Below are 288,358 nucleotides of genomic sequence, written 5' to 3'. Positions count from 1 at the left end.
CCAAAAAATGCACTTTTAAGGGCCCCAAGCGTAGACCCACATCCACACCTGCTTGTAGAAAGAGGACAAACCGTCCTAGTTGAAACTCCACTGTAGGAAACCTCTTGGATTCACACCAAGACACAAACTTTTTCCAAATCCGATGGCAATGCTAAGACATAACTCCCTTCCTAGCCTGTAGCAGAGTAGGAATGACCTTTTTTGGAATGCCCTTCCGAGCTAATATGAAGCGTCCAACCTCCATGCCATCAAACGCAGCCACGGGAAGTCGTGATAGGTGAACGGCCCCTGTTGTAGTAGGCCCTCGCAAAGAGGAAGAGGCCTCGGATCCCCCAGCAGTAAGGCCAGAAAATCCATGTACCAAGGGGATCCGGTCTGAAGATCGACAGTATCTAGGTCGACAATGTTTAGGTCGACCACTATAGGTCGACAGTCACTAGGTCGACATGGATGGAAGGTCGACAGGGTTTCTAGGTCGACATGTGCTAGGTCGACAGGTCTAAAGGTCGACATGAGTTTTTCAATTTTTTTTATTTTTTTATTTTTTTTATTTTTCATACTTAACGATCCACGTGGACTACGATTGAAACGGTAATCTGTGCCGAGTGAAGCGGTAGCGGAGCGAAGGCACCATGCCCGATGCATGGCGAGCGAAGCGAGCCATGCGAGGGGACCCGGTGCACTAATTTGCGATCCCGGTCACTCTACGAAGAAAACGACACATAAATAAAATAAAAATCCTCATGTCGACCTTTAGACCTGTCGACCTAGCACATGTCGACCTAGAAACCCTGTCGACCTTCCATCCATGTCGACCTAGTGACTGTTGACCTATAGTGGTCGCCCTAAACATTGTCGACCTAGATACTGTCGATTTGATGAACCACACCCGTACCAAGCCCTTCTTGGCCAGTTCGGAACAAGAACAACACAGGACAGGGAAAGATTGTCTCTTTGTTGGCGCACTCAAGGAAAAGGAAATGAATTTATATACATTTATTATGAATAACAAGTTTCATTAAAAGATAACTTTTATTAGTATCATTTTAAAATATTGCAATTGAGAAACATAAGAGTGGAGAAATATGTACAAATTTGTGTGAGTTCCGTGAATTAATTCACAAATGTAAAGAAAAAGAAAAAAAATTTAAATAAATAAAAACTGTTACACAATGCCTGATTTATTTGCTCAATTAATTAAGTATTAATTTATGGATCGTGAGTAATACATGGTAACTGTATATGGATAATTTCTTCTTGTGTGTCCTTTCAGTGGGTAATTATAGATGTAAATATTTAATTATATGTGATTATCATAGTTCCGTCACATCTAGATTCCCCATTAATTTCATATGGTTTATTATACCCAAGATGTAATCCACTATTTATACAGATTAGGTATTCTCCCTCACTAAATGTGGTGGAAAACTGAGTCACGGTACAATATTTGAGAAATGGGGTCTAGAAGTAATAGCCCCTGTTATAATCCTATATACAGTGATTTCTACCCCATGTATGGATGAAAGAGAATTCGAGTCATAGGTAATGGACCTATCTTATCCAATATTGTGTGCACTTCGGGTTTATTGGAGAGCATTCATATCTCTATCAGTAAATTAATACAATCCCAGACAACAGTTCATACTGCGGGCTCTAAGCCTAGTAATACACAGCATCTATGTCTGAAATGTATTCATTAAACACTAGATGTATATTCAGACTGCAGGCTCTATGATTAACAGTGTTGCCAAATCGAGACTTAATAACATAGAGCTGCAATGGATATAGGGCTTTCACTAAGATCCCATTTAAATTGTATCAAGGGAACATCCTATATAATTATTACTTCCGATAATAGGCATATCTTTATTATAGCAGATTACAACTTGCCAGCCAATTCATATCATATTACTGCTGGTCTGTGCACACCTATTATGCGGGAATCAGTATGTCCCATACCATGTGTGTATTAATGAATAGTCTCAATGTAATAATATTTATACCACCTAGAGCCGTATCCCACTATTATTAGTGGATATGGGCTGTAAAGAAGGACTTAACACCTGTCACGGAGATCACAGACTAGTTGATTACCAACAAACGGCAATCAAACCTATCTCAGTAATATCTTCAGAGATCAGAATGGATTAGACACTAACTGATTATTAGGAATATATAGAGCAGAACATTCATGTGAGGCATGAATCAACCTCATTTGAATGCAATTTAGGATTCATGTTATCCATTTCTGCTAGTGCGGGTTAAAACACCTTGCACAGCTGATTACTCTGCTTCAATCTGTGATCTCCGTGACAGGTGTTAAGTCCTTCTTTACAGCCCATATCCACTAATAATAGTGGGATACGGCTCTAGGTGGTATAAATATTATTACATTGAGACTATTCATTAATACACACATGGTATGGGACATACTGATTCCCGCATAATAGATATGCACAGACCAGCAGTAATATGATATGAATTGGCTGGCAAGTTGTAATCTGCTATAATAAAGATATGCCTATTATCGGAAGCAATAATTATATAGGATGTTCCCTTGATACAATTTAAATGGGATCTTAGTGAAAGCCCTATATCCATTGCAGCTCTAGTTATTAAGTCTCGATTTGGCAACACTGTTAATCATAGAGCCTGCAGTCTGAATATACATCTAGTGTTTAATGAATAAATTTCAGACATAGATGCTGTGTATTACTAGGCTTAGAGCCCGCAGTATGAACTGTTGTCTGGGATTGTATTAATTTACTGATAGAGATATGAATGCTCTCCAATAAACCCGAAGTGCACACAATATTGGATAAGATAGGTCCATTACCTATGACTCGAATTCTCTTTCATCCATACATGGGGTAGAAATCACTGTATATAGGATTATAACAGGGGCTATGACTTCTAGACCCCATTTCTCAAATATTGTACCGTGACTCAGTTTTCCACCACATTCAGTGAGGGAGAATACCTAATCTGTATAAATAGTGGATTACATCTTGGGTATAATAAACCATATGAAATTAATGGGGAATCTAGATGTGACGGAACTATGATAATCACATATAATTAAATATTTACATCTATAATTACCCACTGAAAGGACACACAAGAAGAAATTATCCAAGGCCCTCATTCCGAGTTGATCGCTCGCAAGGCGAATTTAGCAGAGTTGCTCACGCTAAGCCTACGCCTACTGGGATTGTATCTTAGCTTCTTAAAATTGCGACCGATGTATTCGCAATATTGCGATTACAAACTACTTAGCAGTTTCAGAGTAGCTTCAGACTTACTCGGTATCTGCGATCAGTTCAGTGCTTGTCGTTCCTGGTTTGACGTCATAAACACACCCAGCGTTCGCCCAGACACTCCCCCGTTTCTCCGGCCACTCCTGCGTTTTTTCCGGAAACGGTAGCGTTTTTATCCACACGCCCCTAAAACGCTGTGTTTCCGCCCAGTAACACCCATTTCCTGTCAATCACACTACGATCGCCGGAGCGAAGAAAAAGCCGTGAGTAAAAATACTATCTTCATTGTAAAATTACTTGGCGCAGTCGCAGTGCGATTATTGCGCATGCGTACTAAGCGGAATTTCACTGCGATGCGATGAAAATTACCGAGCGAACGACTCGGAATGAGGGCCCATATACAGTTACCATGTATTACTCACAATCCATAAATTAATACTTAATTAATTGAGCAAATAAATCAGGCATTGTGTAACAGTTTTTATTTATTTAAAAATGTTTTCTTTTTCTTTACATTTGTGAATTAATTCACGGAACTCACACAAATTTGTACATATTTCTCCACTCTTATGTTTCTCAATTGCAACATTTTAAAATGATACTAATAAAAGTTATCTTTTAATGAAACTTGTTATTCATAATAAATGTAAATAAATTCATTTCCTTTTCCTTGAGTGCGCCAACAAAGAGACAATCTTTTCCTGTCCTGTGTTGTTCTGTAACTTATTGTCTATGGCAGCACCCCCTATGATGAATGGTGATACATTTTTCTTATAATCATAAAATTAGGGGAAACTTTCATTACAAAAATGTCAAAATTATCCTAGTGCAGAGGACATCCCCGTCCCCCATTCCCCTTTTATATACCAGTTCGGAACAATTAAGAACGCCTGAACTCTTGTTTTATGAGTTTCAGAATCCTTGGGATAGTGGAAGTGCAGGAAACACATACACTGACTGGAAAACCCTCTGAGTTACCAGGGCATCCACCACTACTGCATGTGGATCTCTCAACCTGGAACAGTACCTCCGAAGCTTCTTGTTGAGGCGAAAGGCCATCATGCCTATCTGAGGCACACCCCATCGGCTTGTGACCTCTACGAATACCTCCGGATGGCCCCATTCTCCTGGAAGGAGATTGTGTCTGCTAAGGAAGTACCCGGAATGAAGATTGCTGACAGTGCCACCACGTGATTTTCTGCCCAGAGGAGGATTCTTATCACCTCTGACATTACAGCTCTGCTCTTCGTTCCACCCTGTCAGTTTATGTAGGAGACCGCCGTACGTTGACCTGAATGGCCTGATCTTGAAGATGTGCTGCTCGTAGAAGACCGTTGAACCCGGCCCTTAGCACCAGAATGTTTACCGGAAGGATGGATTCCAGACTTGACCACTTTCCTTAGAAGTTTTCCCCTTGGGTGACAGTTCCCCAATCTCTGTCGAGAAGGTGAGAGGTTTGCAGCCACCAGAGGAATGAAATTCTGGCTTTCTGCAACAGGCGCATTTGTTGGTGCAAGTGAAGATGAGATCCCTACCATTTGACCAGGAGATCCAGTTGGAAAGACCCTGCTAGGAACCTTCCGTACTGTCAAGCCTCATAAGAGGCAACCATCTTCCCCATAAGGAGAATGCACTGATGGACCGATACCCGGGCTGGCTTCAGGACATCCCGGACCATGGATTGGATCACCAATGCTTTCTCTACCGGTAGAGACACCCTCTGCACTTCCACGTCGAGAATTATTTCCAGGAAGGAATGCCTCCTTGTTGGTTCCAAATGTGAAAATTGGAAGCTTACGGATCCACCCAAGATCCCGGGACAGTTGATTTGAGAGAGCAACACTCTGTAACAACAACCCCCTGGAGGAAGTTAAGATCATCCAGATATGGAATTATGTCCACTCCTGGACTGTGGAGTAGGAGCACAATCGCTTCAATGGCCTTGATGAACACCCCTGGTGTCACGTAGATACCAAGTGCAGTGTTTGGAACTGGAAGTGACAGTTGTAGTGCAACATTAGATCGGTCTAGAGAGGCGGCCAGATTGGAATGTGAAGGTACACACCCCTGATATCCCGGGATACAAGGAATTCCCCTATATCTCGACCAGAGATCACCACTCTCTGACTCCCTCCTGAACTGAACACTCGTCAGTAGGGGTCCAATGACCTTATGTTTAAATAGTAACCCCTGTTACGTAAATGAGGTGGAACCAGAATAATGACATGTGTTTGACAAATGTTAGAATAGCTTCCAAGCTTCCAGCAGTATCGTACTTTCAGCCTGAGAAGCAGGTAAGCCTGATGTGAAGAATCTGTGAGGCGGGAGTACTAGAAACTCCAGTCTGTTCCCCTGGGCAGTCTAACATTTCCCAGGGGACTAGGCAGGATATCGCCTAGATGTTTTAATGAAATCTTTTTAGTCTCTTTCCCACCTTCCTGATCCCCAGACAGTGAGGTCCACCGTCAAAACGAAGGTTATGAGAATGCCGAACCCGAAATCCGTTCCTAGGAACCTGGCGGTACAGGTTTTCTGGAATTTCCAGAACGTCCTAAAAAGGAAGTGGAGGAACCCTTGGAAAAGATTGCAGTATAGGTGTAGGATCCTAGTCTGTGTAGTTGCGGAAGGAAGCTATGGCAACTTACCCGCAGTTAGCTCGGATATTCACGTATCCCGAGCATCCCCACAGGGCCTCACCCATGAAGGGCTGACTCACCATACCGTTCTTGGATTCTGTATCTGCAGTCCATTAGTGTAGCCACCGTCCCCTGCGTGTTGAAGCTGCCAGGGCAGTGGCCCTGCGTTACGCAGGCCAATCTTCTTCATGGCATCCAGCCGTGAAGCCTGTAGAATCCTGTATGTGACATAGAAACAAGTACATGTCACTCCTACACATAGAATCTAAATCATCAAGTAAAGAGCCTGACCACGTTACAATATCTCCAGAGATCTATGCAATAGTGGGTCTCCGAGTCACACCTGCAGCAGTGTATAGTATTAGAGATTAGTCTCAATCTGCGATCAGCCTTTATGGAGGTTGTACATGGTACATGTAACACAACATTTGACAATTTAGACACTCTATAGGGATGTGGATAATAACTCAGGGTGTACTCAGGTTTTCTTATGTCCTAGAGGATGCTGTGGCCCATTTTAGTACCATGGGGTATAGACGGTTCCGCAGGAGCCTACGGCACTTTAAGACTTTTCAATAGTGTGAACTGGCTCCTCCCTCTATGCCTCTCCTCCAGACCTCAGTTTAGAAAATGTGCCCGGGAGACTGGATGCACACCAGTGGAGCTCTACAGAGTTCTGCTGAAAAACGAGATTTATGTTAAGAACTTACCTTTGTTAAATCTCTTTCTGCGAGGTACACTGGGCTCCACAAGGATAGACATTTGAGTGTAGAGTAGGATATTGATCCGAGGCACCAACAGGCTCAAACGCTTTGACTGTTCCCAAGATGCACAGCGCCGCCTCCTCAATAACCCCGCCTCCCTGAACAGGAGCTCAGTTTTTAGTTAACTAGCCCAATGCAGTAGCAGGAAAAGAGACGACAACAGTTAGTAGCCACATACACCACACTCTCACGACAGGAGAAGTGTCAGCGGCTAATGCCATACCAAACCAAAGAAGCTAAGTGCGTCAGGGTGGGAGCCTTGTGGAGCCAAGTGTACCTCGCAGAAAGAGATTTAACAAAGGTAAGTTCTTACCATAAATCTCATTTTCTGCTGCGGGGTACACTGGGCTCCACAAGGATAGACATTGGGGATGTCCTAAAGCAGTTCCTTATGGGAGCGGACGCACTGTAGCGGGCACAAGAACCCGGTGTCCAAAGGAAGCATCCTGGGAAGCAGCGGTACCGAAGGCATAGAACCTTATGAACGTGTTCACTGAGGACCACGTAGCCACCTTGCACAATTGTTCAAGGGTCGCACCACGGCAGGCCGCCCAAGAAGGTTCAACAGACCGAGTAGAATGGGCCGTAATGTGAGCAGGAGCGGACAGACCAGCCTTTACATAAGCATGTGCAATCACCATTCTAATCCATCTGGCCAAAGTCTGCTTGTGAGCAGGCCAGCCACGTTTGTGAAAACCAAACAGAACAAAGGGGGTCATTCCGAGTTGTTCGCTATGTTTTTCGTTCGCACAACATATTCGCAAAGTTGCGAATATGTTGTAAAATTGCGAACATCCGCCCCCAACGTTCATTTGCAATTTCGTACGCAGTACTACACAAAGTAGGCGTATGCCATATTACAACGCATTAATGCGAATCCATCGCATATGCACACACCTCATCGTAAGAAACCGATCTCATCGTAGATTTACGCATTCCTCTTAAATGTGCTAAGGTTTTTGCAAACAAACGTACAGCAATGTTTTTTTTTCCCTAATTTAGATGACACCTTGCAATTCAAACTCAGCAAGCGTCCCTCAATTAAAATTCCAATTAGTGTAATGATTGATTGTGTGCATGACCAATTAAGTCTGCAAAGAATACCTCAAGAACACTTTGTAGGCATAATTGGACATTACCATGTTTGTTTTTAAAGAAGTGCAAGAGATGTGTAAACTGTGCCTGACATAAATGTCAATAGCATAATTTTGTGTGGATGTTTAGTGTGTGAATGTATGTGTTTACATGTTTATTTAAAAAATAAGCTACTAACTAACCTAATTTGTATGTAATAAATAAGACTAATACTCGTAATTTGTTTGTGTTTTTTTTGTTAGGTAACCAATTTATGCTTTGCAATATGCTTTAATTTTTTAGCATTAAAACATCACAAGCGCATAACGGTTCAAAAAATATTTTTATTTTGTAAACATATTTTTTTGTTTGTCATTTTTTTATAAACTGAAATTATTAATTATTATTTTTTTAAAATTAAATCAGCCAAATTCTGAACTTCGGCCAACATGGCCTCCAAATGCGCCTTCATCCGGCCAACGATGCCTGCCAGGCTTGTGGGATCTCCAACGGCACCATCTGAAATGCAGAGTAAAAATGAAATTTAAAACATAACTCACATTACCTATTACATCATAATTCCACAAAGCACACTTTCATATAAAATTATATACATCATGGATGTATAAATGACAAAACAGTAGCATACCAACACACAAGCATACTTAGCAATGTTTGTCATTGCTAAATTACAATGTGTAAAAGTCTACCACACCATGATGTACATTTACTAAGATGGGAGTTATATTTAAGATGGGATGTTGCCCATAGCAACCAATCACATTCAACTTCTCTTCTAGAAGGTGGTAAATAACTGAAAAGTTGTTAGTGTTTGGTTGCTATGGGCAACATCCAATCTTGAATCACACCCCCAAATTAGTACATGTAACCCCATACTGGCCTTCATTCACATCTGGAGTGAAGCAGACTTGTCTTTTGTGCTGTTTGGCCCTGCATCATCACACTGCATATCAACATCTTCAGAAGGACAACATATCCTAGCATGCCCACACTTTCTGAAAGCCTGCCTTACTAAATAAGGTCAAACAGGTTTTGAAAAAGCAAATAAGCATTTTGTGAGTGTAACTTTCACAACACAAATCATTGTGTCGTTAGACTGGCTAACAAAGTGACTCCTGCGACTTTTTGGTGAAAATATTGCAATACCCAAGCACAATTGTAAAAGTAAAACCACACAAAAAGTGCCACTCAGGTCTAAATGTTTTGCATATAATGTATCACATACAAACCCTGTTGTGCAGCCAAACCTGTCGACATAGTGATTATCAACCAGATGTAGACACTGTACATATAATGTTCCGCACACAAATGTGAAGGCATCATTCATACCATGATGAAGAAGACAAGCATTTAACCTTGACAAAAAGATTGTCCACAGTACAACACTGCATTTATTTTAATGTTTTTTTTTTTTTTTTAAACTTTTAAAAATAAGGAATGTGTGTGAACTTACTCTCCTCTGCCACTTGTCCACCTCCCTCAAGTTGTGCCGGGGCCTCTGCTGCCCATTCTGTTGGGGGCAAAGGTGTCTGGCTGGGGGATGGAGGCTGGATGGGTGAGGTTGGCTGGATGGGGGATGGGTGCTGGATGGGAGAAGGAGGGTCTAAATCTGTGAGAGGATGGAAGGGGGGGGTACTTACAGAGGGGGTTTGGGAATGATAGGGTGAGGGTGGTGGAGTGGTTTTTTGGGACACAGAGGGGGAGGGGGGCAGAGAGGGGAATTGGGAAAGAGAGTGGGATTGGGCTGGAGAGGGGGTGTGGGCTGGAGAGGGGGAGTGGGCTGGAGAGGGGGAGTGGGCTGGAGAGGGGGAGTGGGAAAGAAAGTGGGATTGGGCTGGAGAGGGTGTGTGGGAAAGAGAGTGGGATTGGGCTGGAGAGGGGGAGTGGGAAAAAGAGGGTGAGGTGGCTGGAGAGGGGGTTTGGGCTGGAGAGGGTGATTGGGCAAAAGAGGGTGAGGTGGCTGGAGAGGGGGTGTGGGAAAGAGAGGGTGAGGTGGCTGGAGAGGGGGATTGGGCTGGAGAGGGGGATTGGGCTGGAGAGGGGGAGTGGGCTGGAGAGGGGGAGGGGGAGATAGAAGGGGATGGGGCTTGAGAAGGGGCCTGTTGTGGCCTCCCAGCACCAGCAGCAGCACCTTGCCGTTGTGCTCGCCCTAGAATGACATATGTAATATTTAGGTTTTAACATATACATTTATAACATCAGCATATTCCTATTACTCTGTTCTGTACCATGTTAAAGAGACAGGGGTAACATTACTAAGTTAGTAAAATGTTTATACTGGTGATGTTGCCCATAGCAACCAATCATATTATACATAAACTTTCTTAAGCAGCTTCTATCAGATAATATATAGAATCTGAATGTTTGATATAGCCAACATCACCAGTTCTCAAAACCATCCACATTTTAAATAAAAACCCAATGAGCAGGTTATTAGGTTCAGTTGTCAGCCTGTGTAGCAATTATGCACAACAACATACAGTCAGTACCATACCTCCCAACATGAGCCTCTCCAGGAGGGACAGAATGCTCTGCTCCTGCACTTCCCTCTTAATTTATGATTGCCATCACCTGTGCTGAAACACCTTTATTCCATAAATTAAGTGAAAAGTCCAGAAGTAGAGTATTCTGTCCCTCCTGGAGAGAGTCATGTTGGGAGGTATGCAGTACTGCTTGCCCTACCCACACACACTCATGTTTATTGTAAGTGTGCTAATTTTCACACTCTCACTTAGTGAAAGTATGCAAAGGTTATGCTTAAAATCCGTCATGTAATGAAATGTTACTTACTGCGCCCACGTAGGGTCCGGATTTGTTGTCGCAGCTCCGCCAACAAGTCCGGCGTACGCCTGCGCAGGTCGCTCCAGCGTCTCTCGAGCTGGATCACAGACCTCCGGCTGCGGATGCGGGTCCTCACTACGCGGCAGTCTATAACTGCCACTAGGATGCGCAGCTCGCGCCGCGTGAATGCTGCTGCGCGCATCATGGCAATGGCGTTTTCCATATATGGGCTTATATTTATAGTGTGTGTTGGCATGTGATTGGTGTAACATCTATGCTGTCATCTAAATAAACTTTATTGATGTGTGCATTGAATAAACTTTATTGCTTTCTGCAGTGCTGTGAAGGGCAGAGGGGTTAGTTCGCTACAGCGGAAATTCGCAGGCGTGGAAGAACATGAAAATGAAAATTCCTACCCTCACAATTCCACATACACACTCACATTTTTTCAAAAATATTTGATACAATCTGTGTACTCACCACATTTGGCATGAACAATCAGCTGCACAGTCACAAAGTTTACAACATTTAGAACATTTACAACATTTACAACAATACATATGTTGTGTATTTTGAATTGAAAACAGGAAAAAAAATAAAAAATAAAACCGTAATTACACCAATCTGGCAACGTAAATATATTTAAAAAAAAATATATATATTAAAATACATTGTAAGGTTAACATGTTAGAATATTTACAGAAACAACTAATAATATATTCACACACACCAAAACAATTACACTATGAGCTGTCAATAGCTACCTAAATGACATCAGAGCAAACGGAACATAAACATACAGTGACTTTGTTATAAATTTATTAATCATTGATAAAAATACTTTACCTGAAATAATCACGAACAATGCGTGTCCTTACTTGATTTCCCCTCCGGGAAACACTCCCCCTACCGACTCGCAAACCAACCCTTGGCTCCTCATCAGGCAATTCCTCTGTTTGAGGAAGCTCCACGCGACTCCTTACAGCGATGTTATGTAGGATTGCGCACAGGACCACAATTTTACTTACCATCTCCGGCGAATACATGATGTCGCCACCAGTGCGGTGGAGCACACGAAAGCGGCCTTTAAGTATACCAATCGTGCGCTCCACCAGCTGTCTAGTGGCAGTAAGCGCGGAGTTAAATGCCGTCTGTGGTCCTGGCCTGGGCTTACTGTAAGGAGTCATGAGCCAGGGGGTGCAAGGATATCCACGGTCTCCTGTTTGATGAGAAGAAAATAAAATAATTAGAATATTAAAATTTTAAATATTATTGTAAGAAAAAAACCATCGATCTTAATCTCTGCCATATCCCTGATTGTCTAATGACATGGGCATCATGGGAGTTCCCCGGGAACTTAGCATTCAGAGACAGGATCTGGAGGGATGGCCCACAAACAACCATTACATTCAGAGAATGAAACAGTTTCCTGTTTCTATAAATTTCTTCATTATGTCTTGGTGGTACAATAGCTACATGTGTGCCATCCACAACCCCAATAACATGTGGGAAGCGACTACCACCTTCCTCAAATTGCCGCTTCACCACATCTGGGGCACCAACATCCAAAGGCATAGCAATAAATTGCTTAACTCGCTTAATGAAAGCCTGGCTTACACGCCGCAGGACCTTACTGAACTGGCCCTGCGACATGCCAACCAGATCTCCCACCACATGCTGGTATGAACCAGTGGCAACAAAATGTAACACAGCAAGGAATTGTGTCAATGCTGGGATTGCTGTAGGATACCTAATGGATTGTTCTAGATCACTCTCTATTATGGAGAGAGTGTCTAGGATTAGATGAGGTGGCAGCCTGTATCTGCACAAAACAACATCATCAGGCATCCCAAAAAGAAGGACACGGGTACGGAAAATTGGTGGCCTAGCACGCCTCCGTTGCCTTGGATGATGAGGAGCCGGTTGTTGTTGTTGGAGGGCTTGCGGCGGTTGGGGTGGGAGTGGCTCTGTGGGTTGGGGTGGTATTGCTTCCGCCCCAACATGGATAGACATCACCAACTTAAAAAGAAGGTAAGAATCATGACACCATAATATTCAGAAAACCATAAACATTGTCAACCATAGTAAAAAAAACAAAAGTATGGGTGTTAACTTACTGCTTGTGCGTACTCCATTTCTAAATTAAAACAATAGGATCGAAACAAATAAAAAAACTCAAATTAGCTAATTCTCCGCAACATAGGTTCACATCACAAAGTAATACACAAAAATGCAAAACAACACTACCCATTTAATGAATGCAACAATCTATATTTTAAAAAAACATTCTGAGTATTTTTGTGAAAACAAATACAAAAATAAATAAATACATATGCTACATTAAAACGGGTGGCCTTCATTTTCAAATACATAAAAAATCAGACATACCTTGTCAAAAAAAATGCTTAAAAAATAAAAAAAAGACACTTGGCTTCCCAAATTAAATTTTAAAGAGACACCTACAAGAGACAGAGAAGGAGTCTAAGAGATCATATAGACACTTACAACAAACAGCAGGACACACTGAGATAGGCTACTTACCTGCTCAATATGTGGATTAAGCCAATTGGCTACAGGAAAAATAAAAAAAATAGCACACTTGGCTTCCCAAATTAAATTTTAAAGAGACTCCTACAAGAGACAGAGAAGGAGTCTAAGAGATCATATAGACACTTACAACAAACAACTTGTTTTTGTTACAAAAGTCTCATATTGTTTTTTTCTACTCTTTCCACACATTCTTCTATTTGCTTTGCACATAATATAGCACAATGGGGTGAGCAGGTAGAGTCACAGGAGGGTTATGTGGCTGAGGCTGAGGTGGAGGGACCTAGTGTGTCTGGCAGTGTGGGACCACAAATCCCACCTACCCAGATTCCAACTGGCCCCCCCACCCAACCCTCTGCTATCCTGGAAATCCTGCTTGAAATAGCTAGGTATGGTGGGAGCCTAAATGCTTTTCAGGATAGGATGCTCCGGAAGGTAAGCCAGATAGCTGTCCGGCTCACTGAGCACAGAACCAGTGTGGAGCAAGGTGTAGCTCAACTCTGCCAAGGTCTGGCAGAGATCAGGCAGGGACAAGATCAACTTGCCTCCTCATTCAAAGACCTTGCAAATTCCATCTTGCAAGGGCTCCAGGCCATCGCTGTCTCCCTTGCCCACAGTGGCAGAGAGCCAGCCACATCGGCTCCCTCCCCTGCCCAGGAAGAACATCCCACTGGGCAGGGCCCACGAAGGTCGCTCCGCAGACCAAGCCAAGAAGAACAGCATCAGGCGGGGGGAAAAAAGAGAAAGTGATGTCTCTCCAGATGGGCAGCACCCATGTTTTTCATGTTGTCTCTATGTTTTTTTTGTGTTGGCTTGTGTGGCCAGAATGGCTAACTCCCTCTTAGTGAAAATATACATTTCTGTTTTGATATATTGTAGGCTGTGAACTTTTTTCCTGTACACCAGAGCCATCTTCCTCTTCCTAGCGTGCTGTGTATTGTTGAGTTTGTGTGCTGGCTCCTGAATCTAACTCAGTTCCCCAAAAATATGTCTGGCTGGGTGTTTACACCATATTATTTATTAACATTAAAATTATTATTTTGTCAGAAGATGGAGTTTCCCTAGTACTGAGTTCTGCTATATGATTTGTGTCTGTGGCATCTGCTTGCTGCTTGGTCCATCTTTGCCTGTGATACTCACCTGTGGCCATGTTGTTTGGACCACTGAATATATTTTTGAAGTAATAAAAAAATAATTTAACAATTTGTTTGTGTACTTTATTAAAGTTAATGCATTATGTTAATCTTAGCCCAGTAAAGTTTAGCAAGGCATATAGACACTTTGGGAACAAGGGAACAACCCGAATAATCATACAAGCATTTCATCTTTCAAAATGCAACAGGTATGCCTTGCACAACACTTGACTTTAATGGCCATATTAAAATAGTATTCACAACTAGGTTTTTGGGTTACTATGGGCAACATGACATAATATTAAACATTGTCAGATATTCTAACAAAAGTTAAAAGTTTTATTTAAGGGAAAAATTAAGTGTATGCTGCATTATGTTGGTCCTGATATTTGTGATATACAAAGGGAACATTTTATGTAGTTTAGATGTTGCTGATGTAGTTTTGAATTTTGGTTAATTCAACTTGTTTGCATTTGGTAGTATTTAAGACATTAAAACATGCACTTTGCATCAATGTTTAGCTTAAAACTTGGCCAAAAAAAAAAACCTTATTTGGCAGCGTGACCGATTTATAGGTGCTTACAATAAACATGTAATGTGTCCACACAATTGCTGTTTGCAGTACTTCAGCAGAGCAGCGTTTAGGAAGTAATTGGGCAACAGATGAATGGGCTCTCCAATTAACTGCTAATTATTGCATACACACTTGTAACACTACTTCGCAAATGCAGAGTAACTGCAGACCTACTCGGATGCTGCGTCAAGATTGCGAAGATTTGCTATGTTAAGTTTAACATCGAAAACGCATTTCTGATAAAAACACGCCTACTGCTAGTTGCATACTCCCACACTAGACGCCCACTTTCACGCCCATGTCGTCAGATTGCGAAGCCGCACCTCTGCGGCACTCTCCGTTTTCGTTTCTGTGTAACGAGCAGTTTTCTTTGTAGTATTTCTGCACAAGTGTCGTATCGCTATACTTGCGCATGCGTATTTTCGCTTTTGCGCATGCGCGTTTACTCGATTTATGGCCGTTGCGATGCGATGATCCGCTGCGAACAACTCGGAATGAGGGCCAAAGAGAGAATCAGATTTCCTAACAGAAGCAGTTCTCTTCACATAGATATGGAGAGCCCGTACCACATCTAAAGACCGCTCTTTGGGAGACAAGTCAGGAGAGACAAGGGCTGGAACCACAATCTCCTGATTAAGGTGGAACGAAGAAATCTACTTAGGTAAATATCCGGGACGGGTCCTAAGAACCGCCCGATCACAGTGAAATATCAGATATGAGGAACTACAAGACAAGGCATCCAAATCCGACACTCTTCTAGCAGAGGCAACAGGCAGCAGAAACACCACCTTTAGGGAAAGCCACTTAAGATCAGCTGAACCAAGGGGTTCAAACGGAGACTCTTGTAACGCCTCCAAAACCACCGACAAGTCCTAAGGAGCCACAGGCGGGACATAGGGAGGTTGGATACGCAACACACCCTGAGTAAAGGTATGAATATCAGGTAAGGTGGCAATTTTCCTCTGAAACCACACCGACAAGGCAGAAATATAAACCTTGGGGGAGGCCTGACACAGGCCTAAGTCTAGGCCCTGCTGAAGAAAAGCCAAAAGCTTGGCTGTACTAAACTTGGAAGCGTCAGGACTTCCGGTTCCGGGTGCATGGAGTGAGCAGCGCGTCTCACAGCTCCTCTTCATCTCCGGCTGATTTGCTGATTTTACAAGGCTTTAATTAGCCTCCATTCTCCCTAATCTGTCCCTTGCACACCTGCACTCAGAAATATGGATAAATACATCACCTCCTCTCAGCCGCCGCAAACGCAGCAGCAAACGCTGTGCCAAGTGAAAAGAAGCCCTGAGCCTGTCATGGCGCTGGACACGGACACGCTGGCAACTTCTCCTGTCTCAAAGAAACAGGCCACTGATTCTCAGGACGCTTGTACCGCCTCACAGCACCCACATCGAGACTTCCCGCTATCATATGGAGACCTAGTGGATGCCATTTCTTCCACAGTGGGGCCGCTACTTTCTAAAGCGGTAAGTGACATTTCCACCCAAATACAGCAACTTAATATGAGAGTCTCCACAGCAGAGAACAGAATAGGCTCTATAGCTCACAACCTGGCTGACTTCCAGGGGGATGTTAAGAGGCTGGAGAAGGAGAACTATGCTATTATTAACCGCTTAGAGGAAATTGAAAATCGCTCTAGGCGCAATAATATCAGAGTGGTCGGTCTCCCTGAAACATTTAAGGGTCCATCTTTAGAGCAATTTGTCAAACAAATCCTCCCCCTAATCCTGGGGATCCAGGACATATGCAAGGATATGGTTATAGAACGGGTCCACAGAATTGGCCCCCACCTCGCCCCAATGATTCCCGACCTAGGGTCACTATATTCAAATGCCTCAGCTACGTCCATAAACTGGAAATCTGGAGGGCCTCCAGGAAACAGCCAGTTATTAAGTGGGAAGGCCTCAGCATACGCTTCTTTCAAGATTTTTCTGTGGAATTAACTTAAGGCCCATACACACTTGACGATAAAATGAACGACGTCGTTCATTTCAGCCCTCATCAACGACGTTGCTCATTATATCGTCAAGTGTGTATGCATCCGACGACCACCGATGCGCGGCCCCGCGGGACGTTAACAACCCTCGCTTATCTGTGGAGCATGTATGCTCAATTTCCACTATGGTCGTTACCGACCAGAGACGTCGTTGAATGTGTATGGTGTGAAAGACCAACGACCAAGCCACTGTTCACCAGCCCTGTTCCCAGCTCATTATTTTAATAAACTGTTCAGCTTGGATGCTTCAACGATGAATGGTCTTTCGTCTTTGGTCTTTCGTCTTTGGTCGTTGGTAGTGTGTATGCTCATGTCGTTTGCTCAGCTGTTCAAGGGAAGTTCAAGGGAAGTCGTTAACGACGGTCGTTAACGATGTGTGCATCGTCAAGTGTGTATGGGCCTTAAGGCACAAAGAGCCTTCTCCCCCATATGCTCTCGATTGATAGCAGATAAACAGAAATTTGCATTGATTTACCCAGCCAAACTGCGTATCTTTGACAATGAAAAGCATTATGACTTTTTATCCCCGGATGAAGCTGCGGACTTTCTCTGTGACAAGGGAAAAGCCTCTGAAGCCAATATCACATACCGAGTTTAATGTGCTACTCTACTGTCTACTACGCCATGTTTTCCTGAGATCTAAAGCCCACTTGCGCACCTACTGCCAAATCAGTTGCCGGCCCTTGGCTGAGGGATTTACACCCCCTCTTGCAGTGGCCTCCCAGTGTTTTCTATTCAGGCTTTGCACTCGAGGGAGAAAATTCTGCCCCCGCAGCCGGAGGGGATGGGAGCTATGCTCCGGGTTATGTTGGAACAATGCTTATACCTATTTAGGTTACAAATTTTAGTAGTTTTCTGGAAGTTATGTTACTATGTACTATCCACTTTGGGCATGCTGCGCATGTCAAGTTATCCTCTGCTTGATTTAATCTTTTGTGTCTTGTGTCCTTACCTACTCCCTGGTGTTCTTTCCCCCCCCCCCCCCTGTCCCCCCTCCCCCCATTCTCAATAGTAAACTTTCACATTGCTGCATGGAACATGTCGGTCTCCCATCTCCTCTTCAATTATGGCGTCAATTAAGGTAGGCTCCCTTAATGTGGGAGGCTTTAATTCACCAGCTAAGCCAAGGAAAATATTGGTGTACTGCAATAAACTGAAGCTTGAACTACTTTTTCTGCAGGAAGCTCACCTTGTTCACTCTGAAATGGTTAAGCTCCAAATGCTGGGGTGGAGATTGATAGCCTGTTCACCCTATACCTCTAAAGCTAGAGGTGTAGTAATCTTGGTGAAACGGTCAATTCCCCTAGACATAATTAAAATTACTTCTGACCCTGAGGGACGCTTTGTTATTGCACTAGTTACGCTGTTTTCAAAATCTTTTACCCTGTGTAATGTTTATGCCCCTACAGCTTACAGTAATAAATTTTTTTTAAAAACTCATTACTGCTCTTACAAAATACAGCCATGACCCGTTAATAGTTTGTGGAGATTTTAATTTAATTTCTGATACTCTTTTAGACAGATCTTCCTCGCCTAAACGCTCATTAACATTGCCAAAATATGGTGTACCCCATTTAGCCTCCCAATTGAACCTAGTTGATGTATGGAGAGCGCTCAATCCCACTGTCAAAGAATTTACGTGTCTCTCCGCTGCACACCAGACCCTGTCAAGAATAGACTATATATTATTATCCCAGACCCTGTTCACAAGAATATCCTCTATGGAGATTGAACCCATCTCGGTTTCTGACCATGCATTACAGAGATTTGTATTACACCTCTCAGTTGAACAATCTTCCCAGATCTCCTGGCGCTTCCCCTCCCATCTTTTGGTATCCCCGAGTTTTAAATCCCTACTGTCTGTCAGTTGGCAGAATTATTGTTCTAGCAACCAGTCTCTGGCCACTTCTGATCCTCCCCTATTTTGCCAAACCGCCAAGGCGGTCCTTAGAGGTGATATAATTTCCTATGTTGCTAAACTTAACAAAGCCTATGCAGCCACCTATCTCCGCTTACAACAAAATCTCACTACTGCCTACACCATCTTTAGCCGAGTGCCCAATTTAGCAAACAAACTGAAGTATACCACAGCAAAGACACACTTTAATGAATATCTTAATAAGCAAGGAAACATACACTTATATGGAATCAATTATAAATATCACAGATTCGGAAATAAATCAGGCAAATTGCTCACCAACATTTTAAATGGATCTAGATCAGCCATGACGGTCCACCCCCTTCGATATCCAGATGGTACTCTCACCTCCACTAATAAGCAGGTTGCGCTTTATATGAAAGACTTTTACTCTCGGTTATACTCTCACACTCCTCCAACAACTGATGATCCCGCCCCCCCCCTCTTCCCTCCCCCCCCTGGCACAATATCACTTTTCCTCAACTGACTGGGGAGATGAGGGATAATTTGGTGGCTCCTGTCACACTGGGGGAAGTGTCCAAGATAATTAAATCCTTGCAGACTAATAAGGATCCAGGCCCTGATGGATTTGGAGACTTCTATAAGATGATGCTTCCTGACATTCTTGACCCACTTGTGCTAGCCTTCAATCATATGCTTACCACGGGTACCGCACCACTATACTTCAATGCAGCATATATCAAACTCTTACCCAAACCAAATAGAGATCTAACTCTCCCGGGCTCATACAGGCCCATATCCCTGCTTGACTCAGACTACAAAATCTTGGCAAAAGCCCTTGCTGATAGACTCAAAACGGTTTTACCAGAGATTATCCACCCTGACCAAACAGGATTTATAGCTGGCAGGCACTCTGTCCTGAATGTCAGGAAGGTCATCTCGGCGGTCCCTCATCTCCAACACTCAGTTGATACCGCTCCCCCTGGTGTGATAATGTCATTAGATGCTGAGAAGGCCTTTGACCTTGTCCAGTGGCCCCACTTATTTAATACTATGGATGGGTTTGGCTTTCCCTCTATATTCCTTACCTATATCAAAATGCTCTATACTAATCCTCTCTCTCAGATTATGTGCAATGGCCAATTCTCAGACCGTTTCCAGCTGCATAAAGGAACGAGACAGGGATCACCCTGTCCCCTCTTTTATTTGCAATTGCCATAGAGCCCTTAGCCATACTTCTGCGTGAATCACCTGCTTTCAAAGGCATTACCATCTCCAACTACGAGCTTAAAGTTTCACTATTCGCAGACGACATGTTACTTTTTGTCTCTGAACCCCTTACGTCAATCCCTGCAATTATGTCTATTATTCATAACTTTGGCGCGATCTCTGGTTATAAGGAAATCAGAGATTCTTCCCATAGGTAAATACTCCCTACATCTTCCCTCTTCCCCTGTATTTACTAATTTTAAAATTACTTCAACTCCCTTGAAATATTTGGGTATATTTATCACAAATAAAGTAGCGGACCTGTACAAAGCTAATTTCTCTCCTCTAGTGAGTAAGATTACAACGTTAATGTCAACTTGGAATTCTCTCCCCTTTTCACTCCTTAGTAGGGCGGTTGCGGTTAAATCGATAATCTTCCCAAAACTATTCTATGCAATCCAGATGCTCCCCCTAGCACTGATCCATAGAGACACTCTCACGGTTAATACCGCTATGTTTAACTTCTTGTGGAATGGCAAAAGATCTAGAATAGCTCTCTCCAAATTGATGCTTCCTAAATCTCATGGAGGCCTTGGTCTCCCAGATTTTAAATCCTATACCATAGCTGTATTTTTTAGGTATGCTAGTGACTGGTTGCTGGAAAATTCCTCCTACACTGATACCAAATTGGATCAAGCTATATTTTATCCATATTCCCCATCTGCCTTATTACATCTCAAGCCTAACTCCATCCCACCCCAGATTTACTCACATCCCATTTGTCATGATACGTACATTCACTGGAAGTCCCTTCATAAAAAGTTGCGTAGAGATTTTAGATTCTCACCCTACCTACCCCTCTGGGGCAATCCAGACTTTTCACCGTCACTCCACAACCCCTCCTTCCAGATTTGGAGACAAAAGGGTCTAGCACTTGTGAACAGGGTCTTCGACCCGGGTGGTTACGTCCTCCCCTTCGAAGACCTGCAAAGGCGTTATTCCATCCCAAATAATCTCTTTTACTTATATCTACAGGTCAGACACTATGTCCAGACACTCCCGATTACTTACCCCGTGCCTAAGGAGACACATCAATTCTAAAGTTGCTGCAGTTAAGATCCCCTATTACTTATAAGATTCGACACCTCTACTCCCACTTAATCTTAGCTACTGTTAACCCCTCAATACACGCTCAAAAGATTCTTACCAGGTGGGCTGCAGATATCCCAAATTGGACAAGCTCTGCTGAGTCTACACTTTACAATTATAATAAACAATCCAAACACCTAAAATCGGCATACTTACAGGAAACTCATTTCCGGTTCCTACACAGGGCATATGTCTCCCCAGCTCAGAGGAAATATATGGCCTTGGCCGAATCAGGAAAGTGGATGAAATGCTCAATGTCAAATGCCAAGTTGTTCCATTGCGTTTGGAAGTGCTCCAAGGTTCGTAGATTCTGGGCTAAAACTGTATGTTATTTAAATGTAATTCTGCATTCCTCATTAATCCCACTGCCAGAAGCTTGCCTATTACTAGATTTCGAACACTGGTCCTTTAGTACCCATCCTTCCAGCTGGACCCCCTTTGTTGTAACAGTCCTAACATTAGCTAAAAAGCTAATATTCATACATTGGATTAAGAAATCTGCCCCGACGATCCAAGAGCTCAAGAACCGTCTTCTTCTCCTATTATATTTCGATATACGAACTCAACTACTGAACCCTACATCCCCCACATCCGCTTTCCACCTCAGATGGGACCTCTTTATATCCTCCTTGGATGAAGACTCCAGTAGGACTGTCTCCACATTCGTTGGATCTCAAGAATGGGTTAGAGCTAAAGCTTTATGTGACAAAACAATGTAGAGGGACTGTCCTAGTTACAGCTTTGCTGGCCCCATTGATGGTTCCTCCCTTTTATCATGAGTTGGGCCTCCTACAGGTGGAGATATTATATCCTCTGTGTTGTGTTAATAGGCCTCTCTGTTCCTTAGTGGCATGTATGTATCACATATGGTCTTCCCACCCTCCCCCCCTTTCTTCTTCACCTTCCTTCCTTTCTCCCCCTATGTATATGTCTTTGTCTAACCCAGTTTCATTGAATAATTACCTATTTGTATGATTACTGCCAATTCATACTCGTTATGTCTCTGACATTTTTTGATCCTTGGCAATGTTACTTTATGAAACCTTCAATAAAACGTTTAAAAAAAAACCCAAAAACTTGGAAGCGTCATAATTGTTAGATGCACACCAAACAAAGTAAGAATGCCAGACCCTATGGTAAATCCGAGTAGAAGTCGGTTTCCGGGCCCACAACATAGTTTGAATGACGGCCTCAGAAAACCCTTTAGCCCTCAAGACGAAAGCTTCAAGAGCCACGCCGTGAAAGACAGCCGGGCCAGGTCCTGGTCGACACAGGGGCCCTGAACGAGGAGGTCTGGGCATTGTGGTAGTAGAATTGGACGCTCTGACGAGAGGCACTGAATGTCTGAGAATCAGTGCCGTCTGGGTCACGCTGGAGCTATGAGAAGCAGGATTCCTCCTTCCTGCTTGAACTTCCGAATTACCCTGGGCAGGAGTGACACCAGAGGGAATACGTATGGCAGCCAAAACTTCCATGGCACAGCGCATCCACGAATGCTGCTTGAGGATCCCTTGTCCTTGCTCTGAAGGCCGGAACCTTGTGATTGTGTCGAGACGCCATCAGCTCCACGTCTGGAAGGCCCCACCTTTCCACTTGGAGTTGAAACACTTCTGGATGGAGCAGCAAAGAAAAAAGGGCACAACAAAGTGACCCCCTGGCGCTGATTGGTAATTTACAATTAATGCATATATATATGTCTTATAGTGTTTTTTAACTCTTTCCAATTCGTTTTTTTATGGATAATCTAAAAGCAGTATGGGGACTTCTCTCCCCCCTTCCCACATTACTCTTATGCTGCTTTCACATCGCAAAACCTGCTTTTGAAATGGTATTTGAAACGGTTCTTAAAACGGGTCTGAGCAGTTAAACCCCTTTCACATCTCATGTTGTAACCAGTAAATTACCATTTCATTACCGTTTTGGTACCTTTCACACTGAACCCGTTTCACCCATAGAAAACAGTGGTTGTCATTATAAATGGACTTTTCTGGCCCACACATTATTAATAATTATTAATTAATTCATTATTAATAATTTGGATAGTCGTACGATGGAACCCAGCAGCTTGAAGCATTTTTGCTATGTTTTTATATATGAGGTTATCCTTGACTGTCCCAGTAATTTGGCAGCAGATTTCCTCATCCCCTCTGATCCTAAAGCAGCTCCCTCACCTCTTCATCACTCCAATTAGACATTTTATAATGGCTTTGCAGTCTAAACGTTTATAAAGCCACTCTCACATGTGTCTCCTGTGTTTTCCAAGCTGTTTCCTGGTTGTGGCTGCTGACATCACACATGGAGACAGCCTATGACCTGCTGGGGCTTGCAAATACCGTTTCAGACCCTTTCACACTGCACAGTGAAATGGGACTGAAACGGGTAGGACCCTTCTTTTTTACCGTTTCAAAATACAGGTATTTTGAAAACGGTAAATTGAAGGGGACCCTTTCACATCGCAGCTTGACCCGTTTAGGAAGCCAGTTAAAACGGAAAAATACCGGGTATAAGCTGCGGTGTGAAAGGGGTATTAGAAAAAAAGAAAAAAGAACAGAAAGCCCTAATAGATTCCTTATTAAAAAACTTTTATTTTTATTTGTATTTTGCTTTTTTAGTTAATAATATATTGCTCCTTATATTACCTATATATTAGAATACACATTACAGAATTTCACTTTATACGATATTCTAAAAAATCTGGCCAGCTTAAAAACAATAACACATTCACAATTAAATACTCTGCTCAGTGCAAAAAAATAAACAATTAAGATACAAATGGATCCCACTGTTTCCTTTCGATGTTACAAGGTAACCATGCTCCTGATTGATATATATTTCCTTATTCAGCTTAAGCTTAAAGCTTTTCAGGTTTTGCAGCTGTGTTTAGAAACAATTTTGACACAGTTTCTCATGCAGAATGTAGAATAATAAACACAAGTCCACGTACTTATGGATTCAATGATGTTAACTTTCAAATGGATTGAACCATATAGTGATTTCAGTAGCTGTTCCTTTTCATTTAGAAGGTATAGATGATTTAATATACAGCAGCAATAAATTGAATACTTGTGATTTAGCGTGTATAAGCCGGGATGTAACCTTCATTAAAAGCAAAAGGGTTTTTACAGCTCAGCTGGTGGTTTTAAGCTGATTAGATGCACACGACCTAGTCGGGTATCCAGAAGGGACGAACCCTGCACAATCGTTAGTCCTGGAGCCACCAGTACAGTGACAGACGGACCTCAGGAGTCAATGAGATCATGTGAGACCTGATCCGGTGAGGCAGGCCATCCCACTTGGCCAGAAACAGCCTCTGGAGAGGGCGAGAATGAAATTGAGCATACTCCACCATGTCGAATGCTGACACCATGAGGCCCAGCACCTGCATCGCCAAATGTATCAACACTTGCGGACGAGAGAGGAAGCAATGAATCCTGTCCTGGAGCTTCAGGACTGTCTCCTGAGACAAGAACAACCGCTGGTTGTGAGTGTCCAATAGCGCTCCCAGGTGCACCATACTCTGAGCAGGGACCAGGGAGGATTTCTTCCAGTTGATGAGCCACCCGTGGGCTTGCAGAAACCGGACAGTCAGATCTAGGATGTAGGAGAATTTCTGGGGAATTTGCCAGGATCAACAAGTCGTCCAGACACGGTAGGATCCTGACCCCTTGACGGCGGAGTACCGCCGTCATCACCACCATAACTTTGGTGAAGACTCGCGGAGCCATGGTTAAACCAAAACGTAATGCCCGAAACTAGTAATGGAGGTTGCCAACTGCAAACCTCAGGTACTGCTGATGCGACACTGCTATTGGAATATGCAGGTAAGCATCCTGTATATCCAGGGAGACCATATAATCCCCAGGTTCCAAGGCCAGAACAATAGAGCGAAGGGTTTCCATACGGAACTTGGAGATTCTCACAAACTTGTTCAATGCCTTGAGGTTGAGAATGGGCCGGGAGGACCCATTCGGTTTTGGGACTAGAAACAGCGGAGAATAGTACCCCTGGCCCCTCTGAGCAAGAGGCACCTGTACTACCACTCCTGTGTCCAGGAGGGTCTGTACCACCGAATGAAGAGTCTTTGCCTTTGTCTGGTCCGAAGGGACATCTGTCAGGCAAAATCGATGAGGGGGACGGTATTTGAAGGCTATGGCATAACCTCGAGTGACGATTTACCGTACCCAGGCATCTGAAATGGTCTTCAACCATTCCTGGGTATACCCTAGAAGCTGGCCCCCCACCATGGGGTCCCCAAGGGGGAGGCCCGTCATGCGGCAGGCTTATCGGTCTTGGAAGCTGGCTGACGAGCAGCCCAGGCTCTTTTGTGCTTCGGCTTACCAGGTTTGGAAGTGCGGGACTGTTTATGGTATGCCTGACCTTTTGCTTTACCTGAAGGACGAAAGGAAGTACTTTTAGCCTTCGGCACAGAAGGAGCAGTACTTGGCAGACAGGCTGTTTTGGCAGTAGCCAAATCAGCCACTATCTTATTTAAGTCCTCTCCGAACAGGATATACCCCTTAAAAGGGAGTACCTCCAGGGTTTTTCTAGAATCCAGATCCACAGACCACAGTGTAAACGCCATCTTCATCAGACGAGGTGTCAGTGACAGCAGTGGATTGTGAGGAAGTAATGGCCCGCTTAGAGGACCCCTTGGTCTTAGGCGAGCGAGGGTTAGACCTTTTAGTAGTCAGTGACTGGTTCAATTTCTTTAACTGAGCGGACAAGTTATCTGCCCACGGTGGATTAAACGCGGGGACCATATACGGTTGGACCGGCATAGGAGGTCCCATAGGGGGTGTTAGTTTAGTAACAAGCGTATTCAGTAGTGTGGAGAAAGTAGCCCACGGCGGGTCATTCTGGACCCCCGTTGCCACAGTCCCACTGGGGGCAAGGAACCCCAAGAACCAGAGCCCTCAGCTGATATATTTTCCTCAAAAGAATCTGCCAGTGTGTTCAGCCCCAGAACCGTTACTCTCATAAGCAGACATGTTATAACTTGCAGTATGAGGTAACACAGTACAATTTGTCAGCAGCACAATACCTCATGCCCAAACCCCTGCGCAGAGTAGTCAGCACAAACAGGGATTCGGGAGAGATATGGTGACTAAAATCACAGAGAAAAATACAATGAAAGTATATCTTGTGAATATCCTATATTATATTATAATAAACCTGACGCACCAAGCCCCCTCAGGTTATAGAATATAGGGATAGCAAGCTGAGTGAGAGACACGACATGGAAGTCACCCAGCGGTCACCCAGCGGTCTGCATACACAAATAGCCACAGTTTGTACAATGCAGACGTTATGACAAGCAATAATACTGCACTGCACTAGCTTATAATAAGATTTTAAACCTACCGGTAAATCTTTTTCTAGTAGTCCGTAGAGGATGCTGGGGACTCCGTAAGGACCATGGGGATAGACGGGCTCCGCAGGAGACATGGGCACTTTAAGAAAGATTTTAGGTCTGGGTGTGCACTGGCTCCTCCCTCTATGCCCCTCCTCCAGACCTCAGTTAGAGAAACTGTGCCCAGAGGAGACGGACAGTACGAGGAAAGGATTTTTGTTAATCCAAGGGTGAGATTCATACCAGCCACACCAAACACTCCATATAACTTGTGATATACTACCCAGTTAACAGTATGAAAACAACATAGCATCAGTCCAAGACCGATGAAAATTATAACATAACTCTTATGTAAGCAAAACTATATACAAGTCTTGCAGGAGTAGTCCGCACTTGGGACGGGCGCCCAGCATCCTCTACGGACTACGAGAAAAAGATTTACCCGTAGGTTTAAAATCTTATTTTCTCTTACGTTCTAGAGGATGCTGGGGACTCCGTAAGGACCATGGGGATTATACCAAAGCTCCAAAAACGGGCGGGAGAGTGCGGATGACTCTGCAGCTCCGATTGAGCAAACAGGAGGTCCTCCTCAGCCAGGGTATCAAACTTATAAAACCTTGCAAGGTGTTTGAACCCGACCAAGAAACCACTCGGCCCAGCTGTAGAGCCGAGACCCCTCGGGCAGCCGCCAAAGAAGAGCCCACCTTCCTAGTGAAATGGGCCTTGACCAATTTAGGTAACGGCAATCCAGCCGTTTCACGCTCGCTGAATCGTGTTACAGATCCAGTAAGCAATAGTCTGCTTTGAAGCAGGAGCGCCAACCTTGTTGGCTGCATACAGGACAAACAGTGCTTCTGTTTTTTCTGACTCTAGCCGTTCTGGCTACGTAAGTTTTCAAAACCCTGACCACATCAAGGGACTCGGAATCCTCCAAGTCATGCGTAGCCACAGGCACCACAATAGGTTGGTTCATATGAAAAGATGACACCACCTTAGGCAAGAATGGAGGACGGTTCCGCAATTCCGCTCTATCCATATGGAAAAAAACCAGATAGGGGCTTTTATGAGACAAAGCCGCCAATTTCGACACTCGCCTAGCCGAAGCCAAGGCTACCAACATGACCACTTTTCAAGTGAGATATTTTCACTCCACCATTTTAAGAGGTTCAAAACAGTGCACCTTAAGGTAACTCAACACCACGTTAAGGTCCCAAGGCGCCACCGGAGGTACAAAAGGAGGCTGAATATGCAGCACTCCCTTCACAAAAGTCTGTACTTCTGGGAGAGAAGCCAATTCTTTTTTAAACAAATTGGATAAGGCCGAAATCTGAACCTTAATGGAGCCTAATTCTAGGCCCAAATTCACTCCAGTTTATAGGAAGTGAAGGAAAACGGCCTAGATGGAATTCTTCCGTAGGAGTATTCCTGGCCTCACACCAAGAAACATATTTTCGCCATATACGGTGATAATGTTTAGTTGTCACGTCTTTCCTAGCCTTTATCAGCGTAGGAATGACCTCATCCGGAATGCCCTTTTCCGCTAGGATCCGGCGTTCAACCGCCATGCCGTCAAAAGCAGCCGCGGTAAGTCTTGGAACAGACCGGGCCCCTGTTGCAACAGGTCCCGTCTTAGAGGAAGATGCCACTGATCTTCTGTGAGCATTCTCCTGCAGATCCGGATATCAGGCCCTACGTGGCCAATCTGGAACAATGAGAATTGTCTGCACTCTTCTTTTTCTTATTATTCTCAACACCTTTGGGATGAGAGGAAGAGGAGGAAACACATAGACTAACTGGAACACCCACGGTGTCACTAGGGCGTCCACAGCTACCGTCTGAGGGTCTATTGACCTGGCGCAATATCTTTTCAGCTTTTTGTTGAGGCGGGACGTCCTCATGTCTATTTGGGACAGTCCCTACTGACTTGCAATCTGTGTGAAGACTTCCTGATGAAGTCCCCACTCCTGGATGCAGGTTGTGTCTGCTGAGGAAGTCTGCTTCCCAGTTGTCCACTCCTGGAATGAACACTGCTGACAGTGCGTTTACATGATTTTTCGCCCAGCGAAGAATCCTGGTGGCATCTTGCCACTCTGCTCCTTGTGCCGCCCTGGCAGTTTACATGAGCCACTGCGGTGATGTTGTCTGATTGGATCAGTACTGGTAAGTCGCGAAGCAAGGTCTCCGCTTGACGAAGGGCGTTGTATTTGGCCCTCAGCTCCAGGACGTTGATGTGAAGACAAGTCTCTTGACTTGACCCAAGACCCTGGAAGTTTTCTCCTGTGTGACTGCTCCCCAACCTCGGAGGCTCGTGTCTGTGGTCACCAGAATCCAGTCCTGAATGCCGAACCTGCGGCCTCCTAGAAGGTGAGCACCCTCACAGGAGAGATACCCTGGCCCTGGGGGACAGGGCGATCAACTGATGAATCTGTAGATGTGAGTCGGACCACTTGCCAGTAGGTCCCATTGGAAGGCTTTGTATGACGCTACCATCTTTTCCAGGACTCGAGTGCAGTAATGCACGGACATCTGTTTTGGCTTCAATAGGTTCCTGACCAGAGTCATGAGTTCCTGAGCCTTTTCTATCTGCAGATAAACCCTTTTCTGGACCGTATCCGGAATCATGCCCAAGAAAATCAGACCGGTTGTAGGAATCAACTGCGACTTCGGGATATTGAGAAAACAGCTGTGTTGCTGTAACACCTTCAGTGAAAGTGATACTAATTGCGACATCCTGCTTGCGCAGGAGCACCATCATTTCCGCCATTACCTTGGTGAAAATCCTCGGTGGAAAACCATGGTAATGACAACCTGTACCGCAAATCTTAGGTACGCCTGATGAGTTGGATATATGGGAACATGAAGGTAAGCATCCTTTATGTCCAGGGATACCATAAAATCTCCTCCTTTCTAGGCTGGCGATGACCGCTCTGAGCGATTGCACCTTGAACTTGAACCTTTTCAAGTATAGGTTCAAGGATTTAAATGTAAAATGGGTCTGACCGAACCGTCCGGTTTCGGGACTACTAACAGGGTTGATTTACTACCCCTTCTAATGTAGAAGTAGGGGAACATTGACCACCACCTGTTGATGATACACTTTGTGAATTGCCTTTCTGGGGGAGAAGCTGTTAAGGCCGATTTGAGAAACCGGCGAGGAGACACTTGTTCGAACTCCAGCTTGTAACCCTGGGAAATAATTTCTATCGCCCCGGGATCCACCTGTGAGTGACCCCAGATGTGGCTGACCAGTCGAAGACGTGTCCCCCCTGTGGCGGACTCCCTCAGTGGAGTTCCCGCATCACGCTGTGGATTTTATGGAGGCCTGGGAGGACTTCTGCTCCTGGGAACTAGCTGTGGTTGGCAGCTTGTTTTCCCTGACCTTACCTCTGGCAAGAAAAGACTATCTTCGTACTCTCTTGTTTTTATATAACCGAAAGGACCGCATGTGTTAATGTGGTGCTTTCTTAGGCTGTGAAGAAATACATGGCAAAAATTTTATTCAGCTGCCGTAGTTGTGGAGACCAGGCCTGAGAGACCTTCCCCAACCAATTCCTCATATGCCTTCATATGCCTTCTGTTCATTGCCGGGTCCATAGGACTCGTCTAGCAGAAATCGACATAGCGGTGATTTCTAGAACACAGTAGGCCAATGTCTCTTTGAGCATTTCCCATATATAAGACAGCATCTTTAATATGACCCAGGGTCTATAAACCGGTATCCAAATCCAGGGTATTAATTTCCGTCGATAAGGTACCTATCCTTGCTGCTACAGCATAACAAACCCAAGCCGACACTAACGCCGGGTTGAGTAAGGTACTAGATTGTGTAAATGGACTTCCAGGTAGCCTGCTGTCTGCGATCAGCAGGATCCCTGAAGGTAGCCATAATGGCAGCGCTACCTTTTTTTTGGATAAGCGTGTCCAAGCTTTTTTCCCTCTTGGGGAAGATTCTTACCGTATCATGTCCTTAGTCGGGAAAGGATACGCCCTAAGAATCCATTTTTGGGAATCTGCAGTTTCTTGTCTGGAGATTTCCAAGCCTTTTCAATAACTTGTTCATGAGATGGGGGAAAGTTTACCTCAGGTTTCTTTACCCTATACATGTGTACCCTTGTGTCAGGGACAGGGATATTGATATGCAAATCATCTTTTATTACAATAATCATATATTGAATACTTTTAGCCAATTTTGGCTGTAACTTTGCATCATCGTAGTCGACACTGGAGTCAGAATCCGTGTCGGTATCTGTGACTATTATTTGGGATAGTGGGCGCTTTTGCGACCCTGAAGGCCCCTGCGACATAGGGACAGACATGGGTTGACTCCCTGGTTGTTCCTTCTCATTTTTTGTGCAATAAATTTACATTAACACTTAAAACATTCCATATATCCATCCAGTCAGGTGTCGGCGTTGTCGACGGAGACACCACATTCATTTGTTCACCCTCCTCCCTTGGAGAGCCTTTTACCTCAGACATGTCGACACACGCGAACCGACACACCACACACTCAGGGAATCCTCTTATCTGAAGACAGTTCCCCCACAAGGCCCTTTGGAGAGACAGAGAGAGAGTATGCCAGCACACACCCCAGCGCTATATGACCCAGGAAAAAACACAGTAAACATATGTTTACCCAGTAGCGCTGTGTATAAATGTATATATGCGCCTAATTATATGCCCCCCCCTCTTCTTTAAAACCCTCTTTAACCGTGGTATAAGCAGGGGAGAGTCCGGGGAGCTTCCTCTCAGCTGTGCTGTGGAGAAAATGGAGCTGGTGAGTGCTGAGGGAGAAGCCCCGCCCAGTCGGCGGCGGGCTTCTGTCCCGCTCAAATATACTGAAAACTGGCGGGGGCTCTTGTATATATACAGTGGCCAGCTGTATATATACTATTTTTGCCAGAAAAGAGGTTTATATTCTGCCCAGGGCGCCCCCCCTGCGCCCTTACAGTGACTGCCGTGTGTGAGGTGTATGGGAGCAATGGCGCACAGCTTCACCGCTGTGCGTTACCTCAGTGAAGATCATGAAGTCTTCTGCCGCCTCTGAAGTCTTCTTTTCTTCTCATACTCACCCGGCTTCTATCTTCCGGCTCTGTGAGGAGGACGGCGGCGCGGCTCCGGGACGAACTCCAGGGTGAGACCTGTGTTCTGACTCCCTCTGGAGCTAATGGTGTCCAGTAGCCTAAGAAGCAGAGCCTTGAAACTCACAGAAGTAGGTCTGCTTCTCTCCCCTCAGTCCCTCGATGCAGGGAGTCTGTTGCCAGCAGGCTCCCTGAAAATAAAAAAACCTAACAAATATACTTTCTGTCAGAAAGCTCAGGAGAGCTCTCTGAACCTGACCAAGTAGCCGCTCAGCAAAGCTGTAATGCCGAGACCCCTCGGGCAGCCGCCCAAGAAGAGCCCACCTTCCTTGTGGAGTGGGCTTTTACTAATTTTGGAAACGGCAATCCAGCCGCAGAATGACCCTGCTGAATCGTGTTACAGATCCAGCGAGCAATAGTTTGCTTTGAAGCAGGAGCACCCAGCTTGTTGGATGCATACAGGATAAACAGCGACTCAGTTTTCCTGACTCTAGCCGTTCTGGCTACATAAACCTTCAAAGCCCTGACCACATCTAGTAACTCGGAATCCTCCAAGTCACGAGTAGCCACAGGCACCACAATAGGTTGGTTCATATGAAAAGATGACACCACTTTTGGCAGAAATTGTGGACGGGTCCGCAATTCTGCCCTGTCCATATGGAAAACCAGATAGGGGCTTTTATGTGACAAAGCCGCTAATTCTGACACACGCCTAGCTGAAGCCAAGGCTAATAGCATGACCACCTTCCACGTGAGAAATTTTAACTCCACGGTGACTTCAGGAAACTCAACACCACGTTAAATTAAGATCCCAAGGTGCCACTGAAGGCACAAAATGGGGCTGAATATGCAGCACTCCCTTTACAAACGTCTGAACTTCAGGTAGAGAAGCCAGTTCTTTTTGAAAGAAAATGGATAGGGCCGAAATCTGGACCTTAACGGAAGCCAATTTCAGGCCCAAAGTCACTCCCGACTGTATCAAGTGAAGGAAACGGCCCAGCTGGAGTTCCTCCATAGGAGCATTCCTGGCCTCACAACAAGCAACATATTTTCGCCTTATACGGTGATAATGTTGAGCTGTCACGTCCTTCCTAGCCTTTATCAGCGTAGGAATGACCTCATCCGGAATGCCTTTCTCTGCTAGGATCCGGCGTTCAACCGCCATGCCGTCAAACGCAGCCGCGGTTAGTCTTGGAACAGACAAGGCCCCTGTTGCAACAAGTCCTGTCTTAGAGGAAGAGGCCACGGGTCCTCTGTGAGCATTTCTTGCAGATCTGGATACCAAGTCCTTCGTGGCCAATCTGGAACATTGAGGATTGTTCTCACTCCGCTTTGTCTTATTATCCTCAGCACCTTGGGTATGAGAGGAAGAGGAGGAAATACATAGACCGACTGGAACACCCACGGTGTCACCAGGGCGTCCACAGTTATCGCCTGAGGGTCTCTTGACCTGGCGCAATACCTCTGTAGCTTTTTGTTAAGGCGGGATGCCATCATGTCCACCTGTGGCAGTTCCCACCGACTTGTAATCTGTGCGAAGACTTCCTGATGAAGTCCCCACTCTCCCGGGTGGAGGTCGTGTCTGCTGAGGAAGTCTGCTTCCCAGATGTCCTCTCCCGGGATGAACACTGCTGACAGTGCTCTTACGTGATTCTCCGCCCAGCAAAGAATTCTGGTGGCTTCCGCCATCGCCACCCTGCTCCTTGTGCCGCCTTGTCGGTTTAAATGAGCCACTGCGGTGATGTCTGACTGAATCAGAACCGGTTGGTCGCGAAGCAGGGTCTCCGCTTGACGTAGGGCGTTGTATATGTGTTATGATTCCAGTACTTCTGACCAGAGGAGATCTTATGACAGAGGCCAGAGTACTGGAATGAAATGCTGGTTACGGGAGCGGGAAAGCCTAGTAACCACTGGCGCCCTAACTCCGTTGTCTCGCCCGTGTAATCAGAAATCCCCTGCGAGACTATGGTTGCTTGAGCCCATGGCAGCCGCGTTTGAAGGGCGGATTATGTCTGCCCAACTCCGATGCCCCCTCAGGTCTTAATGGGAGACAAAGGGAAATCCGAGACAGGGTGATAACAAGGGGCCCTCTGACTAAGCAACCAGGCCAGGGGCTACAAGCTAACTAACTTAAACCAGAAGTATGTGCGGACAAACCGCCAGGGAAAAGGACAACCAAAAATCCACTAATCCGTAACTCCTATCCAGCACCGCTGGATACCAGAGTGGATTTGTGGGAGCGGAATCCTCCGCAAAAGCTCCGAAACACAATATAACCAAATAATAAATAGTAAGCGGTCAAGCCGCAACACACGGCTACGCCGCGACTCACGAACACCACAGGATGTTAAAGGTGCTCGGTCTGGACTCCAGGAAAAGATGACAACTTCCGAGTACTGGACCACTGAGGACAGGAACGACCGGATAGAACAGGACTGGAAAACTCTCTGCAACTGACACAGCAAACAGGAAGCTATAACCGGCGTCTGTGAGAAGTCCTGAGAGTGCCTTTAAATGGGAGACCTCCAATCAGGAGCCAGACAGGGCTAATTACAACATGCCGTGCAGCTGCATGCTGCACGGCCAGGAACCAGTGAGGTGATTAACTTAGACCCAGCAACGGGGAACGCGGTCCGACAGTGGCGTCCCCGTTGCTAGGGTCTGTGCGGCTCCGTGCGCCCGGCGTCTAGCGTTGCTAGGGAGCCGGCGGCTGTCCGCATGCGGCGTCCCTAGTTGCTAGGCGCCGGGCCGCACTGACGAGCGGACCCTCGGCGCCTAACAGTACCCCCCCCTTGAGGAGGGGTCAAGGAACCCCTAAAGCCAGGTTTCTGAGGAAATTCTCGAAAAAATGCCCTCTTGAGCCTTGGGGCATGGAGATCCTTATCCAGGACCCAAGACCTTTCTTCTGGACCATAACCTCTCCAATGTACCAGAAAATAAAGCCGACCCCGGGACAACTTGGAATCGAGAACCTTCTCCACCAAGAACTCCTGCTGACCCTGTACATCTACTGGTGATTTCCCCTGAGAGACCTTTCGAGGAAATCTACTGGAAGAAACGTATGGTTTCAACAAGGAGCAATGGAACGTATTTCCGATCCGGAGAGTTCTTGGTAAACGTAACCGGAAAGCAAATGGATTGATCTTTTTTATAATATGAAATGGTCCAATAAATTTGGGGCCCAATCTGGCTGAGGTTTGTCGAAGTTTAATGTTGCGAGTCGACAACCATACCCTATCTCCTACTTTAAAAGTGCAAGGCCGCCGGAGCCTGTCAGAAAATTTTTTCTCCCGAAATGCCGCTTTTCTGAGAGCAAGGTGCACTTTTCTCCAAATGAGTCTGAGATGAGAGGTCAAGGTCAGCGAGGAGACAGAGGAATGTTGAAAAAAGGAATTAGCCCTGGGATGAAAACCGAAAACTGTAAAAAATGGAGACACATTGGTGGAGGTATGACAGGCATTGTTGTAAGCAAACTCCGCCAAAGGAAGAAACTCGGACCAATCATTTTGGAGTTTGGCCGAGTACAAACGCAAATACTGTTTTAATGATTGATTAACTCGCTCAGTCTGCCCGTTGGATTGGGGATGGTAGCCGGACGTTAAAGACAATTTCATCTTTAATGAGACACAAAAAGACTTCCAAAATTGTGCAATGAATTGTGGACCCCGATCAGAAACAATATCAGTGGGTAATCCATGGAGTCTGAAAACATGGCGGAGGAACAAAACTGCCAATCCCTGGGCAGATGGCAGTCGGGGAATAGCAATGAAATGGGCCATCTTGCTAAAACGGTCCACTACTACCCATATGACTCGGCATCCGGCTGACAGAGGGAGGTCTACCACAAAATCCATGGAAATATGAGACCATGGCCTGAGAGGAACATTTAAGGGCATAAGTTGACCGATAGGCAAGGAACGGGGAACTTTATGCTGTGCACAGACTTGACAAGAAAAAACAAACTCCTTAATGTCTTTGGAAAGACCAGGCCACCATACTGAGCGGGAGACTAATTCCAAAGTCTTAGAGATCCCCGGATGCCCGGCAACTTTGCTATCATGAAACTCAGTCAAAACAGTTGCTCTCAAAAACTCAGGGACATAAAGACGACCAGCAGGAGTATTTCCAGGAGCTTGATGTTGAAGCTGCTTTAACTGGGTGAATAAATCTTGTGTGAGACCTGCCCGAATGACTGAAGACGGAAGTATGGGAGTAACAGGACTGTTATCATGAACTGGAAGAAAACTGCGTGACAGGGCATCCGCCTTGGTATTCTTGGAACCTGGCCTGAAGGTGATAAAAAACTTGAAACGAGTAAAAAATAAAGCCCAACGAGCCTGCCGGGCATTCAGCCGTTTAGCTGATTCGATGTACTGAAGATTTTTGTGATCAGTCAAAACTGAAATGGTATGTGTTGCTCCCTCAAGCCAATGCCTCCACTCCTCGAAAGCCCATTTAATAGCCAGTAATTCCCGGTTACCAACATCGTAGTTGGATTCAGCAGAAGAGAATTTCCTGGACATAAAGGAACAAGGATGTAATTCTTGAGAGTCCGGATCCTTCTGAGACAGGATAGCCCCTACTCCAACCTCCGAGGCATCAACCTCAACAATGAAAGGCAATTCTGGGTTGGGATGTCTGAGGACTGGGGCTGAGATGAAGGCTTGTTTCAAGGCCTGAAAAGATACTTCAGCTTCACGTGACCAGTTGGTTGGATCCGCTCCCTTCTTAGTCAGTGCCACAATGGGAGCAACCAGGTCGGAAAAAGAATGAATAAATCTTCTATAATAATTCGCAAACCCTAAAAAGCGCTGAATTGCTTTTAAGTTGGTGGGTTGCGCCCAACTAAGGATGGCTTGGAGCTTCTTTGGTTCCATACAGAATCCCCGAGGGGAAATAATGTACCCTAAAAAGGATACCTCCGTGACATGAAATTCACACTTCTCCAGCTTGGCATATAGGTGATTTTCACGTAATTTTTGAAGAACCTGACGCACCTGGGTAACATGTAGTTCAATAGAGTCAGAATAGATCAAGATATCGTCTAAGTAGACGACTACGAATCTTCCAAGAAAATCACGGAGCACATCGTTAATGAGATCCTGGAAAACTGCCGGAGCGTTAGACAGGCCGAATGGCATAACCAGATACTCATAGTGACCCGATTGAGTACTGAATGCCGCTTTCCACTCATCTCCTGACTTGATTCGGATGAGGTTATACGCTCCTCTCAGGTCAATCTTAGAAAAAATCACAGCCGAACGTAGCTGATCAAAGAGGACAGAAATCAGCGGCAAAGGGTAAGTATTCTTTACTGAGATCTTATTCAAGGCTCTAAAGTCAATGCAGGGTCTGAGTGATCCATCTTTCTTCTCCACAAAGAAGAAGCCTGCACTTAAAGGGGATTTAGATGGCCTGATAAATCCTTTCCCTAAGCTCTCTTTAACATACTCATTCATGGCCACAGTTTCTGGTCCGGACAATGCATATAACCTTCCCTTTGGCAATGTGGCACCAGGAATTAGCTCAATAGCACAATCATAAGGCCGATGGGGAGGCAGAATGTCCGCATTGCCCTTGGAAAATACATCAACAAAATCCTGGTATTCCACAGGAATGGGTGCGGGAATGACAGCAGCAATTCTGAGGGGAAGCGTAATACATACCTTATATTTCGATGGTACCCCATTGTGAGATCTCCCCCGACTGCCAATCAATGATGGGATTATGAAAGGCCAGCCAAGGGTGACCTAGAACCACCGGAACTGCTGGGCAATGGGTAAGGAAAAATTCAATCTTTTCGGAGTGAAGAGCTCCTACCGAAAGTAGAACATGGGGTGTACAGAGGGAAATAACCCCATTGGACAAGGGACTCCCATCTAAACCATGCATGGTGATACGCCTACCCGATTAACTGAGGAATACCTAAGGCCTTGGCCCACGTTAAGTCCATAAAGTTCCCTGCAGCTCCACTGTCAACAAACGCCGACACCGAAGAACAGAGGCTGCCAAAGGAAACTTTAGCTGGGACTAACAGGGAATTATTCGAGGAAATAAGCTGCAGACCAAAGTGAACCCCCTCACAATTCACTTGGTCGAGGCGTTTCCCGACTTGTTCGGACAGTTACGGGCAAAATGTCCCTTACCCCCACAGTACAAACAAAGACCAGAATTTTGCCTTCTGGTTCTTTCTTCAGGAGACAGCTTGGAGAGACCCATCTGCATGGGTTCCTCTATGTCCACAGGAATGGAAAAAACACAAGGAGTAGATCCGACAGGTGCTCCTTTTTCAGCCCTCCGCTCTCTGAGGCGACGATCAATCTTAATAGAAAGCTCCATGAGTTTATCGAGAGTCTCAGGAGCGGGATACTGAAGGAGACTGTCTTTTATAGACTCAGATAAGCCGAGGCGAAACTGACTGCGCAGGGCTGGGTCATTCCAGCCACAGTCGTTCGACCAACGGCGAAACTCCGTACAATAAATCTCTGCGGGATTCCTACCCTGTCTGAGAGCACGTAACTGACTCACGGCGGATGCCTCTCTATCAGGGTCATCATACAAAAGCCCTAACGACCCCAGAAAGGCGTCTACCGACAACAATGCCGGATCCTCTGTTCTTAAACCAAAAGCCCAGGTCTGGGGATCCCCCTGAAGTAAAGAAATAATAATTCCGACCCGCTGAGCTTCAGTACCTGAGGAGATTGGTCTTAAACGAAAATAAAGTTTACAAGACTCTTTAAAATTAAAAAACTGCTTCCTATCACCAGAAAAACGATCAGGCAAATGCATTTTCGGTTCAGGGACGACCCTTGGGGAAGTCCGTAAAAGATCTTCCTGCGACTTCACCCGAAGGGAAAGATCCTAAACCATCTGAGTAAGTTCTTGAATCTGGCTAACTAGAAGCTGGCCAGGATTTGGCCCTAAACCAGTGGGATTCATGAGGCTAAACTGAATAAGGGAAAAAATCAAACCCTGTTTAATTTTAAGTTTTGGTCTGGCCGGTTATAATGTTATGATTCCAGTACTTCTGACCAGAGGAGATCTTATGACAGAGGCCAGAGTACTGGAAGGAAATGCTGGTTACGGGAGCGGGAAAGCCTAGTAACCCCTGGCGCCCTAACTCCGTTGTCTCGCCCGTGTAATCAGAAATCCCCTGCGAGACTATGGTTGCTTGAGCCCATGGCAGCCGCGTTTGAAGGGCGGATTATGTCTGCCCAACTCCGATGCCCCCTCAGGTCTTAATGGGAGACAAAGGGAAATCCGAGACAGGGTGATAACAAGGGGCCCTCTGACTAAGCAACCAGGCCAGGGGCTACAAGCTAACTAACTTAAACCAGAAGTATGTGCGGACAAACCGCCAGGGAAAAGGACAACCAAAAATCCACTAATCCGTAACTCCTATCCAGCACCGCTGGATACCAGAGTGGATTTGTGGGAGCGGAATCCTCCGCAAAAGCTCCGAAACACAATATAACCAAATAATAAATAGTAAGCGGTCAAGCCGCAACACACGGCTACGCCGCGACTCACGAACACCACAGGATGTTAAAGGTGCTCGGTCTGGACTCCAGGAAAAGATGACAACTTCCGAGTACTGGACCACTGAGGACAGGAACGACCGGATAGAACAGGACTGGAAAACTCTCTGCAACTGACACAGCAAACAGGAAGCTATAACCGGCGTCTGTGAGAAGTCCTGAGAGTGCCTTTAAATGGGAGACCTCCAATCAGGAGCCAGACAGGGCTAATTACAACATGCCGTGCAGCTGCATGCTGCACGGCCAGGAACCAGTGAGGTGATTAACTTAGACCCAGCAACGGGGAACGCGGTCCGACAGTGGCGTCCCCGTTGCTAGGGTCTGTGCGGCTCCGTGCGCCCGGCGTCTAGCGTTGTTAGGGAGCCGGCGGCTGTCCGCATGCGGCGTCCCTAGTTGCTAGGCGCCGGGCCGCACTGACGAGCGGACCCTCGGCGCCTAACAATATGGCCCTTAGTTCCAGGATGTTGATGTGAAGGCAAGTCTCTTGACTTGACCACAGACCTTGGAAATTTCTTCCCTGTGTGACTGCCCCCAAACCTCGGAGGCTTGCGTCCGTGTTCACCAGGACCCAGTCCTGAATGCCGAATCTGCGGCCCTCGAGAAGGTGAGCACTCTGCAGCCACCACAGGAGTGACACCCTGGCCCTGGGGGATAGGGTGATTAACTGATGCATCTGAAGATGTGATCCGGACCACTTGTCCAGTAAGTTCCATTGAAAGGTCCTCGCATGGAACCTGCCGAAGGGAATGGCCTCGTATGATGCCACCATCTTTCCCAGGACTTGAGTGCAGTGATGCACTGACACCTGTTTTGGTTTTAATAGGTTCCTGACCAGTGTCATGAGTTCCTGAGCTTTCTCTATCGGGAGATAAACCCTTTTCTGGTCTGTGTCTAGAATCATGCCCAGGAAAGGCAGACGAGTCGTAGGAACCAACTGCGACTTTGAAATATTCAGAATCCAGCCGTGTTGCCGTAACACTTCCAGAGAAAGTGAGACGCTGTTCAGCAACTGCTCTCTTGATCTCGCTTTTATAAGGAGATCGTCCAAGTACGGGATAATGGTGACCCCTTGCTTCCGCCGGAGTACCATCATTTCCGCCATTACCTTGGTAAATACTCTTGGTGCCGTGGAGAGACCAAACGGCAACGTCTGAAATTGGTAATGACAATCCTGTACCACAAATCTGAGGTACGCCTGATGAGTTGGATTAATGGGGACATGAAGGTATGCATCCTTTATGTCCAGAGACACCATAAAATCCCCCCCTTCCAGGCTTGCGATGACCGCTCTCAGCGATCCCATCTTGAACTTGAACCTTTTCAGGTATATGTTCAGGGATTTTAAATTCAATATGGGTCTGACCGAACCGTCCGGTTTCGGGACTACAAACATGGTCGAATAATAACCCCTTCCCTGTTGAAGGAGGGGAACCTTGACCACCACCTGTTGAAGATACAATTTGTGAATTGCAGTGAACCCTATTTCCCTCTCTAAGAGGTAAGCTGGTAGGGCCGATTTGAGGTATCGGTGAGGGGACATCGAATTCCAGCATGCATCCCTGAGAGACAATTTCTATCGCCCAGGGATCCACCTGGGTGAAATTTTGAAGACGTGCCCCCACCGGGCCTAGCTCTGCCTGTGGAGCCCCAGCGTCGTGCGGTGGATTTTGTAGAGGCCGGGGAGGACTTCTGTTCCTGGGAACTAGCTGTGTTCTGCAGCTTCTTACCTCTGCCCCTGCCTCTGGCAAGAAAGGACGCACCTCTGACTTTCTTGTTTCTTTGTGATCGAAAGGACTGCATTTGATAATACGGTGCTCTCTTAGGCTGTGAGGGAATAAAAGGCAAAAAATTTGACTTTCCAGCTGTAGCTGCGGAGACCAGGTCCGAGAGACCCTCCCCAAACAATTCCTCACCCTTGTAAGGTAAAACCTCCATATGCCTTTTTGAGTCGGCATCACCTGTCCATTGCCGAGTCCACAGGACCCTTCTGGCAGAAATCGACATACAATTTATTCTAGAACCCAGTAGACTAATGTCTCTTTAAGCATCTCTCATATATAGGACAGCGTCTTTAATATGCCCCAGGGTCAACAATACAGTATCCTTGTCTAAGGTATCAATTTCCTCAGATAAGGTATCCGTCCATGCTGCTACAGCACTACACACCCACGCCGACGCGATTGCTTACAGTGACCGGAGTATGTGTAGGTGTGTGGAGCAATGGCGCACAGCTGCAGTGCTGTGCGTTACCTCAGTGAAGAACACAGAGTCTTCGGCCGCCTGTGAAGTCTTCTTTGCTTCTCATACTCACCCGGCTTCTGTCTTCCGGCTCTGCGAGGGGGACAGCGGCGCGGCTCTGGGACCGGACGGCGAGGGTGAGATCCTGCGTACCGATCCCTCTGGAGCTAATGGTGTCCAGTAGCCTAAGAAGCAGGACCTAGTTTCAGAGAGTAGGGCTGCTTCTCTCCCCTCAGTCCCACGATGAAGGGAGTCTGTTGCCAGCAGAGCTCCCTGAAAATAAAAAACCTAACAAAATACTTTCTCTCAGGAGAGCTCACTGAAAAGCACCCAGCTCGTCTGGGCACAGTATCAAACTGAGGTCTGGAGGAGGGGCATAGAGGGAGGAGCCAGTGCACACCAGAACCTAAATTCTTTCTTAAAGTGCCCATGTCTCCTGCGGAGCCAGTCTATCCCCATGGTCCTTACGGAGTCCCCAGCATCCCCTAGGACTTTAGAGAAAAGAAGATTGTTATCCCTAGAAGGTTGCGGGTAGCGTACCCTTTCCCTGAAGAGGATAGGCGTACGTGGGAGTCACCCCCAATGCTAGACACCTCAGTCTCTAGGTTGTCAAAGAAAATAATTTTACCTGCCCCAGGGTCAGCTTCGTTAAAAGAACCTGCTGACCGCAAATTAGAGACATCTTTAAAGTCCATCTATGTTGCTACGAGTACGTTACTCAGGCCGGCAATTGCCTCTGCGTGGGTAGGTAACGCAGTGGAAAAGTGGGCAGACAATTTAATTGTTAATATTGAGACGGTCGATAAAGATGATATACTGCAAATTCTAGGTCATATCAAAGATTCTGCAGGTTACTTAGTTGAGGCTATGAAGGACGTTGGCTTGCTGGACTCAAGGGCCTCTGCTATGGCGATTTCAGCCCGCAGGGCGCTCTGGATCCGCCAATGGAATGCTGAATCCAAAAGAAATATTGAGGCGCTCCCCTACAATGGTGAGGCCCTCTTTGGAGAGAAACTAGATGCAATGATATCAACTACTACATCTGGCAAGTCAGCATTTCTGCCGTCGGCAACGACACCGGCTAAAAAAAGTAAATCATTCTCATACTATGCAGTCCTTTTGGCCCAACAAGTACAAAAAGGCTAAGAGTACCCCTTTTTTCACAGGAAAAGGGAGAGGAAAAGGTAGAAAATCTACAACACCGTCAGGCTCCCAGGAGCATAAGTCAGCAACTACTTCTGTAAAAGCCACAGCATGATGCTGGGGCTCCGCTGCGGGAGTGCGATCGGGTGGGAGCACGTCTACTATTTTTCAGCCAGGTCTGGCTTCACTCAGATTTGGATCCTTGGATATTACTGAAAGTGTCCGAAGGTTACAGGTTGGAATTTCAAGACCTTCCCCCATGCCAATTTTTCAAATCAGCCCTGCCAGTTTCTGCTCAGGACAGCACAAATGTCTTGAACGCAATACAGAAATTATGTCAAGACAAAGTGGTTCCTTTGTTCGGCAGGAACCAAGGCTTTTATTCAAGCCTATTTGTGGTGCCGAAGCCGGATGGCTCGGTCAGACCGAATTTAAACTTAAAATCTCTGAATCTTTATTTGAAAAGGTTCAAATTCAAGATGGAATCCTTGAGAGCAGTAATTTCCAGCTTGGAGGAAAAGGAATTTCTGGTGTCAGTGGACATCAAGGATACTTACTTGCATGTCCCCATTTACCCGCCACATTAAGCATACCTGAGGTTTGCAGTTCAGGATTGCCACTTCCAATTCCAGACGTTACCGTTCGGGCTCTCCATGGCTCCGAGAATATTCACCAAGGTGATGGCGGAGATGATGGTTCTCCTTCGCAAACAAAAAGTCAATATAATTCCATACTTGGACGATCTCCTCATAAAAGTGACATCCAGGGACAAGCTAATCCAAAACATAGCGTTATCCCTAACGGTACTTCAACAGCACGGTTGGATCATCAACTTTCCAAAATCTCAGTTGGAACCGACGATGAGGTTATCATTTTTGGGAATGATACTGGACACCGAGGTACAGAGGGTATTTCTACCAGTGGAAAAGGCTCAGGTGATCCAGAGCATGGTCAAACAACTTTTGAGACCAAGAATAGTATCAATTCATCAGTGCATTCACCTGTTGGGGAAAATGGTAGCGGCTTACGAGGCGCTACAATATGGCCGATTCCATGCCAGGGTCTTCCAGTGGGGCCTACTGGACAAGTGGTCCGGGTCGCATCTCCACATGCATCAAAAGATAATCTTGTCAGCAAAAGCCAGAATTTCGCTCCTGTGGTGGCTACAAATGTCTCACCTCCTGGAGGGACGCAGGTTCGGGATTCAGGCCTGGATCCTGGTGACAACGGATTCAAGTCTCCGAGGATGGGGAGCAGTCACGCAAGGGGAAAGCTTCCAAGGAAGGTGGTCAAGTCAAGAAACTTGCCTTCACATAAACATTCTGGAGTTGAGAGCTGTGTACAACAGTCTTCATCATGCGGCACACCTTCTTCAAGGTCGTCCCATACAGATCCAGTCAGACAATGTAACGGCAGTAGCTTACATAAACCGTCAAGGCGGAACAAAAAGCAGAGCGGCAATGGCAGAGGTGACAAAGATACTCCTCTGGGCAGAAAGACATGCAAAAGCTCTGTCTGCAATTTTCATTCCGGGAGTGGGCAACTGGGAAGCAGACTTCCTCAGCAGACATGATCTCCATCCAGGAAAATGGGGCCTCCACCCAGAAATCTTTGCGGAGGTGGCAAGTCGTTGGGGCGTTCCTCAAGTGGATATGATGGCATCACGCCTCAACAAGAAGCTTCAGAAATATTGTTCCAGGTCGAGAGACCCACAAGCAAAAGCAGTGGATGCACTGGTGACCCAGTGGTTGTTTCAGTCGGTGTATCTGTTCCCTCCACTTCCACTTATTCCAAAAGTTCTCAAGTTCATCAGAAGAACAAGGGTTCGAGCAATACTCATTGCTCCAGACTGGCCAAGGAGGGCTTGGTATCCAGATCTTCAAGAGTTATTACTGGAAGATCCACTGCCTCTTCCTCTTCGCGAGGACCTGCTTCAGCAGGGGCCGTTAGTTTATCAGAACTTACCGCGGCTGCGTTTGACGGCATGGATGTTGACCGCCTGATCCTAGCCCGTAAGGATATTCCCAATGAAGTCATTCCAACACTTATTTTGGCCAGGAAAGGGGTAACGTCCAAATATTACCATCGTATTGGGAGAAAATATGTATCTTGGTGTGAATCCAATAAGTCTCCTGCGGTGGAGTTTCAATTAGGACGGCTTCTCCTATTTCTACAGGCGGGTGTGGATGCAGAATTGAGATTAGGATCTATCAAGGTTCAAATTTCGGCCTTGTCAGTTTTCTTTCAGAAACAATTGACTTCTCTTCCTGAGGTCCAGACGTACGTGAAAGGGGTTCTGCGCATCCAACTTCCCTTTGTGCCTCCTGCGGCACCATGGGATCTTAATGTGGTGTTGCAGTTCCTTAAATCGGACTGATTTGAGCCTCTACAAGAGGTAGAGTTGAAGTTTCTCACTTGGGAAGTGGTCATGCTGTTGGCCTTGGCCTCAGGCAGACGAGTGTCTGAGTTAGGAGCTCGGTCACACAAGAGTCCTTACTTAATATTTCATGGAGATAGGGCTGAACTAAGAACACGTCAGCACTTTCTTCCGAAGGTTGTGTCTTCTTTTCATATCAACCAACCAGTGGTGGTGCCAGTGGCTTCTGACACCTCAGCCGTCTCAAAGTCCTTGGATGTGGTCAAAGTGTTGAAGACTTATGTTGCAAGGATGGCTAGGATAAGGAAAACAGAATCTTTGTTTGTCCTCTATGACCCCAACAAGATTGGGGGTTCTGCTTCTAAGCAGACTATTGCGCACTGGATCAGGGTACCATTCAGCACGCTCATTCCACGGCAGGATTGCCAGTACCGACTTTGGTAAAAGTCCACTCTACTAGGAAAGTGGGTTCATCCTGGACGGCTGCCCAGGGTGTCTTGGCTTTGCAAATCTGCCGAGCTGCTACTTGGTCAGGTGCAAACACGTTTGCTAAGTTTTATAAGTTTGACGCCTTGGCTGCTGACGGCCTAAAATTTGGTCAGTCAGTTATGCAGGAACATTAGCACTTTCCCGCCGATACTGGGGAGCTTTGGTACATCCCCATGGTACTAAAATGGACCCTAGCATCCTCTAGGACGTAAGAGAAAATAGGATTTTAATAAACTACCGGTAGATCCTTTTCTCGTAATCCGTAGAGGATGCTGGGTGCCCACCCAGTGCTCATTTTTTCCTGCTGATTACGTTATCTTTTTGCACACGTGTTCAAATGTTGACAGCTGTTGCGTTATACATACTGGTTGGCATGAGTTATGTTAAAGGCCATGTTAGCTGACATGTTTTTTATGTATGGTGTGAGCTGGTGTGAATCTCGCCACAAGTTTAATAGTAATTCCTCTCTCGAGAATGTCCGTCTCCTCGGGCACAGTTCCTATACTGAGGTCTGAAAGAGGGGCATAGAGGGAGGAGCCGCACATTGTAACGCTGAGCCCTCCAGAGAGCAGCTTCACAGGGCTGCGCTCCAAACCTTATGCCGCCATTCTCGCTGGTGACCCGCTTACCGGGGCACCGGCGTCCTACTCACCACTCCATCTTCTGCTCTGTTAGGGGGTGGCGCCCCTGCTGCAAGAGTGAGCGGTCGCCTCATGGGCTTCCGATCAGCACCCTCAGGAGCTCAGTGTCCTGTCAGCAGAGATAGGAGGTGAGTAGGATCCAACCCTAGAGGCTAATGGCTCCTAAGGCCCACGAAGCAGGGAGGCTGTTGCCAGCAGCCTCCCTGTACCTAACTCTTTAAAAAAAAACAATGAAACTAGAAAAACTCCTAGGAGCTCTCCTAGCTGTGACCAGCTCCACCGGACACATTTTCTAAACTGAGTCTGGTAGGAGGGGCATAGAGGGAGGAGCCAGCCCACACTATCAAATTCTTAAAGTGCTCATGGCTCCTAGTGGACCTGTCTATACCCCATGGTACTAAATGGAACCCCAGCATCCTCTAGGATGTAAGACAAATTGGAAAATCCACCGATAGAGGATGCATAAGTATCCAGGCTGTCACAGAAAATAGTGTTGCCTGTCCCTGTTGCAGCCTCCCTGAAAGATACGGCTGATCGCAAGATTGAGACTACATTCAAATCCTTGTACACGGCTGCTGGGGTGGCCCAGAGACCCACTATAGCAGGCCTGGCCAAACCGGTCCTCGAGATCTACCAACAGTTCACATTTTCCAGACCACCTATCTGGTGCACAGGTGTAGTCATTACTAATTAAGATGTGCTGCATTCATTCCTAACAGACAATTCTACAGATCCCCAGGAGGCCTGGAAAACATGAACTGTTGGTAGATCTCGAGGACCGGTTTGGCCAGCCCTGCACTATAGCATGTGCGTGGATTACTAAAGCCATTGCTAGATGGTCAGGTAACCTAATTGAGGGGTTGGATTCCTTATCTAGGGGGGAGATTGTTTTACTCCTGCAACATATACAGGACTCTGCGAACTTTATGGTGGAAGTGGGTTTGCTTAATGCACGCACGACGACTATGTCAGCACGCAGAGGCTTATGGTTACGCCACTGGACTGCGGACGTGGACTCCAGGAAAGGCGTGGAAGGCATACTCTTCACAGGAGAAACATTATTTGGTGACAAACTTAACAAATGGATCTCCAAAGCTACTGCGGGTAAGTCTAAATATCTTCCTTCTGCAGCTCCCCCAACTAGGAAGACCTACTCAGGACCTACTCTACAGTCCTTTCGGACTGCCAAGTTTAAGAGCAAAGCCAGAGGATCTTCCACAGCCAACAGAGGCGCTAGAGGTAAACCACGCAAACCAACAACTGCCGGTTCTCAGGAACAGATCTCCAGCTCTGCTTCCGCAAAGTCTTCAGCACGGTGGACCGCCATGCCTGGAAGACTGGCAGGTTGGAGCCCGCTTAAAAAATTTCAGTCACATCTGGACAACACCATACCAGAATCCCTGGGTCATAGATCTTGTTTCACAGAGTTACAGACTAGAGTTTCGGGAACTCCCACCTCACAGATTCTTCAAATCAGGCTTACCAGTTTCATAGGAGGCAAATATTATAGGATGCCATTCAAAAACTGGTACAAACGCAGGTCATTGTTCTAGTTCCACCTCTTCTTCAAAACAAGGGGTATTATTCCAACCGGACCATTCGATAAGGCCGATTCTGATCATTGAACCCGTACTTAGGAGTGTTCAAGTTCAAGATGGAGTCTCTGAGAGTGGTGATCTCAGGTTTGGAGGAGGGGGAATTCCTAGTGTCTCTGGATATCAAGGATGCGTACCTTCACATTCCGATCTGGCCACCTCATCAGGCTTATCTACAGTTTGCACTGCAGGACTATCACTACCAGTTCCAGGCCCTACCTTTTGGTCTCTCCATGGCACCGAGGGTGTTTACCAAGGTGATGGCAGAGATGATGTTTCTCCTTCGCAAGCAGGGAGTGAACATAATTCCGTACCTGGACGATCTACTGATAAAGGCTCCATCCAGGGAGAGGCTGTTGAACAGCATTGGCCTCACTACCCATCTATGCCTTCCAATCAACATTCTGGAACTCATGGCCATATACAACGCCCTTCTGCAGGCCTCACATCTTCTTCAACATCGGGCAATTCAGGTCCAGTCGGACAATGTGATGGCAGTAACGTACATAAACAGACAGGGCGGAACAAAAAGCAGAGCAGCAATGTCAGAGGTGTCTAGAATTCTCCTCTGGGCAGAAAGAAACGCTGTGGTGTTGTCAGTGGTCTTCATTCTGGGAGTAGACAACTGGGATGCAGACTTTCTCAGCAGACACGACCTGCACCCGGGGGAGTGGGGCCTTTACCCGGAGATGTTCAGGTGCTTGACAAGTCGATGGGGTTATCCACAGATCGACATGATGGCCTCTCGTCTCAGCAAGACGCTCAAGCGGTATTGTTCCAGGTCGAGAGACAAACAGGTAGTGGCGGTGGACGCTCTAACGACTCCATGGGTATATCAGATGGTATTTCCTCTGATCCCAAGAATTCTGAAAATAAAAAGCGAAAAGGTTCAAGCAATTCTCATTGCTCCGGACTGGCCAAGAAGGGCCTGGTACGCGGACCTCCTGGAGATGCTCCTTGGGGATCTGTGGCCTCTACCTCTTCACGAGGATCTTCTGCAACAGGGCCTATTCGCCTATCAAGATTTACCACAGCTACGTTTGACGGTATGAAAGTTGAACGGCTGATTCTTGCCAGGAGAGGCATCCCTGACAAAGTCATCCTGATTATGATCCAAGCCAGGAAGGGGGTAATGTCTAAACATTACCACCGTATTTGGAAGAAATACGTGTCTTGGTGTGAGAGCAGAAAATATTCTGCGGTGAAATTTCATCTGGGACGTTTCCTGCATTTTCTGCAGTCGGGTGTGGATGTAGGCCTACGTCTGGGCTCAATAAAAGTCCAGATTTTGGCCTTGTCCATTTTCTTTCAGAAACAATTGGCTTTTCTTCCTGAGGTCCAGACGTTCTTGTAAGGTGTTTTGCACATCCAACCTCCCTTTGTGCCTCCTACAGCACCTTGGGATCTCAATTTGGTGCTGCAGTTCCTCCAATCGGACTGGTTTGAACCGTTACAGGAGGTAGATGTTAAATATCTTACGTGGAAGACAGTCACACTGTTGGCCTTGGCTTCAGCGAGATGTGTGTCGGAGCTCCTATCCGTTTGATAGATAGACAGTGTCTAGTTAGACAGTCAATAGATAGACACCATATGTCAGATGGACATTAGGTCGACAGGGTCAAAAGGTCGACAGGGTCAAAAGGTCGACATGGAAAAGGTCAACAGATCAAAAGGTCGACAGGTCAAAAAATCGAAAGGGTCAAAAGGTCGACATGGAAAAGGTCGACAAGTCAAAAGGTCGACAGGGCAAAAGGTCGACAGGGTCAAAAGGTCGACATGGAAATGGTCGACATAAAAAAGATAGACAAATGTTTTTTTTAAATGTAACATGTTTTTTGATTATTTCATACTTTATCCATGTCGGCATAGAGTTGGTTATAAACCTTGTGGCGAGCGCAGCGAGCCACCGTGCCCGAAGCGTGGCGAGCGAAGCGAGCCTTGCGAGGGTATGCCTTTCTACAATTGGCGGTCCCAGATGACAAAACTATCCACACAAACCACAAAAATGCAAAAAACATGGTGTCTACCTTTTTCATGTCGACCTTTTCCATGTCGACCTTTTGACCCTGTCGACCTTTTGACCTTTTGACTTGTCGACCTTTTGACCCTGTCGACCTTTTGACCTGTCGACCTTTTCCATATCGACCTTTTGACCATGTCGACCTTTTGACCCTGTCGACCTAATGTCCATCTAACATATGGTGTCTATCTATTGACTGTCTAACTAGTGACAATGCTAAATTCCTTGTCGTATAAACAACCCTTTATGAAGCTAAGAACACTGTACGCTGTTTACTTAAGAAGTACCGTAATGATACGCTAGTTGCGTAACGATCGCTCAGCCGTAGGCGAGACGCTCAAGCGTCACGTTCGCTCACGGCCCAGGGATCACAGGACACGTTATTGGTTATGTCTAGGGTAATGATTCGCTATGGCGTAGCTTACGCTCGAGACCACGAGGAGGTCACCAGCGATGCAGACGCTCACAACACTATACCTTTATGATAAAACCTTATACCAATGAAATACACTGAATACCTTAATGTGAGTACAGGGTGTAAGTGCAACCTTGTGTAACCTGACTAACTACAAAGCTGCTTGAGCGTCACCGACGCTCAAGTGAACACTTAACACTATAGAAAATACACAGATACTGGTTTAGGTTCCAAGGCCTATTAACTGTATTATATCTAATATACTTGTAAAAGGGGATAACAGTACAAATGATACACTACAATATAACAGAGACTACCTAACCAGATAACTACACAAGAAATACAATACAATACAATTACTATTTATGGGAAAATGGAAGGGGAAGAGAAGAAGAGAGAGATAGAGAGAAATGGCTCATGATAACATTAAATAAGAGACAACATGGTTGCAGATAAAACTACACATGTGAGAGACAATCGCTGCGCAGTTAGTCAATGCTGAATACAGCATGGGATGGAAGCTAGACTCCATTTTGAGAAACCTCCCATAATTCCAAAGACTGCACCACATGGCTGAAAGGGGGAGGGGAAGACATCCAGCAGCAGCCATTTTAGATTTGCAGGTCCAAACACATGGCACTCTATACTAAACCACAATCACATAGCAGAAAACACAAGACTCCATTTTCTTCCAAAATGTCCAAGCCTCAAAACAATGCATATGTTCTGATTTTACAATTCCAAACCATCTAAAACACCTTTCACAATGTAATCCAACTTCCTAGAACCATCTCATAATTTCACATCCCAAACAACTTCAGTATCTCAATAACCAGAGCATATTCATCACAAGACCAGATCACAATGTAATTAACACAAACGTAACTGCATGGTGGTATTTATGATTAACAGGATATATATTATAACTAACCAGCACAATCTATTTTAAATCTCCATTGGCAAACAAATACCACAAATATTATGCTACAGATTGTATACTGTTCCAATTTATCACAGACTTCACAGAGTATCCACAAACACCCAACAATCACACAACCAAGTTACAATATCCTATTTAAACCAGATAGCAATCTGTCTGTTTCCTTATCTAGCCATGTGAAGTTCAATACTTAGCCTTTAGTTTGGAAGATGTCCTGGGGATTCAGCCGCCATGCTGCTTGGTGCCAGGTAGCTGTGTGTGTGTCTGTGAGTGTAGCTACATTACATCTGTTCTCTGAGGCCACACCTGACCACTACCTTCCTGTTTGACCAGTACCTGGGGGAGGGGTCTTTCTTTCTCCTTTGTATTGAGTCACCATTCTCTTTGTATATGCTAATCAGGTTCAGCCCTGAAAACTTAGTAAAAGGTTGTCTTGAGCATCATATTGTTCTAACAATATGATCTTAGCTTTTATACATATAATCATATCTATCCGCTGCAATGTCCCACAACAACACAACAGGCCTCAAACTAACCCACACCTGATTCTGCTTGCTTCAATACCAAACATGATGTGTTTATCTGGTTCGGTTCGAATGATACACATCCATGACATTAATTCATTAGCCAATTCTAAATCTCCTTGGTGTCTGGTGCTGTTCATTATTATAACCATGTACTGTATGAAACAAGTGCCGAATCCATCTCTGTGCCATGTCCGAGCAAATGCGTGTGTTTCCATATATTGCTGTGCTCGCTGCGCATATTTGCAAGTATAGCGACTTATATGTGTGCAGTTTATATGGTCTCTCTATGTAATATTTTTGACTTTGACAGTCCACCCTTTGGCAGTCACCAATAACTGCCACTTCCTAAAACATTTCAAAAAGAGAAAAATATATGTCAGGGGTTAATACATTTCCATGGTTGGGTAAGGGAGGAGAGAGGAGAAGGTGTGAAGAGGGTATGACCTAGTGAGAAAGCAGAAGCATGTGTGTATGAATCCATGTTTGGGGGGGGTCATGTATCATCGTGCCGTACGTGTTGTACATCAAGCTTCGAGGTATTGCGAAGTATACATTTGAATTCCTTCTTATCCCGTACTAAGGGTCTGTGGATGGGCTGTCAAACTTTACCGAGCTCATTTCGGCTGTGGTTGTAACAAAATGGGGGAGCACATTTTAGTTGATGATACATGAATGGGGGAGGTATGTGGTTGTTGATATCTGTGCCTGTATTCCCTATCGTCTATGTGTGTCATTACCTGAGGGTTGTAGAGATGAAGATAAAGAACACTTATGGAAAATGCAATGATATTCTATGTCAGGGAAATGTACATCTGTCGTTGAGGTTGTGTTCGGTATCTGTTGAGAGTCGTCTTCTTTGCGCTGTATTGCTCCTTAGGCATGAGCAAATAGCTTTGTCTGAGCCATCAGATTTACAAAAATGTTGGGCTAGCGTGAGTTTAAAGATACTAGGGAAACTGGGGATCCATGGCAAAGTTCATCAAGTGTCCATATTTAAAGTTGTCAAATCTTCTTCTTTGGTGCTTGTCTGTTGTCTGTATACATCTCGTCTCGTCAGCTTCCTCGTCCAAGGGGGTCTTTGTATCTGGGAGAAAAGCAGAAAAACAGGTGAAAGAAACGGACCGTATAATCGCATTTTCATCACATTCTGGTTTCTATCATTGGGTCATAAATCAAATCCAGGTTAATTACGGTTTCCTCACTCCTTAGACTCATTACCTCAGGTAGTACTTTTCCAATACAACACAATCCTTCAGGGTTTGGGGCAAGCCGCTCATACGCCTTTCTCCCGCATATGAAATATGCGTCATCGGGGAGAACATAAGGGACGGAGAAGGACATGACCATGTTACAAACCTTCCAGGTGAAATCTCCTGACCCTAATTCTTCCATCTGCTTAATACACGTATCAGTTTGTACGATATGTGCACAGTATCCTGGTGATACCTCTCCAACTCTAGTAATCCTATTTCCTAAGGTATATCGATACCGGAAAGATTTTCCTCTACTGGCTATGTGGCGTACGAGCTCTGTATCTGTAGGCATTCTATCTGCTCTGTGTGAAAAGGTCATGGTAAGGTTGCTCCATGACACTTCCCAATTTCCCGGTTTTCTGGGATTGGAGATGTTAAAACATATGAGGGACCTATCCACATGGTATTGGTGGAGCTTCAAACTAGGAGGGCTGGAGATATTAAACCTCCTGTCCACCGGTCTCCCACCACTTAGCTCAAGTACCTCCCCTAACGTTAAAGGAAATGGTACTAGCCCTGATTTGCTGTGACCCTGAGGTACTTGAGAGCATACCCAACAATCTGTTTGGTTTAACACGTTACCCACTAAGGAGTGATAGTCACTCAATGGATGCCGGTCTATATGGATATTAAAACTAGATTGGCATTTCTTTATGCATCCATCTTCAACCAGATTATCACAGAGCCTACAGATACAATTTTCTTCAGCTAACAATCCATCACAGTTGTTTACAAATAACATGGTTGTTAGATCGTGCCCGGTACTCGCCTTTGCTTGGTGATTGGGTTGCTATTGGAATTTTACACCTCCGTCTCAGTCATCAGGACCTTTCTGGATCCTTTCTCGACCTCACTGGTACTCTCACCGAAACAGACTGCTCTGGTCAACATCATGGTTAGCGGGAAAATCCATGTCACAGTCTCTTGGGGCAAGTCCATCTTACAGGAGGAGAAAAGAAGAAATTTGTAAAGGGGGTATAAGAAAATCAGTTTGAAGGGGAGAGAACTCGTTACGATAATAAGTTCTCTCGTTTTGTTGTTCTTTTTGTTCTGCTGTCCTCTCAAAAGGTGCTGTCTCTTCAGTCTTCCGAATGAACCTTCTGGTGATGTAATCTTTCTTCCTAACTAGCGATCTTTCTGTGTGGAGCAAAATCTGGCATTACCATTGGTTAACACTTAGGGGTGACATACCATCTTTAAATCATGGAAACATGAGTGAGGAGAGAGAGAAAATAAAAAAACAAAAGAGATAGAGAACAATTCATGTGCATATATACATTACATAACCCGACAATAACCACCAATAAGAGAAGAGAAACTAAGCATTTTTAAACGTTGTCAACATTAAGAAAACATTGTCAGACTATTAGGCTGTCGTATCTACGTGTCTAATGGTTTCCTTGAGCAGTCCCTCCCCACCAGCACTTGCATTATTCCACTGTCTGTATCTGGCCAGAATACATTGTGGTGGATAGGTCATGCTGGGGTTTGGTAGACTTCTGCAAGGACCAAGCGAATATGCAATGTTTGAATTCTTACCAATAATCGTCAGAGATGGGGATAGAGAGAGGGAGAGAAAAACATTTTTCACAAATACATTTACAACTTTTCACCTGGTCATTCCTGTGTCTTTAGTGAATGACCTCCCACTTCATTAACCGTTACTTCAGGCTTGCCTCCATTCCTAATAATCACCTTTCCTAACTATATATTATGGGTGTGGCCCAAAATTCTTCCTATATGATCCCTGCTTGTAATTTGGTGTGTCATAACTTTTGCTCATTTTCATGTCTAGGGGGTCTGATTTTATGTGGGCTGTTGCAGTTACTGGCATAATGCCCTTCTCTTTTGCACAGATCACAAATCCTTAAGTTCCTCCATGTGCCAATGGCCTGGGGTTTTGGTTGATTTGATGCCTCCTCAAACGCTCGGATGTTCATCATCATCAACCGCTTTCCCTGTACCTACCTGATTCCTTGGATACCATGATTATGTCGTTGTCTAGGGAGTTGATATACCTTCTGTGAATCTTTGATCATACAGTTAGATCTTTCCTAGGATCTGGGTAATCAGACATGATTGATCTCAATTCTGTCCGGGACCAGGGATGGCGCATTGCACTGTCCTTGACGGGAATGGTTCCCTGATCATCAGTCTTCCCATTGGGGACTGTGATCACCCTGACAGGACTAAACTCAATCACATCACCTTGTTTTGGTCTTACAATATGGGGTACATTTGTTTGTGCGTGATATAAAACATTGTACGTACCTGTGGACACGACCTCACCTGACCCTCCGTTAGGGGGTTTGATTATTGCCTTTACCAATTTGGTCGTGTCCACCTGGATGTCTTGTAGGATGGCTTCTGGAAGAGGCGCCGACATCGTTCTGGGCTCACTTTCTTGTTTGTATTCCTGAGGGAGGTTTGACATGGGGTGCAGCTTGCACAGGTTAATAGTTGTACATTCAACAGTATTACAATAATCATGGTTACATTTATTACACTTATCCTTATAATCTATATTACAGTTGCTAAGAGCGTTTTTATTGTTCCACCTTTGTGCTTTTCTCTCCGCAATCAACTCCTCTCCTGCTGCCATATCTCTCCTCTCAAGATAAGAGTCAGAAAAGTCAATAGACTCTTTTTGTAATTCACTTTCCTGTTGCCATAACTGTAAATATTCATAATGTTTATTTTGTCTCTTCGTTGGTTCAATGAGACTTATCCTCCTCCTTAAATTTTGTAACACTACTGGACTGAAGCTACCTATTCTTGGGAATTTGTCCCTGTCTTGTACAGTCATTCTCTCCCATTCATCACATAAAACTTCAGCGTGATTTCCATATTTCTTACACATCACATATCGTGCCGACCCGATGGATCGGTTCTCTGAATCAACCCGAACCGAGGTTGATCGCCCCCTACCTGAACAAATGGCCCCCATAATCTGCAGGCGTTGCCTATTCCTCCTTGAATATCAAGGCTTTCAGCGAACCCTTACAAACAAACCAAGATGTCCTTGGGCAGGCCGGCGGTGGTGGTTTATCAAGTACCCCACTTACTTCTCGCCCACGTTGGCCTGTGCTGCAATCACTGTAGCCAGAGCTGCTGGACCCAACCTAGGGCCCCTGTGAACCTTTAGTTTACTGGAACATATGAGGGTTACCCGCAGGACACTTACTCTTTCCAGTAAAGTTGGGGTTGTTAGATAGTTCCTGAGTGACCAGCGAACTTCCCTTCCAAAAATAAAAAATTACACAAATCACGTCAGAATGTACAGATAGCGTTTGTGACCACTTTACTCTAATGGTATTAGGTCAGATTACTAACTACTGCACACAATAACGTGCGGTCCAATCGTTCAGTATACGAGCACTACTTGTCATGTACTGAAAGATCAATGGAATCTATGTTTCCGGCTGCGATTCCTTCAGCCAGAGCTTGTATGGCCTATATGGGTTCTGCACCAACACCCCAGGCGTTGTGCCACTGGACTTTTATAGCGGACCTTTTACCTTACGACCTCCTGGTCTTGTTACCTTATGACCTCCTGGTCTTGTTACCTTATGACCTCCTGGTCTTGTTACCTTATGACCTCCTGGTCTTGTTACCTTATGGTCCGCTATACTCTAATGCTCAAATATTATTTAACCAGGGATGCCTCCCTGGCCACCGTATATGTCACTTACACGTATGTCCCTTGACGAGTACCCGGCTTTCCTTTTGGTTCCACCTTAAAGTTATATAAACTTTTGTATACAAAACACACTCACTCAACACATGTACACTTTTGTTTCTATATCTATTTCTGCGCAGAAATTTGTCTTTAGCCCAACAGTGTTACCAATTAGGAGCAGGATCTGTTAAACTAAATTTCAGATTTTCTAAAAATAGATTTGCGTTATTTACCGCTTCGCGTTATCTACCGCTGTGCGTTACTTATCGCCTTTGCGTTACTTCACTTTATCACAACTTGAGCTACGTGGGCGTAACCGGACGCTACGTTGCGTAATGAACGCTGCGTGCGTCTGCCTTTTGGATTGCGTACGCTAGTCTTTGTTAGCGACACGTGTACGCAATGCAAAGGATCCACCGTAACACAATATATTTATTTATCAATGTAGGTGATCCCTGATCATCTACCGCAATCCACACTGACTGCCTTGTATCTCAGACAAACCGTGTGTTTGTTCTATACTTTAACTATCACCTCTACTATGAAATAACAGCAAATCTCTTTTTAGCACTTTCTATCAACTATAAAATTGGCAAACAGGAATGTGAGATGTGAAACTTACACAGATGAAAATGCAATTCTAAATTTAATCTAATAACATACATTGATGTAAGCACACGCATATGAAATTACATATAAGTACCAATCACTATTACTTATGATTGACTATGATATAGATTAAATAAATGCATAAAAAAAAAACCTCATTAAATGATGATTTCTTTTTGACAGTGGATGGCTGATTGTTTCCTGAGTCAACTGAAAACCAGCCGCTCAGAAAAAAAAAAAAATTTTTGACCTTCCCAAAATGGCCGCTGCTCCCCCCCCTTCCACCTCCATGAGGGTCACACAAAATGGTGGACAGACCATGCGGCCTCTTGTCACAAAGAAAGTCATCATTCAAAACTCCTAAAGTTATTCTAGGCCTGAGTGTGTAGTTGGCACCAAATTGAAATAAAAACCAGATTTTCAAAGACAATAGCGTACTGTTCTTACCTCCGGTTACCGGGTTCCTTCAGCACTCTTTATCTAAGCGAAGCAGACGCTTATCCCGTCAGCACTGTGAGACAACCTCCCACCCTTTGCTGGAGGGATAATGTCTGCTGATCTACCTAGTGCAGATATGAGAAGTATAGGACGAGCCCGCAATTGACAATGCTAAATTCCTTGTCGTATAAACAACCCTTTATGAAGCTAAGAACACTGTACGCTGTTTACTTAAGAAGTACCGTAATGATACGCTAGTTGCGTAACGATCGCTCAGCCGTAGGCGAGACGCTCAAGCGTCACGTTCGCTCACGGCCCAGGGATCACAGGACACGTTATTGGTTATGTCTAGGGTAATGATTCGCTATGGCGTAGCTTACGCTCGAGACCACGAGGAGGTCACCAGCGATGCAGACGCTCACAACACTATACCTTTATGATAAAACCTTATACCAATGAAATACACTGAATACCTTAATGTGAGTACAGGGTGTAAGTGCAACCTTGTGTAACCTGACTAACTACAAAGCTGCTTGAGCGTCACCGACGCTCAAGTGAACACTTAACACTATAGAAAATACACAGATACTGGTTTAGGTTCCAAGGCCTATTAACTGTATTATATCTAATATACTTGTAAAAGGGGATAACAGTACAAATGATACACTACAATATAACAGAGACTACCTAACCAGATAACTACACAAGAAATACAATACAATACAATTACTATTTATGGGAAAATGGAAGGGGAAGAGAAGAAGAGAGAGATAGAGAGAAATGGCTCATGATAACATTAAATAAGAGACAACATGGTTGCAGATAAAACTACACATGTGAGAGACAATCGCTGCGCAGTTAGTCAATGCTGAATACAGCATGGGATGGAAGCTAGACTCCATTTTGAGAAACCTCCCATAATTCCAAAGACTGCACCACATGGCTGAAAGGGGGAGGGGAAGACATCCAGCAGCAGCCATTTTAGATTTGCAGGTCCAAACACATGGCACTCTATACTAAACCACAATCACATAGCAGAAAACACAAGACTCCATTTTCTTCCAAAATGTCCAAGCCTCAAAACAATGCATATGTTCTGATTTTACAATTCCAAACCATCTAAAACACCTTTCACAATGTAATCCAACTTCCTAGAACCATCTCATAATTTCACATCCCAAACAACTTCAGTATCTCAATAACCAGAGCATATTCATCACAAGACCAGATCACAATGTAATTAACACAAACGTAACTGCATGGTGGTATTTATGATTAACAGGATATATATTATAACTAACCAGCACAATCTATTTTAAATCTCCATTGGCAAACAAATACCACAAATATTATGCTACAGATTGTATACTGTTCCAATTTATCACAGACTTCACAGAGTATCCACAAACACCCAACAATCACACAACCAAGTTACAATATCCTATTTAAACCAGATAGCAATCTGTCTGTTTCCTTATCTAGCCATGTGAAGTTCAATACTTAGCCTTTAGTTTGGAAGATGTCCTGGGGATTCAGCCGCCATGCTGCTTGGTGCCAGGTAGCTGTGTGTGTGTCTGTGAGTGTAGCTACATTACATCTGTTCTCTGAGGCCACACCTGACCACTACCTTCCTGTTTGACCAGTACCTGGGGGAGGGGTCTTTCTTTCTCCTTTGTATTGAGTCACCATTCTCTTTGTATATGCTAATCAGGTTCAGCCCTGAAAACTTAGTAAAAGGTTGTCTTGAGCATCATATTGTTCTAACAATATGATCTTAGCTTTTATACATATAATCATATCTATCCGCTGCAATGTCCCACAACAACACAACAGGCCTCAAACTAACCCACACCTGATTCTGCTTGCTTCAATACCAAACATGATGTGTTTATCTGGTTCGGTTCGAATGATACACATCCATGACATTAATTCATTAGCCAATTCTAAATCTCCTTGGTGTCTGGTGCTGTTCATTATTATAACCATGTACTGTATGAAACAAGTGCCGAATCCATCTCTGTGCCATGTCCGAGCAAATGCGTGTGTTTCCATATATTGCTGTGCTCGCTGCGCATATTTGCAAGTATAGCGACTTATATGTGTGCAGTTTATATGGTCTCTCTATGTAATATTTTTGACTTTGACACTAGACACTATCTATCTTTCATACCGGAACCGTCGGAGCTAGGGGTGTTGTCTCACAAGAGCCCTTACTTAATTTTCCAAGAAGACAGAGCTCGTCAGCAATTCCTTTGTAATGTGGTGTCCGTGTTTCACATCAACCAACCTATTGTGGTTCCGGCTGTTCCGGACACCTCTGCTACTTCAAAGTCTTTGGATGTTGTGAGGGCTTTGAAGGTGTATGTAAAGAGAACAGCTCATCACAGGAATTATAACTCGCTGTTCATTCTCTATGATCCCAATAAGGTTGAGTGTCCTGCTTCTAAGCATTCCATTGCACGCTGGATCAGGCTAACTAACCAGTGTCAGTGAAAGGGCAACATTCTTCAGCAATTGCTCCTTGGACCTCGCCTTTATGAGGAGATCGTTCAAGTACGGGTTAATTGCGATTCCCTGCTTGCGCAGGAGAACCATCATTTCCGCCATTACTTTGGTGAAAATCCTCGGAGCCAAGGACAGACCAAACGGCAACATCTGAAATTGGTAATGACAATCCTGCACAGGAAATCTCAGGTAAGCCTGATGTGGAGGATATATGGGGACATGCAAGTAGGCATCTTATGTCGACCGACACCATAAAATCCCCCTCTTCCAGACTGGAGATCACTGCTCGGAGAGATTCCATCTTGAATTTTAATTTTTTTAGAAAGAAATTGAGGGATTTTAGGTTTAGAATCGGTCTGACTGAGCCATCCGGCTTCGGGACCACGAACAGGCTTGAATAAAAGCCTTCCCCCTGTTGTGACGGGTCACTGTGACAATTACTTGATTTTGACACAACTATCTCCCTTTCTAGAAGAGAAGCTGGCAAGGCCAATTTGAAAAATCGGTGAGGGGGCATGTCTTGAAACTCTAACCTATATCCTTGGGTTACTATTTCTACTATCCAAGGATCCAGGTCCAAGTGCACCCAGACCTGACTGAAGAGTTGGAGACGTGCCCCCACCGGTGCGGACTCCCGCAGAGGAGCCCCAGCGTCATGCGGTGGATTTGGTAGAAGCCGGAGAGGACTTCTGCTCTTGGGAACTTGCCACAGCCTGTGACCTTTTTCCCCTTCCTCTCCCCCTCGCAGCAAGGAAGGAGGACCCACGTCCTTTTTTGAATTTATTGGGCCGAAAGACTGCATCTGATAGTGAGGCGATTTCTTCTGCTGTGCAGGAACATAAGATAAAAATGAAGACTTAGCCGAGGTAGCCGTAGACACCAGGTCAGTGAGGCTGTCACCAAACAAGACCCTACCGCTTCTTAGAGTCAGCGTCAGCATTCCATTGATGAATCCACAATGCTCTCCTTGCTGAGACTGCCATGGTATTGGCCCTTGATCCCAAAAGGCCAATATCCCTTACAGCTTCTTTTAAATATGCTGCAGCATCCCTGATGTGACCCAGTCAAAAGCACACTATCCCTGTCTAGGGTATCTACCTCAGATGACAAGTTATCTGCCCACTTTTCAATAGCGCTACTCACCCATGCCGAAGCAACGGCAGGCCTGAGTAGCGACCCTGTAGTGACATAAATGGATTTTAGTGTATTTTCCTGCTTACGCAGGATCCTTTAGGGCTGCCGTGTCAGGGGACGGAAGCACCACCTTTTTGGATAGATGCGATAAAGCTTTGTCTACCGTGGGGATTGACTCCCACCTTTCCCTGTCCCCAGAGGGGAACGGATATGCCACTGGAATTCATTTGGGAACCTGTATCTTCTTGTCAGGATTTTCCCAAGCCTTTTCAAAAAGTGCGTTCAGTTCATGAGAGGGAGGAAATGTTACCTCAGGTTTCTTTCCTTTAAACATACAGACCCACGTATCAGGAACAGCAGGGTCCTCCGTGATATGTAATACGTCTTTTATCGCCACAATCATGTACTGAATACTCTTAGCCAGTTTTGGATGTAATCTGGCATCACTATAATCAACACTGGAATCAGAGTCCGTGTCGTTATCTGTATCAGCTATCTGGGTAAATGCATGTTTCTGTGACCCTGAAGGGGTCTGGGCTTGTGACAAAGCATCCTCCATGGATTTCCTCCATGTCTGGTTCTTAGACTCAGATTTATCAGATCTCTTAGTCAACCTAGTCACATTTCCGTTTAAAACATTCAACATATTCACCCAATAATCCGTCGGCGGTGCCGACACGGCCACTCTCACAGTATTTTCTGTCCCCACTCCAGCCTCCTCCTGGGAAGAGCACTCAGCCTCAGACATGTCGACACACATGTACCGACACCCACAACCACACTGGGGCTATAGGAGACAGACCCACAGCAGAGCCTATAAGAGAGACACAGAGGGAGTTCTGCGAGCTCACACCCAGCACCTATCCCGGTACTGAAGCAAGTAAAAAGACTCCCCAGACCTGTTAGCGCTTTCTATATATATATAATTTAGCACCAATTCACTTGTTTCCCCCCCCCACCCCATTTTGCACCCTATTACTTGTACAGCAGTGTGGAGGTCAAGGCCAGCGTCTCTACAGTTCTGTGAAGAGAAAATGGCGCTGGTCAGAGCTGTGTGGGCTAAGCCCCGCCCACTACATGGCGCGCTTCAGTCCCGCTTAAATTTATCTTTATACTGGTGGGGGTCCCTTAACTAGTGCCTAGGCACTGGTATCACTTATGCCAGTGGCGTTTGTGGTGTTCATGCTGCCCAGGGCTTCCCCCCTGCGCCCTGCAGTGCCAAGTTATGTGTGGGAGCATGGCGCGCAGAGCGGCCGCTGCGTGGTACCTCAAACGCCGTCTTCTGCCGTCACTGAAGTCTTCTGATCTTCTCATACTCACCCGGCTTCTGTCTTCTGGCTCTGTGAGGGGGGTGACGGCGCGGCTCCGAGAACAAGCAGGTAGGCATACCAAGTGATCGAACCCTCTGGAGCTAATGGTGTCCAGTAACCTAAGAAGCAGAGCCCTTGAACTCAGAGAAGTAGGTCTGCTTCTCTCCCCTCAGTCCCACGAAGCCTGTTGCCAGCAGGTCTCCCTGAAAATAATAAACCTAATAAAAGTATTTTTCTGAGAAACTCTGGAGAGCTCCTCAGTGTGCATCCAGTCTCACTGGGCACAGAATCTAACTGGAGTCTGGGGGGAGGGGCATAGAGGGAGGAGCCAGTTCACACCCAAAGTCTTATAGTGTGCCCATGTCTCCTGCGGATCCCATCTATACCCCATGGTTCTTGAAGCATCCCCAGCATCCTCTAGGACGTATGAGAAATTAACATATTCAACTAGGAAGCAAGGGTGTGCTTTGTTTTCAAAAGGTAATTTTAGGCAGAAGTTTATTACAACAGGAGATATTTCAGGTTTTTTTTAGTACCCAACATATATACATATTTTATGTAGGAAACAGTTTTTTTTTTTTTTTCACCTCTACCCAGTAAAATAACTGTGGTTGGTTGTAGTGCATGGTTTTGTGCCATTACCATTAATTGTCCTGTCAATAGCAGATCCTACTGTCACGCAGGGCTTGCAGTGAGCTATGACCATAAAGACAAGGACATAGGGCCCTATTCAAATTTGGTTGTTAGTGCATTGAAAACTTCTATTTTTTACGCAGCAGACATGTGAAACTATTGATAAAGCTGAATCTATTTATCGTATAAATAACCCTTTAAGAGGTCTAAGAACACTATACGCTGACTACGTAAGAAGTACCGTAAGGGTACGCTACTTGCGTAACGATCGCTCAGCCGTAGGCGAGACGCTCAAGCGTCGCGTTCGCTCACGGCCCAGAGATCACAGACTGGCACACTATTGGCTACAGACAAACGTAATGATTCGCTATGGCGTAGCGGACGCTCGAGACCACGAGGAGATCACCAGCGGCGCAGACGCTCACAACGCTATACCTTGATATCTATACCTTTAACAATGAGATACACAGTATACCTTTATGTAGAGACAGTGTGTAAGTGCAACCTGGTGTAACCTGCTTAACTACAAAGCTGCTTGAGCGTCACCGACGCTCTGTGAACACTTAACACTATGAGAAAATACACAGATACTTGTTTAGGGTCCAAAGCCTATTAAATGTATTATAACTAATATACTTGTAAAAAGGAATCACAGTACAAATGATACACTACAATATAACAGAGACTTCCTAACCAAATAACTACACTATAAATACAATACAATTCAAGACACTCTAAGGAAAATATGAGAGAAAGAGTAGAGAGAGAGAGAGAGATGAGAGAAATGGCTCACAGTAAGACAATATGATCACGGAGAAAAACTTACGCACAAGGGGAAACGATCGCATGCGCCTGGACATCCAGCACCCGATTCTCAGCAATGAGAACCGTTGAAGAGTGAGAGCTGGATGTGGTCGGCCTGCCTATTTATGCCCCACACACAATGCAATCTAATGGTCCCTACAATCTGATCGTCCATTGGACACAGGAATTCGGCTTCGCACTATAACAAGAGGTCATAGGTTGATTCATACAGGTGGGCTGTGACGATTTCAAACAGCTCAGGTGGGTGGGAAACTGGGTTTCCCGCCGCATACCTGAGTAAGAGTAAATAATAGTAATGGACATAAACTTCTTATGTCCATAACTATTCGCACGAGCGATTAATACGCTCCAAACCAACACCGGAATATTGCTATTTAAATCCTCTTCCGATGGGTACCAAACACTGCTGTATGACTCCTGTTAGACCCTTCCTACAATACAAAGAGGGATTCCTCCGTTCAGGGATATTCTATATTAACCAAACTTTCAGAATCTATCAAAGGGACCATGATCTATAAACTACGTTAATTGTGGAAATATGTAACGATTGGGTCGCACGCTACGACTACATACTCTTTACCGTAAATACGCATACCGATGCGAGCGAGTGCACGCATCAGCGGGTATGCGCTATCACGGGAAAGCGCACGCATGCGCAGCGCGGACCAGTGTGAGGTGCAAATATGGCAGTGTGCATAGAGATATTTTTCTGACTTTGACAGTCCACCCTTTGGCAGTCAATAATAACTGCCACCTTCTAAAACATTTCAAAAGGAGAAAAATATATGTCAGGGGTTAATTCATTTCCATGGTTGGGTAGGGGAGGAGAGAGGAGTAGGTGTGAAGAGGGTATGACCTAGTGAGATAGCAGAAGCATGTGTGTATGAGTCCATGTTTGGGGGGGTCATGTATCATCGTGCCGTACGTGTTGTAAATCAAGCTTCGAGGTATTGCGAAGTATACATTTGAATTCCTTCTTATCCTGTGGTACAGGTCTGTGGATGGGCTGTCAAACTTTACCGAGCTCTTTTCGGTTTTTGAACAAAATGGGGAGCACATTTTAGTTGATGATACATGAATGGGGGAATATGTGATTGCTGATATCTGTGCCTGTATTCCCTATACTATGTGTGTTACTACCTGAGGGTTGTAGAGATGAAGATGAAGAACACTTATGGAAAATGCAATGATATTCTATGTCAGGTAAATGTACATCTGTCGTCGAAGTTTTGTTCGGTATCAGTTGAAAGTCGTCTTCTTTGCGCTGTTTTGCTCCTTAGGCATGAGCAACAAGCTTTGTCAGTGCCATCAGATTTACAAAAAATGTTGGGCTAGCGTGAGTTTAAAAATACTAGGGAAACTGGGGATCCATGGCAAAGTTCATCAAGTGTCCATTTCTCAAGTGGTCAAAACTCTTTCTTTGGTCCATCCGTTGTCTGTATAGCGTCTCGTCAACTTCCTCGTCCAAGGGGGTCTTTTTATCTTGGAGAAAAGCAGAAAAACAGGTGAAAGAAACGGACCGTATAATCGCATTTTCATCACATCCTGGTTTCTATCATTGGGTCATAAATCAAATCCAGGTTAATTACAGTTTCCTCACTCCTCAAGCTCATCACTCTTGTACTTTGTTTGCACCTCATTAAAGCCTGCCCGCATCTAAATATCAATCCAATAGATATAACAACACCTAAAATACATAGGAGAAACTTTCCAACATCCATTATGACTCCTTGAGCCCAGTCTCCCAAACCGGAGAACCAATTTCGCGGGTTCAACCATGACACCCAACCAGTCAGCTCATTACCTACAGCAGCAAGAGTGAGATTGTGTTTTCGGCGAAATTCCCACTTCAATTGGAGAATATCGTCCATCTTTTGGTCTATGACCTCTACCGGATCCTCGGTGCTATTCGTGATGTACGTGCAACACTTCACGCCGTACTGTGTTGCCAATGTAACTGTCACAACTGAGGGCCTGAGCTGACGGGAGGCAGCCTCAGTTGTAGGGGCTGAGATGTACCGGAACCTGGGAGGTTGTATCAGACCCCTGGACATGTAAGTAACATGAATAATAACTGCCCGAAGGCGTGACCATGACAACTTGGATAAAAGTCAATGATGTTTATTATGACAACTCCGCAACACAGCAGCAGTAAAAGAAAACGTAAAAGTCAGCAAATAATAAATACAGTTCCTGGGTACTACAGGATGGCAGGAGCCACAGGGCACTGGTAGTGTGAGATAGTTCTTATGATCTTCTAGATGGAAAGTCCTTACCAGGCCCGACTGTAGCAATGGAGATAACCCAGGATTGTGCCAGCTGGTGTTCCAGGAAAAGCTGGGTTGCTGAAGGTAAAACAGCTGCTGTGGATACTGGCTGGAACCAGACTGTTGTTAGCACGGAGTGGATACTGGCTGGAACCAGTTAAATAATAAATGAACTTGGGAGCGATGAAATATGAACTGAAATGTAGAACTTGAGAGCGGAGAAATAATAATACCGGTGGAGAGTGGTAAAGTGTAGAAAGGACACCGGCCCTTTAAGGGAAGCTGTACTCTGCTGGAAGCTGAGCTGGAAGCAGGTAATGTTGTAGCTGGAAACAGATGAATCCACAATGGAATGGAGAGTCAGGCTACACCGCAGGTGGAATGCTGGTGCGGGTCTCTATGGTGGAAGTCTTGAGACAGGAGCTGGAACCTGGAAGACAATCACAGGAGAGAGACAAACAGGAACTAGGTTTGACAACCAAAGCACTGACGCCTTCCTTGCTCAGGCACAGTGTATTTATACCTGCAGCAAGGAAGGGATTGGCTAGGCAATTATGCAGATTAACAATACTGACAACAGATTGGAGGAAATGATCAGCTGACAGAATCCAAGATGGCTGCGCCCATGCAGACACTTGGAGGGAAGTTTGGTTTGTAATCCATGTGGTAATGAAAACAGTAATGGCGGCGCCGGCCACTGGAGACAGGAGACGCCAGGCTGACAAGTGCACATCCAACCACGCGGACACAGCGGAGGCCGCGGCTGACGTAATCGCCACTCTGACACTCTGCATGCAGAAGCTCAGGGACGGCGGCGGAGGCCGCGGGAGACGCCATGCCAGATGTAATAAGGCGTTACTGTGACAGCGTCTCAGAGAGACAGGAGAGGATGCAGGAATGTGAACATTAGGATAACAGATGGGATCCGGTCCTGGAGCGCTGAGCCAGCCTTAGGAGGCATCTGATGGGTAAGAAATGGCGTCCAGATACCCGGATCGTGACAGCACCCCCCCCTTTAGGAGTGGCCCCAGGACACTTCTTTGGCTTTTGAGGAAACTTGGAATGGAATCTCCGGACCAAGGCAGGAGCATGGACATCAGAAGCATTGGTCCATGAACGTTCCTCAGGACCATAACCCTTCCAGTCAATAAGATATTGTAGTTGACCGTAACGGTGACGTGAGTCCAGGATCTTGGCCACTTCATACTCAACGCCTCGTTGAGTTTGGACTTTCGGAGTTGGAGGAAGTGAGGAATGAAACCGATTCAAGATCAGCGGTTTCAACAGGGAAACATGGAATGTCCTGGGTATTTTTAAGAAGGGAGGCAACTGGAGTCTGTAAGCAACAGGATTGATGACTTGTTCAATCTTGAAAGGACCGATATAGCGAGGTGCAAACTTCATACTGGGAACTCTTAACCTCAAATTCTTCGTGGATAACCATACCCGATCACCCACCTTGAGAGCAGGAACTGCTCGACGCTTCTTATCCGCAAACTTCTTGTACCTGAACGATGCCTTGAGCAGAGCTGATCGTACGCTCTTCCAGATATTGGCAAACTGATGCAAGGTGATATCCACTGCGGGAACAGAAGTTGCTGGAAGTGGTTGGAACTCAGGAACTTTAGGGTGGAATCCAAAGTTAGTGAAGAATGGTGTTGAAGCAGATGAAGAATGATACTGGTTGTTATGACAGAACTCGGCCCAGGGAAGTAATTGAACCCAGTCATCTTGAGAGGAGGACACATAGATGCGGAGGAAGGCCTCCAAGTCCTGATTCACCCTCTCGGTTTGACCATTGGTCTGAGGATGGTAAGCCGTGGAAAACTTTAGCTTGACTTGGAGGACTTGACATAAACTTCGCCAGAATTTGGCTGTGAATTGAACTCCTCGATCTGAGATAATTTCTTCAGGAAGACCGTGGAGTCGGAAGATCTCTTGTATGAATACTTGAGCCAACTTGGAAGCTGACGGAAGACCGGTGAGAGGAATGAAGTGTGCCATCTTGGTGAACCGGTCAACTACCACCCAGATGGTATTGAACTTGTTGCACATGGGTAAGTCTGTAATGAAATCCATCGACAAGTGGGTCCATGGTCGACGGGGAACGGATAGTGGAACCAGTTGCCCCGCAGGCGACTGGCGGGATACTTTATGTTGGGCACACTTTGGGCAAGATGCAATAAACTCCAAGACGTCCTTTTTCAGAGTTGGCCACCAATAGGACCTAGAGATAAACTCCAGGGTTTTTTGGATACCTGTATGTCCGGCAAAACGGGAAGCATGGGCCCAATGCATGAGCTTCTTCCTTAGCATCGGCTTCACAAAACTTTTCCCTGATGGGGGCGTAGAGTCCATCCCTACCGTGGAGAATGCCAACGGATTTATAATAGGATGCTTGTCTGAAGACTCTGACTCATTTTCTTGCTCCCATGAGCGGGAAAGGGCATCGGCCTTGCGATTCTGAGAGCCCGGACAGAACTGGAGTTTAAAGTCGAACCTGGAAAAGAAAAGTGCCCATCTGGCCTGACGAGGGTTGAGACATTGTGCGCCCTTCAGGTATAAAAGGTTCTTGTGGTCTGTAAGTATGGTGATTAAATGAGAAGCTCCCTCCAACAGATACCTCCACTCTTCTAGAGCGAGCTTGATGGCTAGCAACTCCTGGTCGCCAATGGCATAGTTGCGCTCAGCTGGGGAGAACTTCCGGGAGAAGAAACTGCAAGGATGTAAATGGCCATCTTTAGCCCTCTGAGATAACACCGCTCCTACTCCAACGGAGGAGGCATCCACCTCTAGGATGAAAGGAGAGTCGATGTCAGGCTGTTTCAGGACAGGCGCAGAGATGAACCTCTGTTTTAAAAGATGAAAAGCTTGCATGGCTTCTTCAGACCACTTGGACGGGTTAGCACCCTTCTTGGTGAAAGCAGTAATAGGCGCCACAATGGTGGAAAAGTCTCGTATAAACTTTCGGTAATAATTGGCGAACCCTAAGAACCTCTGGACCCCTTTGAGGGTTAAGGGTACCGGCCAATTCTGAATTGCTTGTAGTTTCTCAGGATCCATCTCTAGTCCGGAACCGGACACAATGTACCCTAGAAACGGAATGGACTTGACTTCAAAGACGCATTTTTCTAATTTGCAATAGAGATGATTGACACGGAGACGGGACAGAACCTCTTTAACCCAAAAACGATGTTCCTCTAAATCGTTGGCAAAAATGAGGATATCGTCTAGATAGACCACGACATGACGGTATAGAATGTCTCTGAAAATCTCATTGACAAAATGCTGGAAGACAGCTGGAGCATTGCTCAATCCGAAGGGCATGACGAGGTACTCATAATGTCCGTCACGGGTGTTAAAGGCGGTCTTCCACTCGTCACCCTCACGGATCCGGATGAGATTGTATGCACCTCGCAAGTCCAGCTTTGTAAAGATGGTAGCTCCGCTAACTCTGTCAAAGAGCTCAGTAATCAGGGGTAAAGGATAACGGTTCTTGATGGTAATGTCGTTCAAACCTCTGTAGTCGATGCACGGCCGCAGACCACCATCTTTCTTTTTTACAAAAAAGAAGCCTGCGCCGGCTGGGGAAGAAGAAGGTCGAATGAACCCCTTTGCTAGGTTCTCTTTAATGTATTCCTCCATAGAATGCGTCTCAGGCAGAGACAACGGATAAGTTCGGCCTCGAGGTGGAACCTTCCCTGGAACGAGATCAATCGGGCAGTCCCATTCTCTATGAGGAGGAAGGATATCAGCAGAAGCTTTACTGAACACATCCGTGAAATCTTGATATGGAGGAGGTGGAACATCAGACGACCTGGGGGAGGAAGAACAGACAGGCAATACTTTAAACAAACATGTCTCTGCACAGGAGGAACCCCATGCCAGGATTTGCGTAGTCGTCCAATCAATTGTAGGATTGTGAAGACGGAGCCATGGAAGGCCCAGGACCACAGGATGTGTGGCTCTTGGAATCACTAAAAGTGAAATAAGTTCGGAATGAAGAACTCCCACTCTCAGACGAACTGGTAGAGTCCTTAGAGCAATAACAGTATCAAAAATTTTACTGCCATCCACGGCAGTTAAGGAAAAGGAGGAAGGAAGTCTCTCGGTGGGTAGGGACCACCGTTTAACATAGGCTTCAGTAATAAAGTTCCCAGCTGCTCCGGAATCAAGGAGAGCAATGACGTTCCGATAACGTTGAGCAACTTGAAGCGAGACTGGGAGATTACAATCATGAGGAGATGGAGAGGAGATCATTACTCCTAGCCGGCCCTCTCCTGGGCGAGCTAGGGTTTGGAGTTTTCCCGGACGTTCGGGACAGGCATTGATGGTGTGAGACGGAGCTGCACAGTAAAGACAAAGAGACTCAGAGAGACGTCTTCGGCGCTCAGCAGGAGTTAAACGGGAACGGCCAATTTGCATGGGCTCATCTTTAGATGGTGACAGTTGACGAGGAGGAGGAGCCGAAGATTTTGGAGCAGATGATCTTCCACGCTCAGTTGCTCTCTCTCTGAAACGTAAATCAACTTTCGTGCAGAGTGAGATTAGCTCATCTAACTTAGAAGGTAAGTCTCTGGTAGCTAACTCATCTTTAATAAGCTCAGATAAGCCATGCCAGAATGCAGCATACAGGGCCTCGTCGTTCCATGCCAGTTCGGATGCCAGGATCTGGAACTGTATCAGATATTGTCCTACAGTACGTGACCCCTGGCGTAAACGGAGAATCTCGGATGAAGCTGAGGTTACCCGGCCTGGCTCGTCGAAGATGCGCCTGAATGTTGACACGAATGCAGTGTAAGAAGATAGCAGGGTGTCGGACCTCTCCCATAACGGTGATGCCCAGTCAAGGGCGGAGCCACTGAGAAGAGAGATGATGTAGGCAATTTTTGTACGGTCACTGGGAAAATTGCCAGGTTGTAGCTCAAACTGAATCTCACACTGATTGAGAAATCCCCTGCAGAATCTTGGAGATCCGTCAAATTTTGCTGGCGTTGGAAGATGAAGACGTGGAGCAGAAATGGGTAAGGTGGGTGGGGTTATAGCTGGAGTCACTGTGGTTGACGCACCAGATGCGCCTGATCCACGGAGAGTTGTCTGAATCCCATCCAGCCGAGTAGAGAGATCCTGGAGACAGCGGATGATGTGGCCCTGTGCAGCCTCCTGATGTTCTAGTCGGGCTGCCAGTTCTTGCATCGGCCTGGCCGCTTGATCCTGGTCTCCGGCTGGATTCATTAGGTCAGTGCTTACTGTCACAACTGAGGGCCTGAGCTGACGGGAGGCAGCCTCAGTTGTAGGGGCTGAGATGTACCGGAACCTGGGAGGTTGTATCAGACCCCTGGACATGTAAGTAACATGAATAATAACTGCCCGAAGGCGTGACCACGACAACTTGGATAAAAGTCAATGATGTTTATTATGACAACTCCGCAACACAGCAGCAGTAAAAGAAAACGTAAAAGTCAGCAAATAATACAGTTCCTGGGTACTACAGGATGGCAGGAGCCACAGGGCACTGGTAGTGTGAGATAGTTCTTATGATCTTCTAGATGGAAAGTCCTTACCAGGCCCGACTGTAGCAATGGAGATAACCCAGGATTGTGCCAGCTGGTGTTCCAGGAAAAGCTGGGTTGCTGAAGGTAAAACAGCTGCTGTGGATACTGGCTGGAACCAGACTGTTGTTAGCACGGAGTGGATACTGGCTGGAACCAGTTAAATAATAAATGAACTTGGGAGCGATGAAATATGAACTGAAATGTAGAACTTGAGAGCGGAGAAATAATAATACCGGTGGAGAGTGGTAAAGTGTAGAAAGGACACCGGCCCTTTAAGGGAAGCTGTACTCTGCTGGAAGCTGAGCTGGAAGCAGGTAATGTTGTAGCTGGAAACAGATGAATCCACAATGGAATGGAGAGTCAGGCTACACCGCAGGTGGAATGCTGGTGCGGGTCTCTATGGTGGAAGTCTTGAGACAGGAGCTGGAACCTGGAAGACAATCACAGGAGAGAGACAAACAGGAACTAGGTTTGACAACCAAAGCACTGACGCCTTCCTTGCTCAGGCACAGTGTATTTATACCTGCAGCAAGGAAGGGATTGGCTAGGCAATTATGCAGATTAACAATACTGACAACAGATTGGAGGAAATGATCAGCTGACAGAATCCAAGATGGCTGCGCCCATGCAGACACTTGGAGGGAAGTTTGGTTTGTAATCCATGTGGTAATGAAAACAGTAATGGCGGCGCCGGCCACTGGAGACAGGAGACGCCAGGCTGACAAGTGCACATCCAACCACGCGGACACAGCGGAGGCCGCGGCTGACGTAATCGCCACTCTGACACTCTGCATGCAGAAGCTCAGGGACGGCGGCGGAGGCCGCGGGAGTCGCCATGCCAGATGTAATAAGGCGTTACTGTGACAGCGTCTCAGAGAGACAGGAGAGGATGCAGGAATGTGAACATTAGGATAACAGATGGGATCCGGTCCTGGAGCGCTGAGCCAGCCTTAGGAGGCATCTGATGGGTAAGAAATGGCGTCCAGATACCCGGATCGTGACAGCAACACAATATCCGCCTGTCACTGCTGTGAGGTAATTAAGAACCATTCTATGCTGTACCAGTTCTGTTTTATAAGCTTGGAGTTCTCTTCCAGTGTATCTAAACGTGTCATCATACATTTCAGTGATATTATCTAACAAATTTGCAAGCGCAGAGATGTATCTATAATTCATCACTCCTCGAGCGGTGCGAGTGAAATCTAACGCCACCAGAACCTGAATCCCGGTGGATTCATGGATCAGATCAGAGGCCGGATGCTCTAACCTTTCTGACAGTTGTCTTTTAACTCGGTGCTCGTAATGAGTGTGAGTATAAGGAGCTTGGGCACCACGGTGTATGTCTTTCATTTTATCATGTGTTACAGTCATTACTTCAGGCAATACTTTTCCAATATAACACAATCCTTCAGAGTTTGGGGCAAGCCACTTGTACGCCTTTCTCCCGCATATGAAATATGCATCATCGGGGAGAACATATGGGACGGAGAAAGACATTACCATATTACATACCTTCCAGGTGAAATCTCCTAGCCCTAATTCTTCCATCTGCTTAATGCACGTATCAGGTTGTACGATATGTGCACAGTATCCTGGTGATACTTCTCCAACTCTAGTAATCCTATTTCCTAAGGTATATCTATACCTGAAAGATTTTCCTCTACTGGCTATGTGGCGTACAAGCTCTGTATCTGTAGGCATTCTATCTGCTCTATGCGAGGTCATGGTCAGGTTGCTCCATGACACTTCCCAATTTCCCGGCTGTCGGGGATTGGAGATGTTAAAACATAAGAGGGACCTATCCACATGGTATTGGTGGAGCTTCAAACTAGGAGGGCTGGAGATATTAAACCTCCTGTCCACCGGTCTCCCACCATTTAACTCAAGTACCTCCCCTATCGTTAAAGGAAATGGTACTAGCCCTGATTTGCTATGACCCTGAGGTACTTGAGAGCATACCCAACAATCTGTTTTGTTTAATACATTACCCACTAAGGAGTGATAGTCACTCAATGGATGCCGGTCCATATGGATATTAAAACTGGATTGGCATTTCTTTATGCACCCATCCTCAATGACATTGTTACAAAGCCTGCAGATACAGTTTTCTTCAGCTAACAATCCATCACAATTTCTTCTATCGGATCGTTTTCTGATACTCGCCTTTGCTTGTTGGTTAGGTTGATCTTGGAAAACTACGCCTCCATCATCATAATCGGAACCCATTCCAGAACCTTTCTCGACCTCTATGGTATTCTCGCCGGAACAGACTGCTCTAGTCAACATCATGGTCAACAGGAAAATCCGGATCACAATCTCTTGGGGCAAGTCCATCTTTGAGGAGGAGACGAAGAAGAATGAGAAGGAGGAAAAATACATTTGAGGGAGAGGGGATGGGAAGTGGAGAAAAACAATAAAAGGGAGTGGGGAGTCGACAACAGCTCTCGGTCTTCAAGGCTCAGGTGCCGCCTCAGTCCTCCTGGAACAGACACTCCAGTGATACAACCTCTACCGTCTGTTCCTTATCACGGGACTTCTCTGGATCAGCGACCTTTTTGCAGTGGGATGAATGGACCCAAGTCTCTCTCTCAGCAACCTTCAATGCTGTGGTGCTAGTCAATAAGACCTGGTATGGTCCTTCCCATCTATCAATAAGACAACCTGAGCGTAGAAAATTTCGTATCATTACATAATCCCCAGGTTCAATGTCATGACAATTACTATCAGGTAGATCAGGAATCACCAACTTCAGATTTTCATTTTGATTCCTCAACTGTTTACTCATGTTAATTAAGTACTTTACAGTTACTTCGTTGTTACATTTCAAATCATCCTGAGGGTTAATCATGACATGCGGTTGTCGACCAAACAAGATTTCAAAGGGGGACAGATTAAGAGGGGACCTGGGAGTGGTTCTGATGCTATACAAAACAATGGGTAAAGCTTCTGGCCATGTCAATCCTGTCTCTGCCATTACTTTACTCAATTTATTTTTAATCGTGCTGTTCACTCTTTCGACCTTTGCACTCGCCTGTGGACGGTACGGAGTGTGCAGCTTGCTATCAATTCCCATCAACTTACACATTCCTTGAAAGACATCACCTGTAAAATGGGTACCCCTATCACTTTCGATTATTCTAGGGATACCATATCTACATACAAATTCCTGCACAATTTTCTTAGCTGTAAACATAGCGGTATTTGTAGCCGCTGGAAATGCTTCGACCCAATTCGAGAAAACATCTATACAAACAAGTACATATTTCAAATTCCGACATGGGGGTAATTGAATGAAGTCAATTTGTATTACCTGAAAAGGGCCGCCGGCAGGTGGGATATGGGATGGTTCTGTAGGTATTGCCTTTCCAATATTCTTTCTCAGACAGGTAAGGCATGACATTGCTCTTTTACTCGCATGAGAGGAGAATCCTGGGGCGCACCAGTATGCTCTTACCAATTTGCACATTCCCTCCTTGCCTAGATGAGTCAGCCCGTGAGCTGCTTCAGCCAGACATGGAAGATATGTCCTGGGGGCCACTGGTTTACCATGTCCATCCGTCCAGAGCCCTGAGGACTCTTGGCCATATCCCTTTGCCTTCCAGACTGCTCTTTCCTGTGCGGAACACAAATTCTGCATTTCACACAACTTCTGTGTGTTGATGGTATTGAATACCATCAGTTGTGTGGTGTCTGTCGGTATGGGGGTAGCAGCTGCTAACTTAGCAGCTTCGTCTGCTCGGCTGTTACCAAGTGATACTGGGTCTTGACTATATGTATGTGCTTTACATTTGATAACAGCCACTCTGTCGGGTTCCTGTATCGCTGTTAGAAGCCTTTTTATGTGAGCTGCATGCGCTATTGGTGTACCAGCTGCCGTCATGAAATTTCTGAGGCGCCATAGGGCTCCGAAATCATGGACTACCTCGAATGCGTATCTAGAATCGGTGTAGATATTGGCTGACTTACCCTTAGCCAATTCACATGCTCTGGTTAGGGCGACCAGTTCAGCAACCTGGGCTGAGTGAGGTGGGCCTAGCGGTTCCGCTTCTATGGTGTCTTGGTCATCTACGACTGCGTATCCAGTACACAAGTCTCCCGAGTCTGACTGTCTGTGACAACTACCGTCCGTGTAGAACGTGAGTTCTGCATCTTCCAGTGGATTGTCACTGATGTCAGGCCTTGCGGTAAAATTTTGGGTCAAATATTCCATACAATCATGTGTATCTTCCTTTGTATTAAATCCTCCTTCCCCAGCACTCTCACCTTCCACCCTTTGTGTCTGACCAGGCACACCTGGGAGATATGTTGCAGGATTTAGTGCACTGCATCTCCTTATGGTGATGTTTACTGGGGCCATTAGTGCCAATTCCCATCTTGTAAACCTCGCTGATGAGACGTGTCTGGTTTGGGCAGAATTCAATAAAGCTGACACTGCATGTGGTGTATGGATTGTGAGGTTGTGGCCTAGCACGACATCTTCGCTTTTTGTTACTAGCAATGCTATTGCAGCAACGCTTCGCAAGCATGTGGGGAGGGATCGCGCTACCGTGTCTAGCTGAGCGCTGTAGTATGCAACTGGCCTGCTGGCATCACCGTGTTTTTGGGTTAGTACACCTGCTGCGCAACCAGCACTTTCTGTTCCGTATAGTTCAAAGGGTTTCCCATAGTCTGGCATACCTAGTGCTGGCGCCTGCGTTAGGCACTGTTTGAGTCTCTCAAATGCTGTTTCGGATTCGTCAGTATGCGAAATCCTATCAGGTTTGTTTGAGGAGACCATTTCCTGCAAAGGTAACGCCAATATGGAAAACCCTGGGATCCAATTACGGCAATACCCACACATTCCTAAAAACGTTCTGATCTGTTGCTGGGTTTGTGGCAGTGTCATGTCTCTAATTGCTTGTATTCTATCAGCGGTCAGGTGTCTCAGTCCTTGTGTTAGACAGTGTCCCAAATATTTTACCTTAGTTTGGCATAATTGCAACTTGTCTTTGGAAACCTTGTGACCTGTGTCTGAAAGATGAAACAGGAGCTGTTTCGTATCCTTCAGAGATGCTTCCAGTGAATCTGAACACAGTAATAAATCATCCACATACTGTATCAATACTGATCCACTCTCTGGTTGGAAAGACTGTAAACAATCATGCAAAGCCTGAGAAAATATACTTGGACTATCTATGAAACCTTGGGGTAATCGAGTCCACGTGTATTGGACTCCTCTGTATGTGAATGCAAACAAATATTGGCTGTCAGGGTGCAGAGGTACCGAAAAGAAAGCGGAGCAGAGGTCAATAACAGTGAAAAATTTGGCAGTGGGAGGAATTTGCATTAGGATGACAGCTGGATTTGGCACTACGGGGAACTGACTCTCAACTATTTTGTTAATCCCCCTTAGATCCTGCACTAGCCTGTAACCCCTCCCCCCACTCTTTTTAACAGGGAAGATGGGACTATTGGCAGTGCTGGACGTTCTTACCAGAATGCCCTGTTGTAGCAAGCGCTCTATTACTGGGAAAACTCCTAACTCCACCTCTGGCTTCAGAGGATACTGTGGGATTTTTGGAGCTATCCTACCATCTTTTACTTGTACAACTACTGGAGCTACGTTTGCCATTAATCCAGTGTCCTGTCCGTCTTTTGTCCAAAGTGACTCTGGTATTTGAGATGTCATTTCTTCTACTTGGGATGGATTCCTATTTGTCATAATGGAATGTGACATTAATTTTGATGGGGAGTCTAACATGTCTCGTACTTCCTGAGCGTGATTCTCAGGTATGTCCAAGAATACACCTTCAGAAGTACAATAAATGACGCACCCCATTTTACATAGTAAGTCTCTTCCCAGGAGATTGGTTGGTGCCGATGCAGCCAGCAAAAAGGAATGCTTGGTATGCAAAGGCCCTATTGTAATCTCGGCTGGTTTGCTAACAGGGTAATGCTGGACTACTCCTGTTACTCCCATGGCTGGAATTGTCCTACCAGTGGTCCTCATGCCCACTGTCGAATTTATCACTGACTTGGCCGCCCCTGTGTCTACAAGAAAGTTTAAAGTTTTACCAGCTACATTGATTGCAATCTCTGGTTCACTTCCAAGACTGGCAATCAATTTAACTGGCTGCAGATTACAGGTATGGCCACACCCCTATTGGGTATGCTGACCTCCCTGAATCCCATTGGCAGCAACTACTTGTGAGGGAGTTAGCTGGGAACTACCAGAGGCATGCCAATCTCTGTTCGGGGGGTATCTTTTTGTTTCCCCTGTATGTGGCTCAAAACTCCGCCTCTGTGGACCCTGCTCCCAATGTCTTGTGTTGTGTCGTTGTCTAGGGGGTTGAAAAGATCTTTGTACACTCTTTATTCTACAGTCTCGTGCATAGTGTCCCTGTCTGTTACAGGAATAACAAGTTATTTCAGTTGACTTACTTACAGGATTCGATGGTACATACGCAGGCTGCTTTGTGGTCAGCGCCTGTATACTTACTGACATTAACTTATCACTTTGCGATTCTCTGTGCCTGGTGATGTTTCTGTCGTGATCAATAGCAGCCTCTCTCAAAGTGGACACTGACAGACCTCGCCAACATGGTTGCGTGGTCTGTACCCTAGCCTTTAATGTTTCCTTTAAACCATCCATCAGTACAGATACTGCTACTTCTTGATGGTTTGGGTTGGTCCTAATGTCTTCTATACCAGTGTATTTTGCCATTTCTAATAGTGCCCGGTGAAAATATTCTGCTGCCGTTTCGGACTCTTTTTGTCTAATGGAGAATATTTTGTTCCATTTAACAACGGCTGGGAAATACTCCTTTAGCTGTAAATTTATCCTTTTTACGTTATCTTTGTTGTACACATCTGAAAGCGGCACATCTTTATCTAGTCCACAATCAGCCAAGAATTGAACTGAGTCGACATTTGAAGGTAAACAAGCTCTTAGCAGTATCTGCCAATCTTTGTTGTTGGGCTCTACAGTGTTCCCTAGATCCCTGATGTATTTTTGGCTAGCAACTAAGTCTTTCCTGGGGTCAGGAAATTCGGACACTATGGTTCTTAATTCCATTCGGGAAAATGGTGTGTACATGGCAATGTTCCTTATGGGAGTGGCTCCTGATACATCTGTTTTCCCATTGGGAACTGCTATTACTCTAACAGGGTTAACTCTAACAACCTCATTCTGTGTAGATTCTACAACTTGTGGTGAAATTGTTTCGGTATAATGCATGGTGCCGTACTTACCCGTTGACACGACCTCACCTATCCCTCCGCTAGGGGCCTTCACTAATCTCGTGAGTGGTGCAGTTCCTACTGTAGTTTCTGATATGGTGGCCGCTAGAGAGAGCGCTGAAATTGTTGCCGAGTCGTCTTCTTGATCACACTCCTGAGGAAAGTTCAGAACAGGGTACAACTTGCACGGGTCAATAATTGCATGGGTTACTTGTTTAACATCATTAACATTTACAGGGTTGCTAAGAGTTTGTGTTTTACACCCCAGTGCGTTTTTCTCCGCAATCAACTTCTCTCCTGCAATGTATGGTGGAGGCGGGGCTGTGGCTATCAGTTTCCTGACTGCCCCAGATCCCGCCGCCAGAGCCAAACCTCTCTGTATCTCACCTTCCTGTTGCCATAACTGCAAATAATCATGATGCTGGATTCGTCTCTTTGTTGATTTTATGAGACATATCCTCCTCCTTAAATTTTGTAACACTTCTGGACTGAAGCTACCTATTCTTGGGAATTTCTCCCTGTCTCGTACAGTCATTCTCTCCCATTCATCACATAAAACCTCTGTGTGACTTCCGTATTTCTCACACATGATGTACCTTGCCGACCCGACTGGTCGGTTCTCTGAATCAACCCGAACCGAGGTTGATCGCCCCCTACCTGAACAACTGGCCCCCATAATCTGCAGGTGTTGCTTACTACTCCTTTGATCTTTATATCACGGTCTTCAGCGAACCCTTACAGCAAACAAAATTATTCAAAATAGGCCGGCGGTGGCGGTTTACCGAGTACCCCACTCACTCACCCACCTCGACCAATACGACCTGATCACACCGATATGGTGCTGGCGTACTCGATACAGGGCCCTACCAAAAACCTTCTGTTTACTGGAACATATGAGGGTTACCCGCAGGACACTTACTCTTTCCAGTAAAGGTGGGGCTGTTAGATAGTTCCTGAGTGACCAGCGAACTTCCCTTCAAAAATAAAAAATTACACAAATCACGTCAGAATGTACAACTAGCGTTTATGACTTTTGTACGCAAAATGATACTAGTCAGGTTTACTAATGCACACAATGATGTGCGGTACAATCGTTCAGTACATAAGCACTACCTGTTATGTACTGAGAGATCAGTGGAATCGAAAATTTCGGCTGCGAATTCCTTCAGCCAGAGCTTATATGGCCTATATGGGTTCTGCACCAACCCCCGGGGTTGTGCCTCTTACCTTTATAGCGGACTTCTTTGTCTCCTTATGACCTCCTGGTCTTGTTCTGTACGACCTCCTGGTCTGACCTCCTGGTCTTGTACTGGTCCGCTATACTCTAATGCTCAAATATTATGTTTAACCAGGGATGCCTCCCTAGCCACCGTATATGTCACTTACACGTATGTCCCTTACGAGTACCCGATTTCTTTTTGGTTCAACCTCTTATGTGATAAAAAAAAAAAACACACTCACTCAACACATGTACACTTTTGCTTCTATTTCTATTTCTGCGCAGAAATTTTCTTTAGCCCAGCTGTGTTACCAATTAGGAGCAGGATCTGTTAAACTAAATTTCCGATTTTCCAAAAATAGACTTGCGTTATTTATCGCCTTTTGCGCTATTTACCGCTTAACGCTAACTATCGTCTTTGCGTTAATTATCGCTTTGCGCTAAAATTCAACTTTTCGTGATTTGAGCTACGTGGGCGTAACCGGACGCTCCGTTGCGTAATGTACGCTGCGTGCGTCGGCCTTTGGATTGCGTACGCTAGTCTTTGTTAGAGACACGTGTACGCAATGCAAAGATCCACCGTAACACAATATACTTTTATCAATGTAGACGATCCCTGATCATCTACCGCGTACCCCACTGGCTTTGCCTTATCTCCCAGGCAAACCTGTGTGTTTCTCTACACTTTTAACTATTACCTCTATTCTTAAACTATAAAATAACAGCAAGTCTCTTTTAGCACTTTTCTATCAACTATAAAATTGGCAAACAGGATAGTGATATACGAAAATGAAAAAGAAATGCAGATATATGTATGCGTGCGTGTGTACGCAAGACAGAAGACAAATAAACAGTTTTAAAAGACACAAGCGTTTTGTTCTTACCTCCGGTTCCCGGATTCCTTCAGCACTCTTTATCTAAGCGAAGCAGACGCTTATCCCGTCAGCACTGCGAGACAACCTCCCACCCTTTGCTGGGGGATAATGTCTGCTGATCTACCTAGTGCAGATATGTGAAGGACAGGACGAGCCGCCAATTGATAAAGCTGAATCTATTTATCGTATAAATAACCCTTTAAGAGGTCTAAGAACACTATACGCTGACTACGTAAGAAGTACCGTAAGGGTACGCTACTTGCGTAACGATCGCTCAGCCGTAGGCGAGACGCTCAAGCGTCGCGTTCGCTCACGGCCCAGAGATCACAGACTGGCACACTATTGGCTACAGACAAACGTAATGATTCGCTATGGCGTAGCGGACGCTCGAGACCACGAGGAGATCACCAGCGGCGCAGACGCTCACAACGCTATACCTTGATATCTATACCTTTAACAATGAGATACACAGTATACCTTTATGTAGAGACAGTGTGTAAGTGCAACCTGGTGTAACCTGCTTAACTACAAAGCTGCTTGAGCGTCACCGACGCTCTGTGAACACTTAACACTATGAGAAAATACACAGATACTTGTTTAGGGTCCAAAGCCTATTAAATGTATTATAACTAATATACTTGTAAAAAGGAATCACAGTACAAATGATACACTACAATATAACAGAGACTTCCTAACCAAATAACTACACTATAAATACAATACAATTCAAGACACTCTAAGGAAAATATGAGAGAAAGAGTAGAGAGAGAGAGAGAGATGAGAGAAATGGCTCACAGTAAGACAATATGATCACGGAGAAAAACTTACGCACAAGGGGAAACGATCGCATGCGCCTGGACATCCAGCACCCGATTCTCAGCAATGAGAACCGTTGAAGAGTGAGAGCTGGATGTGGTCGGCCTGCCTATTTATGCCCCACACACAATGCAATCTAATGGTCCCTACAATCTGATCGTCCATTGGACACAGGAATTCGGCTTCGCACTATAACAAGAGGTCATAGGTTGATTCATACAGGTGGGCTGTGACGATTTCAAACAGCTCAGGTGGGTGGGAAACTGGGTTTCCCGCCGCATACCTGAGTAAGAGTAAATAATAGTAATGGACATAAACTTCTTATGTCCATAACTATTCGCACGAGCGATTAATACGCTCCAAACCAACACCGGAATATTGCTATTTAAATCCTCTTCCGATGGGTACCAAACACTGCTGTATGACTCCTGTTAGACCCTTCCTACAATACAAAGAGGGATTCCTCCGTTCAGGGACATTCTATATTAACCAAACTTTCAGAATCTATCAAAGGGACCATGATCTATAAACTACGTTAATTGTGGAAATATGTAACGATTGGGTCGCACGCTACGACTACATACTCTTTACCGTAAATACGCATACCGATGCGAGCGAGTGCACGCATCAGCGGGTATGCGCTATCACGGGAAAGCGCACGCATGCGCAGCGCGGACCAGTGTGAGGTGCAAATATGGCAGTGTGCATAGAGATATTTTTCTGACTTTGACACTATGCTAATGCTACAGCCTATTGGTAATTAAACGAGAAACCCACCGGTATATACAAGATGGCAGGTGTATGCAGATATATACAGAGAAAACGGTTCCAACAAACATGCGTTTTTGCCCGCCACTCCCCATTACCGCACAGCCCCAGTCTGTCAATCACTTGCAAATAAATCCTCCGTGCAAGCTTAGTCGCATGTGATCACAATTTATTATTATTTATTTATAACCAGTTATTTATATAGCGCACACATATTCCGCAGCGCTTTACAGAGAATATTTGAACATTCACATCAGTACCTGCCCCAGTGGAGCTTACAATCTATATTCCCTACCACATGTACATACAGACACATTCACGCTAGGGTTAATTTTGTTGGGATCCTATTAACCTACCAGTATATTTTGGGTTTGTGGGAGGAAACCGGGGTACCAAGAGGAAACCCACGTAAGTACAGGGAGAATATACAAACTCCACACAGTTAGGGCTAATTGCTGCATGTGCGTATTGCGGCTAAGACACCTGCAAGACAGCAGATAACCATTCAAATGAGTGATCACTGAAATAGCGGCCGCATCTGATTCAGGCCCAAAGTCTGAAAGAAGTCAGCAACAATTATCCTATGTAGAGAAGATGTAAGCATATATAACACAATGCCCTGGTTGGCCTCAGTGTCTCCTATGATATCCACTTCACATATGGAGGAGGGGCACCCTTGGGAGATGGTTCTAAAAAAACATTCATCCTAATAAACAGGGCTCCTGCTTACCCCACACTTTATTCCAGGGACTACAATACAGAATCTTCTCTGGTGGCTAATAAATAAAGCAGAACTCATTTTGGTGGCTCATGTATAGCAGACTTCCAACTAGTGTGCAACAGGACTTTGCAACTGGTGGCTAACATGTAGCAGGGCTTCCATTCTAGTGCTGAGCATTAAAGGACAACCCAGCTTCATGGCTGATGTATAGCAGGGCTTCTCACATTTTGGCCATTATAAATCAGCCCCTCGCACCTCTTTACCATCTGTTCCTAAACTTGCCTGTCATTAAGGGAAAGTGCTACAGGAAGAAATCAGTAACACCTAAGTCATTGGTTCACAAACTCCGTCCTTAAGACTGATTCAGTATGATATCCCGGCAATCAGGAGACCGATGTTGGGATCCCGACAGCCAGGATACCGGCGGCAAGCGCAGCAGGTTCTCTCGCAGGTTCACTGCGCTTGACTCGCTTCGGGCCCGGTGGCGACCTTTGGTCTCCCGGGTTTATATTCCCCCCTTTGGGTTGTGGAGTGGACCACCACCCAAGTGGGGATTTCATCCGACAGTCGGGATTCCGACTGCTGATATTTCACCGGGTGTCAGGATTCTGGTTTTGGTATCCTGACAGCCCGAGATACCAACAGCCGGAAAATTGACTACCTCCCCTCAAGACACCCTAACAGTCCAGGAATTAAGGATATCCATGCTTAAGCACAGGTGACTTAATTAGTATCTCAGTTTGATTATACCATCTATGCACAAGCATGCATATCCTTAAAATCTGGACTGTTAGGGTTCTTTGTGGACTGAGATTGGGAAACCTTGATCTAGGTGACTGCTGCCATGACTGATTGTACAAACTGATGATTGCTGCAGTTAGCAAATTTCCCGAGGGACACTGTATGAACGGCTTCTATTGAGAGACTACTTATCACCAAGGGCCCCTATGTGGCTCTCAGCTCTGTCCCTGATTGCAGCCCTGATGATATGAATTGTTAAATCATGTGTTTATATGAATATACCAACTCACTGCATCTATTCTACCAATACTGTAATCTGTTACATGCTCAATTGCGTCACTATAAAGCGGACCCATTCTATAAGAACTGAACTAATTGACTATCTGTGATTATCAGACACTTTCAAGCGTCAAGTAAGCCTGTGGAGAATCACTGTTTGAGATTTTTTTTTTTTATGATTTGCGTTATTGTTCTACATAAAATACAACCCCCATTCTTACCAATATGAATTTGCTGAATGTTAACAAGAAATGTCCAATTTGGAAAGTGACCCCCGCATTCAAAGCAACAGGCTGTTTATCACCTGAGTGACTTCTTTTATGTCCATCATGGCATACGCTACTATAAAATATTTCCCACACAGACACACACATATCTCATCTATCTCTCCATATATATATATATATATATATATATCTATATATCTATATCTATATATATCTAGATATATATATATATATATATCTAGATATATGATTTATGAATACAATGATTCCCCCATTTAAAACAAGAACACATTGGCTATCTATTTAACACTTTCTTACTTGATCAATTCCTCCTATCATTATTTATCCTTTATTAATATGCCACCACAAGGGGTCCACAGCAAAACAGTACAGACAATAGAAAAGTGACTTGCAGAACATGAACTATAAGGTTTATAAACATTTCCGCAGTAGTCATAATATCAAAATTAGCAGCAGGGGGACCGAACCCAAAGGTTTGGTGCTGTTGTAGGCAGTGTGAGGAGATGATGGGGAGTTAAGGAAAAGCACATGAGGGAAGAGGGCCCTAACCGTGAGAGCCTACAGTCTAAAAGGGGAGTAGCAATCAGACAGGGATGAACTCAAGGCAGCTCCCGGGGAACAGAGTGGTAACAGTCATACAGTTACTTCCCTCTGGTGTGAATTCTTTGATGCGTCATAAGATGGGATTTGGTGGTGAAACACTTCCCACAGTCGGAGCACGAATACGGTTTCACTCCTGTGTGGACCTTCCGGTGTTTAATAAGCCCTGAAATGTCAGTGAAACTTTTCCCGCACTCGGAGCAGGAACATGACTTTTCTCCAGTATGAACCCTGTGATGGGCCTTAAGGTTTGAGCTGGTGTTGAAATATTTCCCACATTCAGAGCAGGAGTACGGTCTCTCCCCTGTGTGAATTTTCTTGTGCCTAATAAGCCCTGACTTGTCCGCAAACTCCTTCCAACAGACCGAGCAGGAAAACTTTTCCCCGGTGTGAATGATCTGATGAAGCTTGAGATTTGATTGGTGGGTAAAACACTTCCCACATTCAGGGCAAGGATACCACTTTTCTTCGATGTGAATCTTCTGGTGTCTAGTGAGGGTCCCGTTGCCGGTAAACCGTTTCCCGCACAGAGAGCAAGCATATAACTTTTTTCCCGTGTGAATTCTCTGATGCATCTTGAGGTGTGAGTCAGTGATGAAGCATTTGCCACACTCAGAACAGAAATACGGCTTCTCTCCGGTGTGACTCCGGTGATGTATCGCAAGGGCTGAGTGCTGGGCAAAGCATTTCCCACATTCCGAGCAGGAGTAGAGCTTCTCCCCGGTGTGTATTCTCTGATGTACCACAAGATCCGATTTGAAACTGAAAGATTTACCACATTGGGAACAAGTAAAGGACTTACTTCCTGTGTGGCTCCTCTGATGGGTTAGGAGATTTGACTTTTGGTTAAAGCTTTTCTTGCAGACTGAGCAGCAAAATGGCTTCTCTCCGGTGTGGATTAGCTGATGCCTGGTGAGATTGGCCTTCTGGGTAAAACATTTCCCGCAGACAGAGCAGGAAAATGGCTTTTTTCCACTGACGCATTTCCCAAGTTCAGAACATAGAGCCGATGTATTCTGTGCATGAGCGGCCTCATGCTTAAGTAGTTCAGAATGGACTGTAAAAATCATTCCACACTCACAGCACTTATAGGTCTGCTCGCTATACTGGACATTCTGTGGAGCTGATGCACCACATACATTTATATCATGTCCTGTATGATTCTCAGAAAGGTTACTGGGCTGTGTATTACAGTCCACTTCGCCGCCTTCCAAACTAGGGTCACATGTAGAATGCAGATTACCTCCTTCACATGAGACTGGTTCCCCTGTAATAGGAGTTGATGTATGCAGTGTATGATATGTGGGTGTATACATGTCAGTGTGTGTGAGGTCTCCTCCATCACACGAGCCTGACTCCTCCTCAATATGAGTAGATGTATACTGTGTATGATCTGTAGGTGTATACATGTCAGTGTGTGGGGGGTCTCCTCCATCACATGAGCCTGATTCCTTCTTAGTATGAGTAGGTGTATACAGTGTATAATATGTGGGGGTATACATGTCAGCATCTGTGAGATTTCCTCCACCATATGAGCCTGATTCCTTCTTAGCATGAGTAGGTGTATACATTGTATGATCTATGGGTGTATACATGTCAGTGTGTGTGAGGTCTCCTCCATCACATGAGACTGACTCCTCCTTATTATGAGTAGATGTATACTGTGTATGATCTGTAGGTGTATACATGTCAGTGTGTGGTGGGTCTCCTCCATCACATGAGCCTGATTCCTTCTTAATATGAGTAGATGTATACAGTGTATGATATGTGGGTGTATACATGTCAGTGTGTGTGAGGTCTCCTCCATCACATGAGCCTGACTCTTCCTTATTATGAGTAGATGTATACAGTGTATAATATGTAGGTGTATACATATCAGTGTGTGTGAGGTCTCCTCCATCACATGAGACTGACTCCTCCTTAATATGAGTAGATGTATACTGTGTATGATCTGTGGGTGTATAAATATCGGAGAGGTGTCCTCCATCCCATAAAATTGGTTTCTCTGTAACACTCTCTGGAGAGTTGATCATGTTTTGCTTGTATGTTGATTAATATTATGCAGCCTTAATATTTATAACACTGTGATCCTCAGTCCTACCATCCGGGAAAGAAATAGGGTAGGGGTGTGGTATCCTGCAGATATTTTTGTATCCTCAGCGAGACCTGTGGGAGAGAAATGCATAGTGGTTAGATGATATACACAGAGATAATACAGAGGAGCAAAGCCTTCTGGGAGTGAATTGCTGCACAGGATGCAGTCTGTGGTACCACGGGCTGTAGGTCAGGGCTGCAACTGGGGAGGGTGGGGGGATTTGTGGGGGTGTAAAGATGGCTACTTTTACATCTATCAGCATTGGTGAGTCCTGCGGCTGTGTGATACAGAGTGGCTGATATGCATTGGAGACACAATGCCTCTTCTCCCATCACCCCACCACCTTGTCTCCTCTTCATCCGGCAGAGTTGAGTGCGCAGCACCCAGGATTATTGTGGATGAGTGACCGCATTATCTAATGATACCAACCCAGAAGTAACATTTCCCAGGAGGCACTGCAGGGCCATGCTGGTTGCTGGTGTGTGTTCCTCCACACACACTGAAATAAGGACCAACAAGGCAGGGCTCCTTACCAGGTATCAGGAAACGTACTCTATTGCACACTCCCAGGACTGAATGCACCTTTCCTGGGCACTGGCTGCACATCCCCCGGGCATTGGCTGCACTGGGGGCTCCCTGCATGTGGCACCATAGTATCAGGGAGCATACTGCATGACACACTGTTTGCAGCTGGCACAGCACTAGCCTGGGCACATAAGATGATTGGGAGATTGAGGAATTTGTGTCCCCAGCTGTAACTTCTTTCCTACACTGCACACCCCCTGTCACCTGGGCACAGCACACACACCCTGTGGATGGCACTCTTTTAGCAGACATTGCTACCTGGTGTACTAAGCCTATGGATGTAAGGAGGTGGCAATGGCAATGATATAATAGTAAAGCAGGAACTGGGTTTAGGATAGCATCCCCGGGAATGAACAGCAGACTATGAGAGTCAGGTTAAAGGTAAGGGGCAAAGCAGGTAAACAGGACTCCCTGAGTGGTGCAGAGCACAACAATGCTCTAATGCCGCTGTTTTGGGATTTATTGCATCTATCACTGCAGTATCTGAATCCTATTGTGTCAGTCACCTCTGTACTAGGGCTATGTGCTGTTTAAGTCAAATTACTTTCTAATAAATATTTAAAATGCCAGCTGTAATATATACTGCGGACGCCAGGCGAATCTTATTACCATGTGCTATAAATGTGCGCTGTACGTCGCAAAACACTACATCCCATAAGAAAAAAACAATACACCCACACATTGTCTGAGTTCCAAAGCTCATTGATGTATATATTTGTTATTAAAAGGATATGTATACAATATATCACATGTACAGTATATATATATATATATATATATATATATTTACATGGTTACAATTTACACAGTAAGCAGTTATAACAAACTAATTAATTACAGACACGGCCAGCAATACATCAGCATATTTTGCTCAATGCACCCTCCGCTCCATATCACTCTCTCTCTCAGTAAAAACAAACAGCCACTGGACAGTTAGCATCTCGACCATCACTCGGGACAAACAAAAAACTCTTCTGTGTGGGATCAGCTATACACCGAGTCTGTTGGGGGTGTACAGATCTCTCGTTATTGGTCTAGGGGAGGGAAGTCATTGCTCAGTGTGAGGGCTTTTGTTCAAGGTTGCTGGCCTCTGGTTTCCTGTCCACATGTGCTCCTTTGAAAATCCTTTTGTTCCAGTAAAAGCGACTTCATATTCCTACATTTAATCATATCTACTCATGGCAATGTGCTACAACTTAATCACAGGCATCAAATTGACACACACATTTTCACGGTCATCCTGACACCATGCATGACATGCCCATCTTGCTCTGCTCCAACAATACACATACATGATGTTATAGTCCATTCTATAATTTGAAACCTTATGTCTAGTGCTTGATATGTTCAATTTATGTGCTGTATGAAATGTGTTGAATATATCTTTGTGGCATGTATGTGTGAGTGCATGCTACCATATATTGCTGTGCTCGCTGCGCGTATTTGCAAGCATAGCGACTCATCTGTTTGGAGTTTGGATGTTCTCTCTATGTAATATTTTTTGACTTCGACAGTGCCTAAGTTTAGCCTCTGGTCCTGTTAGTGTTATGTGCACCTTGAAATATGTGGCATGGCACACAGTTTTATACTCTATTGTTTTTAATAGTTGTTTGCACTTAATACATTGATCCCTTTCACTACAGCAGTTTCATCCCTCAATTATCACAATTCTATCTGGGCCGCTATTTATGAGTTACCTATACCATCTGCTTACCCCGATTACCAGTTTGGTCACCATCCCTACCAGGTGAATATATCTGGGGGGTCGGGGAGGGGTGGGGGGTGTTGTCTTCGGAAGGACAGAAATCCAATTGACTGGGGGAGGAGGTGTAGTCTATGGAAGGACATGGACAACTGTGTCCATCTTGACATTGTGATCTCCTAACAACCTATCTACTAACAACCACAATCCCCTCATTTCGACATCCCACTTCATTTAGGGGTCCATGCCTGCAAAGACATCAGCTTTGTGAATGTATAAACTCTGGCTGAACACTGAGCACATGTGTTTGAGCCACAGGTGAGACTCAATAAGGTCAGTCTGACTCTGGTATATCACTTAGGGATCCATTTACTAAGCCTTGGTGAGTGATAAATTGTACGGTGATAAAGTAACAGCCAATCAGCTCCTAACTGCCATGTTACAGGCTGGGTTTGAAAAATGGCAGTTAGTAGCTGGTTGGCTGGTACTTTAACTCCTCCAAAGGCTTAGTAAATAGTCCCCTTAAGCCTGAAAATGTTTGGGCTTGAAGGTAGTTAAGACCAATCAAGTAGAAACTAAATGTGGATACATGGAATGTAATAAGAAGCTTGGTGCATGTACACTTGTCTCCTGGCAAAAGGATGAATCAAATGGTGGGTACACACGCGACGATTCAAAATAATCAGCGACGGGACCCGACTGCGGGGCCGGCATCAGCAAGTGCATACACACTTGCCGGTGCCAGCAGCGACGAACGGCTGCGCGCTGGGGATGGGGGGGGGCTATGCTGCATTCGGCAGCATGGCTATCGCCAACGACATCCCCAGATCTTCTTGCTTCTTCAAAAGATCAGGAGCTGTCGCTAGTGACTAGCGGGTGTGCGCACATCGCCATCAGTATCGGTCATACACACGGAATGATGTGCACATTGTGTCGTTCCATTTGATCGGGAATGCCCACATCGTGGCTGTAATCGTTCCGGGTGTATGCACTTTTAGAGTTGTCATATACAAGCTTCTGACTGTTTTTGAAGTCATTTAACTAGTATGTTCACCTTTGTAGCCATTTCATTTTAGAGGTCAACATGTGAATAACAGTCCCTAGGCATGTTATGTTGCAAATACAACCTATAAGGTAAGTTTTGTTTTCTCCAAAAACAATTTTTGCTTTTATTGATAAAAAGAAAACAGTACAAAGAAGTACATTACAATCAAGTCAGAGATAATAGAGAAAGCCCCGGCGTAGCATAAGAAGTAAACAAAGGGCAATACATCGTGGTACGGATATTTAAAGTATGTGGAACTCCGATCTGTTAGCACTGCCAAAAGAGTATAACTCTATTACAAATAAAACAACCAAGAAAGAAAAAAAATAGTACACAAGCAAGGAGGAAGGGAAAAGAAAACACATAAAATATTATGGTCTCTCAATTGGGTCTGGGACTCCAGGTCGACAACAAAAAGGTCGACGCCAATTGGTCGACACACCTTAGGTCGACATGGACAAAAGGTCGACAGGAACAAGGTCGACATGGAAAAAGGTCGACATGAGTTTTTTATGTTTTTTTTTTTGTGTCGTTTTCTTCGTAGAGTGACCGGGAAACCAAATTAGTGCACCGCGTCCCCTCGCTTCGCTCGCCATGCTTCGGGCATTTGTCCATGTCGACCTAAGGTGTGTCGACCAATTGGTGTCGACCTAAGGTGTGTCAACCTATTTGTTGTCGACCTGGAGTCCGGATACCCTCTCAATTATGGCAAATATGTAGACCAGGGCCAGGGGTGTGAAACTCGTGACCCCTACGGCATCATTTTGAAGCCCATGGGCAGGGGTCCGTTTGCAGTCCGTTGGCAGGTTGGAACGGGGCAGAACTGTGTCCCTGGCTTTCCGCCTACATCTGCCCGCGGTGACTTTGGCCTGCTGCCTGCTCTGTCCACCAGCACCCAGTGGCAGTGTTTAGCAGGGAGCCCTGATAGACAGCCACAGCACTTCAAGCCGCAGCCGTGACCGCCAGAGCCCTTAAAGCCGCAGTCCTTCCAGCCGGAGCCCTGACCCCTGAAGCAGCATGCCCACAACGGAGCATCCTGCTAATGTAAAGGTGCATACACACGGTGCGACACTGACTTATGTGCGATTTTGACTATGCGATATTGGCTATGTGTGCTTGCGATTTTGGCTATATGCGATTTGGCTATAACCTATTGTGACTATACTTTGCAGGCAAGTCAATTTTGACTATCTAGTACACAGTCTTTGTTTTCTTGCGATACCGACCCCGCGGAGCTGCGCATCGGTATCGCAAGCTGTGTACATATGTTGTGATTTGCACTAACTTTTCTTTGCGAAGTTGACTATATAGTCAAAATCGTAAGGCTATATCACACCGTGTGTATGCAGCTTAAGTCCCTGGGGAATGCTGGACTTAAGGGGGTGCATGGGGGTGCATTGGGAGACATTATGTGCAGCAGGCACGATACTATGGGACATTATGTTTAGCAGGCACTATACTGGGAGACATTATGTGTAGCAGGCACTATACTGGGAGACATTATGTGTAGCAGGCACTATACTGGGAGACATTATGTGTAACTGGCACTATACTGGGGGGGACATTATGTGTAACTGGCACTATACTGGGGGGACATTATGTGTAACTGGCACTATACTGGGGGGGGGGACATTATGTGTAACTGGCACTATACTGGGGGGACATTATGTGTAACTGGCACTATACTGGGGGGGGGACATTATGTGTAACTGGCACTATACTGGGGGGAGACATTATGTGTAACTGGCACTATACTGGGGACGACGACATTATGTGTAACTGGCACTATAGTGGGGGGACATTGTGTGTAGCAGGCACTATACTGGGAGACATTATGTGTAGCAGGCACTATACTGGGAGACATTATGTGTAACTGGCACTATACTGGGGGGGACATTATGTGTAACTGGCACTATACTGGGGGGGACATTATGTGTAACTGTCACTATACTGGGGGGACATTGTGTAACTGGCACTATACTGGGGGGGACATTATGTGTAACTGGCACTATACTGGGGGGGGGACATTATGTGTAACTGGCACTATACTGGGGGGCATTATGTGTAACTGGCACTATACTGGGGGGGGGGGCTTTATGTGTAACTGGCACTATACTGGGGGGACATTATGTGTAACTGGCACTATACTGGGGGGGACATTATGTGTAACTGGCACTATACTGGGGGGGACATTATGTGTAACTGGCACTATACTGGGGGGACATTATGTGTAACTGTCACTATACTGGGGGGACATTGTGTAACTGGCACTATACTGGGGGGGACATTATGTGTAACTGGCACTATACTGGGGGGGACATTATGTGTAACTGGCACTATACTGGGGGGCATTATGTGTAACTGGCACTATACTGGGGGGGCATTATGTGTAACTGGCACTATACTGGGGGGACATTATGTGTAACTGGCACTATACTGGGGGGGACATTATGTGTAACTGGCACTATACTGGGGGGACATTATGTGTAACTGGCACTATACTGGGGGGGACATTATGTGTAACTGGCACTATACTGGGGGGGACATTATGTGTAACTGGCACTGTAGTGGGGGGACATTATGTGTAGCAGGCACGATACTGTGGGACATTATGTGTAGCAGGCACTATACTGGGAGACATTATGTGTAGCAGGCACTATACTGGGAGACATGTGTAACTGGCACTATACTGGGGGGACATTATGTGTAACTGGCACTATACTGGGGGGGGACATTATGTGTAACTGGCACTATACTGGGGGGACATTATGTGTAACTGGCACTATACTGGGGGGACATTATGTGTAACTGGCACTATACTGGGGGGGGGACATTATGTGTAACTGGCACTATACTGGGGGGGGGACATTATGTGTAACTGGCACTGTAGTGGGTTTGAGGCTTGCTGGGGCCATCCCCTGGGTTTGTGAATTTAATGTGAATAGTAACTGCGTACAAAAAGAGTTGAAAAAGTTATGGCCCAGATTTGACCATGTTTCGCCATCAAAGCATTATGCCAAGCTATGCCAAAGGCCAAAACATTACGGATATGGTGGTAAAAACGGACATGGCCAAATTTAAGTCAGTGCCAGAGCATTTCTTAACACGTAGAAATGGATGTTTCAAATGCACAGGATGCACGACATGTGCGCACGTCTGTAGGTGACAGAATTATGCACCCGTGCTCTGGCAAGAAGTTCCCCATCAGATGGCCTTTGACCTGCACCACTAAATTTGTGGTTTATGCGATAATATGCCCTTGTGGCAGGTACTACATCGATAAAACCGAGTGTCAGTTTAAAATTAGGATGGCACAACCCAGGTTGGCCATAAGAAATGCCCTGGCCTCGGGTAAGGGGGACCAACCTGTGGCTAAACACTTTCTTGAACATAGACACACTATGGCCACCTTTAAACACAGAACTATAGATCATGTGCCAGAGTCCATGTGGGGAGGAAATAGAGGCAGAAAACTCCTGCAATTAGTCTATGTGGATACATAAACTCAACACATTTAGACCTGTTAGCCTGAATGACAACTTAGGCCTAAAAATGTCTTTAACTGTAACGGTATACACCAAGGAGGCCATGTCCATAGCGCCAGCGCATTGTGCATATAAAGATCACACGAGCGTTGGCAAGGAGGCAGGCCATTCACATTAAGCTGTTGTAATAAGTCAGAATGTTTATCCATTGTGTAGGTTCGCCCTGTTATAACATTGAAGGGGCACAGGGTTGTTCTAATAACTAAAAAAGCTTTTGATGGTTCAACAGCTGTTTGTATAATATTTGATGTTTTGACACATTATTTTTAAGATTCACACACTTATATTTTATCTAAAGTTTTAGCTGTATAGATGTAGTCATTTGTAATGTTTACACAGTGTTAGTGAGCACCAGAAGCACTTTCCGGATAGCACTTGATGTAGTATACTGTAAAAAAGCAGTAGTTTGTTTTTACTCTGCATTAGGGGCTGAGCTGCCCGTAGCACTGATTCACAGTTTTTTTTACATGTTTCTCCGTTGCTAAGCAGCGTTGCCATGGTCGCACCTCCGGGCGCTGGCACGTCACTTCCGCTGAGACGCTGGAGACGTCAGACTGGAGGCCTGGGCGGCGCAGCCAGCGGCACAAGCAGGAGGGGATGCTCTTCCAGGGGGGTAAGTTACTTTGTCTATTTAAACACTCTGTTTATTGTGATGCACTAATCCACACACACACATATATACACACCAGGGCCGTAACTACGTGTGTGCCAAGTGGGCTTGGCACACAGCGCAGTTGCCCTGAGGGGGCACGGCCAGCGGCATGTAATGAGCCAAATTGACTCATTACATGCCGCCTCTGCTGTGTGCGCCGTGCTGTGGAGGGAGAAGAGACCAGCGCGGGGCAGCGGAGAAGGAGGAGGAGGGAGGGGGAGCAGGGAGCCGCAGCAGCGCTATTTCATTGGTAGTAAGCGCCGCTGCAGCATCCCCCTCTCCTTCTGTATTGGCTGCCCGGCGCTGCTGTGGATGCTGGGATGCGATTCCGCCACTGTCGTTTCTTGCACACAGCGCTAAAATGCCTAGTTACGGCACTGATACACACACACAGTGATCACTCAACATAGGATCTATATTTTATTTGTCTGATAGTAGACGATGGTCATCTTATCTGTCTCCCCAAATGCCCATCCTCCCGACTGGTTCTAAGTACGAATCCCCGGCTCTCCCATCCACTCGAGTCAAACTGAACCCCCAAAATGTAAATCATTATGTTACCGGGGCAATTTCAAGAAATTTGTCTACAAAAGATACCATGTCATGGATTTAATAATGTCACATAGGAACGTCCAATATATATTCAGCACTTTTTATAAAAGCGAATAATACCCTTTTCGATATCAGTATAGTGTAGTCAGTATTAGAGAGAGTGATAGGCAGCATTTAGATGGTATAGGAAATTTTAGGAAACACTCTTCAATAGAGCTATTCGTCATAATAATGAAACGGGGAGATGGATCCAAGTATCTAATAATTGGCCAGCTTTTTGAAGATAGGAGGAAAGTTAAGCATATATAGGTCTGCAAGAGTGGAAAGAATATGGATACCTAAATATGTGAGTGAATGTGGAGAGACCTTTAAGTCTGAGCTATAAGAGGGATGGCTGGAAAAGCATAGTGACCAGACAAAAACATCACTCTGAACTTGTCAAAATTTACTCTATAACCTGCAAAATATACGTTATGGTAAGAACTTACCGTTGAAAACGGTATTTCTCCTATGTCCACAGGTTTCCACAGGATAACAATGGGATATGATGGAGCGACAGCGGATTGGCACCAAACGATCACAAGCTTTCAGTCCTCCCAGGATGCAACGGGCTCGTCCATATATCCTCGGCCACTGGCTCAGGCAAATCAGTTGTATTCCAAAGCATTTAGGCAGGAGCATTATGTAGAACCATATTCAGGCAAGAAGAACATACATGCACACCCTTCCATGCAAGAGGGAAGAGTTTAGTGAGTATAAAGATCCTCAAATCAGGTGCGTCAGGGTGGGATCCCTGTGGAAACCTGTGGACATAGGTGAAATACCGTTATCAACTGTAAGTTCTTACCATAACGTATATATTTCTCTGGCAGGGTCCCCAGTTATCCACAGGATAACAATGGGACTTCCCAAAGCAATTTTTAGTGGTGGGGACGCTCCTGATTAGATAGGAGAACATTACACCCGAATTCAGCATCATGAGAGGCAAAAGTATCCAAGGCATAATGTCTATTGAATGTGTTAATGGAAGACCATGTGGCTGCCTTACATATCTGTTCTGCTGAAGCACAATGTTGTGCTGCCCATGAAGGACCTATCTTACGGGTAGAGTGAGCACAGACATTAGCCGGAACAGGGAGATCCGCTTGAGAATATGCTTCAGAAATAGTAATTCGTAGCCATCTTGCTAGCGTCTGTTTAGTAGCAGGCCATCCCCTCTTGTGAAATCCGTAGAGGATGAAGAGAGAATCTGTCTTTCTGATGGCACTGGTACGATCCATGTAGATCCTTAATGCCCGGACTACGTTTCCTGAAAAACCGGGACCACAATATCTTCATTAAGGTGGAATATAGACCACAATTTAGGAAGATACCCAGACCTAGTTCTGAGAACTACTTTATCTGGCTAAACATCAGAAAAGGAGATTAACATGACAGTGTTCCTAAATCTGACACTCTTCTAGCGGATACCGTAGTCAGCAAAAAGATAACTTTAGCTGTCAACCATTTAAAATCCTCTTTATTTAGTGGTTTAAACAGAGCAACTTGAAGGGCTTTGAGAACTAGACTTAGGTCCCCAGACACTGTAGTAGGAACAAATGGAGGTTGAATGCGCAGCATTCCCTGGGAAAAGTGCGCACATCCTGCAATTTGGCAATTTTCTTTCGGAACCATACAGTCAATGCTGACACTTGTATTCCCAAGGAAGCCACCCTTAAACCTTTATGCATTCCTGCCTGAAGCAATGCTAGAACCCTGGAAACTCTGAAAGATTTCGGGTCCATACTTCTTCCATTGCACAAATGAATATAGGCTTGCCATATTTGGTGATAAATACGAGCCAAGGAAGTTTTCCTTGCTCTGAGCATCTGTGAGAATCCTCTGGACTTCAGGATATAGATTTCAAAACAGTCGATCCAGATATCTGTGATAACAAGGACCCTGCCTTAGTAGATCTGGGTGCAGAGGAAACAGAAATGGTATTCGACATCTTCTGCGGATCCGTGTACCAACGCCTTCTGGGTCAAGCCGGGGCTTATTAGAATCCCGGCATCTTTGTTGTATTTTCCTCACTATCCTGGGTAGCAGGATGATTTGAGAAAACATATAACTGAAATTAAATTCCCATTAAAAAGACATCCATAAAGATCACCCCTGATCCTTTGTTTCTGACCCGATTATGGCTCTTTGTTGTTCAGATGGGACTCCATGAGATCTATCTCTGGCCAACCCCACTTGTCTACCCGAGTCTGAAACGACTTTAGGATGCCAAGCCCATTCGCTTACCTGAGTGGCGTGTCGACTGAGAAATCTGCTCTTCAGTTGAGGACTCCCAGAACGAACCCTGCGGGCAAGGCTGGAAGATGGAGTTCTGCACACTTTACTATGTGATTTAACTCCTTCTTTGCTGTTTAGCTGCGTGTTCCTCTCTGAAAGTTGAGGTACACTACTGCCATTTCCTTGTCCTTGCGGATCTGGACCGACGGTATCAGACAGAAAATTAAATTACCGGGTGAAGCAGTTCCACCCGGTAATTTCATGAAACACACGGGTCCTTTTTCTGTGTGAAAGTGTCAACCCGTGTTGTAATTCCAGGGACTTCGACCCAGGAATTTACCAGGGTCGGAGACACGGGAATTATGACACAGGTTGACCCTTTCACATAGACAAAATACCCGTTTTGATCTGCAAATTAACGGGTCGAAATTTTCGACCCGGTAATTTGCATGTCTGTGTGAAAGAGGGGGTCAGGCAGGTCCCGGCAAAACGACCCGGCACTGAAATGCCGGGTAATTGCCGGGACTTTCAGACTTTTCTGTCTGAAAAGGGTATTAGATTCTGAATCAGCTTTCCATGTATGTGAGCCAAACTGCTCTGGCAAACAGTTATTGTTATTGCTGCTGCCCTAGAACATTAGTGTCCATATGAGCTATATGGGATTCTTGCTCACTTGCAGGCGCTGAAAACCTGTCTTCCAGTACCTCAGCCCAATGTACCTACAGCACCTGGTATTTCAAGGTGGTCTCCCCTCCAAGAACTAACCAGGCCCAACACTGCTTAGCTTCCAAGATCTAGTGAGATTGGGCCTATCCAGTGTAGTGTAGCCGTAGATTGCAAGGTGAAGAGAATATGGTCTTTTTTGAAAACCATTCCTCATTTGATGGCAGATGCCATATAGATTTTTGCACTATCAATGACACGCGTATGTATTTTGGGAGGCATTTCCCTATTTTAAACAGTCCCCAGCTGGAAAAAGATATTGGAATCCCATTTACCGGGCATTCTATTTTATTGGGTGTAACCCAAACCTTTTTCCTGAATTCTGCCCTCATGAAGAAGCCCTTTGGGACGTTTAAACACAGGTGCCTTATTTTTAACCCAAGCTCTGCTGCCTTTATTGACAGACTAACCTTTTTTTTGCTCTCATTTATTCAGCTTATTCATTTAGCCGATACCTTTTACCTGTTCTTCGTATGCTGAAGTAGCTTTCATCGTCTGATGATTATCATGTGTAACCTGTGAAGTCAATACTTTATTTACCTTCGGTTCATCAGCTTGTCTTATTGGAGAAGCTATTGGGGATATACCGCAAGAAGTGAGCAGCACGGATTAATAGTGTAAGAATGAACTTTTCAGCTAAACTGGACAATGTCTGTGCAAACATCGCTCCAATGGGTCTATCTATACCTGATGTAGATCAGGGATGTATTATGCTAAACAGCAACCATTTTACACATAACCATCCTGTACCAGATCATAGAGGATAATACAGTTTCTGCAAAACAACAATATATGAGTGTTGGTGTTACTGTAAGTGTACCCTCGTCACCTTTGCCGTTCTTAGACATGATAAATAAACAGCACTTTCACAGTGTACTACAAAATTTGTGACTGTAACCACTTAATCCTAAAGTGATATCATGTGATATATAGCAAAATTTCTGTTGTGTCCTTAACTGCGCAAGAGGCTGCCTGGCTACACCAACTCCCAAAACCAGTGTCTCCCCAAAACACTTCAAATAGACTAGAATACAATGTGAGTGGGCAGTGGTTAAGGCTAGGCGCCCCTATACAATATGTGAGTCTCTTAAAAGGGATTAATACATTCCTTTATGGAGGACGTTCTTCAGGATTTCCTTTTCATCAGTGCGTTTCCACTCTCAATATGTGAAATGGAATGGGTACATGAAATGGAATGAGAACATCACATGTGTAGTAAAGTTTGAAATTTAGTACAACACATATAAGTATGAACAAAATATTTCTAAAATAATTCCATGAGTCCAAGTGCAAGGTGCTGCAGATGGAACAATTACCAGAGCAGTTGGAGAACTGGGTTAAAACAGTCCTCAAACGAGCATGTTCTTAAATAGTCACCACAACGATCCTCCTGGGTAGGCAGTCAGGTGTACTCTCTGGTAAAAGCTGCAGTCCACCCTTCACCGGAACACAGGATCCACAAGAATATCCAACGCGTTTCAACCCAAACTGCTATGGGTCTTTCTCAAGGCGATGTGTGCAATGTCCCATCCTGGGTCCCCTTTTAAACCCTGATCCACCAATCGTGGATCATAGGTAAATTTCACCCAATGACATCCCTCCTTGCAAAGATGGATTTTGCTGTCACTCAAATCGTTCCTCCCACTGTCTCAATTCTTATACGGGGACTCCCCTGTCTGTCAGCCCACGAAATCGCCGGCCGGAAGTGCGTCCATCCACTTCCGCCCGACGGGTTAGTCCTCCTCATGTGCGGCTCCACGTGGTCATCCCGGCGCGTTGTTGCCGGAAGTTCAGGGATTACGTCATTTCCGCCCGAACTTCTAGTCCCCCGTGGACGCGTCCATCTCTGGAGTTCTGCCCGCGGGTTGCGGTTACATCACTTCCGGTCATACGTTTCCATGTGCTGGTGGGTTCTCACATGAATACGTGTGGAACAACTTTTCAATATAGAATCATGGCTTCTGTTCCCAAATGCAGCAAAGCCCTTTTGTGGTATAAACATATTTCGATTAAAATATATACCAATTAAAATATATACTTATACACAAAATAATCTCATTAAAACACTTAAAAACATTTTTAAATATAAAATTATTTTCTTATAATAATCCCAAGTTTCCATGAACCCTTCTGGTTCTACAGTACAATGGTTAATTTGCTCCTTCATAGACACCCCCTAAAATGAACCCCTTCTACAAAAACCATTTCAATTCGAAATCATTGTTAATCCCATGGGGATATAACGTGTTGAAATAGTAAATGCACTGCATTTCGCATTTGGCCAGAAGGGAGGCTGTATCTCTCTGTCGTTGGTTACATTTGATCAGTTTTATCCCTCAAATCTTATATATGTAGACGATATATTTTTTATATGGAAAGGGGATCAGGAGGTTTTAGCTCAGTTCTGTACATACCTTAATACGAATAATTTAAATATAGAGCTGACGTTTAACATAAACAAACTAAAGGTAGACTTCTCGGACATTACTGTTTTCGTGGAGAACAACACCCTACATACCAAAACGTTCGTGAAACAGACAGATTCACGGAAATATATAGAATATAACAGTTGTCACCATGTGAACTGGCTCAACTCCATCCCTCAGGGCCAGTTCAAACGGTTAAAAAGGAACTGCACAACGGAGAATATGTTTAGGCAACAGGCTAATGAAATGAAAGAGATATTTGAGGAAAATGGATATAAAACTGAATTGGTGGAACAAGCAATGAAAACGGCAGAAGAGACGGACAGGAGGAAACTATTAGAGTCTGGACCACAGGCTAAATTAAAAGGGGACAGGTACGAATGGGCCTTTATTACAAGCTGCAACACACAACACAAACTTTTAGAGAAATTGTTTAGAAAAAACTGGAAAATTCTGCTTAAAGACCCAATTTTGGGAAAAGAGATCCCTGAACGTCCAGTTTTTATTTATAAAAAAGCGCAGAATTTGAAAAATGCCCTAGTGAAGAGCTGTGTCCCGCAAAAGAAACGAGAAGGTAGAATCCTTACTAAGGGTTTTCATCGCTGTGGAGAATGTCTAGGATGTAGAGAGATTAAGAATGACGGCACAAAGAAACTGGATACAATTGCCATCAATGGTTTCACATGGAAACTGACGGATTTCATCACATGCAATATGAAATGTGGTGTATATCATAGATTGCTCCTGTCATCTCTTCTACATAGGACGAACTTCTCGCCCTTTAAAAGTACGCATAGGGGAGCATTGTCGCAATATTAAGAAGGGACTAGAGACACATACTCTCTCTAACCATTTTAAAAAACACCATAGTTGTTCAACGCAGGGAATTGTAAGATTTGCAGGGATAAAACTGATCAAATGTAACCAACGACAGAGAGATACAGCCTCCCTTCTGGCCAAATGCGAAATGCAGTGCATTTACAATTTCAACACGTTATATCCCCATGGGATCAACAATGATTTTGAATTGAAATGGTTTTTGTAGAAGGGGTTCATTTTAGGGGGTGTCTATGAAGGAGCAAATTAACCATTGTACTGTAGAACCAGAAGGGTTCATGGAAACTTGGGATTATTATAAGAAAATAATTTTATATTTAAAAATGTTTTTAAGTGTTTTAATGAGATTATTTTGTGTATAAGTATATATTTTAATTGGTATATATTTTAATCGAAATATGTTTATCCCACAAAAGGGCTTTGCTGCATTTGGGAACAGAAGCCATGATTCTATATTGAAAAGTTGTTCCACATGTGAGAACCCGCCAGCACATGGAAACGTATGACCGGAAGTGATGTAACCACAACCCGTGGGTAGAACTCCAGAGATGGACGCGTCCACGGGGGACTAGAAGTTCGGGCGGAAATGACGTAATCCCCGAACTTCCGGCAACGACGCGCCGGGAGGACCACGTGGAGCCGCACATGAGGAGGACTAACCCGGCGGGCGGAAGTGGATGGACGCACTTCCGGCCGGCGATATCGTGGGCTGACAGACAGGGGAGTCCCCGTATAAGAATTGAGACAGGGGGAGGAACGATTTGAGTGACAGCAAAATCCATCTTTGCAAGGAGGGATGTCATTGGGTGAAATTTACCTATGATCCACGATTGGTGGATCAGGGTTTAAAAGGGGACCCAGGATGGGACATTGCACACATCGCCTTGAGAAAGACCCATAGCAGTTTGGGTTGAAACGCGTTGGCTATTCTTGTGGATCCTGTGTTCCGGTGAAGGGTGGACTGCCTAGCTTTTACCAGAGAGTACACCTGACTGCCTACCCGGGAGGATCGTTGTGGTGACTATTTAAGAACATGCTCGTTTGTTCTGCTCTGGTAATTGTTCCATCTGCAGCACCTTGCACTTGGACTCATGGAATTATTTTAGAAATATTTTGTTCATACTTATATGTGTTGTATTAAATTTCAAACTTTACTACACATGTGATGTTCTCATTCCATTTCATGTACCCATTCCATTTCACGTATTGAGAGTGGAAACGCACTGATGAAAAGGAAATCCTGAAGAACGTCCTCCATAAAGGAATGTATAAATCCCTTTTAAGAGACTCACATATTGTATAGGGGCGCCTAGCCTTAACCACTGCCCACTCACATTGTATTCTAAAGTGATATCATGTCTGACCCTACCCATGCACCTGCATTGAGGATCAGAAGATCAACCGACAAGCATTTATATTAAGTCAGCAATCACACTAGCAGTCAGTCATATGTTATATATTAGTCATATGAGCATATTATTAACTACAAACACATCTCAAAGTAAGTAGGAGTATATATCACTGAATTCTGTTTTATACAGATCTTTAACGTATTCAGACGCATTGCGAAGAAAACCACAGTAATGTACACAGACTCATATGCAATAGGCACTAAAGTTAACTATTCATACTAACAATACACAAAATGGAAAGCTGCTCAACCAGATTGTAATGTCACTCAGGTGCTAAAAGGGAGGGTTAATTCTGTGTAGGAAAAAACTGTGTTCCCTAATGCACACCGAGTGAAGATCTCCGTATTATCTGACTATTATGTAGTAATATTTTTCACTCGGTGTGCATTAGGGAACACAGTTTTTTCCTACACAGAATTACCCCTCCCTTTTAGCACCTGAGTGACATTACAATCTGATTAAGCAGCTTTCCATTTTGTGTATTGTATTTAGAGAGGCATAGATGGGTCAGCATTAGGAGGGATTGCTGACTCCCGAGTGCCATAGGGGAAGCCAGGGGTATCCCCAGGTAAGCTGGCTCTCAGATGCTGTAGGAGCCATTACCATGTGGCCTTACACTGGGAATTTAACCCAGACATATTTGTAATTATTTATGGGGTGGGTGTGGGGTGCGGTGGCCCCTGTGTCTGTATGGCTGGGCTGCTTCAGGTTGGCACACCCTAACACTTTATTAACACTTATGATTTTCCCTATCACTTTGTATATATTATTTTAATCACACCACTTACATAGCACTTCTGTGCTTCTTATTAACCCCTATTAATTTTCACCTGTGTGCTGACCTGGGGTAGCCGACCTGTGCCGACATCGTGGGGTCCTGCACCCCACACCCATACCTAGTATTAGGGACCCCCAGTGATGGAGAAGCCTTGTCGATCGGCCTGGGGGCTTAACCCTATATCTGCAGATATACGCAACTAAGATCTCCGTATTATCTGACTATTATGTAGTAATATTTTTCACTCGGTGCATTAGGGAACACAGTTTTTTCCTATTCATACTAACAAAAGTAGATAGAAATTTAGTGCTGTATACCCCGTACTCAGTAGAGTGGGATACAGGAAGACTTACCCCACTTCCAGGATCGATTAATACGTTAGCGAACGCTGAGTGGATCCAGACGCTACTAGTGTACACTGCCGCTCCGGGAACTTTTAGTGAACACAGACGCTCAGTGAACGCACTGTGCATGCAGACGCACCGGTCTGCGACCTGGTCTCCACGCAGTAACGCTTAGTGTACACAGACGCAGCGGCCTATGCTGCGACCGAGACCCCTCATGGTAGCGTATGAGACGGAAGTGAAGCAATCAGTTCATGGCGGGAGACTCACGGAAACTGGTCATGAACTGGGGGGAGGGGAGACCAGGAGAGCGTCTGACTCCCCACCGCTGACATCAACCCTAGGGATCGCAGCCTTTTACTAATCCTGGTGCCTTATGATACCTAAGGCCCAACGCTGGAGCACCCGTGGTGGCGGCACGCCAGCTACTGTTTGGTAGTCTCCTCCCAATACAGTGCGGCTGTGTCCGTATTTTCCTTCTAAGTAGAACCGATGCCTTACCTTCTCCCCATGCTCCGGACACAGCCTGGCAACGTCTGATGGACCTGCTAGTATATCCGAAACAGACGCCCATCGAGACAGCACTTGTACCGTGGGTAAGCGTTGTTGTGACCCGCCGGAGAGTTGTTGGAGCGACTCTTTCCAATATGCGTGTAAGACGCGGTTAGGAAAGATCACTCAGAAAACATAGTAAGACTATAAAAATAAATTAATAAAGCTTAGGGCTGCCATAGAACCATGGTCCAGCTCCTGCCGCATCAAACAAAAAACTGATTTGCCTGAGCTAGTGGGCAGGGATATATGGACGAGCCCATTTCATCCTGGGAGGACTGAAAGCTTGTGATCGTTTGGTGCCAATCCGCTGTCGCTCCATCATATCCCATTGTTATTCTGTGGATAACCTGTGGACCCTGCCGGAGAAAGAGCCAAATTTGGTAATGTGCTCAGTGATTGAAGGGTGAGATGTGTCAGGTTTCGTGATGAACAAGACACCAGAGAACATCTTCTCTCCACATAATGCGATGGCCAAAGGCTCCAGGGCCAGCGCAAATAGGAGAGGGGAGAGAGGACACCCCTGCATATTGCCTCTACAGATTGTGAAAGTGTCAGATATATAGCCCCACTCACTAGCATGAGTATAAAGGGTACAGAAAATATGAACAAATTCCTCCGGAAAACCAAACCTTGACAACAACTCAAAAAGGTGATCCCAAGTCACAAGATCAAATGCTTTTTCAGCGTCAAGGGATAAAGCTAAAGCAAGGTCCAGTGTCCCAAAGGAATCATGGGTTTGAAGAATTGACAAAATCTTCCAAATATTAGCGACAGGCTGACTTTCAAAAACAAACCCAGGTTGGTCCTCAGTCAGAATATCTGTGGGGATAAGTTTCAGGCGTTTGGCTAAAAGTTTTGTATGTAATTTATACTCTGTAATAAGTAGGAAGATGGGCCTGTAGGGGCCCTAAAGTCCTAGGTCTCTCCACAGTTTAGGCAATAATTTCAGGTCTGCAGAATCTAAGAACCTGGGCAAGGAATTGGCAGAGAGAACATTAAATACAGAAAGTTAGGTTTCTTCAATTTTAGATTTCAAAATGTGGTAGTATTCACTACTAAGGCCATCCGGGCAGTGGTTGAACTTGCGAGTGGTGGGCACAGGTGCTAAAATTTGGATTTTTTACTTACCGTAAAATCTTTTTCTCTGAGTCCATCTGGGGGACGCTGCGCACTTACACTTTGGGGGGGGGGGGTTAGGGTGTGTGAGTATGGAGTTTGGCACAAGCTATGAAAAGAACTAACTCCTCCCCCTCTAACCCCTCCCATCAACCCACTGTTCACAGGAAGCACTCCTCAGTTAAAGTTTAAGAAAGCCGAGAGAGAAAACAAAACCAGACAAGAGGGAAGGGATCGCAGCGTCCCCCAGATGGACTCAGAGAAAGATTTTACAGTAAGTTAAAAATCCAAATTTCTCTATCATCCATCTGGGGGACACTGCGCACTTACACTTTGGTGATATCCCAAAGCAAGCCAAAGAGGGGGGGCACACAGGTGGGAAATCTGCCGCTAAGACCAGACGCCCAACAGAGGCATCGCATCCCCCCATACCAAAAGTATGGAAACAATAGAATCCTGTGAAGGTTTCCGCTCTACACAGCTGCACAATAGAGGCACCTCCGCGAACAGCCCAGAAGGCCCCAACGGCCTGAGTCGCACAATTCCGCAGAGGGTCAGGAACAGGAATAGCAGAGGACACATAAGGCTGACGGGTAGCTGATGTGACCCAACGAGCCTCAGCGTTCCTAGAGACCGGTCAACCTCGCTGGGACGCACCACTAAGAACTAACAACGAGTCCGTACGGCGAACTTCAAATGTTTCGGTTCAAGGTTTGTCTTGAACCGAGGTCTCAATATACACTGGTCTCTAGCATTAGTGCGCTGAGCCACAGCTCCTGTGTTGAAAAACAGTTTTGTATGTAAAACCACTCTATCCAAATAGAAAAACCAACAAAGGTGGACTGCAGTAAAGGACTGCCAACTCAGAAACACACTGAGCTGAGGCAATGGGCAAAAGAAAACAAAACCACCGTAAGAGGAAGGAACCGCCACCCAACAGAGTCCAGAGGCTGGAAAGGAGACAGGAGCTACACAGGGAAGCTGTATATGCAAAAAGCTGCGAAGGAAACACCGAACATGCGCATATTCGCACCAAAAGATTAAACGTTTTACTGGGCACTGTGATTGGTTTGTGAGCCTGAAACATAGTCAGGGCTACTGACTGAGGTAAACTTATTACTCTGATGATGCTGTTCTCCACAATCACGCCGTCACCATCAGACGAGACAAATCCCGGTGATGACACAGTTTGAAAGTGAAGATCTGGCCGAAGAGGTACACTATAAGGAGCCTTGGCCACCCTGGTCTGAAGCATTGCAGAGCAGTTTCGACAGGCAAATCCGGAGCGATTTAGCTAGACCGAAAGAGCCACTGGTCAAATGCGTTGAAGCACTCACTGGATCTTGCCAGAGGCAGAAACAAATATGCATGATGAAAGTGACAAGGCGCTAACACGGCGTCCATGATTGCCACAAGAGGATCCCCGCAGCGATCACCATACCAGGGAAGTCCTTTTTGCAAAGACGAGAAGCCCTGAGGTCGATGTCGGCTTGTCACACAGGTACATCAAAATCAGAAAAACCTGTTGGATTATTTCACATTCTTCGGGGAAGAAAAGCATGACAACCCGGGTAGTCCGCGTTGTCCATTCTGGAACTGGCCGATATTGCCGGAACCCAAAGTTCCGCCCTCTGCATATGTGAGATACCGTTCAGATGGCTCTCCAGCTGCAAGTGCCACTGTGCATGTTGATATAGGCCACTGCAGTGTTGAAGTTCGACTGGATGCGAGATGCAAGACCATGCTAATCTTCTCTGTATCGTTCCAATTTTCTTTTCTTTTTTTTTCTAGTATATGTGCTGCCAAATCGAGCACTTGTAGAAAGCCTTGAGCTGGAGCCAAGGCGTCGTGGATTGCCCGGAGATGGAAGTGACATCTCCACTGCGGACCTCAATGTTTTTGAAAACCAAAGTTGAAACCCAAAACCGTAACGTCTGAGACTAGTGACTGTGGTTATGACCTTCTATGTCAAGACAGAAAATGGGAATCCTATGGGTCAGATTCAGATTGTGTAGACACCAACGAAGATATTGTCGTATTTGAAGTGACATACTGAACTGTTGTTTATGTAAACTCAATTCTGCCTGGGATTAATAACATAGAATTTGAGATTGAAGAATCCAGGCATGAGACCGGGAGAATGAAGCTACCTGTAAAGTCGCCTCTATCTTGCAGAGGAAGTGTATGCCATGGATCACTGACCCCTAAGGAAACTGCGAAAAGAGTGTATTCTGGTCTGGAAATCCTGCACTCAGCCAAAAGACCGAGATACCTGGGGTCGAATAGAAAACCCTGAACACCATCCTCCACAAAGTAAGAAATCCGGAACCAAAGTCCACTGTAGATGTGTATGACAAAAGGTGCATGAGACGGAGCTCTTTTTGCAACAATCGACCAAATATGGCAGTGATGGGAAAGTAACAGTAACAACCCCAAGACCCTGTTGATGGGAAAGGGATTGGAATGAATACTCCCGTGTTGGATAGCGAACAGACTGCAAGGATTAGAGCCTGTCTCTTGGATGAAACACAAATAAGAGGGATAACAAAGAATCCTGCTTGGTACGTGTTCCCCAAGATTCAGAATATATGAAGCTACCTGTAAAGTCGCCTCTATCTTGCAGAGGAAGTGTATGCCATGGATCACTGACCCCTAAGGAAACTGCGAAAAGAGTGTATTCTGGTCTGGAAATCCTGCACTCAGCCAAAAGACCGAGATACCTGGGGTCGAATAGAAAACCCTGAACACCATCCTCCACAAAGTAAGAAATCCGGAACCAAAGTCCACTGTAGATGTGTATGACAAAAGGTGCATGAGACGGAGCTCTTTTTGCAACAATCGACCAAATATGGCAGTGATGGGAAAGTAACAGTAACAACCCCAAGACCCTGTTGATGGGAAAGGGATTGGAATGAATACTCCCGTGTTGGATAGCGAACAGACTGCAAGGATTAGAGCCTGTCTCTTGGATGAAACACAAATAAGAGGGATAACAAAGAATCCTGCTTGGTACGTGTTCCCCAAGATTCAGAATATATGCTCATGATATAATTCGGTATATCCAACGGACCAGTGGAATCTGAGAAAGTTGGCTTTCCCCCACTGAGAACCAGACCACCCGACTCCATAAGCCCTGCAGACGACATATCGGAAGTCCGAGTTCCAGGTGGACAAATGCCTTCTAAGAGAATAGATATTTCATTGATATTTATTTTAAATAACACATTTTTTAGCAGTCATACTCAGAATGAGAACCCATGACCTGTTATACTGAAGGCAGACACCTTACTGCTAGAGCTATTTGCTCCTGCCTGCAAGGCACGCTTTGGATTTGGAAGCAGAATTCCACAAATCACAATCAAAATGAATATATGGGCATCATTGACAGGGCAGAGATGCAGGATTGAATAGAAATAGAATCCAAGAAAACAACATTGACAGAGGATAGAGCTTCAGAGACCCAATCTGTCAATGGATTATTTGAAAAGGATCATTTTATACAATAATGGACAACTTGCATTATGCAATCTGCAACCGCTCTAAGATCCATGCATAAACCAGGATAGGGCATAGGAATATTCCTGTCAGAATGAATACCAATTTAATAACCGCCTCACTGTTATCAATCTGCGGTGATTCAAGGTCACATACTGTACTTTAGGAAAGACAGTCATCTTAGGCCACCACATGATGGATGCGTCCACTAATTATTAGTGGAACCTCCATCAGGTCAGTGTCTTCATCAGCGAAAGGATAAAGAAACACTGTCTGTAACTGTGAGCGATCGGATCTGAAGCAACAATATTGCGTACTAGAGACAGATGCATTACCCTGGAAACATGAACCGCTACATCGTCCCAACGTGAGGGAAGAGGGGGAAACCAATTAACTCAGTAGTCTATTTCTTATTCCTATCCTGAAGAATCCTCCCTGACAGGATTTATTTTACTAACTTCCTGAGATAAAGCCTCAAAATGTGGATCAGAACCAGGAACGAAATAGAGGGAGGTGTAGTACTCCGCCAATTGGCGGTACAGCCTGAGGACACAACCATCCTGCTTAAGGTAGCCATCTCAGACAGACACCAGGAAGTATAAAATTAAGACCTGCCTTAGAAGTGACCATAACTAGAGAGTATAACAACTAGGACAAATGATTGTCCTTTGAAGTAACTGAGCTATAGTGTCTGTCAAGGACCTGGCTCACTGCACAGTATAAGCTGCATAAGGAGCGTTTAGCTCTCTGCAGCCATTTTGGCAATTTATAGGCACATAGTGCACAAGAAAAAAATAAACAAATAAATCGTCTGTCTTGTGTCTTGACATAGAAATAACGAAAGGAAAAACAGACTACCAACAATCACTGCTTTAGGTGAAAGTATTGACCACGGAGTATTTTACATTAACTCATCCATTAACATTTTACCAAGGTTTGTCGGCTAAGTAGTAAACAGAGTACCAGTCACTTGTCATAGTGCAAGCAAAGGCAGACTCTGACAATACCGGTATTTGTGTACTGGTACTGGACGCACTGCAATACCAGGTCAATGTATAAAGTGGACAGAGCAAGCTCCTCTTCTATCTTACTAAAAATTCATGTGATATATGGTCCCTAAATAGGGAGCGTATCAGATATTAAACTGATAAAAACAAATATTACACCTGAACTTTGCTAAAAGGCAGAGATAATAAGCAACTATCACTTGCACATTGGTTGCAGTTGGTGGGCTACGTAATAGAGGCAGTAAAAGTCCCACTATACCAGCTATTGAATAAAGCTATACCACCAATTTGGTGGACTAAATGCTGAACACAGTAATAGCCACTATATTTACTGTAGTGCCCATAATTTGTGAGAAGAGGTCATTGTTTGTGCATGACAAAACAGGTAGGATATTATAACAAGCAAATATCATGTGTATATTTGGCATAGTTGCTGGGCTAAGTACAGAAACCTGCAATAGTCCCAGAATACTTGCAATTGTGTATATTATACTATAGGCAGATCCCTTGTAAAGTTACCACCCTGTGGGCTTGTTACTGATCACAGCAATAGTCCCACTATCTCAGTGCAAAGAAAGACAGTGCTCCCCCTCCCCCTCATGCTGAGCTGCTGCCATGTGATCAGGAGCTTCCTGCAGTGTTGCTGGGGGCCTAATCGGGTGAGGCAGTTTAGACTGGATTGAGGGCACCAAAACACCCAGCAACTCCCTACAGTAAAGATAATAACAATGTTTCTGTCCAGAGTTGGGCTAGAACTTAGGTCTCTATACATTTTGGACTCTTGCACTAGTGTGCTGCGTCACTGCCTCATGGCTGAAGAAATACAGAGGGACTTAGTATGCAGCAAAGAAGCTGCACAAAATGGCTCCTGCCCAGGACCTGAGGCACTTTATAATACTGCCCTCAGTGTCCCCTGGCCACTGCTAGTCCCAGGAGTCAGCGCAGCCGCCCCTCAGCCACATACAGTCCTTCATAAGCCCTTACAGTGACCCAGCCAGGGCACAGGAGACATACAACCAGCAGACACACAGCATAGGGGACTCACTCTGAGGGACTGTCATATGCTAGTATGAGAAGGGTCACAGCCCAGCACTACATCAGTAGGCTGAGGCTGTTCCTACCTGACCCAGTGCCTCCTCGAATTCTGTGAGCCGGAAGGGAGAGACCCAGGGACCTCAGCGGTGTAGTGACTACCCAGAGGCAGTGCAGAGTGAGAAATAGAGCTCACAGAAGCTCTCTACCTAACTATTCTCACTCTGGATGTGTTTGTCGCCAACATTAGGGACTAAACACCAAACAAGAATACAATTAGAAATAAAATCTAACTAAAAGCTAGGAGCAAAGAAAAGTGTGCCTTCACTCCAAGGCACAAAACTAAAACTGAGGAGTGCTTCCTGTGAACAGGGGGTTGATGGGAGGGGTTAGAGGGGGAGGGGTTAGTTCTTTTCATAGCTTGTGCCAAACTCCATACTCACACACTCTAACCCCCCCCCCCCAAGTGTAAGTGCGCAGCGTCCCCCAGATGGATGATAGAGAAATATAGTTTGGGCCATCTTCCTCCACCCCAACCCAAGTTCACAATATGCTACATGGCATTGGGTGACAGGGAGAGGCAGAGGGTGACAGCATAATGCAGAGTGAGGCAAAGGGTGACAACAGAAGGCAAAGGGAAACGGGAAAGCAGTGCGTGGCAAGGAGAGAGAGTGGGTGACAGGGGTACAAGTACAATGTCCTGTGCGGTGTGGAGAACAGGGGGCATCTACCTTGGTGGGGCTAAGAACACAGCAGCCTCTGCTGTGTCTGTGGCAGGTATTCTCGCCCTTGTGCTTCCCTCAGTTTAGCACTCAGGCAGTCTCTGACAGTGCCAGTTACACGGATTGTGAGCTGCCTTTAATTCACGGACAGCAGTTAATCAGAAATAATGTATAGCTGTGTTAATTAGAGGCAGTAAGTGGCTGTGATAATCAGCTCTGATAGGTGGCAGACTCATCTATCAGTCTGGCGCACACAAGGTCAGCTCTGCCTACCTAAGGTAAGGGGCAGGTCCCTCAGGCAGTGGGGCCCATCCTGCTCTCTGCACTGGCCATTCATCCAACATTGCTCAAAATGGTCTGCAGAGGGGCGAGGGGATAATTAATTGCCAGTCTGGGCAGAAGTGGGCCCCTTATGGTGCCCATACACTTGTGAGATAAATTGGTGCTAACCTTCGATTTCGACCGCATCTGTGAGAGAAATCGAAGTATTGTATGCACATTTCAGGTACCTTTTGACGCGATGCGCGAACACGCCGGTCGAATCTCACGTCTCAAGATAGTATGTGCTGCACTTAATATTTATCGAATCGCAGTGCGATCGCATGTGTTTTAAAAAACACATGCTATATATCGCACTGCGATGTGCGATGGGCACCCGCCGGGAGTGGCCAGAGGCCGCTCCCACTCGGCGTTGACGTGCCCATCACATGATTACCATGCGATCTATCGCATGGTAATCACTTTGGCAGTTCAGGTGCGATTTCATCGCACCTGAACTGCCGGTGCGATGCCCCGCGATGTCGCGTCGTGGGGCATCGCACAAATGTATGGGCACCATCAAGGTGTGTACACACAGTGAGATAAATCTGTAAGATTTTGACTATATAGTCAAAATCTTATGGAATGTTAGTGCACATCTGAAGGTTTTAGGCAACTTGAGTAGATAAAGACCACCTTTCTGTCAAAGTGACAGGTGACACCCCCTTTCTCCTAGGCACGCCCCCTTTAATATTTAATGATAGTGTTTGATATCGCTTTTATATAACATTTTATATAAAATTTTATATAAAATTTATAGAGTTCGATATTAAACCGTATTAAAAGATAATGACTTTGAAAAGAGTGTCACGTAAAACCAGTCGCAGAATACGCCATAAAGCTGTATCACAAACCAGCTTGTGATGAAAAAATTCACTATTTTGACTAGTCTGTACACTTACATTACAGTGTTATAGTTCACACATTCCAGCAATTTAAACTTCATGCTTGGCACACATGGTACAGGTTTAAAAAGAATAATGACTAATGACCGTGTCCATTTTCTTATATGCACGGAAGCATCACACATGGCACTTATTTAAAAAGCATATTGATTTTAATGACCATGCATGATTAATGATGAAAGCACAATTTCAAAAAACTTAGATGTACGGGGTACCCGTGAACGCGCAATTTCAAAATCCTTACATCCACGAACTACCACGCTTGTAACAAAAACACATGTTTATTAATGTACACAACGTGTTAATCTCTGCAAAAGAACATTAGCCCCACCTACAGGTCTATGTATTGACTCAAAATGACATCTTAATTTTAAACCATCGTGCTTTTAAATAAAAAGATATATATATTAAACCGTATTAAAAGATAATGGCTTTGAAAAGAGTGTCACGTAACACCAGTCGCAGAATGTCACGCAACGCAGCGCGTCAAATCAAGCAGATGAAAGATGCATATTACACAGTGTTAAAACCAGGTAGTTTTAGCGGCATTTATAAATATTATGGGTCGGTTAAAAATAAATTTAAAAGATCTGACGTAAGAATGTGGTTACAAGAACAAGACGCATACACGTTGCACAAGCCAGCAAGAAAAAACTATAAAAGGAACATGATTTGTGTATCGGGTATAAACCAACAGTGGCAATGCAATTTGGTTTCGCTGATAGATCTGTCAAAATACAACGATGGTGTTAAATACATATTAACAATCATCGATATATTCAGTAAGAGGGTGTGGGGTGAAAGTCTGACCGCTAAGAACGCCGCAACAGTCGCTAATGCTTTTGAAAAAATATTCCAGCGGGGTGCTGTGCCGATGAAGCTACAAACCGATAACGGTAAAGAGTTTCTAAACAGAAACCTAAAAAAGGTGTTAGAAAAATACGGTATAAATCATTTCACGACCAATAACGATGTGAAAGCGGCTGTTATAGAGCGCTTCAATAGGACTTTAAAAACACGCATGTGGCGCTATTTCACGGCAAAGAATACCTAAGTTAATCTCTGCAAAAGAACATTAGCAACACCTACAGGTCTATGTATTGACTCAAAATGACATCTTAATTTTAAACTGTCGTGCTTTTAAATAAAAAGATATATATATATATATATATATATATATATGATAGTCCTTCGGCAGCACTCCCAATCTCAGCAAACAAGTGTCCGGTGCCCTCCTAGTCCCGTATGGCAGCGGGACAACAATAATATGCAATCGGCGGCACTCCGGTGATACAAAAAATGCAAAGGCAGGTAGAATGAAACAACGTTTCGAAGTTTTAATTACTTCGTCCTCAGGTTATCAAATACACAATGAACACATACCTTATATCCCTATCCCATGTGCGGTGAGCTCCGGCGTGGACTCAGCGTTCAGACGCCCATAGATGACGTCATCCTGCCGTCCCACCCACCACCGGCATCACCATGTAATCAGTATGAACATGATATGAAAGCACATAAAAACTGCACACCTAAAGCATGTGAGTTAAAAACAAAAGAACAAGCACAGATACAGACCATGCAAATGTTAACAACACTCAGAATCTTAACATGCCAATATCAGAAATATATCGCAGATTTAAACTGCACCTTACGGCATCCGTACACAGAGGGTTTACATTAATCTAACTAAAGGAAGCAATGCAGCCCCAAGGTTTCGTTAAGACCCCTTGGGGCTAACGTTTGCAATTCATGGATCCATTTAGACTCTTTTTGTAAGAGTAGCAAAGACCTATTCCCCCCTCTCACTTTGGATGGCACATGGTCAATAATGATGTATTTAAGACATGCTATACTGTGTCGTGCCACAGCAAAATGCCGTGCCACTGGCTGGTCACTAGTGCCATTCACGATAGCTTTCCTGATGGCAAGTTTGTGGTTGGCCATGCGCTCCCTGAGTGTACAGTCAGTTTTGCCGACATAGTGTAAGCCGCAGGGGCAGCTAATTAAGTAAATAATAAATTTAGTCGTACATGTGAGTCTGAAATTAATGGTATATTTTCTGCCACTAAAGGGGTGATGGAATGTATTCCCCGTAAGCAGGGATCTACAAGTCGTGCAGTTCAGACATCTGAAACAGCCCTTCCGAAGGGCTAAAAACGAATTTTGTTCACTTTGCTTAGTGGCTAGATCAGAAACATCAGTTTTAACTAACCAATCCCTGAGGTTTCTTCCTCTGGTGTAGGTGGGCATAATGGAGGTCTCAGACATATTGAGATCCTTATCAGACTGAATCATAGGCCAAAGAGATTTGGCCGCCTTGGAAATTACCCTACTTTTAGTATTAAAATGATTGATCCAAGGTAATCGAGTTTTAGTCGGTTTTGTGACTTTCTGAGTCAACAGGGATTGGCGATCCATACTAAGGGCTTTGTCCTTGGCCTGCAGCAATTTTCCAAGAGGGTATCCCCTCTGCCTAAACTTGCAGATCATGTCATCTATCCTAACCACAGCCTTTTCTCTCTCACTGCAAATCCTAACAGCTCGTAAGAACTGTGAATATGGAAGCCCGTATTTGGATGGAAGGGGGTGAAAACTGGAAAAATGAAGTAGGGTATTGCGATCTGTGTTTTTATGGTATAAATCAGTAGATAAACTACCATTCTTGCACTGTACAGAGACGTCCAGAAAATTGATGCTGTCTCTACTCATATTAAACGTAAATTTAATAGGGTGACCTGACTGATTGTGCGCATTGATGAAGTTATTCAATGCCTCCTCCGTCCCCGACCAGATGACGAACACGTCATCAATGTATCTCAAATATAGAATGATAGCATCAGAAATAGCACTGTTTCCAAAAAAGATTTCCTGTTCTGCTACAAACATATATGAGTTAGCATACGACGGGGCCACAGGGGACCCCATCGCACACCCAGACGTCTGCAGATAAAATCTGCCATCAAAAATAAAGTAATTATGGGTCAAGGTCATTGCTAACAGGTCGATCACAAAATCCACCTCTGGCCCAGTGTATAAAGGGTTGCCCTCAATGAACTTGCGCACTGCAAGCAACCCTGCCTCATTGGGAATAACCGTATACAGACTTGAGATGTCTATACTGCACAAGACACTATTCGTAGGAATATTCCCTAACCTTTGTAAATGGTTAATAAAAGAGGTCGTATCAAGCAGATATCTATTCTGATTTACAATACACGGTTGCAATAACGAATCAAGATACGTAGCCACTTTTTGAAATAGACCGTTGCGGGCCGCAATAATGGGGCGCCCTGGTGGATTCACCAGGGACTTGTGTATTTTTGGAAGCGAGTATAAGACAGGGACCACAGGATGTTCCACAATTAGCGCTTTCATGAGAGCACTAGAAATGATCCCTGTCTCAACAGCCGCCTGTAATTTGTCACACAGCATCTGTGCAAAACGGCCCGTCGGATCGCCCTTCAGGACCTTATATACCATGCCATCACTTAACTGACGATATAAATTACAGAATTGCAGTAAATTCGACCCCATTTCGAACAATGCTACCATCAAGACCTATGGACGCTTATTGAATCACACGGTGACTGTTGGTAATGTCTCTAGCATGGACTCTAAATGTTATAATAACTTGAGTAAAATTGAATATGAGGCACTTAGGGATTTGTCTTCTTACACTGATATCACGATACGCCCCGCCGATAAAGGTGGGGGTATCGTGATTCAGGATTTGAGTTCATATAAGGATGAGTTATATCGTCAGTTAAGTGATGGCATGGTATATAAGGTCCTGAAGGGCGATCCGACGGGCCGTTTTGCACAGATGCTGTGTGACAAATTACAGGCGGCTGTTGAGACAGGGATCATTTCTAGTGCTCTCATGAAAGCGCTAATTGTGGAACATCCTGTGGTCCCTGTCTTATACTCGCTTCCAAAAATACACTAGTCCCTGGTGAATCCACCAGGGCGCCCCATTATTGCGGCCCGCAACGGTCTATTTCAAAAAGTGGCTACGTATCTTGATTCGTTATTGCAACCGTGTATTGTAAATCAGAATAGATATCTGCTTGATACGACCTCTTTTATTAACCATTTACAAAGGTTAGGGAATATTCCTACGAATAGTGTCTTGTGCAATATAGACATCTCAAGTCTGTATACGGTTATTCCCAATGAGGCAGGGTTGCTTGCAGTGCGCAAGCTCATTGAGGGCAACCCTTTATACACTGGGCCAGAGGTGGATTTTGTGGTCGACCTGTTAGCAATGACCTTGACCCATAATTACTTTATTTTTGATGGCAGATTTTATCTGCAGACGTCTGGGTGTGCGATGGGGTCCCCTGTGGCCCCGTCGTATGCTAACTCATATATGTTTGTAGCAGAACAGGAAATCTTTTTTGGAAACAGTGCTATTTCTGATGCTATAATTCTATATTTGAGATACATTGATGACGTGTTCGTCATCTGGTCGGGGACGGAGGAGGCATTGAATAACTTCATCAATGCGCACAATCAGTCAGGTCACCCTATTAAATTTACGTTTAATATGAGTAGAGACAGCATCAATTTTCAGGACGTCTCTGTACAGTGCAAGAATGGTAGTTTATCTACTGATTTATACCATAAAAACACAGATCGCAATACCCTACTTCATTTTTCCAGTTTTCACCCCCTTCCATCCAAATACGGGCTTCCATATTCACAGTTCTTACGAGCTGTTAGGATTTGCAGTGAGAGAGAAAAGGCTGTGGTTAGGATAGATGACATGATCTGCAAGTTTAGGCAGAGGGGATACCCTCTTGGAAAATTGCTGCAGGCCAAGGACAAAGCCCTTAGTATGGATCGCCAATCCCTGTTGACTCAGAAAGTCACAAAACCGACTAAAACTCGATTACCTTGGATCAATCATTTTAATACTAAAAGTAGGGCAATTTCCAAGGCGGCCAAATCTCTTTGGCCTATGATTCAGTCTGATAAGGATCTCAATATGTCTGAGACCTCCATTATGCCCACCTACACCAGAGGAAGAAACCTCAGGGATTGGTTAGTTAAAACTGATGTTTCTGATCTAGCCACTAAGCAAAGTGAACAAAATTCGTTTTTAGCCCTTCGGAAGGGCTGTTTCAGATGTCTGAACTGCACGACTTGTAGATCCCTGCTTACGGGGAATACATTCCATCACCCCTTTAGTGGCAGAAAATATACCATTAATTTCAGACTCACATGTACGACTAAATTTATTATTTACTTAATTAGCTGCCCCTGCGGCTTACACTATGTCGGCAAAACTGACTGTACACTCAGGGAGCGCATGGCCAACCACAAACTTGCCATCAGGAAAGCTATCGTGAATGGCACTAGTGACCAGCCAGTGGCACGGCATTTTGCTGTGGCACGACACAGTATAGCATGTCTTAAATACATAATTATTGACCATGTGCCATCCAAAGTGAGAGGGGGGAATAGGTCTTTGCTACTCTTACAAAAAGAGTCTAAATGGATCCATGAATTGCAAACGTTAGCCCCAAGGGGTCTTAACGAAACCTTGGGGCTGCATTGCTTCCTTTAGTTAGATTAATGTAAACCCTCTGTGTACGGATGCCGTAAGGTGCAGTTTAAATCTGCGATATATTTCTGATATTGGCATGTTAAGATTCTGAGTGTTGTTAACATTTGCATGGTCTGTATCTGTGCTTGTTCTTTTGTTTTTAATTCACATGCTTTAGGTGTGTAGTTTTTATGTGCTTTCATATCATGTTCATACTGATTACATGGTGATGCCGGTGGTGGGAGGGACGGCAGGATGACGTCATCTATGGGCGTCTGAACGCTGAGTCCACGCCGGAGCTCACCGCACATGGGATAGGGATATAAGGTATGTGTTCATTGTGTATTTGATAACCTGAGGACGAAGTAATTAAAACTTCGAAACGTTGTTTCATTCTACCTGCCTTTGCATTTTTTGTATCACCGGAGTGCCGCCGATTGCATATTATATATATATATATATATATATATATATGGTATATTTTTGAAGTGCTGAGTACGACGTGTAAGATTATATCTTCATTGTAACTGAAAAGAATTATCACAATTACTAAATTATACACCGAAGTTTATATGTTTAAAAACCCCGCCCCAGCATCATGGAAATGTGGGACGGCATACCACAGGTTGGTGGGGGCCATTTGGCTCACATCCATGACTATAAGAATGGGACACAGCTCTGAAGTGGGACACAGCTCTGAGAAGGAATTTCAACTGACGTTACATCGCTATACACAAGTAAGTATTATTATTATTATTATTTATTATTATTATTTTATTATTATTATCATTATGGCTCTAGCATGTTATATTTTTTTATTTTACAAATATGGCTGTGAAATAAGTATAATTGTGACTCACTGAAGGCTGTTTAAATATGTGGTAATAGTGCCATCTAGCGGCGCATTTTGATAAATGCATCCGAGCTGTAATTCAATATAGTCTCAATGTACGCGATCATTTAATGTGTGAATCGTTTAATAGAGCATTGATATTAATCGGATCTCATTTTCATTATTGGTTCAGCGACAGACAATGCAGACAATCAACAAAGATAAGATCATGTGCACATTCGGATACGAAGATGGCGATTTGCCAAGTTATCAAATGAACCATGGTAAGCTAAGTCTATAAATACCATTGACACGTTTTTATTTATTTTTAAACGTTTAAATAGTACGAAATTATAGTCAAGGTCTACAATTTGTTCATTTTTACTTATTTTTAAAAGTTTAAATAGTATGAACGTACAACAGTCTGGATACATTGATAAGTAATTAAAAAAAAAAAATTCTCATTTTTATTTCTCACAATTAAATTACAGACACCACAAACACAGAGAATTTCGATGATGTTGGAGAGAGTCCGTTTGGTTCAGATTTCAGCATGATACCAGATTTTACTAATATTTTGGAATTGGCTCCTGCCTGTGAGTAACATGTAATAGCTTATAATAATAATAATAAAATAATAATTAAAAAGATTTATATTTTAAAATAAATAAAAAATAAATGATGTTAAACGCCTGTATTTTTTTTATTTATTTATTTATTTTCCACTGGCTAAAGAATTAAAAATAAACCTTGTTCCGTTGTCCTGTTTTGTTGTCACCTGTACACACTTTATATTCTTAATAATAATACAACTCTTTTTCATGTTATTCTAATTTTATACCGTATGTAATATTTATTTTTCATTTTTTCACCAGATAAAGATTCCACAAAAATGGATGATGCGACGGCTGACAGTATTCTGCGGGACATATTGAACAAACCTGAATATTGTCACAACACAGCTATACAGACCGGCAATGCTGTTGATGAGCGACCGTTTTTCCCCATTCGACAGGGGGCCGGGCTCAAACATTCGAATACAAAGCAGGTGTGTAATCAAACACTGTTATATGGTATATTGTTATGCAGTGATTTAAATGCTGATTTACGTGCATCGATGTTTATATTTATTTTATAATATATTTATTACAGATGATGCTGTAGCAAGACGATATGATCCTACGATACCAGTAGGTCGTGATACAGTCGCGCAAATACACAGGCCTAGTACAAGCGGGAAAACAACGAAACGCACAACCGCCGCTGAAACGGAGAACCATCAATTCGCAACAGCAGGTGTGTAATCAAACACTGTTATATGGTATATTGTTATGCAGTGGTTTAAATGCTGATTTACGTGCATCGATGTTTATATTTATTTTATAATATATGTATTACAGATGATGCTGTAGCAAGACGATATGAACCTACGATACCAGTAGGTCGTGATACAGTCGCGCAAATACACAGGCCTAGTACAAGCGGGAAAACATCAAAACGCACAACCGCCGTTGAAACGGAGAACCATCAATTCGCAACGCCGACGATTGTACATAATAGCCTAAAGGAGCATGCTAGGTCATCGGTTATGGGGGTGCATCACGGCTGTATCAACCCGAACAAAGACCGGCTCGACCAAGAACGAATGAGAGAAGTCATAATTCAGCATTTACCGATCTTAAAAGAAAATTTACGTATTCCGAAAATGATACACCGCAACAGAGAAGGATCGCGTTACAAACTGTATCAAGCGTAAGTAACGATGTTGCTGTAACATCAAAACACACATTTAACACTGCAGACCGGGATGTCGCTGGTAATACAAAGACTGTAAAGGTTAAGAGGGCATTGCGTCTCTCAAGAAGTAATGTTAAGCAATTGTCACAATCAGCTGTAATCACAATTCCCGATACACAGGGTTGCTCTGAAACAGAAACAAGACACATAGCAGGCATTGGTGTGTTATCAAATGTTGACTCAAGAAGTAATGTTAAGCAATTTTCGCAATCCGATGTAATCACTATTCCTGATACACAGGATTGCTCTGAAACAGAAACAAGACACATAGCTGGTAATCCTGTGATTTCAGATATTGATGACATAAATGGGCAAGAGCTTATTACACACTGTGTAGAGTCAACAGACACAAGAACCGCAGAATAGTTCTGATGAAGTATTATCAGCCGTTGCAGGAATTCCTGGTAATACTACAACGGTTGATTGGGTAACATCAATGCCCAATATTTTTACAACGACAGCCGTGGTACACGCATTGGCAGATGCTTGTGCACCGGCGCACAGGATAGCGCCCGACATAGTTGATGGAAGTCAAAATACAGAACAATTATTCCAAGACACTGAAATACAATTTTACGCGTTGTTGGGTAAGATACGGGAAGATGTTGAGAACATGGGTGTAAAAGCCGGATATTTGTTAAAACACATTAAAGGTGTGAGCCACGGTGGTAAATGTAAACAAGACATTGTTAAAGAAGTTGTTGAGACGTATATGAATGTCATGTCAAAATACATAGATCGGTCATTTAAGACAACTGAATTTATTAAAGCCAACATACATCATTTTGCATAAATAAATGAAACTAAGCTGTGACTAGGCATGTTAGGCAATGGTTTGAAACGTGTTTTAAATTTAAATGCCTGTAAAAAAAATCCACAAATTAAACCTTGTGTAACATACAAGATCTCACAGTTTTTCCGACGTGCAAAGGTGAAACAGGCTGTAACAACATTAACCAGATTGAGAAAGCGCAAGCGACACAGGGAACATGTGGAAGGCGGGGAGCAGAGCGCGAGGCATGTAGATTTAGATCAATCGCCACCCCAAGCATTACCGATTGACGAATCACAGCCTGACAATATAGAGCGCATTGCAAGCCCCATATATAATGAGGCACGCGGTGTTGAGTCACCCGGTAATGACGAAGGTCTGCAACATGTATACTTAGAAGCAATTAACAGTTATGAACGAGAACGACCGAATTTCAGAGCCGTTGAGTACCACAACCACTATCGGTTTGTTGATTTGGACAGGGTTACATCATTTGTAGAGGGAGTTCGAGCCATTCATACTGCTATACAGGCCATGCTCGATGGCGTCCTTGCGGGCGTGGATCCTGCCAACCGCGTTCAGCTTAGATTGGAGGGGGGTGGGTTACACAACGCCATCTATTCGCATCGTAAGCCGCAAGAAACATTAGACGCTACCAGTTTTTTGAACCAGATTACAAACGCGCTTCAAAGTAACGCTGAATTCTTATTATCCACAGGTTTAAGGTTTGTGATCAGTATTTTTAGGAACAGGTCGGGAAGGGGGTTGACCGGTAGAAGTTTACACACCGCTTACCCTATAGTTTAATAATTTATAAACGTAAAAGACATCTCTATGATTTCAGTAATATCGGTAATAACCTTTGTTTGGCCGCTAGCGTCTGTAAACTTCTGGATAAAGGTAACAATGCCAATGACCATGTAATACAGGAGAGAGCGATCCAACTATATAAAGCTTTGAATCTGCCGCTTGATAAAGCGGTCAGCTTTAGCGATGTTGCATTTTTTGAAAATTATTTAAATGTTTCGATCAATCTCCTCTATTATAATCAAGGCGATTGGAAATACTACTGTACGGACAGCCGTTACAAAGACACGCTGTTTGTGCTATATCACGATTGTCACTTTTATGGGATACTCGATATCAAAGCGTTTCTTGGAGCCCGATATTATTGCATCCGTTGTCATAGCGCTTATCATCATAGAAATAATCACGTTTGTCTTTTCTTTTGTAAGGCTTGTCACAGGCCGGATTGTATTGACGACGGTGTGACGGCGTTAAGGTGTTCGGTATGTAGGGTATTTTGACGATCAAACGAATGTGTAGAGCTACACAAAGCTTTAGCTCTTGATCACAAAATATCCTGTCTTGAACATGTATATTGTGACAGGTGTTGTCTCTACCGGCGAACAGATCATAACTGCTGAGGCGTAAAGTGTCCCATTTGTAAGGTGTTCGTTGATGGGTTTTCGAACCATTTGTGCTATATACAAACCATCAAGCCGGAAGAGCCCACAAAGAAATACATCTTTTATGATTTCGAGTGTATGCAGGAGACGGGTGTGCACATACCAAACTACTGTTACGCTTTAACATTAACGGGGGAGAAAGACTGGGAGTTTAAGTGTGTTGCGTGTATCGAAGACTTTGTAAAGACGTTCATGAAACCAAAATTTGCGCATTACACATTCATAGCCCATAATGCAGGTCGCTATGATGCGTATTTTGTGCTGCGCCAGCTGATTAAGAAGAAATTAAAGATGGAATTATTATCTAGAGGCGGCAACATAATGTGCATCACGGTAAAAGATTTGAAGATAAGATTTATTGACTCTTTAAATTTTTTACCCATGCGGCTTAGCAAGTTACCAAAGGCGATGGGGTTTGACGGTACCAAAGGTTATTTCCCACATTTTTTTTAACACAGCTGATAACCAAAATTACATAGGGGCTATGCCGTCAATAGAGTATTTTGGTCCACAATACATGATGCCTGATGAATTATCTGAGTTTACAGCCTGGTATAAACAGTGTGTACACAAACCGTTTAACTTTCAAAAAGAGCTCATACGATATTGTAAAGACGATGTGAAAATATTACAAAAAGCTTGTGATGCTTTCAGATCGGCTGTTATAGCCATGACAGAACAGGAGTTTCTAATAACAAAGGAAAAAAAAAAAAGGTTGTGGTTAAACGTCACATCGAGGCTTTTCAATTAGTCACGTTGGCATCCGTCTGCATGTCCATGTACCGTTGTAAATTTTTACAGGAAAAGACACTGGCCCTTGTACCCGGTGATAACTATCACAAGACTCAGAAGCGTTACTCAACGCCAGCCATACAGTGGTTAATGTACATAGAGCACAAAGAAGGTGTGAGTATAAGACACGCTTTACAAGGGGGCGAGAAGAAAGTTGGTAAATACAGCCTGGATGGTTACGCCGTGATTAACGGCATACCCACTGCTTTTGAATTCCAAGGTTGTTTTTATCATGGCTGTGGTGCTTGTTACAACGCCGATGATAAAAACAAACTGACTAAAACGACCTACGGTCAATTACACCACAAGACGCTGGTAAAGTTGCACTGCCTTAAACGATGTGGATTTCAGATACGTGAACTCTGGGGTTGTGAATGGAAGTCTATGCTAAAGTCTGATGTGGATCTACAGGCTTTTCTGAAGGGTAAAGAATTACCCAAACCCTTGGAGCCACGTGATGCTCTTTATGGCGGGCGCACAAACGCCATAAAGCTGTATCACAAAACAGGTTGTGATGAAAAAATTCACTATTTTGATTTTACCAGCCTAGACCCTTTTGTTAACAAAACCAAAACGTATCCTATACAGCACCCACGCATTATTTATAAGGATTTTGGTGATGTCACAAAGTATTTCGGTTTTGCCAGGGTTAAAGTTTACCCGCCTCGTGGTCTATTCTTTCCGGTTCTGCCGGTTAAAATGGGCGGCAAGTTAATGTTTCCATTATGTCGCACATGCGCCAGACTGAGCCGTGCGTTCATGATTCAGAAAAACGTGCACTCATCGGTACATGGTGTACCGTGGAACTAAACTTGGCTGTAGAAATGGGGTACATGGTGTGTAAAATCTATGAGGTGTGACATTTTGATGAGAGATCTGACAAATTGTGTTCAGGTTACATTAAAATGCACCTCAGGGATAAACAAGAGGCCTCTGGTTATCCCGAATGGTGTACAGACGCCGGGAAACGCCAAGAGTATATAGACGCCTATCAAAAAAATGAAGGTGTGTCTTTACGACCCGATCACATAGAAATCAACCCCGCTAAAAGACAAATTTCAAAATTGTTTTTAAATTCCTTATGGGGTAAATTTGGTCAACGTAGCAACATGCCCAATACGTGTCTAGTGACCGATCCCGACAAACTTTTTGAATATGCATTCTTACCGTACTATGATGTGTCCGCTTTGGACTTTGTTGACGATGATACCGTTATGGTAAATTGGAAGTATGCCAAAGACCATTACACCAGGGGCGCAATTTCAAATATAACTATAGCCATCTTTACAACTGCTTATGCATGTGTTGAACTGTACAAACTACTGTATAGATTACAAGATAGATGTCTTTATCACGACACAGATTCTGTAATTTTTGTCAGTAGACACGGTGACTGGAGCCCACCATCGGGTGATTATTTAGGCGAGTTGACCAGCGAACTACCCACAGGCACCCATATAACAGAATTTGTCTCAGCCGGTCCCAAGTCATACGGCTATCGACTAAACAACGGAAAGACCTGTTTAAAAGTTAAAGGTATAACGCTCAATGTTGATAATGCGCAGCACGTTAACTTTGACAGCCTGAAAGAACTGGTCTTATATTATCCTTTAAACCCCGAAGGCGACGACCAGAAAAAGGTTGTGATCCGTCAACCCGGTATAGTACGTGTGAAAAAGTGCTGGCAGATAGAGACGCATACTTTGCAGAAGACGCAAAGGTGTGTTTATACGAAACGGTCTCTTACGGACAACTTCACAACACTGCCGTCCGGCTATTAAGATGGACACAAGATTTCAGCACCCTTTCTCATGTATTTTAGCGGGTCCGTCCAATTCGGGTAAAAGTTATTTTGTGAAAACGCTGTTGCAGCACGCTGCAACACATATGACTCGTGTACCTGATAATGTTGTTTGGTTTTACACCTGTTGGCAGCCTATATACGACCAACTTCTGTGTAAACAGAGGGTTTACCAGAGTCTTTTAGCGATGATCAACTTTTTCCCCCTGATAAGATTAATTTAACAGTGATTGATGATCTGATGGACGCAAGTAATAATTCTGAGGTTGAGAAAGCTTTCACAAAGTATGTACACCATCGTAATCTCAGTATCCTGTACCTTGTCCAAAACATATTTTGTCAAGGTAAAAAGAGCAGAACTATACATTTAAACACAAAATATATGGTCCTGTTCAAAAACCCCAGGGATAAAATGCAGGTGGGCATTCTGGCTAGACAAATGTACCCATCGAAACATCGTTTTTTTCTCGAATCCTATGAATCCGCGACGGCTGCCCCTTATGGGTATTTACTGGTTGATTTAACAAACAACGCTCTTGACGATTATCGTTTACGAAGCGGCTTATTCGCACCAGACACACCTGTCGCTTTTGTCATTAAGAAGCGCGGTTCTATAAAGCTATAACCGTACAACCTTTAGTCATTTGTTGTCATTCTAACAACGGTGAACATGTCAGGACGGATAAAACGTAATTGGGTGCTTTTAAAAACGTTAATTAAAGCAACACCAACCCAAAGAAACGCTATTTTATCCAACACTTCAAACGATTTAGTCACAGCTATTTGTGAGATAGCGCTCAACACGCTTAAAAGGTAAAATACCGCTGTCTCAACTACAGTTGAACTACCTTAAAAAGAAGAGAGAGCTTATAAAATCACTTTGTAATAAGAAATGTGCCATTGGAAAAAAGAAGAGGTTGGTTAAACAGTCGGGTGGTTTTATCGGTTCGCTGCTTGGTTTTGCTATACCGCTAATTACAGGACTATTGTCTAATCGCTGATGGAGTACGCGGAGAAAATGTATCTGGTGCCTCAGAATCAGATAGACCGTTTACATAACAAACCGAACAGCGACGACATACGTAATACAGCAACACACGGTCTAGATGTAGAGATCGTGAAAATACTACAGAATAATGATTTATCAGAATATGAAAAAGCAAAGCGATATACAATGTTGTTGCAGAGATATCTGGTGTTGAGTAAACAGGCTGATAGTGAATGTCAACTTTAGCTCTCTTATCCCTTGTTGCAAAATCTGTTGATGAATCAAATAACACGACACAACCTGTTGCACCCGATGCTGTTTATCATGAGCTTTTGAGCGGTGTTAATGCCCGGTACAAAAAAAAAACTGTGAAATACTATTGAGTAAAATGACATGCTCAAAACACATCACAGACTGGAACAGTAAAGGGGAGTTTCTGTACAAAGGCATCGCTGTACCTGGTTCCAACATGTTAAGAAGCATCATGCAAAGCCACGGTGTGTCGATCCATAATATACCGAACGGGTGGCCTGAATTTAAGCGGGCTATGTCTGAATTAAATATTCCCTCAACCGTCATAGCCAATGCTGCAAATAGAATGTGCTTAGAACGCTTAAAAGCTGAGAAGCAGGAGGCCTCTGATAGTGCTGTCACATCGCCCATGTCGCTACAAACCCTTAACAAAGGTTGAATAAATGTTTTAAGTCCCCCAGGGTTAACAACACCGCACGGTTACTTACTGCCTAGGAAAAGATCCGTAAATCTATTTCAGGATTCACAGTGGCTGAAACTATAACATATAACTAATTTATAATATTTTTATACACTATTTTGTGTTGGCATTTTGCGCCACAATGTTTAACTTATGTCAATAATATTTAATGTAATGTTTTAAATGTGTCTTTACCGTGTTATATATATATATCAATAAAATATGCTTATGGATTTATAAAACAACGTTTTGTTCTTTGTTTCTATTGCTGTAAACGGAAGAAATTTCAAGCACGCGATATAAAGTTTAATAAACAACGTTGTTTATTAGAAAAACATCATAGATATGATGCGTTGTACATAAAACGTATCAAACAGAATGTTGATTACAAGTTACACAAACAATACAACGTTGTACGTAACACGCTTCACACACAACGTTGTGTGTGAAACGTTTTATGTACAACGTGCCATAGTTATGCCGCGTTGTACATAAAACGCTTCATACACAATGTTGGTTACAAGTTACACAATTCTGTATATATCTATCTGCATAATGACTCAGACAATGGCTTCTTGGGAGCCGTCTTACAAAATTTGAAACAAAACAATCATTACGTTTTGTGTCATCACTAAAACGGGCCAGTACATCCACATATTTGTATTTTTTACACATGTAAAATATAAAGTATATGCAATATTGACCGCAAACGGTGCTGTTAAAATTTTGCAACTGCTTATTTTGGTGATAAACACTTTTTGAATTCAAGTTTAAAAAATGTATTATAGCTTTTGGGAATAGGGGGCTGTCAGGGGCTAACCCGTAAGAATCAAAAAAGTAACAGTCACGCTGTTCGTTAAAATAAGCGGCCAACCAGTGCTCATCCGGCTGCCCGCTGTTATGCGTATTGATTACAAACACGCAGGGGTATTGCGCCAGTTTACTGACCGGTAACATATCGCACGGATACGTTCCTTTAAAAATATGCCGTGTGCTTTGCACAGCGTACAGAATACAGTTTATCTGTAATGTGTTCATTTTTTCAGCAGCGTAGTGTTAGTTTATTTCATTTATAGATAATCGTACAGCACATCGCGCCTTTGATTAATCTCGATGATGTTATCAAATAGAGCGTATATTATCACATTGACTGTCCGGTCCAACGCTTCTGCAAAGCGGAATTCGGCACGTAGATTGCCTGTTCTTATCAGGGAAAGGTGTTCTCCACACTCCTGTTCTGGTGAAAGGTCAAAAGCAAATAGCGTGTAGCCTCTGAGGTACTCTTCGCGGTCAATCAGTATACCATTGTCAGATTTCTGCTTATTTGTGATCTGTATGAGTGACATATACTCTCTTACAGCATTACCGCGTTCAAAGTCGGGTTGAAATGGCGGGGTGCGGTGTTCCATCCAGATAAAGGGATGCAAAACTTACATTTTTATGTTCAAAGCAAAGGGGATTCCGGTTATGGATTCCTGAAAATGATTTGTTATCCACAAAACAGGCTATAACTGTTTTCGGCACTTGACCTAAAAATAGATTTTCTAGATTAAATACTCTACTGCCTGTTGGTACGCTGTAGATTTTCATCCCAACGCGGTCAATCACGTATTTCGCGTTACCGTTTAACAGGGCCTGCGCGTGCCCAATCCGCACGGCATGATACAGCTTTATGGCGTATTCTGCGACTGGTGTTACGTGACACTCTTTTCAAAGTTCGTTCTGGTCGTTCTTTATCTCTATGGCTATCGTGTCAAAATGTGTTTTGCACAATGGTACATAATCGGGCTTCTCGTATCGTATTGTGATCACCTCATTATTATAACCCTTCATTTCAACAGTGCGAAGTAGCGGTACATAACTATCTCCGACCCGACTATCCCCGACCCCGACCCGTGTTCGATAATGTCTGTGTACACGTACATTGTATATTGGCCGCCTTTGATGTCGGCGCATGGTTTAGAAATCTTAGTTTTAGGTAGTAAACCCAGTATCCATGTCAGCTTAGAACCGGCGTGGATTTGATACAACAGTTTACTGTCGCATGTTACAACGCGTGCAAACGGATCGTACGTTAGTCTTAATCTAACGTCCAGTTTCAGTTGTACAATTTCAGCATTGATTACGTTCAGTAACGCTTCGATTGTTTCATAAAAACCCGGTTTAATGCACAAACTCGCGACTCTCGCCACCGGATGATCCGCCGTTCCATCCCATGATAATTGCAGTCTACAATCTTGTAAATCCAATGTATTCCACGTGTGCGGATATTGTATCTCAGTATGTGCTACTTCCCATTCGCCATTTAAGTCTATCGGTTTAGCCAACTTTGTCGTATAGTTAGAAATCTTATTTTGCGGGAAAGTAACCGCCGAGGCGTTGCTGGGTAAGGTTATGTAGAACGACTTGTCATCCATCGCTCGTCTTGTTTAGATAGTGATGAGCTTTATATGTCTTTTATCACCGATGCCGCGACCCAACTGTTAAATTTTGCGGGGTACCCGCGACACTTGACTAACGCGTATTTTCGGCCTCTGACCGTCTTATTTTTTAAAATCTTTTCCACTTTGTAAACTCTGTTATAGTTTTTTGGTATACTTTGAAGCTCTTTGGGGTAAAAACTACCTGTTATAAGTTCACCGTACAGATCTGCCAACTTATAAAGCGGCTTAAACCCTTTAGTGTTCACACTATGTACAACAAATATCTCCTCAGAAAAGCTCTGTTCGTAACCTTTCTGAAATATGTCCTTATATTTAGAAATACGGACGTGGTCACCGATTCCTAAACAAACGGGGGCTTTCTTACATCTAAAGTAATCACCGTAGGTTGTTTTGAAGACACTCAATGCGTTAGAGTCATTCACATCGTTTGGAGCGCACTTAATCGTTCTATGGTATGTGTTATTATAGCTGCGTATGAAGTCTTGTAAAACGTCTATATATCTGTAGGTATTCTTTGCCGTGAAATAGCGCCACATGCGTGTTTTTAAAGTCCTATTGAAGCACTCTATAACAGCCGCTTTCACATCGTTATTGGTCATGAAATGATTTATACCGTATTTTTCTAACACCTTTTTTAGGTTTCTGTTTAGAAACTCTTTACCGTTATCGGTTTGTAGCTTCATCGGCACAGCACCCCGCTGAAATATTTTTTCAAAAGTATTAGTGACTGTTGCGGCGTTCTTTGCGGTCAGACTTTCACCCCACACCCTCTTACTGAATATATCAATGATTGTTAATATGTATTTAACACCATCGTTGTATTTTGACAGATCTATCAGCGAAACCAAATTGCATTGCCACTGTTGGTTTATACCCGATACACAAATCATGTTCCTTTTATAGTTTTTTCTTGCTGGCTTGTGCAACGTGTATGCGTCTTGTTCTTGTAACCACATTCTTACGTCAGATCTTTTAAATTTATTTTTAACCGACCCATAATATTTATCAATGCCGCTAAAACTACCTGGTTTTAACACTGTGTAATATGCATCTTTCATCCGCTTGATTTGACGCACTGCGTTGCGTGACATTCTGCGACTGGTGTTACGTGACACTCTTTTCAAAGCCATTATCTTTTAATACGGTTTAATATATATATCTTTTTATTTAAAAGCACGATAGTTTAAAATTAAGATGTCATTTTGAGTCAATACATAGACCTGTAGGTGGGGCTAATGTTCTTTTGCAGAGATTAACACGTTGTGTACATTAATAAACAGTTGTTTTTGGTTACAAGCGTGGTAGTTCGTGGATGTAAGGATTTTGAAATTGCGCGGTTACAGGTACCCCGTACATCTAAGGTTTTTGAAATTGTGCAGTCATCATTAATCATGCATTTTCATTAAAATCAATATGCTTTTTAAATAAGTGCCATGTGTGATGCTTCCTTGCATCTAAGAAAATGGACACGGTCATTAGTCATTATGCTTTTTAAACCTGTACCATGTGTGCCAAGCATGAAGTTGAAATTGCTGGAATGTGTGAACTATAACATGTGAACTATAACACTGTAATGTAAGTGTACAGACTAGTCAAAATAGTGAATTTTTTCATCACAAGCTGGTTTGTGATACAGCTTTATGGCGTAATCTGTGACTGGTGTTACGTGACACTCTTTTCAAAGTCATTATCTTTTAATACGGTTTAATATCGTACTCTATAAATTTTATATAAAATTTTATATAAAAGCGATATCAAACACTATCATTTAATATTAAAGGGGGCGTGCCTAGGAGAAAGGGTGTGTGTCACCTGTCACTTTGACAGAAAGGTGGTCTTTATCTACTAACTTGCAATACTGATTAGATCCCTGTGGGGTTGGTATCACAAGGTTAGATAGACTGTGTGGGCAAGTCAATCTTGACTATCTAGTGTACTATCTAGTACAAAGTATAGTCAAAACCGTACAAAGGTCCTGATTCCGAGTTGTGCGCAGCAGATCATCGCATTGCAAGGCACCGAATTGAACCAAATGCGCACGCGTAAAAGCTACAATGCGCATGTGCAAAGACAGCCGTGCGATGAATGTGCAGGAATACAAACGCTTTTTGTGTTTGCAGTAGTCCAACGACAAAGAGGCTTGTTGAAGGCGGTGCGGGGGCATGGCTTCGCTAGCTAGCGAAAAAGGGCATGAAGGTGTGTTTTTTGCACCACTGCGTAGCTTATGTTAGCAGATACACAACAACTGTTAGCAAGACGAACGCAGCACAGGAGTAGGTTCTGCAGCTGGCGAGCAGCTAATTGCTCAACACTGCAATTGTAACTGACACTCGGACAGACAGTATGTGCCTTTAAACTCTTAGCAAATGACCATTTACTATACCGTTAACAAATCTGACACACTGACAAGTATGGCACGTGTGTTTGTACAAAATGCATGTGTTTTTGGTATGATACATATGTCTGCTTTGTGTACAACGTTTTGCCATTGGCTAAGTGTTTCCTAGCCAATTTTCATAGTAAAAGTGCTTCCCACAAACATGCCATGTTTTCCACATTCCATCCTTCCTTTGGACACTCATATACCAACATTACAGCCACCACAAGAGTGAAATACTAGCTTTTTTTGACAGGATTATCCTCCGGTGCATGTGTAGGTGCAATCCGGACCACTTGTCCAGTAGGTCCCATTGGAACACCCTGGCGTGGAATCGGCCAAATTGTAGAGCCTCGTAGACCGCTACCATCTTCCCCAGCAGGCGGATGCACTGATGAATTGATATGCGTGCTGGTTTTAAAACTTGTTTGACCATCCTCTGGATCTCCAGAGACTTTTCACCGGTAGGAATACTTTCTGTGCTTCCGTGTCCAATATCATTCCCAGAAATGATAACCTCATTGTGGGTCCCAATTGTGATTTTGGAAGGTTTATGATCCAACCGTGCTTTTGAAGCACCGTCAGGGAAAGTGCAATGTTCTGCACTAGTTTCTCCCTGGATCTCGCTTTTATGAGGAGATCGTCCAAGTATGGGATGACTATGACTCCTTTCTTGCGAAGAAGAACCATCATCTCTGCCATCACCTTGGTGAATATTCTCGGAGCCGTTGAGAGCCGAAAAGCAATGTTTGGAACTGGTAGTGGCAGTCCTGCACCGCAAACCCCAGGTATGCCTGATGCAGCGGGTAGATGGGAACATGCAAATAAACATCTTTGATGTCCATCAATAACAGAATTTCCTTTTCTGCCAAGCTAGAGATCACCGTTCTCAGGGATTCCATCTTGAATTTGAACCTTTTCAGATAAAGGTTCAGAGTCTTTAGGTTTAAAATCGGTCTGACCAAGCCATCCGGTTTCGGCACTACAAACAGGCTTGAATAAAACCCTTCTTCCTGTTGTGACACAGGAGCTAAGGAAATTACGTTGTCTTGACATAATTTCTGTATTGCGTTCAGCACTTTTACTCTGTCCTGAACAGAAGCTGGTAAGGCGGATTTGAAAAATCGTCATGGGGAAGGTCCTGAAATTCCAATTTGTACCCATGGGATACTATCTGCAATACCCAAGGACCCAGATCTGAGTGAACCCAGACCTGGCTGAAAGACCATAGACGTGCCCCCACCCGATCGTATTCCCGCAGGGGAGCCCCAGTGTCATGCTGAGGTTTTAGCAGAAGTAGCTGTTGACTTCTGCTCCTGCGAGCCTGATGGTGTTGTACATTTTTTACCTCTTCCTCGACCTCTTCCTGCGAAGAAGGGGGTACCCTTTGCCTTTTTGGACTTGTTGGGCCGAAAGGATTGCATCGTATGAGAATGAAATCCTTTTCTAGGTGGAGCAGCTCCATTGTAAAGAAGCGCCTCAATATTCTTTTTTTTAATTCCGCATCAGCATTTTATTGCCGGATCCACAGGGCCCTGCGGGCTGAAATTGCCATAGCGGAGTATCTTGAACTCAGCAACCCAAAATCCTTCATAGCTTCAACTAAGTAACCTGCAGCATCTTTGACATGGCCGAGATTAGGACTATTCCATCCCTGTCAACTGTGTCTATGTTAACAAGCAAGTTGTCAGACCATTTTTCCACAGCGTTAACTACCCACGCACAAGCAATGGTGGGCCTCAGCACCATTCCGTTAGCCGTATATATGGATTTTAGGGTTGTTTCTAATGTACGGTCAGCTGGATCTTTTAAAGAGGCTGAACCAGGGGAAGGCAAAACTATTTTCTTAGACAGCCGAGAAACTGAGGTATCTATCATTGGGGGTGTCTCCCATTTGTGCCTGTCTTCCTCAGGGAAAGGGTACGCTACACGTATCCTCCTGGGAAGGGTACATTTCTTCTCAGGCTTAGCCAGGATTCTTCAAAGAACGCATTCAAATCCTTTGAATGAGGAAAAGTCACAACCTGCTTTTTATTTAATTTAAAATAATCCTTTTCCTCTGGGACCAGTGTTGTTTCAGGAAACGCCAACACTTCCTTTACAGCAACTATCATACACTGTATGATTTTGGCTATTTGGGGTCTACCCCTCTCAAATCCCCAGTGTCGACGTCAGAGTCGGAATCTGTGTTCCCTTGCATTATCTGGGCCAGAGACCTTTTCTGGGAACTGGATGGGACCCGAGTGGATGATATAGAGGGGTCAGTAAACAGTGCATTCTCCACAGACTGCCTCCAATATTTAGTCTGTTGTTCACACTCAGAGAATTCTTTGCAAGCATTGACATATTCTTTTGCAACATTCCCACCCACTCCAGCTCCTTCTGAGAGGGAAGGGCCAGCACATTACCCTCTTGTGCATCTAAAATGGATTCTTCCTGGGAAGAAACCTCCCCAATGTCTGACATGTTACACACTTGTACACACACACACACACACACACACACGAGCTATTGGGGACAGACCAACACAAGTCTGTCAGAGAGACACAGAGGGATTTGCCAGTCCACACACTGTGCCTTATTGTGAATTGTGGAAATATTACCCACTTACAGCGCATATACCAATAATAGGCCCACAGACCTAATTATAATGAACACTCTCTGCCCCTTCTGTAACACCCAGCTTCACACTGGAGTTTCTGCAGGAGAAAATGGCACCCAGTGAGTGTTCTGGCAAGTCTGAGGAGAAGCCCCGCCCTTCAACCTCAGTAATGTAATATTTATACTGGCTGGGGATGGCACATCAGCGGCTGTACATGTATGTACCTTTTTTGCCAGTGAGAGTAAGGTTTTAAAAAATATACTGCTCATGTAAGGATAATGTGAGCAAGAACTCTCCTATACATCACAAGGGTGAACCCGTAGAAGCACCTATCACAAAGGGACCATCTACCTTAGGGGAAAAGGATTTAGATTTCCCCCCTCCTTTCAGATGCCTGATGGATAAAATAGAACTAAGCTAGTTTTTTTGTTTTTTCTTCCTCTTGTTTTACATACCTGAGAATACTGAGGTCCATAAAAAGAGACCATCTTTGTGAGAGGACCAAAGGACCGCAAATAAGAGACTCTGAGAAGACTTACCTGGTATAAATCATAATTACATTCTGTGTTTATCTAAATATTCATTTCACATATATTGCTAGTAGTGCGTGGTTGAGGAAAGACTCAAATTTTGTTGGTATAACTGTATCTTGGGTGTTGAGTGACACCCCGAGTCCACCTTGACCTGCTGCCACATAGGGCGCAGGGGTTCTCTATTCTTTCCATTGTCAAGGAATTAAAACATGCCCTCAGAGCGCGCCCCCCCCCCGCGCTCTGCACCCTTGTGCTGAGAAACATGGCGCGCGGCTTTCCACCGCTGCACGTGTACTTGTATGCCGCCAACGATGACCGGAGGATCCACTCTCTGCAGGATTCCGGTAATATACTCATCAGCCTTCTGTCTGACTCTTTTAGGGGGTGGCGGCAGTGCTGTGGGAGTGAACGCTGGGCAGGCTTGGGCTGTGTTCAGTACCCTTCAGGAGCTAATGGTGTCCTGTCAGCGGAAGCAGAACCATTAACTAATTGAGAAGTTGGTTCCTACTTCCCCCTCTAAGTCCCACGAAGCAGGGAAGCTGTTGCCAGCAGCTTCCATGTAAAATAAAAAACCTAAGAAAGTCTTTTTCCAGCAAAGCTCTGTAGAGCTCTACTAGTGTGCATCCAGTCTCCTGGGCACATTTTCTAAACGGAGGTCTGGAGGAGGGGCATAGAGGGAGGAGCCAGTTCACACTGTTGACGTCTTAAAGTGCCGAAGGCTGCTGCGGAACAGTCTATGGGCCTAATTCTGAGTTGATCGCAGCTGAAAATTTGTTAGCAGTTGGGCAAAACCATGTGCACTGCAGGGGGGACAGATATAACATGTGCAGAGTGAGTTAGATTTGGGTGGGGTGTATTCAAACCAGTAGCGGCTCTTGCCATGGGCAAGTAGGCTTTTTGCCCAGGGCGCCGCTACCCTGAGGGCGCCGCTACAAATGATCCTCCCTCCTTGCCCACTCCCCGGCTGCAGCGAGCGCCGTGTGCGCCCGCTGAAGCCGGTGTCGCTGAATCACGTTAGAGGTCAAAATTGTCCCCTAGTGTCAGTGCGGCGCTGCTATGGGAGAGACGTCATGACGTCTTTCCCATAGAGAGAAACCGGCGCCCGTAGACAGCAGCAGCAGCGGTCCGGAAGCAGGAGCGAGGCTGGTAAGTACTGTGATTTTTCTTTTATGGTTTCAAAGCGGCGCTACTACATGGTGCACATACTGGGAGCACTACTACTGGGGGCCCATACAGGGGGCACAGCTACAAGGGGCACTACTACTGGGGGCACAGCTACAAGGGGCACTACTACTGGGGGCACAGCTACAAGGGGCACTACTACTGGGGGCACTACTACTGGGGGCACATACAGGGGGCACAGCTACAAGGGGCACAGCTGCTGGGGGCAAATCTACAGGGGGGCACAACTACAGGGGGCAAATCTACTGGGGGGCACAGCTACTTGGGGCAAATCTGGGAGCATAGCTACTGGAGGCATAAATGTGGCCATGACCCTCCCCTATGAAGCCAAGCCCCTGTTTTGCCGTGGGGGCGCCAGTGGAAACTTTCGCACTGGGCGCTACAAGGTGTAGAGCCGGCCCTGATTCAAACTAAAATCTAAATTGCAGTGTAAAAATAAAGCAGCCAGTATTTACCCTACACAGAAATGAAATAACCCACCCAAATCTAACTCTTTCTGCACGTTATATCTGCCACACCTGCAGTGCACATGGGTTTGCTTAATTGCTAACAAACTTGCTGCTGCGATCAACTCAGAATTACCCCCTATAACACATGGTACTAAAATGGACCCCAGCAACCTCTAGGACGTAAGAGAAATAAAGTGTTAATGAAACATTTTCCCTTAATTTCAAGATGAATGTAGCCAGATATCTTGCCTCCGAAGCCGTCCAACCACAACCTGCCCCTCATCCTCCAAGGCAACGGAGGCGTGCAAGGCCTTCGATTTTCCGTACCCGTGTCACCCTTTTTGAGATGCCAGATGATGAAGTTGTGCGGCACTACAGGCTGCCCCCTCATAATAGGATTTTAATACCTACCGGTAAATCCTTTTCTCTTAGTCCGTAGAGGATGCTGGGGACTCCGTAAGGACCATGGGATATAGACAGGATCCGCAGGAGACATGGGCACATTATAAGACTTTGAATGGGTGTGAACTGGCTCCTCCCTCTATGTCCCTCCTCCAGACCTCAGTTAGAAAACTGTGCCCAGGGAGACGGACATTTTGAGGAAAGAATTTATTGTTTAAACACGGTGAGTGTTGTACCAACTCACACCACGAACATACCGCAGAATGTGGCATTCAATAGAACATCAGCCAACGGCATGAAAAAATACACAGCCACATGCTGATAAAATATGAAACAACCTGTGTGTAAACCCAATCCATAATAAGATACCGCATGCCATGGCATGAACAACGTCAGCAACAGCCTGACAGAAAAGAAACACCACAAGAGTGTAACCATAACCAATAACTGCAGACACAGTACGCACTGGGACGGGCGCCCAACATCCTCTACGGAGTAAGAGAAAAGGATTTACCGGTAGGTATTAAAATCCTATTTTCTCATACGTCCTAGAGGATGCTGGGGACTCCGTAAGGAGCATGGGGTTTATACCAAAGCTCCAGACCGGGCGGGAGAGTGCGGACAACTTTGCAGCACCGATTGAGCAAACATGAGGTCCCCATCAGCCAGGGTATCAAACTTGTAGAGCTTAGCAAAAGTGTTTGAACCTGACCAAGTAGCCGTTCGGCACAGTTGAACTGCCGAGACTCCTCGGGCATCCGCCCAAGAAGAGCCCATCTTCCTAGTACAATGGGTCTCCACCGACTTCGGTAACGGCAATCCAGCTGTAGAACGAGCACGCCGAATCATATCACAGATCTAGCGTGTAAGACTGCAGAGACGCAGGCGCCCCAATCACGCTGGAAGCATACCGAACAAACAGAGCCTCTGTTTCCCCAATCTAAGCCAAATTGGTGACATAAATATTCAAAGCCCTGACTACATCGAGAGACCTAGAATCAGCCAATGGCATCAAATAGGCTAGTTTCTGCAAAACACAGAAACCACTTTTGGCAGAACTATTCTCTGAGTTCTCAAATCCGCTCTATCCACCTGGAAGATCAAACAGGGGCTCTTGTGAGACCAAGCCGCTACTTCAGACATCCGCCTTGCGGACGCCAAAGCCAAAAGCATGACCACTCTCCAAGAGAGAAATTTGAACACAACCTTTCATAAAGGTTCCAATCAGTGTGACACAAGAAAATGCAACACCACGTCAAGGTCCCACGGTGCCAATGGGGACACAAATGGAGGTTGGATGTGCAGTACTCCTTTCACGAAGGTCCAAACTTCCTGAAAGGTTGCCAATTCCTTACTTGAAAGAAAATTTATAAGGCCAAAACCGCACTGAAATGGAGCCTAACTTTAGGCCTGCATCCACACCTGCTTGCAAAGAATGGAGAAGAATGACCCAGCTGAAAGTCTTCAGTTGTAGCCTTCTTGGATTCACACCAAGACACATATTTTCTCCAACACGGTGGTAAGGCTTTGCCGTTACTTCTTTTCTAGCCTGAAGAAGTGTGGAAATGACTTCACTGGGAATACCCTTTCGGGCTAGGATATGGCGTTCAACCGCCACGCCGTCAAACACAGCCGCGGTAAGTCTTGATAAACACCCGGATCTTGCTGTAACAGTTCCTCACGTAGAGGAAGAGGCCAGGGATCTTCTATGAGGAAATCTTGAAGAACTGGATACCAAGCCCTCCTTGGTTAGACCGGAACAATGAAGATCGCCTGAACCTTTGTTCTTCTTACGTTTATCACCTTCAGAAGAGTGAAAGCGGAGGGGACACATAGACCGACTGAAAACACCCAAGGTGTCCCGAAGACGTCCACTGCTATAGCTTGAGTGTCCCCTGACCTGGAACAATATCCCTGAGGTCTCTCGTTGAGGCGAGATGCCAACATGTCCAATTAAGGCACTCCTCAAAGATTTGTCACTTCAGTGAAAACTTCTCGATGACGACTGTATTTCTCCCGGATGGAGATCGCGTCTGCAGAGGAATCTATTTCTCCGTCGTTCACATCCGGAACGAAGATTGCTAATATAGCGTTTACCAGTTTTTCCACCCAGCGGAAAACTTTTCTGGCTTCTTCCATTGCCATTATTTTTCCTTTTTCTGCCCTAGCGGCTTACTTACACCACTGCTGTCAAGTCGTCCGACAGAATTAACACGGGCAGATCACGAAGCATATGTTCACTGAAAATAGCTCTTAATTCAAGAAAGCTTATTGCAGACAAGCTTCCCAGCTTGACCTTTTCTTCTGGAAATACTTCCCTTGCAAGGACTGCTCCCCAGTCTCGAAGATCTGCATGCATGGACACCAGGATCTCATCCTGGATTCCGAACCTTCGTCCCTCTAGGACAGGGGTGGGGAACCTTTTTTCTACCAAGGGCCATTTGGATATTTATAAAATCCATCGGGGGCCATACAAAAATTATCAACTTAAAAATTAGCCTGCCCCCAGTAGATATTCCCCCATTAGATATGACCCCTAGTAGCGCCGCTTACACACACACACACATTAAAAGAAAGAAAAAACACAATACTCCCCAGGTAGGAGTGAGCTCCTACCTCCAGCTGCTGCTGAGGGGAAGAAGCCGGGCGCCCGCTAGTAACAAAATCTCAGCGGGCGCCTGGCATCTCCCTCGGTTAGGCGAGCCTGTGAGGGCCAGATCAAGTGGCTTTGCGGGCCTTATACGGCCCGCGGGCCTGAGGTTCCCCACCCCTGCTCTAGGAGGTGAGAACTGAGCAGACACCACAGGAGTGATATCCTGGCCATTAGGATTATATTCCGGTGCATGTGCAGGTGAGACCCGGACCACATTTCCAACTGGCCCCGTGAAAACCACTCTGGCATTTGACCTGCTCACCGAAAAGGCCTCTTAGGCCACACCCATCTTCTTCATCAACGGAACATATTGATGGATTGTCACTAAAAATCTGATCCGACTCCAGATCCTCAGACCTCTTTCCACAGGAACACACAGAACCTCAATGGTTCAGTATCTACTCTGATACCCACCTCCGATGTCTGCGTCATTGGGAACAACAGCCTTCCCTGTGTTGTAGAACAGAATACCACCCTACTGCCATCACTATGGTGAAATGGCAAAGACAATCCTGGATATCAACCCAGGTAAGCTGAATGCGGATAAAGACGCATTTAAACCCCTTTCTACCTTTACGTGCTGGATCTCCCTGGCCTCAGAGATTCCATCCTATAGTTCAACTTCGGAAGGAGAATTCTTAGTTCTCCTTTTTTTTTTTTTAACAGGGACAGCAGGACAATGCCCTGAACCTGACGCAACTTTGGTATGGCGTCGCATACTACCACCCCTTCCAGAGGGGAAATGGCAAGATCTATTTGAAAAATCAGTTAGGGGAAACATCTGTAAACGCCAGTATGTCCCCCTTTGGATTCTATTATTAACTCACAGGTCCAAGTCCATTCCCGGACTGACTGAAGAGTAGTAGACGAGTTCCCACCGGAGTGGGCCCTAGCCAGATAGACCCAGCGACATGCGGTGGATGTGGTAGAAACAGAAAACGACATCCGCTTCTGCGAACCTAACAAGGCTGCAGAACTCTTACCTTTTCACCTTCCACTATCTGCACCGAAAGGGAAAAAAGAACGGTATCGAACCGGTTAAAATTACTGCATCCCACAACAGAATGCGTCACCAACCGTTGTGAGGGAATCTAACTCACGAAGTTAGACTTACCAGTGGTATCCACTGAGATTGACTGAACCGAGGCCTCCCCAAACAGCGGTACACCATCCCAGGGAAACACTCCAGTATCTCTCGGAGTCAGCCTCAGTATTCCCCCGGCCACAACTCCTGCCGTCGCACGGCAGTTGCTGCAATGTTATAGAGAAGAATCAACATAAGAAACATCCCCTACTCTCTTTAGGGTAATTCTATCGGATGCCTTTCCGAATACAAACGCTCCCCCATGTGCATGTAATGCAAACAACTCCAAAGCCTATAAATAAAATATCACTTAGCTTCCTGTGTACGATTCTTTGTGACAGGGCCCCGTGTCGACTTTCACAGTATTCTATCCGCGGCGGGAAAAGAATAAACATTCAGACTCCTTGGCCAGTATTTACTAAAAATCCTAGTTTGTCCGATTTGTGTTTTTTTTTCTAAGTCCCAATACGGGAATTCACTAAGCACCAATCTTGGCAGTGTTTGGACTATTCGTAATGGTTTGAATGACAACGTTCACAAATCCGAATGAATAGACCATCGGTCAAACGCGGCTGTTATTTCATAGAATACGGGCATTCACTATTCATTCGTATTTGGGTGTTAGTTTCTGAGTGCTCAAGTGCGGGTCTGTTTTTTTTCGATTCGTTAAAAAAAGCAGCAAAAAAATAGACCTGCTTTTTCCAGTCGAGTTTGGATAACCATGCACGGATCAGCGAGATCTGTGCATGGTTATCTATGGGAAAGGGTCTGTTTAGTGTAAAAACTGGAAATAAAAATTGCGTGGGGTCCCCCCTCCTAAGCACAACCAGCATCGGGCTCTTTGAGCCGGTCCTGGTTGAAAAAATATGGGGGGAAAAATGACAGGGGTTCCCCCATATTTAATCAACCAGCACCGGGCTCTGCGCCTGGTCCTGGTTCCAAAAATACGGGGGACAAAAAGCGTAGGGGTCCCCCGTATTTTTTAAACCAGCACTGGGCTCCAATAGCCAGGTACATAATGCAACAGCCGGGGGACACTTTTATACTGGTCCCTGCGGCTCTGGCATTACATACCCAACTAGTCACCCCTGGCCGGGGTACCCTGGAGGAGTGGGAACCCCTTAAATCAAGGGGTCCGCCCCCTCCAGCCACCCAAGGGCCAGGGGTGAAGCCCGAGGCTGTCCCCCCCATCCAAGGGCGGCGGATGGGGGGTTGATAGCCTTGTGAAAAAATGTGAATGTTATTTTTAGTAGCAGTACTACAAGTTCCAGCAAGCCTCCCCAGCAAGCTGGTACTTGGAGAACCACAAGTACCAGCATGCGGTGAAAAACCGGGCCCGCTGGTACCTGTAGTAGTACTACTACTAAAAAAATACCCCCAAAAAAACAGGACACACACACCGTGAAAGTATAAGTTTATTACATACATGCACACCTCCATACACACATACTTACCTATGTTCCCACGAGGCTCGGTGATCTTCTCCATGTAGAATCCTTGGGGTACCTGTGAAAAAAATTATACTCACATAATCCAGTGTAGAATCAGACCTTTGTATAATCCACGTACTTGGCAAAATGGATACCTTTTACTGTGTAACAAGTCCTGAAACCTTGACTGGACCTTGGATATCTTTTTCAGAGGTAAACTTACTCTCTGAAGATCTGAATCCAGTACCACCCCCAAGTGAGTCATTCGTTGTGACGGAACCATGGACGATTTTGCACAAATTATGAGACACCCGTGGTTCTGCAGACATGTTATGGTCTGTCGTAGATGACATTAGAGCAACTCCTGCGTCTGTGCCAAGATTAAAAGATCGTCAAGGTATTAAAAAATTCTTATTCCCTGCTGGCAGAGATAAACTGCCATTACCACCATAATCTTGGTAAATACTCTGGGAGCTGTGGCTAACCCAAAAGGTAGGGCCTGGAACTGAAAATGCCGTTGGACGATAGTGAACCTGAGATAGCACTGATAGGACAGTGCTATAGGAACATGTAGGTAAGCATCCTGTATATCCAGGGATACCATATAATCCCCTGGTTCCATGGCCAAAATGATGTAACGTAACATCTCCATGTGAAACCTCGGTACCCAAATTTATAAACAGGTTGGAGTAAAACCCCTGTCCTCGTTGCGCAGGAGGGACTGGAATGACTACTCCTGAGTAAAGCAATTTCTGAACTGCCTCTAACAAAGCCCTGGCCTTCGTCTCTACCCGAGACGGGCTGGTACAAAAAAACCTTCGAGGAGGGTGCTTCTTGAAGGCAAAAGCATAACCTAGAGATACTGCTTCCTGCACCCAGGCATCCGTTGTAGACTGCTGCCAGATCTGTGCAAACTGAAGAAGTCAGACCCTCACCCAGGGGTCCCCCAGGTGGAGGCCCGCACCATCAGGCTGATGTTTTATCATCTGTCTTCCCAACCGGTCCTCTGGTAGCCAAATGCTTTTTAGTCTTACCAGACTTGTTGTATTGGGCTTGCTTGCCCTCACTTTTTCCCTTAGCTTTTCCTCGATACCGAAAGGGCAGAAAAGCCGGAACTTTAGGTTTGAAATTGTATGTGGAAGGAAACTTGACCTTCTTGGAGTCAGCTTCTTACTCCAGAATATCTATCAATTCTTTACCAAAAAGAATATCTCCAGAAAAGGGCAACGATTCCAAAACTTTCTTAGATTCTGAATCAGCTTTCCATGTATGTAGCCAAACTGCTCTGCGAGCAGCTATTGTTGAAGCTGATGCCCTGGAGGCAATAGTACCCATATCCAATGCTGCTTCTTCCAGGAACATTGCAGCCTGTTTTATATGAGCTATATGGGATTTTTGCTCTCTAGAAAAGCTATAGAAAAATCCCCCTCAAATGCATCAGCCCAGGCAGCCACTGCCTTTACCATCCAGGCTGAAGCCATGGCTGGCCTTATGACAGCCCCAGACAGGGAAAAAATGTTTTTTAGTAAACCATCCACTCTCCTATTCGTGCCATCATTTAATGATGTTGCAGGCAAAGGTAATGTAGATTTTTGCCCTAATCGAATTACATGCGCATCTACTTTAGGAGCCACCTCCATTTTTAAACAATCCCTAGCTGGAAGAGGATAATTGGAATTCTGTTTCTTAGGAATTCAAAACTTCTTATTGGGCGTAGCCCAAGCCTGTTCCATAATTTCCGTCAGCTGATCTGACCCTGGAAACTCAGTTTTAACTGTTTTAGGATGTTTAAACACAGGTGCCTTGGTTTTTAACAAAGGCTCTGCTGATTCTTCTAAGGATAGAATGGCTTTCAGTGCTTTAATTAACTTAGCTATATCCACTGAGCCGAGACCTTCCTCCTCTTCTTCGTATATGCCGAAGTAGAATTAATTGAGCTTTCATCTTCCGATGAATCCTCATCTGAATCATGTGTAGCCTGTGAAGGTGAAAAATTACTTACCACCGGTTTATCAGCTTGTTTCTTTTGAGAAGTTGCTGCTGGAAGTGATACATCATAGGTCGGGAGCTGCATGTAAGGGTTAATAGTGTAACCTATCCCTGGTACAGGAGTTGGAGGAATTATCCGTTCAGCTATACTGGATAAAGTCTGTGCAAACATAGCCCAAGGTGGATCCATTTGTACCTGAATCTGCCTTGTATTTTTCATTAACCCCTGATGAAAGCTAAAACAATTTGCACACAAAATACCCTGAACCAGATTCTGAGAGGATGACACATTTTTGCAAGACAAACATGATATCAGTGTTGGTGTTGCTGTGAGTGTACCTTCCACACCTTTGCCGCTCTTAGACATGATAAATAATCATCACTTCCACAGTGTACTACGCAATTTGTGACTGTAATCACTTTAAATTTTTTAAAGTGATATACAATCCGACCCTACCCAAGCACCGGCATTGAGGATTGGAATAAACAAACTGACAGAAATATAGTAAAGTCAGCAATCACACTAGCAGTCAGTCACATGTTATATATTAGTATATTAAGCAATATGAGCACAACATCAACTACAGCTACTGTACATTTTAAGTATGTAGGAGAACATATTACTGCATCATGTTTTAAACAGATCTAACGTATTCAGACGCAAATGCGAAAGAAACAACAGTAAATGCATACAGACTCATATGCAATAGACACTTTATCTAACTATTCATACTCAAAAGGTAGATAGAGACTTAAGGGGTAATTCTGAGTTGATCGTAGCAGCAAGTTTGTTAGCAATTGGGCAAAACCATGTGCACTGCAGGGGGGGGCAGATATAACATTTGCAGAGAGAGTTAGATTTGGGTGGGTTATTTTGTTTCTCTGCAGGGTAAATACTGGCTGCTTTATTTTTACACTGCAAGTTAGATTTCAGTTTGAATACACCCCACCCAAATCTTACTCTCTTTACACATGTTATATCTGTCCCCCCTGCAGTGCACATGGTTTTGCCCAACTGCTAACAAATTTGCTGCTGCGATCAACTCAGAATTAGGCCCGTAGTGCTGTATAACCCGTACTCAGTAGAGTGGGATACAGGGAGACTCACCTCGCTTCCAGGACCGATCAATATGTTAGCGAACGCTGAGTGGATCCAGATGCTACTAGTGTACACTGCCGCTCCATGAACCTATAGTGAACACAGACTCTCAGTGAACACGGACGCACCAGCCACAAAGCCGCCTATGCTGCGGTCCTGTACAGCGTTAGAGACGGAAGCGGGAAACAGTTCATGGCGGGAGACTTGGAGGAAACCGGTCATGAACCAGGGGGAGGGGCGAACAGGAGAGCATCTGACTCCCCACTGCTGAGCCTCTGAGCCCTAAGGCCTAGCGCTGTTGTACCCGAGGTGGCAGTCGCGTCAGAGACTGTTCGGTGGTCTCCTTTCCAAAACAGTGCAGCTGTGTCCGTATTCCCCTTCCAAGCGGAACCGATGCCTTACCTTCTCCCCGTGCTCCGGCCACAGCCTGGTAACGTCTGCTGGACCTGCTAGTATATCCGACACAGACGCCCGCTGAAAAAGCACTATACTCGTGGGTAAGCGTTGTCGCGACCTGGCGGAGAGTTGTTGGAGCGACCGTAAGGTAAGTATAAGACGCTGATTAGAAAGATCACTCAAAAAATAGTAAGACTATGAATAGAGGATTTTGATACCTACCGGTAAAACCTTTTCTCATAGTCCGTAGAGGATGCTGGGGTCCACTTCATGACCATGGGGTATAGACTGTTCCACAGGAGCCATTGGCACTCTTAAGACTTTTCAATGGGTGTGAACTGGCTCCTCCCTCTATGCCCCTCCTCCAGATCTCAGTTATAGGAACTGTGCCCAGGGAGACGGACATTTCGAGGAAAGGATTTACTTTAAACTAGTGGTGAGATACATACCAGCTCACACCTCAACGATGCCGCACAACATGGCATTCAATAGAACACATGCCAACAGGCATGAACCAATTACAGCAACATGCTGAAATTAATATAACACAACTTGTGTAACTCTAATAACAAAACTGCAGGTAAAGTACGCACTGGGACGGGCAACCAGCATCCTCTACGGACTAGGAGAAAAGGATTTACCGGTAGGTATCAAAATCCTGCTTTCTCATACGTCCTAGAGGATGCTGGGGTCCACTTCATGACCATGGGGTTTATACCAAAGCTCCAGTACGGGCGGGAGAGTGCGGATGACCCTGCAGCACCGATTGACCGAACTTGAGGTCCTCATCGGCCAAGGTGTCAAACTTGTAGAATTTTGCAAATGTGTTTGACCCTGACAAGTAGCTGCTCGACAAAGTTGTAATGCCGAGACCCCTGGTGCAGCCGCCCAGGAGGAGCCCACCTTCCTAGTAGAATGGGCCTTCACCGACATCGGTAACGGCAATTCAGCCGTAGAATGAGCTTGCTGAATCGTACCTCTGATCCAGCGCGCAATAGTCTGCTTGGAAGCAGGACACCCAATCTTGTTGGGAGCATACAGGACAAACAAAGCCTCTATTTTCCGTATTCGAGCTGTTCTAGCGACATAAATCTTCAAAGCTCTAACCACATCTAGAGACTTTGACTCAGCGAACGTGTCAGTAGCAACTGGCACCACAATAGGTTGGTTTATGTGGAAAGAGGAAACCACCTTTGGAAGAAATTGTTGACGAGTTCTCAACTCTGCCCTATCTTCATGGAAGATCAGGTAAGTGCTCTTGTCGGACAAGGCCCCCAATTCAGACACCCGCCTTGCGGATGCCAACGCCAAAAGCATCACCACTTTCCAAGTGAGAAACTTCAACTCTATTTCTTGAAGAGGCCGAAACCAACCCGATTGAAGGAACTGCAACACCACATTAAGGTCCCATGGTGCCACTAGAGGCACAAATGGAGGCTGGATGTACAGAACCCCTTTCACGAACGTCTGAACTTCTGGAAAGGAGTCCAATTGTTTTTGAAAGAAAACTGATAAGGCCAAAATCTGGACCTTGATTGACCCCAATCTAAGGCCCGCATCCACACCAGCCTGCAGAAAATGGAGAAAACGTCCCAACTCAAACTCTTCCGTAGGAGCCTTCTTGGATTCACACCAAGACACATATTTTCTCCAAATACGGTGGTAATGTTTAGACGTTACTCCTTTCCTGGCCTGAATAAGAGTGGCGATGACTTCCTTGGAAATACCCTTTCGGGCTAGGATCCGACGCTCAACAGCCATGCCGTCAAACGTAGCCGCGGTAAGTCTTGATAAACACATGGCCCCTGCTGTAGTAGGTCCTCTCGAGGAGGAAGAGGCCAAGGATCTTCTATGAGCAACTCCTGAAGATCTGGATACCAAGCCCTCCTTGGCCAGTCTGGGGCAATGAAGATTGCTCAAACTCTTGTTCTTATTATTATTTTGAGAACTTTTGGAATCAGTGGAAGTGGAGGGAAAAACATATACCGACCGAAACACCCACTGGGTCACCAGTGCATCGATTGCTATTGCTTGAGGGTCTCTCGACCTGGAACAATATCTCTGAAACTTTTTGTTTAGACGAGATGCCATCATGTCTACTTGAAGAACTCCCCAAAGACTTGTCACCTCTGCGAAGATTTCTTGGTGGAGGCCCCACTCTCCTGGATGGAGATCATGTCTGCTGAGGAAGTCTGCTTCCCAGTTGTCCACTCCCGGAATGAAAATTGCTGACAGAGCTCTAACATGTCTTTCTGCCCAGAGGAGAATCCTTGCCACCTCTGCCATTGCCTCTCTGCTTTTCGTTCCGCCTTGCCTGTTTATGTACGCGACTGCTGTTACATTGTCCGACTGGATTTGCACGGGATCTTGAAGAAGATGTACCGCTTTGAGAAGACCGTTGTAAATGGCTCTCAATTCCAGAATGTTTATGTGAAGGCAGGCTTCCTGACTTGACCATTTTCCTTGGAAGCTTTCCCCCTGTGTGACAGCTCCCCAGCCTCGGCAACTTGCATCCGTGGTTATTAGGACCCAGTCGTGAATCCCAAACCTGCGTCCCTCTAGTAGGTGAGAACTGTGTAGCCACCACAGGAGCGAAATCCTGGCTTTGGGGGACAGGATTATTATCCAGTGCATGTGTAGGTGGGATCCAGACCACTTGTCCAACAGGTCCCACTGGAATACTCTGGCATGAAGTTGGCCAAACTGTATGGCCTCGTAGGCAGCTACCATTTTCCCCAACAACCGAATGCATTGATGGATCAACACGCTTGTTGGTTTCAATATTTGTTTGATATATCCAATATCTGGATTTTCAGAGCCTTTTCCACTGGAAGAAATACTCTCCGTACTTCTGTGTCCAGAATCATCCCTAAAAAGGACAATCTTGTCGTCGGTTCCAACTGCGACTTTGGAAAATTCATGATCCAACCGTGTTGTTGGAGTATTGACAGGGAGAGTGCGATGTTCTACACCAACTGTTCCCTGGATCTCGCTTTTATCAGGAGATCGTCCAGATAAGGAATTATATTGACTCCGTTTTAACGAACGAGGACCATCATCTCCGCCATCACCTTGGTGAACACCCTCGGTGCCGTGGAGAGTCCGAACGGCAATGTCACAACTGAGGGCCTGAGCTGACGGGAGGCAGCCTCAGTTGTAGGGACTGTCACAACTGAGGGCCTGAGCTGACGGGAGGCAGCCTCAGTTGTAGGGGCTGAGGTGTAATGGAACCTGGCAGGTTGTATCAGACCCCTAGACATGTAGAAGAATTGCCCGAAGGCGTGACCACGACAACCAGGAATAAAAGTCAATGATGTTTATTTATGCAACACAGCAGCAGTAAAAGAAAACGTAAAAGTCAGCAAAGAATAAATACAGTTCCTGGGTACTACAGGATGGCAGGAGCCACAGGGCACTGGTAGTGTGAGATAGTTCTTATGATCTTCTAGATGGAAAGTCCTTACCAGGCCCGACTGTAGCAATGGAGATAACCCAGGATTGTGCCAGCTGGTGTTCCAGGAAAAGCTGGGTTGCTGAAGATAAAACAGCTGCTGTGGATACTGGCTGGAACCAGACTGTTGTTAGCACGGAGTGGATACTGGCTGGAACCAGTTAAATAATAAATGAACTTGGGAGCGATGAAATATGAACTGAAATGTAGAACTTGAGAGCGGAGAAATAATAATACCGGTGGAGAGTGGTAAAGTGTAGAAAGGACACCGGCCCTTTAAGGGAAGCTGTACTCTGCTGGAAGCTGAGCTGGAAGCAGGTAATGTTGTAGCTGGAAACAGATGAATCCACAATGGATTGGAGAGTCAGGCTACACAGCAGGTGGAATGCTGGTGCGGGTCTCTATGGTGGAAGTCTTGAGACAGGAGCTGGAACCTGGAAGACAATCACAGGAGAGAGACAAACAGGAACTAGGTTTGACAACCAAAGCACTGACGCCTTCCTTGCTCAGGCACAGTGTATTTATACCTGCAGCAAGGAAGGGATTGGCTAGGCAATTATGCAGATTAACAATACTGACAACAGATTGGAGGAAATGATCTGCTGACAGAATCCAAGATGGCTGCGCCCATGCAGACACTTGGAGGGAAGTTTGGTTTGTAATCCATGTGGTAATGAAAACAGTAATGGCGGCGCCGGCCACTGGAGACAGGAGACGCCAGGCTGACAAGTGCACATCCAACCACGCGGACACAGCGGAGGCCGCGGCTGACGTAATCGCCACTCTGACACTCTGCATGCAGAAGCTCAGGGACGGCGGCGGAGGCCGCGGGAGACGCCATGCCAGATGTAATAAGGCGTTACTGTGACAGCGTCTCAGAGAGACAGGAGAGGATGCAGGAATGTGAACATTAGGATAACAGATGGGATCCGGTCCTGGAGCGCTGAGCCAGCCTTAGGAGGCATCTGATGGGTAAGAAATGGCGTCCAGATACCCGGATCGTGACAGCACCCCCCCCTTTAGGAGTGGCCCCAGGACACTTCTTTGGCTTTTGAGGAAACTTGGAATGGAATCTCCGGACCAAGGCAGGAGCATGGACATCAGAAGCATTGGTCCATGAACGTTCCTCAGGGCCGTAACCCTTCCAGTCAATAAGATACTGTAGTTGACCGTAACGGTGACGTGAGTCCAGGATCTTGGCCACTTCATACTCAACGCCTCGTTGAGTTTGGACTTTCGGAGTTGGAGGAAGTGAGGAATGAATCCGATTCAAGATCAGCGGTTTCAACAGGGAAACATGGAATGTCCTTGGTATTTTTAAGAAGGGAGGCAACTGAAGTCTGTAAGCAACAGGATTGATGACTTGTTCAATCTTGAAAGGACCGATATAGCGAGGTGCAAACTTCATACTGGGAACTCTTAACCTCAGATTCTTCGTGGATAACCATACCCGATCACCCACCTTGAGAGCAGGAACTGCTCGACGCTTCTTATCCGCAAACTTCTTGTACCTGAACGATGCCTTGAGCAGAGCTGATCGTACGCTCTTCCAGATATTGGCAAACTGATGCAAGGTGATATCCACTGCGGGAACAGAAGTTGCTGGAAGCGGTTGGAACTCAGGGACTTTAGGGTGGAATCCAAAGTTAGTGAAGAATGGTGTTGAAGCAGATGAAGAATGATACTGGTTGTTATGACAGAACTCGGCCCAGGGAAGTAATTGAACCCAGTCATCTTGAGAGGAGGACACATAGATGCGGAGGAAGGCCTCCAAGTCCTGATTCACCCTCTCGGTTTGACCATTGGTCTGAGGATGGTAAGCCGTGGAAAACTTTAGCTTGACTTGAAGGACTTGACATAAACTTCGCCAGAATTTGGCTGTGAATTGAACTCCTCGATCTGAGATAATTTCTTCAGGAAGACCGTGGAGTCGGAAGATCTCTTGTAAGAATACTTGAGCCAACTTGGAAGCTGACGGAAGACCGGTGAGAGGAATGAAGTGTGCCATCTTGGTGAACCGGTCAACTACCACCCAGATGGTATTGAACTTGTTGCACATGGGTAAATCTGTAATAAAATCCATCGACAAATGGGTCCAAGGTCGACGGGGAACAGATAGTGGAACCAGTTGCCCCGCAGGCGACTGGCGGGATACCTTATGTTGAGCACACTTTGGGCAAGATGCAATAAACTCCAAGACGTCCTTTTTCAGAGTTGGCCACCAATAGGACCTAGAGATAAACTCCAGGGTTTTTTGGATACCTGTATGTCCGGCAAAACGGGAAGCATGGGCCCAATGCATGAGCTTCTTCCTTAGCATCGGTTTCACAAAACTTTCCCTGATGGGGGCGTAGAGTCCATCCCTACCGTGGAGAATGCCAACGGATTTATAATAGGATGCTTGTCTGAAGACTCTGACTCATTTTCTTGCTCCCATGAGCGGGAAAGGGCATCGGCCTTGCGATTCTGAGAGCCCGGACAGAACTGGAGTTTAAAGTCGAACCTGGAAAAGAAAAGTGCCCATCTGGCCTGACGAGGGTTGAGACATTGTGCGCCTTTCAGATATAAAAGGTTCTTGTGGTCTGTAAGTATGGTGATTGAATGAGAAGCTCCCTCCAACAGATACCTCCACTCTTCTAGAGCGAGCTTGATGGCTAGCAACTCCTGGTCGCCAATGGCATAGTTGCGCTCAGCTGGGGAGAACTTCCGGGAGAAGAAACTGCAAGGGTGTAAATGGCCATCTTTAGCCCTCTGAGATAACACCGCTCCTACTCCAACGGAGGAGGCATCCACCTCTAAGATGAAAGGAGAGTCGATGTCAGGCTGTTTCAGAACAGGCGCAGAGACGAACCTTTGTTTTAAAAGATGAAATGCTTGCATGGCTTCTTCAGACCACTTGGACGGGTTAGCACCCTTCTTAGTGAAAGCAGTAATAGGCGCCACAATGGTGAAAAAGTCTCGTATAAACTTTCGGTAATAGTTGGCGAACCCCAAGAACCTCTGGACCCCTTTGAGGGTTAAGGGTATCGGCCAATTTTGGATTGCTTGTAGTTTCTCAGGATCCATCTCTAGTCCGGAACCGGACACAATGTACCCTAGAAACGGAATGGACTTGACTTCAAAGACGCATTTCTCTAATTTGCAATAGAGATGATTGACACGGAGACGGGACAGAACCTCTTTAACCCAAAAACGATGTTCCTCTAAATCGTTGGCAAAAATGAGGATATCGTCTAGATAGACCACGACATGACGGTATAGAATGTCTCTGAAGATCTCATTGACAAAATGCTGGAAGACAGCTGGAGCATTGCTCAATCCGAAGGGCATGACGAGGTACTCATAATGTCCGTCACGGGTGTTAAAGGCGGTCTTCCACTCGTCACCCTCACGGATCCGGATGAGATTGTATGCACCTCTCAAGTCCAGCTTTGTAAAGATGGTAGCTCCGCTAACTCTGTCAAAGAGCTCAGTAATCAGGGGTAAAGGATAACGGTTCTTGATGGTAATGTCGTTCAAACCTCTGTAGTCGATGCACGGCCGCAGACCACCATCTTTCTTCTTTACAAAAAAGAAGCCTGCGCCGGCTGGAAAAGAAGAAGGTCGAATGAACCCCTTTGCTAGGTTCTCTTTAATGTATTCCTCCATAGAATGCGTCTCAGGCAGAGACAACGGATAAGTTCGGCCTCGAGGTGGAACCTTCCCTGGAACGAGATCAATCGGGCAGTCCCATTCTCTATGAGGAGGAAGGATATCAGCAGAAGCTTTACTGAACACATCCGTGAAATCTTGATATGGAGGAGGTGGAACATCAGACGACCTGGGGGAGGAAGAACAGACAGGCAATACTTTAAACAAACATGTCTCAGCACAGGAGGAACCCCATGCCAGGATTTGCGTAGTCGTCCAATCAATTGTAGGATTGTGAAGACGGAGCCATGGAAGGCCCAGGACCACAGGATGTGTGGCTCTTGGAATCACTAAAAAAGAAATAAGTTCGGAATGAAGAACTCCCACTCTCAGATGAACTGGTAGAGTCCTTAAAGAAATAACTGCATCAAAAATTTTGCTGCCATCCACGGCAGTTAAAGAAATGGACGAAGGAAGTCTCTCGGTGGGTAGGGACCACCGTTTAACATAGGCTTCGGTAATAAAGTTCCCAGCTGCTCCGGAATCAAGGAGGGCAATGACGTTCCGATAACGTTGAGCAACTTGAAGCGAGACTGGGAGATTACAATCTTGAGGAGATGGAGAGGAGATCATTACTCCTAGCCGGCCCTCTCCTTGGCGAGCTAGGGTCTGGAGTCCTGGACGTTTGGGACAGGCATTAATGGTGTGAGATGGAGCTGCACAATAAAGATAGAGAGACTTGGAGAGGCGTCTTCGGCGCTCAGCAGGAGTTAAACGGGAACGACCAATTTGGCTGGACTCATCTTTAGATGGTGACAGTTGGCGAGGAGGAGGAGCAGAAGATTTTGGAGCAGATGATCTTACACGCTCAGTTGCTCTCTCTCTGAAACGTAAATCAACTTTCGTGCAGAGTGAGATTAGCTCATCTAACTTGGAAGGTAAGTCTCTGGTAGCTAACTCATGTTTAATACTCTCAGATAAGCCATGCAAGAATGCAGCATACAGGGCCTCGTCGTTCCATGCCAGTTCGGATGCCAGGATCTGGAACTGTATAAGATATTGTCCTACAGTACGTGATCCCTGGCGCAAACGGAGAATCTCAGATGAAGCTGAAGTTACCCGGCCTGGCTCGTCGAAGATACGCCTGAATGTTGACACGAATGTAGTGTAGGAGGATAGCAGGGTGTCGGACCTCTCCCATAACGGTGATGCCCAATCAAGGGCTGAGCCACTGAGAAGAGAGATAATGTAGGCAATTTTTGTACGGTCACTGGGAAAATTGCCAGGTTGTAGCTCAAACTGAATCTCACACTGGTTGAGAAATCCCCTGCAGAATCTTGGAGATCCGTCAAATTTTGCTGGCGTTGGAAGATGAAGACGTGGAGCAGAAATGGGTAAGGTGGGTGGGGTTATAGCTGGAGTCACTGTGGTTGACGCACCGGACGCGTCTGATCCACGGAGGGTTGTCTGAATCCCATCCAGCCGAGTAGAGAGATCCTGGAGACAGCGGATGATGTGGCCCTGTGCAGCCTCCTGATGTTCAAGTCGGGCTGCCAGTTCTTGCATCGGCCTGGCCGCTTGATCCTGATCTCCGGCTGGATTCATTAGGTCAGTGCTTACTGTCACAACTGAGGGCCTGAGCTGACGGGAGGCAGCCTCAGTTGTAGGGACTGTCACAACTGAGGGCCTGAGCTGACGGGAGGCAGCCTCAGTTGTAGGGGCTGAGGTGTAATGGAACCTGGCAGGTTGTATCAGACCCCTAGACATGTAGAAGAATTGCCCGAAGGCGTGACCACGACAACCAGGAATAAAAGTCAATGATGTTTATTTATGACAACTCCGCAACACAGCAGCAGTAAAAGAAAACGTAAAAGTCAGCAAAGAATAAATACAGTTCCTGGGTACTACAGGATGGCAGGAGCCACAGGGCACTGGTAGTGTGAGATAGTTCTTATGATCTTCTAGATGGAAAGTCCTTACCAGGCCCGACTGTAGCAATGGAGATAACCCAGGATTGTGCCAGCTGGTGTTCCAGGAAAAGCTGGGTTGCTGAAGATAAAACAGCTGCTGTGGATACTGGCTGGAACCAGACTGTTGTTAGCACGGAGTGGATACTGGCTGGAACCAGTTAAATAATAAATGAACTTGGGAGCGATGAAATATGAACTGAAATGTAGAACTTGAGAGCGGAGAAATAATAATACCGGTGGAGAGTGGTAAAGTGTAGAAAGGACACCGGCCCTTTAAGGGAAGATGTACTCTGCTGGAAGCTGAGCTGGAAGCAGGTAATGTTGTAGCTGGAAACAGATGAATCCACAATGGATTGGAGAGTCAGGCTACACCGCAGGTGGAATGCTGGTGCGGGTCTCTATGGTGGAAGTCTTGAGACAGGAGCTGGAACCTGGAAGACAATCACAGGAGAGAGACAAACAGGAACTAGGTTTGACAACCAAAGCACTGACGCCTTCCTTGCTCAGGCACAGTGTATTTATACCTGCAGCAAGGAAGGGATTGGCTAGGCAATTATGCAGATTAACAATACGGACAACAGATTGGAGGAAATGATCAGCTGACAGAATCCAAGATGGCTGCGCCCATGCAGACACTTGGAGGGAAGTTTGGTTTGTAATCCATGTGGTAATGAAAACAGTAATGGCGGCGCCGGCCACTGGAGACAGGAGACGCCAGGCTGACAAGTGCACATCCAACCACGCGGACACAGCGGAGGCCGCGGCTGACGTAATCGCCACTCTGACACTCTGCATGCAGAAGCTCAGGGACGGCGGCGGCGGCCGCGGGAGACGCCATGCCAGATGTAATAAGGCGTTACTGTGACAGCGTCTCAGAGAGACAGGAGAGGATGCAGGAATGTGAACATTAGGATAACAGATGGGATCCGGTCCTGGAGCGCTGAGCCAGCCTTAGGAGGCATCTGATGGGTAAGAAATGGCGTCCAGATACCCGGATCGTGACAGGCAACATCTGAAACTGGTAATAGCAATCCTGTACTGCGAATCTCAGATAAGCTTGGTGAGGAGGATAAATGGGAACATGCAAGTAAGCATCTTTTATGTTTACTGACACCATGAAGTCTCCCTCTTCCAGACTGGAAATCACTACCCTCAGGGATTCCATCTTGAACTTTTACCGTTTCAGGTAGAGATTCAGATTTTTCAGGTTTAAAAAAAAAAAAAAAATCGGTCTGACGAGCCGTCCGGCTTCGGAACTACGAAGAGGCTTGAATAAAAAACCTTCTCCTTACTGTGCCAAGGGTACCAGGACAATGACCTGATCCTGACATAATTTTTGATTTGCCGTTGTTACTGCCTCTCTTCCCGGAAGAGAAGCTGGCAAGGTCGATTTGAAAAATCGGCATGGGGGGGACGTCTTGAAACTCTAGTTTGTACCCATGGGATATTATTTGTAAGACCCATTGGTCCAGGCCAGATTGAATCCAGATTTGGCTGAAAAGTTTCAGACGTGCTCCCACCCGAGCGGACTCCCGCAAGGAAGCCACAGCGTTATGCTGCAGATTTGGCAGAAGCAGGGGTGGACTTCTGCTCCTGCGATCCGGGAGACGCTGCGGATTTCTTTTCTTTTACCCTTCCCCTACCTGCAAAAAAGGGGGAACCTTTGGCCTTTTTGTATTTGTTGGGCCGAAAGGACTGTATGTGAGAGTGATGTGTCTTTTTCGCCGGTGTAGGAGCATAAGGCAAGAATGTCGACTTACCTGCGGTAGCCGCCGAGACTAACGCATCCAGCCCATCACCAAACAAGGCCTCACCTTTATACGGGAGAGCTTCCATATTTCTTTTGGAATCTGCATCAGCATTCCACTGGCGAATCCACGACGCCCTCCGAGCTGATACTGCCATGGTAGCGGTTCTTGATCCCAAGAAACCAATATATTTCATGGTTTCTAGTACGTAGCGCAGCAGCGTCTTTTATATGACCTAACGTTAGGAGTATCTCGTCTCCATCTATTGTGTCAATGTCTAATGACAAGTTTTCTGACCACTTTTCAATAGCACTACTCACCCACTCACAGACAATGGTAGGCCTGAGTAGTGTCCCATTGGCCACATCAATAGATCACCTCACTCACTTGCGGTCTGTCGGCTCCTTAAGTGAAGCCATTCCAGGCGCAGGGAGAAACACCTTTTCTCTTTTATGACAGGGCCCTGTCTAAAATGCGGGACGACTCCCACCTTTTTTGGAAAAAGGTAAGCTGCCTGAGGTGGAGGGAAAATTACATTACTTCTTCACTAAAGTAAACCCTCTCCTTGTCGTAAAAGAGGGGGCTTCGTAACTTCTAACACCTCCTTCATAGCTAAAACGTAGGACCTATTCCCCTGGAATCACTAGTATCAACACAGGAATCAGAGTCCGTGTTGGTATCAGTTTGTACTACTTGTGCAAATTTGTATGTGACCCAGAAAGGTCCCTGTGGATGAAAGGTAGAACTATTAAAAATCACATCTTCAACAGATTATTTTCATTTTCTGTATGAGATTCAGTCCAACCTCTTACTGATATGATTCACACTATCATGTAACCTTTCACCCAGTCAGGCTCTTGGTGTCATATGACACCTCTGTGTCCCTACCATGTCTCCACAGAGTTCTCTGCCACAGACATGTCACACACTTGCACAACCACACCACAGACACTCCGGGACTTATAACAGACCCACAGTAAAATCTGTCAGAGGGATACAGATTGGATTTGCCAGTTCACAACCCAGCGCCAGTAACACAATGTCTGTGAACACAAAATGCCCACTGACATGCAGCGCTTTTATAATGCTAATCACACAATTACATAGCATCAAATTCACTGTGGTCCCCCCTGTTTTGCACTCTGATACTTGTTCAGTAGTGGAGGAGGACCAGCGTTGTCTCTGCAGCCTGAGGAGAGAGAGAAAATGGCGCTGAGCAGTGTGCTGGCTGACTGAGGAGGAAGCTCCACTCTTCAATGGTGCGTTTTTCCTTAGCTTTTATGAGGTAATTTTTTTATACTGGCAGGGGTAGGACTGTGCCTCAGCAACTTATGCCCCTTATTTATGCCAGTTTCTATAGGTTTCATGCTGCCCAGGGCGCGCCCCCCCCCCGAGCGCCCTGCACCCTGCAATGCCTGTGTATGTGTGGGAAACATGGCGCGTTGCGCTCCCGCCAGCCGCGCTGTACCTTTAGCCGTCGCTACCTTGATTGAAGATCTGTCTTCTAACACCTGTCTCTGACTTCTGGCTCTGTGAGGGGGGTGACGGCGTGCTGTGGGAGTGAGCATCTAGGCACGGCTAGCATTCAGTTCCCTTCAGGAGCTAATGGTGTCCTGTCAGCCAGAAGCAGAGCCATGAAACTCTTTAGGAAGTTGGTTCCTACTTCTGCCACCTCACTCCAACGAAGCAGGGAGTCTGTTGCCAGCAGTTCTCCCTGAAAATAAAAAAAATAAGATTTTACTCACCGGTAAATCTATTTCTCGTAGTCCGTAGTGGATGCTGGGACTCCGTAAGGACCATGGGAAATAGCGGCTCCGCAGGAGACTGGGCACAACTAAAGAAAGCTTTAGGACTACCTGGTGTGCACTGGCTCCTTCCACTATGACCCTCCTCCAGACCTCAGTTAGGATACTGTGCCCGGAAGAGCTGACACAACAAGGAAGGATTTTGAATCCCGGGTAAGACTCATACCAGCCACACCAATCACACCGTATAACTCGTGATATTATACCCAGTTAACAGGATGAAATATAACTGAGCCTCTCAACAGATGGCTCAACAATAACCCTTTAGTTAACAATAACTATGTACAAGTATTGCAGACAATCAGCACTTGGGACGGGCGCCCAGCATCCACTACGGACTACGAGAAATAGATTTACCGGTGAGTAAAATCTTATTTTCTCTGACGTCCTAAGTGGATGCTGGGACTCCGTAAGGACCATGGGGATTATACCAAAGCTCCCAAACGGGCGGGAGAGTGCGGATGACTCTGCAGCACCGAATGAGAGAACTCAAGGTCCTCCTCAGCCAGGGTATCAAATTTGTAGAATTTAGCAAACGTGTTTGCCCCTGACCAAGTAGCAGCTCGGCAAAGTAGTAAAGTCGAGACCCCTCGGGCAGCCGCCCAAGAAGAGCCCACCTTCCTCGTGGAATGGGCTTTTACAGATTTAGGATGCGACAGGCCAGCCGCAGAATGCGCAAGCTGAATTGTGCTACAAATTTAGCGAGCAATAGTCTGCTTCGAAGCAGGAACACCCAGCTTGTTGGGTGCATACAGGATAAATAGCGAGCCGTCCTGGAAACATAAATTTTCAAGGCCCTGACTACGTCCAGTAACTTGGAGTCCTCCAAGTCCCTAGTAGCCGCAGGCACCACGATAGGTTGGTTCAAGTGAAAAGCTGATACCACCTTAGGGAGAAACTGGGGACGAGTCCTCAATTCTGCCCTATCCATATGGAAAATCAGATAGGGGCTTTTACATGACAAAGCCGCCAATTCTGACACACGCCTGTTCGAAGCCAAGGCCAAAAGCATGACCACTTTCCACGTGAGATATTTTAAATCCATGGTTTTAAGTGGCTCAAACCAATGTGACTTTAGGAAACTCAACACCACGTTGAGGTCCCAAGGTGCCACTGGAGGCACAAAAGGAGGCTGAATATGCAGGACTCCCTTAACAAATGTCTGAACTTCAGGCAGTGAAGCCAGTTCTTTTTGGAAGAAAATCGACAGAGCCGAAATCTGGACCTTAATGGAACCCAATTTTAGGCCCATAGTCACCCCTGACTGTAGGAAGTGCAGAAAGCGACCCAGCTGAAATTCCTCCGTTGGGGCCTTCCTGGCCTCACACCACGCAACATATTTTCTCCATGGCCCTCATTCCGAGTTGTTCGCTCGTTCTTTTTCATCGCATCGCAGTGAAAATCCGCTTAGTACGCATGCGCAAAGTTCGCACTGCGACTGCGCCAAGTAACTTTACTATGAAGAAAGTATTTTTACTCACGGCTTTTTCTTCGCTCCGGCGATCGTAATGTGATTGACAGGAAATGGGTGTTACTGGGCGGAAACACGGCGTTTCAGGGGCGTGTGGCTGAAAACGCTACCGTTTCCGGAAAAAACGCAGGAGTGGCCGGAGAAACGGTGGAAGTGCCTGGGCGAACGCTGGGTGTGTTTGTGACGTCAACCAGGAACGACAAGCACTGAACTGATCGCACAGGCAGAGTAAGTCTGGAGCTACTCTGAAACTGCTAAGTAGTTAGTAATCGCAATATTGCGAATACATCGGTCGCAATTTTAAGAAGCTAAGATTCACTCCCAGTAGGCGGCGGCTTAGCGTGTGTAACTCTGCTAAATTCGCCTTGCGACCGATCAACTCGGAATGAGGGCCCATATGCGGTGATAATGTTGTGCGGTTACATCTTTCCTGGCTTTAATGAGCGTAGGAATGACTTCCTCCGGAATGCCCTTTTCTTTTAGGATCCGGTGTTTAACCGCCATGCCGTCAAACGCAGCCGCGGTAAGTCTTGGAACAGACAGGGTCCCTGCTGCAGCAGGTCCTGTCTGAGCGGCAGAGGCCATGGGTCCTCTGAGATCATTTCTTGAAGTTCTGGGTACCAAGCTCTTCTTGGCCAATCCGGAACCACGAGTATCGTTCTTACTCCTCTCCTTCTTATTATTCTCAGTACCTTTGGTATGAGAGGTAGAGGAGGGAACACATAAACCGACTGGTACACCCACGGTGTCACTAGAGCGTCCACAGCTATCGCCTGGGGGTCTCTTGACCTGGCGCAATATCTTTTTAGCTTTTTGTTGAGGCGGGACGCCATCATGTCCACCTGTGGCCTTTCCCAACGGTTTACAATCAGTTGGAAGACTTCTGGATGAAGTCCCCACTCTCCCGGGTGGAGGTCGTGCTTGCTGAGGAAGTCTGCTTCCCAGTTGTCCACACCCGGAATGAACACTGCTGACAGTGCTAACACGTGATTTTCCGCCCATCTGAGAATCTTTGTGGCTTCTGCCATCGCCATCCTGCTTCTTGTGCCGCCCTGTCGGTTTACATGGGCGACTGCCGTGATGTTGTCTGACTGAATCAGTACCGGCTGGTTTTGAAGCAGGGGTCTTGCTTGACTTAGGGCATTGTAAATGGCCCTCAGTTCCAGAATATTGATGTGTAGGGAAATCTCCTGATTTGACCATAGTCCTTGGAAGTTTCTTCCCTGTGTGACTGCTCCCCAGCCTCGAAGGCTGGCATCCGTGGTCACTAGGACCCAGTCCTGTATTCCGAATCTGCGGCCCTCTTGAAGATGAGCACTCTGCAGCCACCACAGCAGAGACACCCTGGTCCTTGGAGACAGGGTTATCAGCCGATGCATCTGAAGATGCGATCCGGACCACTTGTCCAACAGGTCCCACTGAAAAGTTCTTGCATGGAACCTACCGAATGGAATTGCTTCGTAAGAAGCTACCATCTTTCCCAGGACTCGCGTGCAGTGATGCACCGAGACCTGCTTTGGTTTCAGGAGGCCTCTGACTAGAGATGACAGCTCCTTGGCTTTCTCCTCCGGGAGAAACACTTTTTTCTGGTCTGTGTCCAGAACCATCCCCAGGAACAGTAGACGCGTCGTAGGGACCAGCTGTGACTTTGGAATATTTAGAATCCAACCGTGCTGACGTAGCACTTCCTGAGATAGTGCTACCCCCACCAACAACTGCTCTTTGGATCTCGCCTTTATTAGTAGATCGTCCAAGTATGGGATAATTAAAACTCCCTTTTTTCGAAGGAGTATCATCATTTCGGCCATTACCTTGGTAAATACCCTCGGTGCCGTGGACAGACCGAACGGCAACGTCTGGAATTGGTAATGACAATCCTGTACCACAAATCTGAGGTACTCCTGGTGAGGATGGTAAATGGGGACATGCAGGTAAGCATCCTTGATGTCCAGGGATACCATGTAATCCCCCTCTTCCAGGCTTGCAATAACCGCCCTGAGCGATTCCATCTTGAACTTGAATTTTTTTATATATGTGTTCAAGGATTTCAAATTTAAAATGGGTCTCACCGAACCGTCCGGTTTCGGTACCACAAACATTGTGGAATAGTAACCCCGTCCTTGTTGAAGTAGGGGCACCTTGACTATCACCTGCTGGGAATACAGCTTGTGAATTGCCTCTAGCACAGCCTCCCTGCCTGAGGGAGTTGTCGGCAAGGCAGATTTGAGGAAACGGCGGGGGGGAGACGACTCGAATTCCAGCTTGTACCCCTGAGATACAACTTGAAGGATCCAGGGATCCACCCGTGAGCGAGCCCACTGATTGCTGAAATTTTTGAGCCGGCCCCCCACCGTACCTGGCTCCGCCTGTGGAGCCCCACCGTCATGCGGACTTGGAGAAGCGGGGGAGGGCTTTTGCTCCTGGGAACCGGCTGTCTGTTGCAGCTTTTTCCCCCTACCTCTGCCTCTGGGCAGAAAGGACGCGCATTTTCCCCGCCTGCTTTTCTGGGGCCGAAAGGACTGTACCTGATAATACGGTGCTTTCTTAGGCTGTGAGGGAACATGGGGCAAAAATGCTGACTTCCCAGCTGTTGCTGTGGAAACTAGGTCTGAGAGACCATCCCCGAATAACTCCTCACCCTTATAAGGCAAAACTTCCGTGTGCCTTTTAGAATCTGCATCCCCTGTCCACTGCCGAGTCCATAACCCCCTCCTGGCAGAAATGGACATTGCACGTATTTTAGATGCCAGCCGGCAAATATCCCTCTGTGCATCTCTCATGTATAAGACTGCATCTTTTATATGCTCTATGGTTAGCAATATAGTGTCCCTGTCTAGGGTGTCAATATTTTCCGACAGGGAATGTGACCACGCAGCTGCAGCACTGCACATCCATGCTGAAGCAATAGCTGGTCTCAGTATAATACCTGAGTGTGTATATACAGACTTCAGGATCGCCTCAAGCTTTCTATCAGCAGGCTCCTTTAGGGCGGCCATATCCGGAGACGGTAGTGCCACCTTCTTTGACAAGCGTGTGAGCGCTTTATCCACCCTAGGGGGTGTCTCCCAACGTGACCTATCCTCTGGCGGGAAAGGGTACGCCATTAGTAACCTTTTAGAAATTACCAATTTTTTATCGGGGGAAGCCCACGCTACTTCACACACTTCATTTAATTCTTCAGAAGGGGGAAAAACCACTGGTAGTTTTTTCTCCCCAAACATAATACCCTTTTTTGTGGTACCTGGGGTAATATCAGAAATGTGTAATACATTTTTCATTGCCTCAATCATGTAACGAGTGGCCCTATTGGACATTACATTAGTCTCTTCGTCGTCGACACTGGTATCAGTATCCGTGTCGACATCTGTGTCTGCCATCTGAGGTAGCGGGCGTTTTAGAGCCCCTGATGGCCTTTGAGACGCCTGGGCAGGCACAAGCTGAGAAGCCGGCTGTCACGCATTTGGCATGTCGTCAAATTTTTTATGTAAGGAGTCGACACTTTCACGTAATTCCTTCCACAAGTCCATCCACTCAGGTGTCTGCCCCGCAGGGGGTGACATCACATTTATAGGCATCTGCTTCGCCTCCACATAAGCCTCATCAAACATGTCGACACAGCCGTACCGACACACCGCACACACACAGGGAATGCTCTGACAGAGGACAGGACCCCACAAAGCCCTTTGGGGAGACAGAGAGTATGCCAGCACACACCAGAGCGCTATATAATACAGGGACTAACTGAATTATATCCCCTTATAGCTGCTATATAATATATATTGCGCCTAAATTTAGTGCCCCCCCCTCTCTTTTTTACCCTTCTGTAGCTTATAGACTGCAGGGGAGAGCCAGGGAGCTTCCTTCCAGCGGAGCTGTGAGGGAGAAATGGCGCCAGTGTGCTGAGGGAGATAGCCCCGCCCCTTTTTCGGCGGACTTCTCCCGCGTTTTTGGAACTCTGGCAGGGGTATTTTTTTACACCTATATAGCCTCTGGGACTATATATGGTGTAGATTTGCCAGCCAAGGTGTGTAATATTGCCCTCAGGGCGCCCCCCCCAGCGCCCTGCACCCATCAGTGACCGGAGTGTGAGGTGTACATGAGGAGCAATGGCGCACAGCTGCAGTGCTGTGCGCTACCTTGGTGAAGACCGAAGTCTTCTGCCGCCGATTTTCCGGACTCTTCTTGCTTCTGGCTCTGTAAGGGGGACGGCGGCGCGGCTCCGGGACCGAACGATCGAGGCCAGTTCCTGTGTTCGATCCCTCTGGAGCTAATGGTGTCTAGTAGCCTAAGAAGCCCAAGCTATCTCCAGTCAGGTAGGTTCGCTTCTTCTCCCCTTAGTCCCTCGCTGCAGTGAGTCTGTTGCCAGCAGATCTCACTGTAAAATAAAAAACCTAAAATATACTTTCTTTCTAGGAGCTCAGGAGAGCCCCTAGTGTGCATCCAGCTCAGCCGGGCACAAGATTCTAACTGAGGTCTGGAGGAGGGTCATAGTGGGAGGAGCCAGTGCACACCAGGTAGTCCTAAAGCTTTCTTTAGTTGTGCCCAGTCTCCTGCGGAGCCGCTATTCCCCATGGTCCTTACGGAGTGCCAGCATCCACTTAGGACGTCAGAGAAACTAACATAAGTCTTTTCAGAGAAACTCAGTAGAGCTCCTCAGAGTGCATCCAGTCTGCCTGGGCACATTTCTAAAACTGAGGTCTGGAGGAGGGGCATAGAGGAAGGAGCCAGTTCACACCCATTGAAAAGTCTTAAGAGTGCCCATATCTCCTGCGGAACCGTCTATTCCCCATGGTCATGAAGTGGACCCCAGCGTCCTCTAGGACGTATGAGAAAATAAAATAAGAAAGCTTAGGGCTGCTAAGAATCAGCAGCCCTCTGACCATGGTCCGACTCCTGCCGCACCAAACAAAAAACTGATTTGCCTGAGCAAGGAGGCGGGGATATAAGGACGGGTCCATTGTATGCTGGGAGGCTGGAAAAGCTTTGACCGATTGGTGCAAATCCGCTGTCGCGTCATCATATCCCATTGTTATCCTGTGGATAACCTGTGGACCCTACCGGAGAAATATGCTTTTCAGCTGTTTGTGTAAGGCATCAAATTGAGCCTTGAGTTGTAGATTTAAGGTGAGATCTAGAAGGGGAAGACATATACGCTTGGTATGCTGATGTCAGGGCTTCTCTAAACTAGGTTTAATCATTTGCTAGATTAATTGTCTAATTACCACCCACCTCTACTGCAGATCCTTCATCAGGCTGGGCTCATGCAGTCCTCAGTCTACAGTCGTGGGCAAAAATAAAACTGTTCCCTAACAATTTCCACATTTTTAGATCCATTACACCCCGTACTCTTGAAACGTCTACGTACTTAACACCCCAAAAGGAACAAATCTCTCAATCTTATCTATAACTATTATCTTGTTTTGCTGTGGTGCTGGGTGTACAGACGTGGCCAAAAGTTCTGAGAATCACATGTCGAAGTCAAAAAAATATTACATAAAGAGAACATACAAACTACACCCATTATGAGTCGCTATACTCGCAAATACGTGCAGCGAGCACAGCAATATATGGTAACACACGCATTTACACGGCCATGCCACAGAGATGGATTCGACACTTATCTCATACAGTACATAATTATAATAATATCAAGCGCCAGACATCATGATGATTTCAAATTATATATAATGAAGTAATGTCATGTATGTGTATTATTTGAATGAAACCAGATAGACCGGTCATGTTTACTACTGAAGCAACCAGATTGGTGTGTAGATTCATTTGATGCTTGTTGTGAAGTTGTGGGACATTGCAGTGGATAATTATGATTACATGTATGAAAGCTAAAAATCACTCTTATTAGGACAGTGGACAGGAAGCTCAGGCCAGCCCCTTTGGATGTCTTCAAGGCTGAACCTGATTAGCACATACAAAGAAACTAGTGAGTCATCATTAATGAGAGAGAGTCCCCTCCCCCAAACTAGATAACACATTGCTGATCACACAGGAAGGCAGTTCCTGTTTTTGGTCTCATAGGAAGATGGAGTCCCAGCATTACTTTACAGAGAGAGTGATATGGAAAGACAAATTTATATAACTTAAGGATAATGGTATTGTATGCTGGCATGTAACTAACTGTATGTAACTGTATGTATTAACTGCTTACTGTGTGAGTTGTAATCATGTAATTATAGGTATACTGTACATTGTAATATATATTGAATCCATATCATGTTAACAACAAATATATACATCAATGAGCTTTGGAACTCAGATAATGTGTGGGTGTATTGTTTTCTCTTATGGGATGCAGTGTTTTGCTATGTATAGTGCACATTCATGGCACATGGTAATAAGATGTGCAAGCGTTTACAATATATATTAGAGCGGGCATTTTAAATATTTGTGAGGAAACAATTTGGCATTCACAGATGAGGGCTCTTACGGGATATCAGGGTCTTAATGATGCACTGTACATTACAAACGCGGCTGTAATTGACCGGCTCTGATGGACGCATCGCAAAGCTGATGAAAATAACATCCACGTTAATGTATTGTTGTGTTATCAGTAAGCCAATGATATGAAATTTCAAGGGACAATGCGTTTCTCATAATATTTAAGATGCTAAAATGTATTTTTATTGTTGCAAAACAAGGTTCAAATAAGTCATATTAAGTTTGAATCAGATTGGATTGTTTATCTGTTAAGTAGGTTTAAAAGTTGCAGCATAGCCTTGATATAGTTTTTTTTAACTCAGGCCTAAAATAACTTCTGGTGCTTGTATGGTGTGTGATTTCTTTGTGACAAAGGAAGCCGCATGGTCTGTCCTCCATTTTGGACTAACCACATGGCCTGTCCACCATTTTGTGTAATCCTCATGGCTGTGGAAGGGGGAGGAGCAGTGACCATTTTAGGAAGGTAATTTTCTAAATAGCCGATTTTCACTCTGGTCAGAACAATCAGCTTTCCTTGGTCACATCAAACACCATTTATGAGTTACCAATGCATTTATTTAACCCATGCCATAGTCAATTACAAATAGTTTCAATTGGACCTAGTGAGAGTTAATAGTGAGATGAATACTTGATGCAAGAATTACACACAGATATAAACAAACTTTTTTTTCTTTTTCCTCCCGGATTTAGTTAAATCTGCTTGCTAGTTTAGGATAGCCATTGAAATGTTAATTAACCTGTCCCACTACCCTCTTGAACAGGCATATGAACCTCTGCTGATATGCAACTTAGAAGCACTGAATGGGTAAATAAGTCTCATAGGAGACCAGTGAATGGTACATATATATAATATTATTATAATTATGTATATATTTATATCAGTATAATCTGCAAGATAGCTATCCAATCTGAATCATATCATTTAAATTATTGATTATTGCTAGAGTCATTATAGATCTGTGTGAAATAGGATACATTTGCTGCTATATAGTTAAAACTGAAATAACAGTATTTTAAGGAAGTAAGCGTAAAGACACAAACGCAGGTCTGCATAAAAGTTTATACAGAACAAGTTGTGTCTAGTGGGCAATAGTAGTTAGTATTGCTCACATTTATAGAAGCTATGTGATTTGTTTTATTGCGGACGCAGGGTTTTGTACACGTGTCTCGGACAAAGTAAAGGACTGCACACGCAGCGTAAGGGACACGCACGGTCGCATGTTTACGCAAAGCGCGTAAGAATGCGGGCGCTAAGTACAAATTATACAATGGTGTCGTTTAGTTCAAAGGTGGGATATTAGACATATAATACAATAGCACATAACTATCAGATTTCAAAAGCAGGTTACTCTAAATTTGGTTTAAAAACTGTATTGCCTCTGGGGTAAAGCTGCCTTTCTGAATGAATTAAAATTTACTGTACAGAAAAACCAAAGTGTATTTGAGTGAGTGAAAGCGGAAAGAGTGGAACTGAACCCAGAAACTGAAGTGGTCTGAAGTGGTAACACCGGGTTAGTAGAGGCCCAGCGGCGTAGGGTTTGCTACCTTGCGTGATTAGAACTGATGTGGTCTGAAGTGGTCTTAGTGATCACATACAACTAAGTGCTGAAGTGGTCTGGAGTGATCTAGGCTAGGTGTTCTACAGCAATCGTAGGGCATGTAGATAACTAGTATTTATAGGCTGTGCTATTGCATCGCATGTCCGTGTGTTCTGCACAGCACAACGTGATACCATTGTGTCATATGCGCTGTGGGAGAGCATATGCAGACATGATTGCATAGACAAAAGGGTTTTTTCTTTGACAACGGTTGGGAAATCTCCCTGGTGGGCTTCACTGGAAAGGGTGAAGGATAGTTATCTAATTTCTCTGTTTTTCACCCTACAAACAATTCCAGTTGAAAGATACCGAAAAGGAATTTTTCGCAGCCTCTCTCAGGAAAATATCCAAACAGAACTTCAACCGACAGAAATTACGGTGTTGCAAGGTCTGATAGGAGCCCTAAGTTGGGTACATTGCCTTCGCTATCAACAGTGTATCGTAGTACTGACCAACGTGGGCGTGAGCGGGTGAAGAGCGCTCAGAGAACTTTCACCGTCACCTTATATTGAGTATTTTGGTGTTTGTGGGAAAAGGCCCACAATTATGGGAGCCAGTTGCTCAAGTAAGGGACGTTTAACCAGGGTTCAGGTTGAAGAGCCGCGGCCCAGGGGGTCAGCGAAGTTTAAAGGAAAAAGTATTATGTGTGGGAAATATTGTCCACACGCTGAAGACTTTGTCTGAATGGGAATGTATGACTGACAAAGATAGGGTACCATTCCCTAAGGTGAGCAGCTTTGAACCAGAGGTATAGCAGAACTTAAGGATAAGAATATGTCTGATAAAATCCCGAAAACAAAGGGTCAGACATACAAAGTGTTTAAACCTGTGGCAGCAAGAGGGGTTGGTGAGTTTGATCCTAAGGTGGTATGTTTAACCAAAGTCATATAAGACAAGAATGGAAATATAAGAACTGTTTGAACTTGTAGCAACAATAAATAAGTAGGAAGAAAAAAAGAAAAAAAAGAGAATGCAAGTACACCGCCATATGTAGATGTGGAAGCAGTTACGGCCAGCATACAAACTATAGAAAATAATAAAAAATAAGATTTTACTCACCGGTAAATCTATTTCTCGTAGTCCGTAGTGCATGCTGGGGACTCCGTAAGGACCATGGGGAATACACGGGCTCCGCAGGAGACAGGGCACTCTAAGAAAGAATTAGGACTACTGGTGTGCACTGGCGCCTCCCTCTATGCCCCTCCTCCAGACCTCAGTTAAGGAAACTGTGCCCGGAAGAGCTGACATTACAAGGAAAGGATTTTGGAATCCAGGGTAAGACTCATACCAGCCACACCAATCACACCGTATAACTTGTGATAACATACCTGTCATGACTGAGGTTGTCAACCCGGTGTTAGTGAAGTCTGTGCGGGCGACTGGAGGACTATGTGAATACTTTCACTGACCTGGTTTGGGAGTGTTGTGGGCTCGGGGTTTCTTCCGGTGACCGGGAAGAGGAACCGCAGCAGAGATGACCGAATCTAGGTTTTCCTCATGCAGGATTTGGTCGGCAGACAGGAACCAGGTATGGATGCTGGAGGTCTCCTGAAAGACAGAACTTGAAAAGGTGCTGAGGAAAGAATTAAGGAGTACCGGATGCTGGAGACACCAACTACGCTTGTGATCACTGGGTGTTTGGAGGCACTGAGGTGCTTGGAGGCACTGAGCTGCAGAAGTGCCTGGAGGCACTGAGGTGCTTGGAGGCACTGAGGTGCAGAAGTGCTTGGAGGCACGGAGGTGTGCTTGGAGGCACGGAGGTGCTGAGGAACGGTGGTGCTGAGGCACGGAGGTGCTTGGCACGGAGGTTCTTGGAGGCATGGAAGCCACAGGGATACGGGAGCTCTGGAGATCACAACTACAACAGCAGTAAAGATGAAACACGGCAGCTGTGGTTTTCAGTTGAGACTATGGAATACAGTACTGTGCCTTTAAGATGAACCACTGCAGCTGTGCCTTTACATTGAGACTCATGGAAATAGTGAATATCAGTGGCAACACAAAAGTAAACAAACAGGGAAACAAGGAAACAGAGTTTCCACAGGAACTTAAGTACAAAGGTTACCTTTAGAGAGCTCAGCTTTAAGGCTCACACAGAGCTGTGTGTGACACAAGGAACTGGCCCAATTTCTAACTCAGCCTCCTGACTTATACTTCCTGGTCCTTGGTGATTGGTGAGCAGGATTAGGTGATGCAGAGAGTCTCAGGCTGGCAGAGGATTGGACAACTCTGGGTCAGGTGAACAGTCACTGTCATGTGACTACTCTAGACTAGGCTGTAATGTAGAATGAGGCCTAGCAGGCCGAGAGAACACTGAAGCCTGAACTTCTGCAAAACATAGGATGCTGGCTTTTAGGCCTAAACTTCAGATTACTGAATTCAGCCTCACACAGGAGCTCACCACAGGTGGAGCTAATTAACTATTACCTTTCAGGCAGAGAACTCAGGAAAACTCATAGTGCTGACAAGCTGTTTAACTCAGTGAGTAAAAAGACACAGGATATGGGACAGATGGCAGGGGTAAGTCACCAAATATGAAACCTACAGTCAGGATTGTGACAATACCCAAAATTATGAACAACAGAGCATCAAACAAACGGATGCCAACATAACATAACCCTTAATTAAGCAATAACTATACACAAGTATTGCAGAAGAAGTCCGCACCTGGGACGGGCGCCCAGCATCCACTACGGACTACGAGAAATAGCTTTACCGGTGAGTCAAATCTTATTTTCTCTAACGTCCTAGAGGATGCTGGGAACTCCGTAAGGACCATGGGGATTATACCAAAGCTCCCAAACGGGCGGGAGAGTGCGGATGACTCTGCAGCACCGAATGGGCAAACACAAGGTCCTCCTCAGCCAGGGTATCAAACTTGTAGAATTTTGCAAAAGTGTTTGAACCCGACCAAGTAGCTGCTCGGCAAAGCTGTAATGCCGAGACCCCTCATTCCATTGTGGAATGGGCTTTCACTGATTTTGGATGCGGTAATCCAGCCGCAGAATGAGCTTGCTGAATCGTGTTACAGATCCAGCGAGCAATAGTTTGCTTTGAAGCAGGAGCACCCAGCTTGTTGGATGCATACAGGATAAACAGCGAGTCCGTTTTCCTGACTCCAGCCGTTCTGGTTAAATAAATCTTCAAAGCCCTGACTACATCTAGCAACTTGGAATCCTCCAAGTCACGAGTAGCCGCAGGCACCACAATAGGTTGGTTCAAACGAAAAGATGACTCCACCTTCGGCAGAAATTGCGGACGAGTCCGTAATTCTGCACTGTCCATATGGAAAACCAGATAGGGGCTTTTACATGACAAAGCAGCCAATTCTGACACACGCCTAGCCGAAGCTAAGGCCAATAGCATGACCACCTTCCACGTGAGATACTTTAGCTCCACGGTATTGAGTGGCTCAAACCAGTGAGATTTCAGGAAACTCAACACCACGTTAAGATCCCAAGGTGCCACTGGTGGCACAAAAGGGGGCTGAATATGCAGCACTCCCTTTACAAATGTCTGAACCTCAGGAAGTGAAGCCAGTTCCTTTTGAAAGAAAATGGATAGAGACGAAATCTGGACCTTTATGGACCCTAATTTTAAGCCCATAGTCACTCCTGACTGTAGGAAGTGCAGGAACCGGCCCAGCTGGAATTCCTCTGTAGGGGCCTTCCTGGCCTCACACCAAGCAACATATTTTTGCCATATACGGTGATAATGTTTTGCTGTCACGTCCTTCCTAGCCTTTATCAGCATAGGAATAACTTCATCCGAAATGCCTTTTTCCGCTAGGATCCGGCATTCAACCGCCATGCCGTCAAACGCAGCCGCGGTAAGTCTTGGAACAGACAGGGCCCTTGTTGCAACAGATCCTGTCTGAGAGGGAGAGGCCATGGGTCCTCTGTGATCATCTCTTGCAGTTCCGGGTACCAAGTCCTTCTTGGCCAATCCGGAACAATGAGAATTGTTCTCACTCCTCTTTTTCTTACGATTCTCAGCACCTTGGGGATGAGAGGAAGAGGAGGAAACACATAGACCGACTGGAACACCCACGGTGTTACTAGTGCGTCCACAGCTATCGCCTGAGGGTTTCTTGACCTGGCGCAATACCTTTGTAGCTTTTTGTTGAGGCGGGATGCCATCATGTCCACCTGTGGAAGTTCCCATCAATTTGTAATCTGTGTGAAGACTTCTTGATGAAGTCCCCACTCTCCCGTGTGGAGGTCGTGCCTGCTGAGGAAGTCTGCTTCCCAGTTGTCCACTCCCGGAATGAACACTGCTGACAGTGCTTGCACGTGATTCTCCGCCCAACAAAGAATTCTGGTGGCTTCCGCCATCGCCACCCTGCTTCTTGTGCCGCCCTGGCGGTCTACATGAGCCACTGCGGTGATGTTGTCTGACTGAATCAGCACCGGTTGGTTGCGAAGCAGAGGCTGCGCTTGACTCAGGGCGTTGTATATGGCCCTTAGTTCCAGGATATTGATGTGCAGACAAGTTTCCTGACTTGACCACAGCCCTTGGAAGTTTCTTCCCTGAGTGACTGCCCCCCATCCTCGGAGGTTTGCATCCGTGGTCACCAGGACCCAGTCCTGTATGCCGAACCTGCGGCCCTCGAGAAGGTGAGCACTCTGCAGCCACCACAGAAGAGACACCCTGGCCCTGGTGGATAGGGTGATCAGCCGATGCATCTGAAGATGCGATCCGGACCACTTGTCCAACAGGTCCCACTGAAAGTTCCTCGCATGGAACCTGCCGAAGGGAATGGCTTCGTATGACGCCACCATCTTTCCCAGGACTTGCGTGCATTGATGCACCGACACCTGTTTTGGTTTTAAGAGGTTTCTGACCAGAGTCACGAGCTCCTGAGCCTTCTCCGCCGGGAGAAACACCTTCTTCTGGTCCGTGTCCAGAATCATGCCCAGGAAGGGCAGACGCGTCGTAGGAATCAGCTGCAACTTTGGAATATTCAGAATCCAGCCGTGCTGTTGCAACACTTCCTGAGAGTGTGCTACGCTGATCAGCAACTGCTCTCTGGACCTCGCCTTTATGAGGAGATCGTCCAAGTATGGGATAATTGTGACTCCTTGCTTTCGTAGGAGCACCATCATTTCCGCCATTACCTTGGTAAATATTCTCGGTGCCGTGTGTCAAAGTCGAAAAATATCATGCTTCACATTGCCATATACTAACCCCATGCACATGCCCGCTGCGCGTGCACTCAGTCCGCCGTACGTGCACACATCCGCAAGTTGCATAATATCGCTCCGGCGATAGTGCGCATAATGTGGGTATTTACGGCGGAGTTTGTGAGCTTGTAGCGTGCGACTCGATCGTAACATATTTAACCCAAATAGCGTATATTATAGATAATATTCCCCTTAATAATGTCAGCAAGTATGGTAAGTTTAAAACGGTTCTTGGACCTGAGAGATTCCTCTTTACATGCTAGGAAGGCCCAGACAAAGGTTGGAAGGTAGTGTTTAGTATCCAGCTGTAGGGTATTAAAAGGGTATTATGTCTATGATAGTTAGGAAAGATTTGCATATTCCGGCACATAGTTATGCGCAGAAGTAGAAAATATATATATTGTATTTAGAATAAATTATAAATAATTGCAGGGTAAGTGAATGGAATTCAGTCATTTCTTTCCCACAGACTGAATACAATAGCCTTATTTACACTAAGCTTTGAGATTCTATGAAGAGGGCTTACACCTTTGTTTATGAATAGGACCAGGTTTCTCTCCAGAATAATGAGGGCTGAGTTGTCAATTGTCTCAACTGAAGGAGGGGACAGTGGGGTGAACAAAGCCCAGAGACAGAGTTTGTTTGGAAGATCCAAAACAATAGCTTTCCACAATATAACCAGACAGAGAGGAATTTAGAATACTAACAAGTCCTAGCCATTGCCCACTTCTTGAACTAACCAATGATCCCCGATGCAGTACATGTCCCACCCCCTAACCAATGGAAAGAGAGAACACAGTGTCTATTGTATTATGTCTTGAGCTAGTGAATAAATATAGCTTGCAATAGGCTTGGTCACACAAGACTCTGCAAGGCTTTCTCCTTGATAAGCTGAGGACTGAATTCAGGTTGCGCCGGCGAAGTCATTCCCACGTGTGTAAGTTTCTCTGTGGCCATTTCGTTACTCTGTATGTATGCAATTGTTCTCTTTTAGTTATCCTATAAGTGTTTGCCATTTATTCTCTTTGTGTTTATGCTATTTGTGATCGTTCGCTATTGTGTATACTTCTGTTTAGTTAGTCTGTTTAGTCATTAATGTTAGGATTGTAGTGTATAAGCTGTAAACTGTTTTCTTTTCCCTTTACTTACAAAATATCGTCTATAAAGGTGTTGGAACCTTAGCAAGGAGTGTGTGTTTTACTAGTTATTATATAGGGTTTCTGAGCGTCTTAATCGCTCCAACAGCTTTCATATGATCAGGGTTAATCAGCGTTACATTGTGATAATATTACAGTACAAAGGTTTACAGCATAAGCATACCCTTACTGTGTTCATTGTAAAAGGTTTAAAGGTTAACAACTGTGTGTACACTCGCTGCGTGTATTCCATACACTCAGCGTAGCGTGTGTACGCAACGTGCGTACCACATACGGTTCTTTATACGCAAACTGCGTACAAGGTACACAGCACGTGCACGTGGTTTAGCGGCCATTACGGCTACACGGTATTAGTATATAGCTTATGTTAAAAGGTAGATAATTGACTATCACGTGGACAGACCAAACGGCAACGTCTGGAATTGGTAATGGCAGTCCTGTACCACAAATCTGAGGTACTCCTGATGAGGTGGATAAATGGGGACATGCAGGTAAGCATCCTTTATGTCCAGAGACACCATAAAATCCCCCTCTTCCAGGCTTGCAATTACCGCTCTGAGCGATTCCATCTTGAACTTGAACCTTTTCAGGTAAATGTTCAAGGATTTTAAATTCTATATGGGTCTGACCGAACAGTCCGGTTTCGGTACCACAAATATTGTGGAATAGTAACCCCTTCCCTGTTGAAGGAGGGGAACCTTTACCACCACCTGCTGGAGATATAATTTCTGAATCGCCGCTAACACTACCTCCCTTTCTATGGGGGAAGCTGGCAGGGCCGATTTGAGGAAGCGGTGAGGGGGCATCACTTCGAATTCCAGCTTGTTTCCCTAAACACAATCTGTATAGCCCAGGGATCCACCCATGAGCGAACCCACTGGTGGCTGAAATTTCAGAGACGCGCCCCCACCGCTCCCGGCTCCACCTGTGGAGCCCCAGCGTCATGCGGTGGATTGAGTGGAAGCCAGGGAGGACTTCTGTTACTGGGAACTAGCTGTATTGTGCAGCTTCTTTCCTCTACCCCTGCCTCTGGCAAGAAAGGACGCACCTCTGACTTTCTTGCCTTTTTGTGATCGAAAAGACTGCATTTGGTAATACGGTGCTTTCTTAGGCTGTGAGGGAATATATGGCAAAAAATTTGACTTCCCAGCCGTAGCTGTGGAAACTAGGTCCGAGAGACCGTCCCCAAACAATTCCTCACCCTTAAAAAGGTAAAACCTCCATGTGCTTTTTTGAGTCGGCATCACCTGTCCATTGCCGAGTCCACAGGACCCTTCTGGCAGAAATCGACATTGCATTTATTCTAGAGCCCAGTAGGCAAATGTCCCTCTGGGCATCCCTCATATATAGGACAGTGTCCTTTATATGCCCCAGGGTCAGTAAAATAGTATCCTTGTCCAATGTATCCAGTTCCTCAGACAGAGTATCTGTCCATGCCGCTACAGCACTAAACATCCAGGCCGACGCAATTGCCGGCCTCAGTATGGTACCTAAATGTGTATAAACAGACTTCAGGATACCTTCCTGCTTCCTATCCGCAGGATCCTTTAGGGAGGCCGTATCCTGTGACGGCAGGGCCACCTCTTAGATAAGCGTGTCAAAGCTTTGTCTAATCTAGGGGAGGATTCCCAGCGTATCCTGTCCGTTGGCGGGAAAGGATACGCCATAAGCAACCGTTTGGGAATCTGCACTTTCCTATCAGGAGATTCCCAAGCTTTTTCACATAAATCATTTAACTCATGTGAAGGGGGAAAAGTCACTTCTTGCCGTTTTTCCCTAAACATATAAACCCTCTTGTCATGGACAGGGTTTACCTCTGAAATGTGCAATACATCCTTCATTGCTATAATCATGTAGCGGATGGCTTTAGCCATTTTAGGCTGCAACTTTGCATCATCACCATCGACACTGGAGTCAGAGTCCGTGTCGATATCTGTGTCAACAATCTGGGATAGTGGGCACTTCTGAGACCCTGACGGCCTCTGCGCTGTAGGATCAGGCATGGGTTGAGACCCTGACTCTCCCAAGGCTTCAGCTTTATCCAACCTTTTATGCAAGGAGTTTACATTATCATTTAACACCTTCCACATATCCATCCAATCAGGTGTCGGCGCCGTCGGCGGAGACACCACATTCAACTGCACCTGCTCTGCTTCCACATAGCCTTCCTCGTCAAACATGTCGACACAATCGTACCGACACACCACACACAGGGGATGCTCTATTTGAGGACAGAACCCCCACAAGGCCTTTTGGAGAGACAGAGAGAGAGTATGCCAGCACACACCCCAGCGCTATATAACCCAGGAATTACACAGTAACTTAGTGTTTACCCAGTAGCTGCTGTATATACTGATATTGCGCTAAATTTATGTGCCCTCCCTCTCTTTTTACCCTCTTTCTACCGTGAATCTGCAGGGGAGAGCCTGGGGAGCTTTCTCTCAGCGGAGCTGTGGAGAGAAAATGGCGCTGGTGAGTGCTGAGGAAGAAGCCCCGCCCCCTCAGCGGCGGGCTTCTGTCCCGCGATTTTGTGAAAAATAATGGCGGGGGCTCATGCATATATACAGTGCCCAGCTGTATATATGCTCTATTTAGCCAGGAGGTACTCAATTGCTGCCCAGGGCACCCCTAACCCCTGCGCCCTACAGTGACCGGAGTGTGTGGGTGTAATGTGGGAGCAATGGCGCACAGCTGCAGTGCTGTGCGCTACCTCATATGAAGACAGGAGTCTTCTGCCGCCGATTTTGATGTCTTCTTACTTCACTCGCCGGCTTCTGTCTTCTGGCTCTGCGAGGAGGGCGGCGGCGTGGCTCCGGGAACGGATGACCAAGGGTGAGTTCCTGTGTTCGATCCCTCTGGAGCTAATGGTGTCCAGTAGCCTAAGAAGCGCAACCTATCCGCAGTTAGTAGGTTTGCTTCTCTCCCTTCAGTCCCACATAGCAGAGAGTCTGTTGCCAGCAGATCTCTCTGAAAATAAAAACCTAACAAAATACTTTCTTATTAGCAAGCTCAGGAGAGCTCACTAAAATGCACCCAGCTCCGTCCGGGCACAGATTCTAACTGAGGTCTGGAGGAGGGGCATAGAGGGAGGAACCAGTGCACACCAGTAGTCCTAATTCTTTCTTAGAGTGCCCTGTCTCCTGCGGAGCCCGTCTATTCCCCATGGTACTTACGGAGTCCCCAGCATCCACTAGGACGTTAGAGAAATATGAAAAATATGACTGTAACCTATATATGTACTTATGAATGTTGAAGTTTTATTTAGGAGGAGAAGGTGAACTGATTGTTTTCAGCCATTTCTCATGCACCCAGAGGAGTATCCAACCGGTAAAAGAAGAGTGTAGCCTGTGGGGAATAGTGGCTGAGACCAGTGGAACAGGTAAGTATGGTATCATTCGTGTACATATATAGTTAAACCCAAAAATAAAACAAAAAAAAATCAAGAAGTAACGTCAGAAATGGAGAAAAACCTGTCCGCACATTAGTATTTGCCAGTAGGAAAGCGGACAGAGACAAGGTAACCCCCGGGTATTTCTTTCAGTTACCATATAAGAAGTATTCATTCCTAGTAATGCCCCTAGTAAAGATGAGCTCGGAAATGTTTGTTGGACAATGTACAGACCCTTAATACGGGATGAGAAGGATTGAATGAAATAATTCGCATGACCTAGCAGCTTGTTAAAAAAAAATTTTGTTTTTTGTCTCTTGCAGTAATAGAAAACTCTCCATCTGGATAAGACCACTGGTAAACACTAATTCGCCAAATGGGAGGTGGCTGTCTCAGTGCAAATGGTCGGGCTCAATAAGGCATTGAGTGTCAGGGTGCAGACTTCTTTGCAAAATTGGAAAGGGGTCACAGTAGCTAATCTTAGATAGTGTGCTATTGAACATCACAAGAATAGTGCTAGGCGCAGAGAACAGGTGGAGAGGTTGAGGACGGTAAGTATACTGGCACATACAGGAAAGACCCATCAGTCCAAACCCCAGATCCCTAATGGTTAGTATTAATAATATGTTACACTTGTAGGAGGGAAGGGCATTTTGCCAGAGATTGTAGGAGTAGTAGGACACATAGTCAATATAGATCCCCTAGACAGAAAACACAAGCCACATTATTAAACACATAGGCCAAAATTTACTAAGAATTTGAGTTTGTCCGATTTGTGTTTTTTTTTCTAAGTCCCAATCCGGAAATTCACTAAGCACCAATCTTGGCAGTGTTTGCACTATTCGTAATGGTTTGATTATCAAAGTTCAGAAATACGAATGAATAGACCATCGGTCAAACACGGCTGTTATTTCAGACAATACGGGCATTCACTATTCATTCGTATTTGGGTGTTAGTCTCTGAGTGCTCAAGTGCGGGTCTGTTTTTTTCCGATTCGTTAAAAAAAGCAGCAAAAAAAAAAAAATAGACCTGCTTTTTCCAGGCGAGTTTGGATAACCATGCACGGATCAGTGAGATCTGTGCATGGTTATCTAAGGGAAAGGGTCTGTTTAGTGTTAAAACATAAAAAAAATGCGTGGGGTCCCCCCTCCTAAGCATAACCAGCCTCGGGCTCTCTGAGCCGGTCCTGGTTGTCAAAATATGGGGAAAAAAATTACAGAGGTTCCCCCATATTTCATCAACCAGCACCGGGCTCTGCGCCTGGTCCTGGTTCCAAAAATACGGGGGACAAAAAGCGTAGGGGTCCCCCGTATTTTTTAAACCAGCACCGGGCTCCACTAGCCGGGGACATAATGCCACAGCCGGGGGACACTTTTATACTGGTCCCTGCGGCCCTGGCATTACATACCCAACTAGTCACCCCTGGCCGGGGTACCCTGGAGGAGTGGGAACCCCTTAAATCAGGGGTCCCCCCCCTCCAGCCACCCAAGGGCCAGGGGTGAAGCCTGAGGCTGTCCCCCCCATCCAAGGGTGGCGGATGGGGGGCTTATAGCCATGTGTAAAAAATTTGAATAATGTTTTTAGTAGCAGTACTACAAGTCCCAGCAAGCCTCCCCCGCAAGCTGGTACTTCGAGAACCACAAGTACCAGCATGCGGTTGAAAACATGGCCCGCTGGTACCTGTAGTACTACTACAAAAAAAATACCCCCAAAAAAACAGGACACACACACCGTGAAAGTGTAAGTTTATTACATACATACACACCACCATACATACAGTGATCGCAAAAACGCGCTATGGCGCATTTTTAAACCCGTTTTTGAAGACACGGGACTCCAGTGTACAAAGTGGGAGGGTCCCCGGGGACGCGCTCCTCATTCCGCAAATCCGTAAGGGGGATTTGTTTGACTGACATGCTGGCCTCGTGGTGAATGCTATAAAGAGGAGGTGGAGCCAGTTTCCCCTCCTCTTTGGCGCCTGGCTGCTTGCGGAGGCTGGCTGACTCGCGGTGTCCGTAAGTGTATCGGCGTAAGTGTATCGGGGGGACGGGGGTTGTCACAGGGATGAGAGGTGCTGGCAATGTGCAGGGATCGGCGTCCGTGATCTAGTGGCTAAAGCTGGGCAAAGTGACTGGGGCTTCCCGCGGTGCCGTCTGAGGCAGTGACCGCGCTGCCGCTCTTGCCTTTGAGGTGTTCTCTCAAAGCAAGAGCGGCAGTGCGGCCACTGCCTCAGACGGCACCGCGGGAAGCCCCAGTCACTTTGCCCAGCTTTAGCCACTAGATCACGGACGCCGATCCTTGCTGACGTGATGCGCTCGAATCCCGTGAGTCTGTCCGCTATGGCCACCCGGTGAACTTGGTGGCGGTAATGTATAGCTGCGGCCGTGATGCGTGTTAGTCACGGCCGTGTCAGTCACTATGCCTTGGTTTGCTGACTGGTGTCCGGGGTTCTTGCCGGGAGACTAAGTGGTCAGTAATTGCAGGCGCTGTAAAGGTTCCTTGGCTGGCTGGCGTCTTCGGAGGGAGGGGGGCTGGAGCTGTGGTCGGCTGTGTTTTGCCACATCACCACAGGTTATGTGGTGAATCACCACATAACCTGTGGTGATGGGGAAAAACACAGCCGACCACTAACAGCTGAATTGCCTGATAGTTCGGGGGGGGGGGGGGGGGGGGGGGGGGAGGGATGAGAGAGCTGGAGAGAAGAAGAGACAGGGAGAGAACGCTGTGGGTCCGGCGTTAGTGTGATAGAAGGGGCTGCTGACACTGTTAATTGGGGCAGCTCTTGTGGGTGACCCCAATTAACTTCGCACAGCCAATCAGGAGAGTGCCATGACATGGCGCTCCCTGATTGGCTGGAGGGACCTTCACTGACAAGTCATGGGGGTCCCGCCAGTCGGGGAAAGGGGTTCCATGTGTAAACATGGAACCCCTTGAAGTGCGTGGTTCGGGTTATTCGTTTTTTTTATTTTATTTTAAACAAGTCCCTGGATTACAACGTTAAAGAAGAGGGCCGACACTGGATTGTTTGTGAGTATAATTTGATTTTTACAGGTAATTCGTGGATTCTACTGGACAAGGGGACGCGAATCGCAGCGTTGGAGGTAGGTAAGTATATGAGTGTGTAAGTGTGTGTAAATAAAATTGTACTATCACGGTGTGTGTGTAGTGTTTTTTTTGGGGTATTTTTGTTTGTAGTAGAACTACAGGTACCAGCGGACCCGTTATTTTCCCGCATGCTGGTACTTGTGGTTCTCCAAGTACCAGCTTGCGGGGGAGGCTTGCTGGGACTTGTAGTTCGTCTACAAAAAACAATATTCTTTCATTTTACACAATGGCTATCAGCCTCCCATCCACCGCCCACGGATGGGGGGGGGGGGACAGCCTCGGGCTTCACCCCTGGCCCTTGGGTGGCTGGAAGGGGGGGGGCTTTATTTAAGGGGTCCCCACTCCTCCAGGGTACCCCGGCCAGGGGTGACTAGTTGGGGGGGGTAATGCCATGGACGCAGGAACCAGTAAAACAGTGTCCCCTGGCTGTGGCATTATGTCCCCGGCTAGTGGAGCCCGGTGCTGGTTTAAAAAATATGGGGGACCCCTACATCTTTTGTCCCCCGTATTTTTTGAACTAGGACCGGACAAAGAGCCCGGTGCTGGTTGTTGAAATATGGGGGAACCCTACACAATTTTTCCCCTGTATTTTTACAACCAGGACTGGCTCAAAGAGCCAGAGGCTGGTTATGCTTAGGTGGGGGGACCCCACGCAATTTTTTTTTTACATGTCTTCACCTAAACAGACCCATTCCCAGATAATCATGCACAGATCTCACTGATCCGTGCATGACTATCCAAACACACCAGAAAAAGCAGGTCTATTATTTTTGTTGCAGTGTTTTTATTTTTTTTTACAAATAGCAAAAAAATACAACTGCAATTCAGCGACAAACACCCAAATATGAATAAATAGTAAATTCCTGTGTTGTATGAACAAACAGCCGCGTTTGACCGATATTCTATTCATTCGTATTTCTGCCCAGCCCCTCTGCCATGAAAACCATTACGAATAGCCCCAACACTGCCGATATTTTAACTTGTTAAATTCCCATGTTGGCACTTCGAATAAAAAATAAATTGGACAAAATCGGGACTTCAATCAGTAAATAAACCCACATAGAAATATTATTTTGGGACTGCAATTCACCCCATATTATTCATCAGCAATGGGTGCAATTCTTTTTCGCACTGCCACCCAAGTGTGTGTGATATAATTTATTTTTTTTCTCGTTTGAAGCCAACTGAGCTAGAGCCGGACTAGGGGGGTAATTCCAAGTTGATCGCACCAGGAATTTTGTTAGCAAACTTGGGGAGAATTATACAAACTCCACACAGACTACTGGGCCATTATGTGGGTCAGTAATTGAAATGTGATCTCAGTGCTGTGAGGCAGTTGCTATCAATTTATTTACCTTAAATTAAAAATGTGAGACTTTCTAATCCATTCCCCACCCATAATTTTATTTTAATTTTTTTTTTTTTTAATTTAGTCAGTCTATGGTTCCTTTTTTCAGCATCTCCAGTCTGCAACACCACCAATCCTCCAGACCAGTGCCTGCCAGCAACCCAGCTAACCGACCAGGACCAGGCTCCTTCCTATCTATGCATCTTAGGGTGATCCCAGACCAGGCATGACCACTGCCACGTAACCAGAGATCCTTGGACATCCGACTCATCCTGGTAAGTAGCAACTGACATTTTAAACCCAATGATTCTTAGTGGCTTCCTACCTACACCCTGTAGCTATTTTTTTAAGTGCACTTCACCTTCTCCCCAGACCATTCATCCTCCAGAGAAGCTACTACGCAAATCTTGCTCAGGCACCCAGCTTAACCCTTCACCAGGCTCCTTCCTCTGCATCTTGGGGCGATCCCAATCAATCCAAAGCCAAGACTCCAGTGATACTCTTTAGTTTGGGAGGTTCTTGGACATCCGACTCATCCTGGTTCGAGAGATCCTTGGACATCCGACTCATCCTGGTAAGTAGCAACTGACATTTTAAACCCAATGATTCTTAGTGGCTTCCTACCTACACCCTGTAGCTATTTTTTTTAAGTGCACTTCACCTTCTCCCCAGACCATTCATCCTCCAGAGAAGCTACTACGCAAATCTTGCTCAGGCACCCAGCTTAACCCTTCACCAGGCTCCTTCCTCTGCATCTTGGGGCGATCCCAATCAATCCAAAGCCAAGACTCCAGTGATACTCTTCAGTTTGGGAGGTTCTTGGACATCCGACTCATCCTGGTTCGAGAGATCCTTGGACATCCGACTCATCCTGGTAAGTAGCAACTGACATTTTAAACCCAATGATTCTTGGTGGCTTCCTACCTACACCCTGTAGTTATTTTTTTAAGTGCACTTCACCTTCTCCCCAGACCATTCATCCTCCAGAGAAGCTACTATGCAAATCTTGCTCAGGCACCCAGCTTAACCCTTCACCAGGCTCCTTCCTCTGCATCTTGGGGCGATCCCAATCAATCCAAAGCCAAGACTCCAATGATACTCTTCAGTTTGGGAGGTTCTTGGACATCCGACTCATCCTGGTTTGAGAGATCCTTGGACATCCGACTCATCCTGGTAAGTAGCAACTGACATTTTAAACCCAATGATTCTTAGTGGCTTCCTACCTACACCCTGTAGCTATTTTTTTTAAGTGCACTTCACCTTCTCCCCAGACCATTCATCCTCCAGAGAAGCTACTACGCAAATCTTGCACAGGCACCCAGCTTAACCCTTCACCAGGCTCCTTCCTCTGCATCTTGGGGCATTTTAATTCAGTCCAGCTTTGGCCACTACCACAAGATAAACTTCTGACTGTTCTTGTGGTGAGTACTGTACTATTTTTATTTTTTTTTATTTTTTTTGGTAGTGAACCACTGGCTGCCCTCCTAGTAACCCCAATTTGAAACGCACACATTCTTTTAATTTTTAGCTTTTCCTCAGCAGTGACGCAGCAATGTCAAAAAAGAGAGTTTTGAATGAATAGTGGAAAACAGAATTTCCATGGTTAGAGTACAAAGATGGTAGAATGTTCTGTACAACATGTTGTAAAGCCAGGATGAAGAATTCTTTTACAAGTGGCTGTAAGAATTTTCAACATAGCACTTTACAGAGACATGTTAATGTTCAAAGTACAGATGGTGCATCTGGACAACATCTGAAAGCAATTTCAATTGTCCGAGAACAGCAAATCTTTATACAAGCTGCAGAAAAACAGGTCACAAATACAGATGACAGTCACGAAAGACAATTAAGAACAGTTTATTGGATGGCCAAAGAGCATGTTGCGGAAACTAAGTTTTGTTCCTTAATAGAACTTCAGGTAGTTCGTGTTAGTCATCTGTTTCTGTTTTTTATTTTATTTTAAAGTGTGACAGTTGCTGCCGTTTGTTGCCCTCCAGTATTAATGACCGCAAATTTTGTGATGCGAATGCTCCATCTGACTTATTACATGTGTTGTCCATGCCATATTACTGTCCAATTTAAATAAGTTAAAAAAAAATTCTTGCAGAAAGCCAACGGTGTCAAGTTCCCAAACATTAATATGCATCATTCACGGGTCTCTGAAATGACGAAAACTTTAGCAACAACGGTTGCAGAAAGTCTTAAAGAAGACCTTAGGAAATCGCCAGTCTTTGGAATCATCTGTGATGAATCTTGTGATGTCGCCAACTACAAAAAGCTAATTATATACATTACCTATGTTTCCACTGAGGGCCTAGGGCAGAGGTTCCCAAACTTTTTTGAATCACGGCACCCTAGAGTATTCGATTTTTTTTCACGGCACCCCCAGGCCAAAAGTTTCTCTTTGAGATATTTCGAAAGAAATATTGACTGAAGTAAATTTTGTTTATGTGTCATCCATAGGTTCAGTTATGTGGTGAGGGACAAGATTTGCTTCTGTTTGTCCACATATATTATTACTAACAGCCACCAGCACTTGTTTTTACCTATTACATTGACAATTAATAGTTGGAATTGGTCCTAGACCACCAACCCAGGGCACCCCTGCAAGGGTCCAGAGGCACCCCAGGGTGCCACGGCACACAGTTTGGGAACCACTGGCCTAGGGAAAACAACACTAGCAGATATTGTTAGTATTGAGGATGGTAAAGCTGATACAATTGTTACAGGTATACTTAAAACATTAGGAAACCTTGACATTGATATAAGTAAAGTGGTTGGCCTAGGCACAGATGGTGCGTCTGTCATGATGGGAAGAAAAAATGGTGTAGGGGTGAAGCTGGTGGAGGCAGGGGCAAAACCTTTGGTCCAAATACACTGTGCTGCACATAGAGTATCCTTGGCTCTCTCTCAAGCAGCTAAAAATATTCCTGAGGTTAAACAGACAGAACTAGCTCTGTCACAGTTGTATCACTTTTTTGATGACAGTCCTGTTAGGGAGTCAGTCTTGCATGAGATTCATAAAATCAATGACAGCACAGACATTAAATTAAAAGAACCCAAACAGATTAGGTGGTTGAGTTTCTATGAAGCAGTTAGTGCCGTTTTAATTTCTTATCCAGCAGTAATTGAAGCGCTAGAGCATATTGCTGAAAAAAACAGGGATGTAAATGAAGCAAAAGGTATTCTTTCTAAAATTAAAGTACCTTGTTTTCCGGCACTTCTTTCAATCATTTTGGATATTTTGGAGCCCATAAAAAAGCTCAATAATATGTTTCAGTATAGAAATGTTTTGTTTTCCGAAATAAAACCAATGGTTCATAGTTGCATATATGCAATCGAGAATTTAAAACATTGTCAGGGGCTACATGAATTAAAATTTCATGAAGATTGTGTAAGTTTAGCTGCGGAGTCTGACCTGCTTCATCGGAAAATCTCCTTCCGGGGTGTACTCTTAAAAGAGAAATTTTTTACTGATGATATCAAACATCAGTTTGCTGATGCTGTCATTGCAAACCTTAAAAAGCGTTTCCCTGAAGAAACCTTGGGTCTACTGACCTGTTTTGATGTGATTATAAATCCCAAGCATTATCCAGCTTTACCGGCTGATTTAAAAAGCTATGGGAATGAGGAACTGGAAGTTTTAATTAAGCACTTTGCTGGCCCAAATGCTTTAATTGATGAGCAAGATTTGCATAGTAGCTTCTTACAATTTAAACACATCTGCAGCAACTTTAGGGGGAGGACTGTTGAGGATTTTACAAAAATTCTGATTTCAGAATACAATCAGGAATTCCCCAGCTTTGTAATGTTGGCTAATATTGCTGTGGCTATTCCGATCAGCTCAGCTGATGCAGAACGTGGGTTTTCATGCATGAAACGGATAAAATCTGCATCTCGTAATAGACTTGGTGATGGTAAACTAAAAGACTTGATGCTGTTGTCCTTGATGGGGCCAGCATTCCCAGCTTCACAAACTACAGTAGAAGTTGCTGCCAAAAAATTCAAGAGAAACCATTGTCAACATGGTAATGGCTTAGGTACACTTTAAATTTTATTAAAGGAAAAACAGCTGGGTTGCTGGTATTGGTAGAATTTACTGTTTTTGTCTCCATTTTTATAAAAGGATGCACATAAAGAGCTTTCTTTGACCTTTTGAAAACTGTCTGTTGTAGTTCAACAAAAGTGTTGCACCAGTCCACCAATTCTTGTGCAGTCTTAGGGGCATTACACACTGGCAGATTTACTGCACGATATGAACGTTGTTGTTCATTAATGAACAAGAACTCGTTCATATCATGCAGTGTGTATAGACACCAACGATTAACTGAGAAAGGAGAGGTTGGAGGGCTGCGCTTAATCACAAGCTAAAGGAAGGTGGCAGTGGTGATAGACAATAAGAGGAGTCCACACTTCCTCTTAATATGTATAGGGAGAGAAGGTGTGTCTCTGTGCTAATATCCAGCTATAAAACGGCAGAATATATGTGCATAATATGAGTTGGTACGTATTAAGATGCAGAAAAAGGAAAATATTATCTAGGTATACATACACATTAACGTAAAGTAAATCCAGAAATCTAATTTATTGGATGTACAGTATTCAAAACGGCAATATCCATATCCTGATGAATCCTGTGAACAGGCGAAGACGGTCAATCTGGAGCACAAGTCACCTTGTCTGCCGGCAGACTCTTGGGACTTTTTGGACCTCTCCTGCACCTGGATACGGTCGTGGCTATACAGTTACTGACACCAACGTTGTTCAGAATAAAGCAAAGGCATTTTTGGGACATTGCATCCATACCACGTTGCTCTAAAATTGGAGTATTTTACATGCAGGGGCATGAGTAAACCGCCATAAGGTGTGTCTACCCCTGTGACTTTATGTGTATTTGTCAGTCTTATTTGGAGTATACTAGTATTAGGCCTTGTGATTTTTAGATCCAGATACATAACATATTCATATTGCCGTTACTGTACATCCAATAAATTAGATTTCTGGATTTACTTTACGTTGATGTGTATGTATACCTAGAATATAAATATTTTCCTTTTTCTGCATCTTAATACGTACCAACTCATATTGAGCACATATATTCTGCCGTTTTATAGCTAGGATATTAGCACAGTGAGACACCTCCCAATGATTAATGATGCGCGGCCCCGCACTCGTTAATCGGTGCCCCGTCGCTTATGCATGCAGGCCAATATGGACGAGATTGTCCATATTAGCATGCAGTGCTGCTATGGTGACGGGGAGAATGAAGAAACTTCACTCCCCTCGCCGCCGGGTCGCTCATCGGCCGTATCCGCCGTCGGGCAGCTCGGAGGCGGATCTGCCAGTGTGTAGGGCCCATTAGTTTAACTGACCAGACTATTTGTTTCAGCCAGTCTTGACCAGCCTCAACTACATTGGCTTTAGTGACCGTACCTAAATATTAACACTACTGCAGACAGCCAATTATATTTATTTGCTAATTTTCTGTCTTAACTAGGCTGGTGCCCTAGGAAGAGCATTTATGGATCTTTAAAAATAGACTGTACAAATGACTAAACTATCTACACAAATAATGGGGAGCAGAGCTTGAATGTATGGATTTCAGCTTGCAGCCAGTCCATTAGCACTTGCAGCTTCACTACAGTAGCAGTTGCTGCCATAAAATTCAAGAGGAACCATGATATCATGGTCTCACGGCTAGCGGTACACTTTGATTTTATTAGAGATCGGGAAATGCAGCTATCTGGGTTGCTGGTAGTAGCATTTACTAAATGGTGCACTCAGTCTCTTTTACAAAAATGCAGATTAAACATAAAGAGCATTTCTTGTCTTTTTTGTTGAACTGCAACAGACGGTTTTCATAAGGTCAAATTCATGTTTCAACAGTGAAGTCCACCAAGTCTTGTGTAGACTAACTATACAGTTTACTGACCACACACTTTGTTTTAGGTGTTGACCAGCCTCAACTGTATTTGATTTAGTGACCATAATAATAATAATAATAATAATAATAATAATAATGTTCACATCAGTGCTGATTCAACAATATTGTTTATTCTTTCTAGCACCCTGCACCTTTCAAAACACATGCAGCCAGTTCCTCTTTCCTGCCTAGAGTGTTGCTCTCTGCTCTGGTTCTTCTCAGAACACTCTGCTCTGTATTTTAGTGCTGAGATACAGAGCAGAGTGTTCTGAGAAGCACCAGAGCAGAGAGTGACACCCCAGGCAGGAAAGAGGAACTGCACAAGATTTGAAAGGTGCAGGGTGCTAGAATGAACACTGTGTGTATTGTATTACTTATGTCTAATTTTGAGTGAGTCTGAATGCCCCTGCGGTGAAAAGACAACATTGATAACAAGTTGTGATTGTGTACTTTTGAGTTTCAAGCCTTGAAGAGTTTGACTCTGTCTTGTGTCAATATGTGGCTGTTCATTGTCTAGTTTATATTTGAACTTTACTAACATACACTGACAGCTTGACACCGTCTCAGGACCAACCTCATCAGATCAATCGGGTCAAGCCAAAATATGTCATGATGTTGCTTGGATTATATGTTGTATTAATTTACTGTACATAATAAAGCAAAATAATGCTTTACAAAACTGTTTAGCTGTCTTTCTTTCTGTTTAACTTGTTAGATGTTAATAAGAACATTCATTTCCGTTGGGACCCAGAAAAGGTCAGGTAGGACCCCAATTTTTGTAAGTGAGGAGTCACAAGGACCCACTTTTGTTTTGGCTAGGCGCGATCACTGCATACTTACCTATGTTCCCACTAGGCACGGTCCTCTTCTCCATGTAGAATCCTTGGGGGACCTGTGAAAAAAATGATACTCACATAATCCAGTGTAGATTGTGTCCAAAGTATAATCCACGTACTTGGCAAAACAAAAAAACGGAAACCAGACCACGCACTGAAAGGGGTCCCATGTTTACACATGGGACCCCTTTCCCTGACTGCCAGGACCCCCCTTGACTCCTGTCAAAGAGGGTCCCTTTAGCCAATCAGGGAGCGCCACGTCGTGGCACTCTCCTGATTGGCTGTGTGCTCCTGTAGTGTCTGTGAGGAAACACACGGCACAAATACAATGTAGCGCCTATGCGCTCCATTGTAGCCAATGGTGGGAACTTTGCAGTCAGCGGTGAGGTTACTTTCGGTCAACCGCTGACCGCAAAGTTCCCACCATTGGCTACAATGGAGCACATAGGCGCTACATTGTATCTGTGCCGTGTGCTGCCTCACAGACACTACAGGAGCACACAGCCAATCAGGAGAGTGCCACGACGTGGCGCTCCCTGATTGGCTGAAGGGACCCTCTTTGACAGGAGTCAGGGGGGGTCCTGGCAGTCGGGGAAAGGGGTCCCATGTGTAAACATGGGACCCCTTTCAGTGCGTGGTCGGGTTTCCGTTTTTTTGTTTTGCCAAGTACGTGGATTATACTTTGGACACAATCTACACTGGATTATGCGAGTATCATTTTTTTCACAGGTCCTCCAAGGATTCTACATGGAGAAGAGGACCGAGCCTAGTGGGAACATAGGTAAGTATGTATGTATGGAGGTGTGTATGTATGTAATAAACTTACACTTTCACGGTGTGTGTGTCCTGTTTTTTTGGGGGTATTTTTTTAGTAGTAGTACTACAGGTACCAGCGGGCCAGGTTTTCAACCGCATGCTGGTACTTGTGGTTCTCCAAGTACCAGCTTGCGGGGGAGGCTTGCTGGGACTTGTAGTACTGCTACTAAAAACAATATTCACATTTTTTACACATTGCTATCAGCCCGCCATCCGCCGCCCTTGGATTGGGGGGGGGGGGGGGGACACAGCCTCGGGCTTCACCCCTGGCCCTTGGGTGGCTGGAGGGGGGGACCCCTTGATTTAAGGGGTTCCCACTCCTCCAGGGTACCCCGGCCAGGGTTGACTAGTTGGGTATGTAATGCCAGGGCCGCAGGGACCAGTATAAAAGTGTCCCCCGGCTGTGGCATTATGTACCTAGCTAGTGGAGCCCGGTGCTGGTTTCAAAAATACGGGGGACCCCTACGCTTTTTGTCCCCCGTATTTTTGGAACCAGGACCAGGCGCAGAGTCCGGTGCTGGTTGATGAAATATGGGGGAACCCCTGTCATTTTCACCCCCATATTTTGACAACCAGGACCGGTTCAAAGAGCCCGAGGCTGGTTGTGCTTAGGAGGGGGGACCCCACGCAATTTTTTTCAGATTTTTTACTACTTAAAACACCTTTTTAAGGTACGCAATGAAGCCCTGCACGGATCTCACAGATCCGGACGGGATTCCTTGTGTTTTGTCAGGCAGTGTTTTACTCATCACTCCCATAATACACTGCCTAACATTACGAATCACATTGACATCGGAAAATACGAATTGGGAAAAGTCGGCAACTTAGTGAATAATCGTATCAGGATTCAAAAAGTTGCAGTAAAATGCCCCGATACCATTCGAGTTCAAACACCCTTCAAAACGGCAAAAACACGAATCTTTGTAAATATACCCCATAGACGGGACCAAGGGACATATAGTAAGGAATCATAAGCCATATAGAAAACACAGATCGGTTAATGGGAAGAACAGAATAAATGCAACTTACTAATGTTACATTTCACTGTTCTAGATGCATGTCCATCACAAGGAGAGGAAATTAACTCACAGATACCGGGTTCCCTATGAACTTAGGATGGACAGGACACTGGATTGATGGCTGGGATAGTCCCAGTAGAGATAAGACACACAGAAATGTTGTTGTTTTTTTCAAGAGGAGTAGACCAAGTAGAGAATCACTTCCCCGTAGTGCCCAATCCAGTTGTCAAATTTTTATAAAATCTTCTTCACCTCTACAAACTCATCTGTCACCAACCTCTATTCTGTTTCTCTATAGTTTCCTCTTCATCATTTGCGTTCACACAGGGTGGTACAATACATGGACCCAAGTACAGTTCAAACTCCACATGCCTAGGTCCTTCAGAGTTCTGCCCGAACCCAGTATATCTCAACAGCACGATGACACCAGTATTACTACAGTGTGCCTTGTCATGCACAAAGGGTGGAGAATGGGAATACTGGTGAAGGGAAATTTTGTATAGACACTGATATGCCTGTTTGTGAATGGCAAACCTGACATTTTCTTTTTCATTTTCTTCTTCTTTCTCTCCTCTAGAGATGTTTATTTTTTCTTTTTTTGAGTTATGCTCATGGTACTCTACATTGCAAACACACAATGGTTAAATTAAGATACAAAAAAATTGTGTTCCCTAAAGGAAAAGGCAGTCTGGAGGACAAAGGGGTATGGCCAGGAGTCCTCAGGACTGTGGGCAGGTGGACACGGTAAGCCAGTAGCCCCCAGAGCATACCTTCCAAGTCTAGCTGAGGTGGCACACGGTCTGACTCATCTAGGCAAAGAGGGTAGGTGCAGGCTGATGAGAGTCTACTGGTGTGCGCCAGGATTCTATTCTCATGCAGGTAAGAGAGCAATGACCTGTCTTGCTTGCTTGAGGAAGAATATTGGTAAAGCAATACCAACAGAGCCATCCCATATCCCTCCTGCAGATGGATCTTTTCAGGAAATACAAATCGACTTCGTACAGTTAACACCCTTTAGGAATTATTGTTATGTATTGGTGTGCACTGATATTTTCTCAAACTGGGTAGAGGCATTTCCTGCCGTCACGGATGCTGCTGTGTTTACCGCAAAGGAAAATTGCGCAGAAATTTGTGTGTAGATAATGGTACCCCTAGAAGTAGGAGCAAAGCTTGAAATTGTACTATTGTGATCATAGATACTTCCACTGGTATTATGTAGCTTCGGAACCACTCCCAGATCTTCACTTAACGAATCACCCTCTTTAAAAATTTGTTTTTGTTTTGGTATTTGTGTTTTTTGGTTGTTTTTGGAAGACAACCTCATGTCATGATTGATCCGCACAATGATCAGAAATACAACAATGAGGTGACAGTACAGTACCTTATTGAGATGAGCCTGCATTTGAGAACTTGACAAAAGAACTTGAAACTGTTGATTGCTGGTATGCCAAATACTAATTGTCTTGATTGTGAACCAAGAGACTGTGTGATTGTTCTTACGCTCAGGTTGCCTAATAGACAGGTGGGAAGGACCATACCAAGTTTTTTCGACAGCATTAAAGGTCGCCGAAAGAGAGACTTGGGTCCACTCGTCCCACTGCAAGAAGGTCGCTGATCCGGAGAGAACTCGTGACAAAGTAGTTTATTGCTCACATTCATCGAGTTTGTGTAGTTTGGTAACTGTGTGTTCCAAGTGAACTGTGTGTTCAAAGAGCAAGGTGGAGTTCCAAGTGAACGGTGTGTTCAAAGAGCAAGGCAAAGAGATCGCAAAAGTATCACCAGAGACTCTGTTCCGTGAAGACTGAGAGGCGGCACTGTTGAACACTACCTGAGCATACTAAAGGACTGCAGAAAGACCAGTCATTGTAATTGATTTGTTATGAACAAGAGTTGTTTTGTTCCATTTCTCTTTATTCTCTTTCCCGCTGACAAACATTTGTTTTTCAGGATATTCTATTTTTGCGAGGTTTTTTTTTTTAATGAGGAGTCGAGTGTGGGACTGGAACTGGCTCTGTAGGAAGGAGTGATCTCCTTATAGGATCCCAGGATCAGTTTGTTAAAGTCAGAGAAAAATCAAAGGTCTAGTACAGGGGTGGCCAAACAGTCGATCGCGATCGACTGGTCGATCGCGGACATGCAACCAGTCGATCGCGATCCGCCGTCCAGCCACTCGAAGCTGCGCCTCTCCTGCCTGCCGCCCTGCCTCCTCAGTCTGGTCCGCGGCAGTGACAGCGGAGTGTATAGCTCAAATCAGGCGCCGGTTCGTTAGCCAATGAGAGCTCGCGGACCGGCGCCATCGGAGGTCACACTGAGAAGCAGGGCGGCAGACAGGAGTAGCGCGCGCTGCGCTCTCCACTCCGGTGAGCTCTACTATGGGGGCATATCTGGCGTTGTGGGCACAAGGCTCAGTGGGGGCATATCTGGCAATGTGGGGCATATCTATATCTGGCACTGTGGGGGCACATCTGGCACTGTGAGGGCATATCTGGCACTGTGGGCACATAGCACTGTGGGGGCATATCTGGCACTGTGGGGGCATATCTGGCACTGTGGGGGCATATCTGGCACGGTGGGGGCATAGCTGTAATCTGGCACTGTGGGGGCATATCTGTATGTGGCACTGTGGGGTCATATGTGGCATTGTGGGGGCATATCTGGCACTGTGGGGGCATATCTGGCACTGGGGGCACATGGCACTGTGGGGGCATATCTGTAATCTGGCACTGTGGGGGCATATCTGGCACTGTGGGCACATGGCACTGTGGGGGCATATCTGTATCTGGCACTGTGTGGGCATATCTGGCACTGTGGGCACATGGCACTGTGGGGGCATATGTGTATCTGGCACTGTGGGGGCATATGTGTTTGAGGTTTTTACCTGTGGGTGCGCCAATGTATTATTTCGTGTGAGGCAGTCATTACACTCTGTGTAGCAAGGCTACATCCCTTTTTTTGTTATACCACGCCCACTTTTTTGTTATGCCACGCCCCTATTTTTGCGCACTTTCAAAGTAGATCGCCGACTCTAAAAGTCTGGCCACCTCTGGTCTAGTAGTTATGGAGTTCAGAGGTAATCAGGAACAGTCAGACAATGGCTATTCACACATTGCAGATAAAGAGCTCATTAATATATGTGGAAGAAAGGTTTATGAATGGCCCTCCCCGAACTCCGAAGGTTTATGTTATTTAGGAAGGACACTACTTATAACCCTTGTTCAATGATTAAACAGACCTAGCATACGTTCCAGAAATGGAAACAATGTTCAGAAAATGATAGAAATATGTAGATCATGAAAATTTTATATGTCACTGTCACGATTTGTTTGTGTCTTCTTTATCTACCCAGCAGAACCTCAATCGAATCCAAACATCAGTGTACAAAGACGTGGTACATGTATGTGTGAAATGTTCGTCGCAAATCAGACATTATAGGCCAAAGCACTGTCCCAGCATACTCTATAGGTTGAATGTTGTCCCACACCCAACCAGTGGTCCCGTGACCGCTGAGTGCATAGAGGATGTCTCGTCCTCCTCCCTGTCTTCCCCAAATATAGTCAAGTGTCTGATTTGCGAAATGCATACATACTTGTATCTAGGTCCCCGATTATTGTATGAAATATTTTTTCTTATGTTAATAATTGATGGCAGTTATTGTTTGCTGCCAAAGGGTGGACTGTCGAAGTAAAAAAAAAATTACATAAAGAGAACATACAAACTACACACATTATAAGTAGCTGTACTTGCAAATACGCGCAGCGAGCACAGCAATATATGGTAACACACGCATTTACATGGACATGCCACAGAGATGGATTCGACACTTATCTCATACAGTACATAATTATAATAATATCAAGCGCCAGACATCATGATGATTTAAAATTATATATAATGAAGTAATGTCATGTATGTGTATTATTTGAACGAAACCAGATAGACCGGTCATGTTTACTATTGAAGCAACCAGATTGATGTGTAGATTAATTTGATGATTGTTGTGAAGTTGTGGGACATTGCAGCGGATAATTATGATTATATGTATGAAAGCTAAAAATCACTCTTATTAGGACAGTGGACAGGAAGCCTTGGCCAGTCCCTTTGGATGTCTTCAAGGCTGAACCTGATTAGCACATACAAAGAAACTAGTGACTCATCATGAATGAGAGAGAGTCCCCTCCCCCAAACTAGATAACACATTGCTGATCACACAGGAAGGCAGTTCCTGTTTTTGGTCTCAGAGGAAGATGGAGTCCCAGCATTACTTTACAGATAGAGAGAGTTATATGGAAAGACGAATTTATATAACTTAAGGATAATGGTATTGTATGCTGGCATGCAACTGTAACTGTATGTAACTGTATGTATTAACTGCTTACTGTGTGAGTTGTAATCATGTAATTATAGGTATACTGTACATTGTAATATATATTAAATCCATATCCTTTTAATAACAAATATATACATCAATGAGCTTTGGTTTGCTGCTTCAGTGTTTTTAGACCTTTTTGCCAGATGTTACTATGGTGTACTGAAGTAAAATTTACTAGCATTTTAGAAGTGTTAAAGGCTTTAATTGACAATTACATTTGGTTTATGCAAAGAGTCAATATTTGCAGTGTTGACCCTTGTTTTCAAGACCTCTGCAATTCGCCCTGGCATGCTGTCAATCAACTTCTGGGCTACATACTGACTGATCGCCATCCATTCTTGCCTAATCAATGTCAGAATTTGTGGGGTTTTGTTTGTCCACCGGCCTCTTGACGATTGACCACAAATTCTCAATGGTATTAAGGTCTGGGGAGTTTCCTGGCTATGGACCCAAAATTTCTATGTTTTGTTCCCCGAGCCACTTAGGCATCAATCATGCTGGAAGAGGCATTGTTCCTCATTAAACTGTTCTTGGATGGTTGGGAGAAGTTGCACTTGGAGGATGTTTTATTCACGGCTGTGTTCTTAGGCAAAATTGTGAGTGAGCCCACTGCCTTGGCTGAGAAGCAACCCCACACATGAATGGTCTGAGGATGCTTTACTGGGTTGTGATACAGAAGATAGACATTAAAAAGATAGTCATTAGGTCTACAGTAAAAGGTTGACAGGGTCAAAAGGTCGACAGACAAAAAGACGACAGGGTCAAAAAGTTGACACAAAATTTTTTGGGTGTTGTTTTGTGTTTTTAAACATTTTTTACCCGAATTTGTTGAAATGCGTCCCCATCGTGGGCTCGCATCGCTCGCCGCGCTTTGGGATTGGTTTCAAGGAAACTAAATGTAATAGTTTGTGACCTGGGGGTAAATGTATTACAGCGGCACGGATCATTACAGAGGCAAAGCAGGAAGGGACATCGACAAGATGTACTAATATGATGTACTAGCGAAAGCTCCCCCCTCCATCGATGTACTCCGAGCACACAGCACTCCAGCTCAGTGCTGAAGCGCTGTGTCTCCCTGTCCTGGCCAGCTCCAGTGCACCTGTGCGGGATCTCACTACTCACGCAAGATCCCCCTACGCACTCCGCAGAGCGACCCTGTCACCCTGCAGACACCGCTGCCTTCATACATGGGGGAGAAGCGGTATAGCACACATAACCCCATAACGACGGGTAATACATTTACCCAATGGATAGTAAATGCAGCAAAAGTTGTAAAACTGTAAAAAATAAACACCTAAAACACACGTGTCAACCTTTTGACCATGTCGACCTAATACATGTCTACCAATAGTGGTCGACCTACTGACTGTAGACCTTTTTAGTGTAGAGCTATAGACCGGATACACTTTACTGACACAGAAATGATGGTAGCGCTCACCTTTCCTTCTAACAAAATCAGCATAGAATGAGCATAATTGCACAGAACAAACAAAATCAGCGGCACTAGGAGGCTTGTAAAATAAGTAAATACGTGTATTGAAAAAATCACAGCATAGTACCGGTACTATGCTGTGATTTTTCAATACACATATTTATTTCTTTACAAGCCTCCTAGTGCCGCTGATTTTGTTCATTCTATGCAATAATTATACAGAGGGCACAGGAGCATTTAATACAATAGAGTGGAGTACCAGGCATTTTCTACATTATATAAGTTATAGAACGCTGCAAGAAAATTTATTTGGACACAAATCCTCTTTATACTACATTCATGCGCTCAACCCAACAGCTCGCCGCCATTCAGCCACAATACGCCTAATTAAATAACACATGTCAATATATAGCAACATCCAGAACTTAAACCATCAACCTGCTGCATCCCAACCAAACAACTCACCCACCGAGCCACTTGATACCACATTAAAAAAAAAGATATGAGATTTCTAACTATATGAAGTTTCCCATAGCCCGTAAAAAAATAACCAGCACCATTATGCAGTGTGCAGCCACACACTACATAGATCTGCACAGCTGCAACGCCGATCACCCCTTCACAAAGTACAATGCAAGCTTCAAATAGTTAAAACTCCCAAGCTTGGAATTCTCTAGCTTTCCATGCAAGGGCAGATAGCTCATTGAATAGAATGTCTGACTGCAATGTCATAGGCAAAGGGTTTGAATCCTGGACACATCAGCATTCCAAAATGTAATAAAGAACAGCGTGACTGAGCAACAAAGCTCTCAAGTCAAGTCCATGAATGCTGTGTAGGTATTAGTGACAAAAGGGGTGGGGGTAAGAGACAGGGGAGGTCAGGAGATGCTGGGCTTCAAAAAAGGGGGGGCGGGTCAGCTGCAAGTTAAAGTAATTAGATAATTCATAATTGGCAAGTGCTGCCAACAGCGCCCTCTACCCTGCAGCGCTATGTGTGGAGCACACTCCGCACACACCTAGTTACAGCTCTGGTCAACACTGCAAATATTTACTCTTTGCATAAACTTAATGTAATTGTCTATAAAAGCCTTTGACACTTATGAAATGCTTGTCATTTTACTTCAGTACACCACAGTACCATCTGACAAAAAGTTCTAAAAACACTGAAGCAGCAAACATTGTGAAAAACCGATACTTGTGTCATTCTCAGAACTTTTGGCCACAGCTGTACACCCAGCACCACAGCAAAACAAGATAATAATAGTTCTAGATAAGATGGAAAGATTTGTTCCTTTCGGGGTGTTAAGTAAGTAGACGTTTCAAGAGTACGGGGTGTAATGGATCTAAAAATGTGGAAATTGTCAGGGAACAGTCTTATGCATATATACCCACATGAAAGCCATCAATACTGGTACCAGACTGACTGATATCACTCTAAAGGGATATACACACTGGCAGATAACACTGCACAATATGAACGTTCTAGTTCATTAAAAAACGAGAACTCGTTCATATCGTGCAGTGTGTAGGCACCAATGAGAAACCATGCGTAGTCCCGTGCTGGTCCATCGTTGGTGCCCCGTCGCTTATGCATGCAGGCCAATATGGACGAGATTGTCCATATTAGCATGCATTGCTATGGTGCCGGGGAAAGTGAAGAAACTTCACTCTCCTCATCACCTTCTGTCGTATCGGCGGTCGGGCAGCTCGGCAGCGGGTCGCCCAGTCTGTAGGGCCCATTAATAATGGATGCAGACTAGAGATATCTCTACCTAGCTACCGGTAATTCATTCCACCCATCCAATCTTAAAGACTCAAACTCCAGCAACTTATACCCCTTTCAGACTGACAAAAATGTCCCGGGTTATTGAACATGAACGCGCATCAACCCGGGAATTTGCTCAGCGTAAAAGAGTTTTGTAAGAATATCCCGGGGTTGAATCCGGGATCGTCCCGGGATGCGGTGCAGTGTGAACGGTTATGCAGAGTCAAGGCAACCCGGCACCCGTTCTCTGCATAGGAGGCGGTGGTGCTTGGAGATGATAATCTCCAAGCACAGCCTCCGGTAGCATCAGCGGGGACGTCACCAACCCGGCAATATGCCGGGTCGGGCCGCAAGTCTGAAGGGGTCTCAAACCGGGTCGCACCTGGGAAGCACCAGTGTATACATTCCCGGGTGCGACCCGGCTATTGTCAGTCTGAAAGGGGTATTATTGTTCAGCCAAACTGCCTATCGGAACCCATTATCAGATCACTCTATCCATCTTCTTCTTGCCTCATAAATTCAACCCATCCCTCCCATCAACAATATTAGGTAGGGCACAACAAATGGCTCATAAGGGAAAGCCAAATGCTCTAAAACAGGGTTTCTGAACTTAGCACCTCGAGTACAGGTCATGATTACAAGATATCCTTAATCAACAACAGGTAAATCAACCAATTTGGATGAGTTAAACTGATTCTACCTTTTCCCAAAGGTGGATGTCTACAAAACGTGGCCTGATGGTGGAACTCGAGGATTGGAGCTGAGAAACACTGGTCTACCGAATAGTTAATACTGTCGTACCTTCACTGTTCCCTATCTACAGTGACTCTCACTGTAGTGAGTGTGTCAATGTCAAGAGCCCTGAAATACTCTGTGCTGATGTGACGAGTAAAACAAATAACCATGTATACATCTCAAACTGCTGATAGTGTGGCAGAATGTGGACTGGTACCAAAAATAGGATTTTAATACCTACCAGTAAATCCTTTTCTCCTAGTCCGTAGAGGATGCTGGGGACTCCAAAAGGACCATGAGGTATTGACGGGATCCGCAGGAGACATGGGCACACTATAAGACTTTGAATGGGTGTGAACTGGCTCCTCCCTTTGTGCCCCTCCTCCAGACCTCAGTTATAGGAACTGTGCCCAGGGAGACGGACATTTCGAGGAAAAAGGATTTTTGTTAACCAAGGGTGAGAAATACACCAGCTCCCACCACAACATGGCTTTTATACAACACCAGTTAACAGCATGAACTAAAAACAGCAACAAGCTGAACATAACCGATACACAACCTTCGTGTAACAAAAGCAATGACTATCAATACAACTGCAAATAACAGTCCGCACTGGGATGGGCTCCCAGCATCCTCTACAGACTAGGAGAAAAGGATTTACCGGTAGGTATTAAAATCCTATTTTCTCTTACATCCTAGAGGATGCTGGGGACTCCAAAAGGACCATGGGGTCTATACCAAAGCTCCAGACCGGGCGGGAGAGTGCGGGCGACTCTGCAGCACCGATTGAGCAAACATGAGGTCCTCATCAGGCAGGGTATCAAACTTGTAGAACTTAGCAAAAGTGTTTGAACCCGACCACGTAGCTGCTCGGCAAAGTTGAAGCGCAGAGACTCCTCGGGCAGCCGCCCAAGATGAGCCCACCTTCCTGGTAGAATGGGCTTTCACTGACTTCGGCAACGACAATCCAGCCGTAGAATGAGCATGCCGAATCGTATTACAGATCCAGCGTGCAGTCGTCTGCTTGGAAGCAGGAGCCCCAATTTTGTTGGGAGCATATAGGACAAACAGAGCCTCTGATTTCCTAATTGGAGCCGTTCTGGCAACATAAATTTTGAAAGCTCTCACTACATCGAGAGATTTTGACACAGCCACGGCATCCGCAGCCACAGGCACCACAATAGGCTGCTTTATGTGAAACAAAGAAACCACCTTCGGCAGAAATTGTTGACGAGTCCTCAATTTCGCTCTATCCACATAGAAAATCAAATAGGGGCTCTTGTGAGACAAAGCCGCCAATTCTGACACCCGTCTTGCGGAAGCCAAGGCCAAAAGCATGACCACTTTCCAAGTGAGAAATTTCAACTCAACCTTTCGCAAAGGTTCAAACCAGTGAGACATAAGAAATTGCAACACCATGGGGGTAATTCCAAGTTGATCGCAGCAGGATTTTTTTAAGCAATTGGGCAAAACCATGTGCAATGCAGTGGAGGCAGATATAACATGTGCAGAAAGAGTTACATTTGGGTGGGTTATTTTGTTTCTGTGCAGGGTAAATACTGGCTGCTTTATTTTTACACTGCAAATTGGATTGCAGATTATATCTGCCTCCCCTGCAGTGCACATGGTTTTGCCCAATTGCTAACAAAAATCCTGCTGCGATCAACTTGGAATTACCCCCCATGTCAAGATCCCACGGTGCCACGGGTGGCACAAACGGAGGATAAATGTGCAGAACTCCCTTCACGAAAGTCTGAACCTCTGGAAGGGCGGCCAATTCTTTTTTTAAAGAAAATAGATAAAGCCAAAATCTGCACTTTAATGGAACCTAATTTCAGGCCTGCATCCACGCCTGCCTGCAAAAAATGGAGGAAACGACCCAGCGGAAACTCCTCAGTAGGAGCCTTCTTGGCTTCACACCAAGACACATACTTTCTCCAAAGTCGGTGATAATGCTTCGCCGTGACCTCTTTTGTAGCCTTAAGGAGAGTGGGGATGACTTCCCCGGGAATACCCTTTCGAGCTGGGATTTAGCGTTCAACCTCCACGCCGTCAAACACAGCCGCTGTAAGTCCTGGAAGACGCACGGCCCCTGCAGTAACAGATCCTCTCTGAGAGAAAGAGGCCAGGGATCTTCTATGAGCAATTCCTGAAGATCCGGATACCAGGCCTTCCTGGAACGAGGAGTACCGCCTGAACCCTTGTTCTTCTTATGATCCTCAACACTTTTGGAATGAGTGGAAGTGGAGGGAATACATATACCGACTGAAACAGCCACGGATTTACCAGAGCGTCCACTGCACTGGCTTGAGGGTCCCTTGACCTGGAACAATATCTCTGAAGATTCTTGTTGAGGCGAGACGCCATCATGTTTATTTGAGGAATTCCCCAACGATGTCACTTCTGCAAAGACCTCTTGATGAAGAGCCCACTCTCCTGGATGGAGATCGTGTCTGCTGAGGAAGTCTGCTTCCCAGTTGTCCACGCCCGGAAGGAAGACCGCTGACAGAGCGCTTACATGCTTTTCTGCCCAGCTGAGAACTTTGGTGGCATCCGCCATCGCCGTTCTGCTCCTTAATCCGCCCTGGCGGTTTATGTACGCCACCGCTGTTACGTTGTCCGACTGAATCAGGACAGGTAGACCTCGAAGAAAGTGTTCCGCTTGCAGAAGGCCGTTGTAAATGGCTCTCAATTCCAGAACGTTTATGTGCAGACAAGCTTCCTGGCTTGACCATTTTCCCTGGAAATTTCTTCCTGGTCTGACTGCTCCCCAGCCTCGGAGACTTGCATCCGTGGTCACCAGGACCCAATCCTGGATCCCAAACCTGTGTCCCTCTAGGAGGTGGGAACTTTGAAGCCACCACAGGAGAGATATTCTGGTCCTGGAAGATAGACTTATTTTCCGGTGCATGTGCAGGCGAGACCCGGACCACTTGTCCAACAAGTCTCACTGAAATACCCGGGCATGAAACCTGCCAAACGGAATGGCTTCGTAAGCTGCAACCATCTTCCCCAGCACCCGAGTGCATTGATGAATCAATACTCTTGCTGGTTTCAGAATCTCCTTGACCATGGTCTGGATTTCCAGAGCTTTTTCCGCTGGGAGAAATACTCTCTGCAGTTCCGTGTCCAGGATCATGACCAAGAAAGACAGCCGAGTTGTCGGAATCAACTGTGACTTTGGCAAATTTAGAATCCAACCATGTGGTTTCAGAATGGTCAGGGAGAGTGCCACGTTCTTAGCAACTGCTCCTTTGATCTCGCCTTTACCAGGAGATCGTCCAAGTAGGGGATAATTGTGACACCCTGCTTGCGTAGGAGTACCATCATTTCCGCCATTACTTTGGTGAAGACCCTCGGGGCCGTGGAAAGACCAAACGGCAACGTCTGAAATTGGTAATGACAATCCTGCACCGCAAACCTCAGGAAAGCTTGATGTGGAGGATATATTGGGACATGTAAGTAGGCATCTTTTATGTCGACTGACGCCATAAAAACTCCCCTTCCAGACTGGAGATCACTGCTCGAAGAGATTCCATCTTGAACTTGAAAGTTTTCAAATACAGATTGAGGGATTTTAGGTTCAAGATTGGTCTGACCGAGCCGTCCGGCATTGGTACGGCAAAGAGGCTCGAATAAAACCCTTCTCCCCGTTGAGACGGGGGTACCGTGACAATGACACGCTGTTGACACAGCTTTTGTATCGCAGCACTCACTACTTCCCTTTCTGGGATACAAACTGGCAAGGCTGATATGAAAAATCGGTGGGGGGGGGGGGCACCTCCTGAAACTCCAGTTTGTACCCTTGGGACTCTATGTCTAACACCTAAGGATCCAGGCCCGAGTGAAACCAGACCTGACTCAAGAGTCGGAGACGCTCCCCCACCGGTACGGCCTCCCGTAGAGGAGCCCAGAGTCATGCGGTGGACTTGGCAGAAGCCGGGAAGGACTTCTGGTCCTGGGAGCCTGGCACAGCAGACAACCTTTTTCCCCTTCCTCTACCTTTAGAGGCAAGGAAGGACGGCCCTCTTCCCTTTTTGTATTTATTAGGCCAAAAGGACTGCATCTGATAATGGGGTGTCTTTTTCTGCTGTGCAGGAACATAAGGAAGAAAGGATGACTTACCCGCTGTAGCCATAGACACCAGGTCAGCGAGGCCGTCACCAAACAAGACACTACCTTTATATGGGAGAGCTTTCATAGCTTTCTTAGAGTCGGCATCAGCATTCCATTGATGAATCCACAGCGCTCTCCTGGCCAAGACTGCCATGGCATTGGCCCTTGATCCCAAGAGGCCAACATCCCTCGCCACATCCTTTAGTTAAGTTGCAGCGTCCCTGATATAACCGAGAGTCAAAAGAATGTTATCCCTATCCAGGGTATCCATGTCAGATGCCAAATTATCTGCCCACTTACCAATAGCACTACTCACCCATGCCAACGCCACGGCAGGTCTGAGCAGTGCACCCGTAGTGACATAAATGGATTTTAAGGTAGTTTCCTGCTTACGATCCGCAGGGTCCTTAAGGGCAGCAGTGTCAGGAGACGGAAGCGCCACCTTCTTGGACAGTCGTGATAGAGCCTTGTCCACATTGGGAGAGGATTCCCACTTTTCCCTGTCGTCAGAGGGGAAAGGATATGCCATTAGAATACTCTTGGGAATCTGCCACCTTTTGTCAGGAGATTCCCAAGCTTTTTCACAAAGAGCGTTCAGCTCATGAGAGGGGGGAAACATCACCTCAGGCTTTTTTCCCTTATACAAACAACCCTTGTATCTGGAAAAGCAGGCACTTCAGAAATATGTAAAACATCTTAAATTGCCATAATCATGTACTGAATACTCTTAACCAATTTTGGATGTAAACTGGCCTCACTAAAGTCGACACTTGAATCAGAGTCCGTGTCGGTATCAGTATCCACCATCTGGGTAAATGAACGCTTTTGTGATCCTGAAGGGGCCTGTACCTGAGACAAGGCATCCTCCATAGATTTTCTCCACGTTTGTGTTTGAGAATCAGATTTATCCAGTCTTTTAGTCAATAACTCCACATTTGCATTCAATGTACTCAACATATTCACCCAATCAGCAGTCGGCGGTGCCGATAGAGTCACTCCCAACTCATTATCTGCGCCCACTGCAACTTCCTCCGGGGAGGAGCACTCAGCCTCAGACATGTCGACACACAAGTACCGACACGCACAAACACACTGGCTATAGGGGACAGACCCACAGGGAAGCCTGTTAGAGAAACACAGAGGGAGTTTACTAGCTCACACCCCAGCGCTTTTGCTCGCTGTTACTTGTTCAGGAGAGTGGAGGTCCGGGCCAGCGTCTCTGCAGCCTGTGAAGAGAAAATAAGAATTTACTTACCGGTAATTCTATTTCTCGTAGTCCGTAGTGGATGCTGGGGACTCCGTAAGGACCATGGGGAATAGACGGGCTCCGCAGGAGACTGGGCACTCTAAAAGAAAGATTAGGTACTATCTGGTGTGCACTGGCTCCTCCCTCTATGCCCCTCCTCCAGACCTCAGTTAGGGAAACTGTGCCCGGAAGAGCGGACAGTACAAGGAAAGGATTTTGGAATCCAGGGTAAGACTCATACCAGCCACACCAATCACACTGTACAACTTGTGATAAATTTACCCAGTTAACAGTATGAAAAAACAACTGAGCCTCACTCAACAGATGGCTCATAACAATAACCCTTTATTAAGCAATAACTATATACACATATTGCAGAAAGTCCGCACTTGGGACGGGCGCCCAGTATCCACTACGGACTACGAGAAATAGAATTACCGGTAAGTAAATTCTTATTTTCTCTAACGTCCTAGTGGATGCTGGGGACTCCGTAAGGACCATGGGGATTATACCAAAGCTCCCAAACGGGCGGGAGAGTGCGGATGACTCTGCAGCACCGAATGGGAAAACACAAGGTCCTCCTCAGCCAGGGTATCAAACTTGTAGAACTCAGCAAAGGTGTTTGAACCCGACCAAGTAGCAGCTCGGCAAAGCTGTAAAGCCGAGACCCCTCGGGCAGCCGCCCAAGAAGAGCCCACCTTCCTTGTGGAATGGGCTTTTACTGATTTTGGATGTGGCAAACCAGCCACAGAATGAGCCTGCTGAATCGTGCTACAGATCCAGCGAGCAATAGTTTGCTTTGACGCAGGAGCACCCAGCTTATTGGGTGCATACAGGATAAACAGCGAGTCAGTCTTCCTGACTCCAGCCGTTCTGTTTACATAAATCTTCAAAGCCCGGACTACGCCAGCAACTTGGAGTCCTCCAAGTCCCGCGTAGCCGCAGGCACCACAATAGGTTGGTTCAAATGACAGGATGACACCACCTTTGGCAGAAATTGCGGACGAGTCCGCAATTCTGCCCTGTCCATATGGAAAACCAGATAGGGGCTTTTACATGACAAAGCCGCCAATTCTGACACTCGCCTAGCCGAAGCTAAGGCCAACAGCATGACCACTTTCCACGTGAGAAACTTTTGCTCCACAGTCTTAAGTGGCTCAAACCAGTGGTATTTTAGGAAATCCAACACCACGTTAAGGTCCCAAGGTGCCACTGGTGGCACAAAAGGGGCTGAATATGCAGCACTCCCTTAACAAAAGTCTGAACCTCAGGTAGTGAAGCCAGTTCTTTTTGGAAGAAAATGGATAGGGACGAAATCTGGACCTTTATGGATCCTAATTTTAGGCCCATAGTCACACCTGACTGTAGGAAGTGCAGGAATCGACCCAGCTGGAATTCCTCTGTAGGGGCCTTCCTGGCCTCACACCAAGCAACATATTTTCGCCATATACGGTGATAATGTTTTGCTGTCACGTCCTTCCTAGCCTTTATCAGCATAGGAATAACTTCATCCGGAATGCCCTTTTCTGCTAGGAGCCGGCGTTCAACCGCCATGCCGTCAAACGCAGCCGCGGTAAGTCTTGGAACAGACAGGGTCCCTGTTGCAACAGGTCCTGTCTGAGAGGCAGAGGCCATGGGTCCTCTGAGCATTTCTTGTAGTTCTGGGTATGAGAGGAAGAGGAGGAAACACAGACCGACTGGAAAACCCACGGTGTCACTAGTGCGTCCACAGCTATCGCCTGAGTGTCCCTTGACCTGGCGCAATATCTTTTTAGCTTTTTGTTTAGGCGGGACGCCATCATGTCCACCTGTGGCAGTTCCCACCGATTCACAATCTGGTCGAAGACTTCTTGATGAAGTCCCCACTCTCCCGGGTGGAGGTCGTGTCTGCTGAGGAAGTCTGCTTCCCAGTTGTCCACTCCCGGAATGAACACTGCTGACAGTGCCTGCACGTGATTCTCCGCCCAACGCAGAATCCTCGTGGCTTCCGCCATTGCCACTCTGCTTCTTGTGCCGCCCTGGCGGTTTACATGGCCGACCGCTGTGATGTTGTCTGACTGAATCAGTACTGGTTGATCTCAAAGCAGAGGCTCTGCCTGACTCAGGGCGTTGTATATGGCCCTTAGTTCCAGTATATTTATGTGCAGACAAGTCTCCTGACTTGACCACAGCCCCTGGAAGTTTCTTCCCTGAGTGACTGCCCCCCATCCTCGGAGGCTTGCATCCGTGGTCACCAGGACCCAGTCCTGTATGCCGAACCTGCGGCCCTCGAGAAGGTGGGCACTTTGCAGCCATCATAGCAGAGACACCCTGGTCCTGGGGGACAGGGTGATCAAGCGATGCATCAGAAGATGCGATCCGGACCACTGATCCAGCAGATCCCACTGGAAGATCCTTGCATGGAACCTGCCGAAGGGAATGGCCTCGTATGAACCTACCATCTTTCCCAGGACTCGCGTGCAGTGATGCACCGATACCCGCTTTGGTTTCAGGAGATCTCAGACCAGAGTCAGGAGCTCCTGAGCCTTCTCCTCCGGGAGAAACACCTGCTTCTGTTCTGTGTCCAGAATCATGCCCAGGAAGGGCAGACGCGTCGCAGGAATGAGCTGCGACTTTGGAAAATTCAGAATGCAGCCGTGTTGTTGCAACACTTCCTGAGAGTGTGCCACGCTGTCAACAACTGCTTCCTGGACCTCGCCTTTATGAGGAGATCGTCATCACCTTGGTAAATATTCTCGGTGCCGTGGACAGGCCAAACGGCAATGTCTGGAACTGGTAATGACAGTCTTGTACCATGAACCTGAGGTACTCCTGATGAGGGGGATAAATGGGGACATGCAAGTAAGCATCCTTGATGTCCAGAGATACCATAAAATCCCCCTCTTTCAGGCTTGCAATGACCGCTCTGAGCGATTCCATTTTGAACTTGAATCTCTTGAGATAGATGGTCAGGGATTTTAAATTCAGAATGGGTCTTACCGAACCGTCCGGTTTCGGTACGACAAACAAAGTGGAATAGTAACTCCTTCCTTGTTGAAGGAGGGGAACCTTTACTATCACCTGCTAGAGGTATAGCTTGTGAATTGCCGCCAGTACTACCTCTCTTTCCATGGGGGAAGCTGGCAAGGTCGATTTTAGGTAACGCTGAGGGGGCGCCACCTCGAATTCCAGCTTGTATCCCTGAGATACAATTTGTATAACCCAAGGAACCACCCGTGAGCGAACCCACTGGTTGCTGAAATGTCGGAGATGCGCCCCCACCGCTCCTGGCTCCGCCTGTGGGGCCCCAGCGTCAGCGGATTTAGTAGAAGCCGGGGAGGACTTTTGTTCCTGGGAACTGGCTGCGCGGTGCAGCCTTTTCCCTCTACCCCTGCCTCTGGCAAGAAAGGATGCACCTCTGACCTTGTTCTTTTGTGAACGAAAGGACTGCATTTGGTAATACGGTGCTTTCTTAGGCTGTGGAGGTACATAAGGCAAGAAATTTGCCTTCCCAGCCGTAGCTGTGGAAACTAGGTCCGAAAGGCCGTCCCCAAACAATTCCTCACCCTTAAAAGGTAAAACCTCCATGTGTTTTTTAGAGTCGGCATCCCCTGTCCATTGCCGAGTCCATAAGACCCTTCTGGCAGAGATGGACATTGCATTTACTCTGGAGCCCAGCATGCAAATGTCCCTCTGGGCATCCCGCATATATAGGACCGTGTCCTTGATATGTGTCAGCGTCAGCAAAACAGAGTCCCTGTCCAGGGTATCTAACTCCTCAGACAGAGTATCCGTCCATGCCACTACGGCACTACACATCTATGCCGAAGCAATGGCTGGCCTCAGCAGTGTACCAGAATGCGAGTAAACCAACTTCAGGATATCTTCCTGCTTTCTATCTGCAGGATCCTTAAGGGAGGCCGTATCCTTAGACGGTAGGGCCACCCTTTTAGACAAGCGCGTCAACGCCTTGTCAACCCTAGGCGAGGATTCCCAGCGTAACCTGTCCGTCGGCGGGAAGGGATACGCCATCAATCTTTTGGAAATCACTTGCTTCCTATCCGGGGCATATCCCACGCCTTTTCACACAATTCATTCAACTCATGTGACGGGGGAAAAGTCACTTCTCTCTTTTTCTCCCCATACATATAAATCCTTTTGTCAGGGACAGGATTTTCCTCAGAAATGTGTAATATTTCCTTCATTGCCACAATCATGTTGCGGATAGCCTTAGTCATTTTAGGCTGCAATTTTTCCTCATCGTCGTCGACACTGGAATCATAGTCCGTGTCGACATCTGTGTCAACTAACTGGGATATTGGGCGCTTTTGAGACCCTGACGGCCTCTGCGCTGTGGGAGCAGGCATGGGTGGAGACCCTGACTGTCCCAAGGCAACAGCTGTATCTAGTCTGTTATGTAAGGAGTTTACATTATCATTCAACACCTTCCACATATCCATCCAATCCTGAGTCGGCACCGTCGGGGGTGACACCACATCTGCTTGCACTTGCTCTGCCTCCACGTATCCTTCCTCCTCAAACATGTCGACACAGGCGTACCGACACACCGCACACACACAGGGAATGCTCAGTTGAGGACAGGACCCCACAAGGGCTTTTGGGGAGACAGAGAGAGAGAGTATGCCAGCACACACCCCAGCGCTATATAACCCAGGAATTACACAGTACTTTAGTGTTTACCCGGTAGCTGCTGTTTTTATATCTATATATCTGCGCCTAAATTTATGTGCCCCCCCTCTCTTTTTTATCCACTATTGCACCTGTATACAGCAGGGGAGAGCCTGGGGAGCGTCCTTCCAGCGGAGCTGTGAAGAGGAAATGGCGCTGGTGTGCTGAGGAAGAAGGCCCCGCTCCCTCAGCGGCGGGCTTGGCTTCTGTCCCGCGTTTCTTGTGTAAAAATGGCGGGGGCTCGCACATCTATACAGTGCCTGACTGCTGATATGTGTCCTTTTGCCATCAGGTATCTAAATTGCTGCCCAGGGCGCCCCCCCCCCCCCCCCGCGCCCTGCACCGTACAGTGACCGGAGTGTGCGGGTGTGCTGTGGGAGCAATGGCGCACAGCTGCAGTGCTGTGCGCTACCTGTAGTGAAGACAGGAGTCTTCTGCCGCAGATTTCAATCTTCTTGCTTCTGTACTTCTGGCTCTGCGAGGGGGACGGCGGCGCGGCTTCGGGAACAGACGATCAAGGTTAGGGTCCTGTGTTCAATCCCTCTGGAGCTAATGGTGTCCAGTAGCCTAAGAAGCTCAACCTAGCCACAGTTAGTAGGTTTGCTTCTCTCCCCTCAGTCCCACGTAGCAGTGAGTCTGTTGCCAGCAGAAGCTCTCTGAAAATAAAAAACCTAACAAATACTTTCTTTACTAGTAAGCTCAGGAGAGCCCCTAGGGTGCATCCAGCTCTGGCCGGGCACAGATTCTAACTGAGGTCTGGAGGAGGGGCATAGAGGGAGGAGCCAGTGCACACCAGATATAGTACCTAATCTTTCTTTTAGAGTGCCCAGTCTCCTGCTGAGCCCGTCTATTCCCCATGGTCCTTACGGAGTCCCCAGCATCCACTAGGACGTCAGAGAAAATGGTGCTGGTAAGCTGTGAGGGCTAAGCCATGCCCTTTCACCGGCGCGCTGTAGTCCCGCTCAAAATTCATATATTTATACTGGCGGTGCTATATTTAGTGCCTAGGCATTTATAATATATATATATATATATATTATATATATATATATATATTTTGCCAGTTTTATCCTCCAGTAATCATGCTGCCCAGGGTGCTCCCCCTACGCCCTGCAACCTGCAAGTGCCATCTGAAGTGTGTGCGGGAGCATGGCGCGCAGCGCGACCGCTGTGCGGTACCTCGTTACTGAAGTCTTCTGCCGTCACTGAAGTCTTCTGATCTTCTTTATACTGACCAGGCTTCTTTCTTCTGGCTTCTGTGAGGGGGTTGACGGCGCGGCTCCGGGAACTAGCAGCTAGGCGCACCAAGTGATCAGACCCTCTGGAGCTAATGGTGTCCGGTAGCCTAAGAAGCAGAGCCTTTGAACTCAGAAGAAGTAGGTCTGCGTCTCTCCCCTCACTCCCACGAAGCAGGGAGCCTATAGCCAGCAGGTCTCCCTGAAAATAAAAAAAACCTAACATAAAGTCTTTTCAGAGAAATTCAGGAGAGCTCCCCTAGTGTGTGTCCAGTCTCTCTAAGCACAGAATCTAACTGAGGTCTGGAGGAGGGGCATAGAGGGAGGAGCCAGTTCACACCCATTCAAAGTCTTATCGTGTGCTCATGTCTCCTGCGGATCCCATCTATACTGCATGGTCCTTTTGGAGTCCCCAGCATCCTCTAGGACGTAAGAGAAAAAGGTTTACTGGAGGGAAGGAGGAAACAGGGTTCTTGTAGAATAACGGTAGTCAATCTAATTCAGTCTATGCAGAGCATTTTAGAGTACCATGGTACTCTTATAATGTGCCGTGCCTCTGAGCAGAGGTGATCATGAAACAGCCTGATATACCAGACCAGTCAATAAATTAATATGAACGTAGAGATAAGGAAACAGAAAAACTGTTCAATGAAATAACGAGATTTATGGTAAGAACTTACTGTTGTTAAATCTCTTTCTGCGAGGTACACTTGGCTCCACAAGGATTAACATCGGGGTGTAGAGTAGACTCTGATCCGAGGCACCAACAGGCTCAAAGCTTTGACTGTTCCCAAGATGCACAGCGCCGCCTCCTCTATAACCCCGCCTCCGTGCTCAGGAGCTCAGTTTCATTAACCAGTCCAATGCAGTAGCAGGTACCAGAGACGACAATCATGAGTAGCCACATAGACCACACACTCACCACAGGAGAGGGTGTCAGCGGCTAATGCCACACCAACCCAAAGAAGCTAAGTGCATCAGGGTGGGCGCCTGGTGGAGCCCAGTGTACCTCGCAGAAAGAGATTTAACAACGGTAAGTTCTTACCATAAATCTCGTTTTCTGCTGCACGGTACACGGAGCTCCACAAGTATTAACATCGGGGATGTCCTAAAGAGGTTCCTTATGGGAGGGGACGCACTGTAGCGGGCACAAGAACCCAGCGTCCAAAGGAAGCATCCTGGGAGGCAGAAGTATCGAAGGCATAGAACCTTATGAACGTGTTCACTGAGGACCACGTAGCCGCCTTGCAAAATTGATCCAAGGTCGCACCACGGCGGGCCGACCAAGAAGGTCCAACAGACCGAGGAGAAGGGGCTTTAATGGTAGCAGGAGCTGGAAGGCCAGCATGTACATAAGCATGTGCAATCACCATTCTAATCCATCTGGCCAAGGTCTGCTTGTTAGCAGGTCAGCCACGTTTGTGAAAACCAAACAAGACAAAAAGAGAATCAGATTTCCGAATAGAGGAGGTTCTCTTCATATAGATACGGAGAGCCTGAACCACATCCAAAGACCGCTCTTTAGATGACACCTCAGCAGAATTAAAGGACGGAACCACAATCTCCTGATTAAGGTGGAAGGAAGACACCACCTTAGGTAAGTAACCCGGACGCGTTCTAAGAACCGCCGGTCACGGTGAAAAATCAGATAGGGGGACTTACAGGATAAGGCACCCAAGTCCGAGACCCTTCTAGCTGAAGCGATAGCCAGCAAAAACAAAACCTTAAGGTAAAGCCACTTAAGGTCTGCAGAAGCAAGAGGTTCAAACGGACACTCTTGCAAGGCCTCCAGAACCACAAACAGATCCCAAGGGGCCACAGGTGGCAATAAGGAGGCTGAATCCGCAACACACCCTGAGTGAAGGTATGAACATCAGGTAGGGCAGCAATCTTTCTCTGAAACCAAACCGACAAGGCGGAAATGTGAACCTTGAGGGAGGCCAGACGAAGGCCTAAATCGAGGCCCTGTTGTAGGAAGGCCAACAGTTTTGCCGTACTAAACTTGAAAACGTCATGATTGTAAGACGCGCACCAAGTAAAGTAAGCATTCCAGACCCTATGATAAATCCGAGCAGAAGCCGGCTTAATGGCCTTCAACATAGTTTGAATGACCGCCTCAGAAAAACCCTTGGCCCTCAAGACGGAAGCTTCAAGAGGCACGCCGTAAAAGCCAGACGGGCTAGTCCTGGTAAACACAAGGGCCCTGAACGAGGAGGTCTGGTCATTGTGGAAGTAGAATGGGACGATCTAGCGAGAGGCCCTGTAGATTGGAGAACCAGTGCCGTCTGGGCTACGCTGGAGCGATCAGAAGTAGGTTTCCTCCTTCTTTCTTGAACTTCCGTATTACTCTGGGCAGGAGTGACACCGGAGGGAACACGTACGGCAGCCAAAAGTTCCATGGAATAGCCAGAGCGTCCACGAACGCTGCTTGAGGATCCCTTGTCCTTGCTCCGAAGACCAGAACCTTGTGATTGTGTCGAGACGCCATCAGGTCCACATGTGGAAGGCCCCACGTGTCCACGAGAAGTTGAAACACATCTGGATGGAGGCTCCACTCTCCGGTGTGTACGTCCTGATGACCGAGAAAGTCCGCTTCCCAGTTTAGGACCCCTTTGAATGAACACTGCGGATATGACCGGCAGATGACGTTCTGCCCATTGAAGAATCCGTGATACTTCCCTCATTGCCATGTGGCTCCGAGTGCCGCCTTGATGATTGATGTACGCCACCGTGGTGGCATTGTCCGATTGTACTTGAACAGGTCTGTTCTGTATCAAATGCTGGGCCAGGTTTAGTGCATTGAACACTGCCCGCAGTTTCAGAATGTTTATCGGGAGTAGAGACTCCTCCTTGGTCCACCGACCCTGGAGGGAGTGTTGTTCCAACACCGCTCCCCAATCTCTCAGACTGGCATCAGTCGTCAGCAGGACCCAGTTGGATATCCAGACGGGACGGCTCCTGCTCAATCGATGGTCCTGAAGCCACCATATCAGTGACAGGCGAACCTCTGGAGACAAGGAGATCATGCGAGATCTAATCCGGTGAGGCAGGCTGTCCCACTTGGACAGAATTAACTTCTGCAGAGGGCGAGAATGGAATTGAGCATACTCCACCATGTCGAAAGCCGACACCATGAGACCTAGCACTTGCATTGCCGAATGTATCGACACTTACGGACGCGATAGGAAGCATCGAATCCTGTCCTGATGCTTCAGGACTTTCTCCTGAGACAAGAACAACCGCTGGTTGTGAGTGTCCAATAACGCTCCCAGGTGCACCATGTTCCAAGAAGGAACCAGGGAAGATTTCTTCCAGTTGATGAAGACCCTTCCTTGGTGAAGACCCTCGGTGCCGTGGAGGGACCAAACGGCAGCGCCTGAAACTGATAGTGATCGTCTAACAGTGCAAACCTGAGATATGCCTGATGCGGAGACCAAATGGGAATGTGGAGGTACGAATCCTTGATGTCCAGGGACACCAGGAACTCCCCCTCTGTCAGTCATGAGAGGAAAGCTCTCAGAGACCCCATCTTGAATTTGAACTCCCTGAGATAAGGGTTCAAAGATTTTAAGTTCAGAATTAGCCTTACCGAACCATCCGGCTTCGGTACCACGAAAAGGTTTGAATAGTAACCTTTGTTCCACTGATTAGGCGGAACTGGAACAATGACCTCGGATTTGCCTTTTGTTGGGAACATTCTTTTTGGTAAGGAATTGACAAATTCTGGAGTCAGAAGCTGAATCCAAGAAGGTTAAATTTCCTGCCAGTTAAACTCCTAAACATAGGGGTTCAGGTTTTAGGCCATTTCGGTGGCATGGTAAAACAAAAGGTAAGAATGAACCTAAGCAAATTCAGTACAATAAGTCTGGTAAAACGAGGAAGCAGTGGGCCACTAGAGGGTCAGCTTCCAAACCAGAACAGAAACCATCAACCTGAGAGTGCGGGACTCCACTTGGGGGACTCCAAGGTAGGGGGCAGTCTTCTTCAGTTTGTACACATATGGCAACAGTCGACAACAGACGCTTGGGTGCAAGAAGTGGTATCTCGGGGTTATGTTTTCCCATTCAAAAAACAGCCTCCTCGAAGGTTTTTTGTACCAGCCCGTCTCACATAGAGACGAGGGCCAGGCCACTGCAAGAAGCAGTTCACAAATTGCTTCAGTCAGGAGTAATCGGGACGGTACCTCCGGAACAACGGGGGAAGGGGGTTTACTCGAACCTATTCCTGGTCCAGAAATCAAATGGGTCGTTTCGACCCATTCTCAATCTCAAAATGTTGGACAAATACATTTGGGTACCACGGTTCCACATGGAGACCTTATGCTCCATAATTTTGGCCATGGAACCAGGAAATTACATGGTATCTCTGGATATACAGGATGCTTACCTGCATGTGCCAATAGCATTGTCCCATCAGTGTTATCTCAGGTTCGCTATCCTCCAGCAATATTTTCAGTTCCGAGCCTTACCCTTTGGGTTGGCTACAGCCCCCAGAGTATTCACCAAGATTATGGTGGTTATGGCAGCTTATCTTCGGAAACAGGGGATAAGAATAGTTCCATACCTCGACGATCTTTTAATTCTGGCACAGTCCCAGGAATTGCTTTAGAGCCATCTCCAACAGACAATAACTTGTCTAAAAAAACATGGATGGCTCATAAATTGGGCAAAGTCGTCTTTAATTCCATCACAACGGATGATTCACTTAGGGACTGTATTGGATTCAGGTCTGCAGAGGATAATTCTACCTGTGCGAAAAATATCCAAGATACAGTTGATGATTCAGGAATTGTTGCACAGTCAAACAATATCAGTTCACACGGCTATGCGAGTGATGGGATTGATGGTGACGACATTCGACATGGTGGAATATGAACAATTCCACTCAAGACCTTTACAACATCTGATTCTAACCAGATGGAATGGAGTACATCAGACAATAAAGAAACAAATGATGGTAGTTCCGGTAAGGGTAAAAAGGCTGTTAGCCTGGTGGCTACAGACATCCCATCTAGACAAGGGGAGACCCTTTTGGATATCAGATTGGGAGATCCTCACAACGGATGCCAGTCTTCAGGGCTGGGGAGCAGGGTCTGGAAAATTATGGTTCCAGGGACAATGGACCAAAAAAGAAAGTTGCCTGCAAATAAATTTGTTGGCACTACAAGCCATATACATGGCACTGATTCAGGCAAAGGACATTCTGCAAGGAAAACCAGTCCAGATCAGCTCGGACAATGCAACGGCAGTAGCGTACCTCAACCATCAGGGAGGAACTCGCAGCCAAAGAGCAATGGAGGATGTAAGTCACATACTAAAGTGGGCAGAACTCCATCTTCCAGCATTGTCCGCAGTGTTCGTTCCAGGAGTCCTAAACTGGGAAGCGGACTTTCTCAGTCGACACACCATTCAGGAAACCGAATGGGCTCTACACCCGGAGGTCTTTCAGACTCTAGTAGACAAGTGGGGGTTGCCAGAGATAGATCTCATGGCGTCCCGTCTGAATCACAAAGTTCTGGTATACGGGTAAAAAACAAAAGACCCCGGAGTGACCCTAGTGGACGCACTGTCAGTGAAATGGGAATTTCAGCTGGCATATTTGTTTCCTCCAATCTCCCTGCTACCCAGGGTGGTGAGGAAAATAAAGCAAGCATAAGGTGCCGTGATTCAAATAGCTCCGGCTTGGCCAAGAAGTTATTGGTACATAGATCTGCAGAGGATGTCGTTGGATGCACCAATTCTGCTCCCTCAACGTCCAGATCTACTATTGCAGGGTCCTTGTTGTCACAAGCATCTGGATCGGCTGTCTTAGACGGCATGGCTGTTGAAACCTCTATCCTAAGATCTACAGGTTTTTCACAACAGGTAATTCATACAATGCTTGGAGCAAGGAAACCTTCCTCTGCTCGTATTTATCACTGAATATGGCAAGCCTATATTCATGGGTGCGGTGAAAGAAATATGGATCAAAGATATTTCAGAGTATCTAGAATCTTAGATTTTCTTCAGGCAGGAATGGATAAAGGTTTGAAGGTGGCCTCCTTGAGAGTTCAAGTTTGAGTATTAACTGTATGGTTTCTAAAGAAAATTGCTACTTTACAGGATGTGCGTACTTTTTTCCAGGGAATGCTGCGCATTCAACCACCTTTTATTCCTCCTGCAGTACCTTTGGATTTAATTCTGGTTCTCAAAGCCCTTCAGGGGGCTCCGTTTGAACCACTTAAGAAAGTGGGTCTTAAATGGTTGACAGCTAACGTACTCTTTCTTCTGACTATGGCATCAGCTAGAAGAGGATCAGATTTAGGAGCACTGTCGTGTAAGTCTCCTTTTCTGATTTTTTATCCAGATAACCAGATTTAGTTCTCAGAACTGCTTTATCTTCCAAAGGTGGTCTCTAAGTTTCACCTTAATGAAGAAACTGTGGTCCCGGCTTTTTAGGCAGTGGGACTGTCTGCGGGAGAAGCGTCGCTGGACGTAGTCCGTGCATTAAGAATCTACGTGGATTGTACCAGTGTCGTCAGAAAGACAGATTCTCTCTTCATTCTCTACAGATTTCATAAGAGAGGATGGCCTGCTACTAAACAGACGCTAGCAAGATGGCTTCGAATAACGATTTCAGAAGCATACTCTCGTGCTGATCTCCCTGTTCCGGCTAATGTCTCTGCTCACTCTACACGTAAGGTAGGTCCTTCATGGGCAGTACAACATGGTGCTTCAGCAGAACAGATATGTAAGGCAGCCACATGGTCCTCCATTAACACATTCATTAGACATTATGCCTTTGCCTCTCATGACGCTGAATTTGAGCGAAAGTTTCTCCTGTCCAATCAGGAGCGTCCCCACCACTAAAAATTTGCTTTGGGAAATTATCCTATGGATAACCTGTGGACCCAGCCGGAGATATATACGTTATGGCAAGAACTTACCGTTGATAACGGTATTTTTCCTATGTCCACAGGTTTCCACAGGGATCCCACCCTGACGCACCTGATTTGAGAATCTTTATATTCACTAACCTCCTCCCTCTTGCGTGGAAGGGTGTGCATGTGTGTTCTTCTCTCCTGACTAGGGTTCAACATAATGCTCCTGCCTAATTGCTTTGGAAACAACTGATTTGACTGAGTCGGTGGGCGGGATTATATGGACGAGCCCTGTGCATCCTGGGAGGCCACAAAGCTCCTGATCGATTTGGTGCCAATCCGCTGACGCTCAAGCATATCCCAATGTTATCCTATGGAAACCTGTGGACATAGGAGAAATACCGTTATCAATGGTAAATTCTTACCATAACGTATATTTTACTGTCCGTGAAAAAGACCTACTCAACCTGCTCAGGAGTTGTGTCAGAAATGTGCAACACATCCCGTGTGGCCTTAATCATCAACTGCACCCCCTTTGCAAGTGATGCCGTCCCCCTCGACACATCCCTGTCACCGTCTGCAGTGTCAGAATCGGTGTCCGTGTCATCCTGCATAATCTTGGCAAGTGCACGTTTGTGAGAATGTACCGCAGGGGACCCTGAGGGAGCAGTATCAGACCATACAACCATAGAGGATTGCAATACCTGAGTTGCATGCTTAGTTCTTGTAACTCTCAGAAATCTGAGAAATAGTCCCCCTCAGAGAGGCTAACCACTCTGGTTCTCTAGCTGGGATCTGCGCTACACCGTGCAATCCTGATTACATGGGAGGGGATCTTCCTGTGAAGATAAATCCTCTGCAGCATATGAAACAGAGTCTCTAGACATGCTTGCTAATACACACCACTCACCCCACATACACACAGGGTACTGGGCAGACAGAGTTCCCCCCCCCCCCCCCCCCAAGAATGGCAGAGAGACACATAGATTGGAGCCAACTCACACAGAGCTATATTAGGTATAGGGATACCCTAAACCAGTGCTGACTGTGTCCCTTAATAGGTGACACAGCCTTTACACAGCATCCCCTCCCTTTTACAATCCCCTGGTACCGTTTAGATAGCTGGAGTTGCACTGGAGGGACTGATCTTCCACTTGCATCCAACTGCAGGCAGGAAAATGGCGCTGAAACGCTGCTGGGTCTGCTCTGAGGAGAAGTTCCGTCCCCTTAATGGCGCGGTCTTCCTGCTCTTCATAGATTATACTGGTCTGAGGATTTAGTGTGCTGGCTGAGATCTGTAGAACCCACGACAGGCTGAACTGGTCAGTGTAGGGTCAGGCACCTATGTACCACTGAGCCGTCAGGGAGCGCAGTTAATACTGCGCTCCTACCCTGAAGCTGCCATCTTCACACCGACCCCCCCCCCCCCCTTGTTAGAGGGGACGGTGACTCACTCGCCACACTTCAGCTCTGCAAGGGGGTGGCGGCATACTGCGTTCCCCTATGGCGGGGAGCGATCTATCCCCTCTGGAGCTCAATGTCCAGTCAGCAGAGACACTGCTCCCCCCCTTAGTCCCTCGCTGCAGGCAGGCTGTTGCCAACAGCCTCCTGTAAAAAAATAAACTCTAAAAATAAACGTTACTAGAAAAGCTCTGTAGAGCTCCCCTAGCTGTGACCGGCTCCTCCGGGCACATTTTCTAAACTGAGTCTGGTAGGAGGGGCATAGAGGGAAGACCCAGCCCACACTATTAAACTCTTAAAGTGCCAATGGCTCCTGGTGGATCCGTCTATACCCCATGGTACTAATATCGCTGAGATAAGGATTCAAAGATTTTAAGTTTAGAATAGGCTGTACCGAACCATCCGGTTTTGGTACCACGAAAAGGTTCGAATAATCCCCCTTGTTCCACTTCTGAAGTGGAACCGGAACAATGACCTCTGACATCACCGATTTTCTGATGGCCTCCAGAAGAATTGTTCTGTATGCCAGCGGGGCTGGCAAGCCTGACTTGAAGAAACGGAGAGGCAGGGGATCTTGAAACTCCAGTCTGTACCCTCTGGACAATATATCCAGAACCCAGGGGTCCAGACCCGACGACACCCAGACGTGGCTGAACTGCAGGAGTCTTTCCCCCACCTGACTTTCCTTCAGGCCTAGCTGTCCACCATCATGCGGAGGACTTAGGGGTTTCAGAAGCGGGCCTGGGAACCTGTGGGAGCAGATTTCTTTCCTTTGGCATGACCACCTCAGAAGAAGGTGTTCGAAGGCTTATTCTTTCCAGGCCTGGTGGGCCGAAAGGACTGTGACGTGGTAGATGAAAAAGGCTTCTTCGGAGCCGGTGCAGCTGAGGGGAGAAAAGGAGACTTACTCGCGGTAGCCGTGGCAATCCACGCATCCAGCGCCTCCCCAAAGAGAGCCTGACCCTTGTATGGTAGGCCCTCCACACACTTCCTGGATTCCGCATCCGCAGACCAGTTGCGCAGCCAGAGACCTCTGCGAGCCAGGACTGACATGGAGGAGATCCCCGCAGCCATGGAACCCAGGTCCTTCATGGAATCCACCAGGAACCCTGCAGAATCCTGAATATTACGTAAAAATAAATCGTCACCTTTGTCCAGCGTAGTCGATTCCTTCTGCAGAGTGATTAACCACCTGGCAATAGCTTTAGCAATCCAAGCACAGGCTGTAGTAGGCCGCAATATAGCCCCTGAAGCCGTGTAAATGGATTTCAGCGTAGCATCCACCTTGCGATCTGCCGGGTCCTTTAACGCGGTAATACCACCTGCTTGGACAGCCTGGATACAGAGGCGTCGACTATCGGCGGGGAGTCCCATCTCTTCCTATCTTCATCTGGGAAGGGAAAAGCCACCAAGACCCTCTTGGGAATCTGGAATTTCTTTTCCGGAGTTTCCCATGCCTTTTCAAAGATAGCATTCAATTCTCTGGATGCCGGGTAGGTGAGGGGGGGTGGCTTCTTAATATCCGTAAAGAAGGCCTCCTCCACCTGTTCCGGAGCTGTGTCCGAAATGTGTAAAACATCCCTAACAGCCTCAATCATCAACTGCACCCCCTTGTAAAGTGATGCCGTCCCCCTCTACTCATCCCCATCACCGTCTGCAGCGTCAGAGTTGGTGTCCGTGTCATCCTGCATAATTGCCAGTGCACGTTTATGAGAATGTACCGCAGGGGACCCCGAGGAGGCAGAATCAGACCATACCACCATAGAGGACTGGAGGACCTGAGTGGCATGCTCAGTCCTAGCAACCCTATCAGAAATCTGAGAAATAGTCCCACTCAGAGAGACTAACCATTCTGGCTGTCTAGCTGAGATCTGCGCTAAAACAGTGCAATCCTGATTACATGGAATGGAGTTTTCCTGGGAAGACAAATCCTCTGCAGCATATGAAACATTGTCCCTAGACATGTTGTCACACACCCTCAAACACCCCACAAACACACAGGGTATTATTTAGACATAGTTTCCCTCCCAAGAATGGCAGAGAAACACAGAGATTGGAGCCAACCCACACACAGCGCTATCAAAGGTATAGGGAGTCCCAAACCAGCGCTGACTGTGTCCCTTAATAGGCGACACAGCCTGTATACAGCCTCCCCCCCCCCCCTTCTACAACCCCCTTGGTACCGTACAGATAACTGGAGATTGCTCTGGAGGGATCTGGATCCCCTTGGTAGAAAGTGCAGGCAGGAAAAATAGCGCTGAGCGCTGCTGGGTCCGCTCTGAGAAGCTCCGCCCCCTCAATGGCGCTGTCTTCCCGCTCACTGAAAGATTATACTGACCGGAGGAGTTGTGCTGGCCTGGATCCGCAGACCCCGACAGACTTGCAGTGGACAGTGTAGGGTCCAGCGCTGGCCCAGGGCGCCCCTCCCAGCGCTGCACCGCAGTACCGCTGAGCCATCCAGGAGTGCGGTTGAGACCGCGCTCCTTACACTCTGGCCGTCTTCTTCACACTGTCCCCCCCGCTTGCAAGAGGGGACAGTGACTCACTCGCCACATCTTCAGCTCCCTGAGGGGGTGGCGGCCGGCTGCCGGGGTGAGCGTTCCCCTGCGGCGGGGCGCGATCAGACCCCCCTGAAGCTTAACGTTTAGTCAGCGGGAGCAGTGGCTCAAGACCCTGCAGGGCAGACACTACTCCCCCCCTTCAGTTCCTCGCTGCATGGAGGCTGTCACCAGCAGCCTCCCTGTAAAATAAAACACTCTGAAAAGAAATAAAAAACTTTTTTCCCCAAGAGAACTCTGTAGAGCTCCCCTAGCTGTGACCGGGTACATTTTCTAATCTGAGTCTGGTAGGAGGGGCATAGAGGGAGGAGCCAGCCCACACTATTAAACTCTTAAAGTGCCAATGGCTCCTGGTGGACCCGTCTATACCCCATGGTACTAATATGGACCCCAGCATCCTCTAGGACAGAGGTTCTCAAACTCGGTCCACAGTGCATGTTTTGCAGGTAACCCAGCAGGTGCACAGGTGTATTAATTACTCACTGACACGTTTTAAAAGGTCCACAGGTGGAGCTAATTATTTCACTTGCGATTCTGTGAGGAGACCTGCAAAACATGCACTGTGTGGGCCCCCGAGGACCGGGTTTGAGAACCTCTGCTCTAGGACGTAAGAGAAAATAAGAATTTACTCACAGGTAATTCTATTTCTCGTAGTCCGTAGTGGATGCTGGGTACTCCGTAAGGACCATGGGGAATAGACGGGCTCTGCAGGAGACTGGGCACTCTTAAAAGAAAGATTAGGTACTACATCTGGTGTGCACTGGCTCCTCCCTCTATGCCCCTCCTCCAGACCTCAGTTAGGGAAACTGTGCCCGGAAGAGCCGACATTACTAGGAAAGGATTTGGAATCCAGGGTAAGACTCATACCAGCCACACCAATCACACCGTACAACTTGTGATAACTATACCCAGTTAACAGTATGAACAATAATTGAGCCTCATTTAACAGATGGCTCATAACAATAACCCTTTAGATAAGCAATAACTATATACATGTATTGCAGAAAGTCCGCACTTGGGACGGGCTCCCAGCATCCACTACGGACTACGAGAAATAGAATTACCGGTGAGAAAATTCTTATTTTCTCTGACGTCCTAGTGGATGCTGGGTACTCCGTAAGGACCATGGGGATTATACCAAAGCTCCCAAACGGGCGGGAGAGTGCAGATGACTCTGCAGCACCGAATGAGCAAACTTAAGGTCCTCCTCAGCCAGGGTATCAAACTTGTAGAATCTTGCAAAAGTGTTTGAACCCAACCAAGTAGCAGCTCGGCAGAGTTGTAAAGCCGAGACCCCTCGGGCAGCCGCCCAAGAAGAGCCCACCTTCCTCGTGGAATGGGCATTTACTGATTTAGGATTCGGCAGTCCAGCCGCAGAATGTGCAAGCTGAATCGTGCTACAGATCCAGCGAGCAATAGTCTGCTTTGAAGCAGGAGCACCCAGCTTGCATGCAGGATAAATAGCGAGTCAGTTTTTCTGACTCTAGCCGTCCTGGAAACATAGATTTTCAGGGCCCGGACTACGTCCAGCAACTTGGAATCCTCCAAGTCCCGAGTAGCCGCAGGCACCACAATAGGTTGGGCAAATGAAACGCTGATATCACCTTAGTAAGAAATTGGGGACGAGTCCTCAATTCTGCCCTGTCCATATGGAAAATCAGATATGGGCTTTTACACGACAAAGCCGCCAATTCTGACACACGCCTGGCCGAAGCTAAGGCTAACAGCATGACCACCTTCCACATGAGATATTTTAGCTCCACGGTCTTAAGTGGCTCAAACCAATGTGATTTTAGGAAATCCAACACAACGTTGAGATCCCAAGGTGCCACTGGTGGCACAAAAGGGGCTGAATATGCAGCACTTCCTTAACAAACGTCTGAACTTCAGGCAGAGAAGCCAGTTCTTTTTGAAAGAAAATAGACAGGGCCGAAATCTGGACTTTAATGGATCCCAATTTTAGGCCCATAGTCACTCCTGACTGTAGGAAGTGCAGAAATCGATCCAGCTAAAATTCCTCTGTTGGGGCCTTCCTGGCCTCACACCAAGCAACATATTTTCGCCATATGCGGTGATAATGTTTTGCCGTCACATCCTTCCTAGCTTTTATCAACGTAGGAATGACTTAATCTGGAATGCCCTTCTCCATTAGGATCCGGCGTTCAACCACCATGCCGTCAAACGCAGCCGCGGTAAGTCTTGGTACAGACAGGGCCCCTGCAGGTCCTGTCGGAGCGGCAGAGGCCATGGGTCCTCTGAGATCATTTCTTGAAGTTCCGGGTACCAAGTTCTTCTTGGCCAGTCCAGAACGATGAGTATACTACTCTTTTTCTTATTATCCTCAGTACCTTGGGTATGAGAGGAAGAGGAGGGAACACATAAACCGACTGGTACACCCACGGTGTCACTAGAGCGTCCACAGCTATCGCCTGAGGGTCCCTTGACCTGGCGCAATATCTTTTTAGCTTTTTGTTGAGGCGGGACGCCATCATGTCCACCTGTGGCCTTTCCCAACGATTTACAATCAGCTTGAAGACTTCTGGATGAAGTCCCCACTCTCCCGGGTGGAGGTCGTGTCTGCTAAGGAAGTCTGCTTCCCAGTTGTCCACTCCCGCAATGAACACTGCTGACAGTGCTAGCACGTGATTCTCCGCACATCGAAGAATCCTTGTGGCTTCTGCCATTGCCATCCTGCTTCTTGTGCCGCCCTGTCTGTTTACATGGGCGACCGCCGGGATGTTGTCTGACTGAATCAGCACCGGTTGGTTTTGAAGCAGGGGTTCTGCTTGACTCAGGGCATTGTAAATGGCCCTTAGTTCCAGAATATTTATGTGTAGGGAAGACTCCTGACTCGACCACTGGCCTTGGAAGTTTCTTCCCTGAATGACTGCCCCCCAACCTCGGAGGCTCGCATCCGTGGTCACCAAGACCCAGTCCTGTATGCCGAATCTGCGGCCCTCGAGAAGATGAGCACTCTGCAGCCACCACAGTAGAGACACCCTGGCCCTCGGGGACATGGTGATCAACCGATGCATCTGAAGATGCGATCCGGACCACTTGTCCACCAGATCCCACTGGAAGATCCTTGCATGGAACCTGCCGAAGGGAATTGCTTCGTAAGAAGCTACCATCTTTCCCAGGACTCGCGTGCAGTGATGCACCGACACCTGTTTTGGTTTCAGGAGGTCCCTGACCAGAGATGATAATTCCTGGGCCTTCTCCTCCGGGAGAAACACCTTCTTCTGTTCTGTGTCCAGAATCATGCCCAAGAACAGCAGACGCGTCGTAGGAATTAGCTGCGACTTTGGGATATTCAGAATCCAGCCGTGCTGTTGTAGCACTTCCCGAGATAGTGCTACGCTGACTAACAACTGCTCCTTGGACCTCGCCTTTATAAGGAGATCGTCCAAGTATGGGATAATTATAACTGTCTTCTTTCGAAGGAGTATCATCATTTCGGCCATTACCTTGGTAAATACCCTCGGTGCCGTGGACAGACCAAACGGCAACGTCTGGAATTGGTAATGACAGTCTTGTACCACAAACCTGAGGTACTCCTGGTGAGGTGGGTAAATGGGGATATGTAGGTAAGCATCCTTGATGTCCAGCGACACCATAAAATCCCCCTCTTCCAGGCTTGCAATAACCGCCCTGAGCGATTCCATTTTGAACTTGAACTTCCTTATATAAGTGTTCAAGGATTTCAAATTTAGAATGGGTCTCACCGAACCGTCTGGTTACGGTACCACAAACATTGTGGAATAGTAACCCCGTCCCTGTTGAAGGAGGGGAACTTTGATTATCACCTGCTGAAGGTACAGCTTGTGAATAGCCGCCAGTACTACCTCCCTTTCCCTGGGAGCAGCTGGCAAGGCTGATTTGAGGTAAAGGCGAGGGGGAGTCGCCTCGAACTCCAGCTCTTATCCCTGAGAAACCACTTGTAGAACCCAGAGATCCACCTGTGAGCGAAGCCACTGGTCGCTGAAGTTCCGGAGACGCGCCCCCCACCGCACCTGGCTCCACCTGTGGAGCCCCAGCGTCATGCGGTGGACTTAGTGGAAACAGGGGAAGATTTTTGTTCCTGGGAACTGGCTGTCTGGTGCAGCTTTTCCCCTCTACCCCTGCCTCTGGGCAGAAAGGACGCGCCTCTGGCCCGCTTGCCTTTCTGAGGCCGAAAGGACTGTACCTGATAATACGGTGCTTTCTTCGGCTGTGAGGGAATCTGAGGTAAAAAAGTCGACTTCCCAGCTGTTGCTGTGGAAACGAGGTCCGAGAGACCATCCCCAAACAATTCCTCACCCTTATAAGGCAAAACCTCCATGTGCCTTTTAGAATCAGCATCACCTGTCCACTGCCGAGTCCATAACACCCTCCTGGCAGAAATGGACATTGCATTAATTCTAGATGCCAACCGGCAAATGTCCCTCTGTGCATCCCTCATATATAAGACAACATCTTTTATATGCTCTATGGTTAGCAAAATAGTATCCGTGTCGAGGAAAATAAGAATTTACTTACCGATAATTCTATTTCTCGGAGTCCGTAGTGGATGCTGGGGTTCCTGAAAGGACCATGGGGAATAGCGGCTCCGCAGGAGACAGGGCACAAAAAGTAAAGCTTTCCGATCAGGTGGTGTGCACTGGCTCCTCCCCCTATGACCCTCCTCCAGACTCCAGTTAGGTACTGTGCCCGGACGAGCGTACACAATAAGGGAGGAATTTTGAATCCCGGGTAAGACTCATACCAGCCACACCAATCACACTGTACAACCTGTGATCTGAACCCAGTTAACAGTATGATAACAGCGGAGCCTCTGAAAAGATGGCTCACAACAACAATAACCCGATTTAGTTAGCAATAACTATGTACAAGTATTGCAGATAATCCGCACTTGGGATGGGCGCCCAGCATCCACTACGGACTCCGAGAAATAGAATTATCGGTAAGTAAATTCTTATTTTCTCTATCGTCCTTGTGGATGCTGGGGTTCCTGAAAGGACCATGGGGATTATACCAAAGCTCCCAAACGGGCGGGAGAGTGCGGATGACTCTGCAGCACCGAATGAGAGAACTCCAGGTCCTCTTTTGCCAGGGTATCAAATTTGTAGAATTTTACAAACGTGTTCTCCCCCGACCACGTAGCTGCTCGGCAAAGTTGTAATGCCGAGACCCCTCGGGCAGCCGCCCAAGATGAGCCCACCTTCCTTGTGGAATGGGCCTTAACAGATTTAGACTGTGGCAGGCCTGCCACAGAATGTGCAAGTTGAATTGTGCTACCAATCCCACGAGCAATCGACTGCTTAGAAGCAGAAGCACCCAGCATTGTTGGGTGCATACAGGATAAACAGCAAGTCAGATTTCCTGACTCCAGCCAACCTGGAAACTATATTTTCAGGGCCCTGATAACATCCAGCAACTTGGAGTCCTCCAAGTCCCTAGTAGCCGCAGGTACCACAATAAGCTGGTTCAGGTGAAACGCTGACACCACCTTAAGGAGAAACTGGGGACGAGTCCGCAGCTTTGCTCTGTCCGAATGGACAATCAGATATGGCTTTGAGATAAAGCCGCCAATTCTGACACTCGCCTGGCCGAGGCCAGGACCAACAGCATGGTCATTTTCCATGTGAGATATATCAAATCCACAGATTTGAGTTGTTTAAACCAATGTGATTTTTTAGGAATCCCAAAACTACGTTGAGATCGCCCAGTGCCACTGGAGACATCAAAGGGGCTGTATATGCAGTACTCCCTTAACAACTTCTGGACTTCAGGAACTGAAGCCAATTTCTTTCTGGAAGAAAATCAACAGGCCGAAATTTGAACCTTAATGGACCCAATTTGAGACCCATAGACACTCCTGTTTGCAGGAAATGTAGAAATTAACCTAGTTGAAATTCTTCCGTGGAGCCTTCCTGGACTCACACCCTGGCACATATTTTCACCTAAGTGGTGATAATGTTGTGCGGTCACCTCCTTCCTGGCTCTGACCAGGGTAGGGATGACCTCTTCCGGAATGCCTCTTTCCCTTAGGATCCGGCGTTCACCCGCCTTGGCGTCAACGCAGCTGCGGTAAGTCCCGGAACAGACACGGTTCTTGCCGAATCAAGACCCTTCTTAGTATCTCTTGAAGTTCCGGGAACCAAGTCCTTCTTGGCCAAACCGGAGCCACGAGTATAGTTCTTACTCCTCTCCTTCCTATCATTTTCAATACATTGGGTATGAAAAGCAGAGGATGGAACACATACACCGACTGGTACACCGACGGTGTTACCAGAGCGTCCCAGCTATTGCCTGAGTGTCTCTTGACCTGGCGCTTCAGGTGGGACGCCATCATAACCACCTTTGGTCTTTCCCAACGGTTTACAATCATGTGGAAACTTCCAGATTAAGTTTCCACTTTTCCGGGTGGAATTCATTTATGCTGAGGAAATCTTCCCAGTTGCCCACTCCCGGAATGAACACTGCTGACAGTGTTATCACATGATTTTCCGCCCAGCGAAGAATCCTTGCTGTCATTGCCCTCCTGCTTCTTGTGTCGCCCCGTCTGATAACGTGGGCGACCGCCATGATGATGTCCTACTGGATCAGCACCGGTTGACTTTGAAGCAGGAGTCTTCCTAGGCTCAGAGCATTGTAAATTGCCCTTAGCTCCAGTATATTCATGTGGAGAGAAGTCTCCAGACTTGACCACACTTCCTTGGAAATTTTTTCCCTGTGTGACTACTCCCCAGCCTCTCAGGCTGGTATCCGTGGTCCCCAGAACACAGTCCTGAATGCTGAGTGTGCTGCCCTCTAAAAGATGAGCACTCTGCAGCCCCCACAGAAGAGACACCCTTGTCCTTGGAGACAGGATTATCCGCTGATGCATCTGAAAATGCGATCCGGACCATTCGTCCAGCAAATCCCCTGAGATCTGCCGAATGGAATCGCTTCGTAAGAAGCCACCATTTTTCCCAGGACTCCTGTGCATTGATGCACTGATACTTGGCCTGGTTTTAGGAGGTTTCTGACTAGGTCGAATAACTCCTTGGCTTTTTCCTCCCGGAGGAACACCTTTTTCTGGACTATGCCCAGAATCATTCCTAGGAACAGCAGACGTATCGTCGGAAAACAGCTGCGATTCTTGGAATATTTAGAATCCAGTCGTGCTGTCGTAGAACTACTTTAGATAGTGCTCTTCCGACCTCCAACTGTTCTCTGGAACTTGCCCTTTTCAGGATATCGTCCAAGTAAGGGATAATTTAGATGCCTTTTTTCTTTGAAGAAACATCTTTTCGGCCATTACCTTGGTAAAAGGCCCGGGGTGCCGTGGATAATTCAAACGGCATCGTCTGAAACTGATATTGACAGTTCTGTACCACGAACCAGAGGTACCCTTGTTGAGAAGGGCCAATTTGGACATGGAGGTAATCCTTGATGTCCAGGGACACCATATAGTCCCCTTTTTTCCGGTTCGCTATCACTGCTCTGAGTGACTCCATCTCGATTTGAACCTTTTATGTAAGTGTTCAAAGATTTCAGTTTAGACTATGTCTCACCAAGCCGTCTGGCGTCAGTACCACAATATAGTGTGGAAAAATAATACCCTTTTCCTTGTTGTAGGAGGGGTACTTTGATTATCACCTGCTGGATATACAGCTTGTGAATTGTTTCCAATGCTGCCTCCCTGTCGGAGGGAGCCGTTGGTAAAGCAGACTTCAGAAACCTGCGAGGAGAAGATGTCTCGACTCTCCAATCTGTACCCCTGGGATAATACTTGTACTATCTAGGGGTCAACCTGCGAGTGATCCCACTGCGCGCTGAGACTCTTGAGACTACCCCCCCACCTTGAGTCCGCTTGCATGGCCCCAGCGTCATGCTGAGGACTTGGCAGACGCGGTGGAGGGCTTCTTTTCCTGGGAAGGGGCTGCCTGCTGCAGTCTACTTCCCTTACCTCTATGTCTGGGCAGATATGACTGGCCTTTTGCCTGCATGCCCTCATGGGAAAGGAAGGATTGAGGCTGAAAAGACGGTGTCTTTTTCAGCTGAGATGTAACTTGGGGTAAAAAGGTTGGATTTCCCAGCTGTTGCCGTGGTCCCCAGGTCCGATGGACCGACCCCAACTAACTCCTTCCCTTTATACGGCAATACTTCCATGTGCCGTATGGGATCTGTATCACCTGACCACTGTCGTGTCCATGACATCTTCTGGGTGATATGGACAACGTACTTATCTTGATGCCAGAGAGCATATATCCCTCTGTGCATCTCACGTACATATATATAGAATGCATCCTATTAAATGCTCTATATGAATAAAATATTTTCAGTCAGGGAATCCGACCAAGCCAACCCAGCACTGCATCTCCAGGCTGATGGCGATCGCTGGTCGCAGTATAACCACCGTATGTGTGTATATACTTTTTAGGATATCTTTCCAGCTTCCTATCAGCTGGCTCCTTGAGGGCGGCCGTATCTGGAGACGGTAACGCCACTTGATAAGCGTGTGAGCGCCTTATCACCCTAAGGGGTGTTTCCCAACGCGCCCTAATTTCTGGCGGGAAAGGGTATAACGCCAATATTTGCTATCGGGGTAACCCCACGCATCATCACACACTTCATTTTATTTTATCTGATTCAGGAAAAACTACAGGTAGTTTTTTCACTCCCACATAATACCCTTTTTTGTGGTACTTGTAGTATCAGAAATATGCAACACCTCCTTCATTGCCCTTAACGTGTGGCCCTAATGAGAAATACGTTTGTTTATTCACCGTCGACACTGGATTCAGTGTCCGTGTCTGTGTCTGTGTCGACCGACTGAGGTAAATGGGCGTTTTTAACGCCCCTGACGGTGTTTCTGAGACGCCTGGACCGGTACTAATAGTTTGTCGGCCGTCTCACGTCGTCAACCGACCTTGCAGCGTGTTGACATTCTCACGTAATTCCCTAAATAAGCCATCCATTCCGGTGTCGACTCCCTAGAGAGTGACATCACCATTACAGGCAATTTCTCCGCCTCCTCACCAACATCGTCCTCATACATGTCGACACACACGTACCGACACACAGCACACACACCGGGAATGCTCTGACAGAGGACAGGACCCACACTAGCCCTTTGGGGAGACAGAGGGAGAGTTTGCCAGCACACACCAAAACGCTATAATTATATAGGGACAACCTTATATAAGTGTTTTCCCTTATAGCATCTTTATATATATCTCAATATCGCCAAAATCAGTGCCCCCCCTCTCTGTTTTAACCCTGTTTCTGTAGTGCAGTGCAGGGGAGAGCCTGGGAGCCTTCTCTCCAGGCTTTCTGTGAGAGAAAATGGCGCTGTGTGCTGAGGAGATAGGCCCCGCCCCTTTTTCGGCGGGCTCGTCTCCCGCTATTTAGTGAATCTTGGCAGGGGTTAAATATCTCCATATAGCCTCTGGGGGCTATATGTGAGGTATTTTTCGCCAAAAAAGGTTTTCATTTGCCTCCCAGGGCGCCCCCCTCCCAGCGCCCTGCACCCTCAGTGACTGCCGTGTGAAGTGTGCTGAGAGGAAAATGGCGCACAGCTGCAGTGCTGTGCGCTACCTTTAGAAGACTGCAGGAGTCTTCAGCCGCCGATTCTGGACCTCTTCTTACTTCAGCATCTGCAAGGGGGCCGGCGGCGCGGCTCCGGTGACCATCCAGGCTGTACCTGTGATCGTCCCTCTGGAGCTGATGTCCAGTAGCCAAGAAGCCAATCCATCCTGCACGCAGGTGAGTTCACTCCTTCTCCCCTAAGTCCCTCGTTGCAGTGATCCTGTTGCCAGCAGGACTCACTGTAAAGTAAAAAACCTAAGCTAAACTTTCTCTAAGCAGCTCTTTAGGAGAGCCACCTAGATTGCACCCTTCTCGGCCGGGCACAAAAATCTAACTGGAGTCTGGAGGAGGGTCATAGGGGGAGGAGCCAGTGCACACCACCTGATCGGAAAGCTTTACTTTTTGTGCCCTGTCTCCTGCGGAGCCGCTATTCCCCATGGTCCTTTCAGGAACCCCAGCATCCACAAGGACGATAGAGAAATCAATGTTATCTGACAGGGTATCGGACCAAGCTGCTGCAGCACTACACATCCATGCTGAAGCAATTGCAGGTCTCAGTATAGTACCTGAGTGTGTATACACAGACTTCAGGATAGCCTCCTGCTTTCTATCTGCAGGTTCCTTTAAGGCGGCCGTATCCTGAGACGGCAGTGCCACCTTTTTTGATAAGCGTGTGAGCGCTTTGTCCACCCTAGGGGATGTTTCCCAACGTAACCTGTCCGTTGGCGGGAAAGGGCACGCCATCAGTAACCTCTTAGAAATCACTAATTTCTTATCTGGGGAACACCACGCTTCTTCACACAATTCATTTAACTCATCAGCTGGGGGAAAAGTCACTGGCTGCTTTTTCTCCCCAAACATAATACCCTTTTTAGTGGTAACCGGGTTAATATCAGAAATGTGCAACACATTCTTCTTTGCCGTAATCATGTATCGGATGGCCCTTGTGGACTGTATATTTGTCTCATCCTCGTCTACACTGGAGTCAGACTCCGTGTCGACATCTGTGTCTGCCATCTGAGGTAGCTGGCGTTTTTGAGCCCCTGATGGCCTCTGAGACGCCTGGGCAGGCGCGGGCTGAGAAGCCGGCTGTCCCAAAGCTGTTACGTCATCGAACCTTTTATGCAAGGAGTTGACACTGTCGGTTAATACCTTCCACATATCCACCCACGCTGGTGTCGGCCCCGCAGGGGGAGACATCACACTTATCGGCTCCTGCTCCGCCTCCACGTAAGCCTCCTCATCAAACATGTCGACACAGCCATACCGACACACCGCACACACACAGGGAATGCTCTGACAGAGGACAGGACCCCACAAAGTCCTTTGGGGAGACAGAGAGAGAGTATGCCAGCACACACCACAGCGCTATATAATACAGGGATGTACACTATACTGAGTGATTTTTCCCCTATAGCTGCTTATTATACACAGTTTGCGCCTAAATTTATGTGCCCCCCCTCTCTTTTTTACCCTTGAAGTCTGGAAACGGCAGGGGAGAATCTGGGGAGCATCCTTCCAGCGGAGCTGTGAAGAGAAAATGGCGCTGGTGTGCTGAGGAAGATAGCCCCGCCCCATCCGCGGCGGGCTTCTCCCGTGTTTTTTAATAAGAATTTACTTACCGATAATTCTATTTCTCGGAGTCCGTAGTGGATGCTGGGGTTCCTGAAAGGACCATGGGGAATAGCGGCTCCGCAGGAGACAGGGCACAAAAAAGTAAAGCTTTACTAGGTCAGGTGGTGTGCACTGGCTCCTCCCCCTATGACCCTCCTCCAGACTCCAGTTAGGTACTGTGCCCGGACGAGCATCCACAATAAGGGAGGCATTTTGAATCCCGGGTAAGACTCATACCAGCCACACCAATCACACCGTACAACTTGTGATCTAAACCCAGTTAACAGTATGACAACAGAAAGGGCCTCTTAAAGATAGCTCCTTAACAATAACCCGAATTAGTTAACAATAACTATGTACAAGTATTGCAGATAATCCGCACTTGGGATGGGCGCCCAGCATCCACTACGGACTCCGAGAAATAGAATTATCGGTAAGTAAATTCTTATTTTCTCTATCGTCCTAAGTGGATGCTGGGGTTCCTGAAAGGACCATGGGGATTATACCAAAGCTCCCAAACGGGCGGGAGAGTGCGGATGACTCTGCAGCACCGAATGAGAGAACTCCAGGTCCTCCTTTGCCAGGGTATCAAATTTGTAAAATTTTACAAACGTGTTCTCCCCCGACCACGTAGCTGCTCGGCAGAGTTGTAATGCCGAGACCCCTCGGGCAGCCGCCCAAGATGAGCCCACCTTCCTTGTGGAGTGGGCTTTTACAGTTTTAGGCTGTGGCAGGCCTGCCACAGAATGTGCAAGTTGAATTGTGTTACAAATCCAACGAGCAATCGACTGCTTAGAAGCAGGTGCGCCCAACTTGTTGGGTGCATACAATATAAACAGCGAGTCAGATTTTCTGACTCCAGCCGTCCTTGCAATGTATATTTTTAAGGCTCTGACAACGTCCAACAACTTGGAGTCCTCCAAGTCGCTAGTGGCCGCAGGCACCACAATAGGTTGGTTCAGATGAAATGCTGATACCACTTTAGGGAGAAAATGCGGACGAGTCCGCAGTTCTGCCCTATCCGAATGGAAGATTAGATAAGGACTTTTATAAGATAAAGCCGCCAATTCAGATACTCTCCTGGCAGAGGCCAGGGCTAGTAACATAGTCACTTTCAATGTGAGATATTTCAAATCCACCTTTTTCAATGGTTCAAACCAATGGGATTTGAGGAAATCTAAAACTACATTTAGATCCCACGGTGCCACCGGAGGCACCACAGGAGGCTGTATATGCAGTACTCCCTTGACAAAAGTCTGGACCTCAGGGACAGAGGCCAATTCTTTTTGGAAGAATATTGACAGGGCCGAAATTTGAACCTTAATGGATCCCAATTTGAGACCCATAGATAATCCTGATTGCAGGAAATGTAGGAAACGACCCAGTTGGAATTCCTCCGTCGGAACCCTCCGATCCTCGCACCACGCTACATATTTTCGCCAAATGCGGTGATAATGTTTCACGGTGACTTCCTTCCGTGCCTTAATCAAGGTAGGAATGACTTCTTCTGGAATGCCTTTCCCTTTTAGGATCTGGCGTTCAACCGCCATGCCGTCAAACGCAGCCGCGGTAAGTCTTGAAAAAGACAGGGACCCTGCTGTAGCAGGTCCCTTCTCAGAGGTAGAGGCCACGGTTCGTCCGTGAGCATCTCTTGAAGTTCCGGATACCAAGTCCTTCTCGGCCAATCCGGAACCACTAGTATTGTTCTTACTCTTCTTTGCCGTATGATCTTCAATACCTTTGGTATGAGCGGCAGAGGAGGAAACACATACACTGACTGGTACACCCAAGGAGTTACCAGTGCGTCCACAGCTATTGCCTGTGGATCTCTTGACCTGGCGCAATATTTGTCCAGTTTCTTGTTGAGGCGAGACGCCATCATGTCTACAATTGGTCTTTCCCAACGGTCTATTAACATGTTGAAGACTTCTGGATGTAGACCCCACTCTCCCGGATGAAGATCGTGTCTGCTGAGGAAGTCTGCTTCCCAGTTGTCCACGCCCGGGATGAACACTGCTGACAGTGCTATCACGTGATTCTCCGCCCAGCGAAGAATCTTGGCAGCTTCTGCCATTGCACTCCTGCTTCTTGTGCCGCCCTGCCTGTTTACATGGGCGACCGCCGTGATGTTGTCCGACTGAATCAACACCGGCTTTCCTTGCAGGAGAAGTTCCGCCTGGCTTAGAGCATTGTAGATTGCTCTTAGTTCCAGAATGTTTATGTGAAGAGACTTTTCCAGACTCGTCCATACTCCCTGGAAGTTTCTTCCTTGTGTGACTGCTCCCCAGCCTCTCAGGCTGGCGTCCGTGGTCACCAGGATCCAATCCTGAATGCCGAATCTGCGGCCTTCTAATAGGTGAGCCTTCTGCAACCACCACAGAAGTGACACCCTTGTCTTTGGTGACAGGGTTATTCGCAGGTGCATCTGCAGATGCGACCCTGACCATTTGTCCAACAGATCCCTTTGGAATATTCTTGCATGGAATCTGCCGAATGGAATTGCTTCGTAAGAAGCCACCATTTTTCCCAGGACTCTTGTGCATTGATGTACTGACACTTTTCCTGGTTTTAGGAGGTTCCTGACCAGATCGGATAACTCCTTGGCTTTTTCCTCTGGAAGGAAAACCTTTTTCTGAACCGTGTCCAGAATCATTCCTAGGAACAGCAGACGAGTTGTCGGGATTAAATGGGATTTTGGAATATTCAGAATCCACCCGTGTTGTCTTAGCACCTCTTGAGATAGTGCTAAAGCTGTCTCCAGCTGTTCTCTGGACCTTGCCCTTATTAGGAGATCGTCCAAGTATGGGATAACTAATACGCCTTTTCTTCGAAGAAGAATCATCATCTCGGCCATTACCTTGGTAAAGACCCGAGGCGCCGTGGACAATCCGAACGGCAGCGTCTGAAACTGATAGTGACAGTTTTGAACAATGAACCTGAGGTACCCCTGGTGTGCGGGGTAAATCGGAACGTGTAGATACGCATCCTTGATGTCCAAGGATACCATAAAGTCCCCTTCTTCCAGGTTCGCTATCACTGCTCTGAGTGACTCCATCTTGAACTTGAACTTTTTTATGTAGAGGTTCAAGGACTTCGGATTTAGAATAGGCCTTACCGAGCCATCCGGCTTCGGTACCACAAATAGAGTGGAATAATACCCCTTTCCTTGTTGTAATAGGGGTACTTTGACTATCACCTGCTGAGCGTACAGCTTGTGAATGGCTTCCAACACCCTCTCCCTTTCGGAAGAGACGGTTGGTAAGGCAGACTTCAGGAAACGATGAGGAGGATCCGTCTCTAATTCCAACCTGTACCCCTGAGATATTATCTGCAGGATCCAGGGGTCTACCTGCGAGTGAGCCCACTGCGCGCTGTAATTTTTGAGACGGCCCCCCACTGTCCCCGAGTCCGCTTGAGAGGCCCCAGCGTCATGCTGAGGTTTTTGCAGGAGCCGGGGAGGGCTTCTGTTCCTGGGAAGGAGCTGCCTGTTGGTGTCTCTTCCCTCTTCCTCTGCCTCGTGGCAGGTACGACAAGCCCTTTGCTCTCTTATTTTTGTAGGAGCGAAAAGGCTGCGGTTGAAAGGTCGGTGCCTTTCTCTGTTGGGGAGTGACTTGAGGTAAAAAAGTGGATTTCCCGGCAGTAGCCGTGGCCACCAAGTCTGATAGACCAACTCCAAATAACTCCTCCCCTTTATACGGCAAAACCTCCATGTGACGTTTTGAATCCGCATCGCCTGTCCACTGTCGTGTCCATAAGGCTCTTCTGGCTGAAATGGACATAGCACTCACCCGAGATGCCAGTGTGCAAATATCCCTCTGTGCATCACGCATATAGATAAATGCATCCTTTATTTGTTCTAACGACAGTAAAACATTGTCCCTATCTAGGGTATCAATATTTTCAATCAGGGATTCTGACCAAACTACTCCAGCACTGCACATCCAGGCAGTTGCTATAGCTGGTCGTAGTATAACACCTGCATGTGTGTATATATTCTTTTGAATAACTTCCATCTTTCTATCTGATGGATCCTTAAGTGCGGCCGTCTCAGGAGAGGGTAACGCCACTTGTTTGGATAAGCGTGTGAGCGCCTTGTCCACCTTAGGGGGTGTTTCCCAGCGCGCCCTAACCTCTGGCGGGAAAGGGTATAATGCCAATAACTTTTTTGAAATTATCAACTTTTTATCAGGAGCAACCCACGCTTCATCACACACGTCATTTAATTCTTCTGATTCAGGAAAAACTGTTTGTAGTTTTTTCACACCATACATAATACCCTGTTTTACGGTATCTGTAGTATCAGCTAAATGTAACGTCTCCTTCATTGCCAAAATCATATAACGTGTGGCCCTACTGGAAAATACGTTTGAATTTCTACCGTCGTCACTGGAATCAGTGCCCGTGTCTGGGTCTGTGTCGACCGACTGAGGCAAAGGGCGTTTTACAGCCCCTGACGGTGTTTGAGGCGCCTGGACAGGCATTAATTGATTGTCCGGCCGCCTCATGTCCTCAACTGACTGTTTAAGGGAAGATAATCACGTAATTCCACAAATAAAGGCATCCATTCTGGTGTCGACCCCCTGGGGGGTGACATCTGCATATTTGGCAATTGCTCCGCCTCCACACCAATATCGTCCTCATACATGTCGACACCACGTACCGACACACACCGCAAACTCACAGGGAATGCTCTAATGAAGACAGGACCCACTAGCCCTTTTGGGGAGACAGAGGGAGAGTCTGCCAGCACACACCACAAAGCGCTATATATACAAGGGATATCCTTATATTAAGTGCTCCCTTATAGCTGCTTTAATATATATATATATAGCCATTTATGTGCCCCCCCTCTCTGTTTTACCCTGTTTCTGTAGTGCAGTGCAGGGGAGAGACCTGGGAGCCGTTCTGACCAGCGGAGCTGTGACAGAAAATGGCGCCGTGTGCTGAGGAGATAGGCCCCGCCCCTTTTTCGGCGGGTTCTTCTCCCGCTATTTTTCCAGTCAGGCAGGGGTTAAATATCTCCATATAGCCCCTATGGGCTATATGTGAGGTATTTTTAGCCTTGTATAAGGTTTATATTTGCCTCTCAGAGCGCCCCCCCCCAGCGCTCTGCACCCTCAGTGACTGCCCAGTGAAGTGTGCTGAGAGGAAAATGGCGCACAGCTGCAGTGCTGTGCGCTACCTTATGAAGACTGAGGAGTCTTCAGCCGCCGGTTTCCGGACCTCTTCACGCTTCAGCATCTGCAAGGGGGTCGGCGGCGCGGCTCCGGGACCGGACTCCACGGCTGGGCCTGTGTTCGATCCCTCTGGAGCTAATGGTGTCCAGTAGCCAAGCAGCAAATCCACTCTGCATGCAGGTGAGTTTACTACTTTCCCCCTAAGTCCCACGTTGCAGTGATCCTGTTGCCAGCAGGACTCACTGTAAAGAAAAAAACCTAAACTAAACTTTCTCTAAGCAGCTCTTTAGGAGAGCCACCTAGATTGCACCCTTCTCGTTCGGGCACAAAATCTAACTGGAGTCTGGAGGAGGGTCATAGGGGGAGGAGCCAGTGCACACCACCTGACCTAGTAAAGCTTTACTTTTTTGTGCCCTGTCTCCTGCGGAGCCGCTATTCCCCATGGTCCTTTCAGGAACCCCAGCATCCACTTAGGACGATAGAGAAAAATAGTTAATGGTGGGGGTTATTGCACATATACAGTTTATTAGACTGTATTATGTGCCTTTTTGCCAATAAGGTAATCTAATTGCTGCCAAGGGCACCCCCCCCCCCCCCCCCCAGCGCCCTGCACCCATCAGTGACCGGAGTGTGTGGTATGCTAAGGGAGCAATGGCGCACAGCTGCAGTGCTGTGTGCTACCTTAATGAAGACAGGAGTCTTCAGCCGCCGGTTTTCAACTCTCTTCAGTCTTCTGGCTCTGCGAGGGGGACGGCGGCGCGGCTCCAGGAACGGACGATCGAGGTCGGGCCCTGTGTTCGATCCCTCTGGAGCTAATGGTGTCCAGTAGCCTTAGAAGCACAAGCTAGCTGCAAGCAGGTAGGTTTGCTTCTCTCCCCTCAGTCTCACGTAGCAGTGAGTCTGTTGCCAGCAGATCTCACTGAAAATAAAAAAGCTAACAAATATTTTCTTTTCTAGGAAGCTCAGGAGAGCCCCTAGGGTGCATCCAGCTCTGGCCGGGCACAGATACTAACTGAGGTCTGGAGGAGGCACATAGAGGGAGGAGCCAGTGCACACCAGATGTAGTACCTAATCTTTCTTTTAAGAGTGCCCAGTCTCCTGCGGAGCCAGTCTATTTCCCATGGTCCTTACGGAGTACCCAGCATCCACTAGGACGTCAGAGAAATACCTATATCAGTTCATAAACCTGACACACTTAGCCCCCACAGGTTAGAGAATATAGGAGTAGCAAGCTGAGTGAAATACACGAGATGGCAGCCACGCAGCAGCAACATGCACACACACACATATATATAGTCACAAGTGAACAATGCAGAAATTATACTAAACCATAAAACTGCACTGGACTAGCAACACAAAGTAATACTATATAGTATAGCTATATATGTAAATAATAAGATTTTACTCACCGGTAAATCTAATTCTCGTAGTCCGAAGTGGATGCTGGGAACTCCGTAAGGACCACTGGGATTATACCAAAGCTCCCAAACGGGCGGGAGAGTGCGGATGACTCTGCAGCCCCGAATGAGCAAACTCAAGGTCCTCCTCAGCCAGGGTATCAAACTTGTAGACTCTTGCAAAAGTGTTTGAACCCGACCAAGTAGCAGCTCGGCAAAGTTGTAAAGCCGAGACCCCTCGGGCAGCCGCCCAAGAAGAGCCCACTTTCCTCGTGGAATGGGCTTTTACAGATTTAGGTTGCGGCAGTCCAGCCGCAGAATGTGAAAGTTGAATCGTGCTACAGATCCAGCGAGCAATAGTCTGCTTAGAAGCAGGAGCACCCAGCTTGCTGGGTGCATTCAGGATAAATAGCGAGTCAGTTTTCCTGACTTCAGCCGTCCTGGAAACATATATTTTCAGGGCCCTGACTACGTCCAGTAACTTGGAGTCCTCCAAGTCCCAAGTAGCCGCAGGCACCACAATAGGTTGGTTCACATGAAAAGCTGATACCACCTTAGGAAGAAATTGGGAATGAGTCCTCAATTCCGCCCTATCCATATGAAAAATCAGATAAGGGCTTTTGCATGACAAAGCCGCCAATTCTGATACACGCCAGGCCGACGCCAAGGCCAACAGCATGACCACTTTCCACGTGAGGTATTTTAGCTCTACGGATTTAAGTGGCTCAAACCAATGCGACATCAGGGAATCCAACACCACGTTGAGATCCCACGGTGCCACTGGAGGCACAAACGGGGGCTGAATATACAGCACTCCCTTAACAAAAGTCTGAACTTCAGGCAGTGAAGCCAGTTCTTTTTGGAAGAAAATATACAGAGCCGAAATCTGGACCTTAATGGAAACCAATTTTAGGCCCATAGTCACTCCTGACTGTAGGAAGTGCAGAAATCGACCCAGTTGAAATTCCTCCGTTGGGGCCTTCCTGGCCTCACACCAAGCAACATATTTTCGCCATATGTGGTGATAATGTTTTGCGGTCACATCTTTCCTAGCCTTAATCAGCGTAGGAATGACTTTCTCCGGAATGCTTTTTTCCTTTAGGATCCGGTGTTCAACCGCCATGCCGTCAAACGCAGCCGCGGCAAGTCTTGGAACAGACAGGGCCCCTGCTGCAGCAGGTCCTGTCTGAGCGGCAGAGGCCATGGGTCCTCTGAGATCACTTCATGAAGTTCTGGGTACCAAGCTCTTCTTGGCCAATCCGGAACCACGAGTATAGTTCTTACTCCTCTCCTTCTTATTATTCTCAGTACCTTGGGTATGAGAGGCAGAGAAAGGAACACATACACCGACTGATACACCCACGGTGTTACCAGAGCGTCCACAGCTATCGCCTGAGGGTCCTTGACCTGGCGCAATATCTTTTTAGCTTTCTGTTGAGGCGGGACGCCATCATGTCCACCTGTGGCTTTTCCCAAATGTGTACAATCATTTGGAAGACTCCTGGATGAAGTCCCCATTCTCCCGGGTGGAGGTCGTGCCTGCTGAGGAAGTCTGCTTCCCAGTTGTCCACTCCGGGAATGAACACTACTGACAGTGCTAACACCTGATTTTCCGCCCATCGGAAAATCCTTGTGGCTTCTGCCATCGCCATCCTGCTTCTTGTGCCGCCCTGTTGGTTTACATGGGCGACCGCCGTGATGTTGTCTGACTGGATCAGCACCGGCTGGTGTTGAAGCAGGGGTCTTGCCTGACTTAGGGCATTGTAAATGGCCCTTAGTTCCAGAATATTTATATGTAGGGAAGTCTCCTGACTCGACCATAGTCCTTGGAAGTTTCTTCCCTGTGTGACTGCCCCCCAGCCTCGAAGGCTGGCATCCGTGGTCACCAGGACCCAGTCCTGTATGCCGAATCTGCGGCCCTCTCGAAGATGAGCACTCTGCAGCCACCACAACAACGACACCCTGGCCCTTGGAGACAGGGTTATCAGCTGATGCATCCGAAGATGCGACCCGGACTACTTGTCCAACAGATCCCACTGGAAGATCCTTGCATGGAACCTTTTAGGAGGTCTCTGACTAGAGATGCCAACTCCTTGGCCTTCTCCTCCGGGAGAAACACTTTTTTCTGTTCTGTGTCCAGAACCATACCCAGGAACAGTAGACACATCGTAGGAACCAGCTGCGACTTTGGAATATTCAGAATCCAGCCGTGCTGTTGTAGCACTTCCCGAGATAGTGCTACTCCGACCAACAACTGCTCCCTGGACCCCGCCTTTATAAGGAGATCGTCCAAGTACGGGATAATTATAACTCCCTTTTTTCGAAGGAGTATCATCATTTCGGCCATTACCTTGGTAAATACCCCCGGTGCCGGGGACAGACCAACGGCAACGTCTGGAATTGGTAATGACAGTCCTGTACCACAATTTTGAGCTACTCCTGGTGAGGAGGGTAAATGGGGACATGCAGGTAAGCATCCTTGATGTCCAGTGATACCATGTAATCCCCTTCGTCCAGGTTTGCAATAACCGCCCTAAGCGATTCCATTTTGAACTTGAACCTTCGTATATAAGTGTTCAAGGATTTCAATTTTAGAATGGGTCACACCAAACCGTCTGGTTTCGGTACCACAAACATTGTGGAATAGTAACCCCGGCCTTGTTGAAGGAGGGGTACCTTGGTTATCACCTGCTGGAAGTACAGCTTGTGAATTTGCCGCCAGTACTACCTCCCTTTCTCTGAGGGCAGCAGGCAAGGCTGATTTGAGGTGAGGGGGAGTCGCCTCGAACTCCAGCTTGTATCCCTGTGATACTACTTGTAGAACCCAGGGATCCACCTGTGAGCGAGCCCACTGGTCGCTGAAGTTCCCGAGACGCGCCCCCACCGCACCTGGCTCCACCTGTAGAGCCCCAGCGTCATGCGGTGGACTCAGAGGAAGCGGGGGAAGATTTTTGATCCTGGGAACTGGCTGTCTGGTGCAGCTTTTCCCTCTTCGCTTGTCTCTGTGCAGAAAGGAAGCGCCTTTGACCCGCTTGCTTTTCTGAAGCCGAAAGGACTGTACCGGATAATACGGTGCTTTCTTAGGTTGTGAGGAAACCGGAGGTAAAAAAATTTCTTCCCAGCTGTTGCTGTGGATACGAGGTCCCAGAGACCATCCCCAAACAATTCCTCCCCCTTATAAGGCAGAATCTCCATGTGCCTTTTAAAATCAGCATCACCTGTCCACTGCCGGGTCCCTAATACCCTCCTGGCAGAATGGACATTGCCTTAATTCTGGATGCCAGCTGGCAAATATCCCCCTGTGCATCCCTCATATATAAGACGACGTCTTTACTATGCTCTATGGTTAGCCAAATAGTATCCCTGTCGAGGTAACAATCTGACAGGGTAACAGACCACGCTGCAGCAGCACTATCCATGCTGAGGCAATTTCAGGTCTCAGTATAGTACCTGAGTGTGTAAATACAGACTTCAGGATAGCCTCCTGCTTTTTATCAGCAGGCTCCTTCAAAGTGGCCGTATCCTAAGACGGCAGTGCCACCCTTTTTTTTACAAACGTGTGAGCGCCTTATCCACTTTAGGGGATATCTCCCCACGTGACCTATCCTCTGGCGGGAAAGGGTACGCCATCAGTAACTTTTTAGAAATTAACAGTTTCTTATCGGGGGAACCCACGCTTCTTCACACACTTCATTCACTCATCTGATGGGGGAACAAAACACTGGCTGCTTTTTCTCCCCAAACATAAAACCCTTTTTTAATGGTACTTGGGTTAATGTCAGAAATGTGTAACACATTTTTAATTGCCGAGATCATGTAACGGATGTTCCTAGTGGATTGTGTATTTGTCTCAACCTCGTCGACACTGGAGTCAGACTCCGTGACGACATCTGTGTCTGCAATCTGAGGTAGCGGGCGTTTTTGAGCCCCTGATGACCTTTGAGACGCCTGGGCAGGCGCGGGCTGAGAAGCCGGCTGTCCCACAGCTGTTACGTCATCCAACCTTTTATGTAAGGAGTTGACACTGTCGGTTAATACCTTCCACCTATCCATCCACTCTGGTGTCGGCCCCACAGAGGGCGACAAAACATTTATCGGCATCTGCTCCGCCTCCACATAACCTTCCTCCTCAAACATGTGGACACAGCCGTACCGACACACCGCACACACACAGGGAATGCTCTGACTGAGGACAGGACCCCACAAAGTCCTTTGGGGAGACAGAGAGAGAGTATGCCAGCACGCACCAGAGCGCTATATAATGCAGGGATTAACACTATAACTGAGTGATTTTTCCCAATAGCTGCTTGTATACACAATATTGCGCCTAAATTTAGTGCCCCCCCTCTCTTTTTAACCCTTTGAGCCTGAAAACTACAGGGGAGAGCCTGGGGAGCTGTCTTCCAGCTGCACTGTGAAGAAAAAATGGCGCCAATGTGCTGAGGGAGATAGCCCCGCCCCTTTTTCGGCTGACTTCTCCCGCTTTTTTATGGATCTCTGGCAGGGGTATTTTACACATATATAGCCTGTATGACTATATATTGTGTAGATTTGCCAGCCAAGGTGTTTAATATTGCTGCTCAGGGCGCCCCCCCCCCCCCCCCCAGCGCCCTGCTCCCATCAGTGACCGGAGTGTGAGGTGTGCATGAGGAGCAATGGCGCACAGCTGCAGTGCTGTGCGCTACCTTGGTGAAGACCAAAGTCTTCTGCCGACGATTTCCAGGACCGTCTTCTTGCTTCTGGCTCTGTAAGGGGGACGGCGGCGCGGCTCCGGGACCGGACGATCGAGGTCAGGCCCTGTGTTCGATCCCTCTGGAGCTAATGGTGTCCAGTAGCCTAAGAAGCCCAAGCTAGCTGCAAGCAGGTAGGTTCGCTTCTTCTCCCCTTAGTCCCTCGTAGCAGTGAGTCTGTTGCCAGCAGATCTCACTGAAAATAAAAAACCTAAAATATACTTTCTTTTTCTAGGAGCTCAGGAGAACCCCTAGTGTGCATCCAGCTCAGCCGGGCACAAGATTCTAACTGAGGTCTGGAGGAGGGTCATAGAGGGAGGAGCCAGTGCACACCAGGTAGTCCTAAAGATTTCTTTAGTTGTGCCCAGTCTCCTGCGGAGCCACTATTCCCCATGGTCCTTACGGAGTTCCCAGCATCCACTAGGACGTCAGAGAAAATATATATAACAAAACACAGTAGGTACTGGATGTATATCACAGGGTGTTTGTACCCCACAATCAGGGCCACATTATGCCACACAGTATCCCTTACACCTTACGTCACACACAGTAATGTCCCTTACACATTATGCCTCACACAGTAATGCCCTTAACACACTATGCCACACACACACAGCAATGCCCTTTACATTTTATGCCACATCTGGCGCTGGCTGTGATTCACAGCAGAAAGATATATACCAATATATTCAGTTATAGTGAGCACACTGAGCAAAAGATGTGTGGGTCCCAGGGATTTATAGGGTCCTCGTTCACGGTTTCAGGTCCCATCGCGATTTATAAATAACAAAAAACGTAGCCACTGCTCTCACCAACTGTTGTTGCCTCTACTCTGGCACAAAGACTTAAAAATATCTGATGCACAATACTGATAACAGTAGCACAGTAGAGGTAGGCAAGTATGCAGTAGAGGCAGTACATGCGCCCAACATACAAATATTCTACACATATTCTCTATTAAACATAGTGAAATGAAAATTAAAACGAGAGTACAAACTTGAATGGCTGCAGCACCACCTTTTACCTTGGCACAGCTCTGCAAGATGCTTCCTATGTGTTCCTGTTACTAATACTAACAACTGATATATCCATATATAGTAACAACCTGTAATAAATGTAAGTACCTGGTGTCACCCACAGTCAGATCAGAATTGTCTCCTTTCTTGCTTTTACAGTTACTTCTGTCTCTCAGGATGTTGTCAATTGAACATTTCCTGTCTGTGCGTTCCACCTGACTTCCTGGATGTGTGTTCCACCTGACTTCCTGGTTGTGCATTCCACCTAACTTCCGGGTTGTGCGTTCCAACTAACTTCCTGGTTGTGCGTTCCAACTTCATGGTTGTGCGTTCCACCAGATTTCCTCTTTGTTCACAAACATAGAACCTCTTTACTATATGTCTGTGTACAGTTTCTGCTTTAAATTAAACATGTAAATTATTACCATCTAATTGCCTGCTAGAGTTAACAGTATTACTTCAATATACAGTGTCCTCTATAGCAGAGGTTCTCAAACTCGGTCCTCACCTAGTGATATGCATCGGAAATTTTTCGGGTTTTGTGTTTTGGTTTTGGATTCGGTTCCACAGCAGTGTTTTGGATTCGGACGCGTTTTGGCAAAACCTCCCTGAAAATGTTTTGTCGGATTCGGGTGTGTTTTGGATTCGGGTGTTTTTTTTACAAAAAACCCGCAAAAACAGCTTAAATCATAGAATGTGGGGGACATTTTGATCCCATAGTATTATTAACCTCAATAACCATAATTTACACTCATTTTCAGTCTATTCTGAACACCTCACACCTCACAATATTATTTTTAGTCCTAAAATTTGCGCCGAGGCCGCTGGATGGCTAAGCTAAGCGACACAAGTGGCCGACACAAACACCTGGCCCATCTAGGAGTGGCACTGCAGTGTCAGACAGGATGGCACTTCAAAAAAATAGTCCCCAAACAGCACATGATGCAAAGAAAAAAAGAGGCGCACCAAGGTTGCCGTGTGACTAAGCTAAGCGACCCAAGTGGCCGACACAAACACCTGGCCCATCTAGGAGTGGCACTGCAGTGTCAGGCAGGATGGCACTTCAAAAAAATTGTCCCCAAACAGCACATGATGCAAAGAAAAAAAGAGGAGCAATGAGGTAGCTGTGTGACTAAGCTAAGCAACCCAAGTGGCCGACACAAACACCTGGCCCATCTAGGAGTGGCACTGCAGTGTCAGGCAGGATGGCACTTCAAAAAAATAGTCCCCAAACAACACATGATGCAAAGAAAAAAAGAGGCGCACCAAGGTCGCTGTGTGACTAAGCTAAGCGACCCAAGTGGCCGACACAAACACCTGGCCCATCTAGGAGTGGCACTGCAGTGTCAGACAGGATGGCACTTCAAACAAATTGTCCCCAAACTGCACATGATGCAAAGAAAAAAAGAGGCACACCAAGGTCGCTGTGTGACTAAGCTAAGCGACCCAAGTTGCCGACACAAACACCTGGCCCATCTAGGAGTGGCACTGCAGTGTCAGAAAGGATGGCACTTCAAAAAAATAGTCCCCAAACAGCACATGATGCAAAGAAAAAAAGAGGCGCACCAAGGTTGCTGTGTGACTAAGCTAAGCGACCCAAGTGGCCGACACAAACACCTGGCCCATCTAGGAGTGGCACTGCAGTGTCAGGCAGGATGGCACTTAAAAAAAATTGTCCCCAAACAGCACATGATGCAAAGAAAAAAAGAGGCGCAATGAGGTAGCTGTGTGACTAAGCTAAGCGACCCAAGTGGCCGACACAAACACCTGGCCCATCTAGGAGTGGCACTGCAGTGTCAGGCAGGATGGCACTTAAAAAAAATTGTCCCCAAACAGCACATGATGCAAAGAAAAAAAGAGACACACCAAGGTCGCTGTGTGACTAAGCTAAGCGACCCAAGTGGCCGACACAAACACCTGGCCCATCTAGGAGTGGCACTGCAGTGTCAGGCAGGATGGCACTTCAAAAAAATTGTCCCCAAACAGCACATGATGCAAAGAAAAAAAGAGGCGCACCAAGGTCGCTGTGTGACTAAGCTAAGCGACCCAAGTGGCCGACACAAACACCTAGCCCATCTAGGAGTGGCACTGCAGTGTCAGACAAGATGGCACTTCAAAAAAATAGTCCCCAAACAACACATGATGCAAAGAAAAAAAGAGGCGCAATGAGGTAGCTGTGTGACTAAGATAAGCGACCCAAGTGGCCGACACAAACACCTGGCCCATCTAGGAGTGGCACTGCAGTGTCAGACAGGATGACACTTCAAAAAAAATGTCCCCAAACAGCACATGATGCAAAGAAAAAAAGAGGCGCACCAAGGTCGCTGTGTGACTAAGCTAAGCGACCCAAGTGGCCGACACAAACACCTGGCCCATCTAGGAGTGGCACTGCAGTGTCAGACAGGATGGCACTTCAAAAAAATTGTCCCCAAACAGCACATGATGCAAAGAAAAAAAGAGGCGCACCAAGGTCGCTGTGTGACTAAGCTAAGCGACAAAAGTGGCCGACACAAACACCTAGCCCATCTAGGAGTGGCACTGCAGTGTCAGACAGGATGGAACTTCAAAAAAATAGTCCCCAAACAACACATGATGCAAAGAAAAAAAGAGGCGCACCAAGGTCGCTGTGTGACTAAGCTAAGCGACCCAAGTGGCCGACACAAACACCTGGCCCATCTAGGAGTGGCACTGCAGTGTCAGGCAGGATGGCACTTCAAAAAAATTGTCCCCAAACAGCACATGATGCAAAGAAAAAAAGAGGCGCACCAAGGTCGCTGTGTGACTAAGCTAAGCGACCCAAGTGGCCGACACAAACACCTGGCCCATCTAGGAGTGGCACTGCAGTGTCAGACAGGATGGCACTTCAAAAAAATAGTCCCCAAACAGCACATAATGCAAAGAAAAAAAGAGGCGCACCAAGGTCGCTGTGTGACTAAGCTAAGCGACACAAGTGGCTGACACAAACACCTGGCCCATCTAGGAGTGGCACTGCAGTGTCAGGCAGGATGGCACTTCAAAAAAATTGTCCCCAAACAGCACATGATGCAAAGAAAAAAAGAGGCGCACCAAGGTCGCTGTGTGACTAAGCTAAGCGACACAAGTGGCCGACACAAACACCTGGCCTATCTCAGAGTGGCACTGCAGTTTTCTAGCGAGAGGATGAGTGCTTCCATCCTCATGTGAATCTGAACCACTAGCCATGAACATAGGCCAAGGCCTCAGCCGTTCCTTGCCACTCCGTGTCGTAAATGGCATATTGGCAAGTTTACGCTTCTCATCAGACGCTTTTAATTTTGATTTTTGGGTCATTTTACTGAACTTTTGTTTTTTGGATTTTACATGCTCTCTACTATGACATTGGGCATCGGCCTTGGCAGACGACGTTGATGGCATTTCATCGTCTCGGCCATGACTAGTGGAAGCAGCTTCAGCACGAGGTGGAAGTGGATCTTGATCTTTCCCTATTTTAACCTCCACATTTTTGTTCTCCATTTTTTAATGTGTGGAATTATATGCCAGTATCAATAGCAATGGCCTACTACTATATATACTGCGCACAACTGAAATGCACCACAGGTATGGATGGATAGTATACTTGACGACACAGAGGTAGGTAGAGCAGTGGCCTTCCGTACCGTACTGCTATATATACTGGTGGTCACTGTCAGCAAACTGCAAAACTAAAATGCACCACAGGTATAGAATCTAGATCAGAGGTTCTCAAACTCGGTCCTCAGGAGCCCACACAGTGCATGTTTTGCAGCTAACCCAGCAGGTGCACAGGTGTATTAATTACTCACTGACACATTTTAAAAGGTCCACAGGTGGAGCTAATTATTTCACTTGCGATTCTGTGAGGAGACCTGCAAAACATGCACAGTGTGGGCCCCCGAGGACAGAGTTTGAGAACCTCTGATCTAGATGGATAGTATACTCAACGACACAGAGGTAGGTAGAGCAGTGGCCTTCCGTACCGTACTGCTATATATACTGGTGGTCACTGTCAGCAAACTGCAAAACTAAAATGCACCACAGGTATAGAATCTAGATGGATAGTATACTTGACGACACAGAGGTAGGTAGAGCAGTGGCCTTCCGTACCGTACTGCTATATATACTGGTGGTCACTGTCAGCAAAACTCTGCACTGTACTCCTCCTATATAATACTGCTGGTCCCCAGTCCCCACAATAAAGCAGTGTGAGCACAGATATATGCAGCACACTGAGCACAGATATGGAGTGTTTTTCAGGCAGACAACGTATACTGGTGGTCACTGGTCAGCAAAACTCTGCACTGTACTCCTCCTATATAATACTGCTGGTCCCCAGTCCCCACAATAAAGCAGTGTGAGCACAGATATATGCAGCACACTGAGCACAGATATGGAGCGTTTTTCAGGCAGACAACGTATACTGGTGGTCACTGATCAGCAAAACTCTGCACTGTACTCCTCCTATATAATACAGCTGCTCCCCAGTCCCCACAATTAAGGAATAAGCACAAATATTTTTGCATCAAGATTAATAAACGGAGAGGATGCCAGCCACGTCCTCTCCCTAACATTTCCAATGCACGAGTGCAGAGTTTTGCTGACCAGTGACTACCAGTATACGTTGTCTGCCTGAAAAACACTCCATATCTGTGCTCAGTGTGCTGCATATATCTGTGCTCACACTGCTTTATTGTGGGCACTGGGGACCACCAGTATATTATATAGGAGGAGTACAGTGCAGAGTTTTGCTGACCAGTGACCACCAGTATACGTTGTCTGCCTGAAAAACACTCCATATCTGTGCTCAGTGTGCTGCATATATCTGTGCTCACACTGCTTAATTGTGGGGACTGGGGAGAAGCTGTATTATATAGGAGGAGTACAGTGCAGAGTTTTGCTGACAGTGACCACCAGTATATATAGCAGTACGGTACGGAAGGCCACTGCTCTACCTACCTCTGTGTCGTAAAGTATACTATCCATCCATACCTGTGGTGCATTTCAGTTGTGCGCAGTATATATAGTAGTAGGCCATTGCTATTGATACTAGTGATGAGCGGATTCGGTTTTACTCGGTTTTACTCGGTTTTACTCGGTTCTCAAAACAGCATCTTATTGGCTCACGGATGTCACGTGTTTTGGATAGCCAATAAGATGCCGTTTTGAGAACCGAGTAAAACCGAGTAAAACCGAGTAAAACCGAACCTCGCTCATCACTAATTGATACTGGCATATAATTCCACACATTAAAAAATGGAGAACAAAAAAGTGAGGTTAAAATAGGGAAAGATCAAGATCCACTTCCACCTCATGCTGAAGCTGCTGCCACTAGTCATGGCCAAGACGATAAAATGCCATCAACGTCGTCTGCCAAGGCCGATGCCCAATGTCATAGTAGAGAGCATGTAAAATCCAAAAAACAAAAGTTCAGTAAAATGACCCAAAAATCAAAATTGAAAGCGTCTGATGAGAAGCGTAAACTTGCCAATATGCCATTTACGACACGGAGTGGCAAGGAACGGCTGAGGCCCTGGCCTATGTTCATGGCTAGTGATTCAGATTCACATGAGGATGGAAGCACTCATCCTCTCGCTAGAAAACTGCAGTGCCACTCCTAGATGGGCCAGGTGTTTCTGTCGGCCACTTGGGTCGTTTAGCTAAGTCACACAGCTACCTCATTGCGTCTCTTTTTTTCTTTGCATCATGTGCTGTTTGGGGACAATTTTTTTGAAGTGCCATCCTGCCTGACACTGCAGTGCCACTCCTAGATGGGCCAGGTGTTTGTGTCGCTGTCGCTTAGCTTAGCCATCCAGCGACCAGGAGTACAGTGCAGAGTTTTGCTGACAGTGACCACCAGTATATATTGCAGTACGGTACGGAAGGCCACTGCTCTACCTACCTCTGTGTCGTCAAGTATACTATCCATCTAGATTCTATACCTGTGGTGCATTTTAGTTTTGCAGTTTGCTAACAGTGACCACCAGTATATATAGCAGTACGGTACGGAAGTCCACTGCTCTACCTACCTCTGTGTCATCAAGTATACTATCCATCGATACCTGTTGTGCATTTCAGTTGTGCGCAGTATATATAGTAGTAGGCCATTGCTAGTGATACTGGCATATAATTCCACACATTAAAAAATGGAGAACAAAAATGTTGAGGTTAAAATAGGGAAAGATCAAGATCCACTTCCACCTCGTCCTGAAGCTGCTGCCACTAGTCATGGCCGAGACGATGAAATGCCATCAACGTGGTCTGCCAAGGCCGTTGCCAATGTCATAGTAGGGAGCATGTAAAATCCAAAAAATAAAAGTTCAGTAAAATGACCCAAAAATCAAAATTAAAAGCGTCTGATGAGAAGCGTAAACTTGCCAATATTCCATTTACGACATGGAGTGGCAAGGAACGGCTGAGGCCTTGGCCTATGTTCATGGCTAGTGGTTCAGATTCACATGAGGATGGAAGCACTCATCCTCTCGCTAGAAAACTGCAGTGCCACTCCTAGATGGGCCAGGTGTTTGTGTCGGCCACTTGGGTCGCTTAGCTTAGTCACACAGCGACCTTGGTGCGCCTCTTTATTTCTTTGCATCATGTGCTGTTTGGGGACTATTTTTTTGAAGTGCCATCCTGTCTGACACTGCAGTGCCACTCCTAGATGGGCCAGGTGTTTGTGTCGGCCACTTGGGTCGCTTAGCTTAGTCACACAGCGACCTTGGTGCGACTCTTTTTTTCTTTGCATCATGTGCTGTTTGGGGACAATTTTTTTGAAGTGCCATCCTGTCTGACACTGCAGTGCCACTCCTAGATGGGCCAGGTGTTTGTGTCGGTCACTTGTGTCGCTTAGCTTAGTCACACAGCGACCTTGGTGCGCCTCTTTTTTTCTTTGCATCATGTGCTGTTTGGGGACTATTTTTTTGAAGTGCCATCCTGTCTGACACTGCAGTGCCACTTCTAGATGGGCCAGGTGTTTGTGTCGGTCACTTGGGTCGCTTAGCTTAGTCACACAGCGACCTTGGTGCGCCTCTTTTTTTCTTTGCATCTAGAGATGAGCGCCTGAAATTTTTCGGGTTTTGTGTTTTGGTTTTGGGTTCGGTTCCGCGGCCGTGTTTTGGGTTCGAACGCGTTTTGGCAAAACCTCACCGAATTTTTTTTGTCGGATTCGGGTGTGTTTTGGATTCGGGTGTTTTTTTCAAAAAACACTAAAAAACAGCTTAAATCATAGAATTTGGGGGTCATTTTGATCCCAAAGTATTATTAACCTCAAAAACCATAATTTACACTCATTTTCAGTCTATTCTGAATACCTCACACCTCACAATATTATTTTTAGTCCTAAAATTTGCACCGAGGTCGCTGTGTGAGTAAGATAAGCGACCCTAGTGGCCGACACAAACACCGGGCCCATCTAGGAGTGGCACTGCAGTGTCACGCAGGATGTCCCTTCCAAAAAACCCTCCCCAAACAGCACATGACGCAAAGAAAAAAAGAGGCGCAATGAGGTAGCTGTGTGAGTAAGATTAGCGACCCTAGTGGCCGACACAAACACCGGGCCCATCTAGGAGTGGCACTGCAGTGTCACGCAGGATGGCCCTTCCAAAAAACCCTCCCCAAACAGCACATGACGCAAAGAAAAAAAGAGGCGCAATGAGGTAGCTGTGTGAGTAAGATTAGCGACCCTAGTGGCCGACACAAACACCGGGCCCATCTAGGAGTGGCACTGCAGTGTCACGCAGGATGTCCCTTCCAAAAAACCCTCCCCAAACAGCACATGACGCAAAGAAAAAAAGAGGCGCAATGAGGTAGCTGACTGTGTGAGTAAGATTAGCGACCCTAGTGGCCGACACAAACACCGGGCCCATCTAGGAGTGGCACTGCAGTGTCACGCAGGATGTCCCTTCCAAAAAACCCTCCCCAATCAGCACATGATGCAAAGAAAAAGAAAAGAAAAAAGAGGTGCAAGATGGAATTGTCCTTGGGCCCTCCCACCCACCCTTATGTTGTATAAACAAAACAGGACATGCACACTTTAACCAACCCATCATTTCAGTGACAGGGTCTGCCACACGACTGTGACTGATATGACGGGTTGGTTTGGACCCCCCCCAAAAAAGAAGCAATTAATCTCTCCTTGCACAAACTGGCTCTACAGAGGCAAGATGTCCACCTCATCTTCACCCTCCGATATATCACCGTGTACATCCCCCTCCTCACAGATTATCAATTCGTCCCCACTGGAATCCACCATCTCAGCTCCCTGTGTACTTTGTGGAGGCAATTGCTGCTGGTCAATGTCTCCGCGGAGGAATTGATTATAATTCATTTTAATGAACATCATCTTCTCCACATTTTCTGGATGTAACCTCATACGCCGATTGCTGACAAGGTGAGCGGCGGCACTAAACACTCTTTCGGAGTACACACTTGTGGGAGGGCAACTTAGGTAGAATAAAGCCAGTTTGTGCAAGGGCCTCCAAATTGCCTCTTTTTCCTGCCAGTATAAGTACGGACTGTGTGACGTGCCTACTTGGATGCGGTCACTCATATAATCCTCCACCATTCTTTCAATGTTGAGAGAATCATATGCAGTGACAGTAGACGACATGTCCGTAATCGTTGTCAGGTCCTTCAGTCCGGACCAGATGTCAGCATCAGCAGTCGCTCCAGACTGCCCTGCATCACCGCCAGCGGGTGGGCTCGGAATTCTGAGCCTTTTCCTCGCACCCCCAGTTGCGGGAGAATGTGAAGGAGGAGATGTTGACAGGTCGCGTTCCGCTTGACTTGACAATTTTGTCACCAGCAGGTCTTTGCACCCCAGCAGACTTGTGTCTGCCGGAAAGAGAGATCCAAGGTAGGCTTTAAATCTAGGATCGAGCACGGTGGCCAAAATGTAGTGCTCTGATTTCAACAGATTGACCACCCGTGAATCCTTGTTAAGCGAATTAAGGGCTGCATCCACAAGTCCCACATGCCTAGCGGAATCGCTCCCTTTTAGCTCCTTCTTCAATGCCTCCAGCTTCTTCTGCAAAAGCCTGATGAGGGGAATGACCTGACTCAGGCTGGCAGTGTCTGAACTGACTTCACGTGTGGCAAGTTCAAAGGGCATCAGAACCTTGCACAACGTTGAAATCATTCTCCACTGCACTTGAGACAGGTGCATTCCACCTCCTATATCGTGCTCAATTGTATAGGCTTGAATGGCCTTTTGCTGCTCCTCCAACCTCTGAAGCATATAGAGGGTTGAATTCCACCTCGTTACCACTTCTTGCTTCAGATGATGGCAGGGCAGGTTCAGTAGTTTTTGGTGGTGCTCCAGTCTTCTGTACGTGGTGCCTGTACGCCGAAAGTGTCCCGCAATTTTTCTGGCCACCGACAGCATCTCTTGCACGCCCCTGTCGTTTTTTAAAAAATTCTGCACCACCAAATTCAAGGTATGTGCAAAACATGGGACGTGCTGGAATTTGCCCATATTTAATGCACACACAATATTGCTGGCGTTGTCCGATGCCACAAATCCACAGGAGAGTCCAATTGGGGTAAGCCATTCCGCGATGATCTTCCTCAGTTGCCGTAAGAGGTTTTCAGCTGTGTGCGTATTCTGGAAAGCGGTGATACAAAGCGTAGCCTGCCTAGGAAAGAGTTGGCGTTTGCGAGATGCTGCTACTGGTGCCGCCGCTGCTGTTCTTGCGGCGGGAGTCCATACATCTACCCAGTGGGCTGTCACAGTCATATAGTCCTGACCCTGCCCTGCTCCACTTGTCCACATGTCCGTGGTTAAGTGGACATTGGGTACAACTGCATTTTTTAGGACACTGGTGAGTCTTTTTCTGACGTCCGTGTACATTCTCGGTATCGCCTGCCTAGAGAAGTGGAACCTAGATGGTATTTGGTAACGGGGGCACACTGCCTCAATAAATTGTCTAGTTCCCTGTGAACTAACGGCGGATACCGGACGCACGTCTAACACCAACATAGTTGTCAAGGCCTCAGTTATCCGCTTTGCAGTAGGATGACTGCTGTGATATTTCATCTTCCTCGCAAAGGACTGTTGAACAGTCAATTGCTTACTGGAAGTAGTACAAGTGGGCTTACGACTTCCCCTCTGGGATGACCATCGACTCCCAGCGGCAACAACAGCAGCGCCAGCAGCAGTAGGCGTTACACGCAAGGATGCATCGGAGGAATCCCAGGCAGGAGAGGACTCGTCAGAATTGCCAGTGACATGGCCTGCAGGACTATTGGCATTCCTGGGGAAGGAGGAAATTGACACTGAGGGAGTTGGTGGGGTGGTTTGCGTGAGCTTGGTTACAAGAGGAAGGGATTTACTGGTCAGTGGACTGCTTCCGCTGTCACCCAAAGTTTTTGAACTTGTCACTGACTTATTATGAATGCGCTGCAGGTGACGTATAAGGGAGGATGTTCCGAGGTGGTTAACGTCCTTACCCCTACTTATTACAGCTTGACAAAGGGAACACACGGCTTGACACCTGTTGTCCGCATTTCTGGTGAAATACCTCCACACCGAAGAGCTGATTTTTTTGGTATTTTCACCTGGCATGTCAACGGCCATATTCCTCCCACGGACAACAGGTGTCTCCCCGGGTGCCTGACTTAAACAAACCACCTCACCATCAGAATCCTCCTGGTCAATTTCCTCCCCAGCGCCAGCAACACCCATATCCTCCTCATCCTGGTGTACTTCAACACTGACATCTTCAATCTGACTATCAGGAACTGGACTGCGGGTGCTCCTTCCAGCACTTGCAGGGGGCGTGCAAATGGTGGAAGGCGCATGCTCTTCACGTCCAGTGTTGGGAAGGTCAGGCATCGCAACCGACACAATTGGACTCTCCTTGTGGATTTGGGATTTCGAAGAATGCACAGTTCTTTGCTGTGCTGCTTTTGCCAGCTTGAGTCTTTTAATTTTTCTAGCGAGAGGCTGAGTGCTTCCATCCTCATGTGAAGCTGAACCACTAGCCATGAACATAGGCCAGGGCCTCAGCCGTTCCTTGCCACTCCGTGTGGTAAATGGCATATTGGCAAGTTTACGCTTCTCCTCCGACAATTTTATTTTAGGTTTTGGAGTCCTTTTTTTTCTGATATTTGGTGTTTTGGATTTGACATGCTCTGTACTATGACATTGGGCATCGGCCTTGGCAGACGACGTTGCTGGCATTTCATCGTCTCGGCCATGACTAGTGGCAGCAGCTTCAGCACGAGGTGGAAGTGGATCTTGATCTTTCCCTAATTTTGGAACCTCAACATTTTTGTTCTCCATATTTTAATAGGCACAACTAAAAGGCACCTCAGGTAAACAATGGAGATGGATACTAGTATACAATTATGGACTGCCTGCCGACTGCAGACACAGAGGTAGCCACAGCCGTGAACTACCGTACTGTACTGTGTCTGCAGCTAATATAGACTGGTTGATAAAGAGAGGTTGTCTATGTAACTATGTATGTATAAAGAAGACTGAAAAAAATCCACGGTTAGGTGGTATACAATTATGGACGGACTGCCTGCCGAGTGCAGACACAGAGGTAGCCACAGCCGTGAACTACCGTACTGTACTGTGTCTGCAGCTAATATAGACTGGTTGATAAAGAGAAGATGTCTATGTAACTATGTATGTATAAAGAAGAATGAAAAAAAACCACGGTTAGGTGGTATACAATTATGGACGGACTGCCTGCCGAGTGCAGACACAGAGGTAGCCACAGCCGTGAACTACCGTACTGTACTGTGTCTGCAGCTAATATAGACTGGTTGATAAAGAGAAGATGTCTATGTAACTATGTATGTATAAAGAAGAATGAAAAAAATCCACGGTTAGGTGGTATTACAATTATGGACGGACTGCCTGCCGAGTGCAGAGACACAGAGGTAGCCACAGCCGTGAACTACCGTACTGTGTCTGCTGCGACTGGATGATAAATGATATAAAAAATATATATATATCACTACTGCAGCCGGACAGGTATATATTATATATTATATAATGACGGACCTGCTGGACACTGTCTGTCAGCAGAATGAGTTTTATTTTTATAGAATAAAAAAAAAAAAAACACACAAGTGAAGTCACACGACGAGTGTTTAACTTTTTCAGGCAATCACAATATAAGTATACTACTAACTATACTGGTGGTCAGTGTGGTCAGGTCACTGGTCACTCACACTGGTAGTGGCACTCCTGCAGCAAAAGTGTGCACTGTTTAATTTTAATATAATATGTACTCCTGGCTCCTGCTATAACCTATAACTGGCACTGCAGTAGTGCTCCCCAGTCTCCCCCACAATTATAAGCTGTGTGAGCTGAGCAGTCAGACAGATATATATAATATTATATATAGATAATAGATGATGCAGCACACTGGCCTGAGCCTGAGCAGTGCACACAGATATGGTATGTGACTGACTGAGTCACTGTGTGTATCGCTTTTTTCAGGCAGAGAACGGATATATTAAATAAACTGCACTGTGTGTCTGGTGGTCACTCACTATATAATATATTATGTACTCCTGGCTCCTGCTATAACCTATAACTGGCACTGCAGTAGTGCTCCCCAGTCTCCCCCACAATTATAAGCTGTGTGAGCTGAGCAGTCAGACAGATATATATAATATTATATATAGATAATAGATGATGCAGCACACTGGCCTGAGCCTGAGCAGTGCACACAGATATGGTATGTGACTGACTGAGTCACTGTGTGTATCGCTTTTTTCAGGCAGAGAACGGATATATTAAATAAACTGCACTGTGTGTCTGGTGGTCACTCACTATATAATATATTATGTACTCCTGGCTCCTGCTATAACCTATAACTGGCACTGCAGTAGTGCTCCCCAGTCTCCCCCACAATTATAAGCTGTGTGAGCTGAGCAGTCAGACAGATATATATAATATTATATATAGATAATAGATGATGCAGCACACTGGCCTGAGCCTGAGCAGTGCACACAGATATGGTATGTGACTGAGTCACTGTGTGCTGTGTATCGCTTTTTTCAGGCAGAGAACGGATTATAAAGTAAACTGCACTGTCCTCACTAGTAAACTCTCTCCACTCAGTCTCTACACTTCTACAGTAACAGTACTCCTCCTAGTCAGCTCCAGTAAATCTCTCTCAGTCTCTTATAATCTAAATGGAGAGGACGCCAGCCACGTCCTCTCCCTATCAATCTCAATGCACGTGTGAAAATGGCGGCGACGCGCGGCTCCTTATATAGAATCCGAGTCTCGCGATAGAATCCGAGCCTCGCGAGAATCCGACAGCGTCATGATGACGTTCGGGCGCGCTCGGGTTAACCGAGCAAGGCGGGAAGATCCGAGTCGCTCGGACCCGTGAAAAAAAACATGAAGTTCTGGCGGGTTCGGATTCAGAGAAACCGAACCCGCTCATCTCTATTTGCATCATGTGCTGTTTGGGGCCAATTTTTTTGAAGTGCCATCCTGCCTGACACTGCAGTGCCACTCCTAGATGGGCCAGGTGTTTGTGTCGGCCACTTGTGTCGCTAAGCTTAGTCACACAGCAACCTTGGTGCGCCTCTTTTTTTCTTTGCATCATGTGCTGTTTGGGGACTATTTTTTTGACGTGCCATCCTGTCTGACACTGCAGTGCCACTCCTAGATGGGCCAGGTGTTTGTGTCGGCCACTTGGGTCGCTTAGCTTAGCCATCCAGCAACCTTGGTGCACCTCTTTTTTTCTTTGCATCATGTGCTGTTTGGGGACAATTTTTTTGAAGTGCCATCCTGTCTGACACTGCAGTGCCACTCCTAGTTGGGCCAGGTGCTTGTGTCGGCCACTTGTGTCGCTTAGCTTAGCCATCCAGCGACCTTGGTGCAAATTTTAAGACTAAAAATAATATTGTGAGGTGTGAGGTGTTCAGAATAGACTGAAAATGAGTGGAAATTATGGTTATTGGGGTTAATAATACTATGGGATCAAAATGACCCCCAAATTCTATGATTTAAGCTAGTTTTGAGGGTTTTTTGTAAAAAATCACCTAAATTCAAAACACACCCGAATCCGACAAAAAATTTTCAGGGAGGTTTTGCCAAAACGCGTCCGAATCCAAAACACGGCCACGGACCCGAATCCAAAACCAAAACACAAAACCCGAAAAATTTCCGGTGCACATCACTACTGTCACGATCCGGGTATCTGGACGCCATTTCTTACCCATCAGATGCCTCCTAAGGCTGGCTCAGCGCTCCAGGACCGGATCCCATCTGTTATCCTGATGTGTACATTCCTGTATCCTCTCCTGTCACTCTGGGACGCTGTCACAGTAAACGCCATATTACACCTGGCATGGCGTCTCCCGCGGCCTCCGCCGCCGTCCCTGAACTTCTGCATGCAGAGTGTCTGAGTGGCGATTACGTCAGCCGCGGCCTCCGCTGTGTCCGCGTGGTTGGATGTGCATCTGTCAGCCTGGCGCCTCCTGTCTCCGGTGGCCGGCGCCGCCATTACTGTTTTCATTACCACATGGATTACAAACCAAACTTCCCTCCAAGTGTCTGCATGGGCGCAGCCATCTTGGATTCTGTCAGCTGATCATTTCCACCAATCTGTTCTCAGTATTGATAATCTGCATAATTGCCTAGCCAATCCCTTCCTTGCTGCAGGTATAAATACACTGTGCCTGAGCAAGGAAGGCGTCAGTGCTTTGGTTGTCAAACCTAGTTCCTGTTTGTCTCTCTCCTGTGATTGTCTTCCAGGTTCCAGCTCCTGTCTCAAGACTTCCACCATAGAGACCCGCACCAGCATTCCACCTGCGGTGTAGCCTGACTCTCCAATCCATTGTGGATTCATCTGTTTCCAGCTACAACATTACCTGCTTCCAGCTCAGCTTCCAGCAGAGTACAGCTTCTCTTAAAGGGCCTGTGTCCTTTCTACACTTTACCACTCTCCACCGGTATTATTATTTCTCCGCTCTCAAGTTCTACATTTCAGTTCATATTTCATCGCTCCCAAGTTCATTTATTATTTAACTGGTTCCAGCCAGTATCCACTCCGTGCTAACAACAGTCTGGTTCCAGCCAGTATCCACAGCAGCCGTTTTATCTTCAGCAACCCAGCTTTTCCTGGAACACCAGCTGGCACAATCCTGGGTTATCTCCATTGCTACAGTCGGGCCTGGTAAGGACTTTCCATCTAGAAGATTATAAGAACTATCTCACACTACCAGTGCCCTGTGGCTCCTGCCATCCTGTAGTACCCAGGAACTGTATTTATTCTTTGCTGACTTTTACGTTTTCTTTTACTGCTGCTGTGTTGCGGAGTTGTCATAATAAACATCATTGACTTTTATCCAAGTTGTCGTGGTCACGCCTTCGGGCAGTTATTATTCATGTTACTTACATGTCCAGGGGTCTGATACAACCTCCCAGGTTCCGGTACATCTCAGCCCCTACAACTGAGGCTGCCTCCCGTCAGCTCAGGCCCTCAGTTGTGACAGTAAGCACTGACCTAATGAATCCAGCCGGAGACCAGGATCAAGCGGCCAGGCCGATGCAAGAACTGGCAGCCCGACTAGAACATCAGGAGGCTGCACAGGGCCACATCATCCGCTGTCTCCAGGATCTCTCTACTCGGCTGGATGGGATTCAGACAACTCTCCGTGGATCAGGCGCGTCTGGTGCGTCAACCACAGTGACTCCAGCTATAACCCCACCCACCTTACCCATTTCTGCTCCACGTCTTCATCTTCCAACGCCAGCAAAATTTGACGGATCTCCAAGATTCTGCAGGGGATTTCTCAACCAGTGTGAGATTCAGTTTGAGCTACAACCTGGCAATTTTCCCAGTGACCGTACAAAAATTGCCTACATTATTTCTCTTCTCAGTGGCTCAGCCCTTGATTGGGCATCACCGTTATGGGAGAGGTCCGACACCCTGCTATCTTCCTACACTGCCTTCGTGTCAACATTCAGGCGCATCTTCGACGAGCCAGGCCGGGTAACCTCAGCTTCATCCGAGATTCTCCGTTTACGCCAGGGGTCACGTACTGTAGGACAATATCTGATACAGTTCCAGATCCTGGCATCCGAACTGGCATGGAACGACGAGGCCCTGTATGCTGCATTCTGGCATGGCTTATCTGAGCGTATTAAAGATGAGTTAGCTACCAGAGACTTACCTTCTAAGTTAGATGAGCTAATCTCACTCTGCACGAAAGTTGATTTACGTTTCAGAGAGAGAGCAACTGAGCGTGGAAGATCATCTGCTCCAAAATCTTCTGCTCCTCCTCCTCGTCAACTGTCACCATCTAAAGATGAGCCCATGCAACTTGGCCGTTCCTGTATAACTCCTGCTGAGCGCCGAAGACGTCTCTCCGAGTCTCTCTGTCTCTATTGTGCAGCTCCGTCTCACACCATTAATGCCTGTCCCAAACGTCCGGGAAACTCCAAATCCTAGCTCGCCAAGGAGAGGGCCGGCTAGGAGTAATGATCTCCTCTCCATCTCCTCAAGATTGTAATCTCCCAGTCTCGCTTCAAGTTGCTCAACGTTATCGGAACGTCATTGCCCTCCTTGATTCCGGAGCAGCTGGGAACTTTATTACCGAAGCCTATGTTAAACGGTGGTCCCTACCCACCGAGAGACTTCCTTCGTCCATTTCTTTAACTGCCGTGGATGGCAGCAAAATTTTTGATGCAGTTATTTCTTTAAGGACTCTACCAGTTCGTCTGAGAGTGGGAGTTCTTCATTCCGAACTTATTTCTTTTTTAGTGATTCCAAGAGCCACACATCCTGTGGTCCTGGGCCTTCCATGGCTCCGTCTTCACAATCCTACAATTGATTGGACGACTACGCAAATCCTGGCATGGGGTTCCTCCTGTGCTGAGACATGTTTGTTTAAAGTATTGCCTGTCTGTTCTTCCTCCCCCAGGTCGTCTGATGTTCTACCTCCTCCATATCAAGATTTCACGGATGTGTTCAGTAAAGCTTCTGCTGATATCCTTCCTCCTCATAGAGAATGGGACTGCCCGATTGATCTCGTTCCAGGGAAGGTTCCACCTCGAGGCCGAACTTATCCGTTGTCTCTGCCTGAGACGCATTCTATGGAGGAATATATTAAAGAGAACCTAGCAAAGGGGTTCATTCGACCTTCTTCTTCTCCAGCCGGCGCAGGCTTCTTTTTTGTAAAAAAGAAAGATGGTGGTCTGCGGCCGTGCATCGACTACAGAGGTTTGAACGACATTACCATCAAGAACCGTTATCCTTTACCCCTGATTACTGAGCTCTTTGACAGAGTTAGCGGAGCTACCATCTTTACAAAGCTGGACTTGAGAGGTGCATACAATCTCATCCGGATCCGTGAGGGTGACGAGTGGAAGACCGCCTTTAACACCCGTGACGGACATTATGAGTACCTCGTCATGCCCTTCGGATTGAGCAATGCTCCAGCTGTCTTCCAGCATTTTGTCAATGAGATCTTCAGAGACATTCTATACCGTCATGCCGTGGTCTATCTAGACGATATCCTCATTTTTGCCAACGATTTAGAGGAACATCGTTTTTGGGTTAAAGAGGTTCTGTCCCGTCTCCGTGTCAATCATCTCTATTGCAAATTAGAAAAATGCGTCTTTGAAGTCAAGTCCATTCCGTTTCTAGGGTACATTGTGTCCGGTTCCGGACTAGAGATGGATCCTGAGAAACTACAAGCAATCCAAAATTGGCCGGTACCCTTAACCCTCAAAGGGGTCCAGAGGTTCTTAGGGTTCGCCAACTATTACCGAAAGTTTATACGAGACTTTTCCACCATTGTGGCGCCTATTACTGCTTTCACTAAGAAGGGTGCTAACCCGTCCAAGTGGTCTGAAGAAGCCATGCAAGCATTTCATCTTTTAAAACAAAGGTTCATCTCTGCGCCTGTTCTGAAACAGCCTGACATCGACTCTCCTTTCATCTTAGAGGTGGATGCCTCCTCCGTTGGAGTAGGAGCGGTGTTATCTCAGAGGGCTAAAGATGGCCATTTACACCCTTGCAGTTTCTTCTCCCGGAAGTTCTCCCCAGCTGAACGCAACTATGCCATTGGCGACCAGGAGTTGCTAGCCATCAAGCTCGCTCTAGAAGAGTGGAGGTATCTGTTGGAGGGAGCTTCTCATTCAATCACCATACTTACAGACCACAAGAACCTTTTATATCTGAAAGGCGCACAATGTCTCAACCCTCGTCAGGCCAGATGGGCACTTTTCTTTTCCAGGTTCGACTTTAAACTCCAGTTCTGTCCGGGCTCTCAGAATCGCAAGGCCGATGCCCTTTCCCGCTCATGGGAGCAAGAAAATGAGTCAGAGTCTTCAGACAAGCATCCTATTATAAATCCGTTGGCATTCTCCACGGTAGGGATGGACTCTACGCCCCCATCAGGGAAAAGTTTTGTGAAACCGATGCTAAGTAAGAGGCTCATGCATTGGGCCCATGCTTCCCGTTTTGCCGGACATACAGGTATCCAAAAAACCCTGGAGTTTATCTCTAGGTCCTATTGGTGGCCAACTCTGAAAAAGGACGTCTTGGAGTTTATTGCATCTTGCCCAAAGTGTGCTCAACATAAGGTATCCCGCCAGTCGCCTGCGGGGCAACTGGTTCCACTATCTGTTCCCCGTCGACCTTGGACCCATTTGTCGATGGATTTTATTACAGATTTACCCATGTGCAACAAGTTCAATACCATCTGGGTGGTAGTTGACCGGTTCACCAAGATGGCACACTTCATTCCTCTCACCGGTCTTCCGTCAGCTTCCAAGTTGGCTCAAGTATTCATACAAGAGATCTTCCGACTCCACGGTCTTCCTGAAGAAATTATCTCAGATCGAGGAGTTCAATTCACAGCCAAATTCTGGCGAAGTTTATGTCAAGTCCTCCAAGTCAAGCTAAAGTTTTCCACGGCTTACCATCCTCAGACCAATGGTCAAACCGAGAGGGTGAATCAGGACTTGGAGGCCTTCCTCCGCATCTATGTGTCCTCCTCTCAAGATGACTGGGTTCAATTACTTCCCTGGGCCGAGTTCTGTCATAACAACCAGTATCATTCTTCATCTGCTTCAACACCATTCTTCACTAACTTTGGATTCCACCCTAAAGTCCCTGAGTTCCAACCGCTTCCAGCAACTTCTGTTCCCGCAGTGGATATCACCTTGCATCAGTTTGCCAATATCTGGAAGAGCGTACGATCAGCTCTGCTCAAGGCATCGTTCAGGTACAAGAAGTTTGCGGATAAGAAGCGTCGAGCAGTTCCTGCTCTCAAGGTGGGTGATCGGGTATGGTTATCCACGAAGAATTTGAGGTTAAGAGTTCCCAGTATGAAGTTTGCACCTCGCTATATCGGTCCTTTCAAGATTGAACAAGTCATCAATCCTGTTGCTTACAGACTCCAGTTGCCTCCCTTCTTAAAAATACCCAGGACATTCCATGTTTCCCTGTTGAAACCGCTGATCTTGAATCGGTTTCATTCCTCACTTCCTCCAACTCCGAAAGTCCAAACTCAACGAGGCGTTGAGTATGAAGTGGCCAAGATCCTGGACTCACGTCACCGTTACGGTCAACTACAATATCTTATTGACTGGAAGGGTTATGGTCCTGAGGAACGTTCATGGACCAATGCTTCTGATGTCCATGCTCCTGCCTTGGTCCGGAGATTCCATTCCAAGTTTCCTCAAAAGCCAAAGAAGTGTCCTGGGGCCACTCCTAAAGGGGGGGGTGCTGTCACGATCCGGGTATCTGGACGCCATTTCTTACCCATCAGATGCCTCCTAAGGCTGGCTCAGCGCTCCAGGACCGGATCCCATCTGTTATCCTGATGTGTACATTCCTGTATCCTCTCCTGTCACTCTGGGACGCTGTCACAGTAAACGCCATATTACACCTGGCATGGCGTCTCCCGCGGCCTCCGCCGCCGTCCCTGAACTTCTGCATGCAGAGTGTCTGAGTGGCGATTACGTCAGCCACGGCCTCCGCTGTGTCCGCGTGGTTGGATGTGCATCTGTCAGCCTGGCGCCTCCTGTCTCCGGTGGCCGGCGCCGCCATTACTGTTTTCATTACCACATGGATTACAAACCAAACTTCCCTCCAAGTGTCTGCATGGGCGCAGCCATCTTGGATTCTGTCAGCTGATCATTTCCACCAATCTGTTCTCAGTATTGATAATCTGCATAATTGCCTAGCCAATCCCTTCCTTGCTGCAGGTATAAATACACTGTGCCTGAGCAAGGAAGGCGTCAGTGCTTTGGTTGTCAAACCTAGTTCCTGTTTGTCTCTCTCCTGTGATTGTCTTCCAGGTTCCAGCTCCTGTCTCAAGACTTCCACCATAGAGACCCGCACCAGCATTCCACCTGCGGTGTAGCCTGACTCTCCAATCCATTGTGGATTCATCTGTTTCCAGCTACAACATTACCTGCTTCCAGCTCAGCTTCCAGCAGAGTACAGCTTCTCTTAAAGGGCCGGTGTCCTTTCTACACTTTACCACTCTCCACCGGTATTATTATTTCTCCGCTCTCAAGTTCTACATTTCAGTTCATATTTCATCGCTCCCAAGTTCATTTATTATTTAACTGGTTCCAGCCAGTATCCACTCCGTGCTAACAACAGTCTGGTTCCAGCCAGTATCCACAGCAGCCGTTTTATCTTCAGCAACCCAGCTTTTCCTGAAACACCAGCTGGCACAATCCTGGGTTATCTCCATTGCTACAGTCGGGCCTGGTAAGGACTTTCCATCTAGAAGATTATAAGAACTATCTCACACTACCAGTGCCCTGTGGCTCCTGCCATCCTGTAGTACCCAGGAACTGTATTTATTCTTTGCTGACTTTTACGTTTTCTTTTACTGCTGCTGTGTTGCGGAGTTGTCATAATAAACATCATTGACTTTTATCCAAGTTGTCGTGGTCACGCCTTCGGGCAGTTATTATTCATGTTACTTACATGTCCAGGGGTCTGATACAACCTCCCAGGTTCCGGTACATCTCAGCCCCTACAACTGAGGCTGCCTCCCGTCAGCTCAGGCCCTCAGTTGTGACAACTACTCTATAGCATACCTCCCAAGCATGACCCTCTCCAGTAGAGACAGAATGCTCTGCTCCTGGACTTCTCTCTTAATGTATAATTGCCTTCACCTGTGCTGAAACGGCTTTCTGATCCATTAACCTGTTCAAAACAGGTGTTTGCAATCACAAATTAAGAGATAAGTCCAGGAGCAGAGCATTGTGTCCCTCCTGGAGAGGGTCATGTTGGGAGGCATGCCCTATAGTGCCAGTACATTATCCAGTGGTAGGCTGACCATACTAGCCCTTTAAACTGGGATGCTCATGAATTACACAGGTTCCCTGGCTGGCTGACTTCAAGCCTGCATTTCACCTGATTTTAATCAGCCACAGAAACTGTGTAATTCATGAGCATCCCAGTTTAAAGGGCTAGTATGGTCAGCCTATGACCAGTGGCAGCATTCCATAATGCCCTCCCAGTGGCAGTGCCAATATTCCCCCCAGAGTCAATATGCACAAATGCTCCCATACCCCTCGAGTTCCAGTGTACCTTTACGAGGCAAAAGTTTTCAGTAATGAACCAGTATGCTCCCTCTGGGGGAATATTGAGTAATACTCCACAACCCTCTCCCCGTCCTCCCCAACAGGTCTCCACAGGAGGTGTGAACTCTGTATCTCTCTTAGGGACGGCCATCGCTGTGTTTGCCATCAATGGCGATACAGCAAGTAACCATCATTGACCATTAACCATCAATATTTTTGAATACTTGATGGTCGATGGCCATCCCTAATCTCTCTCTCCTACTGACCTAGTTCATGCAGTAGCTGTAAAATTAGCTGCTGACACTACTACCCTAAGCTCCACGCCACATATCCAGTTCCTTACACTTGTAACATCCTCCTTCAAAACATTCTCCAAATATTCCCCATTCATACTCAGAAGAATTCATTCTATCATTATCCCCTCTAGTGACTGCTGTACCCCTCAGCAGTGTCTCCCATCTACTGTACAAAGGCAAAAAAAGGAGGATGTTGCATGGGCACTGGATTTAAGCGCTGATTTGTCCTTCTTGAATATGGGATGAAATAACTAGTGGCTGTGCAGTAAGGCCTCCCTCTATTCTCACCTTGCAGTCTTCCCCTGGCACGGAAAGGCTATATGATTGGTGTTTCCTTTGGCACTGTAATCACTGCTGGACATGTATCCAGGACACTTGTTCCCCATGTTCATCCTCAAAGTAACCAAGTCCTTGGAGTATTGGCACTACTTAATACCGCTTTCTTTGTAATGTCCCACTGCCATGAAACAGGTAAGCATGGGGCAGCTGTACAGTGCAGCCATCTCTAAATGGATCTCATGGCATCCCACCACTGCTAAATGAGCACAGGGTTTCACTGTAACAAGAGCCCTCCCTCATTCTCCGATCTCTCACTGTCCCTCCCTCATTCACATGTGATTGGAGGTGCTATTGCTCCTTCTTACATAGAAGCAGCAGCAATAGAGCTGATCTGGTAATGCAGTAGGAGGCATCACATCCCCTGCTGCATTACTGATCCGAGCTGCGTCCTAGGACACAGTATCTGATTATCTTTGACACCATTGGCTGCATGACCCATGGGCAGAGCCGTAACTACATGTGTGCCAGGTGTGCCTGGCACACAGTGCAGTCACCCTGAGGACGCAACTGCCGCATTCCAAGTCAGTGTCTTGTAATGAGTCAAATTGACTCATTACCTGCCACCTGTGTGTGCCGGAGAAGGAGAGGACGAGGAGCAGATCCCGGGCAGGTGAGAAGGAAGAGGATAGAGAGGGAGGAGGGAACCGCAGCAGCGCTATGTAAGTGGTAGCGGCGCCGCTGCAGCTGTCCCTCTCCTCCCACATAGGCTGAACGCCGTTGCAGTGAATGCTGGGATGCACTTCCCTCATCTCAGCATTCACAGCGGCGGCAGCCAGCCAATGCGGAAGGAGACGGACAGCTGAATGCAGCGCCGCCACCAATTACAGTGCGTTGCGGCGGCTCCGGAGTCCCCCTCCCCCCTCCTCCTTCTTCCCTGCCTCCGGAGCTGCCAGCACCGAGGAGCCTGGCTGCCTGAGCCAATGGGGAGATGGTAAGTATCAACTATTCTATTCTGTCTGCCTGTCTATCTATCTATCCTGCTGTAATGTGTAAAAAGGGGGACGCTGGCTGCCGTAATATGTATAAAAGGGGATGCTGTCTGCCATAATGTGTAAAAAGAGGATGCTGTCTGCTGTAATGTGTAAAAAGGTTTCTACCTGGTGTAGTGATGCTACTGTTCGGCGGAATTTGAATAATGGGGACTACTTTGCATCATAATATGAAATGGTATTATTTTGTGGCCACACCTCTTCCCATGAAGCCATGCCCCTATAAATTTTTCAGGCGCGCACTGCCCCTATTTTGCATAAGGGGAGTCGCCAATGCCGTTTCTTGCACACAGCGCTAAAATGTCTAGTTACGGCACTGCCCATGGGCTAGTGCAAGCCAGCAGCCTCAGATGTTACCTTGAGTCCAGTAAATCTCCATGTTCTGACAGAGATGCAGGCCTCTTTCCTCCCCTGTAATAGCGTGTCACCTCTGTTTGTAAAAAAAATATTCCGTCACTGCCCCCTTCTGGAGGGGGAAGGGGTGGTTCCCTCCAAAAGTTTTATTTCCAGGATTCTGTTGGGAGGGGGGCTTACCACAAAGTTCTTTGCACCACCTAGATAAACTATTTTCTGGTGTGTTGACCAGCTCACCATGCATCTCCAAATTCCACTTTACTGTAGGAGGCTGCAAGGGAGGACATTCCGCTTACCTGGGAAGTGGTGACAGCAGCACTTGGAGGGCTCTGGTTCTCAATAGACCCCCAGGGAGAAAGGTGAGTGCAATTTACTTTAAATAATACATTGTCAAAGTCGAAAAATATCATGATTCACATGCCTTCTACTAACACCTCATGCACATGCCCGCTGCTCGTACACTCAGTCTGCTGTGCGTGAACATATCCGCAATTTGCGTAAGTTCGCTCCGGCGATCACGCGCATGGTATGCACATTTACGGTAGAGTTTGTGAGTGTATAGCGGGCGACTCGATCATAGCATATTTAACCCATATAGTGTGTTTTATAGTTAATATTCCCCTTGACAACGTCAGCAAGTATGTTTAGTTAAAATGGTTCCTGGACAGAGGGATTCCTCTTTACATGATAGGAAGGGTCAGATTAAGGTTGAAAGGTGGTGTCTAGTATCCAGCTGTATGGTATTTTAAGGGTAACATTTCGGTGTTCGTTAGGAAAAGATCGCTCGCTCCTGCGTATAGTTATGTACAAAAATAGTATATGGACATTAACTGTATTTGCTGTAAATTACACATGCGGCGGGAATCCTGAGGATACCTCCCACCTGGGCAGTTGGGGAAAGACACAGCCCACCTGTTCAAATCCACCTATGACCTTTGCTATAATGTGGAGACACCTTCCTGTGTCCAATGAACAATGAGATTATAGGGACCATTGTATTGTGAATGTATGTTGTGTATATAAAGACCACCATTGCCTGGCCAGTCACTCACTCTCTCTGAAGGTTTTCTCTCTGAATGCTGAGGGCTGGATCCAGGACGCGCTTGCGAATCATCCCCACGTAAGTACATTTCTCTGTAGCCATGATCATCTTTATTCTCTGTTATTCTGTTAGATTTCTATGTTAGCTTGTAGTGTATAAACTGTACTGTTTTTACCTTTTATTGGAATCAATCCATGGAGGTCTTAGAATCCTGTGGTTTCAAATACAAACCTGGTGTAGTGTTATCATTTTCCTGCCAGGGCTTTTAAAGTAGATTAACTTGTTTAACCTGTTTTAGATCAACCTGCATTGTTAAGGTGTATGCACTGCAGATACTTTGAATCAGTTTAACGTATAAGCACATCCTTACATTGTTTCATTAATAAGGTTTACAGTATTTCAATCAGTGTGCGTACGTTGTACCCACGGCGCGGCGTCTGATACGCTAAGTGTGGATCAAATACATTACTCAGTACGCAAATAGCGTACTTAGTCCGTAGTGTGCGTAATAAGTCTAGCGGCCATAGCGGCTCCACGGTAACAGTGTATAGCTTTATGTTTTAAGATAATAATTGACATTGTCAATTGGGAGCATCGTCCGGGCCTCCTCATATCCGCAACCTAGCAGGACAAGGCAGACTTTATCTATCAGCAAAGGGAGGGAAGGTATGAAGGTATCCCCTGTTAACCCTTTCATGGTCAGGTGGATACATTGGTACTGATTAGATATGCGTCTGCTCTGCATGGTTTGTAGGGATGCTGGTGGGATCCGAAAGGTAAGAACGTAAAGCTATTTTTAAAGTCTGTGAATTTCTGAATACAAGCATACACCTGTACTCTGCATATCTGATTATATTGTTGCAAAACAAGGTTCAAATGAGTCATATTGTGTTTGATTCAGATTGGATTTCTTATCTGTTTAAGTAGGTTTAAAAGTATATTTAAAAGTTGCTGCAAAAGCCTTTATATAGTGTTGTTTTTTTTTTTTTTTAACTCAGGCCTAAAATAACTTCAGGGGCTTGCATGGTGATTTTTGACTGCTCTACCTACCTCTGTGTCATCAAGTATACTATCCATCGATACCTGTTGTGCATTTCAGTTGTGCGCAGTATATATAGTAGTAGGCCATTGCTAGTGATACTGGCATATAATTCCACACATTAAAAAATGGAGAACAAAAATGTGGAGGTTAAAATAGGGAAAGATCAAGATCCACTTCCACCTCGTGTTGAAGCTGTTGCCACTAGTCATGGCCGAGACGATGAAATGCCATCAACGTGGTCTGCCAAGGCCGTTGCCAATGTCATAGTAGGGAGCATGTAAAATCCAAAAAATAAAAGTTCAGTGAAATGACCCAAAAATCAAAATTAAAAGCGTCTGATGAGAAGCGTAAACTTGCCAATTTTCCATTTACGACATGGAGTGGCAAGGAACAGCTGAGGCCTTGGCCTATGTTCATGGCTAGTGGTTCAGATTCACATGAGGATGGAAGCACTCATCCTCTCGCTAGAAAACTGCAGTGCCACTCTGAGATAGGCCAGGTGTTTGTGTCGGCCACTTGTGTCGCTTAGCTTAGTCACACAGCGACCTTGGTGCGCCTCTTTTTTTCTTTGCATCATGTGCTGTTTGGGGACAAATTTTTTTAAGTGCCATCCTGCCTGACACTGCAGTGCCACTCCTAGATGGGCCAGGTGTTTGTGTCAGCCACTTGTGTCGCTTAGCTTAGTCACACAGCGACCTTGGTGCGCCTCTTTATTTCTTTGCATTATGTGCTGTTTGGGGACTATTTTTTTGAAGTGCCATCCTGTCTGACACTGCAGTGCCACTCCTAGATGGGCCAGGTGTTTGTGTCGGCCACTTGGGTCGCTTAGCTTAGTCACACAGCGACCTTGGTGCACCTCTTTTTTTCTTTGCATCATGTGCTGTTTGGGGACTATTTTTTTGACGTACCATCCTGTCTGACACTGCAGTGCCACTCCTAGATGGGCCAGGTGTTTGTGTCGGCCACTTGGGTCGCTTAGCTTAGCCATCCAGCGACCTTGGTGCACCTCTTTTTTTCTTTGCATCATGTGCTGTTTGGGGACAATTTTTTTGAAGTGCCATCCTGTCTGACACTGCAGTGCCACTCCTAGTTGGGCCAGGTGCTTGTGTCGGCCACTTGTGTCGCTTAGCTTAGCCATCCAGCGACCTTGGTGCAAATTTTAAGACTAAAAATAATATTGTGAGGTGTGAGGTGTTCAGAATAGACTGAAAATGAGTGGAAATTATGGTTATTGAGGTTAATAATACAATGGGATCAAAATGACCCCCAAATTATTTGATTTAAGCTGGTGTTGAGGGTTTTTTGTAAAAAATCACCCAAATCCAAAACACACCCGAATCCGACAAAAAATTTTCAGGGAGGTTTTGCCAAAACGCGTCCGAATCCAAAACACGGCCGCGAATCCAAAACCAAAACACAAAACCCGAAAAATTTCCGGTGCACATCACTACTCTATAGCATACCTCCCAAACATGACCCTCTCCAGTAGAGACAGAATGCTCTGCTTCTGGACTTCCCTCTTAATGTATAATTGCCTTCACCTGTGCTGAAACGCCTTTCTGATCCATTAACCTGTTCAAAACAGGTGTTTGCAATCACAAATTAAGAGATAAGTCCAGGAGCAGAGCATTGTGTCCCTCCTGGAGAGGGTCATGTTGGGAGGCATGCCCTATAGTGCCAGTACATTATCCAGTGGTAGGTTGACCATACTAGCCCTTTAAACTGGGATGCTCATGAATTACACAGGTTCTCTGGCTGGCTGACTTCAAGCCTGCATTTCACCTGATTTTAATCAGCCACAGAAACTGTGTAATTCATGAGCATCCCAGTTTAAAGGGCTAGTATGGTCAGCCTATGACCAGTGGCAGCATTCCGTAATGCCCTCCCAGTGGCAGTGCCAATATTCCTCCCAGAGTCAATATGCACAAATGCTCCCATACCCCTCGAGTTCCAGTGTACCTTTACGAGGCAAAAGTTTTCAGTAATGAACCAGTATGCTCCCTCTGGGGGAATATTGAGTAATACTCCGCAACCCTCTCCCCATCCTCCCCAACAGGTCTCCACAGGAGGTGTGAACTCTGTATCTCTCTTAGGGATGGCCATCGCTGTGTTTGCTATCAATGGCGATACAGCAAGTAACCATCATTGACCATTAACCATCAATATTTTTGAATACTTGATGGTCGATTGCCATCCCTAATATCTCTCTCCTACTGACCTAGTTCATGCAGTAGCTGTAAAATTAGCTGCTGACACTACTACCCTAAGCTCCACGCCACATATCCAGTTCCTTACACTTGTAACATCCTCCTTCAAAACATTCTCCAAATATTCCCCATTCATACTCAGAAGAATTCATTCTATCATTATCCCCTCTAGTGACTGCTGTACCCCTCAGCAGTGTCTCCCATCTACTGTACAAAGGCAAAAAAAGGAGGATGTTGCATGGGCACTGGATTTAAGCGCTGATTTGTCCTTCTTGAATATGGGATGAAATAACTAGTGGCTGTGCAGTAAGGCCTCCCTCTATTCTCACCTTGCAGTCTTCCCCTGGCACGGAAAGGCTATATGATTGGTGTTTCCTTTGGCCCTGTAATCACTGCTGGACATGTATCCAGGACACTTGTTCCCCATGTTCATCCTCAAAGTAACCAAGTCCTTGGAGTATTGGCACTACTTAATACCGCTTTCTTTGTAATGTCCCACTGCCATGAAACAGGTAAGCATGGGGCAGCTGTACAGTGCAGCCATCTCTAAATGGATCTCATGGCATCCCACCACTGCTAAATGAGCACAGGGTTTCACTGTAACAAGAGCCCTCCCTCATTCTCCGATCTCTCACTGTCCCTCCCTCATTCACATGTGATTGGAGGTGCTTTTGCTCCGTCTTACATAGAAGCAGCAGCAATAGAGCTGATCTGGTAATGCAGTAGGAGGCATCACATCCCCTGCTGCATTACTGATCCGAGCTGCGTCCTAGGACACAGTATCTGATTATCTTTGACACCATTGGCTGCATGACCCATGGGCAGAGCCGTAACTACATGTGTGCCAGGTGTGCCTGGCACACAGTGCAGTCACCCTGAGGACGCAACTGCCGCATTCCAAGTCAGTGTCTTGTAATGAGTCAAATTGACTCATTACCTGCCACCTGTGTGTGCCGGAGAAGGAGAGGACGAGGAGCAGATCCCGGGCAGGTGAGAAGGAAGAGGATAGAGAGGGAGGAGGGAACCGCAGCAGCGCTATGTAAGTGATAGCGGCGCCGCTGCAGCTGTCCCTCTCCTCCCACATAGGCTGAACGCCGTTGCAGTGAATGCTGGGATGCACTTCCCTCATCTCAGCATTCACAGCGGCGGCAGCCAGCCAATGCGGAAGGAGACGGACAGCTGAATGCGGCGCCGCCACCAATTACAGTGCGTTGCGGCGGCTCCGGAGTCCCCCTCCCCCCTCCTCCTTCTTCCCTGCCTCCGGAGCTGCCAGCACCGAGGAGCCTGACTGCCTGAGCCAGTGGGGAGATGGTAAGTATCAACTATTCTATTCTGTCTGCCTGTCTATCTATCTATCTATCTATCTATCTATCTATCTATCTATCTATCTATCATGCTGTAATGTGTAAAAAGGGGGACGCTGGCTGCCGTAATATGTATAAAAGGGGATGCTGTCTGCCATAATGTGTAAAAAGAGGATGCTGTCTGCTGTAATGTGTAAAAAGGTTTCTACCTGGTGTAGTGATGCTACTGTTCGGCGGAATTTGAATAATGGGGACTACTTTGCATCGTAATATGAAATGGTATTATTTTGTGGCCACACCTCTTCCCATGAAGCCATGCCCCTATAAATTTTTCAGGCGCGCACTGCCCCTATTTTGCATAAGGGGAGTCGCCAATGCCATTTCTTGCACACAGCGCTAAAATGTCTAGTTACGGCACTGCCCATGGGCTAGTGCAAGCCAGCAGCCTCAGATGTTACCTTGAGTCCAGTAAATCTCCATGTTCTGACAGAGATGCAAGCCTCTTTCCTCCCCTGTAATAGCGTGTCACCTCTGTTTGTAAAAAAAATATTCCGTCACTGCCCCCTTCTGGAGGGGGAAGGGGTGGTTCCCTCCAAAAGTTTTATTTCCAGGATTCTGTTGGGAGGGGGCTTACCACAAAGTTCTTTGCACCACCTAGATAAACTATTTTCTGGTGTGTTGACCAGCTCACCATGCATCTCCAAATTCCACTTTACTGTAGGAGGCTGCAAGGGAGGACATTCCGCTTACCTGGGAAGTGGTGACAGCAGCACTTGGAGGGCTCTGGTTCCCACTAGACCCCCAGGGAGAAAGGTGAGTGCAATTTACTTTAAATATTACATTGTCAAAGTCGAAAAATATCATGATTCACATGCTTTCTACTAACCCCTCATGCACATGCCCGCTGCTCGTACACTCAGTCTGCTGTGCGTGCACATATCCGCAATTTGCGTAAGATCGCTCCGGCGATCACGCGCATGGTATGCGCATTTACGGTAGAGTTTGTGAGTGTATAGCGGGCGACTCGATCATAGCATATTTAACCCATATAGTGTGTTTTATAGTTAATATTCCCCTTGACAACGTCAGCAAGTATGTTTAGTTTAAACGGTTCCTGGACAGAGGGATTCCTCTTTACATGATAGGAAGGGTCAGATAAAGGTTGAAAGGTGGTGTCTAGTATCCAGCTGTAGGGTATTTTAAGGGTAACATTTCGGTGTTAGTTAGGAAAAGATCGCTCGCTCCTGCGTATAGTTATGTACAAAAATAGTATATGGACATTAACTGTATTTGCTGTAAATTACACATGCGGCGGGAATCCTGAGGATACCTCCCACCTGGGCAGTTGGGGAAAGACACAGCCCACTTGTTCAAATCCACCTATGACCTTTGCTATAATGTGGAGACACCTTCCTGTGTCCAATGAACAATGAGATTATAGGGACCATTGTATTGTGAATGTATGTTGTGTATATAAAGACCACCATTGCCTGGCCAGTCACTCACTCTCTCTGAAGGTTTTCTCTCTGAATGCTGAGGGCTGGATCCAGGACGCGCTTGTGAATCATCCCCACGTATGTACATTTCTCTGTAGCCATGATCATCTTTATTCTCTGTTATTCTGTTAGATTTCTATGTTAGCTTGTAGTGTATAAACTGTACTGTTTTTACCTTTTATTGGAATCAATCCACGGAGGTCTTAGAATCCTGTGGTTTCAAATACAAACCCGGTGTAGTGTTATCATTTTCCTGCCAGGGCTTTTAAAGTAGATTAACTTGTTTAACCTGTTTTAGATCAACCTGCATTGTTAAGGTGTATGCACTGCAGATACTTTGTATCGGTTTAAAGTATAAGCACATCCTTACATTGTTTCATTAATAAGGTTTACAGTATTTCAATCAGTGTGCGTACGTGCCGCGTGTACGTTGTACCCACGGCGCGGCGTCTGATACGCTAAGTGCGGATCAAATACATTACTCAGTACGCAAATAGCGTACTTAGTCCGTAGTGTGTGTAATAAGTCTAGCGGCCATAGCGGCTCCACAGTAACAGTGTATAGCTTTATGTTTTAAGATAATAATTGACATTATCAATTGGGAGCATCGTCCGGGCCTCCTCATATCCGCAACCTAGCAGGACAAGGCAGACTTTATCTATCAGCAAAGGGAGGGAAGGTATGAAGGTACCCCCTGTTAACCCTTTCATGGTCAGGTGGATACATTGGTACTGATTAGATAAGCGTCTGCTCTGCATGGTTTGTAGGGATGCTGGTGGGATCCGAAAGGTAAGAAATTAAAGCTATTTTTAAAGTCTGTGAATTTCTGAATACAAGCATACACCTGTACTCTGCATATCTGATTATATTGTTGCAAAACAAGGTTCAAATGAGTCATATTGTGTTTGATTCAGATTGGATTTCTTACCTGTTTAAGTAGGTTTAAAAGTATATTTAAAAGTTGCTGCAAAAGCCTTTATATAGTGTTGTTTTTTTTTTTTTTTAACTCAGGCCTAAAATAACTTCAGGGGCTTGCATGGTGATTTTTTTGTGTGACAAAGGAAGCCGCATGGTCTGTCCTCCATTTTGTGTAACCCTCATGGATGTGGAAGGGGGAGGAGCAGGATTTTGGGAAGGTAATTATTTTTCTTCAAAATGGCTGATTTTCAGTCTGCTCAGGAATAATCAGCCGTCCTTGGTCAAAAAGAAATCACCATTTATTAGTTACCAATGCATTTATTTAACCCATGCCATAGTCAATTACAAATAGATTCAGAGGGGGCTTAATAAAAGTTAATAGTAAGATGAATATTTGATGTAAGAACGACACACAGATATAAAACAAAGTTTTTTCTACTTCTTCTTTACCTCTAGGATTCAGTTAAACTCTGCTTGTTGTAAGATAAGCCATTGAAATGCAAATTAACCTGTGCAACGGCTTTTTCCTGGCAGTGAAAAACCACCTTCACAGACAGTCAAAAGCACATTAATATGCAAATTAGAAGAGTAAATGAGTCTCAGGAGACCAGTGAATAGTACATAGATATAATATTATAATTATGTGTGTGTGTTTATATCAATGTATGTTCTGCAAGATAGCTATCCAATATGAATCATACTATTGGAAGCATTGATTACTAGATTAATTTAGACCTGTATTTTGTGTATTCTGCATATCTACTCGCTTGTTGCCATTAGCATTGATTATTAGCTCTATTTTGACCCATGCTGAAAAATTTGTTGCTATTTAGTTAAAAATATAGAGTAATAGTTAAGGGAGTACATGTAAAACATACACGCAGCCGGGCCAGTTATAAAGGTTTATACAGGAGATACTGTGTGGTGTGGGTAAACGATTATAGTTGAATATCGTTTACATTTATAGAAGCGTGTTATTTGTATTACTGCGGATATATCCAGCCTTTGTACACGTGTCCCGGACCACGTGCAAGACTGCGTGTGCAACGCAAAAGCCTACACACGTGGCGTATATTACACAACATGCGTACCGATACGCCCACTAAATACAAATCACACAATAGCATTGTTTCAGTTTAGGCGATACGGTAGCCACGCGATAATAGCACAAATTGATCAGTATCCAATATTTAGTTTAAAAACACCTTTTTTTCTGTATTACCTCTGGGGAGAGCTAGCAGTTTACAGGAAATTATTTTTCTGATCAGAAAACTATAGAATGATAGTGAGGGCTGAAAAAGGTATGAGTGTATTGAACTCCGCTTGGTGGTCTTGGTGGTCTTAGTGGTCTTGGTGAAGCTTGGTGAAACTTGGTGAAACTTGGTGAAGCACGGTCTAGGTGAAAACGTGCGAGCACGGTCCAGGTGTACATGTGCGACGGAGTGTGATAAAGTTTTCGTGGTATTACGCTCCGGCTGTTGTGGAGCACAGTAGGGAGACTCCAATGATCCTACCATTTATAGATAACTAGTGTCTATAAGTGGTACGATTGGACCACACAGTTGTAGTTGTAAACCCGTGACGCAACGTGATATGAGGTCGCATATTCATGCGTAAATTGCCCTCATACGTGTAGTAGGGAGCACATGCAAGCGTGATTTGTGTAAAATAAAAGTTTAGGGAATTTTCGCTGGTCTCTCAGGAAAATCCCTAGAGGTAGGGCCTGCAACGACTACACGAGTCTGCTAGAAGGCGGACCGGGGATACTCGGAGCAGAAGAAGCTGGTGGAAGAGCTTGGAGAACTTCCACCATTGACTACTGTGTTTGGTGCATTTTAGGAAGTTTTTCTGTGTTAAAAAGGTCCACAATGGAAGCCAAGTGCACAACACAGGGACGTTTAGCAGTCAGGGTTCAGACTGCAGAGCTCAGACCCCGGGGGTCTGTTTGATTAGTAATGTGGGGGAAGTATGGTCCCCACACTGAGACCTTTTGTGATGAATGGACACGAATGACTGTGGGGGATAAAGCACCATTTCCTGGGATAGGTAGTTTTGACTCAGAGGTATTGCATAATCTAAGGCTTAGGATCTGTCTCATAAAGTTCCAAAAACAAAGGGTCAGACACACAAACTGTTTACATTTATGGCAACGAGAGAGTGATATACAGAGGGAATTAGCTTACACAGCTGGTTCCAACTCTAGCAGGAAACTGATGGCAACTGGAGAGACAATGGCTACAGAGAATGGCATACTGGGATATGATGATAATAGTGCACTTAATAAATGTATTAATGACAATAAGAGTAAACGTAATAAATGTGTTAATGACGATAAGAGTAAAACTGATAAATGTACAAATTCTAACCTGTGCAAGTTGCACCCCATGTTAAACTTCCCTCAGGATTACAAGCAAGAAAGTGAGCCCAGCACGATGTCGGCACTTTCTCCCGCAGCCACCATACAAGACACCCAGGTGGGCACGGCCCAATCGGTAAAGGCAGTAGTAAAGCCCCCTAACGGAGGGTCAGGTGAGGTCGTGTCCACAGGTAAGTACGGTATTGTATATTATGCACAGACAATTGCACCTCACATTGTAGAGTCAACACAAGATGATGTAGTTGAACTTAACCCTGTCAGGGTGATCGCAGTCCCAAATGGAAAGACTGATGCTCTGGGAGTCACTCCCGTCAGGAACATTGCAATGCATTGCCCCTGGTCCCGGACAGAATTAAGGACAATTATGTCTGAATTTCCTGATCCCAGGAAAGATCTAGCCGCATGCCAAAGGTTTATTAAAGAACTAGGAAATGCCGCCGAACCCCATAATAAAGATTGGCGGACATTGCTGAGGGTATGTCTACCCTTCAATATTGACCCTGCAAAATTCATCACTGATTGTAAGTTAGACGCAGAAGTACCTCTCACTGAGGAATACAATCAGGAGAATGTTAAACAGATCCACCTGCAATTAGGAGTATATTTCCCAACTGTTGTCAAGTCTCCATTAGACAAAAAGAAGGTGAAACTGCTTCTGATTATTTCCATCGAGCATTAGAGGAAATGGTCAGATACACTGGGATCGCGGACATTGAGGAAAGTGTACATCATAGAGAGGTAGCGGTGTCCGTATTAATGGAAGGTTTAAAAGAAGTGTTGAGAACAAGGGTACAGACCACTCAACCTAACTGGAGAGGTATCTCGGTGGCTGCATTAAGAGAGTCCGCTATCGAGCATGACCGTAATATCCAAAGAACCAGGGAAGCACAGGGAGAGCGGTTGATGGTGATGAGCATCCAAGCACTAGAAGAGGCATCAAATTGACCAAAACCCCCAGCTCCTGACACATGGAGGAAGCCAAGTGTTTGTTATCTGTGTAAAAGGGAAGGGCATTATGTCAGCAACTGTAACAGCACACAAAAAGTCAGACCTCCTAGACAAGAACACGAGCAAAGTTATGACACACTGTATGACACACGTAATTGTAATCAGGGATCATATAGGAAAAATTTTGGGCCGCACCTGTAATTTGCAGCCAGTGACGTTGATTATTAGCCTAGGTAGTAAACCTGAGGTCACAGTTGATGAAATTGCTAGGTCTTTCCTTGTAGACACAGGGGCGGCCAGGTAAACTCTGTGATTTATCTTAAATGTTTCCTCTTCATCTCTGACGTTCACTAGCAGAACTACAGCTCAAACGTCACATGTCTACTTGGTCTTTTCAGAGGTCTGCCCAACCCCAGTGTATCTTACCAGCATCATTGTGCCTGGCCATGCACAGAGGGTGGAGAGTGGAAATACTGGTGGGGGAGACTGTGCAGAGATACCGATGGACATGTTGGTGTGACAGCCAGATGGTGAACGGAAATCTGACAATTTTTCTCTTTTTCTATTATTTTCTCTCTTTTTGTTTTCTCATGTTCTACGGATGGTATGTCACACAACAGTTAAACAAATGGTAATGCAAGATTTATGCTCCTTACAGAAAGGTCGCTGATTTGGAAAGAATATCGTATCACTGGAGTGTTCGTTTTGGGAAGACTGAGAGACAGCACTGTTGAGGCGGCATCTGAGCAAGAAGAACAAAAAGACTAGAGACGGTTATAGTAACAATTTTCTTTCCCTTCTATTATTTTATTTTCCCCCATTACAACTCTTTCTTTCTCCTCCTGCAAGATGGACTTGCCCCAAGAGACTGCAGTCCGTGTTTTCCTGTTGACCCTGTTGTTGACCAGAGTAGTGTGTTTCGGTGAGAGTACCAGTGAGGTCGAGAAAGTATCTGGAATGGGTTCTGATGACAAGGGCGGACTCGTAGAATTCAGAGAGCAACACAATCACCGAGCAAAGGCGAGTATCAGAAAACGATCTGGTAGTCATGACACTAAGAGACATTGTGAAGGATTGTTAGCTGAAGAGAACTGTATCTTTAGGAATTGTGAAAACATAGTTGAGGACGGGTGCATACAGAGATGTCAGTCCAGCATTAGTATCAACATGGACAGACATCCATTGAGTGACTATCACTCATTAGTGGGTAAGGTTTTAAACCAAACGGAATGCTGGGTGTGCTCACAAGTACCTCAAGGTCATAGAAAGTCAGGACTAGGGGGCGTGGCCTGGCTGTGAATGCGGGAGGTCGTGCAGCACTTGAGCTCCTGCCCTAGTAGCAGTTCTAACTGCTCAAAACAGCGAACAAATTAGAAATTACCTACCCTTTACCTGCTTGAGCTCCCCCAGCACTGAGTGAGGTGGTTGCGGAGCCGGCGGGTGCCTCCTGGACCCGTGCGGGTTGCGGCCTACCCTGCCAGTGGAAGCCGGGACCTCGAGTCTGGAGCTGCCCCGGACCGGAAGTGCGGTGCCCTGCGGCGGAGAACCTCACCGGAGATATCCTCTCCATCCCTGGAGCCCCCACATATCTCTCCTTACCTCCGTGAGTCTCCCCCCCCCGCTGGGCTGCTACGAGCGGCGGCTCCCCGCGGGCCCGGCGTCTAACTCCGTGTGCAGGAGAGCGCGGCGCCGATCACGTGGTGCCGCTCCCGGGACCGGACGCGGCCGCCGCTGCCTCCAGCACTCGCCGCACACCATCTGAGGCCCCACACAAGCTGCTGGGACGTCCACTAATACCACCACCGAGCTTTATCCGCGGGCTGGGGCTGCATGAGGCAGTCATACAGGCACTGGAGGGTGTGAGCCTGGCGGCGCCATCTTGACTCCTGGAAAGGTGCCCACGTAAGTCCCCATCCTTTACCGACCACCGCCAGACTGCCCCAGCTCCCTCACAGGGACCCTCTGTACCTACCTGCATCTGCTGTGGGGGACCCGCGGAGTCGGGGAGTGCTTTTAAGCACTCCTGCGGATTGCGGCCTTCCCCCCGGCCTAAAGCCTGGGGCTCGAGTTTGGAGCTGGGCCGGATCGACGGGCCGGGACAGACGTCTCGAAGAAGCTCGTCGCCTCTCTCCCTTCTCCCCCGTGCCCTCCATCAACCCTGAAGTGGATCCGGAGGGCGATCTGACCAGCTGAGGCCTCCTGTGTCCCTGCACGGAGCACGGCGCTAGCTCCGGCGGAGGCGCCCGGAGCTCGAACTGCGGACCCGCTGGCCGGAGGGAGCCGGGATCGAGGTCGGGCGACGGGGTAAGTCAAGAGTATATCTCCCCCTGCGCCCCTTGCCCTGCGACCCGATCCCTGGTGCTGCGGCGAGCTGCGGCCTACTCCGTGGGCCGGAGCCGGGGCCACAGGTTTGACGCCAGCCCGCCCGCGAGCCTCAGACCCGACCTACCTACGTTGGGATCCCCCACAAGCACTGGAAAGGCCCTTCCCTTCTGCTCTCCACACAACATACCACCCCCAAGCTAGCTCTGCCATTGCTGGTTGCTGGGGACTCCCCAGAGAAGCACCGCACCTACCCTCCGTCCCCTCTCAGCTACCATCCCCATAGGGTTCAGACGTGCTGCTGGCCTCCGACCCTGCAAAAGACCCGGCCTACCTCTGCATTGGGGCTCATCACAGCTTATTCCGGACCCTGCCGGTGGACTCCCCTCCCGCTACTGGCTGCAGACCTCCCTCACCGCTGAGTGGTGCTGCCCCCCGGTCACTGGCTGGTCCGTGCCCGGAGCACGCCTCCGCGATTCCTGGTCGGTGGAGGCCCTACGGGAGTCCCCCTCTCAACCCCGGATATCTACCCTCCGGGCCCTCCACGGGTCACCCCCATGGACCGGACACAGATAACTACAATATAATGCACCCGTAATGCTCTCGGCCTGCCTTCCCCGGTCCTGAGTCTCACCGCTGGAGCGCCGCCGCCAGCATCTCCCCTGCTGTCTATCCCCCCCTCCCTACTCCCACGATGACCAGAGGTAATAAAAAATCCCAGGGGTCCGATCTTACACCATTCCTAACCAAAAAAAACACCCCGGCCATGAACAAGTCTGATACTCCCGGGCCCTCCCAGGCCCCTTCCGAATCGGAAGCCGAGGAAGACGATCATACGCCCCTTACCCGCAGAGACTTCCTCTCCCTCCTTAAGGAGATGCGGGATATCAAATCCTCAGTCCAAGCTCTACACTCCCTCAAATCAGATATCGCTGACATCGGCTCCAGAACTGACCAACTCGAAAGAAGGGTCGAGGAGGTGGTAACGTTCCAGCAAACGGTTGAAACCGACCTTCACCAAATCCGCCAAGATGTCGCCCACCTTAAGGAGGAGCATGAAGATCAAGACAACAGAGCAAGGAGAAATAATTTGCGGATCCGGGGTATCCCCGAGGAGGTCGAGCCTACTCACCTTGAGCTCTACCTCAAACGCCTCTTTGCACACCTATCGCCTGACACCCCTGAGGAACATCTCCTCCTGGACCGGGCCCACAGGGCCCTGCGGCCCCGCTCCCAGGACTCCTCCCAGCCCAGAGATGTCATTCTCCGACTACATTACTTCACGGCAAAGGAAGCCGTCATGAGGGAGGCCCGAAGATTAGGATCCGTGACTTTCCAAAACACCCCGCTTCAAATTTTTCAGGACTTATCCCCGCTCACTCTAGCTAAACGTAGGGACTTTAAACCCATTACCTCCCTACTCTCCCGCCACAACGTGAAGTACCGCTGGGGTTTCCCTTTCCGGATCCTCGTATGGCACCAAGGGAAACTTCTCACAGCCAAAGATCAATCAGAGGCCCAAACGCTCCTCTCCAGGCTGGGCATCTCCACCCCTGACCAAGATGCTCACCCGCCGCGCTTCCCGCCGCGGTCACAACGGGACACACCCCAATCTCCTCGCTCAGAATGGATCACGGTCCCATCTTCCGCGACCTCCCAAGCTCCACCTCCAGTTACCTGAGAACTCTCATCCCTCTACACAACCGCTTTTCACACAAAAATGGGGCGACCACCCCTGGTCGCACTCTCCCAATAGAAATCTTACGCTACTTCAGGGTCTCCGTAACCTGATCTCTTGTTTCCTCAGTTGCTGTTTTACAAATGCTTTATTGTTGCCCCCTGTTGAAACGTTTCAATGTTGCGAATCTTAATGCCTAACTACCTAAAATTACAAATGTCTCTATCCTGAAGTGATTCCATGCTATCCTCTGAGTTAAGTCCTTCCATCCTCCCCCCCCCCCCCCCCCCCTTCTCCTCTTCTTAGCCCCACGGGGCTGGCGCTCCAGCTGTCTTCTCTTCCTGTCCTCTCTCTAGCTTTCTCCCTCAGGCTCCCCCCGGGGGAGGCTTGCCTACGATTATTTCCCGAGCGGCTCGTGATCCACGAACTGGGCCCCATGCCGCGCCCCCACAGGGCCACGCGCCCTACCGCTGACCTAGGTGCTCACCCGACACCTAGTACTCCCTCCCATTGTCAGCTCTACCGGTCCTGGCCCCCAATGCCAGATGACCAACTACCTTCCCACCCCTTCCGGTCTCCTCTCCCCCCCCTCCCTACGTGGACCACACTCTTTCCCACCTCATATACCTCCAATCTATCTCCCCCCCCCCTTCCTACATCTCTAAACATTCCCGCTCTTTTTAATCTGCCTACTTCGCTGTTGTTTCCCCATGGGTCTCCGGGTTCTTTCTCATAATGTGAAGGGTCTGAATAGCCCTCAAAAGAGAGGTAAACTGTTTGCCTCCCTTAAACACCACAGAGGCGACTTGATCTTCCTACAGGAAACTCACTTTCTACACGACTCACATCCTACCCTCCATTGCAAACCATTCCCTGTCTCCTTTCACGCCTGCGATCACTCAGCCAAAAAACGTGGAGTAGCGATCCTATTTGCCCGTCACCTCACCTTCGAACTCTTAGACTCCCATACCGACAAAGACGGTCGATTCCTTGTCCTGGTGGGGAAACTTAATAATAATTTATGCACCCTGGTCAACGTCTACGCCCCTAACCAACGACAGGAACGATTCTTCACAAGGCTGGATACTCTCCTCACACGAGTCCGAAGGGGCGACCTCATACTTGCAGGGGACTTTAACTCCGTCCTCAACCCACAGCTAGATCGTTCTACCGCCTCCCCTGCCCCTTCCCCCTCGGACTCCCTCCGCTCTAGATCCCTCCTCCGTCTCATGCGCTCTCAACTCCTCTATGACTCTTGGAGGATAAAAGATCCCTCTGCCCGCGATTACACCTTCTACTCCGCCCCACATAACTCCTACTCCCGAATTGATATGATCCTGCTCAGCCATGATCTGGCCTTGAATCTCCGGGATGCCCATATTCACCCACTAATTTGGTCCGACCACGCCCCCATATCCTGCGACCTGACAGGCTTGGTTTCTCGCCCTCGCCCCATGACATGGCGTCTCAACGATTCCCTCCTACACAACCCTGAGATAAACTCTCACCTCCAAAACATGATCTCTGATTACTTCGCCTTAAATGACCATCCCGACATTTCTAGGTCCACCCTCTGGCTGGCACACAAGGCTGTCCTTCGGGGGCACCTCATTAGCCTTGCCTCAAAAGCCAAAAAACAAACCCTCTCCCAATACAATAGACTCTCCATTAAACTCCACGCACTCGAGACCCTACACAAGGCGTCTCCCGACCCGACGGTCTTGTCCGAACTCCGCACCATTAAGGCGGAACTTGATCTTCTTCTCACTACACGGGTGGCCAAGCGTCTTAAGTGGCTTCGCCAGACCTTTTATGAGAAGGGCGACAAGGCGGACAAGATTCTGGCGGCACGACTCCGCTCTACGAGAGCCACAACCAACATTGTCACTATCAGGAACTCTCTCAACCAACTTGTTCAAGACCCCATAGCCATTAGAGCCGCTTTTCAATCTTACTATACTGATTTATACAACCTCCCGCCTCCCCCACCGGGTGCCCCCTCCCAACCCCACGCTGACCTCATTTCCCACTTCCTCTCTGCTTCCAAACTACCCAGACTACCCCAGGACGCATTGGACTCCCTCAACAGGGAGATCACGGTGGAGGAGATCGCCCAGACTATCCTCATGCAAAAAACTGGCAAATCCCCGGGCCCGGACGGGTTTACGGCTCTGTACTACAAAAAATTCTCTGCCCTTCTCTCCCCACACCTGCACTCTCTCTTTAATGGGGTTGTCCAGGGCGACCTCTTTCCCCCTGAGATGCTAGAGGCCAGAATAGTGGTGATTCCCAAAGAAGGCAAAGATCCCCTTAACTGCGCCAGCTACCGCCCCATATCCCTCCTGAACCTAGACCTTAAAATTTTTGCCAAGATCCTGGCCACCCGTCTTAACCCATACCTCCCTTCCCTAGTTCACTACGATCAAGTAGGATTTATCCCGGGCCGCCAGGCAAGGGACAACACCAGGCGTGCTATTGACCTCATACATATCTCGAATTCCAGGAAAGCCCCCACTATCATACTCTCCTTAGACGCCGAAAAAGCATTTGACCGAATCTCCTGGGATTTCTTGAGACCCGCCCTAGAGGCCTATGGCCTATCTGGCGGCTTTCTCACAAGCATCCTAGCATTATACTCCACTCCCACTGCCACCGTCCTTATCAATGGTATCCCATCCGCCCCACTTAGTATTGCCAACGGCACACGTCAGGGCTGCCCTCTCTCCCCTCTAATATTTGCCCTCATTATAGAACCACTTGCTTCTCAAATTAGAGCACACCCGGACATACACGGTATACAGGTGGGCCCCACAAATCCCAAAATTTCTCTCTTTGCAGACGACATCCTACTCTCCCTATCCCAGCCCCTCATCTCACTCCCAAATCTATTCTCTCTACTACAAGCCTACAGTCTTATGTCAGGATATAAAATCAACTATTCCAAATCTGAGGCCATGATGCTTCATACCCCCCAGCGTGAGGCCGAGTCCCTCCGTACCAACTTCAATTTTAAATGGCAACCCACGAAGATCAAATACTTAGGGATATACCTAACCTCTCGATACGACTGCCTCTTCCGAGAAAACTTTCCACCCCTCCTTACCAAAACACTAGCTGACTTGACCTCTTGGAACAGTCTTTTCATCTCGTGGCTGGGCAGGATCATAGCGGTTAAAATGACCATTCTCCCCAAATGGCTCTACCTTTTCCAGACCCTTCCCGTGGCAGTCCCGACCACCTTCCTCCGCACTATCCAACGAGCCCTCACACGCTTTATTTGGAACCACAGACCTCCCCGCATAGCCGCCAATACTCTGAAAAGACCAACCTCCGCGGGTGGTAGAGGCCTTCCCGACGTCAAACTATACTACCTTGCTTCCCACCTATCCCACATTGTCACCTCATACGCTCCTCCAGGATCGGTGTCCTGGCTGGACATCGAAGCAGCCTTCATGGCCATGCCAGACCTGTCCCCCCTATGGGGCCTCTCCCCCACCTCTCGATCCCCAGCCTCTAAGCATCTCCCTACCATCAAATTCAATCTCAAAACATGGGACGCTCTCTCTTTGAATTGGGGTCTCACTACCATACCCTCACCCTTGACCCCCATCTGGCAAAACCCCAAGTTTCCCTCCGGACTCTCTGTTACGAGTTCCCGAATGTGGACAACACTGGGCCTTAAATTTCCAACGGACTTTGCCGATCGAGGCCAATGGTTGTCCCTGCCCGACCTCCAGCGGAAAACTCCCTCACAACCACTTAACCCCTTCCAATACCTACAAATACGCCACTTTCTGGCCTCTTTCCCCTCTACCGCCTTACTCCGCGCCCTTACTCCCTTTGAATCCCTATGCGTCAACTCCCATTCCTCCAAAGGTATAATCTCCCAACTCTACTCTCTCCTACTAGACTCCTCCCTCCCTTCTTCCCGGCCCCATGAACTCGCGTGGGAACAAGACCTCGGACCTCCTCCAGAAACAGAGGACTGGGAGGACATGAGGCTGGGGATCGCTAAAAGCTCCATTGCCACTGCCTTTAAGGAAACGGCCTACAAAATCTACTACCGCTGGTACTACACCCCCGACCGACTTAACAAAATTTTCCCGTCCTCCTCCCCGTCCTGTTGGAG

General features: G+C 46.3%; 1 protein-coding gene, 1 non-coding gene and 1 pseudogene across 2 annotated transcripts; all 3 read right to left on the bottom strand.

The window, feature by feature from the left end:
• Positions 1-82,655: 82,655 nt before the first annotated feature.
• On the bottom strand, positions 82,656-245,585 carry LOC135054967 (zinc finger protein 260-like). Its single transcript, XM_063958476.1, has 2 exons — positions 245,500-245,585; positions 82,656-87,242 (listed from the first exon to the last, which is right to left on the bottom strand). The coding sequence occupies exon 2, from the start codon at positions 87,107-87,109 to the stop codon at positions 85,118-85,120; it is 1,992 nt and encodes a 663-aa protein (XP_063814546.1). The 5' UTR covers positions 87,110-87,242; positions 245,500-245,585; the 3' UTR covers positions 82,656-85,117.
• Positions 98,246-98,364, bottom strand: LOC134897104 (5S ribosomal RNA; annotated as a pseudogene).
• On the bottom strand, positions 110,226-110,411 carry LOC134899763 (U2 spliceosomal RNA). Its single transcript, XR_010173373.1, has one exon. It is a non-coding gene; the product is annotated as a U2 spliceosomal RNA (small nuclear RNA).
• Positions 245,586-288,358: the final 42,773 nt, after the last annotated feature.

This window comes from Pseudophryne corroboree, chromosome 3 (assembly GCF_028390025.1).
Source record: "Pseudophryne corroboree isolate aPseCor3 chromosome 3, aPseCor3.hap2, whole genome shotgun sequence".
Lineage (NCBI taxonomy): Eukaryota > Metazoa > Chordata > Amphibia > Anura > Myobatrachidae > Pseudophryne > Pseudophryne corroboree.
This window is presented reverse-complemented; position numbering and strand designations above follow the sequence as displayed.

Coding starts and splice junctions, on each gene's coding strand:
- LOC135054967 (XM_063958476.1), bottom strand. CDS start 87,109: ATGATCAACTCTCCAGAGAGTGTTACAGAGAAACCAATTTTATGGGAT.